Raw genomic sequence first — 288,358 nt, 5'->3', positions numbered from 1 at the left:
TGGGTGACAAACAGCTTTTAGAAATATTAGGGTGGGGGAGGATTTTATTCTGCCATCAAAGTTGACATGCCCAATTAATGTATTTCTTTATGTCATGTTTATTAAAAAAGGTCACTGGTAAAACTGTCACATTTACTCTCCCATGTCACTAACAAAAGTATCCTAACGCTACATTACATGGATACATGTTTTTGACCAGAGAGAGAATATAGCTTACTTAGCTAACTCTTTACTAGTCAAAAGCACAGCAGGAAATGGCACAACATTGTTTAAAAAGTTTGTAATTTCCAATTTAACATTTCAGACTTGATTTGCACACAATATGTTTAATTAACCCCAACAAAAATATCTATTAATTATAATGTATTTTCCTGCTGTGAGAAACTGGTCAAATTGAAACACTGCATGTGTATACTGTATGTAAAATGAATGTAACCACTACAGGTATGAAGTGCTTTTCAATAGTGTTTTAAAAACACCTGGAATGCACATGATAATGCTGAGTGACAGTGTTGTGGTTCTATAGAATGTACAGAGACGCTGCGGTGAGGGACATTTCTATAAAACAACATTTAAGCAAAAAGGTTTGGTGAGGAGTCCTGTGGACCAAAGAGGTTACAGAGTACAGCTCTCTCCTAATGCAGACCCCCCACAGAGTACAGCTCTCTCCTAATGCAGACCCCCCACAGAGTACAGCTCTCTCCTAATGCAGACCCCCCACAAAGTACAGCTCTCTCTAATGTAGACCCCCCACAGAGTACAGCTCTCTCCTAATGCAGACCCCCCACAGAGTACAGCTCTCTCCTAATGTAGACCCCCACAAAGTCCAGCTCTCTCCTAATGCACCCCCCACAGAGTACAGCTCTCTCCTAATGCACACCCCCACAGAGAACAGCTCTCTCCTGATGCAGACCCCCCACAGCGTACAGCTCTCTCCTAATGCAGACCCCCACAGAGTACAGCTCTCTCCTAATGCAGAACCCCACACAGAGTACAGCTCTCTCCTAATGCAGACCCCCCACAGAGTACAGATCTCTCCTAATGCAGACCCCCACAGAGTACAGCTCTCTCATAATGCAGACCCCCCACCGAGTACAGCTCTCTCCGAATGCAGACGCCCCACAGAGTACAGCTCTCTCCTAATGCAGACCCCCCACAGAGTACAGCTCTCTCTTAATGCAGACCCCCACAGAGTACAGCTCACTCCTAATGCAGAGCCCCCCACAGAGTACAGCTCTCTCCGAATGCAGACCCCCCACAGAGTACAGCTCTCTCCTAATGCAGACCCCCCACCGAGTACAGCTCTCTCCTAATGCAGACCCCCCCACAGAGTACAGCTCTCTCCTAATGCAGACCCCACAGAGTACAGCTCTCTCTAATGCAGACCCCCACAGAGTACAGCTCTCTCCTAATGCAGAGCCCCCACAGAGTACAGCTCTCCCTAATGCAGACCCCCACAGAGTACAGCTCTCTCCTAATGCAGACCCCCCACCGAGTACAGCTCTATCCTGATGCAGACCCCCCCACAGAGTACAGCTCTCTCCTAATGCAGACGGCGCACAGAGTACAGCTCTCTCCTAATGCAGACCCCCCACAGAGTACAGCTCTCTCCGAATGCAGACGCCCCACAGAGTACAGCTCTCCCTAATGCAGACGGCGCACAGAGTACAGCTCTCTCCTAATGCAGACCCCCCACAGAGTACAGCTCTCTCTTAATGCAGACCCCCCACAGAGTACAGCTCTCTCCTAATGCAGACACCCCACAGAGTACAGCTCTCTCCTAATGCAGAGCCCCCCACAGAGTACAGCTCTCTCCTAATGCAGACCCCCCACAGAGTACAGCTCTCTCCTAATGCAGACCCCCACAGAGTACAGCTCTCTCCTAATGCAGACCCCCCACAGAGTACAGCTCTCTCCTAATGCAGACCCCCCACAGAGTACAGCTCTCTCCTAATGCAGACCCCGCACTGAGTACAGCTCTCTCCGAATGCAGACCCCCCACAGAGTACAGCTCTCTCCTAATGCAGGCCCCCCACAGAGTACAGCTCTCTCCTAATGCAAACCCCCCACAGAGTACAGCTCTCTCCTAGTGCAGACCACCCACAGAGTACAACTCTCTCTTAATACAGACCCCCCACAGAGTACAGCTCTCTCCTAATGCAGACCCCCCACAGAGTACAGCTCTCTCCTAGTGCAGACCCCCCACAGAGTACAGCTCTCTCTGAATGCAGACCCCCCACAGAGTACAGCTCTCTCCTAATGCAGACCCCCCACAGAGTACAGCTCTCTCCTAATGCAGACCCCCCACAGAGTACAGCTCTCTCCTAATGCAGACCCCCCACCGAGTACAGCTCTCTCCTAATGCAGACCCCCCACAGAGTACAGCTCTCTCCTAATGCAGACCCCCCACCGAGTACAGCTCTCTCCTAATGCAGACCCCCCACAGAGTACAGCTCTCTCTAGTGCAGACCCCCCACAGAGTACAGCTCTCCCTGATGCAGACCCCCCACAGAGTACAGTTCTCCCTAATGCAGACCCCCCACAGAGTACAGTTCTCCCTAATGCAGACCCCCTACAGAGTACAGCTCTCTCCTAATGCAGACCCCCCACAGAGTACAGCTCTCCCTAATGAGACCCCCCACAGAGTACAGCTCTCTCCTAATGCAGACCCCCCACAGAGTACAGCTCAGCAAATGTTGCACTTCTGTCAATCTGACAGAAAAACATCATGCACTTGTTCAAGTCCCCTTAAGTTATGAAAACATATTTGGTTAATATTTTTTCTGTATTCAGTTTCTTAACTGTTGCTATGGAAATGTTGCAAATGGATGCAGAATAATGTAAACACACACACACACACACTATATATACATGCATGTATGTATTTCCCGCTACATCTGTATGTGACATATCACTGTTTTCAGGGAGATCATCTCTTCTTCCCAACTTAAAACCCAAACACTTCAACATATGAGGCCTTTGATGACTACGATAGTGAAGAGATTTGTAATTGGGGTGACTTGAACATTCTGGGGGATTTTCAGGGTTTTAGTTATATGCTCGCTCCGGAGTGATCCAAAATCCCTTGGCAAGAGCCACGGGAGGGATAAATATACCCAGACAGTATGGAGGGAGCTGTTAGACTCTGAGCTGTTAGTCTCTGTTAGACTCTGAGCTGTTAGTCTCTGTTAGACTCTGAGCTGTTAGTCTCTGTTAGACTCTGAGCTGTTAGTCTCTGTTAGACTCTGAGCTGTTAGTATCTGTTAGACTCTGAGCTGTTAGTCTCTGTTAGGCTCTGAGCTGTTAGACTCTGAGCTGTTAGATACTGAGCTGTTAGTCCCTGAGCTGTTAGATATTGAGCTTTTAGACTCTGAGCTGTTAGGCTCGGTTAGACTCTGAGCTGTTAGTCTCTGTTAGACTCTGAGCTGTTAGTCTCTGTTAGACTCTGAGCTGTTAGACTCTGTTAGACTCTGAGCTGTTAGATACTGAGCTGTTAGTCCCTGAGCTGTTAGACTCTGTCAGACTCTGAGCTGTTAGACTCTGTTAGATACTGAGCTGTTAGATACTGAGCTGTTAGATATTGAGCTTTTAGACTCTGAGCTGTTAGGCTCTGTTAGACTCTGAGCTGTTAGATACTTGTTAGACTACTGAGCTGTTAGACTCTGAGCTGTTAGATACTGAGCTGTTAGATACTGAGCTGTTAGACTGTTAGACAATTAGCTGTTAGACTCTGTTAGACTATGACCTGTTAGATACTGAGCTGATAGAATCTGAGCTGTTAGACTCTGAGCTGTTAGATACTGAGCTGATAGACGCTGAGCTGTTAGACTATGAGCTGTTAGACTCTGTTCGACTCTGTTCGACTCTGAGCTGTTAGATACTGAGATGTTAGACTCTGTTAGATACTGAGCTGTTAGACTCTGAGCTGTTAGACTCTGAGCTGTTAGACTCTGAGCTGTTAGACTCTGAGCTGTTAGACACTGAGCTGTTAGATACTGAGCTGTTAGATACTGAGCTGTTAGGCTCTGAGCTGTTAGATACTGAGCTGTTAGACTCTGAGCTGTTAGACTCTGTTAGACTCTGAGCTGTTAGATACTGAGCTGTTAGGCTCTGAGCTGTTAGATACTGAGCTGTTAGACTCTGAGCTGTTAGACTCTGTTAGACTCTGAGCTGTTAGATACTGAGCTGTTAGACTCTGAGCTGTTAGACACTGAGCTGTTAGACTCTGTTAGACTCTGAGCTGTTAGATACTGAGCTGTTAGACTCTGTTAGACTGAGCTGTTAGATACTGAGCTGTTAGACTCTGTTAGATACTGAGCTGTTAGATACTGAGCTGTTAGACTCTGTTAGACTCTGAGCTGTTAGATACTGAGCTGTTAGATACTGAGCTGTTAGATACTGAGCTGTTAGATACTGAGCTGTTAGATACTGAGCTGTTAGGCTCTGAGCTGTTAGATACTGAGCTGTTAGACTCTGTTAGACTCTGAGCTGTTAGATACTGAGCTGTTAGGCTCTGAGCTGTTAGATACTGAGCTGTTAGACTCTGAGCTGTTAGACTCTGTTAGACTCTGAGCTGTTAGTCTCTGTTAGACTCTGTTAGGCTCTGAGCTGTTAGACCCTGTTAGACTCTGAGCTGTTAGACTCTGAGCTGTTAGACTCTGAGCTGTTAGACTCTGTTAAATACTGAGCTGTTAGACCCTGAGCTGTTAGACTCTGTCAGACTCTGAGCTGTTAGACTCTGTTAGATACTGAGCTGTTAGATACTGAGCTGTTAGACTCTGTTAGACTCTGAGCTGTTAGATACTGAGCTATTAGATACTGAGCTGTTTAACTCAGTTAGCCTCTGAGCTGTTAGACTCTGTTCGACTCCTAGCTGTTAGACTCTGTTAGACTCTGAGCTGTTAGATACTGAGCTGTTAGATACTGAGCTATTATAGTCTGTTAGATACTGAGCAGTTAGATACTGAGCTGTTAGACTCTGACCTGTTAGATACTGAGCTGTTAGATACTGAGCTGTTAGATATTGAGCTGTTAGACTCTGTTAGACTCTGTTAGACTCTGTTAGACTCTGTTAGACTCTGAGCTGTTAGATACTGGGCTGTTAGACTCTGTTAGACTCTGAGCTGTTAGATACTGAGCTGTTAGACTCTGAGCTGTTAGATACTGAGCTGTTAGATACTGAGCTGTCAGACACTGAGCTGTTAGACTCTGTTAGACTCTGTGAGATATTGAGCTGTTAGACACTGAGCTGTTTGAATCTGTTAGACTCTGAGCTGTAAGACTCTGTTCGACTCTGTTAGACTCTGAGCTGTTAGGTACTGAGCTGTTAGCTCTGTGTTCGACTCTGAGCTGTTCTGAGTTGTTAGATTCTGAGACTGCTAGATACTGAGTTGTTAGATTCTGAGCTGTTAGACACTGAGCTGTTAGACTCTGTTAGACTCTGAGCTGTTAGATACTGAGCTGTTAGACTCTGTTAGACTGAGCTGTTAGATACTGAGCTGTTAGATACTGAGCTGTTAGACTCTGAGCTTTAGATACTGAGCTGTTAGATACTGAGCTGTTAGATACTAAGCTGTTAGAATTTGAGCTGTTAGATACTGAGTTTTTAGATACTGAGCTGTTAGACACTGAGCTGTTAGACACTGAGCTGTTAGACTCTGTTAGACTCTGAGCTGTTAGATTCTGGGCTGTTAGACTCTGTTAGACTCTGTTAGCTGTTAGACTCTACTGAGCTGTTAGATACTGAGCTGTTAGACTCTGAGCTGTTAGATACTGAGCTGTTAGATACTGAGCTGTTAGACACTGAGCTGTTAGACTCTGTTAGACTCTGTGAGATATTGAGCTGTTAGACACTGAGCTGTTAGAATCTGTTAGACTCTGAGCTGTTAAGACTCTGTTAGTTAGACTCTGAGCTGTTAGACTACTGAGCTGTTAGACTCTGAGCTGTTAGACTCTGTTAGACTCTGATGTTACTGAGCTGCTAGATACTGAGTTGTTAGATTCTGAGATGTTAGACACTGAGCTGTTAGACTCTGTTAGACTCTGAGCTGTTAGATACTGAGCTGTTAGACTCTGTTAGACTGAGCTGTTAGATACTGAGCTGTTAGATACTGAGCTGTTAGACTCTGTTAGATACTGAGCTGTTAGATACTGAGCTGTTAGATACTGAGCTGTTAGACACTGAGCTGTTAGACTGAGCTGTTAGACTGAGCTGTTAGAGCTGTTAGATACTGTTAGACTCTGTTAGACTCTGAGCTGTTAGATACTGGCTGTTAGACTCTGAGCTGTTAGACTCTGTTAGACTCTGAGCTGTTAGATACTGAGCTGTTAGATACTGAGCTGTAAGATCCTGAGCTGTTAGACACTGAGCTGTTAGACACTGAGCTGTTAGACTCTGTTAGACTCTGAGCTGTTAGATACTGGGCTGTTAGACTCTGTTAGACTCTGAGCTGTTAGATACTGAGCTGTTAGACTCTGAGCTGTTAGACTCTGTTAGATACTGAGCTGTTAGAATCTGAGCTGTTAGAATCTGAGCTGTTAGACTCTGAGCTGTTAGACTCTGAGCTGTTAGATTCTGAGCTGTTAGACACTGAGCTGTTAGACTCTGTTAGATACTGAGCTGTTAGATACTGAGCTGTTAGATATTGAGCTGTTAAACTCTGAGCTGTTAGGCTCTGTTAGACTCTGAGCTGTTAGACTCTGTTAGAATCTGAGCTGTTAGACCTGTTAGATACTGAGCTGTTAGATACTGAGCTGTTAGTCTCTGTTAGATACTGAGCTGTTAGACTCTGTTAGATACTGAGCTATTAGACACTGAGCTGTTAGACACTGAGCTGTTAGACACTGAGCTGTTAGACTCTGTTAGACTCTGTTAGATACTGAGCTGTTAGACTGAGCTGTTAGATGTTAGATAGTCTGTTAGATACTGTAAGACTCTGAGCTGTTAGATACTGAGCTGTTAGACTCTGTTAGATACTGAGCTATTAGACACTGAGCTGTTAGACACTGTTAGCTGTTAGATACTGAGCTGTTAGATACTGAGCTGTTAGACTCTGTTAGACTGAGCTGATTAGACACTGAGCTGTTAGACACTGAGCTGTTAGACTCTGAGCTGTTAGACTCTGTTAGATACTGAGCTGTTAGACCCTGAGCTGTTAGATACTGAGCTGTTAGTCTCTGTTAGATACTGAGCTGTTAGACTCTGTTAGATACTGAGCTGTTAGATATTGAGCTTTAGACTCTGAGCTGTTAGACTCTGTTAGACTCTGAGCTGTTAGATACTGTGCTGTTAGATACTGAGTCTGTTAGATACTGTTAGATACTGATCTGTTAGATACTGAGCTGTTATACTTTGTAGACTCTGAGCTGTTAGATACTGAGCTGTTAGACTATTAGACACTGAGCTGTTAGACTCTGTTAGACTCTGAGCTGTTAGATACTGAGCTGTTAGAATCTGAGCTGGCTAGATCTGAGCTGTTAGACTCTGAGCTGTTTGATACTGCTGCTGTTAGGCTCTGAGCTGTTAGATACTGAGCTGTTAGTCTCTGAGCTTTTAGACTCTGTTAGACTCAGTTAGATCTGAGCTGTTAGACCCTGTTAGACTCTGAGCTGTTAGACTCTGAGCTGTTAGACTCTGTTAGATAGTGAGCTGTTAGACCCTGAGCTGTTAGACTCTGTTAGACTCTGAGCTGTTAGACTCTGTTAGATACTGAGCTGTTAGATACTGAGCTGTTAGATATTGAGCTTTTAGACTCTGTTAGATACTGAGCTGTTAGATACTGAGCTGTTAGACTCTGTTAGACTCTGACTGTTAGACTCTGTTAGATACTGAGCTGTTGATACTGAGCTGTTAGATACTATCTGAGCTGTTAGATACTGAGCTGTTAGATACTCTGAGCTGTTAGACTCTGTTCTCTGTTCGACTCTGAGCTGTTATAAACTGAGATGTTAGACTCTGTTAGATACTGAGCTGTTAGAATCTGAGCTGTTAGACTCTGAGCTGTTAGACTCTGAGCTGTTAGACTCTGAGCTGTTAGATTCTGAGCTGTTAGACACTGAGCTGTTAGACTCTGTTAGATACTGAGCTGTTAGATACTGAGCTGTTAGATATTGAGCTGTTAGACTCTGAGCTGTTAGGCTCTTAGACTCTGAGCTGTTAGACTCTGTTAGAATCTGAGCTGTTAGACTGAGCTGTTAGACTGAGCTGTTAGATACTGAGCTGTAAGTCTCTGTTAGATACTGAGCTGTTAGACTCTGTTAGATACTGAGCTATTAGACACTGAGCTGTTAGACACTGAGCTGTTAGAGCTGTTAGACTGAGCTGAGCTGTTAGACTCTGTTAGACTCTGTTAGATACTGAGCTGTTAGACCCTGAGCTGTTAGATACTGAGCTGTTAGATACTGAGCTGTTAGACTCTGTTAGATACTGAGCTGTTAGACACTGAGCTGTTAGACACTGAGCTGTTAGATACTGAGCTGTTAGACTCTGTTAGATACTGAGCTAGATAGACACTGAGCTGTTAGACACTGAGCTGTTAGACTCTGTTAGCTGTTAGACTCTGTTAGATACTGAGCTGTTAGACCCTGAGCTGTTAGATACTGAGCTGTAAGTCTCTGTTAGATACTGAGCTGTTAGACTCTGTTAGATACTGAGCTGTTAGATCTGTTAGCTTTTTAGACTCTGAGCTGTTAGACTCTGTTAGACTCTGAGCTGTTAGATACTGTGCTGTTAGATACTGAGCTGTTAGGCTGTTAGATACTGATCTGTTAGATACTGACCTGTTATACTTTGACTCTGTTAGACTCTGAGCTGTTAGATACTGAGTGTTAGACTATTAGACACTGAGCTGTTAGACTCTGTTAGACTCTGAGCTGTTAGATACTGAGCTGTTAGAATCTGAGCTGTTAGACTCTGAGCTGTTAGACTCTGAGCTGTTTGATACTGCGCTGTTAGGCTCTGAGCTGTTAGATACTGAGCTGTTAGTCTCTGAGCTTTTAGACTCTGTTAGACTCTTAGGCTCTGAGCTGTTAGACCCTGTTAGACTCTGGGCTGTTAGACTCTGAGCTGTTAGACTCTGTTAGATAGTGAGCTGTTAGACCCTGAGCTGTTAGACTCTGTCAGACTCTGTTAGCTGTTAGACTCTGAGCTGTTAGATACTGAGCTGTTAGATACTGAGCTGTTAGATATTGAGCTTTTAGACTCTGTTAGATACTGAGCTATTAGATACTGAGCTGTTAGACTCTGTTAGACTCTGAGCTGTTAGACTCTGTTAGATACTGAGCTGTCTGATACTAAGCTGTTAGAATCTGAGCTGAGCTGTTAGATATTGAGCTGTTAGACTGTTAGATACTGAGCTGTTAGACTCTGAGCTGTTAGACTCTGTTCGACTCTGTTCGACTCTGAGCTGTTAGATAAACTGAGATGTTAGACTCTGTTAGATACTGAGCTGTTAGAATCTGAGCTGTTAGAATCTGAGCTGTTAGACTCTGAGCTGTTAGACTCTGAGCTGTTACATTCTGAGCTGTTAGACACTGAGCTGTTAGACTCTGTTAGATACTGAGCTGTTAGATACTGAGCTGTTAGATATTGAGCTTTTAAACTCTGAGCTGTTAGGCTCTGAGCTTTAGACTCTGAGCTGTTAGACTCTGTTAGAATCTGAGCTGTTAGACCCTGAGCTGTTAGATACTGAGCTGTAAGTCTCTGTTAGATACTGAGCTGTTAGACTCTGTTAGATACTGAGCTGTTAGATTAGACACTGAGCTGTTAGACACTGAGCTGTTAGACACTGAGCTGTTAGACTCTGTTAGACTCTGTTAGATACTGAGCTGTTAGACCCTGAGCTGTTAGATACTGAGCTGTTAGTCTCTGTTAGATACTGAGCTGTTAGACTCTGTTAGATACTGAGCTATTAGACACTGAGCTGTTAGACACTGAGCTGTTAGATACTGAGCTGTTAGACTCTGTTAGATACTGAGCTGTTAGACACTGAGCTGTTAGACACTGAGCTGTTAGACTCTGAGCTGTTAGACTCTGTTAGATACTGAGCTGTTAGACTCTGTTAGACCCTGAGCTGTTAGATACTGAGCTGTTAGATCTGAGCTGTTAGATACTGAGCTGTTAGACTCTGTTAGATACTGAGCTGTTAGACACTGAGCTGTTAGACACTGATACTGAGCTGTTAGATACTGGGCTGTTAGTATCTTTAGATTCTGAGATGTTAGTCTCTGTTAGACTGAGCTGTTAGTTAGCTCTGAGCTGTTAGACTCTGTTAGACTCTGAGCTGTTTGACTCTGAGCTGCTAGACTCTGAGCTGTTAGTATCGTTGTTAGATTCTGAGCTGTTAGTCTCTGTTAGACTCTGTTAGGCTCTGAGACTGTTAGACTCTGAGCTGTTAGACTGCTGAGCTGTTAGATACTGAGCTGTTAGACTCTGAGCTGTTAGACTCTGTTAGATACTGAGCTGTTAGACTCTGTTAGATACTGAGCTGTTAGACCCTGAGCTGTTAGACTCTGTTAGACTCTGTTAGACTCTGAGCTGTTAGACTCTGTTAGACTCTGAGCTGTTAGACTCTGAGCTGCTAGACTCTGAGCTGTTAGTATCTGTTTAGATTCTGAGCTGTTAGTCTCTGTTAGACTCTGTTAGGCTCTGAGATACTGTTTAGACTCTGTTAGACTCTGAGCTGTTAGACTCTGAGCTGTTAGACTCTGAGCTGTTAGACACTGAGCTGTTAGACTCTGAGCTGTTAGACTCTGTTAGGCTCTGAGCTGTTAGACTCTGTTAGACTCTGAGCTGTTAGACTCTGAGCTGTTAGACTCTGAGCTGTTAGACTCTGAGCTGTTAGACTCTGAGCTGTTAGACTCTGTTAGACTCTGAGCTGTTAGACCTGAGCTGTTAGACACTGAGCTTTTAGACTCTGTTAGACTCTGAGCTGTTAGACTCTGAGCTGTTAGACACTGAGCTGTTAGACACTGAGCTTTTAGACTCTGTTAGACTCTGAGCTGTTAGATACTGAGCTGTTAGACTCTGTTAGATACTAAGTTATTACACTCTGAGCTGTTAGACTCTGAGCTGTTAGACTCTGTTAGACTCTGAGCTGTTAGACACTGTTAGATACTGACCTGTTAGATACTGAGCTGTTAGATACTAAGCTGTTAGACTCTGTGAGCTGATGACTCTGTTAGACTCTGTTAGACTCTGAGCTGTTAGATACTGGGCTGTTAGACTTTGTTAGATACTGAGCTGTTAGATTCTGAGCTGTCAGATCATGAGCTGTTAGACACTGAGCTGTTAGACTCTGTTAGATACTGAGCTGTTAGATACTGAGCTGTTAGACTCTGAGCTGTTAGACACTGAGCTGTTAGATACTGAGCTGTTAGACTTTGTTAGATACTGAGCTGTTAGATACTGAGCTGTGATACTGAGCTGTTAGACACTGAGCTGTTAGATACTGAGCTGTAAGATACTGAGCTGTTAGACACTGAGCTGTTAGATACTGAGCTGTTAGACTCTGAGCTGTTAGACTCTGAGCTGTTAGTATCGTTTAGATTCTGACTGTTAGTCTCTGTTAGACTCTGTTAGGCTCTGAGCTGTTAGACTCTGTTAGACTCTGAGCTGTTAGACTCTGAGCTGTTAGACTCTGAGCTGTTAGACACTGAGCTGTTAGACACTGAGCTGTTAGACTCTGTTAGATACTGAGCTGTTAGACTCTGTTAGATACTGAGCTGTTAGACTCTGAGCTGTTAGACTCTGAGCTGTTAGACTCTGAGCTGTTAGACACTGAGCTGTTAGACACTGAGCTGTTAGACTCTGTTAGACTCTGAGCTGTTAGATAATGAGCTGTTAGACACTGAGCTGTTAGACTCTGTTAGATACTGAGCTGTTAGACTCTGTTAGACTCTGTTAGCTGTTAGATACTGGGCTGTTAGACTCTGAACTGTTAGACTCTGAGCTGTTAGATACTGAGCTGATCGACTCTGTTAGATACTGAGCTGTTAGATACTGAACTGTTAGATTCTGAGCTGTTAGATCATGAGCTGTTAGACACAGAGCTGTTAGACTCTGTTAGATACTGAGCTGTTAGATACTGAGCTGTTAGATACTGAGCTGTTAGACACTGAGCTGTTAGATACTGAGCTGTTAGATACTGAGCTGTTAGACTCTGTTAGCTGTTAGATACTGAGCTGTTAGATACTATGTTGTTAGATTCTGAGCTGTTAGACACTGAGCTGTTAGACTCTGTTAGATACTGAGCTGTTAGATACTGAGCTGTTAGATATTGAGCTTTTAAACTCTGAGCTGTTAGGCTCGGTTAGACTCTGAGCTGTTAGACTCTGTTAGAATCTGAGCTGTTAGACCCTGAGCTGTTAGATACTGAGCTGTAAGTCTCTGTTAGATACTGAGCTGTTAGACTCTGTTAGATACTGAGCTATTAGACACTGAGCTGTTAGACACTGAGCTGTTAGACACTGAGCTGTTAGACTCTGTTAGACTCTGAGCTAGATACTGAGCTGTTAGACCCTGAGCTGTTAGATACTGAGCTGTAAGTCTCTGTTAGATACTGAGCTGTTAGACTCTGTTAGATACTGAGCTGTTAGACACTGAGCTGTTAGACACTGAGCTGTTAGATACTGAGCTGTTAGACTCTGTTAGATACTGAGCTAGACACTGAGCTGTTAGACACTGAGCTGTTAGACTCTGAGCTGTTAGACTCTGTTAGATACTGAGCTGTTAGACCCTGAGCTGTTAGATACTGAGCTGTTAGTCTCTGTTAGATACTGAGCTGTTAGACTCTGTTAGATACTGAGCTATTAGACACTGAGCTGTTAGACTGAGCTGTTAGACTACTGGGCTGTTAGTATCTTTAGATTCTTAGATGTTAGTCTCTGTTAGACTCTGTTAGGCTCTGAGCGGTTAGACTCTGTTAGACTCTGAGCTGTTTGACTCTGAGCTGTTAGACTCTGAGCTGTTAGTATCGTTTAGATTCTGAGCTGTTAGATCTGTTAGACTCTGTTAGGCTCTGAGCTGTTAGACTCTGAGCTGTTAGACTCTGAGCTGTTAGACTCTGAGCTGTTAGACTCTGTTAGATACTGAGCTGTTAGACTCTGTTAGATACTGAGCTGTTAGACCCTGAGCTGTTAGACTCTGTTAGACTCTGAGCTGTTAGACTCTGAGCTGTTATACTCTGAGCTGTTAGACTCTGAGCTGTTAGACACTGAGCTGTTAGACACTGAGCTTTTAGACTCTGTTAGACTCTGAGCTGTTAGACTACTGAGCTGTTAGATACTGAGCTGTTAGACTCTGTTAGATACTAAGTTATTAGACTCTGAGCTGTTAGACTCTGTTAGCTGTTAGACTCTGTTAGACTCTGTTAGGCTCTTTAGCGGTTAGACTCTGTTAGACTCTGAGCTGTTTGACTCTCGAGCTGCTAGACTCTGAGCTGTTAGTATCTGTTTCTGATTCTGAGCTGTTAGTCTCTGTTAGACTCTGTTAGGCTCTGAGCTGTTAGACTCTGTTAGACTCTGAGCTGTTAGACTCTGAGCTGTTAGACTCTGAGCTGTTAGACACTGAGCTGTTAGACTCTGAGCTGTTAGACTCTGTTAGGCTCTGAGCTGTTAGACTCTGTTAGACTCTGAGCTGTTAGACTCTGAGACTCTGTTAGACTCTGAGCTGTTAGACTGAGCTGTTAGACTCTGAGCTGTTAGACTCTGTTAGACTCTGAGCTGTTAGACCCTGAGCTTTTAGACTCTGTTAGACTCTGAGCTGTTAGACTCTGAGCTGTTATACTCTGAGCTGTTATACTCTGAGCTGTTAGACACTGAGCTGTTAGACACTGAGCTTTTAGACTCTGTTAGACTCTGAGCTGTTAGATACTGAGCTGTTAGACTCTGTTAGATACTAAGTTATTACACTCTGAGCTGTTAGACTTTGAGCTGTTAGACTCTGTTAGACTCTGAGCTGTTAGACACTGTTAGATACTGACCTGTTAGATACTGAGCTGTTAGATACTAAGCTGTTAGACTCTGAGCTGATAGACTCTGTTAGACTCTGTTAGACTCTGAGCTGTTAGATACTGGGCTGTTAGACTTTGTTAGATACTGAGCTGTTAGATTCTGAGCTGTCAGATCATGAGCTGTTAGACACTGAGCTGTTAGACTCTGTTAGATACTGAGCTGTTAGATACTGAGCTGTTAGACTCTGAGCTGTTAGACACTGAGCTGTTAGATACTGAGCTGTTAGACTTTGTTAGATACTGAGCTGTTAGACACTGAGCTGTTAGACACTGAGCTGTTAGATACTGAGCTGTAAGATACTGAGCTGTTAGATTTTGAGCTGTCAGATCATGAGCTGTTAGACACTGAGCTGTTAGACTCTGTTAGATACTGAGCTGTTAGATACTGAGCTGTTAGACTCTGAGCTGTTATAGACACTGAGCTGTTAGATACTGAGCTGTTAGACTTTGTTAGATACTGAGCTGTTAGATACTGAGCTGTTAGATACTGAGCTGTTAGACTCTGAGCTGTTAGTATCGTTTAGATTCTGAGATACTGTTAGTCTCTGTTAGACTCTGTTAGGCTCTGAGCTGTTAGACTCTGTTAGACTCTGAGCTGTTATTCTGACTCTGAGCTGTTAGACTCTGAGCTGTTAGACACTGAGCTGTTAGACACTGAGCTGTTAGACTCTGTTAGATACTGAGCTGTTAGACTCTGTTAGATACTGAGCTGTTAGACCCTGAGCTGTTAGACTCTGTTAGACTCTGAGCTGTTAGACTCTGAGCTGTTATACTCTGAGCTGTTAGACACTGAGCTGTTAGACACTGAGCTTTTAGACTCTGTTAGACTCTGAGCTGTCAGATAATGAGCTGTTAGACACTGAGCTGTTAGACTCTGTTAGATACTGAGCTGTTAGACTCTGTTAGATACTGGGCTGTTAGACTCTGAACTGTTAGACTCTGAGCTGTTAGATACTGAGCTGATAGACTCTGTTAGATACTGAGCTGTTAGATACTGAGCTGTTAGATTCTGAGCTGTCAGATCATGAGCTGTTAGACACAGAGCTGTTACACTCTGTTAGATACTGAGCTGTTAGACACTGAGCTGTTAGATACTGAGCTGTTAGATACTGAGCTGTAAGATACTGAGCTGTTAGACACTGAGCTGTTAGATACTGAGCTGTTAGATACTGAGCTGTTAGACTCTGAGCTGTTAGATACTGAGCTGTTGGATACTATGTTGTTAGACTCTGAGCTGTTAGACTCTGAGCTGTTAGACTCTGCGCTGTTAGACTCTGAGCTGTTAGTATCGTTTAGATTCTGAGATGTTAGTCTCTGTTAGACTCTGTTAGGCTCTGAGCTGTTAGACTCTGTTAGACTCTGAGATGTTAGACTCTGAGCTGCTAGACTCTGAGCTGTTAGACACTGAGCTGTTAGACTCTGTTAGATACTGAGCTGTTAGACTCTGTTAGATACTGTTAGCTGTTAGACCCTGAGCTGTTAGACTCTGTTAGACTCTGAGCTGTTAGACTCTGTTAGCTGTTAGACTCTGAGCTGTTAGATACTGAGCTGTTAGACACTGAGCTGTTAGACTCTGTTAGACTCTGTTAGCTCTTAGATACTGAGCTGTTAGATACTGAGCTGTTAGACTCTGTTAGATACTAAGTTATTACACTCTGAGCTGTTAGACTCTGAGCTGTTAGACTCTGTTAGACTCTGAGCTGTTAGACACTGTTAGATACTGACCTGTTAGATACTGAGCTGTTAGACACTAAGCTGTTAGACTCTGAGCTGTTAGACTCTGTTAGACTCTGTTAGACTCTGAGCTGTTATACTCTGAGCTGTTAGACACTGAGCTGTTAGACACTGAGCTTTTAGACTCTGTTAGACTCTGAGCTGTCAGATAATGAGCTGTTAGACACTGAGCTGTTAGACTCTGTTAGACACTGAGCTGTTAGACTCTGTTAGACTCTGAGCTGTTAGATACTGGGCTGTTAGACTCTGAACTGTTAGACTCTGAGCTGTTAGATACTGAGCTGATCGACTCTGTTAGATTCTGAGCTGTCAGATCATGAGCTGTTAGACACAGAGTTGTTAGACTCTGTTAGATACTGAGCTGTTAGATACTGAGCTGTTAGATACTGAGCTGTTAGATACTGAGCTGTTAGATACTGAGCTGTTAGACACTGAGCTGTTAGATACTGAGCTGTTAGATACTGAGCTGTTAGACTCTGAGCTGTTAGATACTGAGCTGTTGGATACTATTGTCAGGATTTGGCCAGGGTTGTTCCGGGTTTTGGTCAGTAGATGTCCCCATTGTGCTTTTTGTCCCTATGTTTTTGAGCTTTAGATCCCCATTATTATTTGCACCTGTGTCTCGTTTCCCCTGATTGTATTTAAACCCTTTGTTTCCCTCAGTTCTGTGCTCTGTGTTTGTATGTTAGCACCCTGCCCTAGTGTTCTGTGTGCTCTTGTCGATTCCGGGTGAAGTTCTTGTGGTATTCTGTTTTTTTGTTTTTGTTTATTTTTGGTGAGTTTCTTTTGAGGTCTTTTTGTGTTTTTCCTACCACCTTTTGGATTTGCCATTTTTTGTATTTTAGGATTTTTTGAGCTTTATTAAATACACCGTCTTAGACTACTGCTGTGTCTGCCTCATCTTCTGGGTTCTGCTGACTATTCGTGGCTCAGTTGGTTAAGTGACTGTTTCTCTGTTACTCCGGAGACCCAGGTTCGAAACCGGGTCCTGACAACTATGCTGTTAGACTCTGAGCTGTTAGACTCTGAGCTGTTAGACTCTGCGCTGTTAGACTCTGAGCTGTTAGTATCGTTTAGATTCTGAGATGTTAGTCTCTGTTAGACTCTGTTAGACTCTGAGATGTTAGACACTGAGCTGTTAGACTCTGTTAGATACTGAGCTGTTAGACTCTGTTAGATACTGAGCTGTTAGACTCTGTTAGATACTGAGCTGTTAGACACTGAGACTTTTTAGACTCTGTTAGACTCTGAGCTCTTCGATACTGAGCTGTTAGATACTGAGCTGTTAGACTCTGTTAGATACTAAGTTATTACACTCTGAGCTGTTAGACTCTGAGCTGTTAGACTCTGTTAGACTCTGAGCTATTAGACACTGTTAGATACTGACCTGTTAGATACTGAGCTGTTAGACACTAAGCTGTTAGACTCTGAGCTGTTAGACTCTGTTAGACTCTGTTAGACTCTGAGCTGTTAGATACTGAGCTGTTAGACTCTCTTAGACTCTGAGCTGTTAGATACTGAGCTGTTAGACTCTGAGCTGTTATACTTTGTTAGATACTGAGCTGTTAGATACTAAGCTGTTAGACTCTGAGCTGTTAGATACTGAGCTGTCAGATACTGAGCTGTTAGATACTGAGCTGTTAGACTCTGTTAGACTGAGCTGTTAGATACTGAGCTGTTAGATACTAAGCTGTAAGACTCTGAGCTGTTAGATACCTATCTGTTAGATACTGAGCTGTCATGCTCTGTTAGGCTCTGTGCTGTGAGGCTCTGCGCTGTTAGGCTCTGTGCTGTTAGGCTCTGTGCTGTTAGGCTCTTTGCTGTGAGGCTCTGTGCTGTCTCTGCTCTGTGAGGCTCTGTTAGGCTCTGTGCTGTGAGGCTCTGTGCTGTGTCTCTGTGCTGTGAGGCTCTGTGAGGCTCTGTGATGTGAGGCTCTGTTAGGCGTCTCTCTGCTCTGCTGTGAGGCCCTGTGCGTCTCTCTGCTGTTAGGCTCTGTGCTGTTAGGCTCTGTTAGGCTCTGAGCTGTGAGGCTCTGTGCGTCTCTTAGCTGTTAGTCTCTGTGCTGTTAGGCTCTGTGCTGTGAGGCTCTGTGAGTCTCTGTGCTGTTAGGCTCTGTGCCGTTAGGCTCTGTGCTGTGAGGCTCTGTGCGTCTCTCTGCTGTTAGGCTCTGTGAGTCTCTGAGCTGTGAGGCTCTGTGAGTCTCTGTGCTGTTAGGCTCTGTGCCGTTAGGCTCTGTGCTGTGAGGCTCTGTGCGTCTCTCTGCTGTTAGGCTCTGTGAGTCTCTGTGCTGTTAGGCTCTGTGCTGTGAGGCTCTGTGCGTCTCTGTGCTGTGAGGCTCTGTGCTGTTAGGCTCTGTGAGGCTCTGTGAGGCTCTGTGAGGCTCTGTGCTGTTAGGCTCTGTTAGGCTCTGTGCTGTGAGGCTCTGTGCGTCTCTGTGCTGTTAGGCTCTGTGCTGTTAGGCTCTGCGAGGGTCTGTGCTGTGAGGCTCTGTGCGTCTCTGCGCTGTGTGGCTCTGTGAGGCTCTGTGCTGTTAGGCTCTGATAGGCTCTGTGCTGTGAGGCTCTGTGCGTCTCTGCGCTGTGAGGCTCTGTGAGGCTCTGTGCTGTTAGGCTCTGTTAGGCTCTGTGCTGTGAGGCTCTGTGCGTCTCTGTGCTGTTAGGCTCTGTGCTGTTAGGCTCTGTGAGGCTCTGTTCTATGAGGCTCTGTGCGTCTCTGCGCTGTGAGGCTCTGTGATGCTCTGTAAAGACATCAGTAAACAGACCATCACACATAGACATCAGTAAACAGACCATCACACATAGACATCAGTAAACAGACCAGCACACATAGACATCAGTAAACAGACCATCACACATAGACATCAGTAAACAGACCATCACACATAGACATCAGTAAACAGACCATCACACATAGACATCAGGAAACAGACCATCACACATAGACATCAGTAAACAGACCATCACACATAGGCCCAGTGGCAGTTCTAGCTTGTATGGCTCCCTGGGCGAACTCCCCCCCCCCCCTTCAAGGCTACATTACCCATCCTCCAACACTGTCAACCAAGAGTCAAGACTACATTAACCATCCTCCAACACTGTCAACCAAGTCAAGACCACATTACCCATCCTCCAACACTGTCAACAAAGAGTCAAGACTACATTACCCATGTCAGGATTTGGCCAGGGTTGTTCCGGTTTTTGGTCACTAGATGCCCCCATTGTGCTTTTTGACCTTTTGCTTTCCCTTGATCCCCATTATTATTTGCACCTGTGCCTCGTTTCCCCTGATTGTATTTAAACCCTTAGTTTCCCTCAGTTCTTTGCTCTGTGTTTGTATGTTAGCACCCAGCCCTAGTATTCTGTGTACTCTTGTTGATCCCGATGGACGCTCTTGTGGAATTCTGTTTTTTGTTCTTGTTTATTTATTTTTGAGTATCTTTTGAGGCTTTTTATGCTTTACCTACCACCTTGTGGATTTACCTTTTTGTCTTGGAGGATTACCTTGTGGATTACCTTGTTCTTGTGGAATTCCTTTTGAGGTTGTGGAGTTGCATGTTTTCCTGAAGGACTTCACTTTTTACTTTATTAAATACACCGTCTCAAGTACTGCTGTGTCTGCCTCATCTTCTGGGTTCTGCTGACTATTCGTGGCTCAGTTGGTTAAGTGACTGTTTCTCACTCCGGAGACCTGGGTTCATAACCGGGTCCTGACAGAAACAAAGAGCCAAAAATGAACCCAGAGGCAGCCAGTTCCCAGGACCTTGCTGCCATGCTGTCCCACCACCAGGACAATGTCCAACGCCACGAAGCCGCCCTGGTTCAGCAAGAGGCCTTAATGGCTAGACATTCTCATCTTCTGTCGGAGATGCTGACTTCCATAAAGCAGATATCTGATCGACTTACCCCGGCAACAGTTCCCGTCCCAGTACCTCAGATTCATGTACCCATGGCAGTTAACCCCCTGGCTGAGCCTCGTCTTCCACCTCCCCAACAGTTTTCAGGTGATCCAAGTGCTTGTAAAGGGTTTCTCACCCAATGTTCTCTCTCCTTCGAGCTGCAACCCTCGTCTTTTCCCACCGACCGGTCTAAGATCGCATATATCATCACCCTGCTGTCAGAAAAAGCCCTGGCCTGGGCTACTGCTGTGTGGGATGCCCATAGTTCCTGCTGTGCCAGCTACTCTGCCTTTGCTGAGGAATTCAAACGAGTGTTTCAAGGCCCAAGCAGTGGTCCTGACTCAGCCAAACAGCTCCTGACTCTCCACCAAGGTCGGCGCAGCGTGACGGATTATGCCATCCAGTTCCGCACGGTGGCAGCAGCGATTGGCTGGAACAACGAGGCGCTCACGGTGTGCTTTCTGAAAGGCCTTTCTGACACTATCCAAGATGAACTGGCCACTCGGGAACCACCGGACAATCTCGAGTCCCTGATCAAGTTGGCCTCACGCATTGACCAGCGTCTGAGAGAGAGAACTCAACCGTAGACCTCTAGCCCCTATCAGTCCCAGCTCCGAGTCCCCACCTTTATCCTCGCTGGCTCCACCGGAACCCATGCAGATTGGACGCATATCCCAGGCTGAGAGAGACCGCCGGATGAGGGAGCGACGCTGTCTATATTGCGGCAAACCGGGCCATTTCCGTTCCACGTGTCCCGGGCTCCAGGGAAACGCTCTGTCCCGTACAGACCGGGAGGAACTGTAACGGGAAACATAACCTCCTCCCATCCGTCCAACTCCCGTCTGCTCATTCCAGTCACCCTTTGCTGGGACAACCACAAGCTTCACCTTCAAGCCTTGGTAGACTCTGGAGCCGCAGGTAACTTCATGGATGGTGTCTGGGCGAAGGAGAATGGCGTTCCCTCTGAACCTCTAAGTGACCCCATGAGGGTTACTACATTGGATGGAAGCCCTTTGGGATCTGGACTTGTCACTCATGTCACTACCTCCTTGCAACGTTCAGTTTCACAACACCAGGAATTGATGAACTTTCATTTGATCTCCTGTTCCGAGTTCCCTCTCGTCCTTGGATACCCCTGGCTTCACAGCCATAACCCTCACATCGACTGGTCTGTTTGCACTATCAAGCAGTGGGGTCCTACGTGCCAAGCTACTTGTATTTTCCCGAATTCCCCGAGTTCTACTCCCGAGTCTTTAGAATCCATCGACCTGACCCGAGTTCCCGAGTGTTACCATGACCTCAAACTGGTGTTTAGCAAACAGAGGGCCACCATGCTACCACCCCATAGACCTTATGATTGCCCCATCGACCTGTTTCCGGGCACTTGCCCCCCCAGGGGTCGGATCTTTTCCCTATCTCCACCCGAACGAGCTGCTATGGATACCTACATCAAGGACGCTCTGGAAGCAGGCCTCATGCGTCCATCCACCTCCCCGGCGGGAGCAGGGTTTTTCTTTGTGGCCAAGAAAGACGGTGGATTACGTCCCTGCATCGACTACCGGGGACTCAATGCCATAATCGTCCGTAACCGTTACCCGCTACCCCTTATGGCCACAGCCTTCGAGCTGCTCCAGGAAGCAGTTGTTTTCACTAAGCTTGACCTGCGGAACGCATACCATCTTGTGCGGCTCAGACCTGGTGACGAGTGGAAGACCGCTTTCAACATGCCTACTGGTCACTATGAATACTTGGTGATGCCCTTCGGCCTGACCAACGCCCCAGCGGTGTTCCAAGCGCTCATAAACGATGTGCTTAGGGATATGCTTAACATATTTGTTTTCGTTTACTTGGATGACATCCTCATCTTTTCGAGCTCCCTTCAAGAACACACAAAGCATGTCAGACAAGTACTCAAACGCCTCCTAGACAGCCATCTGTACGTTAAGCCGAAAAAATGTGAATTCCATTCATCCCGAGTACAATTCCTGGGATTTGTAGTGGAACCCGGTCAAGTCCAAATGGACCCCAGGAAGGTAGGGGCTGTAGCGGATTGGCCCACTCCCAAATCCATTAAGGAAGTTCAGCGTTTCCTGGGCTTCACATACTTTTACCGCAAGTTCATCAAGAACTTCAGCTTGGTGGCAGCCCCTCTTTCAGCTTTAACCAAGGGTGGCAATGCAAGGTTTTTGTGGGGAAGAGAAGCTGAGACGGCCTTCCAAGGACTCAAGCAGCGCGTCCTCTCTGCTCCCATCCTGATACTACCGACTACGGATGAACCGTTTGTGGTGGAGGTAGACGCATCAGAGGTTGGTGTTGGAGCTGTCCTGTCTCAGAGGGGTGAAGACAAGAAGCTTCATCCATGCGCTTTCTTCTCACACCGGCTTACCCCGGCTGAGAGGAACTACGTTGTGGGGGATCGTGAACTCCTAGCGGTTAAGATGGCATTGAAGGAATGGAGACACTGGCTCGAGGGGGCTTCTCACCCGTTTCAAGTGCTTACGGACCACAAAAATCTGGAGTATATCCAGCAGGCGAAGCGGTTGAACTCTAGACAAGCTAGATGGTCTCTCTTCTTCAGTCGATTCCAGTTTATCCTCACCTATCGGCCCGGGTCGAAGAATCTCAAACCGGATGCCCTGTCCCGAGTCTACGCTCCTGCCATTCGAGATGACACGGACATGCCTGTCCTTCCTGCTGCTAAGATCGTGGCTCCGATCTCGTGGCAAGTTGAGGATACCGTGAGACGAGCTCAAGCTATCGAACCGGACCCGAAAGGAGGTCCTGCCAATCGGTTGTTTGTCCCCAAGGCAGTGAGGACTCAGGTCCTTCTGTGGGGGCACTCCTCTCGCCTCACCTGTCACCCGGGCGTAGGTCGCACCTTGGAGTTCATCCTGCGTAAGTTCTGGTGGCCTACCATAAGAGAAGACGTTGCCACTTTCGTCAATGCCTGCCCCGTGTGCTGCCAGGGCAAATCTTCTCACCTCCGCCCTCAAGGACTCCTTCACCCTTTACCTGTTCCCCACAGACCCTGGTCCCATATCTCATTGGACTTTATTACTGGCCTTCCTCCATCCCATGGCAATACTACTATCCTAGTCATAATCGACAGGTTTTCAAAGGCGGCCAGTTTCGTCCCTCTGACTAAGTTACCTTCTGCCAAGGAAACGGCTGAGTTGGTAATTAATCATGTGTTTCGAGTCTTTGGCATTCCTCAAGATATGGTTTCTGACAGAGGTCCCCAGTTCGCCTCAAGGTTTTGGAAGGCCTTCTGCCAACTCATGGGAGCTTCTGCCAGTCTATCTTCAGGGTACCATCCGGAGTCCAACGGCCAAACAGAGAGGATGAATCAAGAGCTGGAAACCACCCTCCGATGTATGACTCGTAACAACCCGTCCACATGGTCGTCCTTTATTGTTTGGGCGGAATACGCGCACAACACCTTGCGCTCCTCCTCCACTGGTATGTCCCTGCACGAGTGTCAGTTTGGCTATACCCCTCCATTGTTCCCGGACCAGGAGGCAGAAGTCAGAGTGCCTTCAGCCTTGAAGTTCGTCAGACGCTGTCGGCTTATGTGGAGGAAGACCCGTCTTAATCTTATGCGTTCCTCACAGAGGTACCAACAACAAGCCAACAGACGTCGCCGTCCCGGGCCTACCCTGCGCCCCGGCCAGAGAGTCTGGCTCTCCACAAGAGACTTACCACTACGGGTGGAGTCTCGCAAGCTGTCCCAAAGATACATCGGTCCCTTTAAGGTTGCCAGGAGAGTTAACCCAGTTTCTTATCGACTACACTTACCCAGATCCCTTAAGATTAATCCCACGTTTCACATTTCCTTATTAAAACCTGTTTTTTTCTCCCCTTGTCCCGGCAGACAGACCTCCCCCTCCGCCTCGTGTCATTGGAGGCCAGCCGGCTTATACCGTCCATCGGATACTGGATTCCCGCTGGGTGCAGCGGTCCTGGCAGTATCTGGTGGACTGGGAAGGCTACGGTCCCGAGGAGCGCTCCTGGGTTCCTGCCAAAGACATACTGGACCCTGACCTCATTCGTCAGTTCAGGGCCCTCCACCCCGAGAGAGCTGGTAGGAACGTCAGGAGCCTTTCCTAGGGGGGGGGATTCTGTCAGGATTTGGCCAGGGTTGTTCCGGTTTTTGGTCACTAGATGCCCCCATTGTGCTTTTTGACCTTTTGCTTTCCCTTGATCCCCATTATTATTTGCACTTGTGCCTCGTTTCCCCTGATTGTATTTAAACCCTTAGTTTCCCTCAGTTCTTTGCTCTGTGTTTGTATGTTAGCACCCAGCCACTTTTTACTTTATTAAATACACCGTCTCAAGTACTGCTGTGTCTGCCTCATCTTCTGGGTTCTGCTGACTATTCGTGGCTCAGTTGGTTAAGTGACTGTTTCTCACTCCGGAGACCCGGGTTCGTAACCGGGTCCTGACAACCCATCCCCCAACACTGTCAACCAAGAGTCAAGACTACATTACCCATCCCCCAACACTGTCAACCAAGGAATTCCCCCAACACTGTCAACCAAGTCAAGACTTTCCCCCACACTGTCAACCAAGAGTCAAGACTACATTACCCATCCCCCAACACTGTCAACCAAGAGTCAAGACTACATTACCCATCCCCCAACACTGTCAACCAAGAGTCAAGACTAAATTACCCATCCCCCAACACTGTCAACCGCCCCCCTACCTCGGGCTTCCAGTGGGGAGACATGAGGTCAACCTACCCCCGTCCCCCTACCTTGGGCTTCCAGTGGGGAAACATGAGGTCAACCTACCCCCGCTCCCCTACCTCTGGCTTCCAGTGGGGAGACATGAGGTCAACCTACCCCTGCTCCCCTACCGCAGGCTTCCAGTGGGGAGACATGAGGTCAACCTAGCCCCACTTCCCTACCACGGGCTTCCAGTGGGGAGACATGAGGTCAACCTACCCCCGCCCCCCTCCCCATCTCATACTTCTGAGTGGGAGACCTTCCCATGCAGTAGCCTGCCTAGCTCACAAACTAGAATCAGGGCTCCTACTATGACAAGGTTAATTGACCCACAGTCCCACATGGTCACATGATATCATTGACGTGACGTGCAAATGAGCGATAGAAAACCGATCGGGCAAATGTCACCATTCCAAATGGCCGTCCCCGGCAAGATGCACATGTCGCCTATACCGAAATCCGCCACTGCATGCGGTGGGAGTGAAACGGAGAGAGGCCATCAGTAAACAGCAGCTTTTCAACCTCAATCACATGAGCAGAGGATCAGGGGTAGTCTGAAAAATACATCTGTGATAATTCCTATGTGTCACTGATGTCTGAATTACGTCCCAGACAGGTTCTGACACGTCTGGGATTAAATCTAGTCTAAGACAGCTGTTGCTGTCAGGGGTGACTTCACAGCGGACCTCCTGTCCGTCACCAACAGATGTCCCACACCACCACCCCCCGTCTGGCATTATTCCCTGGTACTGATATGAGAGAGGGATCTGGGGGAGATATGACGAGAGGCAGAGATCATGGGGATGTAGACTGTCTATGATCATGCTGCTAAACTGTTGAGTTGATATTGACAGAGAGAGATAGAGAAACAATTTCACATACTCTCTCCCACCCCATCTCTCCTCTCTCTCTCCGTTTCTCTCTCTCTCTCACCCCTATCTCTCCTCTCTCTCCCACACCATCTCTCTCCGTTTCTCTCTCTCCCATCTCTCCTCTCTCTCTCCATCTCTCTCTCCCACCCCATCTCACCTCTCTCTCTCTCCGTCTCTCTCTCTCTCTCTCACCCCATCTCTCCTCTCTCTCTCCGTTTCTCTCCCACCCCATCTCTCTCTCTCACCCCATCTCTCCTCTCTCCGTCTCTCTCTCTCTCACCCCATCTCTCTCCTCTCTCCGTCTCTCTCTCTCTCACCCCATCTCTCCTCTCTCTCTCTCCGTTTCACTCCCACCCTCTCTCTCTCTCTCCCTCTCTCTCTCTCTTACCCCATCTCTCCTTTCTCCGTCTCTCTCTCTCCCACCCCATCTCTCCTCTCTATCTCCATCTCTCTCTCTCCCACCCCATCTTTCCTCTCTCTCTCTCTGGCTATCGGTCTAAGGCACTGCATCTCAGTGCTAGAGGCGTCACTACAGACCCGGGCTGTATCAAAACTGCCCGTGACCAGGAGTCCCATAGGGTGGCACACAATTGGCCCAGTGTCGTCAGCGTTAGGGGATTTTTTGGCCGGGGTAGGCCGTCATTGTGAAATAAGAAATTGTTCTTAACTGAAAAAGGGTAAATAATACATAATAATAATGACAAAGCAAAAACAGTATGCTTTGAGACTTGAAAATAAGCACAGTGTCACGCCCTGGTCTATATTTATTATGTTATCTTCATTTATTGGGTCAGGCCAGGGTGTGACATGGGTTTGTTTGTAGTGTGTTTCGTCTTGGGGTTGTGTGGGGCGTACAGATTAGTCTATGGCTGCCTGAGGCGGTTCTCAATCAGAGTCAGGTGATTATCGTTGTCTCTGATTGGGAACCATATTTAGGTAGCCTGGGTTTCACTGTGTGTTTGTGGGTGATTGTTCCTGTCTCTGTGTTTGTTGCAATAGTAAGGGCTGTTTCTGTTTTCAACGTTTGTTGTTTTGTATTGTTCGTGTTCTTCATCATTAAAGATGTATCGAACGAACCACGTTGCATTTTGGTCCGATCCTTGTTCCACCTCTTCGTCAGAGGAGGAGTTGGAAGAAACCCGTTACAGAATCACCCACCACAAACGGACCAAGCAACGTGTCAACAGGCAGGAGCCACAGGAGAAGCAACAAAGGCAGCAACAGCGATCACAGGACTTCTGGACTTGTGAGGAGAAATTGTTCGGAGAAGGACCCTGGGATCAGCCTGGAGAATATTGCCGCCCCAAAGAAGAACTGGAGGCGGTGAGAGCTGAGAAGCGCTGGTATGAGGAGGCAGCGCGGCGACGCGGATGAAAGCCCGAGAGTCAGCCCCAAAAATTTCTTGGGGGGGGGGCTCAGGGAGAGTGTGGCAGAGACAGGAGTCAGACCTGAGCCCACTCTCCCTGTTTATCGTGAGGAGCCAAGAAGGAGACCAGAACCGGTGTTGGAGGTGAGCGAAGCAGAGACTGTGAAGGAGTTAATGGGGAAATTGGAGGAGAGAGAAATGAGGGAGTTGCTGTGTTGGTGCTTTTTGCATGGAATTCGCCCGATGGAACGTGTCAGTGAATTGATGGCACCTGGGTCAGCGCTCCATACTCGTCCTGAGGTGCGTGTTAGTCGGCTGGTGAAGTTGGTGCCAGCCTCACGCACCAGGCCTCCTGTGCACATCCCTAGCCTTGCACGTCCTGTGCCAACACTGCTCTCAAGATCTCCAGTACGCCTTCACGGTCTAGCCCATCCTGTGCCACCTCCACACACCAGCCCTTCGGTGGCAGCTCCCCGCACCAGGTTTCCTGTGCGTGTTCTCGGCCCAGTACCACCAGTGCCAGCACCACGCATCAGACCTACTGTGCGCCTCGCCTCTCCAGCGCTGCCGGAGCCTTCCTCCTCTCCTGTGCTGCTGGAGCCTCCTGCCTGTTTAGCGCTGCCAGAGCCTTCCGCCTCTACAGCGTTGCCGGAGTCTCCTGCCCGTTTAGTGCAGCCAGAGCTGCCAGTCTGCATGGAGCAGCCAGAGCTGCCAGTCAGCATGAAGCAGTCAGAGCTGGCAGTCAGAGCTGCCAGTCAGCGTGGAGCAGCCAGAGCCGTCAGTCTGCCAGGATCCGCCAGTCAGCCAGACTCTTCCAGATCCGCCAGTCAGCCAGACTCTTCCAGATCTGCCAGTCAGCCAGACTCTTCCAGATCTGCCAGTCAGCCAGACTCTTCCAGATCTGCTAGTCAACCAGACTCCTCCAGATCTGCTAGTCAACCAGACTCTTCCAGATCTGCCAGTCAACCAGACTCTTCCAGATCTGCTAGTCAACCAGACTCTTCCAGATCTGCTAGTCAACCAGACTCTTCCAGATCCGCCAGTCAACCAGGATCTGCCAGAACTGCCAGCCAGCCAGGATTTGCCGGATTCAACTACCTGGCTGGGCTTCCTCTCAGTGCTGGGCTTCCTCTCAGTGCTGGTCTTCCTCTCAGTGCTGGGCTTCCTCTCAGTGCTGGGCTTCCTCTCAGTGCTGGGCTTCCTCTGTCCCGAGCTGCCCCTCTGTCCCGAGCTGCCCCTCAGTCCAGTGGGGTTCTGGGTGAGGACTACTAGGCCATGGTCGGCGGCGAGGGTGGTCAATCGTAGGACGCGAGGAGGGGGGACTAAGACATTCATAGAGTGGGTTCCACGTCCCGAGCCGGAGCCGCCACCATGGACAGACGCCCACCCGGACCCTCCCTATTGTTTTTGTTGTGCGTCCGGGAGTCCGCACCCTAGGGGGGGGGGGGTTCTGTCACGCCCTGGTCTATATTTATTATGTTATCTTCATTTATTGGGTCAGGCCAGGGTGTGACATGGGTTTGTTTGTAGTGTGTTTCGTCTTGGGGTTGTGTGGGGTGTACAGATTAGTCTATGGCTGCCTGAGGCGGTTCTCAATCAGAGTCAGGTGATTATCGTTGTCTCTGATTGGGAACCATATTTAGGTAGCCTGGGTTTCACTGTGTGTTTGTGGGTGATTGTTCCTGTCTCTGTGTTTGTTGCACCAGTCAGGGCTGTTTCGGTTTTCGACGTTTGTTGTTTTGTATTGTTCGTGTTCTTCATCATTAAAGATGTATCGAACGAACCACGTTGCATATTGGTCCGATCCTTGTTCCACCTCTTCGTCAGAGGAGGAGTTGGAAGAAACCCGTTACACACAGGTGCATCCTGTTTCCATTGGTCAATCTTGAGATGTTTCTACAACTTGATTGGAGTCCACCTGTGGTAAATTCAATTGATTGGACATGAATTGGAAAGGCACACACCTGTCTATATAAGGTCCCACAGTTGACAGTGCACGTCAGAGCAAAAACCAAGCCATAAGGTCAAAGGAATTGTCAGTAGAGCTCAGAGACAGGATTGTGTTGAGGCACAGATCTGGGGAAGGGTACCAAAACATTTCTGCAGCATTGAAGGTCCCCAAGAACCCCCCAGTGGCTTCCATCATTCTTAAATGGAAGAAATTTGGAAGCACCAACTCTTCCTAGAGCTGGCTGCCCAGCCAAACTGAGCAATCAGAGAAAAAGGGCCAGGGAGGTGACCAAGAACCCGATGCTCACTCTAACAGAGCTCCAGAGTTCTTCTGTGGGGATGGGAGAACCTTCCAGAAGGACAACCATCTCTGCAGCACTCCACCAATCGAGCCTTTATGGTAGAGTGGCCAGACGAAGCCACTCCTCAGTAAAAGGCACATGATAGCCCGCTTGGCACCTAAAGGTCTCTCAGATCATGAGAAACAAGATTCTCTGATTTGATGAAATCAAGATTGAACTCTTTGGCCTGAATGCCAAGTGTCACGTCTGGAGGAAACCTGGCACCATCCCTATGGTGAAGCATGGTGGTGGAAGTATCATGCTGTGGGGAAGTTTCTCAGCGGCAGGGACTGGGAGACTCGTCAGGATCGAGGGGAAGATGAACGGAGCAAAGTACAGAGAGATCCTTGATGTAAACCTGCTCCAGAAGGTTCAGGACCTCAGACTGGGGCGAAGGTTCACATTCCAACAGGACAATGACCCTAAGCACACAGCCAAAACAATGCAGGAATGGCTTTGGGACAAGTCTCTGAATGTCCTTGAGTTGCCCAGCGAAAGCCCGGACTTGAACACGATCGAAAATCTCTGAAGAGACCTGAAAATAGCTGTGCAGCGACACTCCCCATCCAACCTGACAGAGCTTGAGAGGATCTGCAGAGAAGAATGAGAGAAACTCCGCAAATAGAGGTGTGCCGAAATTGTAGCGTCATACCCAAGAAGACTCGAGGCTATAATCGCTGCCAAAGGTGCTTCAACAAAGTATTGAGTCAAGGGTCTGAATACTTATGTAAATGTGATATCTAAAAATCTGTTTTTGCTTTGTCCTTATGGGGTATTGTGTGTAGATTAATGAGGGAAAAAGGCTATTTAGTAAATTTTAGAATAAATTTCCGAATGCACTGTATACCACTCCCTCTCTTCTTTTCACAGCTGATACAGTAGAAGAGGAAAACACAGTCTCTCTCTCTGTCTCTCTCTCCAGGTGTTCATACAGTAGAAAAAGTAATCAAACAGAGAGATGGAGAGAGCTCCAGTTGGCACTGAACAAACAGAGAGATGGAGAGAGCTCCAGTCGGTTCTGAACAAACAGAGAGATGGAGAGAGCTCCAGTCGGTTCTGAACAAACAGAGAGATGGAGAGAGCTCCAGTCGGTTCTGAACAAACAGAGAGATGGAGAGAGCTCCAGTCGGCTCTGAACAAACAGAGAGATGGAAAGAGCTCCAGTCGGTTCTGAACAAAACAGAGAGATGGAGAGAGCTCCAGTCGGCTATGAACAAACAGAGAGATGGGGAGAGCTCCAGTCGGCTATGAACAAACAGAGAGATGGAGAGAGCTCCAGTCGGTTCTGAACAAACAGAGAGATGGAGAGAGCTCCAGTCGGCTCTGAACAAACAAAGAGATGGAGAGAGATCCAGTCGGTTCTGAACAAACAGAGAGATGGAGAGAGCTCCAGTCGGTTCTGAACAAACAGAGAGATGGAGAGAGCTCCAGTCAGTTCTGAACAAACAGAGAGATGGAGAGAGCTCCAGTCGGTTCTGAACAAACAGAGAGATGGAGAGAGCTCCAGTCGGTTCTGAACAAACAGAGAGATGGAGAGAGCTCCAGTCGGCTATGAACAAACAGAGAGATGGAGAGAGCTCCAGTCGGCTCTGAACAAACAGAGAGATGGAGAGAGCTCCAGTCGGCTCTGAACAAACAGAGAGATGGAGAGAGCTCCAGTCGGCTATGAACAAACAAAGAGATGGAGAGCGCTCCAGTCGGTTCTGAACAAACAGAGAGATGGAGAGAGCTCCAGTCGGTTCTGAACAAACAGAGAGATGGAGAGAGCTCCAGTCGGCTCTGAACAAACAGAGAGATGGAGAGAGCTCCAGTCGGCTATGAACAAACAGAGAGATGGAGAGAGCTCCAGTCGGTTCTAAACAAACAGAGAGATGGAGAGAGCTGAACAAACAGAGAGATGGAGAGAGCTCCAGTCGGTTCTGAACAAACAGAGAGATGGAGAGAGCTCCAGTCGGTTCTGAACAAACAGAGAGATGGAGAGAGCTCCAGTCGGCTCTGAACAAACAGAGAGATGGAGAGAGCTCCAGTCGGTTCTGAACAAACAGAGAGATGGAGAGAGCTCCAGTCGGTTCTGAACAAACAGAGAGATGGAGAGAGCTCCAGTCGGTTCTGAACAAACAGAGAGATGGAGAGAGCTCCAGTCGGTTCTCCAGAGAGATGGAGAGCTCCAATCAGTTCTGTACAAACAGAGAGATGGAGAGAGCTCCAGTCGGTTCTGAACAAACAGAGAGATGGAGAGAGCTCCAGTCGGTTCTGAACAAACAGAGAGATGGAGAGAGCTCCAGTCGGCTATGAACAAACAGAGAGATGGAGAGAGCTCCAGTCGGTTCTGAACAAACAGAGAGATGGAGAGAGCTCCAGTCGGTTCTGAACAAACAGAGAAATGGAGAGAGCTCCAGTCGGCTCTGAACAAACAGTGATCTGCAGCTGCCGAGGAAGCTGGGCAGAGCGTGGCACTCAAGACACACACCCATTGATATCCTACACAGAGTTCAGCAACGTAAGCAAGCAGGCACACACAGACACACACAGCAAACCCTGCTTTCTTTGCAGGATCGCAAGGCAGTCTGTCTGTGTCATCCTCAGTAAAATAAAGGCTATTTCTCAAAGAGGTGTACCCCTGAGAGAGATTGCTCCCCGCAGGCATTTAGCCAATAGGAAAGCCATGACAGAGAGAGCGGCGAGGAGAAAGAAGGGAGAACAACAAGAGGCTTAGAAAAGCATGTTAGCCCAGGCTGCATTAGTCTGTGTAGGTATCAGTGTTTGAAGATGAAGGGCTTCCAGGGCCACAGATAGATGGCTTCCTAAAGGCCTCTTCATCACCTTTCATTCCCAACGCCAGCAGGAGATCACAGAGAGCAACGGAGAGGGAGCCAAAGGTACATCACCGTGCCGGTCTTCTAATGTACCTCCCAAATGGCACCCTATTCCTTTTATTGTGCCCATAGGGCTCTGGTCAAAAGTAGTGCACTATATAGTGAATAGGGTGCCATTTGAGACACACATAGTGTTATTACTGGAGATCTGAAGAGTAGCATTGTAGACTACCATTTAGCTTGGCTGGCAATACATTTAGCCTGCAAGTACATTTATAGCAGCTTTGGAGTAATAGCCGTTCAAGGTTTATGCAATGCAACCATTTATTGTCGTGCTTCATGGACCTTGTAGTACAGTGGCTATGTAAATACATAGCTGTAACTAACCTGTTTAGGCCGTGTCATAAGATACTAAAGAAAACAGTTATTTTGCTTTAGTTGACCAGTCATTCTAGTGGAATTGTGTAACCACCATCTTAAGTGCCTGCTAGCCACTTAGTGTCTACCTAATCCCCTCCAGCTTCCACAAGGCCAGGTGATGTAAGGATTAAGTATGTCCTGCTAGCCAGTTACTGCCTACCTAATCCCCTCCAGCTTCCACAAGGCCAGGTGATGTAAGGATTAAGGATGTCCTGCTAGCCAGTTACTGCCTACCTAATCCCCTCCAGCTTCCACAAGGCCAGGTGATGTAAGGATTAAGGATGTCCTGCTAGCCAGTTACTGCCTACCTAATCCTCTCCAGCTTCCACAAGGCCAGGTGATGTAAGGATGTCCTGCTAGCCAGTTAATGTCTACCCAATCCTCTCCAGCTTCCACAAGGCCAGGTGATGTAACGATGTCCTGCTAGCCAGTTACTGTCTACCCAATCCTCTCCAGCTTCCACAAGGCAGGTGATGTAACGATGTCCTGCTAGCCAGTTACTGTCTACCCAATCCTCTCCAGCTTCCACAAGGCCAGGTGATCCCTGCTACAAGGGCCAGGTGATGTAACGATGTCCTGCTAGCCAGTTACTGCCTACCCAATCCCCTCCAGCTTCCACAAGGCCAGGTGATGTAAAGATTAAGGATGTCCTGCTAGCCAGTTACTGCCTACCTAATCCTCTCCAGCTTCCACAAGGCCAGGTGATGTAAGGATGTCCTGCTAGCCAGTTACTGCCTACCTAATCCTCTCCAGCTTCCACAAGGCCAGGTGATGTAACGATGTCCTGCTAGCCAGTTACTGTCTACCCAATCCCCTCCAGCTTCCACAAGGCCAGGTGATGTAAGGACTAAGGATGTCCTGCTAGCCAGTTACTGCCTATCTAATCCTCTACCGCTTCCACAAGGCCAGGTGATGTAAGGATGTCCTGCTAGCCAGTTACTGTCTACCTAATCCTCTCCAGCTTCCACAAGGCCAGGTGATGTAAGGATGTCCTGCTGGCTTTGACATTGTTTGTTTTGATAGCTGGGATGTGCTCAGTTTCATGGCTCTAAATGTCACAGTGAATACACACGCGCACATACACACACACTTTACACCGGGATCCACTCTCAGCATCTCTGGTAAGACCCTTCCTCACAGACACATAAACAAGCACACACACACCGTTCAGTCTGATAGTGTTGGCCTCCACTCTGGCTGGCACTGAGTGTGAGTGTGAGTGTGTGTGTGTGTTTATGCATTAATCAGAGGAGCAGGGCTGGCCAACAGGGCATCAGCCAAATGGAAAATTACAGAGTGCGCTGGCTAGAAAACTGCTATGCCCCCCCCCGAGACAATTGGCAGTCCAGCAAATCCCCCCCACTGTGGAAACTACATGAGGGATTGAAGAATGTTAGAGGTGAAGAGAGAGATAGGTGGGGAGAGAGGAAATAGGTGGGGAGAGAGGGGAAGAGAGAGAGAGAGGTGGGGAACTAGGGGGAGAGAGGGTTGAGGAATGGAGAGAGAGTGGAGGAGAAGGAAAAGGATGAAAGACTGTCATTCCCTAATACCAGGGCCAGTGTTCAAATCCCCTCCTAGAGTGTAGTTGTGCTTGTGTGTGAGTGTTTGTGGCAGGAAAGGGGGTAAACACACACACACACACACACACTGCCTCCAGTGATTAAACAGGTGCTTGTAAATTAATTAGCCTGATGAAATGCACCTTTAAAATGAACGACTCCCCCAACGTCTCCCCCCTTCCCCCTCCTGCCAGACTCCTCCTCCAATCACCCCCACCCCCCATGCCCTGGCACAGTGCCACCACTGTGACTGGCCCCAGGGGGATGCTGGGAGCCTGGGTAAATATTGAGCTGGAATCGAGTAAACAAGGTGCTAGCACCAGATGGCCTGCTCCACTAACACTGCCTTCAGCCAAACAAATAGCAGAGACAGAACAAGAGATTGAGAGTGAGAGGGAGAGAGTGAGAAAGAAAGAGAGGAGAGAGAGAGAGAGGGGGGGGGGCCCTGGGGGATGGATTGCTCCTCTCCTCCTCTCCAGTTATTTACCTCCTAATTGAAAAGCCCTCCTCCCCTTGTTCCCTGGTTCCCTAATGGAGGAGGGTGGGGTGTTCTCCCCCAGCCTCCCCCTGTCTCCCCCCCAGCCTTCCCCTGTCTCCCCCCCAGCCTTCCCCTGTCTCCCCCCAGGCTCCTGGCCTGCTGATAGCAGGATAATTGATTCCTGTAAGGCAGGTTAAATGTGACTCACTTAGAGCTTAATGAAAATGATCCATCCTAAAGTCATTTATCATCTCCTCAGTCTCAGGCTGTCGTTGCTAAGCAGCCCCAGGCCCGGCCACTGATTTAGTTTGGGGCTGTGTGGCTTCAAACATGTTTTCACTTTATTAGGTGAAAAGACAAAACGTTTTGGGTGGCCACCATACGTTAAAAAGCTTTGGGTTTGGACATGACTGATAGTAGTAGGTATTGCCAAAAACTCACCCCCACCCACAAAATGGCCACGTTGTGGATTTCCCTGCATGTGTAGCATGGGGATATGTGAAACGTATTCCTCAGCCTGAACTTTCGCCACCAAATAGCAAGCTTTTCACATGGCGCGACTGGTAAGAGGCTTCAGGAGGGAGGTAATGTGTGCAAGCAAAGCTGAGGTCCTGGGTCCTGGGTGAGCAGAAATCAGGAGGAAGTGGTACTCGCTAAGCAAGCTGCGGGACATCCTTTACACATTCCTAGAACAGACTCAGCTTCATACATACTGACAACAACAAACAGTCCGGATGATATATCACTGTCTGGATGATACAAGCCTTCCAGTGACTACTGTGTCTCAGGCATGAAGAAGGAGAAACCAGAAGAATGCAAACCTGGAGCTCTTGGAGACCTTGAATCAGCGAGCAGGTCGACAGTAGTCTCTCTCTCTCTGTTGTTAATTACCATACATAATAACACCTCCACAACAGAAGACAAACAACAACAACAAGTGCTGGGTTTTGACAGTAACATGATGCGTTCTGTGTAGAAGAGCTTCTCTCCAGTTGAAATACCAGGATGACGTTTTACATTTATCTAACCGGATTCAGATTCCTTATTACAGTCATTTTGTATCCTCCTTTTATTAATGTAATTATCCATACAACACAGTCCAACACCAAACACACACACACACACACACACACACACACACACACACACACACACACACACACACACACACACACACACACACACACACACACACACACACACACACACACACACACCTCCTAATAGACCTGTAATCACTGCCACTCACCCCTGCTCTCCGTCCTCTCATCCCCCTCTTCCCACCCCCTGCTCTCTGTCCTCTCATCCCCCTATTCTCCTCCTCTCTCACTCACCCCCTGCTCTCATCCCCCTCTTCCCACCCCCTCTCTGTCCTCTCATCCCCCTCTTCCCACCCCCTGCTCTCTGTCCTCTCATCCCCCTATTCTCCTCCTCTCATCCCCCTCTTCTCCGTCCTCTCATCCCCCTCTTCCCACCCCCTGCTCTCTGTCCTCTCATCCCCCTCTTCTCCTCCTCTCACTCCCCTCTTCTCTCACTCCTCCACCCATCATCATTAGTACATTATTACATCACAGCTCTCTGTCCTCTCACCCCCTTTCTCCTCCTCTCATCCCCCTCTTCTCCCTCCTCTCATCCCCCTCTTCTCCCTCCTCTCACCCCTTTCTCCGGACCCCCTGCTCTCTGTCCTCTCACCCCCCTCTTCTCCTCCTCTCATCCCCCTCTTCTCCGTCCTCTCATCCCCCTGTACATTATTACATCACAGAGACTTATCAACCCCTTGGAGGGGATCTGAGGTTGGCCAGCCAACTCACTCAGAGGAACTGTTAGCCTATCATGGTTCAGGTCTGACATCAATGCAACATCAACTGTGGAGAAACCTTGCAGTTAAAAGTATACATTTACCGGAATGATGTAGTGTACTCACCTCAAACAGGCAGTGAAACATCAGAAAAACAGATTGCCTTTACTTGTGTAGTTGAGGGGTTGTTTAGCTGATGGATGGAATACTCTCTATGTAGACCAATACTGGATGGAGACAGATTATTCTATAGCAGATTTAACTGACTACACTTACAGCCATTCATCAACTCAAATAACTCCTGTTCTCTTCCAACAATTAACAAACATCTGACCAATCCGAATAGAGTAAGGTAGTTGCTAGGTAGATAATCAATTAGTATAACAATTCAACTGATTCATCGTATTTTAGAACCACGCAGCGGAGACTTAATGGATAATGGTATCTTTCATAAAATAATCCTGCACTTGCATTTGGAAAACAGCACCTAAAACATTTCAACTCAACTTCTTCAGGCTGGGGTACAGGATCTGACATCACATGTGATCAGTTGAGACTTCCTGGTATGGTGAATACATAGCCCATTTGTTAAACTACTCGGTGATGTCCCATCTGGGATGGTTTACTGATATAAACACATTTTAAAAAGAATATGAAAAACATGTGTGAGGAGAAAAATTACAAATAAGAAAGCCTTACATTAAAAATAAGTGTAATATCCACAAAGATAACTATTTATTGCTATGTGTAGTTTATACGTATACACAAAAACAAACCTTTCACAACAGACAAACAAAGGTGTGCACTCACTCACACACTGCTCATATCCACTGGTGTGTACATTGTGCTATTTCCTCCTGCGTCTCCCTGACTTCAGGATTGATGTGCAAAACAAGGCCTGGAACACAATCTTCCTGAAGGGAAATAATGGAATTGAATCACCTCTGTTCTGACCTCTGAGCCAAGCCTCATATCCAAGGCCCTCTCCTCTCTCCTCTCTCCTCTCTCATCTCTCCTCCTCTCTCCTCTCTCCTCCTCTCTCCTCTCTCCTCTCTCATCTCTCCTCCTCTCTCCTCTCTCCTCTCTCCTCTCTCATCTCTCCTCCTCTCTCCTCTCTCCTCCTCTTTCCTCTCTCCTCTGTCTTTGTCTTCTAGTATCAGGGTGAGTGGGAGCCGTGCATTCACCGTTTCCCTGACCCCGTTCCTCTCAATCCTAAATCCTGAAGTCTCGCTAGGTCAGGATATCTACATTAATGGCCTGCCTGTCAGTCTGTCAAACCAACGTTTGACTTCATCCAACCCAGTCTGCCATTAGAGGTCACATGACAGAGGGCGATTTGAGGGATTCTCTCCTTGATATTAGGCAGGAAGACTCTCTTCCCGTCCGTCCGTCCGTCCTCTCATCCCCCTCTTCTCCTCCTCTCATCCCCCTCTTCTCCTCCTCTCATCCCCCTCTTCTCCTCCTCTCACCCCCTTCTTCTCCTCCTCCTCTCATCCCCCTCTTCTCCTCCTCTCATCCCCCTCTTCTCCTCCTCTCATCCCCCTCTTCTCCTCCTCTCACCCCCCTCTTCTCCTCCTCTCATCCCCCTCTTCTCCTCCTCTCATCCCCCTCTTCTCCTCTCATCCCCCTCTTCTCCTCCTCTCACCCCCCCTCTTCTCCTCCTCTCACCCCCTCTTCTCCTCCTCTCATCCCCCTCTTCTCGTCCTCTCACCCCCTCTTCTCCTCCTCTCACCCCCTCTTGTCCTCCTCTCATCCCCCTCTTCTCCTCCTCTCATCCCCCTCTTCTCCTCCTCTCATCCCCCTCTTCTCCTCCTCTCATCCCCCTCTTCTCCGTCCGTCCGTCCCGTCCCCCCACCCCTCTCTCTCTCTCTCTTCTTCTCCTCCTCCTCCTCCTCCTCTCCCAACCTCTCTCTCTCCACTTCTCTCCTCCTCGTCCCCTCTCTCCAACTGTCTGGGTCCCCTCAGCAGCATTAGCATATTGGGGCTTGCTCTTTGTTTTTCTCTGACCTGTATAATGCGTGTCACATTAGCAACACAACATATCAAACGTTTGTTAATTTCCCTCGCTTTCCTCCACAGCTGCTGGCGTTATTGTGTCACCAGATTTTAATTAATATGATAAGTAACACTTGCAAGGCAGGCAGAGTTGTTTTTCTTTCCCTTTTTAATTGCCGAGTGTGAATGGAGGTAGCAGAGGAGAGGAGAAGAGAGAGGAGAGAGAGACGGGGGGTTTTCAGTGAGAAGACAAGACAAAATCTGGTGTGTGTGTGTGTGTATGAGAAAGAGAGAGAGATTTGTCATTTCACCTGAGAGAGCTGCTGGGGAAGACATTTCAGCGTTTGTGATATCCTGTCTGATTGTCATGGGACATGAAACGTTGGTAATGTCACTCTTCAGAATCATTTACAGAGTGAACCCAGAAGCCTTTCAGAGGACGGAAGAACCATCACAGGGTTGAGATTAATCTAACACACACACACACGTACACACACACACACTTTGCCCCCTGCCGTGATCTTGGAAAGACAGCTGACACTATGGTGTGTGACATGTTGCCTTACCAGATCCTGCCAATCAAAGCCATATTCATCCTGTTTCCTGATTTGAAGAAAACACACAAGGAAGCATCATTTGCCAATACCCAATTTTAACACAAATGTGTCTTCCTCTACATCTGCACGTGCGACAACTTGCACACACACGAAAACAAATACGCACATACTGCACACTTACATGCGCGCACACACACTCACACACACTCACACACTCACAATACACCAGCAAGGAGACTGAGTGGTGACAAGCAGTGATCCCTATGAAGTAAAACACATGGCTACTTCCATATACTGTGTAGGATAGTACAACAATGAATAAATACGAATTATAGCCCAGTAGGAAACGTTTGACGTATTATTGAGGGCATTACTGAAGCACTACCTATAAGCATTCAGATGAACTGTTTCATTATAAAGCTTCTCCCAACCACACACACACACACACACACACACACACACACACACACACACACACACACACACACACACACACACACACACACACACACACACACACACACACACACACACACACACACACACACACACACACGGTTTACAGCTAGCAGTTTCTAAAAGGAAAGGTGGATTTTCTCGACTCCCTGAGCTGGATTTATTAAAGTATCTTGAAGCATGAGATTCTGGGGGAGACAAACTCCCTGCCCTGGTTAGACTGTATCACCTCTGGAACCCCAGATATCAATTTGTCCATTGAGGACAGGTATATCGAGTTCATCAGTTTAATTAATACAGAGTGAGTTTTCTCATCCCAAACTCAATGTAGTAAAGTACTTTAGTAAAAATACTTTAAAGTACTACTTAAGTAGTTACTTTATATTTTTATTTTGGACAACTTTTACTTCACTACATCCCTAAAGAAAATAATGTACTTTTTACTCCATACATCTTCCCTGATATCCAAAAGTATTCATTACATTTTGAATGCTTAGCGGGACAGGGAAATGGTCCAATTCACAAATCATAATATATAATATAATAATATCCCTGGTGATCCCTACTGCCTCTGATCTGGAACACTCACTCAACACAAGTGCTTCATTTGTAAATTATTTCTGAATGTTGGATTGTGACCATGGCTATCTGTAAATAAATAAAAAACAGGAAAATGGTGCGGTCTGGCTTGCTTAATATAAACAATTTAAAATTATTTATACTTTAAAATTATTTATACTTGTACTTTTGATACTAATGTATATTTTTGCAATTACATTTACTTTTGATACTTAAGTATTTTGAAAACCAAATACTTTTAGACTTTTATTAAAGGAGTATTTTACTGACTGACTTTCACTTGAGTCATTTTCTATCAAGGTATCTTTACTTTTACACAAGTATGAAAATTGGGCACTTTTTCCACCACTGCCCAAACCACAACCCTCTCCTCCAAAGCCCCAGGCGTGGTCCATTCACTAATGACTAGCCACAAGGTGATAGGAGTCACTCGATGGAGAGGTGGACTAGCACTTGTGCCTAACAGCTGCAATTACCAAACCCACACTAACTACTATTGATCCCCTCTCAGGTCAGGTGATAACAGGGCATTTCCCACTTACTACGAGAGCTGTTCACCGTGAGTGCTTATCCATCTGTGGAGGGGACCAGAAGGACTTGCTCAAATACCTGATGGGCGCTACGCAAATATTGGTACAGAGTTAGAGTTAGAGTGAGAGTGTATGAGGTTGCTGTGGATGACTTCTTCTGCCTGGCATGGCGATGGAGTGGGAGTGTTTGTGTGGGTGTGTATAGGTCTACACTCTTAGAAAAGAGTTTGAATGTAGGCCTTGAAATACATCCACAGGTACACCTCCAATTGATACACCTCAAATGATGTCAATTAGCCTATCAGAAGCTTCTAAAACCATGACATCATTTCTGCAATTTTCCAAGCTGTTTAAAGGCCCAGTCAACTTAGTGTTACTGTAGAGTAAAGCTGAGGTTCTACATGAATTAGTGTCAGCTCATTGATGTCCCTCTGAAAGAAATGACAAATGGGCAGTTTTCTGATCTGCTTTATAACACCATCTCACTACATCTTCACCTCAGCAGATCTCCCTGTCCACTAACGTACAGCAGACCCCATCTGGCTTTGAAAGGGGAGCGTCACACCATAGAAATAGACTTCACAGTCCAGGATTGCAAAATTCTGGTAACTTTCCCCAAATTCCCAGGTTTCCCAGAGACCCCGTTTGGAACATTCATGGAATCAGAAGTGAATAATCAGGATATCCGGAATCCTACAACCAGAATTTCTGTAAAACCTGGAAACTTTGGGAACGTTATCAGAATTGTGTAACCCTAGAAAAGACAGTCCAATTCAACGCAATATGCTACTATTAAAGGGTCTGGCCATCTGCTAACATTGTTCATAGCAATAAGACTGGTGGAAGACAAGCAAAACAAAAGAGAGCGATTCTCAATTATTTTCTTCCCCAATTGGCATTTTGCAGAATGAGACTCCAGTGACAAATTCTATCGTGCCTCCACATTGAGTTACATTGTGAAAAATCACATGAATATTCTAGCTATTGTCCTCTCTAGCCATTATATTTCTATGGGCCCCACCCCATCAATGGATCTTTAAGGGCTTTGAGCTAATCACCAGTATGCAGATAACAAAGGCAAGGTTAATGGTTGCTGACAGCATAACCTACATGAAGGATCTTGATAAGACCAGAGCCTTATGGTATCGCCACGGCGATTGCTTTGCCTATTTCCTGGTCAAGAGCCAAGGCAGCGATGAAGGCGACGATCAATGCCCAGGGGCCAATGACCATGCATCTCACATTGTAACATATATATGGCCCATTCAGATAGCCCCTATTCAAAGGCAACAGGATATACGAGGAGTGCAGTGGCTGAGACACACAGACAAAGACAGGCTTTTGTTTTGTCCCTTCACCTTCTCAGGATTTATGACGTCCAACTACAAAGGTGTGCAGCGAACACTATTCCCCATTAGCCTATCAAATGCCTTAGTGGTTGTTGTGAACTGGTTATCAGGCCTTTCTGTGGACACAAGGAATTTATAGCGCCCTGAAATCCACAAAGAAGTGTTGGCTTTCTTTTCTTGTTGTTAAAGTTAAAGGACAGGTAATTTAGAGCGGAGGACTTTGTGTTTAATTTGTTAGATGATTATGTTAATTAAACCTGCATCTCAATGCTGCACTTTCCCCATGTCCAACATCTCAAATTTGGAGGAAGAAGTCATTGGAGAATTTTACTGCTTCAAAACCAAGCACACGATGGTTGGTTTTACTTTGGTTTCTTTCTGCTAGGAGTCATTTAAGATATTACAGGACTCAATTTAACACCAGAAGGGACAGATTCACTAACCATGCCATTCATACAAGTGTTCATTTGATCCAAAGACAAAATATTAAACACAGGCCTACTCATAATAACAATTTCTCATAATAACATCTCATTTCGTTGTCTCATCCTATATATGACTCCCGTACCATGTTTCATTGACTCTGGACAATATAAGCTAAACGTTGCTTGGGTATAAACACTTTCAATCTGGCCCCAAGTCACTGCCAAACATACACAATACATCATATATGAAACTAAATATGAATACCTAAAAAGACAAACACATGATAAAATACTGTGGTATTATACAGTAACATTTCAGATGGTTTTTGGTTGAGTCTCCGTGAGTGGATGTCGATAGAATATCACTTGATTTTTGATTGTAGAACCCCGGCTTCTCCCGGCTCCCGGCTCCCGGCTCCCGCTCAGACAACCCAGTGCTGGAGGACAATCTTACTCTGTCACATTTGTTGGCAAGTTGCCATCAGGGCATGACAGGGAAATCACACTCTTCAAGGATAATGATACAGCCGTACGCCATCGGCTGCTCCAGACAGGCTTTCGCGGGTGTATAGTGAAAGCCCTGCCATCAATGGCAAACAGAAGGGTTTACTTTATACGATTTACATGCATCTTTTACAATATATATGGTGCAGAACTTAGATGTTGAAAATGCTTTTACATCCCAATTAATGGATTAACAAATTCCCTGTCACAATGTCTAATCATAGTGAGGAGAGAAATGGTAAGAAAGCGCTCTGTTGACATGTTGATAATAATGACTACAGTAGGGCCAGTAAACAGTCAATTCCTTTTTCATTTCTGTTCTTTTCCCCAGCCTTTGCTGTGTGTGTGTGCGTGCGTGTGCAAGAGAGACCTGCCACAGCATGGGGTAGATTGTCAAAATTGTACTTGATGAATAGCAAAATTGTTAGTTGTGTATATATGACATTTAGGCAACAAAGTTAATCAAATGTTTTTTTTAAAACATTAAAATGTTCATATTTCTAGGTCCAGAAGTAATAATTTAGAAGTTACAAATAGAAGCGTATTAAATTAAGAGGTTTCCCATAAACAACCCCAACAGCTAAACTTTGCTCCAAACCAGCCCCAATCTGACTTGATTCATATTAAGTGCAAGACAGACAAGCATATGGATTGATGTCAGTGGTAATCGGTGCTACTATTCCCATACGTCATTTACATTCTGCCCATTACCTGCACGGCTCAATTCTCAATGTCAAATAGATTGTGGCGACTAGGAAATGGCACTCATTTTTCCTTCGCTAATGCAAACAATACACGTTTCCTCCAAGTCAATATAATAGGGCTAACCATTACCCTGATTAAATATCTACTGTAATGCACTTACATCCCAATACCTAACTACTTAGTTTCCTCATACAGAGGAGCTTAAGTAAGACTAAATATCCAAATTAATGTTGATGGTTTGGAAATACAATCAATCTTCGTGATGGACATTCTCGCTATTCTCCACCTGTATAAAAGTATAAGGATTATCAGATTTTTGTTAAGAGCATAGAATTACAAAAATTAAAATCTGTAGTTTAAAATGACTTAAAAGTGTACACAAGACTGTGTACAAGATTACACAATGTCTTCCCAAAATGCAAACAATCCAATACTCCCTGTTTGCCAGTCTTCTAGAGTAAGTAAGTCATTGACATTGGGCACCTGCCTGTCCCTCAGTTCATTAATGACCATGGCTGCCATGGCAACAGGCGTTGAGCTCTAACCCTGCCGAGTCGCTGTCCGTCTCCCTGAGTGACAGGAAGTCAGAGCTGCCCAGCGGTTGGACACAACTTTTTGACTTCTACAACTTTCTCTGTTTCTCCCCTTCTCTTTGTAGCTGCCAGGTTTAGCCAGGGCACTCAACAACCAGGCCAAGACAGAAAGCCTAGGGGGGGACATCAGGTCAGAAAACTCCCAAGTGGCTAAGGAACCGCACTCCAGCTTCAAGACAGTACATCATTGTTTTGGTGACTTTTTGACAGACCTAGAGGAAGTAGGGCTTAACAGTAGGGACTGTACATAAAAATCCCAGGCTGCCTGCAGGCCCCAGGACCAGCTGATTGTATGAGGAGGAGTGGAGGAGAGGAGTGGAGAACACGCCTACGTGGCCCCGGAGGAGAGGAGAGGAGTGGAGAACACGCCTGCGTGGCCCCGGAGGAGAGGAGAGGAGTGGAGAACACGCCTGCGTGGCCCCGGAGGAGAGGAGTGGAGAACACGCCTGCGTGGCCCCGGAGGAGAGGAGAGGAGTGGAGAACACGCCTGCGTGGCCCCGGAGGAGAGGAGAGGAGTGGAGAACACGCCTGCGTGGCCCCGGAGGAGAGGAGAGGAGTGGAGAACACGCCTGCGTGGCCCCGGAGGAGAGGAGAGGAGTGGAGAACACGCCTGCGTGGCCCCGGAGGAGAGGAGAGGAGTGGAGAACACGCCTGCGTGGCCCCGGAGGAGAGGAGAGGAGTGGAGAACACGCCTGCGTGGCCCCGGAGGAGAGGAGAGGAGTAGGAGGTAAATCCACATGAAAAATTGCACTAAAAGAAATGCACTATTTATTCCCGCTGGGGTCCACCATTAGAGAGCCAGTGGTTTGGTGAATGCGTCACAGAATGGCTGTTCAAAAATACAACGGTGGACTCCCCGCGTGTCTTGGGGTCCGGGTTAAATGGAAGTGGAGAAAAATGCTGGATCTTTGTGTACAGCTTGTGGCTGCAAAAAGCACCCAAAACCTGCTGTGAACCTTGTTGCCTGTAATCACCAAGCACAATGAATGAATGTCAAACTCGATGGCCACAAACATTGCTAACCAGCACGCAATTCTGGGTGAATTCTGAGAAGAGATTTTTGTTCACACTGTTAGCATGAGAAGCACTTCAATACCAAAGGCACCATATTGCTTGTGTTTTTTAAGTTGCTGCTGATATTGAAGGATTTTCGCCCCCAGTTGTCATATTGGAAAGTCAATGTATTTAATTCTGAAGAAAAACCCAAACCTACTCTGAGCTTAATACTCAGGCCATTGAAGTGAATTTAATGATTAAATGTACAACGTTGTAGGATGTTGTATGGCTGAGACGTTGACCCTGCCATATCTGACAAGGAAACATTGTTTCTCTGTATTTAGAACACGCGCTGAAGCTCTTTAATGGTCCAATCAGTTCAATTATTAGAGACAGAGAGGGAAGGGTCATCTTTAATAGCCATCTTATTCCTTCCAGAGAGAGAAGTAACAGTATTTCTAAAGTTATTGGCAAGGCTAAACGGAAGTAGCCCTAAGAATTTTGAAAACATTGTAAAATGTATTTTTTCTATTTTGCTAATATACCGGTATCTCTTGTATACAGCCTCATTATTGTTATTTTATTGTCTTACTTTTTATTATTTTTTACTTTTGTTTATTTAGTAAATATTTTCTTAACTCTTTGTTGAACTGCATTGTTGGATAAGGGCTTCTAAGTAAGCATTTCACGGTTGAATTCGGTGCATGTGAGAAAATACAATTTGATTTGATTTAAGGCTTGTTTCCGAGTTGGGGTCAATTCCATTTAAATTCCAGTCAATTCAGAAAGTCCAATTCCAATTCTCTTCAATGCTATTCAACGATGAACATTTGGAATTGGAATTTAACTTTCGGAATTGGCTGGAATTGAATTGGAATTGAACCCAACTCTGGCCTGTTTGCTACATTTCAAATAGACATAACATAATATAACATTTATTCAAATAGTTAATTATGGGGTAGCCAGAATGTTACGATTTTCCATCAAATATACTTCTAAAAAACACTGAACTACTGTCTAGGCTACTAACAGTGTATTATCGTCAACATTGGGCCTTCATCTGTGAACAACGGTGAAGCCTATGCATGCCCACCAATGGAAGGATGATGTGTGCTGTTTTCTCATAGAGCTCAGGTGACATCTAGAGGCCACTAGTCACAGGTGCACCTTTTCATTCGACAATCCTGGAATCTTTGGATTTAAAAACTGCTGGATGTGTAGCATTCAGCAGGATGCAAAAGTAAGCTGAAATTCTTTAGGCAACACTGCCATCTACTGACGAGAAGCTGTGTGACATCATCATCAACTGAGTTGACAGTCGGCTTCCCAGTACTGACAGGCGGGCAGTACTCTGTCTCGCCAGCTGATGGCAACCAAGAGCTTATGGTTGCAAGAACTCCATGATATCAGAAACACTTTGGTAAAGGGAAAACAACTGGGCACAGGTTAGTAGACTTTTATGGAAGGGAACACAGAAACTGACAATTCACGTGCAAGTATGTTAGCCTATATCTGTGAAAATATATTTGTGTTTCTAATTAGTTACTAATTGTAGCACTGATGTGTCTGTTTTTATTTATTGTGTTGTTTGACTTAGCAGCAGCAGCAAGAGATTTCCGAACTGCTCAACTTAGTTTAGTCACACACGGACACCCCTAGAGTGAGTTAAGGACACCCCTAGAGTGAGTTAAAGATACCTCGTAGAGTTACACAGCCAAGACAAGGTGTATAATTTGCCATTGACAACACACTGAGGTTTAGGAAACTGTCTTTGATGTTGATGTAAAACACTTCCTGGTTGCCAGTCTTTTATGATATTGCAAACAATAGTATAATATAGAGGACTAAAGTACTGTCTTGTGGAAGCTTCACCTGTTCACATCAATAATATAATATACAGGACTAAAGTACTGTCTTATGGAAGCTTCACCTGTTCACATCAATAATATAATATACAGGACTAAAGTACTGTCTTATGGAAGCTTCACCTGTTCACATCAATAATATAATATACAGGACTAAAGTACTGTCTTATGGAAGCTTCACCTGTTCACATCAATAATATAATATACAGGACTAAAGTACTGTCTTATGGAAGCTTCAACATCAATAATATAATATACAGGACTAAAGTACTGTCTTATGGAAGCTTCACCTGTTCACATCAATAATATAATATACAGGACTAAAGTACTGTCTTATGGAAGCTTCACCTGTTCACATCAATAATATAATATACAGGACTAAAGTACTGTCTTATGGAAGCTTCACCTGTTCACATCAATAATATAATATAAAGGACTAAAGTACTGTCTTATGGAAGCTTCACCTGTTCCCATCAATAATATAATATACAGGACTAAAGTACTGTCTTATGGAAGCTTCACCTGTTCCCATAAATAATATAATATACAGGACTAAAGTACTGTCTTATGGAAGCTTCACCTGTTCCCATCAATAATATAATATACAGGACTAAAGTACTGTGTGATGGAAGCTTCACCTGTTCACATCAATAATATAATATGCAGGACTAAAGTACTGTCTTATGGAAGCTTCACCTGTTCACATCAATAATATAATATAGAGGACTAAAGTACTGTGTGATGGAAGCTTAAAGTACTGTGTGATGGAAGCTTCACCTGTTCACATCAATAATATAATATACAGGACTAAAGTACTGTGTGATGGAAGCTTCACCTGTTCACATCAATAATATAATATACAGGACTAAAGTACTGTGTGATGGAAGCTTCACCTGTTCACATCAATAATATAATATACAGGACTAAAGTACTGTGTGATGGAAGCTTCACCTGTTCACATCAATAATATAATATACAGGACTAAAGTACTGTGTGATGGAAGCTTCACCTGTTCACATCAATAATATAATATACAGGACTAAAGTACTGTGTGATGGAAGCTTCACCTGTTCACATCAATAATATAATATACAGGACTAAAGTACTGTGTGATGGAAGCTTCACCTGTTCACATCAATAATATAATATACAGGACTAAAGTACTGTGTGATGGAAGCTTCACCTGTTCACATCAATAGTATAATATACAGGACTAAAGTACTGTGTGATGGAAGCTTCACCTGTTCACATCAATAATATAATATACAGGACTAAAGTACTGTGTGATGGAAGCTTCACCTGTTCACATCAATAATATAATATAAGCTTCACCTGTTCAGGACTAAAGTACTGTGTGATGGAAGCTTCACCTGTTCACATCAATACAGGACTAAAGTACTGTGTGATGGAAGCTTCACCTCAATAATATAATATACAGGACTAAAGTTCACATCAATAATATAATATACAGGACTAAAGTACTGTGTGATGGAAGCTTCACCTGTTCACATCAATAATATAATATACAGGACTAAAGTACTGTGTGATGGAAGCTTCACCTGTTCACATCAATAATATAATATACAGGACTAAAGTACTGTGTGATGGAAGCTTCACCTGTTCACATCAATAATATAATATACAGGACTAAAGTACTGTGTGATGGAATCAATAATATAATATACAGGACTAAAGTCACCTGTTCACATCAATAATATAATATACAGGACTAAAGTACTGTGTGATGGAAGCTTCACCTGTTCACATCAATAATATAATATACAGGACTAAAGTACTGTGTGATGGAAGCTTCACCTGTTCACATCAATAATATAATATACAGGACTAAAGTACTGTGTGATGGAAGCTTCACCTGTTCACATCAATAATATAATATACAGGACTAAAGTACTGTCTTATGGAAGCTTCACCTGTTCACATCAATAATATAATATACAGGACTAAAGTACTGTTCACATCAATAATATAATATACAGGACTAAAGTACTGTCTTATGGAAGCTTCATCACATCAATATAATATACAGGACTAAAGTACTGTCTTATGGAAGCTTCACCTGTTCACATCAATAGTATAATATACAGGACTAAAGTACTGTCTTATGGAAGCTTCACCTGTTCACATCAATAATATAATATACAGGACTAAAGTACTGTGTGATGGAAGCTTCACCTGTTCACATCAATAATATAATATACAGGACTAAAGTAAAGTACTGTCTTATGGAAGCTTCACCTGTTCACATCAATAATATAATATACAGGACTAAAGTACTAAAGTACTGTGTGATGGAAGCTTCACCTGTTCACATCAATAATATAATATACAGGACTAAAGTACTGTGTGATGGAAGCTTCACCTGTTCACATCAATAATATAATATACAGGACTAAAGTACTGTGTTATGGAAGCTTCACCTGTTCACATCAATAATATAATATACAGGACTAAAGTACTGTGTGATGGAAGCTTCACCTGTTCACATCAATAATATAATATACAGGACTAAAGTACTGTCTTATGGAAGCTTCACCTGTTCACATCAATAATATAATATACAGGACTAAAGTACTGTGTGATGGAAGCTTCACCTGTTCACATCAATAATATAATATACAGGACTAAAGTACTGTCTTATGGAAGCTTCACCTGTTCAAATCAATAATATAATATACAGGACTAAAGTACTGTCTTATGGAAGCTTCACCTGTTCACATCAATAATATAATATACAGGACTAAAGTACTGTCTTATGGAAGCTTCACCTGTTCACATCAATAATATAATATACAGGACTAAAGTACTGTCTTATGGAAGCTTCACCTGTTCACATCAATAATATAATATACAGGACTAAAGTACTGTCAATAATATAATATAAAGGACTAAAGTATGGAAGCTTCACCTGTTCACATCAATAATATAATATACAGGACTAAAGTACTGTCTTATGGAAGCTTCACCTGTTCACATCAATAATATAATATACAGGACTAAAGTACTGTGTGATGGAAGCTTCACCTGTTCACATCAATAATATAATATACAGGACTAAAGTACTGTCTTATGGAAGCTTCACCTGTTCACATCAATAATATAATATACAGGACTAAAGTACTGTCTTATGGAAGCTTCACCTGTTCACATCAATAATATAATATACAGGACTAAAGTACTGTGTGATGGAAGCTACCTGTTCACATCAATAATATAATATACAGGACTAAAGTACTGTGTGATGGAAGCTTCACCTGTTCACATCAATAATATAATATACAGGACTAAAGTACTTTCACATCAATAATATAATATACAGTAAAGTACTGTGTGATGCTTCACCTGTTCACATCAATAATATAATATACAGGACTAAAGTACTGTGTGATGGAAGCTTCACCTGTTCACATCAATAATATAATATACAGGACTAAAGTACTGTGTGATGGAAGCTTCACCTGTTCACATCAATAGTATAATATACAGGACTAAAGTACTGTGTGATGGAAGCTTCACCTGTTCACATCAATAATATAATATAGAGGACTAAAGTACTGTGTGATAGAAGCGTCACCTGTTCACATCAATAATATAATATAGAGGACTAAAGTACTGTGTGATGGAAGCTTCACCTACATCAATAATATAATATACAGGACTAAAGTACTGTGTGATGGAAGCTTCACCTGTTCACATCAATAATATAATATACAGGACTAAAGTACTGTGTGATGGAAGCAATAATATAATATACAGGACTAAAGTACTGTGTGATGGAAGCTTCACCTGTTCACATCAATAATATAATATACAGGACTAAAGTACTGTGTGATGGAAGCTTCACCTGTTCACATCAATAATATAATATACAGGACTAAAGTACTGTGTGATGGAAGCTTCACCTGTTCACATCAATAATATAATATACAGGACTAAAGTACTGTGTGATGGAAGCTTCACCTGTTCACATCAATAATATAATATACAGGACTAAAGTACTGTGTGATGGAAGCTTCACCTGTTCACATCAATAATATAATATACAGGACTAAAGTACTGTGTGATGGAAGCTTCACCTGTTCACATCAATAGTATAATATACAGGACTAAAGTACTGTGTGATGGAAGCTTCACCTGTTCACATCAATAATATAATATACAGGACTAAAGTACTGTGTGATGGAAGCTTCACCTGTTCACATCAATAATATAATATACAGGACTAAAGTACTGTGTGATGGAAGCTTCACCTGTTCATCATCAACTAAAGTATAATTCATACATCAATAATATAATATACAGGACTAAAGTACTGTGTGATGGAAGCTTCACCTGTTCACATCAATAATATAATATACAGGACTAAAGTACTGTCTTATGGAAGCTTCACCTGTTCACATCAATAATATAATATACAGGACTAAAGTACTGTCTTATGGAAGCTTCACCTGTTCACATCAATAGTATAATATACAGGACTAAAGTACTGTCTTATGGAAGCTTCACCTGTTCACATCAATAATATAATATACAGGACTAAAGTACTGTGTGATGGAAGCTTCACCTGTTCACATCAATAATATAATATACAGGACTAAAGTACTGTCTTATGGAAGCTTCACCTGTTCACATCAATAATATAATATAGAGGACTAAAGTACTGTGTGATGGAAGCGTCACCTGTTCACATCAATAATATAATATAGAGGACTAAAGTACTGTGTGATGGAAGCTTCACCTGTTCACATCAATAATATAATATACAGGACTAAAGTACTGTGTGATGGAAGCTTCACCTGTTCACATCAATAATATAATATACAGGACTAAAGTACTGTCTTATGGAAGCTTCACCTGTTCACATCAATAATATAATATACAGGACTAAAGTACTGTGTGATGGAAGCTTCACCTGTTCACATCAATAATATAATATACAGGACTAAAGTACTGTCTTATGGAAGCTTCACCTGTTCACATCAATAATATAATATACAGGACTAAAGTACTGTCTTATGGAAGCTTCACCTGTTCACATCAATAGTATAATATACAGGACTAAAGTACTGTCTTATGGAAGCTTCACCTGTTCACATCAATAATATAATATACAGGACTAAAGTACTGTGTGATGGAAGCTTCACCTGTTCACATCAATAATATAATATACAGGACTAAAGTACTGTCTTATGGAAGCTTCACCTGTTCACATCAATAATATAATATAGAGGACTAAAGTACTGTGTGATGGACTAAAGTACTGTCTTATGGAAGCTTCACCTGTTCACATCAATAATATAATATACAGGACTTCACATCAATAATATAATATACAGGACTAAAGTACTGTGTGATGGAAGCTTCACCTGTTCACATCAATAATATAATATACAGGACTAAAGTACTGTGTGATGGAAGCTTCACCTGTTCACATCAATAATATAATATACAGGACTAAAGTACTGTGTGATGGAAGCTTCACCTGTTCACATCAATAATATAATATACAGGACTAAAGTACTGTCTTATGGAAGCTTCACCTGTTCACATCAATAATATAATATACAGGACTAAAGTACTGTGTGATGGAAGCTTCACCTGTTCACATCAATAATATAATATACAGGACTAAAGTACTGTCTTATGGAAGCTTCACCTGTTCACATCAATAATATAATATACAGGACTAAAGTACTGTCTTATGGAAGCTTCACCTGTTCACATCAATAATATAATATACAGGACTAAAGTACTGTCTTATGGAAGCTTCACCTGTTCACATCAATAATATAATATACAGGACTAAAGTACTGTGTGATGGAAGCTTCACCTGTTCACATCAATAATATAATATACAGGACTAAAGTACTGTCTTATGGAAGCTTCACCTGTTCACATCAATAATATAATATAGAGGACTAAAGTACTGTGTGATGGAAGCTCACCTGTTCACATCAATAATATAATATAGGGACTAAAGTACTGTGTGATGGAAGCTTCACCTGTTCACATCAATAATATAATATACAGGACTAAAGTACTGTGTGATGGAAGCTTCACCTGTTCACATCAATAGTATAATATACAGGACTAAAGTACTGTGTGATGGAAGCTTCACCTGTTCACATCAATAATATAATATACAGGACTAAAGTACTGTGTGATGGAAGCTTCACCTGTTCACATCAATAATATAATATACAGGACTAAAGTACTGTGTGATGGAAGCTTCACCTGTTCACATCAATAATATAATATACAGGACTAAAGTACTGTGTGATGGAAAAGCTTCACCTGTTCACATCAATAATATAATATACAGGACTAAAGTACTGTGTGATGGAAGCTTCACCTGTTCACATCAATAATATAATATACAGGACTAAAGTACTGTGTGATGGAAGCTTCACCTGTTCACATCAATAGTATAATATACAGGACTAAAGTACTGTGTGATGGAAGCTTCACCTGTTCACATCAATAATATAATATACAGGACTAAAGTACTGTGTGATGGACCTGTTCACATCAATAATATAATATACAGGACTAAAGTACTGTGTGATGGAAGCCACCTGTTCACATCAATAATATAATATACAGGACTAAAGTACTGTGTGATGGAAGCTTCACCTGTTCACATCAATAATATAATATACAGGACTAAAGTACTGTGTGATGGAAGCTTCACCTGTTCACATCAATAATATAATATACAGGACTAAAGTACTGTGTGATGGAAGCTTCACCTGTTCACATCAATAATATAATATACAGGACTAAAGTACTGTGTGATGGAAGCTTCACCTGTTCACATCAATAATATAATATACAGGACTAAAGTACTGTGTGATGGAAGCTTCACCTGTTCACATCAATAATATAATATACAGGACTAAAGTACTGTGTGATGGAAGCTTCACCTGTTCACATCAATAATATAATATACAGGACTAAAGTACTGTGTGATGGAAGCTTCACCTGTTCACATCAATAATATAATATACAGGACTAAAGTACTGTCTTATGGAAGCTTCACCTGTTCACATCAATAATATAATATACAGGACTAAAGTACTGTGTGATGGAAGCATGTTCACATCATAATATAATATACAGGACTAAAGTACTGTCTTATGGAAGCTTCACCTGTTCACATCAATAATATAATATACAGGACTAAAGTACTGTGTGATGGAAGCTTCACCTGTTCACATCAATAATATAATATACAGGACTAAAGTACTGTGTGATGGAAGCTTCACCTGTTCACATCAATAATATAATATACAGGACTAAAGTACTGTGGAAGCTGTTCATGGACTAAAGTACTGTGTGATGGAAGCTTCACCTGTTCACATCAATAATATAATATACAGGACTAAAGTACTGTCTTATGGAAGCTTCACCTGTTCACATCAATAATATAATATACAGGACTAAAGTACTGTGTTATGGAAGCTTCACCTGTTCACATCAATAATATAATATACAGGACTAAAGTACTGTCTTATGGAAGCTTCACCTGTTCACATCAATAATATAATATACAGGACTAAAGTACTGTCTTATGGAAGCTTCACCTGTTCACATCAATAATATAATATACAGGACTAAAGTACTGTCTTATATAATATACAGGACTTCTGTCTTATGTTCACATCAATAATATAATATACAGGACTAAAGTACTGTGTGATGGAAGCTTCACCTGTTCACATCAATAATATAATATACAGGACTAAAGTACTGTCTTATGGAAGCTTCACCTGTTCACATCAATAATATAATAAAGTACTGTGTGAGGACTAAAGTACTGTGTGATGGAAGTTCTTCACCTGTTCACATCAATAATATAATATACAGGACTAAAGTACTGTGTGATGGAAGCTTCACCTGTTCACATCAATAATATAATATACAGGACTAAAGTACTGTCTTATGGAAGCTTCACCTGTTCACATCAATAATATAATATACAGGACTAAAGTACTGTGTGATGGAAGCTTCACCTGTTCACATCAATAATATAATATACAGGACTAAAGTACTGTCTTATGGAAGCTTCACCTGTTCACATCAATAATATAATATACAGGACTAAAGTACTGTCTTATGGAAGCTTCACCTGTTCACATCAATAGTATAATATACAGGACTAAAGTACTGTCTTATGGAAGCTTCACCTGTTCAAATATAATATACAGGACTAAAGTACTGTCTTACCTGTTCACATCAATAATATAATATACAGGACTAAAGTACTGTCTTATGGAAGCTTCACCTGTTCACATCAATAATATAATATACAGGACTAAAGTACTGTGTGATGGAAGCTTCACCTGTTCACATCAATAATATAATATACAGGACTAAAGTACTGTGTGATGGATTCACCTGTTCACATCAATAATATAATATACAGGACTAAAGTACTGTCTTATGGAAGCTTCACCTGTTCACATCAATAATATAATATGCAGGACTAAAGTACTGTCTTATGGAAGCTTCACCTGTTCACATCAATAATATAATATACAGGACTAAAGTACTGTCTTATGGAAGCTTCACCTGTTCACATCAATAGTATAATATACAGGACTAAAGTACTGTCTTAAAGCTTCACCTGTTCACATCAATAGTATAATATACAGGACTAAAGTACTGTCTTATGAAGCTTCACCTGTTCACATCAATAGTATAATATACAGGACTAAAGTACTGTGTGATGGAAGCTTCACCTGTTCACATCAATAATATAATATACAGGACTAAAGTACTGTGTGATGGAAGCTTCACCTGTTCACATCAATAATATAATATACAGGACTAAAGTACTGTCTTATGGAAGCTTCACCTGTTCACATCAATAATATAATATACAGGACTAAAGTACTGTGTGATGGAAGCTTCACCTGTTCACATCAATAATATAATATACAGGACTAAAGTACTGTCTTATGGAAGCTTCACCTGTTCACATCAATAATATAATATACAGGACTAAAGTACTGTCTTATGGAAGCTTCACCTGTTCACATCAATAATATAATATACAGGACTAAAGTACTGTCTTATGGAAGCTTCACCTGTTCACATCAATAATATAATATACAGGACTAAAGTACTGTGTGATGGAAGCTTCACCTGTTCACATCAATAGTATAATATACAGGACTAAAGTACTGTGTGATGGAAGCTTCACCTGTTCACATCAATAATATAATATACAGGACTAAAGTACTGTCTTATGGAAACTTCACCTGTTCACATCAATAGTATAATATACAGGACTAAAGTACTGTCTTATGGAAGCTTCACCTGTTCACATCAATAATATAATATACAGGACTAAAGTACTGTGTGATGGAAGCTTCACCTGTTCACATCAATAGTATAATATACAGGACTAAAGTACTGTCTTATGGAAGCTTCACCTGTTCACATCAATAGTATAATATACAGGACTAAAGTACTGTCTTATGGAAGCTTCACCTGTTCACATCAATAGTATAATATACAGGACTAAAGTACTGTGTGATGGAAGCTTCACCTGTTCACATCAATAATATAATATACAGGACTAAAGTACTGTGTGATGGAAGCTTCACCTGTTCACATCAATAGTATAATATACAGGACTAAAGTACTGTGTGATGGAAGCGTCACCTGTTCACATCAATAATATAATATACAGGACTAAAATACTGTCTTATGGAAGCTTCACCTGTTCACATCAATAGTATAATATACAGGACTAAAGTACTGTCTTATGGAAGCTTCACCTGTTCACATCAATAGTATAATATACAGGACTAAAGTACTGTGTGATGGAAGCTTCACCTGTTCACATCAATAATATAATATACAGGACTAAAGTACTGTGTGATGGAAGCTTCACCTGTTCACATCAATAATATAATATACAGGACTAAAGTACTGTGTGATGGAAGCTTCACCTGTTCACATCAATAGTATAATATACAGGACTAAAGTACTGTGTGATGGAAGCTTCACCTGTTCACATCAATAATATAATATACAGGACTAAAGTACTGTGTGATGGACTTCACCTGTTCACATCAATAGTATAATATACAGGACTAAAGTACTGTGTGATGGAAGCTTCACCTGTTCACATCAATAATATAATATACAGGACTAAAGTACTGTGTGATGGAAGCTTCACCTGTTCACATCAATAATATAATATACAGGACTAAAGTACTGTGTGATGGAAGCTTCACCTGTTCACATCAATAATATAATATACAGGACTAAAGTATTGTGTCCTGGAGCTTCACATCAACTTCCTGAAAGGCTGTTTGGTTGTCAAGACAACAATCTTTAAAAGTGTCTGATTTGATCAGAAACAATCTCCAAAAGAACAGATTGTCCCTGTCCTCCTCTGCTATTTGATCCTATACTGTCATCACTATTCATCACCACTACCGTCTATATGTCCTCTAGATCGGTGGTTCTCAACTGGTTTTGCCTCTGGACCCAAACTGGACCATGTTGTCTCATTCGTGAGCCAATGTTGAAACTGCGAAAAACAATCTCCAAAATACCATCCGGAAAGCTATTTTTAATGCTATGTCAATGAAGAATGTAAGTAAGCGCACTGGTTTGAGACCACAGAATCAACCCAATCTGCTAAATAGTGCTGCTAATAGCTCTATATTCAAAATACTAATTTAATATGTATTTTTTTCTGACAATAAATTATTTAAAAAAAACATAGGTTCATTATTATTTCTACATACTTTCTACCTGTCTGAAGCTCGTAGTTTAGGTTCAGACTGGAGTATGTTTTCAATGGAATCCTTCCGCGACCCAAATTTGACCCCCCAGTTGAGAATCACTGCTCTAGATCATAAGACTCAAGTCCACGTAGAAAGCGTAAGCAATTTAGAAACACAAGCTTTCAAATCATTGTGTAGCTTTGTCCATCCTGAAGTGATTATATTCAATGCATCACAAATGATAAATCCAAAAAGGTGCGGAACTTTGAACGCACCTGAACTCAACAGCATCCCTCAACACACTCCACACACACATTCATCCTGAAATCTGGAAAATTAGGTTACAAATCCCCCTAACCCTCGTAGAAGCACCACAAGAAAACTTTCGGATAACAAATATGTCAAACCAGCAACATGATGAAGCAGAGGTTAAAATGAACACTCACATCCTGTCAGTCCTATCTCCTTTCTCCCGGGAAGGCGTGTTTAAATCCACTAGTCCATCCACCATGTCTTCTAGACTCCTCCTGGTCCTGATGCTGTAACAGCATGTCCCTTCCAACCCAGACCATCTTGTCTTTACTCTGGCAGCCACAGACCTGTCAGCAGTGAATGTGTGTGTCCACACGTGTGTACGCAGCAAATGTCCACAATTCCAAGAATTTTAAGCAGGTGCTTCTCAGTCTTCAGTAACATATACCTGCAGCTTCCAGGAACACACACACACACTCTGGTGGGGCCCCTCCCACCATCCACACAAGTGTTCCACTTCTGTTCGGTCGCTCCACAGGTAATCCAGACACACCTGTTGTTATCTATAACCCCCCCCCCCCACACACACACACACACACACACCTCTCTCTCTGAACAGGTCCAAGCTTCTGAGCAGAAGTGAAGTTCTGTTGGAGTAAATCTCTTCTTCTGCTGCAGCTGGTGAAGAAGGAGGAAGATAGACAAGTGCCAGGGGAGAGGAGAGGACAAAGAAAGAGACAGACAGGAGAGTGGAGAGAGAGACAAACAGGAGAGTGGATAAGAGAGAGACAGGAGAGTGGATAAGAGAGAGACAGGAGAGTGGAGAGAGAGAGAAAGACAGGAGAGTGAATAAGAGATACAGACAGAAGAGTGGAGAGAGAGAAAGAGAGGATAGTGAATAAGAGAGACAGACAGGAGGTGAGAGAGAGACAGGGGAGTGGTGTGAGAGACATACAAGAGAGTGGAGAGACACAGCCAGGAGAGTGAATAAGAGATACAGACAGGAGAGTGGAGAGAGAGACAGACAAGAGAGTGGAGAGAGAGAGACAAACAGGAGAGTGGAGAGAGAAACAGACAAGATAGTGGAGACAGACAGACAGGAGAGTGAATAAGAGCAACAGACAGGAGTGGAGAGAGAGCAGAAAAGAGAGATGGTGAGTGAGGGGAGGTAGAATGAAAGAGAGAGCAGATCAGAGATCACAGAGAGGTAGAGCAGAAAGAAAGCAGATCAGAGCACAGAGATAGAGAGAGAGTGAGCCTAGTAGCAGCAGCAGCAGCAACCATCTCTGAGAGTTGTGGCAGCAGAACTGGTGTGTCTCCTCAAGCCTCTGTTGCCTTTTATATCCTGATCCTCATACAGTCTAGTCCTGACGCTCTGGCTTTTACCCTTCCCCGGGAGCACCAGCATGAATATATTATTATCAACACAAAGGCCTGCTTATTGTTTATGAATTACCAGCCTTCCTGGCAACAATGGCTATTTTCATAAGAAAACTCCATTTCATTTCAGCTCCAATTTGATTACCAGTGAAAGAAAAGGAGCCCTTTGGTCGAACCCCCAAAGGATTGTTCTTTTTTATTCATGCCCATTGAATTGGGCTTTATTGCTTTTCTTTACAGAGCTGACGTGGAAAGCTTTTAGAGTAAACCATAAAAATTATTGCTCTGCTATTTTGTACAATAACAGAGTCTAAGAGAAGAGCATCCAGTCTTCGCCCGTCCTTTGTCGTTTTTCATCCTTTTCTCTCTTTTTTTTGTTGAAAATTGCAAAGGCTGGAAATTAATGACAGGGCTGTGGAGAGAAGAAGAGAGAGAGAGGGGGACTAGCTCTGGCTTCTACAATACATGTCAAATCTAAATGATCACTAGTCATTGAACAGAGCCAGTGTAAAGAAGCCAGGAACAAGTCGAGGAGTGTGTGTGTGTGTGTGTGTGTGTATGCACATGGGGGGTGTACCGACCTGATTGATTCAGGCCTCTAAAAATAAAGACACCTTGATGGTTTCAGAGCTGCCCAATTGGCTGAGGCCCATTGTAAGATGGCTGCAGTGACTTGCTGTCACTTTCATTCTGTACAGAACTATTGATGGCAGACAATCTGCTGCTCTCAACCTCGACAATACCCCCTATTGCCTTAGGACTATAGGGCTGTATAGGTGGATGGAGGGAGCTGGCAAGACTACCATTACACTATGGGCATACTGTAAGACTTGAACACTTGACTTGACCCAAAGGCCTAAGCTATCATGAGGATGATATAGCAGATGTGTAGAACATGTAACTACCTCACCTAGCAGTTTCCATAATGCCTGTATAATAACAGTTAATTGACTATCTTTATTTTTCACACGTGTTGGACGTTACATCAGCTCTGTGGTGGGCAGAACTCAGACAGGGCTGAAAGGGACAGATCGCAGCAGGAACAATTACTGATCTTTGCCATATGAGTGTTGAATGCATGTGAGAAATACACTTTCCATTTTTGCCAGCTACCTCACCTGCTTTACCTCCTGCCATTCAGTTGAGTGTAGGACTGTGTCCCAAATCCAATAGTCTATAAAAGATCCCTAATGCCTCATCCTCTCCATCTGCACTGAGATGAAAAACTGGATGACAGGTGAAAGCTACTTCCTGGTAATCTTCCAGGATAGTGCTTTCACCCAGTCTTTGTTTTCACATAAAATATGAAAGGAGGCAAGGAGATGCAGCCACTTTAGACTTTTGGACACCTTAGGTCAGAGATAGGCTCTCTGTGATCTTTGTCATAATCTTCGCCCAAGGCTTAAACAAAAACAGGCTTCAGCCTACTTAAGATCCTCCAGTTGTTTCCTAACTCTAAAGGTACCAGGTACAGTTGGCTGGTCTACACTCAATCCCCTTGTTCTCATACTCATTATGAACCCCTCCTGGCACATCCAAGTGATCACCGCGTTTGATCTGCACTCGAAAAAGATACATTAGATGCTCTTTTCCATTTTTCTGCAGCGCTTTTGTGTTTGTGTAAGAATATTTAACGGTAGACAAAAGGTGACTTATCAATTATTCATTCACCATCAAGGCCCAGGCTGGCATTCTGAAAGGAGCTGACATTTCAGACTTTCCACCAACATCTGCAAAATTATATCCTTTCCATTGTAAGTCAATGAAGTAGAGTCATTGCCCCCATAAAAGGCAGTAAATTGCCTTGTCACTATAATAAGGCCATTTTTATACAACCTTCACTCTCTCCACTGCCTGCTGCTATGAAGGGACTGAATATGCAGCAATATCACTTTTCAGTTCACTGCTTTTGTCTTTCTATGGCTTGCATATGCATGTCCTTTAGAATGATAGAAATAAGGACTGGACAGAGGAACCAGGAAGTAGTCTAGATATGGAAGCCAACATTGGGAGTTTCATTCGGCTACTTCCTGAAGAACTGAAACAGTCTAATTCCCAGACAACTCTATCACTTCTTGCAGAGGTGAAAATATATCTGGAAATCAGCATAATCTGTCAGTTCAAGACGTGGGGTATTTTTCACCTCCCATGCATTGAAAACAGAGCCTGTCTGGATTGAGCACCAACCAGGAGAACAGCACAGTGAGGAACTGTCATGCAGAAACAACCACCATTGAACCCCGGCCACAGTCTCTGCTTTAGTGAAACCGTAGAGACAGACTACTAGTTAAGATCCTCATCAGTTCTTTATGCAGAACAGAACCACAGACAGTCTGGAGATCCAGTGCTATTCTAATCAGGGGCAGACAGGTAACATTTAGCCTCTGCTGTCTGTCTAGTGGGCAGGCCACTACCACTGGCTGCTCCCGAGCTTTGTCCTCATGTAAATGTCTACTAGATGTCATTCTCTCTCCAAATGTCATCCCTCGCTTCTGCACAAACAAAAGGAAGGAAGGAGGAAGCGTTCAGCCCCATCAGTCCGACTACGTATCCCTGCGCTCTGCTCCGACTGGGTGTCCGCCTGGCGATTAAATCTCCCACAACTCCGTTGTCTCTGTGGACCTGTGAGGCTTTATGGTTCAGATCGCTTTGTTTGTTATAATGGTGTTGGGGGTGGAGGCTGCTGTGGTGGTGTGTTGTTGGGGAAACAGTAGAACGAGCCTCTGTGAGCTGAATAGATTCATTGTTACACCCAAGTTGTATCCGTTTTACTGTTTTCACTGCTCTTAAAATGGCATCTTCTCTTTATGATACAGAGAGATGATTGAATAGATTTCACTTACAGGGACAGGCAACTCCAGTCTTGGATGGACGCAGTGTGTGCAGGTTTTTATTCCAGCCCAGCTCTAATGCACCTGACCAAACTAAACCAGCAACCATGATGAGATGATATTTGAATCAAGTGTGCCAGACAGTTTTGTTCCAACACTGCACTATCCCAACTGAGTATCAAACCATCAAAGAGTTAAATGATGCTCCCATTCGTCAGACACATACTGTACTCCTCCACGATGGCTTCAATCACAGCCCAAACCTTTATTCTCTCTCTTCAGCCCAAACCTTTATTCTCTCTCTTCAGCCCAAACCTGGATTACTGTGAAACAATGAGGCTGTGGGCAGGACAGTCACAATGGTGGAATTAACGTGGGGGGACTTACTGCCGGCTTATGCCAAGACAAAAGGTGGGCACAACCGTCAAAGGTTTCCAGCCGTTTGAATACCCCCGCCCTTCCCATCCCTCTCTCCACATAAAGGAAGCTTTGTCACATGGACCCTCCACAATAGAATGGGCTTCGCTCAGGCCAGACACGCCACATTGCCAACAGAACACTAGGACGCAACCTCACCTGATGGTACAGTGCTGAAACCTGTGGAACAACAGGGCCAGTTGTACCTACAGTTGGTAGCTGTGTTGAGAGGTGCAATGACTGAGGGGTTATACTGTTGGCAATGTTCCTTCAAAAGACATTTCAGCACGTTTACTGTGGACATTGAAGCAATACATGCTTTAAGTTACACTTTTAACAGTGGTTAATTAGGCTACTGTGGCTATTTGATCATAATGTAGGCCTACCAGAGTGGCCTACCATCAAAAACCAAGAGAATTGCATCCCATAACATTTTAACATGGAAATAGCTGTTCCATTATTCAACCTACAGTAGAAGGTGGTGTGCTGTTCAATGTAGACCTACATTCCATGAGACTTTTGAAAAAAAACATGCATGCCTTGACAATTTACATGTTTATTCACTTGTCCTTCCAACAAGGTGACTGAAAATGAGTGATGCAAGAAACCACTTTACAAAATAAAATTCATTATTAATCCCATACCACTATTACAGAGAATAATGGTAGCCAATTAAAGACAACAACACTGCCCCTTTACCACAGAAAATAAGCTTTACCTGACTTGCTGTGAAAAGATGGCAAGAAATGTAAACGTTGTGCTCTTGTAGGAAGCAACTACACCCCCATTGTTGACAATAAATTAGCTATAACTGGGCCAATAACTCACTAACTTGCAAATCATTTTAACAAAATGTGCACAGGTGGCTACATGCAGCTCTCGCTTTGATTTAAAAAAAAGTTTTTTAAATGCATCTACTCATGACTGCTCATGATGTAAACACAGTCCAGTTCAAAGTGAATGGCACAGATCCAAATAATGGCAATGGTTATTTTCATATACAGTGCATTCGGATAGTACTCAGACCCCTCAACTTTTTCCACATGGTACGTTAAAGCCTTATCAATTTCAATCTACACACACACACACACACACAACCACATAATGACAAATAACCTTAAATATCAACAGGGCAACAACCCTAAGCACACAGCCAAGACAACGCAGGAGTGGCTCAATGTCCTCGAGTGGCCCAGCAAGAGCCCGGACTTGAACCCAATCGAACATCTCTTGAGAGAGACGTGAAAATAGCTGCACAGCAACACTCCCCATCCAACCTGACAGAGCTTGAGAGGATCTGCAGAGAAGAATGGGAGAAACTCCCCAAATACAGGTGTGCCAAGCTTGTAGTGTCATACTCAAGAAGACTTGAGGTTGTAATCACTGCCAACGGTGCTTCAACAGAGTACTGAGTAAAGGGTCTGAATACTTACGTAAATGTGATCGTTTTTTATTTTCAATATATTAGCAACAACTTCAAAAAAACTGTTTTTGCTTTGTCATTATTTACATTTACATTTAAGTCATTTGGCAGACGCTCTTATGGGATATTGTGTGTGTAAACTGATGAGGGAAAAAAAAACAATTGCCTAGTTTTTATAATAAGGCTGTAACGTAACAAAAAAGGGGTCTGAATACTTTCCAAAGGCACAGCTCCTCTTCTGTCCTAACTTGTTGCCCCAGAAGACTAAATAAAGTAGTGCTCACCAGAATAATGTCTTAGAATGAACGCATTAGTCATCTAGTTAACGTCTGTAAAGTTGTCTGATTCGTTTTAGGTTTGGGAGAAAATTCACAATAACAGAGAGTTTGTTCTCGTACGAAATGTCATCAGTTTGACTGGTTTTTAAAAAATGAAAAGCTGAGAAAACAATGAAACAGTTCTGATAAGACTTCAGTTGATTTTGGTGCATATTTTGTGGTTGAAATACTGTCTGCTGGCATAACAGTGTCAAAGGTAACCTGTTACAGTCATCTTCACATTTTCCCACTAATTCTTTCAGCATCTCTTATTTCTCCACTCCTGTTCCCGAGACAAACCTAACATTTGTTGTATTATTCCACAGCAGTTATTATATTACTGTACATGTCAGAGGGCCTACAGTCAGTGTCCAGAGTTCAGGTACTATTCCATTTAACCTATAACTTAAATGAGGAATATTCTGTTTATTCATGGATACTCGTGAGCGAGATATCAAAAGGTGCATGTAAACAGGATATGAGCTACTGTCCGGAATACTGTGCGCATGGATACGTGGTCACCGTCACCATTCCTGGACTGTTTATAGTATATTTCCACCTGAATCTACCACTGACAGGTATCCAATGAAAACTGTCTGCTTCATTTGAAGTTAAAGTGACAGCACTTTGCAGGACAAAGGCTCCATCCCTTCTAGGTCATTTAGCAGACACTGTTCTGCAGAGGCAACGTACAGCCAGTGCTTTCAACTAAGACGGGTACAACACGCCAGTCATCGCAAGTATTCAGATACACACGAGATTCAGTTCACCGGTTTAATTCAGAGACAAGTTGAGAAGAGTGAGAGAGACGAAGAGGTAATAAATAGAGGATATGGGAGGTTTTTAACTGAACAATAGACTTGAGGGCATAATACACTTCAGTCAATTTCATTTAAATACATTAATTACAGACATAATATAGAATATGAAATAGTTAGATAAGTAGTTTATATTAGTGTTCATCATTGGAATCAATATTGCATTGGAATATTTGACTTATTTTAAACTGAAGAGCCTGAAAGAGATGTAAGCTGCTATCATGGAATAGTTTCCCCAAGGCACATTTCATGATATTAATTTGAGACGCTACGGTTAGTTTCTGTACAAATCATAGGTGACAAAGAAGTAGAAAAGCAAAAGTAGAAATACAGTGTTTTCAGGATTAAAATAGAAAGTCCATTATCCAGTAAAATAACAGAAACAAACCAGAAATAGGTTATCCAGAATACTTCAAATCATCATCAGAAAGCTACAAAAATCACCTGAAAACGTTCCAGTATTGGATTGCTAAGGTTTCCATGGAAACATGCAGAATGAGCGAGAGGTTATGCTGTTCTGTGTGTTGGCCATAGGTTCCTACAAGACTCAGAGGAATGGGCAGGGAGATGCTCCAGAGTGGGGTAAGAGGGTGGGGGTGTTGAGGAGCTTGGCAGCAGGGTAATGGAGGCAGTGACAAAATTATCATCTGTCAAAATTGTCTGGGTTGCATCTCAATAGTCTACCGTGGCTACCTTTCCTCGTCTTTCATCTGCATACAACTGGACAGGTGGAAGGAAATCCCTTTGTAGGCACTAGGGACCTACTGTACATATCAGTGCAGATCAGCAAAGATGAGAAGAGCAAACCAGGTATCTTCACTAGTGTGATTGTTCCAGCCTCTTTCCAATCCCAGATCAACACAGAGGTCGGAGGTCCATGCCGCAGCCAATAGTCTTCCAGAGTGATTCAGGGACGCTATGTTGCATTTTCATTGGCTGTTTTGACTTCGGACCACACCCAGTCTCTTACAACAGTGACAGATCAGTGTTCCACAGTGTCAGTTCACAGTGTTACGTCAGACAGCTTTGTGGTTAATTTTGGTCCAGTCACGATGGAGACCGAACCCAACCATGTTGATGCGATGTCACCTGAGTATTCACAGGTTGGTCTCGTCCCAGGTGGGGTCATTCATGTTCTTCAGGACTCTCCTCAGGATCTTCTCCAGCTCCTTCCTGGCTTTCTGCTCTTCATCCAGGGTCCTCCTCATCTTCTTGTTGTCCTGTTTGGGGGGGAACAAAGATGGCCGCTGGATCTTAGAAAAGGGTCTAAATCGCACATGCCTGGAATGAACAGAGCTCTGGTACTGGGATGTATATGCTTAGAGTTTTGTCATAGAGATCCTCTAACTTATTCATTATGATGCTGATGCTGTATGACTGACATGCTATTTGATGTGACGGCTACAGAGAATGCTAAAACGTGCCAACTCTCCTGAACGCTCACCTGTTTCAGCTCCTGCACTTCATCCTTCAGCCCATACACCGTGTCTACTAGAGTCCTAAGGCAAACACATGTTAGTTAACCAACCCAACCACAGCTAACCATTATCAATAAACCCCATTAGGGAGCATATAAACTTCTGAACGTATGAAGTGAAGAGTTCTCCCAATCTAACACACTGGTAGTTCAGGGAGGAATGTAGTGCTTACTTCTCCTCGATGACAGTCTGTCCGTTGCTCTTGGTCTCCTCCACGATGATCTTCTCCTCCTCAGGGAAGAGCATGTGCAGACCTGACTTCTCTCTGGATCCTGATTGGTAAAACAAGACCGTCAGCAGAGCACATTGGTCGATGGATGGGATGACTTATTGACTGATTGGCTGACTGAGGGAGGGTGACCTTTCCGTAGAGGCTTGACACACTAAGGCTGTAGCTCAATAGTTCAAACAAGCCTCTTCTCCTTGTGTGCTGTCCCCCCTGATCACAGTCCTTTATAGTAGCCCTTTCAGTTATCAGCGGCAATGAAGGAAAAGACGACAAGGAGGCCATTTTAGAGTATTAGGACACAGCCCAAACCAGATTCAGATAAGCGGCCCGTCAAAGGGGTCCTGTGGACGATCAGGACAGGTATGGGTAGAGGAGAACTTGACCTGGCAAATCAAGTCTCCCTCTCATCTACCATTTATCCATACAGGAGATTCCAATTGAGATTCAATATCGCTGTTCTCCAAGGGAGATCTAAGCTATGACAGCAGCATATTAACTCATCATTTTAATGATTGTAACATGACACCAGGTCCTTTGAAGCCGTTAATAGTTGAGAACAGAAGGGAGGCTGAGGAGCATTCCCTTTGTCCATCGAGGTCTTTTGATGGGAGAAGGGGGTGTGTGCGTGTATACTACCGTTAAAAAGTTTGGGGTCACTTAGAAAAGTCCTTGTTTTTAACTTCAAATTGATTAGAAACACAGTGCAGACATTGTTAATGTTGTAAATGACTATTGTAGCCGGAAACGGCTGATTTTTTATGGAATATCTACAGAGGCCCGTTATCAGCAACCGTCAATCGTGTTCCAATGGCAAGTTGTGTTAGCTAGTCCAAGTTTATCATTTTTAAAAAGCTAATTGAGCATTAGAAAAACCTTTTGCAATTATGTTAGCACAGCTAAAAACAGTTCTGATTAAAGAAGCAATAGAAAACACATCTTCTTTAGGCTAGTTGAGTATCTGGAGCATCAGCATGTGGGTTTGATTACAGGCTCAAAGGCCTAGAAACAAATTACTTTCTTCTGAAACTCGTCAGTCTATTCTTGTGAGAAATGAAGGCTATTCCATGGGAGAAATTGCCAAGAAACTGAAGATCTCGTACAACACTGTGTACTACTCCCTTCACAGAACAGCGCAAACTGGCTCTAACCAGTAGTGCATGCATGCATGAATACATACAGTGCCTTGCAAAAGTATTGTTGCCTTACATCCTGGAAGTAAAATTGATTTTTATTTCCCAGTCCCTGCCGATGAAAAACATCCCCACAGCATGATGCTGCCGCCACCATGCTTCACTGTGGGGATGGTGTTCAAGGTGATGAGAAGTGTTGGGTTTGCGCCAGACAGAGTTTTTCTTGATAGCCAAAAAGCTCAATTTTAGTGTCATCTGACCAGAGTACCTTCTTCCATATATTTGGGGAGTCTCCCACATGCCTTTTGGCAAACATATATTTTTCTTTAAGCAATGGCTTTCTTCTGGACACTCTTCCATAAAGCCCAACTCTGTGGAGTGTACGGCTTAAAGTGATCCAATGGACAGATACTCCAATCTCTGCTGTGGTGCTTTGTAGTTCCTTCAGGGTTATTTTTGGTCTCTTTGTTTCCTCTTTGATTAATGCCCTCCTTGCCTGGTCTGTGAGTTTTGGTGGGCAGCCCTCTCTTGACAGGTTTGTTGTGGTGCCATATTCTTTCAATTTTTTAATAATGGATTTAAATGGTGCTCCGTGCGATGTTCTCCACAACTTTGTCCCTGACCTGTTTGGAGAGCTCCTTGGTCTTCATAGTTCCACTTGCTTGGTGGTGCCCCTTGCTTAGTGGTGTTGCAGACTCTGGGACCTTTCAGAACAGGTTTATGTATACTGAGATAATGTGACCCTTAGATTGCACACAGGTGGACTTTAACTAATTATGTGACTTCTGAAGGTAATTGGTTGCACCAGATCTTATTTAGGGGCTTCATAGCAAAAAGGGTGTGAATACATATGCACGCACCACTTTTCCGTAAAAAAAAATAATTGTTTTTTGTTTGTTGTGGTTTTAAACAAGCTATTGTTTCATTTCACATCACTAATTTGGACTATTTTGTGCATGTCCAATACATGAAACATTTGCGTACGGCAACATTTGCGTACTGAATGTGGCCTGGCCAGCAATGGGGTTCCAAAACAACGATGAAAGAAAATCATATTTCAAAATAAAATAGTTTATTAAAAAAGGTGTGGGGGAGCGGGATATATAGGAGGAGCGACTGTAGCTCTTACGAGAAACGGAGGAGGTCCTGTAACTACTGGCGGTCCAAATACTGTCATAATCCGAGTCCTCTGATAGGTCAGACCAGGGCTCGGTCCCTCTGGACAGGCTGCTACGGCAACCTATAGTGTCCACACTGGACCGGTCAACTGGCTCGGCCAGCACGTGGTTATGCATCAAATCAGTACCCTGCCATGCTGGAACGAGGAGGGGGGGTGGATCAAACCATATGGAACAAGGAGGGGGAGTGGATCAAACCATAATAAAGCGGTGTGGGGGGAGAATAATTGTTGAGGTGGGTTGTGGAGAGAGGGATCCATAATAATAGGACAAATAATATACAGGTATATTTAAAATGAGGAGGGATGGTGGGGTTATGGATGTAAATATATATATTTTTTTTAAAGGGAGAGGACACAAAATAGACAAACCAAAAGGAGGAGGAACAGAGCGGAGAATAACAATGCAAAGGGGATGAGGGGAGAGAAAAGAAACAGGAGAGAACATAAGTTAGAGAGGAGACAACACTGAACTATGAGTAGCAATAGACTAAAAGGACAGTTGAATCTAAACAGCTATACTCTAAAGAGCATTTATCCAGAACCTGTGAAGCCTTAAAACTAATCTGGACAAGGTTCATGTTAGTACAGAAATAAAAGACAGGCTTCGGAGGAGAAGTCAAATGACACCAAAGACTAGTTGGTATTGGTTGTATTGAGTCTCTGACAGGTTGTGTGTTTGCAGCATAGTCTTACTTGAGTTGAGTGTCTGTCGTGTTTTGGCACTGGTGCAGTAGGCCTCGATCACTTTCAGGATCTGGGCATCCTCCTCCAGCGCTGCAGTACTCTTCCTGGTAGCAAAGTCCTCATCTGAAGCTTTCCTCTCAGGCTTACGTTTAGGCAGCAGCTTCTTCATACTCTTAGGACTTTTACTCAGATCCTAGAGAGGGAGATAAAAAGAGGAAGAGAGAGGCTCTCTTAGAACCCTAGAGGTTGGCTATTTTATTGATAAAGGCATCATCCCTAGAAACTGTGCTAGCTATTACTGTTTGGAACCTATTCCCTCTTAGACGAAAGGCCCAGGACCATACCTCTTTATAGCAGAGTGCTGCCGAGGGCTTGAGTGGGGGCGCGGGGCGGAGGCAGCTGAGGCTCCAGGGTTTGGGGGTGCTGGGGGGCTCCAGGGGACCCCACATGGGGGGGGTTTGAGGGACCCCGTGGGAGGAGGGGTGGGGTAAGGTGTGGTAGGCATGGCCCGCAGATACACCCCTACTCTCTGAGTGTCTGGAGGGGGTCAGGGGGTGGGACGGGAGCTGGGGGAGAGAGAAAGGGGAGAGAGAACAGAGGGAAGAAGTTTAAGACGGGTACAAAAGAGAGTATATCATATATACAGTAGCATTTCTTGGAATGAAATTATGCTTACTGCGTTCATAACCAAGTGGGAAGGTGGTAACCGATTAATCATTATGTCGATTAATTAGAGCCAATATCAAGTTTCATAAATCAGTAATCGGCCTTTTTGGACGCCGATTATGGCCGATTAAATTGCAATCCACGAGGAGACTGCATGGCAGGCTGATCACCTGTTACACGAGCGCAGCGTCAAAAGGAGGCAAGGAAAGTTGCTAGCTAGCATTAAACTTATCTTATAAAAAACAAACTTCACATAATCACCAGTTAACTACATATGGTTGATTATATTACTAGGTTAACTAGCTTGCCCTGCGTTGCATATAATCAATGCGGTGCCTGTTAATTTATTATCGACTCACAGCCCATTTCAACTTCGCCAAACGGGTGATGATTTAACAAAAGCGCATTCAGGAAAAAAAGCACATTCGTTGCATAAATGTACCCAACCATAAACATCAATTCCTTTCTTAAAATCAATACACAGAAGTATATATATATTTTTAAACCTGCATATTTAGTTCAAATAAATGCATGTTATCAGGCAATATTAACTAGGGAAATTGTGTCACTTCTCTTGCCTCTTGCGTTCAGTGCATCTGGCTCATAGCGAACGGTGTTTCTTCCTAACAAAGACCGTAATTAATTTGCCAGACTTTTACATAATTATGACATAACATTGAAGGTTGTGCAATGTAACAGCAATATTTAGCCTTATGGTGGCCACCCGTTAGATAAAACACGGAAAGGTTCTGTATTTCACTGAAAGAATAAACGTTTTGTTTTCTAAAAGATAGTTTCCAGATTTGACCATTATGTCTAAGGCTCGTATTTCTGTGTGTTTATTATAATTAAGTCTATGATTTGATAGAGCAGTCTGACTGAGCGGTGGTAGGCAGCAGCGGGTTCGTAAGCATTCAAACAGCACTTTACTGCATTTTGCAAGCAGCTCTTAGCAATGCTTGAGGCAAAGCGCAATTTATGACTTCAAGTCTATCAACTCCCGAGATTAGGCTGGCAATACTGAAGTGCCAATAAGAACATACAATAGTCAAAGGTATATGAAATACAAATGGTATAGAGAAATAGTCGACGCGTCATAATTCCTATAACTACAACCCAAAACTTCTTAACTGGGAATATTGAACCACCAGCTTTCACATGTTCTGAGCAAGGAACTTGAACGTTAGCTTTTTTACATGGCACATATTGCACTTTTACTTTCTTCTCCAACACTTTGTTTTTGCATTATTTAAACCAAATTGAACATGCTTCATTACTTGTTTGAGGCTATAGATTTTATTTATGTACCAAGTTCAAATAAAATGGTTAATTGTTCATTCAGTATTGTTGTAATTGTCATTATTATAAATATATATTACAAAAAAAAAAATCGTAATAAAAAAATTCCTCCAATAAATCGGTTTCGGCGTTGAAAAACCATAACCGGTCAACCTCTAGTAATAACCAGTTGTAAATACGAGTTGGATGCATTCAAGTGCTTTGAACTCGGAGAATCGCTGCCTGGCTAACGGGCAAACAATCTGCTTCAACCATAAATTAAAAGAACAGCTAGCAAGCTTGTAAACAAATTAATCGTGTTCAAAAACTATATTAATAGATTACTTTTTATAAATAATGTTTTATTGTTGCATTTAACTGCCAAAAAAGCTATTACAGAGGTAATTTCCTCAGTATGTGACATCAAAGTTCAACATGTGGGAGAGGTCCGTGATGATAGACGAGTTTCCCACTAAGGGGGGCATTCAGATGGATATTGCCCAGTGGTATGGTCATATTTACAAATGTACAAGATGTTATGAACACAGCATTATCTTTCCCATTAATTTGGGATTTAAACCTACAAATATCCTAATCCATGTACCTGGATCTACACAAGAAAAATGTCAGACAAATGTCGATACCTATCCCTTTAACTGACAGTCAGACTGGAGAGGTTGGGGGTGTTACCGTGTGGCAGGGGACAGACTGGGGCTTGGCGGTGGGTGTGGTCATGATCACGGAGGGGGCGTTTCTGATCTGAGTGTGTCTCGACAGATGCTCCACCCACTCCTGCAAATCCTGCTGGTTGTTACACACCACCTGCATCCGCTCACACATACTGCCTGTAACACACACAAAGTCTTGTTTAACTAACCTTGTGGGGACACAATTTATTTCCATTCAAAATTATATTTTGCCGAACCCCGAACCTCAACCCCCTTGAAATAGCCTTTTTCCTTCGGATCCCCACAAGTATAGTTAAACATGTCCACACACACACACACACACACACACACACACACGTGTTTACAGACATTACCCTTAATATGAGCTGTTTAAACTCCACTAGTAAAATAACTGTAAACGTACCTGATATTTCGAAAGCGTTTTTGACCAACTCACAATCTTCTATCCTTGAGATAAGCATTCCTGTCAATGGCAGCTTATCCTTTAAAGCAAATCAACAAACAAGTTACACAAACCTTTAGTGTTTACACATTTAAGGGCACTATAAAATCAGTTAGACTTTTGCCTGATTCTGTTTCTTCCCTTTTTTTTGTTGGGAAAAAACCCCAAAGCATTTGATGTTCTAAGTCTGTTACAATGCTTAAACCACATCAGGAGACCACTTGGTCTGGGGGAGAAAAAATATTATTTTTTAAATTTGATTTTTGGGTGTAATTACCCTTTAACTGCTCACTAGTCAGAGATAGTTGTTTGGTTAGGATGCTTCTGTAGCACTCATGTGATTGCAAAGTCTGCAAAACAAATGGCCACTGGATTGATGCAAATAGTCATGATATCATTCTGCCAGGTAGGCATATGCTAACTTGTAGTTAAATGGTCAAATAGGAAAAAATCCCTCCACAATTGTTTTTGGTTGCTAAAATTCCAAGTTCGTGACAAAACAAGCAATCTAAACCGCTGTGAAATATATTTTCAATAACCAACAATATTGTATTTTCAGCTTTTTGAAACTGGTGTACAAAACCAAAAGAAAACTTTTTTTTACGGGAAGCATATAAATAGCACACATAGAACATATATACCTCTTCTTAGACATGCTTTCAATGAGATCTAGATAGATATCTACATATCTATAACTCACATTTCTATGTGAATTTGGTTGGGTCACGCAAAAAGTCACATATTGTAGCTTTAACATTTAACTGAGAAGGTTTTTGGGAAAGCCTACCATCAACCAGAAGACAGTTGGCAAAACATTAGCGATTATGCTAACGACTACAATAAGTGGTAGACAAACACGCACACAGGCATTCCTGTGCCGTTGCCTCTTTAGAAAGTTGAAGGAAAATATGAATCACTGATGCATTATATTTATGTCATGATAATCTTGGGCGAATGAATAACTTTCAAAACATTTAGTGGATTTCCTACTAAGCTCAATACATTTTTGAATATTGTTTATATTAGTTTTAACGTCTCGATTTCAGGATTCCGTCATGTTCTCCAAAGCAGAATCTAATCTATAGGGCCCTAAATATTAACAAAGGACAGAGCGAGAACAAGAGAGAGATCCCGACCTGGTAGATGAATCCACTCATTCTGGAGCTGGCAGACAGCAGTAGGAGAACATTTGGGAACAGCAGGAGGTAGCGTTCACTCTTCTCCTAAAGAAGACAAACACACACTGTTAAGACGTTCCTGGGTGTAGATTATAGATGCGCGTCTTACCTCGGATCCATGTGTGTGGCAGAGTGTGTGTGACATGTACAGGACAGGGCCCAGGGTTCTGATGTCATCTCCCTCCCAGCGTCTGATCGTCTCAGTTAGAATCTGCAGCTCCAGCTCCTTACGTTTCCTCACCTCCTGACACTGAGCCTGAAGCCATGGAGACACAAACAAATAAAAGGAAGCTGTTTTAAAGTATTGAATCCCAATCAATGTGAGAGAGACAGTGAGAAAGAGAAACACACACACACGCATGGAAGATCCAGGCTGCATAGAAGCCCAAGCCAGGGCACCAAGCCACAGAACAGCAGAGCCAAATCGTGGAGCTCAGAGCCAGGCTAAAGCTTTCCCTCAGCCCAGGATTAGCAAAACTGCACTGCCTGCACACATCAACAAGACAGAGACTATTTAACATGTGAATTTAACCCTGAATAACACTGGATTCCATATTACGCTAGTGCTCAAACGTTTAGGGTCACTTAGAAATGTCCTTGTTTTTTAAAGAAAAGCACATTTTTTGTCCATTAAAATAACAAAATTGATCAGAAATACAGTGTAGACATTGTTATTGTTGTAAATGACTATTGTAGCTGGAAACGGCAGATTTTTTATGGAATATCTACAGAGGCCCGTTATCAGCAACCATCACTCGTGTTCCAACGGCACGTTGTGTTAGCTAATCCAAGTTTATCATTTTAAAAGGCTAATTGATGATTAGAAAACCCTTTTGCAATTATGTTAGGCTGATTAAAGAAGCAATAAAACTGGCCTTGTTTAGACTAGTTGAGTATCTTGAGCATCAACATTTGTGGGTTCGATTACAGGCTCAAAATGGCTTGAAACAAAGAACTTCCTTCTGGAACTCATCAGTCTATTTTTGTTCTGAGACATGAAGGCTATTCCTTGTGAGAAATTGCCAAGAAACTGAAGATCTTGTACAACGCTGTGTTCTACTCCCTTCACAGAACAGCATAAACTGGCTCTAACCAGAATAGAAAGAGGAGTGGGAGGCCCCGGTGCACATCTGAGCAAGAGGACAAGTACATTAGTGTCTAGTTTGAGAAACAAATGCCTCACAAGTCCTCAACTGGCAGCTTCATTAAATAGTACCCACAAAACACCAGTCTCAACTTCAACAGTGAAGAGGTGACTCTGGGATGCTGGCCTTCTAGGCAGAGTTCCTCTGTCCAGTGTCAGTGTTTTGTTTGCCCATCTTAATCTTTTGTTTTTATTAGCTAGTCTGAGATATGGCTTTTTTTTCAACTCCGCCTAGAAGACCAGCAGCCCGGAGTCGCCTCTTCACTGTTGACGTTGAGACTGGTGTTTGGCGGGTACTATTTAATGAAGCTGCCAGAATAGACTGACAAGTTTCAGAAAAAAGTTTTGTTTCTGGCCATTTTGAGCCTGTAATCGAACCCACAAATGCTGATGCTTCAGATACAATCAGCCTAACAGTTTTCAGCTGTGCTAAAATAATTGCAAAAGGGTTTTCTAATGATCAATTAGCCTTTTAAAATGATAAACTTGGATTAGCTAACAACGTGCCGTTGGAACACGAGTGATGGTTGCTGATAACGGGCCTCTGTAGATATTCCATAAAAAAAAAAAAAAAAATCAGCCGTTTCCAGCTACAATAGTCTTACAACATTAACAATGTCTACACTGTATTTCTGATCAATTTTATGTTATTTTAAAATGGACAAAAAAAAGAAGGTGCTTTTCTTTAAAAAAATAAGGACATTTCTAAGTGACCCCAAACTTTTGAACGGTAGTGTACATCGTCAACAAGTGACATGTCAATGTAACCCTTCAACACTGCATAAGTCATTAAACGGAGACAGGGACGGTGTATGTCCGACTTACAGAGAGGCTTTTGAAGGAGGTCAAACACTTCTGGATGTCTGGTCGATCAGGATGATGCTCCTGATGAAGAAGAGGGGGACGTTTGATTCATCAGAAGATCACAGGTCTAACAGTCAATATAGTCTACACCGACACAACAAAAAGCATAGTAGTAAATAATGTTTTAAAAAGCATAATAGTGAAGACCTCAAAAGTATGAAATTACACATATGGAATCCTGAAGTAACTAAAAATAAAGTGTTAAATGTAAATATATTTGATAAACTTCAAAGTAGCCACCCAGTGCCTTGATGACAGCTTTGCACACTTGGTATTCTCTCAACCAGCTTCATGAGGGAGTCACCTGGAATGCATTTCAATTAACAAGTATGCCTTGTTAAAGGTTAATTTGTGGATTTTCTTTCCTTCTTAATGCGTTTGAGCCAATCAGTTGTGTTGTGACAAGGTAGCGGTGGTATACAGAAGAAAGACCAAGTCCATATTATGGTAAGAACAGCTTAAATAAGCAAAGAGAAACAGTCCATCATTACTTGCAGACATGAAGGTCAGTCAATCCAGAACATTTCAAGAACTTTGAAAGTTTCTTCAAGTGCAGTCACAAAAACCATCAAGCGCTATGATGAAACTGGCTCTCATCAGGACAGCCACAGGAAAAGAAGACCCAAAGTTAAATCTGCTGCAGAGGATGTTCATTAGAGTTACCAGCCCAAATAAATGCTTCAGAGTTCAAGTAACAGACACATCTCAACATCAACTGTTACGAGGACACTGCGTTAATCGGGCCATGGTCGGATTGCTGCAAAGAAACCACTACTAAAGGACACCAATAAAAAGGAGACTTGCTTGGGACAAGAAACACGAGCAATGGACATTAGTCTGGTGGAAATTTGTGCTTTGGTCTGACGAGTCCAAATTCAGGTTGCAACCTCCGTGTCTTTGTAAGATGCAGTGAGATGCAGAGTAGGTGAACGGATGATCTCCGCACGTGTGGTTCCCTCCGTGAAGCATGGAGGAGGTGGTGTGATGGTACTTTGCTAACGACACTGTCTGTGATTTATGTACAATTCAAGGCACCCTTAACCAGCATGGCTACCACAGGATTCTGCAGTGATGCGCCATCCCATCTGATCTTTCACTTAGTGGGAATCTCATTTGTGTTTCAACAATGACCCAAAACACACCTCCACGCTGTGTAAGGGCTATTTGACCAAGAAGGCGAGTGATGGAGAGCTGCATCAGATTACCTTGGCCTCCACAATCACCTGACCTCAACACAATTGGTTTGGGATGAGTTGGACCGCTGAGTGAAGGAAAACCAGCCAACAAATGCTCAGCATGTGGGAACTTTTTCAAGTCTGTGGGAAAAGCATTCCAGGTGCAAAGCGATCATTAAGGCAAAGGGTGGCTACTTTGAAGAATCACAAATGTATTTTGATTTGTTTAACACTTTTTTGGTTACTACATGATTCCATATTTGTTATTTAATAGTTTTTCTTCACTTCTATTCTACATTGCAGAAAGTAGTAAAAAATTAAGAAAAACCATGGAATGACTGTTTCCAAAAACGTTTGACTGGAAATGATGAAGACAATTCCATTGACGGAAGCTACAATCTGTCTGTAATATTAAAGCTGTTCTCGAACCTAAGAAAATAAATACTAAATAACCAGACGGTCTCCCTCTCACCTCCATGTGTCTCTCCAGTTCCTTCAGCAGTGTAGGGTATTTGTCCAGCCTCATGAAGGGTTTACTGAGACCAGTGGTGAGGGTCAGGATACCTGGACTACTGGCTCCCTTCCCCTCCATAAACTCCCCCAGCTCCTCACTGTAACACACAGCGACATACTAAACTCTCCCAGCCCCTCACTGAAACACACAGCTCCTCACTGTAACACACAGCGACATACTAAACTCCCCCAGCTCCTCACTGAAACACACAGCTCCTCACTGAAACACCCAGCAACATACTAAACTCCCCCAGCTCCTCACTGAAACACACAGCGACATACTAAACTCTCCCAGTCCCTCACTGAAACACACAGCGACATACTAAACTCCCCCAGCTCCTCACTGAAACACACAGCGACATACTAAACTCCCACAGATCCTCACTGAAACACACAGCAACATACTAAACTCCCCCAGCTCCTCACTGAAACACACAGCAACATACTAAACTCCCCCAGCTCCTCACTGAAACACACAGCGACATACTAAACTCTCCCAGTCCCTCACTGAAACACACAGCGACATACTAAACTCCCCCAGTCCCTCACTGAAACACACAGCTCCTCACCGAAACACAGTGACATACTAAACTCCCCCAGCTCCTCACTGAAACACACAGCTCCTCACTGAAACACACAGCAACATAGTAAACTCCCCCAGCTCCTCACTGAAACACACAGCGACATACTAAACTCCCCCAGCTCCTCACCCTCACTGAAACACACAGCGACATACTAAACTCCCACAGATCCTCACTGAAACACACAGCGACAAACTCCCACAGATCCTCACTGAAACACACAGCTCCTCACTGAAACACACAGCGACATACTAAACTCCGCCAGTCCCTCACTGAAACACACAGCGACATACTAAACTCCCACAGCTCCTCACTGAAACACACAGCTCCTCACTGAAACACACAGCGACATACTAAACTCCGCCAGTCCCTCACTGAAACACACAGCGACATACTAAACTCCGCCAGTCCCTCACTGAAACACACAGCGACATACTAAACTCCCACAGCTCCTCACTGAAACACACAGCTCACTGAAACACACAGCGAAACATACTAAAACACACAGCGACATACTAAACTCCCACAGCTCCTCTCTGAAACACACAAAATACTTAGCGGACTATTTTCAGTTACAATATCTGCAATCATTTTGACAGTCAACCCGGTGTCATAAAATCACACAATGGATTTGGTTACACACACACGCGTGCACACACACATTTACCTGACGTGCACACACACTTACCTGTGTTCTGTGAGGATGTTGACAGCTGAGGGGTGGTTGGAGCAGTAGGCCATGTAGAGAGCCTTCATCTGGGGCAGCAGGTTGAGGAAGAAGCCCCCTACTCTCTGCTGGCTCTCTGGAAGCCTACACACACACACAATGTGCTCACCACCACAGCACTACCAGAGTCTACCAGTAGGTGTCAGTGTGACCTGTATAAACATGTTGATGTACTAATATATATATATATATATGAGGAATAGTGCTCCCTCCCACACAGCGGGTTTTAAGGTGTGGCTTTAGATTCTATTGGCAGACAGGACGTGGTCTATTTCAGAGCTGATTCATATTTTAAGTTTGCATGATGATTACGGACACCCATTTGGTACATCCATGTACTGATGAGATACATTTGGTCAATGCTGGACTGATCATATGGTGTGTGTGTGTGTGTGTGCGCGTGTGTGTTCGGGGACTCACCTGGTACATTCCTCGTAGGACTGAACCAACATCAGCTGGAAGGTAGAGATGTCCTCCAGATTCCCCAGGATGTGACTGACGTCTGCACTGCTCAACCTGGAGACAGAGGGAGACGGTGTGGGGAAAGCTGGAGCGATATGGTTGGGGTACAGTAATGTTCATAGTATGCTCAAATCAGACCCTCACACACACACACACAGCCATGTGAACACAAACACACTCACTTGTCTGTGGGTTGCAGTGAGTGCAGATATGAGGTCAGTAGGCTTTGGAGCTCCTTGGAATACTCGGTCTCGGTCTCTAGAATGTTCTGGAGCACCTGGATGGAGAGAGACAGAACGGGGGGGTTAGGAGAGGATGTTGATGGATGGATAGACAGACAGACAGGCGGACAGAGATACTGAACTCAGACACCCCCACAGAGGAGACCCACCCTCTCTCCTCCTAACCTCCCCCTCGTTGACAGAATGGGGCCAGGGAGACTGCCCATTCTGCTTCCTGAAGCCTGTCCTCTTCACTTCATTTTTTGAAGAACTTTTTTTTTTTTGTCTTTAATTTTCATTTGAGGAGCCCATTAGACAGAGAAACCAGAGGACAGAAATAAACTGCTATCCTTTTCTCATCAAATACTGACCTCTTCAGTACATGTCATTACTGGCTAGGTTCAGAGCAGGCTTTAGGAAGGATGCAGAGATGGATGGATGGAGAAGGTGGAGGGTTTAAGTTGGCTTTAACCCATCTAACATCCCCTAATGGCGGACAGCCAGGTAACTTAACTCCCGATGTTGTGGGGCTCATATTTCAACTCTGAAACTCATTTGGATCTTGTAACACAAGATAACTTAACACTGTGATGAGGTTACCTTCAAGTCTTCATAAAGACTAGTATTAAACTACTCACTTCTTTCCCCAAATCATAATGTATTGATTTGTATCAGATTCCTCCATGTGGATCTTAACGTATTGTTGTTCATTGGGACAATACATATACTCTCCTCAGATCTACTCTCCTCTCCTGACAGTTTTTCCTGTGTCTTGAATAGTTGATATCCCCCTCCCTCTGCTTCTCTTCTCTCAGCACCAAAATAAACAGAGGGCCTCCAGGATGCTATGCAATGTGCTCCCATCACCGTCACGGCGGCAGGACAGTCCCTGTGAACTATCACTGACCCAGACACCAACACACACACACCATAGTGACAGTGTGCTACCACTAGATAGAAACGGAGCAGCCAGTCACAGGGCCTTGAGGCACAGCTGGCCCAGCAGCCAGTCAGACGGAAGAAACAACCTACATTACTGCACACGGCAGGCAAAAGCCTCAATTCTAAAACCCCCGTGGTATTTCAGATCTCAGTGCAGTAGGTCGTGTAGGGTTCTCACCAGGTTATAGTAGGTCTTGCTGACAGCTGGTGTGTCAAAGCCTTTCACAGGGTTTTTGAGGGTGCCAGACTTAGGAGACACTGGGTTGTCTGTGTGGTTGGTGGTGGGGGAGAAGAGAGAGAGAGAGAGAGAGAGTGTAGAGTAGAAGTAGGACAGAGAGTAGGACAGAAAAATGAAGTCATTCATTTGATAATAGCGTTTAAAGCAATGTTATCCGGCAGGGAAAGATGCTGGCTTCATTTAGCTAACAACCAGACCAGGGGCTTTCTATGCACTACAGAGAAATGGGGACATATTCATGTTGCAGTGTTTTAGTAGCTAACCCTTGGGGCAGAGATAGCATACAGAATGGAGAGAGAACAACATGACACACAGCAAAGGAACAAAAACTGTGGCTCGCTCTCTTGCTCTCTGCAGCCAGAGACAGAGGGCATGTTTACGTGTGACTGATTGGATACAGAAAGGGAGTGGGTTACCACCGTGAGCTTATAGAGAAATGCCAATTAGTTCATCATGTGTAGGTAGGTAGTAGGCCAACAGAGGGAAGCACTGGGAGCTGTTTGGTGTGTTTGGGGAAGTCCCACCCACAGACTAGGATAAGGAATGTCCCGTCTTTGTTTAACCATGCAGTTTCCTTCCTCTCCGTTATAATGCACAATAGCTACATTAATAGTGCACAACAGCTGTGCACAAAGACAGTTTATACATCTACTATACATTTCTGTATATGATCTGATAGAACACGCAGATAGAAATATAGTGTGTAGAACAAACTCAGAGCTCTATTCTGCATTACATTTCTATCTGTAATGATTTGCACATTGCAGTCCATTGAATAAGCTGGTGGAGAGCCATGTCTTGGTGAGCTTAGTATTGGCAACACGTATCTTCACTCTGTAATTCCTCTTTTAAAAGATGCACTACGAATAAATTGCACCGCTATTTCCTGGTTTCTCAAATTCTAATAGTTTTCCTAATTTCAGTTTATGCGACAAAAAAAGCACGTATAGTGTAGAGAATCAATATTGTATTTTCGGCTCTTTGAAGCTGGTGAAAAAAACTAAAGACGCAAAAACTAAACTTAAGAACAGGAAGCATGGAAATAGCGCACATAGAACATATCTAGCACTTAGACTTGATTTCAGTGAGAATGACTGATCAATAAATAACATTTCTATGTGAATTTGGTTTGGACACCCAAAAAGTTACATATTGCAGTTTTAAATGATTCTCTTCATGATCATTCTCTTTAGCCAGCAGCATACCACCATATATTGCTGTGAATACGTATGTGTTCTCAGTCAGCTTACCTGGTAAAATAAATAAATCATGTTATTACAGCTCTAGCAGCCGGGGGAAATGCTGACTGCATGAAATGGGTATTTGATAAATAGCCATTAAAAACGGCAGAGGATATTCCCTAGAGACCCACATTAAATACGGTGCGTAAATCACACCAGCTATCAACAGCCTGGTTTAGCTGCGTGATTCAGATGTACAGTCAGCTATATGGGGGGACCACTATCAGATATCATCAACACAGGAGATATTTCTCTGAGAGTTATACAGTTGTAATAGAGCCGCTATAGATGATTATAAAGTTGTTATAGAGATGCATGCGCCTAATGTTTATACTCGCCAATACAAACTATGATCCCTACTTAATATCCAAGCCGCCCAATCACTGACACCCACCGCTGCCTTTGACCTCCTTGACATAGTTGCTAGGGAACCAGCCCTTGTTGCCGTTGAACGAGCCCTCCCACCAGCCGCCGTCTTCCTGGCGCGAGACACTGATCATGTCACCCTTGCTGAAGGACAGCTCGTCTTCATTGGTCTGCTGGAAGGTGAACTTGGCCCTCACCAGTACCCGCTGCCCACTGCTCTCTGACATGTCCTAGTGGGGAGGAAAGAGGGAGCGACGGAGGAAGGGAACAGAGGAGCAGGAGAGAAGGGGAGAAATTAAGAGGGAGAGAAAAAAAGAAGAGATTGATTTAGTAAGGATGGAGCAAAAACAAATGGAGACCGAAAACAACCCCAAGCTGCAGGTGAGAACCACCTCAAATGGTTCATTCTAGTCCTGTTGGTTTCTGTAGTTCTGTTGGGTTCTATGACTCACCAGGCTGCGGTACTGGTTGTGGGGGAGTTTGGAGGAGCGTCCGCGGGGAGACTGAGTGTTCAGAGAGTCAAACGACTTGATCCGTAACGAGGATGAGTGATGCGCACACACAGAGTCACTGCCCACTCCTATGTCTGTGGAGGAGAGAGAGAGGGATGAGGACACACACACAGAGTCACTGCCCACTCCTATGTCTGTGGAGGAGAGAGAGAGGGATGAGGACACACACAGAGTCACGGCCCACTCCTATGTCTGTGGAGGAGAGAGAGAGGGATGAGGACACACACACAGAGTCACGGCCCACTCCTATGTCTGTGGAGGAGAGAGAGAGGGATGAGGACACACACAGAGTCACGGCCCACTCCTATGTCTGTGGAGGAGAGAGAGAGGGATGAGGACACACACAGAGTCACGGCCCACTCCTATGTCTGTGGAGGAGAGAGAGAGGGATGAGGACACACACAGAGTCACTGCCCACTCCTATGTCTGTGGAGGAGAGAGAGAGGGATGAGGACACACAGAGTCACTGCCCACTCGTATGTCTGTGGAGGAGAGAGAGGGATGAGGACACACAGAGTCACTGCCCACTCCTATGTCTGTGGAGGAGAGAGAGAGGGATGAGGACACACACACACACAGAGTCACGGCCCACTCCTATGTCTGTGGAGGAGAGAGAGAGGGATGAGGACACACACACAGAGTCACGGCCCACTCCTATGTCTGTGGAGGAGAGAGAGAGGGATGAGGACACACACAGAGTCACTGCCCACTCGTATGTCTGTGGAGGAGAGAGAGAGGGATGAGGACACACACAGAGTCACTGCCCACTCGTATGTCTGTGGAGGAGAGAGAGAGGGATGAGGACACACAGAGTCACTGCCCACTCCTATGTATGTGGAGGAGAGAGAGAGGGATGAGGACACACACAGAGTCACTGCCCACTCCTATGTCTGTGGAGGAGAGAGAGAGGGATGAGGACACACACACACAGAGTCACGGCCCACTCCTATGTCTGTGGAGGAGAGAGAGAGGGATGAGGACACACACACACACAGAGTCACGGCCCACTCCTATGTCTGTGGAGGAGAGAGAGAGGGATGAGGACACACACAGAGTCACTGCCCACTCCTATGTCTGTGGAGGAGAGAGGGAGGGATGAGGACACACACACACACAGAGTCACTGCCCACTCCTATGTATGTGGAGGAGAGAGAGAGGGATGAGGACACACACAGAGTCACTGCCCACTCCTATGTCTGTGGAGGAGAGAGGGATGAGGACACACACAGAGTTACTGCCCACTATGTCTGTGGAGGAGAGAGAGAGGGATGAGGACACACAGAGTCACGGCCCACTCCTATGTCTGTGGAGGAGAGAGAGAGGGATGAGGACACACACAGAGTCACTGCCCACTCCTATGTCTGTGGAGGAGAGAGAGAGGGATGAGGACACACACACAGAGTCACTGCCCACTCCTATGTCTGTGGAGGAGAGAGAGAGGGATGAGGACACACACAGAGTCACGGCCCACTCCTATGTCTGTGGAGGAGAGAGAGAGGGATGAGGACACACACAGAGTCACGGCCCACTCCTATGTCTGTGGAGGAGAGAGAGAGGGATGAGGACACACACAGAGTCACTGCCCACTCCTATGTCTGTGGAGGAGAGAGAGAGGGATGAGGACACACACAGAGTCACTGCCCACTCGTATGTCTGTGGAGGAGAGAGAGGGATGAGGACACACAGAGTCACTGCCCACTCCTATGTCTGTGGAGGAGAGAGAGAGGGATGAGGACACACACACACACAGAGTCACGGCCCACTCCTATGTCTGTGGAGGAGAGAGAGAGGGATGAGGACACACACACAGAGTCACGGCCCACTCCTATGTCTGTGGAGGAGAGAGAGAGGGATGAGGACACACACAGAGTCACTGCCCACTCCTATGTCTGTGGAGGAGAGAGAGAGGGATGAGGACACACACAGAGTCACTGCCCACTCGTATGTCTGTGGAGGAGAGAGAGAGGGATGAGGACACACACAGAGTCACTGCCCACTCGTATGTCTGTGGAGGAGAGAGAGAGGGATGAGGACACACAGAGTCACTGCCCACTCCTATGTATGTGGAGGAGAGAGAGAGGGATGAGGACACACACAGAGTCACTGCCCACTCCTATGTCTGTGGAGGAGAGAGAGAGGGATGAGGACACACACACACAGAGTCACGGCCCACTCCTATGTCTGTGGAGGAGAGAGAGAGGGATGAGGACACACACACACACAGAGTCACGGCCCACTCCTATGTCTGTGGAGGAGAGAGAGAGGGATGAGGACACACACAGAGTCACTGCCCACTCCTATGTCTGTGGAGGAGAGAGGGAGGGATGAGGACACACACACACACACAGAGTCACTGCCCACTCCTATGTATGTGGAGGAGAGAGAGAGGGATGAGGACACACACAGAGTCACTGCCCACTCCTATGTCTGTGGAGGAGAGAGGGATGAGGACACACACAGAGTCACTGCCCACTATGTCTGTGGAGGAGAGAGAGAGGGATGAGGACACACAGAGTCACTGCCCACTCCTATGTCTGTGGAGGAGAGAGAGAGGGATGAGGACACACACAGAGTCACGGCCCACTCCTATGTCTGTGGAGGAGAGAGAGAGGGATGAGGACACACACAGAGTCACTGCCCACTCCTATGTCTGTGGAGGAGAGAGAGAGGGATGAGGACACACACATTAGCCTCGGAGGGGCCGTCAACAACCAGATGAACCGGTTATCAGGGAAATGGAAGAGAGCCTGTGACGTGACTTCCGCTTTCGGACGTTAACAAGGCGTCACTCCATCTTAACTCCTCCCCCACATTTACTGGATTGGTTGAAGAGAGCAGAAGAGAACCTCCCCCTGACAGAATGTGGGGGATCTAGTTTCAGGAGTTTATTTTACACCTGCTACTTTAGGTTCAACACACATTAATGTGAGTGAAGAACACAACATGCTGCAACGGGCACCCATCATTCTACACGGACACACACACAGGCCTAATAACACACAACGCCCACTCTGATAGAGACTAGAGGTTACATCTGGGACTTCACAGGTATGGATTTGCATAGAAAACAGGAAACCTTCCATGAATCACCCCAGACACACTTCTGTCTCAGTCCACTTACCCTCGGTGGCTTTGGCCAGTGCCACCAGAGAGTTGAGCACCTTGGTGAAGTTCAGTCCCTGGAGAAGGTCATTGACCTCAAATGGCTGAGAAGAGGAGGGAGAGGAGAGATATCCTTTAGCTTTTCAATACTTGTTTAAAATAAAATATCTATATAACTGACTGAAATCAAACAACTGTTTCATAACATTGCAACGGCGTAAAGGTCTTGTCATATTTCCTCTGGTTCTGGTGATGATAACCTGACACCGGAACTTCCAGACATTCCCATAGTACAGTGATGTGTGTAATGTCGGTAAAGAGATTTCTCACAGTAAGAGGCCTAGGTTTGAGGCCTGGAGAATATCACAGAGTTAAAACAACTACTGATTGACACAGGCAGCAGAACTCAGCCATAATCTACCCAAGCATTACCGAGATGTTGTACAGACGCTGGGATTTAGACAGCGCAGTGCATGGTACCACAGACAACCACAGGAAGGAAGCCACAGAGCTAAGGACATCCTGCTCTCCCTCTCTTTGTTCTCAGTCCAGACAGGTCAGAAATGTGAGTGTCATGTTGAGATCCACCCTCTGTCTAACTGGGAATCAACCACTAATACACACAGGACACTTCATGCTGTATTAATTACAAAATAATTGCTACCTGCAATGTTGGGCATTTAATATTTGAACTTGACCTTTAGGACAGGAGTGCCAACACCTAAGTCTGGCAGCAAACATCTGACCCCATTCATTGTATTCCTTCAAGTTTTACGGCTCATTTGGCCTGAGTGTCTCTTTAAACTACATGTTGTCAGAGTTGATTAAATGACTATTAGATAGACACAGCCAACATGAAACGCTATGCGTGCCCTGGCCTGGCAGGATATGGTGTGACCGTATTTATCAGATTACTAGCTAATTCTGTAGTACAAATACAGGATTTCATCAGGCTTCCTAAGGTGACTAAGTGTACCAGGTGACTGGGCCACAGCAGGAGATGTGCTAACTCTGTTGCACAACCAGGCCAACACCCCAGTTTACTTACTGCTATTCTATTGTGTTCAGCACCATTTGGCCTGGCAGTAAGTGTAGTAGCTCTACGAGGTCTACTTCCCTGTCAGAATATTAGGTCATTTTCATAGCTGAGTGGTAATTCAACAGTGTCATTGGTTTCCTCAGCCCTACATGCTGCTTCTGCTCTGAGGGCAGTTTTCACTCAGTCTGGTCCAGCACTCACTGTGGCACACTTATGGCTGAGCACCCACACAGTCCTACCCTCTACCCACCAGCCCCCTTAGTCTGGACACAAACACCCTCACTCCTACCCTTTAACCACCAAGGGCCAGTCTGGGGGATTATCAGCAGTCTGAGCCATCTCTAATCTCTGCCTCATCATGTTCTCTAACCAACACACACACACACACACAAACACACCTAAACCCGTCCTAACCACCCCTTACTCTCTAATCCTACACACACACACACTTCTGTATGACCTATTCTTGATCTGACAGAGAACTACATGGATGTATTAAGCAATATGGTGGATGGACTCAATGTGGTCTCTAGAGTGAAGAGATCTATTAGGAATGAATGTCTATAAGGTAGGGGTTGTTTTGGGACAATAATCTACCATGGCCATCATGACAGCTTATTGCTCCTTCACACTACAGTGTATGTCCATGTCTGATCAATTTGGAATTTAGCCTTGCGACCTAATCGACCTTGTTGGAAAATCCATTGGTTGGGTTGACATTCTCATGAAACCCCCCCAGCACCACCTCTTGCATAAACTGTATTGATTCAGTTAGGCATGACTGACAACAGGACAGGACCAGACAGACAGACAGGACCAGACAAAGACAGACAGACCTGAGTTGGGTGCTAAAGGCCATGCTAGTTACTATTGCTGCAGCCCAGCCTCAACACTGCAGTGAGCAGTCATGAGATATAACTGTCCAGCAGCTCTCACTCCTGGTAGGTATGAGTCACAGGCCAATATCCACACTAGCATAGCACTTGGATGCATGCCAATACACTGCTTCATTCTCAGTGGTATCGTGTGAACACTGGAACAGAGCGGTCACAGTCTTTCCATAAGGCCTGGTTTTGAAGCAGTCAGTAACAGGGTCGAGATGAGACAAGGCATTCACAAGAACTAGGCCATGGTAAGGCAAGTACTTTACTACAAGGTGTACAAATGTATATTTTCAGGAGTAGTGGGCTGTCTACGTTCCCAGACAGATTTAAATCAGGAGGCTGTTCAGATCACACCTTTGTTTACATGTTTACTTGGCACCTGCCAAGTCACACAATATCTCAGAAGTTTGAGGCAAATCTTGTTTCCATGACAAATAGAAAATTGTGTGATGGCATCTCTTGGCATACTGTGCAGCTATCTGTGCTTTAAAACAGAATTCCAACAACTCAATTTGTAAGTCGCTCTGGATAAGAGCGTCTGCTAAATGACTTAAATGTAAATGTAAACTCAGGTTTCACACAGTAGAATGTGAAAGTGTTTTGTAATGTTGAAATAGGGTTCATGGTATTGACTGACTGAACTATGGCTCTTGGCTACTCATGACAGTAGATGTGCCCAGTTAAATTCCCTTGTTCTGCATATTGACCAGGACAGCTCAATATGCAGAATAACTCACCCTGAAAATAGTCTATAGTCCAGGAAAAAACTAGAATCCATGGTTCAGTTCTTTACACGGCCATTACAAACTTCAGCTAATTAGTGAGCATGTTTTTATTAGATTGTTATGGCCAAATCACTTTTAAGTAACATCAAACCAAATATGGAGTTGATTGCCCCCATCTCTTCCATTACTTTTTAGCTAAGTGGCTAATGTCAGTTGAAGTTTGTAATGGCTGTGTAAAGAACTGAAGCACGGATGGCAGTTTCTCTCTGCCCATAGAATATTTTCAGGATGAGGAACCATCAAACATCAAGTTGTAATATGGTAAACTTCTTAGTTAAACGGCCAAATCATGGCGACCAAATCATTCTACCCTAACCCTACACATTGCGTAGGGTAGTATTAGTTTGGAATGTTGTTACACTATGTTAGAAATACAAATTAAAACCCAGACTAGTATCCAAAGGGCGACAGGCTGCAACTGTAGTATTTCTGCTTGTAGGCTAGTACAACTGGGCTGTGCTAACGTCCCATGGGGCAGGCTCACGTGTTGATCAAATTAAATGTTGATACAGTGTTTTCAGTCATGTTTAGAGCGCGTTGTATTGTCGATATTTACAACAAAGTTACAGAGCAGCAAGCAGGTTAAATGACTCACCTCCACTCGGAAGGACCCGCAGCCTTTCAGAAACTCCTTTATATTGCTCTGGAACTCACTATCATTCCTTGGTTCTTGGAAGATCTGTGTGGAAGGGAGTTAAATGTTTAATGAAGTAAATCCCCGAGCCGTACGTAGGTAACCTGTTTCGTTCTCGGTTTTGCAAAAGACGGTACAGATCCACGATGTCAGTGTGAAACTAAAATCTCCAATCGGTGTTTCTAAAAGACCTCTCAATCTTCCATCGAGAAATCGGATTAGTAGGAGAGGAAATGACGTGGTATGCATATTGCACCGTGAAAACCAGAACCCTGCGGCTACACCTTTTGGTGCCTACCTGTGCAAACAGAACCCTCCGCAACTATATCAGTAGTGACAATCACATGCTTCATAACCTTTAATAACCTAACAATTGCTCTCCTTATTAGGCCTATCGTCAATTGGCTATGATTTCGAAGACCTCGACCCTGTTGTTGTTGTAGTTATGTTGTTAACTTTTCCCAATTGTGCATAAATTGCAAGTGCACAAGGGCAGGTACATTCTTGCTCTGTGGGTGTGTGACAGATATTACGTCCCCCCCCCCCCTCCCCTCCCTCGGTTAAATTGTCAAGGCAACAAATAAACACGATTTCTTCTTCTCATGACAAGATAGCTATCAAAACGTTTAATGTTTGTAACTAATTAGTCTTTATACAGTGGTGTAAAGTACTTAAGTAATTTTGGGGGTATCTGCACTTTACTATATATATGCTGGCCAACTTTTAATTTTACCCCTCTATATTCCTAAAGAAAATAATGTACTTTTTACTCCATTCGTTTTCCCTGACAGCCAAAAGTACTAGTTACATTTTGAATGCTTAGCAGGACAGGAAACTGGTCCAATTCACACACTTATCAAGAGAAGATCCGTGGTCATCCCTACTGCCTCTGATCTGGCGGACTCACTAAACACAAATGCTTCATTTGTAAATGATGTATGAGTGTTGGAGTGTGCCCCTGGCTATCTGTAAAAAATAATAAGAAATCGAGCTGTCTTGTTTGCTTAATATAAGGAATTTGAAATCATTTAAACTTTTACTTTTGATACTTATGTATATTTTAGCAATTACATTTACTTTTGATAATTAAGTATATTTAAAACCAAATACTTTTAAACTTTTACTCAAGTTGTATTTTACTGGGTGACTTTCACTTTAAACTGAGTAATTTTCTATTAATATAACTTTACTTTTACTCAAGTATGAAAATTGGGTACCTTTCCCACCACTGTCTTGATGTATTGTCTATCTCCCTGACTGTTGTTTGTAATGTTTGTATACTTTTTCTTTTTATTTCACCTTTATTTAACCAGGTAGGCTAGTTGAGAACAAGTTCTCATTTGCAACTGCGACCTGGCCAAGATAAAGCATAGCAGTGTGAACAGACAACACAGAGTTACACATGGAGTAAACAATTAACAAGTCAATAACACAGTAGAAAAAAAGTCTATATACATTGTGTGCAAAAGGCATGAGGAGGTAGGCGAATAATTAAAATTTAGCAGATTAACACTGGAGTGATAAATGATCAGATGGCCATGTACAGGTAGAGATATTGGTGTGCAAAAGAGCAGAAAAGTAAATAAATATAAACAGTATGGAGATGAGGTAGGTAAAATTGGGTGGGCTATTTACCGATAGACTATGTACAGCTGCAGCGATCGGTTAGCTGCTCAGATAGCAGATGTTTGAAGTTGGTGAGGGAGATAAAAGTCTCCAAATTCAGCGATTTTTGCAATTCGTTCCAGTCACAGGCAGCAGAGAACTGGAACGAAAGGCGGCCAAATGAGGTGTTGGCTTTAGGGATGATCAGTGAGATACACCTGCTGGAGCGTGTGCTACGGGTGGGTGTTGCCATCGTGACCAGTGAACTGAGATAAGGTGGAGCTTTACCTAGCATGGACTTGTAGATGACCTGGAGCCAGTGGGTCTGGCGACGAATATGTAGCGAGAGCCAGCCGACTAGAGCATACAAGTCGCAGTGGTGGATGGTATAAGGTGCTTTAGTGACAAAACGGATGGCACTGTGATAAACTGCATCCAGTTTGCTGAGTAGAGTATTGGAAGCTATTTTGTAGATGACATCGCCGAAGTCGAGGATCGGTAGGATAGTCAGTTTTACTAGGGTAAGTTTGGCGGCGTGAGTGAAGGAGGCTTTGTTGCGGAATAGAAAGCCGACTCTAGATTTGGTTTTAGATTGGGGATGTATGATATGAGTCTGGAAGGAGAGTTTACAGTCGAGCCAGACACCTAGGTACTTATAGATGTCCACATATTCTAGGTCGGAACCATCCAGTGTGGTGATGCTAGTCGGGCGTGCGGGTGCAGGCAGCGAACGGTTGAACAATGGTGGCGGATAGTTTCAGAAATAGAGGGTCCAGATTGTCAAGCCCAGCTGATTTGTACGGGTCCAGGTTTTGCAGCTATTTCAGAACATCTGCCATCTGGATTGGTGTAAAGGAGAACCTGGAGAGGCTTGGGCGAGTAGCTGCGGGGGGGGGCTGTTGGCTGAGGTTGGAGTAGCCAGGAGGAAGGCATGGCCAGCCGTTGAGAAATGCTTGTGGAAGTTTTCGATAATCATGGATCTTTCGGTGGTGTCCGTGTTACCTCGCCTCAGTGCAGTGAGCAGCTGGGAGGAGGTGCTCTTGTTCTCCATGGACTTTACAGTGTCCCAGAACTTTTTGGAGTTAGAGCTACAGGATGCAAATTTCTGCCTGAAGAAGCTGGCCTTTGCTTTCCTGACTGACTGCGTATATTGGTTCCTGACTTCCCTGAACAGTTGCATATCGCGGGGACTATTCGATGCTATTGCAGTCCGCCACAGGATGTTTTTGTGATGGTCGAGGGCAGTCAGGTCTGGAGTGAACCAAGGGCTATATCTGTTCTTAGTTCTGCATTTTTTGAACGGAGCATGCTTATCTAAAATGGTGAGGAAGTTACTTTTAAAGAATAACCAGGCATGAGGTCAATATCCTTCCAGGACACTCGGGCCAGGTCGATTAGAAAGGCCTGCTCGCAGAAGTGTTTTAGGGAGCGTTTGACAGTGATGAGGGGTGGTCGTTTGACTGCGGATCCGTAGCGGATACAGGCAATGAGGCAGTGATTGCTGAGATCCTGGTTGAAGACAGCGAAGGTGTATTTGGAGGGCCAGTTGGTCAGGATGACGTCTATGAGGGTGCCCTTGTTTACAGATTTAGGGTTGTACTTGGTGGGTTCCTTGATGATTTGTGTGAGATTGAGGGCATCTAGCTTAGATTGTAGGACTGCCGGGGTGTTAAGCATATCCCAGTTTAGGTCACCTAACAGAACAAACTCTGAAGCTAGATGGGGGGCGATCAATTCACAAATGGTGTCCAGGGCACAGCTGGAAGCTGAGGGGGGTCAGAAGCAGGCGGCAACAGTGAGAGACTTATTTCTGGAGAGAGTAATTTTTAAAATGAGTAGTTCGAACTGTTTGGGTATGGACCTGGAAAGTATGACATTACTTTGCAGGCTATCTCTGCAGTAGACTGCAACTCCTCCCCCTTTGGCAGTTCTATCTTGATGGAAAATGTAATAGTTGGGTATGGAAATCTCAGGATTTTTGGTGGCCTTCCTGAGCCAGGATTCAGACACGGCAAGGACATCAGGGTTAGCAGAGTGTGCTAAAGCAGTGAGTAAAACAAACTTAGGGAGATGTTGACATGCATGAAACCAAGGCTTTTTCGATCACAGAAGTCAACAAATGAGGGTGCCTGGGGACATGCAGGGCCTGGGTTTACCTCCACATCACCCGCGGAACAGAGGAAGAGTAGTATGAGGGTGCGGCTAAAGGCTATCAAAACTGGTCGCCTAGAGCGTTGGGGACAAAGAATAAAAGGAGCAGATTTCTGGGCTTGGTAGAATATATTCAGGGCATAATGCGCAGACAGGGGTATGGTGGTGTGCGGGTACAGCGGAGGTAAGCCCAGGCACTGGGTAAGAGAGAGGTACTCCATTATATACTCGGGTTTCTATATTGTATATTTTGAAATGCTTTACAACAACAACAAGAATGCATAAAAGTGAAGCCCATAGGGTCTCCCGAGACTAAAGCACTGCATCTCAGTGCCTGAGGCATCACAATAGACCCTGGCTGTATCACACCCGACCGTGATTGGGAGTCCCATAGGGCGGCGCACAATTGGCCCAGCGTCGTTAGGGTTTGGCCGGGGTAGGCCGTCATTGTAAATAAGAATTTGTTCTTAACTGACTTGACTAGTTAAAATAAAAAAACTGTCCCTAATACAATGGTGTTTCCATAACCCTTAAATGAGGGTTTCACTGAATAATTGGGAGTCCCATCAGTAGGCTAATGCGTTTCGCAATGTTACAATGTAAGCCTATATAAGTGGTCTACTCTGATGGCTAAATAATGTTAAAACAACACTGTTCCTTTAAAAGAGAGGGAGGGGGCTTCCTCTGAGTGAAATTGAAATTGCAGTCAATGGCGGACCACTCATGTGAATCTATTTGTTGTGTACCCCATTATAGCAGTCGATCCGAACCAAAAACACCCGTTTATTATAGCAACATTATGTTGGTGGAATAAAAATAAACGCAGTGGCCAAATGTCCATAATTACTCCGATAAACAAACATGTTTTCTTTTTTAAAAAGCGTCTGTTTTCAATCTAGAAAAAAACATGGGACTTTAATGCCATGTGTAGCCAATGTGAATACAATTGCGTTATTACTCACTTAATAGGTTATATTGGGAATAGGTATCTCATTGTCAATGCAAACTAATGCTGAAGTGAGACACACGGACATCTGTCCGGAAATTCCACTCTACTCCATACAATAACCCCCCTGTTAATGATCTAACTAGGATCGGTTTGAGGTCTACAACAACAAAGACACACTAATACCAATGTTTAATTATTCAAGTTCCATATAATAGTTGTCTAAGGCAGAGGTGAGACATCCAGGCAACAAGATATGACCTTACTTTCTCAACAGAACCAGGGCGCAATCGCTCCACCAGCTTGCACAGGACAACCCCATCTTTGAGAGAAGACTGCAGGAATCCTTCAGGGTCAGAAATTGTCTTTTTCGGTGACTCCAAGACCCCCAACGTTATCAGCCACGTTACCGTCTGTTCCGCCGAATTCATGGTTATTATGACAATAACATCCACTCTATCCTATCCTGGGATGTTTTGGGAGAAGAGAACAATGTGATTGGAGAATAATCGCCTATTCCGAATAAAAACATATCCTAATGGATAAAGATAACATGACTGCGTTTTTGGAGGTTGACGGACAGCTGCTTTCTTCTTTTAAAATTGTAGCTTGTCTATTGGCTTCGTTTCCCAGTCTTTTACGCCTGGTAAACTGTCCACTGCCCCCCCTCTCTCTCGTTATTCCCCCAACCTGTGTCGCCTGCTGCCGCGAAATGCTCCAACAGAGAATGACATCACAAAGATGTAAAACTATAACTGCTTTTAGAGACTGTCCCCCTGTTGGCGGTTTAATATTTTACTCGTAATTATTTGCATAAGTTTGCATGAGGTAGCTGGGTCTACATCAACTATTAAAAATTGCTGTAATGATAGCTTCTTATAATACAATCCATGATATTAGATTTCAGAGTGGGTTACTGCGTTTTAACGCTCAGATTATTGTATTTACTTATTCAATCGGTATTAAACTGTGTTTTAACGTGTAGAAATATAAATATTTGCGTAATACACGGTTTATTACAAGGACTACAATATTTAATTTCTAGGACTACCGAATCCCACGTTAGAATGAACTGTAGCGCCCCCTGTCTGCAGAATATAAAATCTCCATTACCTTGAGGGTGATTACATTATTATTATTATTCTATTCAAATAGCTATTATTGCCATTTGTACAACACAATCTACATTTGCTGTGCACTATAAATGTATAGATTTGCATTAACAAAGAAAAACAACTTAACAGGGTACTAAAATACAGCCATCCACCCATTCTGCAGAAATTCATGACATTTCATGATTTAACAGTTATTGAAAAAAGAAATCAGGGAACAGGGGAACTCGACCTCACTAATAACAGCATATGAAACCAGGGGAACTCGACCTCACTAATAACAGCATATGAAACCAGGGGAACTCGACCTCACTAATAACAGCATATGAAACCAGGGGAACTCGACCTCACTAATAACAGCATATGAAACCAGGGGAACTCGACCTCACTAATAACAGCATATGAAACCAGGGGAACTCGACCTCACTAATAACAGCATATGAAACCAGGGGAACTCGACCTCACTAATAACAGCATATGAAACCAGGGGAACTCGACCTCACTAATAACAGCATATGAAACCAGGGGAACTCGACCTCTAATAACAGCATATGAAACCAGGGAACTCGACCTCACTAATAACAGCATATGAAACCAGGGGAACTCGACCTCACTAATAACAGCATATGAAACCAGGGGAACTCGACCTCACTAATAACAGCATATGAAACCAGGGAACTCGACCTCACTAATAACAGCATATGAAACCAGGGGAACTCGACCTCATTAATAACAGCATATGAAACCAGGGGAACTCGACCTCACTAATAACAGCATATGAAACCAGGGGAACTCGACCTCACTAATAACAGCATATGAAACCAGGGGAACTCGACCTCACTAATAACAGCATATGAAACCAGGGGAACTCGACCTCTAATAACAGCATATGAAACCAGGGGAACTCGACCTCACTAATAACAGCATATGAAACCAGGGGAACTCGACCTCACTAATAACAGCATACGAAACCAGGGGAACTCGACCTCACTAATAACAGCATATGAAACCAGGGGAACTCGACCTCACTAATAACAGCATATGAAACCAGGGGAACTCGACCTCACTAATAACAGCATATGAAACCAGGGGAACTCAACCTCTAATAACAGCATATGAAACCAGGGGAACTCGACCTCACTAATAACAGCATATGAAACCAGGGGAACTCGACCTCACTAATAACAGCATATGAAACCAGGGGAAGTAGCACTTCATATTTATTTTTCATAGAATTTAATTCAATGCATATTCCATTTATACCATTATCCAAAATATACAAGGCAGAGGGGGCAGAGTTTGTGACTTCTATAAATATGTCTTTATTGATGTAGATGTTTTATTATCTTTTACATTTTGAACTCAAGTAGAGAGGAGAGGGACCGCCTATTTTGTCACCTAGTTCATTCATGGTAAAAAAAGGTCCGTAGGCACCAGTCGAACTGCGCTGACAGGGGGGCTGGTGATGGGTGGTGGTGATGTCAGAGAGGGAGGAGCTTTTTAAAAGGACCATAAAATAACTGCATTCAAGAAAAGAGAAAACACTGACAAGGTCGTATTATTCAGACGTCTAAAACTTCTGGTAAGAATGGCTCCCCTCTCCCCTCTTCTAATCCAGGCCTTTGGCGCACAGCTCCCCTTGATCCGTGATAGATATAAAGAGTTCAGCAAACTGGCCTCCGTGTTGGCAACCAACGTGTCATAACAATAAGGTTCTCATTTGCATTCTCGGTGGAATGTCATTCTCCTTGCGACTTCCGGTGCCAACATGGCACCCACGGAAACTTGTCAAACCCAGTTTGCTGAATTCTGTAGATCTGTGGTTCCAGTGACGCCTGACCCAGCTTTCTTCACTCCCACTCGCCCCCTCATCAGTCTCACCCCAGCCTGAGCACCTGAGGGATTACAGGGGGCAGGACTCCAGCAGCAGACGGATGTGGAGGGTGAGAGAGAGAACGGCAAAATGAAAAACAAAACTCAAGATGATTCCAAAACAACAGGCACGTTGGAATAGTGTGTGTGTTGATGCTGTCTAAACTGTCACTGTCAACAACAGCGGGAAATAGTTTGGTTTCTCACAGAAAAACACTGTTTCCCCTCTAAAAATACACTCCCCCACCCACCAGAGGGGAGGGGATGGGGGCGAGGGGGAAAGTGGGACACTGCACTGCTCCCACCATTTATGGATGTATGCATACGTGGCTGTGATGAACAAGTGTGTATGTGTGTGTGTCTTTGATCAGGTGTCACATGATCAGTGGTGTGTGTGTTTGTGTGTAGGGGCTGCGGCCGCCTGAAGACATGAAGGTGTGTGCCCGTTCCTCCGTTCAGATGATTTCAAAAGTCTTCTTGAGCTCCATGATGAGCTGCCAGTCAGATTTGCCCATCTCGTCTCTGAACCAGTTCTTCAGGGCATCGATGGACGCTCTGGTGATCTGAAAAACAAACAAAAGACCACATTCAGAACTCCGAAGTCTCCCCATTCTCATTATGGTCCACTACTTCTAGTACAGAACCCAGTGTTGTTAGAGTTTGGGTACCTGCTGTCAGTACAATGTAGCAGTCAGTACTTATAACATCTGATACACTGTATTGACCTGAAAACCCACCACATTGAAAAGAAAAGTGTTGCCTTTCTCCTCTCTGTGACTGTACCTTGCTGACGAGGATGTCGGTGGCCTCAAAGTGTCGGCCGAACATCTTGGGTGCTTCTCCGGGGATCGGTTCGATCTTTATACAGATCTCCTGGCCCTTCTTGGCACTGTCCACCATCTTGTGGTTGATCTCAATGCTGGTCACGATGCCAATGTCCACAAACTGACAGGGAGGAAGTCAGTCAGATAATATTATTACACCGGTTTCTACGTCCTACCAAGATAGAAACAGGTCCCACAAACACACACTGCACTCTACATATACACACACACTCACCCCCTTGCTGGGTACACAGAGTGGGGTTCCCTGTCTGAGGACCCCAGCCTCCACGTTGACTCCCATGACTATGGGGTCTCTAGAGTTGAAGATGAACTGAGGCAGGATCTTCAGCTTAGTGGGGAACACGGCAATGTGTCTGTGGAGAATGACAAACAAAACGACTGTTAGTACACCACAAACCTACTGTCCTGTCTGGAAACCTAGCCCAGGCATACCCCGTACCTACTGTCCTGTCTGGAAACCTAGCCCAGGCATACCCCATACCTACTGTCCTGTCTGGAAACCTAGCCCAGGCATGCCTACTGTCCTGTCTGGAAACCTAGCCCAGGCACACCCCATACCTACTGTCCTGTCTGGAAACCTAGCCCAGGCATACCCCATACCTACTGTCCTGTCTGGAAACCTAGCCCAGGCATACCCCATACATACTGTCCTGTCTGGAAACCTAGCCCAGGCATGCCCCATACCTACTGTCCTGTCTGGAAACCTAGCCCAGGCATACCCCATACCTACTGTCCTGTCTGGAAACCTAGCCCAGGCATACCCCATACCTACTGTCCTGTCTGGAAACCTAGCCCAGGCATACCCCATACCTACTGTCCTGTCTGGAAACCTAGCCCAGGCATACCCCATACCTACTGTCCTGTCTGGAAACCTAGCCCAGGCATACCCCATACCCACTGTCCTGTCTAGAAACCTAGCCCAGGCATACCCCATACCTACTGTCCTGTCTGGAAACCTAGCCCAGGCATACCCCATACCTACTGTCCTCTCTGGAAACCTAGCCCAGGCATACCCCATACCTACTGTCCTGTCTGGAAACCTAGCCCAGGCATACCCCACGCCTACTGTCCTGTCTAGAAACCTAGCCCAGGCATACCCCATACCTACTGTCCTGTCTGGAAACCTAGCCCAGGCATACCCCACGCCTACTGTCCTGTCTAGAAACCTAGCCCAGGCATACCCCATACCTACTGTCCTGTCTGGAAACCTAGCGCAGGCATGCCTACTGTCCTGTCTGGAAACCTAGCCCAGGCATACCACACACCTACTGTCCTGTCTGGAAACCTAGCCCAGGCATACCCCACGCCTACTGTCCTGTCTGGAAACCTAGCCCAGGCATACCCCACGCCTACTGTCCTGTCTGGAAACCTAGCCCAGGCATACCCCACGCCTACTGTCCTGTCTGGAAACCTAGCCCAGGCATAACCTACGCCTACTGTCCTGTCTGGAAACCTAGCCCAGGCATGCCCCACGCCTACTGTCCTGTCTGGAAATCTAGCCCAGGCATACCCCACGCCTACTGTCCTGTCTGAAAACCTAGCCCAGGCATACCCAACGCCTACTGTCCTGTCTGGAAACCTAGCCCAGGCATACCCCACGCCTACTGTCCTGTCTGGAAACCTAGCCCAGGCATACCCCACGCCTACTGTCCTGTCTGGAAACCTAGCCCAGGCATACCCCACGCCTACTGTCCTGTCTGGAAACCTAAACCTAGCCCAGGCATACCCCACGCCTACTGTCCTGTCTGGAAACCTAGCCCAGGCATACCTCACGCCTACTGTCCTGTCTGGAAACCTAGCCCAGGCATACCCCACGCCTACTGTCCTGTCTGGAAACCTAGCCCAGGCATACCTCACGCCTACTGTCCTGTCTGGTAACCTAGCCCAGGCATACCCCACGCCTACTGTCCTGTCTGGAAACCTAGCCCAGGCATACCCCACGCCTACTGTCCTGTCTAGAAACCTAGCCCAGGCATAACACACACCTACTGTCCTGTCTGGAAACCTAGCCCAGGCATACACCACACCTACTGTCCTGTCTAGAAACCTAGCCCAGGCATAACACACACCTACTGTCCTGTCTGGAAACCTAGCCCAGGCATACCCCACACCTACTGTCCTGTCTGGAAACCTAGCCCAGGCATACCCCACGCCTACTGTCCTGTCTGGAAACCTAGCCCAGGCAAACCTAGCCCCCCATACCTACTGTCCTGTCTGGAAACCTAAACCTAGCAGGCATACCCCATACCTACTGTCCTGTCTGGAAACCTAGCCCAGGCATACCCCATACCTACTGTCCTGTCTGGAAACCTAGCCCAGGCATACCCCATACCTACTGTCCTGTCTGGAAACCTAGCCCAGGCATACCCCATACCTACTGTCCTGTCTGGAAACCTAGCCCAGACATACCCCACGCCTACTGTCCTGTCTGAAAACCTAGCCCAGGCATACCCAACGCCTACTGTCCTGTCTGGAAACCTAGCCCAGGCATACCCCACGCCTACTGTCCTGTCTGGAAACCTAGCCCAGGCATACCCCACGCCTACTGTACTGTCTGGAAACCTAGCCCAGGCATACCCCACGCCTACTGTCCTGTCTGGAAACCTAGCCCAGGCATGCCCCACGCCTACTGTCCTGTCTGGAAACCTAGCCCAGGCATACCCCACGCCTACTGTCCTGTCTGAAAACCTAGCCCAGGCATACCCAACGCCTACTGTCCTGTCTGGAAACCTAGCCCAGGCATACCCCACGCCTACTGTCCTGTCTGGAAACCTAGCCCAGGCATACCCCACGCCTACTGTACTGTCTGGAAACCTAGCCAAGGCATACCCCACGCCTACTGTCCTGTCTGGAAACCTAGCCCAGGCATACCCCACGCCTACTGTCCTGTCTGGAAACCTAGCCCAGGCATACCTCACGCCTACTGTCCTGTCTGGAAACCTAGCCCAGGCATACCCCACGCCTACTGTCCTGTCTGGAAACCTAGCCCAGGCATACCTCACGCCTTCTGTCCTGTCTGGTAACCTAGCCCTGGCATACCCCACGCCTACTGTCCTGTCTGGAAACCTAGTCCAGGCATGCCTACTGTCCTGTCTGGAAACCTAGCCCAGGCATACCCCGTACCTACTGTCCTGTCTAGAAACATAGCCCAGACATACCCCACACCTACTGTCCTGTCTGGAAACCTAGCCCAGGCATACCCCACGCCTACTGTCCTATCTAGAAACCTAGCCCAGGCATAACACACACCTACTGTCCTGTCTGGAAACCTAGCCCAGGCATACACCACACCTACCGTCCTGTCTAGAAACCTAGCCCAGGCATAACACACGCCTACTGTCCTGTCTGGAAACCTAGCCCAGGCATACCCCACGCTACTGTCCTGTCTGGAAACCTAGCCCAGGCATACCCCATACCTACTGTCCTGTCTGGAAACCTAGCCCAGGCATACCCCATACCTACTGTCCTGTCTGGAAACCTAGCCCAGGCATGCCCCATACCTACTGTCCTGTCTGGAAACCTAGCCCAGGCATACCCCATGCCTACTGTACTGTCTGGAAACCTAGCCCAGGCATACCCCATACCTACTGTCCTGTCTGGAAACCTAGCCCAGGCATACCCCATACCTACTGTCCTGTCTGGAAACCTAGCCCAGGCATACCCCATACCTACTGTCCTGTCTGGAAACCTAGCCCAGGCATACCCCGTACCTACTGTCCTGTCTGGAAACCTAGCCCAGGCATACCCCACGCCTACTGTCCTGTCTGAAAACCTAGCCCAGGCATACCCAACGCCTACTGTCCTGTCTGGAAACCTAGCCCAGGCATACCCCACGCCTACTGTCCTGTCTGGAAACCTAGCCCAGGCATACCCCACGCCTACTGTACTGTCTGGAAACCTAGCCAAGGCATACCCCACGCCTACTGTCCTGTCTGGAAACCTAGCCCAGGCATACCCCACGCCTACTGTCCTGTCTGGAAACCTAGCCCAGGCATACCTCACGCCTACTGTCCTGTCTGGAAACCTAGCCCAGGCATACCCCACACCTACTGTCCTGTCTGGAAACCTAGCCCAGGCATACCCCACGCCTACTGTCCTGTCTGGAAACCTAGCCCAGGCATACCTCACGCCTACTGTCCTGTCTGGAAACCTAGCCCAGGCATACCCCACACCTACTGTCCTGTCTGGAAACCTAGCCCAGGCATACCCCATACCTACTGTCCTGTCTGGAAACCTAGCCCAGGCATACCCCATACCTACTGTCCTGTCTGGAAACCTAGCCCAGGCATACCCCACGCCTACTGTCCTGTCTGGAAACCTAGCCCAGGCATAACCCATGCCTACTGTCCTGTCTGGAAACCTAGCCCAGGCATACCCCATACTTACTGTCCTGTCTGGAAACCTAGCCCAGGCATACCCCATACCTACTGTCCTGTCTAGAAACCTAGCCCAGGCATAGCCCATACCTACTGTCCTGTCTGGAAACCTAGCCCAGGCATGCCTACTGTCCTGTCTGGAAACCTAGCCCAGGCATACCCCATACCTACTGTCCTGTCTGGAAACCTAGCCCAGGCATACCCCATACCCACTGTCCTGTCTGGAAACCTAGCCCAGGCATACCCCACGCCTACTGTCCTGTCTGGAAACCTAGCCCAGGCATACCCCACGCCTACTGTCCTGTCTGGAAACCTAGCCCAGGCATACCCCACGCCTACTGTCCTGTCTGGAAAACTAGCCCAGGCATGCCCCACGCCTACTGTCCTGTCTGGAAACCTAGCCCAGGCATACCCCACGCCTACTGTCCTGTCTGAAAACCTAGCCCAGGCATACCCCACGCCTACTGTCCTGTCTGGAAACCTAGCCCAGGCATACCCCACGCCTACTGTCCTGTCTGGAAAACTAGCCCAGGCATGCCCCACGCCTACTGTCCTGTCTGGAAACCTAGCCCAGGCATACCCCACGCCTACTGTCCTGTCTGGAAACCTAGCCCAGGCATACCCCACGCCTACTGTCCTGTCTGGAAACCTAGCCAAGGCATACCCCACGCCTACTGTCCTGTCTGGAAACCTAGCCCAGGCATACCCCACGCCTACTGTCCTGTCTGGAAACCTAGCCCAGGCATACCTCACGCCTACTGTCCTGTCTGGAAACCTAGCCCAGGCATACCCCACACCTACTGTCCTGTCTGGAAACCTAGCCCAGGCATACCCCACGCCTACTGTCCTGTCTGGAAACCTAGCCCAGGCATACCTCACGCCTTCTGTCCTGTCTGGAAACCTAGCCCTGGCATACCCCACGCCTACTGTCCTGTCTGGAAACCTAGCCCAGGCATGCCTACTGTCCTGTCTGGAAACCTAGCCCAGGCATACCCCGTACCTACTGTCCTGTCTAGAAACATAGCCCAGACATACCCCACACCTACTGTCCTGTCTGGAAACCTAGCCCAGGCATACCCCACGCCTACTGTCCTATCTAGAAACCTAGCCCAGGCATAACACACACCTACTGTCCTGTCTGGAAACCTAGCCCAGGGATACACCACACCTACCGTCCTGTCTAGAAACCTAGCCCAGGCATAACACACGCCTACTGTCCTGTCTGGAAACCTAGCCCAGGCATACCCCACGCCTACTGTCCTGTCTGGAAACCTAGCCCAGGCATACCCCATACCTACTGTCCTGTCTAGAAACCTAGCCCAGGCATAACACACGCCTACTTTCCTGTCTGGAAACCTAGCCTAGGCATACCCCATGCCTACTGTCCTGTATGGAAACCTAGCCCAGGCATACCCCACGCCTACTGTCCTGTCTGGAAACCTAGCCCAGGCATACCCCACGCCTACTGTCCTGTCTGGAAACCTAGCCCAGGCATGCCTACTGTCCTGTCTGGAAACCTAGCCCAGGCATACCCCGTACCTACTGTCCTGTCTAGAAACCTAGCCCAGACATACCCCACGCCTACTGTCCTGTCTGGAAACCTAGCCCAGGCATACCCCACGCCTACTGTCCTGTCTAGAAAGCTAGCCCAGACATACCCAACGCCTACTGTCCTGTCTGGAAACCTAGCCCAGGCATACCCCACGCCTACTGTCCTGTCTAGAAACCTAGCCCAGGCATAACACACACCTACTGTCCTGTCTGGAAACCTAGCCCAGGCATACACCACACCTACCGTCCTGTCTAGAAACCTAGCCCAGGCATAACACACGCCTACTGTCCTGTCTGGAAACCTAGCCCAGGCATACCCCACGCCTACTGTCCTGTCTGGAAACCTAGCCCAGGCATACCCCACGCCTACTGTCCTGTCTGGAAACCTAGCCCAGGCATACCCCACGCCTACTGTCCTGTCTGGAAACCTAGCAAAGGCATACCCCATACCTACTGTCCTGTCTAGAAACCTAGCCCAGGCATAACACACGCCTACTTTCCTGTCTGGAAACCTAGCCCAGGCATACCCCACGCCTACTGTCCTGTCTAGAAACCTAGCCCAGGCATACCCCATGGCTACTGTCCTGTCTGGAAACCTAGCCCAGGCATACCCCACGCCTACTGTCCTGTCTGGAAACCTAGCCCAGGCATACCCCACGCCTACTGTCCTGTCTAGAAACCTAGCCCAGGCATAACACACACCTACTGTCCTGTCTGGAAACCTAGCCCAGGCATACACAACACCTACCGTCCTGTCTAGAAACCTAGCCCAGGCATAACACACGCCTACTTTCCTGTCTGGAAACCTAGCCCAGGCATACCCCACGCCTACTGTCCTGTCTAGAAACCTAGCCCAGGCATACCCCATGGCTACTGTCCTGTCTAGAAACCTAGCCCAGGCATTCCCCATGCCTACTGTCCCGTCTAGAAACCTAGCCCAGACATACACCACACCTACCGTCCTGTCTGGAAACCTAGCCTAGGCATACCCCACGCCTACTGTCCTGTCTAGAAACCTTGCCCAGACATACCCCACACCTACCGTCCTGTCTGGAAACCTAGCCTAGGCATAACCCACGCCTACTGTCATGTCTGCAAACCTGAACCAGGCATACCCCACACACCTACTGTCCTGTCTGCAAACCTAGCCCAGGCATACCGCACGCCTACTTTCCTATCTGGAAACCTGAACCAGGCATACCCCACACACCTACTGTCCTGTCTGCAAACCTAGCCCAGGCATACCCCATGCCTACTGTCCTGTCTGGAAACCTAGCCCAGGCATACCCCACGGCTACTGTCCTGTCTGGAAACCTAGCCCAGGCAAAACCCACGCCTACTGTCCTGTCTGGAAACCTAGCCCAGGCATACCCCACACCTACTGTCCTGTCTGGAAACCTAGCCCAGGCATACCCCATGGCTACTGTCCTGTCTGGAAACCTAGCCCAGGCAAAACCCACGCCTACTGTCCTGTCTGGAAAACCTGAACCAGGCATACCCCACACCTACTGTCCTGTCTGGAAACCTAGCCCAGGCATACCTCATGCCTACTGTCCAGTCTGGAAACCTGAACCAGGCATACCCCACACCTATTGTCCTGTCTGGAAACCTAGCCCAGGCATACCCCATGCCTACTGTCCAGTCTGGAAACCTGAATCAGGCATACCCCACACCTACTGTCCTGTCTGGAAACCTAGCCCAGGCATACCCCGTACCTACTGTCCTGTCTGGAAACCTAGCCCAGGCATACCCCGTACCTACTGTCCTGTCTGGAAACCTAGCCCAGGCATACCCCACACCTACTGTCCTGCCTGGAAACCTAGCCCAGGCATACCCCACCCCTACTGTCCTGCCGAAAGGTTGCAAGTTCATATCCCCGAGCTGACAAGGTACAAATCTGTCGTTCTGCCCCTGAACAGGCAGTTAACCCACTGTTCCTTGGCAGTCATTGAAAATAAGAATTTGTTCTTAACTGACTTGCTTAGTTAATTAAAGGTACAATTAAAAAAAAATACCGCACACCTACTGTCCTGTCTGGAAACCTAGCCTAGGCAGGACAGGTGTAGCCTTCCAATGGGCTGAGTGTGGATCATTTGTGATAGTGACAGCAAAACAAAGTTTGGTATCATGTAGTGTGTGTTCACATACTTGAACTCATCCTGCTTGGCCTTCTTGTAGTCCTCTCTGTACTTGGTGAAGGCATCAAACAGGTGGTAGATGATCTCAGCGCTGAACACCCTGACCCCCAGACTATCAGCCATCTCCTGAGAGTCCCTCTCCACCTTCACATCAAACGCCAGGATCGTTGCATACCTAGAACAGGACAGCATGGATTTTTATTGTCCAGTTTACACAGATAGGGTTAATTACGCTGAGACAGTAACCAATCAAACAAATGTATGACAGGGTATAGAAAGGAGAGAAGACAGAAGAGGTCACCCACTGTGGGTCATGCTCCAGCATAGTGGAAGCTTTCATCACGTCTTTCTTGTGGACTGGACCGATGTTGATGCCAGCGTACTGTTGGAGGAGACGGAAAAACATGAACATTACAGCACAGTATATCAATACTATATTGTAGTTTGATACGGTGTGTGTGTGTGTGTGTGTGTGTGTGTGTGTGTGTGTGTGTGTGTGTGTGTGTGTGTGTGTGTGTGTGTGTGTGGGATACTCACAGGCACTTTGGACACTCGTAGGAACTCGAGCAAGGCTTCCAGGGATCCGAGAGTGGAGGCCTGTACGTACACACCCTTCTCCTCCAGTTTGATGGAGTTCAGAGTCTGTTTCAGCTCCCGCACCAGCTCATCCTGCATGGGGATCATAACGCAGAGGATCTCAATACACTGTGTGTGTGTGTGTGTGTGTGTGTGTGTGTACTAGTAACTAACTAAGAGATGGAAAAAAAGACAAGGAGAGGAAGCAGGGAGCCATTCATAACTATTGACATGTAGCTGTAGGTGGCAGAGGGATCCAGTCTAACACTATTGAGACACAGCCCTGTTATCATACATAGCAGGGTTTCTTCAACTATGGATCGGGTTCCAAGTGGGTCGCGAATTATGAGAATACATCTATAATCCCACACTATTTATTCTTAATTTGGGTGGTTGGAGGACGATTTGGGTCACAGGGTCAATTTCTCATTTGGGTCTCGAGCTGAACATTTTTAAGAACCTCTGATACACAGTACATTATAAACTGGGTGGTTCGAACTCTGAATGCTGATTGGCCGAAAGCTGTGGTATATCAGACCATATACCACGGGTATGACAAAACATGTATTTTTACTGCTCTAATTACGTTGGTAACCAGTTTATAACAGCAATAAGGCACCTCAAGTGTTTCTGGTATATTGCCAATATACCACGGCTAAGGCTGTAACCAGGCACTCTGCGTTGCATCTTGCTTAAGAACAGCCCTTAGCCGTGGTACATTGGCCATATACCACACCCACTCGGGCCTTATTGCTTAAATGTGCCAGTCTCACCCTGAGCACCGCCACCTCATCCTCCTTGTGGGCTACTAGCAGGGGGAGCCCTGCCAGGGTCTTCTCCAGATCTTTCCCCAGGATCTTCACTCCCTGGGCCGTACACACCTCCTTATGCTTCTCATACTGGTTCTAAAGAGGACAGGGGGTCAGATCATTCATTAATACTACCTACTGGTTCTAAAGAGGACAGGGGGTCAGATCATTCATTAATACTACCTACTGGTTCTAAAGAGGACAGGGGGTCAGATCATTCATTAATACTACCTACTGGTTCTAAAGAGGACAGGGGGTCAAATCATTCATTAATTCTACCTACTGGTTCTAAAGAGGACAGGGGGTCAGATCATTCATTATACCTACTGGTTCTAAAGAGGACAGGGGGTCAGATCATTCATTATACCTACTGGTTCTAAAGAGGACAGGGGGTCAGATCATTCATTATACCTACTGGTTCTAAAGAGGACAGGGGGTCAAATCATTCATTAATACTACACACAGATCATCATTATGGGGCCAATAGTTTTTTTTAAGGTTTTATTGTCACATACACCAGATAGGTGCAGTGAAATGTGTTGTTTTATACAGTCAGCAATAGTAGTATGGCGCCTCTTTCTCAAAGGCACAGACAGATTTTACACGTTGGCGGTTCGGGTATTCCAACCAGCGACTTTTCGGTTACTGGCCCAATGCTCTTACCGCTAGGCTACCTGCTGTTAATTCTAACTTCCACCGTCACATTATCGCTTAGTCTGCCATTGACATCAGTGAATTATTTAGTGAAAATGAGACGTGGAAGTTAGGATTAACCCTTAGCCAAGTCATGGACAGCATGACATTCCTGTGGAAATCAGGTCAGAACTGTCTGCTGCTCCTACAACTGCTCTTTAATATAAACATAAACATTTCCTCCATACCTTGACCCTGAGCTCCTTCATGGGTGGAGGCAGCAGCAGCCCCCTGATCTGGGTGACGATGGGTCCCTCCACCCCCGGGACGATGACAGTCATGCCCTCCCGGAGGACCCCGTTGATCAGGATCACGTCTATAGTGGTGCCCATACCAGGCAGGGCTTTCACCTGACGTTGGACAGGGTGTTAAGTGTTAGATGCCGCAACGGTAATGACACTGACGTAACGGTAGTGCGACTGGTGTAACGGAAACGACCCTAAAATAACAGCAATCTAACCGTGACAACAACAGGGAGGATTATTCTTCCTCGTCCCCATAAACTGTGACAGTAATGTAGTGATTGTCCCTCACCTCCATGACCTGAGCCCTGAGCTCGTCGCAGTGTGCCAGGCGTCGTGCCAGCATGGTCTGGGTGAGCTCCACCAGCAGAGCGATCAGGTTGCCCATGCCGTCTCCAGAGTGGGCCGAGGTGGGCACCAGAGACACAAAGGTCCTCGGGTCCTTGTTCTCATGGAAGAGGGCTGCGTTCAGACCCTGTACGAATACGCAATCAAATCAAAGTTCATTGGTCGCATACGCAGATTTGAAGATGTATAGATGCAGTGAAATGCGTATGTTTCTAGCTCTACCAGTGAAGTCCTGTCTAACACAATAACAACATACGAATGAAATGAAGAAATATCAGAACGAGCAATGTCAGAGACCAGAATATAAATATATATATACACATATAATAGTGTGTATAAACAGTATATCAACAGAAAAGGTGTGTACAGCAGTAGTTATATAGGATGAATCTTGACTAGAATACAGTACATACATATGAAGTGTGTAAAACAGTAGGTAAACATCATTAAAGTGACTAGTGTTCCATGTCTATGTACATAAGGCAGCAGTCTCTTAGGTGCAGGGACACTCAGGGTTCACACAATAGGTGCATCGCAATAGTGAAAAGTGCTGTCAACTACAAAACTCTTTCCCCCTCCGTTGTTCATATAGTAAGTGACCTGCTGGGCGAACTCAACGATGACAGCTTTGGCCCTCTCGTCAAACTCATCCTTGGTGTTCTTCTTCTGCTTCTTCAGTGTGGCCACCACGTCTGTGTCCGGACTCTTTTTCCAGTCGTACAGACGGTCAATCTGGAGTAGACATAGAAATGGAACGAATAGAAGGGACAAAAATACACGTGTCACATGGATGGGCAACTAATTAACTACTTGTGCAAAAAAAAAATACTTCTGCAAGCTATTGTAACCTGGTAGCTTTATTCCCAGTGAATTGTGGGCCATTGATTGCCTTTAATACATGCAAGTCCTCTACTAGACATCCATCCATCTAACTATCTGTCCATCTAACTATCCATCCCAGAGGCAAGCTATGAGAATGTCTGACCAGACAGACTGACCTTGTTAAGTGCTACAATGAAGGGACACTTCTTCTCCTTGAGCAGGTTGATGGACTCCAGGGTCTGAGGCTCCAGGCCGTGCATGATGTCCACCACCAGGATGGCTATGTCACACAGAGAGCTGCCCCGGTTCCTCAGGTTACTGGACACACAGACAGACGGAGCGAGACGCAGTCAGACAAACACATTTAGGGCAGTGGACACACATTTTTCTGAATGAGGGTTTACCTGAAAGACTCGTGGCCTGGGGTGTCGATGATCAGCATTCCTGGGATTTTAATGGCCTCGTTGTTGAACTGAAGAGGAAACAATTAAATGATTAAAGAGCCTTTAGACACCAACTATCTATTCAAATCCAATGCCATACATACACTGAGTGTACAAAATATTAGGAACACCTGCTCTTTCCATGACAGACTGACCAGGTGAATCCAGGTGACAGCTATGATCCCTTATTGATGTCACTTGTTAAATCCAATTCAATCAGTGTAGATGAAGGGGAGGAGACAGGTTAAAGAAGGATTTTTTTGAATGGACAAGACAAAACATTAAAGTGCCTTTGAACAGGGTATGGTAGTAGGTGTCAGGCGCACCGGTTTGAGTGTGTCAAGAACGGCAACGCTGCAGTGTTTTTCACATTCAACAGTTTCCTGTGTGTATCGAGAATGGTCTCGATTTGTATGACATTTTAATATTTGATTATTAACCAATGATATTAGGCCACTCCTGGTCATGATTACAGACACCTGTGTCCTTTGACACTATATAAACGAGTCATCCCGCAGTGTTTGTGATTATACCCTGATGAAGACAGCTTGGCTGTCGAAACGTTGGTATTAAATTTTTGCATCTGAGCTCCAAGATTGTGCGGCTCTCTTTTATTTTTATTTTCTAGTTTCTACTCCGCTAGCCAGCACCTCGTCTTTATAGGTGTGCGTTTCTTTTTCTTCTATATCGAGAATGGTCCACCACCCAATGGCCATACAGCCAACTTGACAACTGTGAAGCATAGGAGTCAACATTGGCCAGCATTCCTGTGGAACGCTTTTGACACTGCTTTTGACACTGTAGAGTCCATGCCACATTGAGACTGTTCTGAAGGCAAAAGGGGGTACAACTCAATATTAGGAAGGTGTTCCTAATGTTTTGTACACTCAGTGTACGGTCACTGTTCAGTGTATGACTGGGTCTGAGCTGCAGGGAGAGGAGCAGCAGTACTCACATTCTTCACCATCTTGGTCTGCTCTACGATGGCCTCCAGCGGTACGTTAGTGGCTCCGATCTGTTGGGTGATCCCTCCAGCCTCTCCGTCCTGTACGTGTGTATGCCTCAGCTTGTCCAGGATCTTGGTCTTGCCTGTGTCTACGTGGCCCAGTACACAGACGACGGGGGAGCGGAGCTTGTCCAGGTTTATGTTCTTTATGTTCTCTGCTCGCCGTTTCTACACAGGAGGAGCACAGAGGGAACAACATTACACTTCCCTACCGTTTAACAATGTTGATAGGATGTGTGTTTGTGAGTAAATGTGTGAGACTACCTCAATACGCTTCTTGGCCTTGTCGTAGATCCGCTCCTCTTTAGTGCGATCGTCATCGGAGTCGCTGTCACTACTGGACTCTGAGCTCTCCTTCCCTCCCTTCCTCTTAGTGGCTGGGACCTGCTGCGTTGTGTGACGCTGACTCTCCTTCTCTTCCTCCTCACTCTCCTCCTCTTCGTCATCCTCTTCCTCCTCGTCCTCTTCCTCGTCGTCGTCCTCTTCCTCCGGCTGTGACGAGGGTTTCTGTTGGTGCTGCTTTGGCGTCTCTGGCTTCACCTCGATGTGGACCGTCTTCAGCTCTGCAGAGGGAGAAGAGACGTCATGTGAGGTGGAAGCCACCAAGCCTTTGGGAGATATTGCCATATTGCTAAAAACCTAAAGTCTGTCCTGTCTTACCTTTGTCCTGATCGATGGTCTCAGCGATAGCCTCCCAGTCATCAACTGCAGACTCAGCTTTCTGCTCTACCTCTGGGGGGAGGGACAGGAAGACATGACACAAAATGTGACTGAGGCAATGAAAGTTGTCTGGCGTTACACCCAGATCTGGACAACAAGCGGAGGACATTAAGGCAGGCTCCGTCTCCAAGATCTATGGTCCATTTTACCTGCTGCTACTTTGGGAGTTTCCACCGCCATCGGTGAGATGATTGGCTCTGCCATCTCCGACGTGGGTGACATGACCTCTGAGATCTCTGACCGGGGAAGAGGAGGAATGAGGGGCGAGGCACAAACAAATAGATATATGACTTTGCAGTTGGACATGTATTTGATGTGGATTGGAAGAGGCTGTTACCTTCAGGGGTCTGTGCTTGTTGGGGCTTCTTTTTCCTCTTGTCTCCGTACACTGGCTTCTTCTTTGGCACCGAGTCGTCTTTGGATGGCACTTCAATACCCTGGGCCTTCAGGAGTTCAAGTGTGGCCTCTGCCCTGGCCCGGGCCTCTTTCTGGGCTTTGGTCAGCAGTTTGCCCTCCTTCTTCAGCCTCTCCTTCCTCTCTTTCTCCTTCTGTTTCTTCTTCTCCTTGCGCTCCTGTTCCAGACGCTCCTGTAGGTGTTACATTGAAGAGGTCAGTTGGTAAGAAGTCAGTGTGTGTGTGTATACAGTGTGTGTGTGTGTGCTTAACCTGCTCCAGTCTCTGAGCCTCCTGCTCTTCCAGGCGACGCAGGTTCTCCTCTTCCTCCTTCTTGGCGCGCTCCTCTTCCTCCTTCATGTGAGCCAGAGCCTCCTGCATGGCTTTCACTGTGGCCTTGCTGGGTCCCTTCTTCTTCTCCTCTTTCTCTTTCTCCTTGTCCCCCTTCTTCTTCTTCTTGTCTTTCTTGCCCTTCTTGTCTATCCCTTCCTCTTCTGAAGTAACAAAAATACCCCAGACAGAAATCAGTCATATTGCATGTAACTACACAGTAACGCCACTTAACTACTTTGAAAACATTACCATTGGGTTCATTCATTGTTTCCACCACCACATCGGCAGCTAATGGGTACAGAATTAAGATGAGTAGACTTCTACTATTGTAACAGCATGCAACTACACATTAACCTGTTGAGTGTAGGGGACAGTATTTTGATGTTTGGATGAAAAACGTACCCAAATGAAACTGCCTATTTCTCAGGCCCAGAAGCTAGAATATGCATATAATTGTCAGATTAGGATAGAAAACACTCTAAAGTTTCCAAAACTGTCAAAATATTGTCTGCGAGTATAACATAACTGATATTGCAGGCGAAAACCTGAGGAAAATCCAACCAGGAAGTGCCTCTTATTTTGAAAGCTCCCTGTTCCATTGCATGCCTTCCCTCCATTTAAAGGGATATCAATCAGATTCCTATCCCTATGGCTTCCACATGGTGTGAACAGTCTTTAGACATAGTTTCAGCCTTTTATTCTGAAGAAATGAGTGAGAACGATCACATCGCGTCAGTGGATGGCTGGATGCCAGCAGAGTTTTGCATGCGCAAAAGCTTGGAGAGGACATTTTCTCTCTCTCTCTCCTATTGAAAAAGCTACGGTCAGGTTGAAATATTATCAATTATTTATTGTAAAAACAACCTGATGTCACGCCCTGGTCTATATTTATTATGTTTATCTTCATTTATTGGGTCAGGCCAGGGTGTGACATGGGTTTATTTGTGGTGTGTTTCGTCTTGGGGTTGTGTGGGGTGTATAGCATAGTCATTGGCTTCCTGAGGCGGTTCTCAATCAGTCAGGTGATTATCGTTGTCTCTGATTGGGAACCATATTTAGGTAGCCATATTCTTTGTGTGTTTCGTGGGTGATTGTCCTTAGTGTCCTTGTTCCTGGCTCTATGTTAGTTTATCTAGTATAGGCTGTTTCGGTTTTCGTTACGTTCTTTTTGTTTTGTAGTATTTGTATTGATTCGTGTTTTACGTTTTCATTAAACATGGATCGCAATCTACACGCTGCATTTTGGTCCGACTCTCCTTCGCCTACAGAAAACCGTTACAGAATCACCCACCACAAATGGACCAAGCAACGTGTCAACAGGCAGGTGCAGCAAAGAGAGGAATGGACATGGGAGGACGAATTGTTCGGAGAAGGACCCTGGGATCAGCCTGGAGAATATCGCCGCCCCAAAGAAGAACTGGAGGCGGCGAGAGCTGAGAGACGCTGGTATGAGGAGGCAGCGCGGCGACGTGGATGGAAGCCCGAGAGTCAGCCCCAGAAATTTCTTGGGGGGGGCACAGGGAGAGTGTGGCAGAGTCAGGAGTCAGACCTGAGCCCACTCTCCCTGTTTATCATGAGGAGCCAAGGAGGAGACCAGAACCGGTGTTGGAGGTGAGCGAAGCAGAGACTGTGAAGGAGTTAATGGGGAAATTGGAGGAGAGAGAAATGAGGGAGTTGCTGTGTTGGTGCTTTTTGCAAGGAATTCGCCCAACGGAATGTGTCAGGGATTTGATGGCACCTGGGTCAGCGCTACATACTCGTCCTGAGGTGCGTGTTAGTCGGCTGGTGAAGTTGGTGCCAGCCTCACGCACCAGGCCTCCTGTACACATCCCTAGCCTTGCACGTCCTGTGCCAACACTGCTCTCAAGATCTCCAGTACGCCTTCACGGTCAAGCCCATCCTGTGCCACCTCCACACACCAGTCCTCCGGTGGCAGCTCCCCGCACCAGGCTTCCTGTGCGTGTCCTCGGCCCAGTACCACCAGTGCCAGCACCACGCATCAGGCCTACAGTGTGCCTCGCCTCTCCTGCGCTGCCGGAGTCTCCCGCCTGTTCAGCACTGTCGGAGCCTTCCTCCTCTACTGCGCTGCTGGAGTCTCCCACCTGTTTAGCGCAGCCCGAGCTGTCAGTCTGCCTGGAGCAGCCAGATCTGTCAGTCTACATGGAGCAGCCAGAGCTGTCAGTCTACATGGAGCAGCCAGAGCTGTCAGTCTACATGGAGCAGCCAGAGCTGTCAGTCTTCATGGAACAGCCGGAGCTGCCAGTCTGCATGGAGCTGTCAGTCTGCATGGAGCAGCCGGAGATGCCAGTCTGCATGGAGCTGTCAGTCTGCAAGGAACTGCCAGTCTACAAGGAGCTGTCAGTCTACAAGGAGCTGTCAGTCTGCAAGGAGCTGTCAGTCTGCAAGGAGCTGTCAGTCTGCAAGGAGCTGTCAGTCTGCAAGGAGCTGTCAGTCTGCATGGAGCTGCCAGTCTGCATGGAGCAGCCAGAGCTGTCAGTCTACATGGAGCAGCCAGAGCCGCCAGTCTGCATGGAGCAGCCAGATCTGCCAGTCAGCCAGACTCTTCCGGATCTGCCAGTCAGCCAGCCAGACTCTTCCGGATCTGCCAGTCAGCCAGACTCTTCCGGATCTGCCAGTCAGCCAGACTCTTCCGGATCTGCCAGTCAGCCAGACTCTTCCGGATCTGCCAGTCAACCAGATTCTTCCGGATCTGCCAGTCAACCAGACTCTTCCAGATCTGCCAGTCAGCCAGGATCTGCCAGAACTGTCAACCAGCCAGGATCTGCCGGATCCAAATACCTGGCTGAGCTTCCTCTCAGTGCTGGGCTTCCTCTCAGTGCCGGGCTTCCTCTCAGTGCCGAGCTGCCCCTCAGTCCCGAGCTGCCCCTCAGTCCCGAGCTGCCCCTCAGTCCCGAGCTGCCCCTCAGTCCCGAGCTGCCCCTCAGTCCCGAGCTGCCCCACAATCCAGTGAGATTCTGGGTGAGGACTGCTAGGCCATGGTCGGCGGCAAAGGTGGACTATCCTAGGACGCGAGGAGGGGGGACAAAGACATTTATAGAGTGGGTTCCACGTCCCGCACCGGAGCCGGAGCCGCCACCACGGACAGACGCCCACCCGGACCCTCCCTATTGTTTTGATGTGCGTCCGGGAGTCCCCACCTTAGGGGGGGGGTTCTGTCACGCCCTGGTCTATATTTATTATGTTTATCTTCATTTATTGGGTCAGGCCAGGGTGTGACATGGGTTTATTTGTGGTGTGTTTCGTCTTGGGGTTGTGTGGGGTGTATAGCATAGTCATTGGCTTCCTGAGGCGGTTCTCAATCAGAGTCAGGTGATTATCGTTGTCTCTGATTGGGAACCATATTTAGGTAGCCATATTCTTTGTGTGTTTCGTGGGTGATTGTCCTTAGTGTCCTTGTTCCTGGCTCTATGTTAGTTTATCTAGTATAGGCTGTTTCGGTTTTCGTTACGTTCTTTTTGTTTTGTAGTATATGTATTGATTCGTGTTTTACGTTTTCATTAAACATGGATCGCAATCTACACGCTGCATTTTGGTCCGACTCTCCTTCACCTACAGAAAACCGTTACACCTGAGGATTGATTATAAAAAACGCTTGACATGTTTCTACGAACTTTACGGATACTATTTGGAATTTTCGTCTGCCTGTCACAACCTGCACGAGCCTGTGGATTTCTGAACAAAACGTGCCAAACAAATGGAGGTTTTTGGATATAAAAATAATCTTTATCGAACAAAAGGAACATTTATTGTGTAGCTGGCAGTCTCTGGGAGTGCAAACATCTGAAGATCATCATTTCATTTTTATTGCTTTTCTGACTTTCGTGACCAATCTACTTTGCTGCTAGCTGTTTGTAATGTTTTGTCTGCTGAGACAGATGTCCTCACATAAACGATTGGTTTGCTTTCGCTGTAAAGCTTTTTTGAAATCTGACAAACCAGGTGGATTAACAACAAGCTAAGCTGTGTTTTGCTATATTGCACTTGTGATTTCATGAAAATTCAATATTTTTAGCAATTTAATTTGAATTTGGCGCTCTGCAATTCAGCAGATGTTGACGAAAATGATCCCGCTAACGGGATGGGTGCACCAAGAAGTTAACAACACGTGTATTAGTATGTATTATGGATCCACATTAGCTGCTCTTCCTGGGGTCCAGCAAAATGAAGGCATGTAACAAGCTAACTTGAAGCAGAAATCTGTTATTTTCCTTCTCTTATCATTAATTGCTTCAAGCACCTCATCGGCAGCTAATGGGTACAGATAAGCATTTACACATTAAAACGAAAGTAGTTCCGACATGGCATATGGGCAACTCATTGTAAAGTGTTGCCGTTTAGGCTGTGGAATGGATACAATATAAACCAATTGTAAATCTCACCCTCTCCTTGAGGATCAGCCCCTTCCTGATCTTCAATCTCTGCTGCTGCCCCTGTCTCTGCTGCTGCTGGGGTTGGGGCTGCTGCTGGGGTTGGGGCTGCTGCTGGGGTTGGGGCTGCTGCTGGGGTTGGGGCTGCTGCTGGGGTTGGGGCTGGCTCACTCTTCTTCACTACCTCTTTCTCTTTCTTAGGCACTGCTGCAACCTCAATACTCCCCTCTTTCTCCTCCTCCTTCTCCTTCTGCTTCTTCAGCTTAGCCCTGTCCTCCTCTTTCTTCTTGCGGTCTCTCTCCTTCTTCTCTGCCTTCTTCTGAGCTGCCGTCTTCATCTTGAAGGTTCCCTCCTCCTCTTCCTCTTCTTCACTGTCTGCCTTGGCTTTGCCCTTCTTCTTCTTGCCTTTCTTTCCGGCCTGCGACGCCACCGAGTCATCATCATCTGAATCATCCTCCCCTCCCCCCTCTCCTTTCCTCACACCTCCATCGTCATCCTCCTCTTCCTCGCCCGAGGCCTCCTTGCGGCCTCCCTTCTTCCCTGCCTTGGGTTTCCTCCGGGTCCGTGAGGCGTCGTCCTCTGAGTCTGAGCCAGCAGCAGCAGCAGCGGGGGCAGCAGACGTCTTCTTGTCCTTCTGCTTGTCTTCGTCTTCCACGTCAGCCGTACCCGAAACGTCTTCGTCATCCCCGTCGTCATCCTCCAGGCTGGCTCGCTTGCCCTTCCGCGTCTTCTTCTTCTCCGCTTTGGTGGGCGGCGGGGGCTCGGCGGCACTCTCCGGCTCGTCTGTGGCGTCTGGTTTCTGTGGATTGCGGAGGTGATGAGTACTCCATAGAAGCATGTGCTTTGCCAGCAGGGTCATTACATAAGCAGATTAGCATTGGGCTATAGCCTGGTATAAGGTCATTACATATGCAGATTAGCATTGGGCTATAGCCTGGTATAAACTCATTACATATGCAGATTAGCATTGGGCTATAGCCTGGTGCAGGGTCATTACAGATTAGCATTGGGCTATAGCCTGGTATAGGATCATTACATATGCAGATTAGCATTGGGCTATAGCCTGGTATAGGATCATTACATATGCAGATTAGCATTGGGCTATAGCCTGGTATAAGGTCATTACATATGCAGATTAGCATTGGGCTATAGCCTGGTATAAGGTCATTACATATGCAGATTAGCATTGGGCTATAGCCTGGTATAAGGTCATTACATATGCAGATTAGCATTGGGCTATAGCCTGGTATAAGGTCATTACATATGCAGATTAGCATTGGGCTATAGCCTGGTATAAGGTCATTACATATGCAGATTAGCATTGGGCTATAGCCTGGTATAAGGTCATTGTATATGAAGATTAGCATTGGGCTATAGCCTGGTATAAGGTCATTGCATATGAAGATTAGCATATGGCTACACTTCACCTTGCTGCCTTTAGCTCCTGTGGTTTCAAGAGACAGTTCCTCCAGCTCCTTCAGGATGTCGTCTTCACTGTTAAAGATTAAATCATTATGATCAATACACAGTAGGCTGCAAAGTCCAAGGCAAGTGTAGAAATATTTCCCTCCAGCAGTTGGTTCTTATTTCCATAATTATTTTAAAATGGAGCGTTCATTACTGTCGAAGAGAGAGAAATAAAGACTTACTCAAAATCATCTTTCTTTTTGTCTTTCTTCTTCTTAGCCTTTCCTTTACCTTGCTCCTTGGAGGCTCCCGCTCCTTCGATTTCTGCTGCTAGGGCGTCAAGGTCGATGCCATCGTCTTTGGCACTGAAACAAAGTCATGCAAATCACATATGATGCACATTACACATGGTAAAAAACAGCATTATCAAGCATAGCTGGGAACCACATGCTTCTTTCTCCATGCAGGCCCTACACCCAAACAAGTGCACTGCGTTCATCCACCTCTGGCCTGCTCGCCTCCCTACCACTGAGGAAGTACAGTTCCCGCTCAGCCCAGTCAAAACTGTTCGCTGCTCTGGCCCCCCAATGGTGGAACAAACTCCCTCACGACGCCAGGACAGCGGAGTCAAACAACACCTTCCGGAGACACCTGAAACCCCACCTCTTTAAGGAATACCTAGGATAGGATAAAGTAATCCTTCTCACCCCCCCTTAAATGATTTAGATGCACTATTGTAAAGTGGCTGTTCCACTGGATGTCATAAGGTGAATTCACCAATTTGTAAGTCGCTCTGGATAAGAGCGTCTGCCAAATGACTTAAATGTAAATGTAAATGTAATGCAGATTTCTGCCATATGCTATGTTACAAAAAATGCAGGCTTACAGGCTGACTACACCTCTCTCGTCGAGTGAGCGAGCATGCAAAATAAATGTAGAAATCTATGTTATTCAATTATTGCGCCAACGAGCGTCTGCGTTGCCAAGGGATAAAATAGAATTAAGTTCTATTTGTGACGCAGATCGCGCTGCAACTCCTGCCTCCCCCATCTCCTCATTGGTAAATAGAAGCAGGTACCCACGTGCCATCTCCTCATTGGTTATACCCACGTGGGTGACTGAAAGACGAACGAGGTCAGTGGCAGTAATGCACCTAATTTATGAAAGTTGCCAATCGCATTATAAAGTCAAGAGAAGAAAAGGCCTAGGAGAAGAGATGACTAGAAACGATTCAGTTGACCGTTTTATGTGTAGATTAATTGGCGGAGTAGAAAACCTTGTGCATTTCAGGTAAAATACCAACTGAATGTTTACATCCCAGGACAAATTAGCTAGCAACAGCAAGCTAGCTAAAAAGGACTAATTAGATAGCATGTGCAAGCTAGCTTGCGAGCTAAATTGCCATAAATGTTTCATGCTTTTCGACCTGTCCCCAAATTAATATAATTGGTTCAGAGTTTGTTTTAATATTTTAACCTTTGTGAGGTGATCGCGTTTGGTGTGGGGGGACAAAATACATGTATGCACGATGACACACGCGCTTAGCCGGTTTGGGTTCCGTGTTAGCAGCAAAATGATACAAACTAGCAATGAATGTGTGGTATTTCAAATATTTGCAGCCTTGATCCAATTAGCACATTTCATGCAAATATGATTTTCATATCCAGTCCAACAAAAAGACAGACCCAGTCAGTCAGTCCGACAAAAGACAGACCCAGTCAGTCATTCCGACCAAGACAGACCCAGTCAGTCATTCCGACCAAGACAGACCCAGTCAGTCATTCCGGCCAAGACAGACCCAGTCAGTCATTCCGACCAAGACAGACCCAGTCAGTCATTCCGACCAAGACAGACCCAGTCAGTCATTCCGACCAAGACAGACCCAGTCAGTCATTCCGACCAAGACAGACCCAGTCAGTCATTCCGACCAAGACAGACCCAGTCAGTCAGTCCGACCAAGACAGACCCAGTCAGTCAGTCCGACAAAAGACAGACCCAGTCAGTCATTCCGACCAAGACAGACCCAGTCAGTCATTCCGACCAAGACAGACCCAGTCAGTCATTCCGACCAAGACAGACCCAGTCAGTCATTCCGACCAAGACAGACCCAGTCAGTCATTCCGACCAAGACAGACCCAGTCAGTCATTCCGACCAAGACAGACCCAGTCAGTCATTCCGACCAAGACAGACCCAGTCAGTCAGACCCAGGACACTAAAAATTCTGTCAACAGAAAATGTTGACAGATTTGAAGGCTTTACTGCGGTCCTAAAATGACTTGCTGGTGGCCACAAATCAACCCTGCCAGTGGGAAGTGTGCATCCAACAAGAACACCACCACCACCTGAATGGCAGCTGCACACTTGACACTGTTACGCATTCAGTCCAAAAAAAATGCAATAACTAATTCTAGACCTTCAGTCTTATGTCAGAGGGGTGAAGATGAAAACCAAACATGAAAGACAAACAACTTCAGTCCCTAACCTGTAATGACCATTATGATCATCTCAACTACTAACCATCCACAATCCAACCACAACAACCTTACCTGAAGCAGCACATGGATCTTTGAGACTAAAAGCCCTACGTTTGCTCAGCCTCAGACTTTATACAGAGGGTGAGGCTAGCCTCCTTGCATGCCTGTTGCATCAGCAGTGGAAAGCACCTCTATGTTAGAATGGACAGGGCCCAACCCTGGGTAAAACACACAGGGTGCACAGTGCAGACACTCTTGCCTCTGGGCAATAAAATCATGAAGAAGCAGCTGATAGAACAGGATAACTCCATCAACATTCTGTCTATCAATGTTATTCCTTTCACTTATTTACCTGTAATAACTACTATGAATATTGCTTATATACAAGTGCCTTAGGGTTAGGGGCTAGTGGTTGTTTCTGGACCAGACCTGTAATAGTTGTTGGTTATGGGGAACAGAGAGGACCATAGTTAATCAAGCTTTAATATCCTTCCGCCATTGCTGTTCAGCGACCATCTTTAGCCCTGGCCTGGTATCATCTTGACCTCACAGCAGAGTTGACTGGAGCAGGCTGCAGATCAGCAGTATACAGTACAGGGGGTGAGAGCTCACCATCATGGCAGGTTAGTCAATATATATCCCTCAATAATCAACTTAAATGCCAGCACGACACTTAGCCTACTGTCGCTCTGTCTATTATCTGTCAAGGCTCATTCCCACAGTCAAAAGCAGACACCTGGTCTTGACTTACAAAGGGTGGATAAGAGTGTCTATTACAAGTAGCGAGTGTAGATTTGTGCACTTGGCAGACAAGCATCCGTTGTAGGGCTATGTCGTAATGAGACGTGAGTCAGTGTCAATTGACATCTCTATTCAGGAATGCATCATAATATATGAACAACAACATTGGTTTAGACTTTTGGTCGTAATGCCTAATACTTGGTAATGGAAATAGTATATATATTCTAGCCATTGAGATCAGTATACTGCTTTATTCTGAAGCACCCCCCAAACCGAGAACAACAACAAATCTCTAACTGGGGTATCAATCGCAAATCACCATGTTTACTCACACGGGGAAACATCCATTGGATGGATACTCAAGCCATAGAGGCGTCAGTTGGGACAATGAATGAGGGCCCTTTCTGACAGCACAATGAAAAGGGATGATGTTGCAGGCATGGGGCATAGCCAGGCTGGAGGTCCTCACTTGTGTTGTCAGTGACTCAAAGATTCAGCAATAGTTCGCTGCCAATGTCCTCCTAGAATTGCATCATGTATAGCTAGTTATCTGCGTTTCCCTATTAGTGGACGAGCAAGCTCGCTAAGTTAGATAGCTCACGAGCTAATGTAAATTAACTTAATTATGTGACTGCATGGAGTCTGGCTAGCTGGTAGTATGATGCCAATGTTGCTGCATAACATATGCTAGCTAATAGCGAGAATAATAGGTTTCATGTCTCTGTTGTTCAGCATCAAGTGTGTTTATACAAGATATAAATTGGTTAATTCATTGTCAATATGAAAGGTAGAAAACAAGTGCGCGAGGATAACGTTAGCTTATGAATAAGCCCGAGACCGGAGGCCGAGCCAAGGCAATCTGCCGCCACATGAAACTCATGGCTTCAGTATCATGCTAATGCTAGTCAGCTCAGCCCTTTCGACAAACGCTAACCGTTATAGTCATAGAAGTCTGTTGCATACATCACAACTTTCTCAAATCGTATGACACACGGGCCACACTATCATGTACCTGTCATCGCCTGACTTTTTCTGTTTCTTCCCCATTCTCCTTGTTTTTATTTTTATCCACAATGTTCAGCCTCGTTGTTCGCCGATACAGCACATATGGTTGGTCCAATGGGGGTTGTTCACACATCCTGCGCAGTTGCAGAGCGTTTTCTATTGCCTGTACTGAAGTGAAGGGCATCTTCACTGCGCAAACTGCGCAGGTATAATGGAGTAACACATTATTAATAGTATTAGTATTGTGACAGGTGCAAAGAAAGGTGTTGTTTTACAGGGTCAGCCAGTAGTACGGCATCCCAGGGGCAAATTACGGTTAAGTACCTTGCTCAAGGGACATCGATAGATTTTTCACCTTGTCGGTTCAGTTATTCAAACTAATAACCTTTCAGTTACTGGTCCAACACTAAACGCTAGGCCAAAGAGTTTTATAATCAACCCAAGATAGACAGAAGCATGTCATTTCCAATGAGAGCAACTTAATCATAGAGGGCACTGTGCAGAACAGGCAACCGGTGGGCAGAGCCATGCACGAGCTGGCGAGATCCTATTGTCACGTTCTAGCATGTATTTGCATATTTCAGTTAGGGAACGCCACTGTGTGCGTGTGAAATAAATCAATTGGCATTTCGCCCTTACACTCCTTTTAAATAAAGCTATTTTTTACAACTTTGGCAAAGGGTAAAGTCTATAAAACTTAGTCCACTCTGTTCGTAATAGATTTTAATTTTGGGAACAGAAAACGGTATTGGGATGAAATGTTTCATCGATGACAAAATTTGCAGAATGTCAGCCAAAATCCACATTTCTCCATCTTTCCCCACTGGGCTTCCTCTCATCACTTGTTTTTCAAAGCAGAGGATCATTGGCTGAAGGATGTGGGGGAAGCTAAGTTGTTAGCAGCACACTGACCCCCATTACAGAGGCAGCATATATTGCACTCGGGAAATGGATGTAACCTATAGGGTATATTTAAGAAATAAGGCCAGAGGGGGCATGGTATATGGCCAATATACCACGGCTAAGGGCTGTTCTTATGCACAACGCAATGCTGAGTGCCTGGACAGTCCTTGGTCGTGGTATATTGGCCATATATCACAAACCCCAGAGGTGCCTTATTGCTAAACTGGTTACCAGTGTAATTAGATGTTTATGCAGAATGCTATGGAAATACTTTGTGTGCATATAAAGCCAGGGTCTACAGATAACTTTGTAGAACGGCTATACAGAGAGCACCCCTTCCCTTGGTCCAGAGAATCTGGTGATTAAACTATCCCAATAACAAAACCCTGGACAACTCAGTATGTCATGCAGTAGTGCTTTATTCACATCATGAAGACAACTCTTCGGCACAGATTATACATCTTTCTTTCAAGTTCTTTATTTTGTGGGATTGTCCTCAGCAATTCTGCTGCGATTACTGATGTCTCGTAGGGACATAATTTCCCACCTATCAGGTTTAAGGACAACTCTCGAGACAACTCCACAGGTAGCCAGTCTGAGGGAACCTCAATGTCACAAGATTCTATAATGCCATTCTTGATGTCCATGTTTAGAGTTGCATTGCAGATAGACGTGTCATTTTTCAACTCAAAAGTCGTACAGATACTGAACTTAGGAGTCCTTCCAAATGTCCACTCCCATGCCAACAGTTCACGGGCCATTCTCTGGATACCAGGCAAGGACAGCTCATCACTTGGGTCCACAAGTGTTACAGGGCTGCTGAAACCAAACTCTGTGTTGTACTGGGATGCCACTGAATCCATGATAGTGTCACAGTCCAACGTCGGGTCCTCATCCAGCAGGTTTTTCACAGGGGATGGCACGCTTTGCGTTGCATTGCTCTTGATACCCTGGCAGGTGGGTTTCAGCACCGCGGACAGCAGTGCCCTGTCAGCCGAACACAGCAGAGTGCAGTGATGGTAAGCTGCTGTCCTTCCCAATTTTGCAGCGGTTCCTGAAATCTTGTGTTGGCCATTCAGCAAGATGTCAAACCTCTCTGTTGCACGTACATCCATGTCTGGCCGGAGTCCTTTCAGAGCACTTGTCACGACTTGGAGATTCCTGTGACGGTCATAGTTTTTCTTGGACGTGAAGAAAGTCAAATTGACATTTCCTAAATCGTGGAATACAGTCCCGCCCCCACTGCGTCGCCTGGCGAGCGGTATCCCTTTCTGTCTCATGACCTGAAGGTTGCACTCTTGCCACGGGTTCTGATGTCTCCCTATCACCACCGCTGGGGCATTACTCCATAAGAAGAGCATACTCCGGTTTTGGAGGTCAACATGATCGTGTATCCAGTCCTCCAATGCTAAGTTTTCAAATATGTCTGTTGACACAGATTTGAGGATAAGTCCTGATTTACCAGTCTCGTCAATGACAGCTGACAATGTGCTCTTGGCTCGAGCCGATCGAAAACAGGCTTGAGATTGTGCGCACAAATTCGAGAATGTTCTTAACATCATCGCGCCTCTATCTGTCGTTTCTTATGTGCATCTGAAAATACTTTATCAATTTTGTGGAATGAAACTTTGCCAAATACATGAATGGAAACGCTTAGAGTGAATACGTATTCAGATCGAATTCGTTTTTACACACATACTTCCGCTGTTCTTCCTCTTATTTTCTTAAAGGCACGGTTTATTTACCCTTGTTGTAACACTGCCACCAGCTGTGCTGGAGCGATATCGACTCCATGTTGCTCAAGTGGTTTTTGATGCTGGTTTTACAGCGCCACCCAGCGGGTTAATTCGTATATTGATTCAAAAAGGATTTACGAGTTCCTGAGTGTCTGGGTTGGATTTTAAATATGATTTTTGGCTTATTTTTCAAAATCAACAAACTAACAGGTTAACACTTCTGCAAAAGCAGCTACAAAAGGCTCACTATATGGAAGTATCATGTACTGCAGAGAGACAACAGCTAGGCTCCCACAAAACAGATTGACAGTGCAATTTATTATAGTAGCCTACTTTTTAATCCAGACGAAGGCAAAATAACTTTATTTGAAGCCTGGGGTGCATTCCTTTAATTTCAAAATGGTAGCATAAATTGCATAGAACACTGCAATGCAATCAATGCAATCAAGTCATTCTGATGCATAATACTTTTGCATTTAGACTTGGAATTTCACTAGGCTAACATGGTCTTCTGCTAACATTATCAGCACGTGTTGTCAGTGTGTGGAGTACCGGGTCACGACGTTGTCAAGGTAATGGACGCACACTGTGAAGAAAGGGCCTTTGCTGATTGGCTTGCAAGCTTGTGACATCTCGAATTCCGATCGAATCCTGACATCTGATTGGTCAGATCGTTTATCCCGTATGAAAAGCGGTTTAGGAGCCATTCAAGGTTTACAACAGCAAACCCCTGTGATTTATTCAGATAACCTCACGTAAACTATTTGATAGCTACAGCTATAACTATTTCATCCATAAAGTAAGTTGAAGATCTCTCTCTCAACCATTATTTGTTTTTGTTTACATCTAATGTTTTACTTAGACAAGCAGCAGCTTTAGCCTAATTATATGTAAGTGTTTAGCGAGTTTTCTTGCCATAATAAAATCCGTATCGCTTTCGACAATTCAAGGCTAGCGTCGTTAGCAAGATTGCAGTGATTGGAAGACACTACTTTGCAAACGAGCAACCTTTTGAAATCCAATACAGCGCTGTTTATAATACATTCATAATCAGTAGCAAGGTCAAGTTTGAATATGCTTGATTACCATGACAACGTAAAATGTTTTGAGCAGTGTGTCATAAATCAGGCACTCTTGTTAGTTTTTTTCTGACACATTTTCATATTTGATTTATTTTCACCTAATCCCCATTGCACTTCCTGTGTCAGGCTGCAGAGGTTAGTGTGGCTGGTGTGCAGGCTGAGGAGGTGCAGCTTCAGCAGGGGATGAGGGGAGGAGGAGGAGGTGGAGGAGCTGTCTTTGGAGAACCAGCAGGAGCCAGGCCATATCAGTACACCAGCTCAGCTGCAGGAAGAGCAGGACCAGCAGGGCCTCACACTGGACACAACAGAGGACCACACACAGCATGCAGAGGTAGACTTACTGTGTGCCTAAGAGGGGATGCGATGTGAATACTGAACACAATGGATGAGTGAATGTCTGATTGAATCAATGCAAGATTTCTTGGGGTCTGGTTTTGTAGAGCATCATCTAAAACCTGCAGAGGAAGATCACGTCAATAGAGGGCGCTATCACCAAAGTGACACCTGTAAGACCACGACTGATACCACTGTATTGCAATCTAATTCAACAGGCATAAAGAAAATAGTATAATCAATAGCCTACATTTACCATCCACCCTGGCTTCTGGGCTATGTCTCAGGATAGCGAGTCAGCAGACACTGAACCAATAGAACTTGAGACCCAGCTGAACCCCACAGTAGAGCAGAATCAGGAGCAGGACCTGCAGGCCTTACTGGACCAGTTGCACCAGGAGAGAGACAGTCTGAACAGACTGGTACAGAAGCTCAGCCTCACAGGTGAGTTACTCTGGGGCTGGACTGAGAGGAGAGGGGGTAGTGGAGAACGAGATGCCAGAATGTGATGTAGCATTGTTGGCTATCCTACAGAGAAAGAGCAGGTCCTGTTCACAGAGCCAGGCGGCAGGGGGAAACGTGGCTCTCGTCTGGACAGCTTCTTGCGGAGCGTGGAGGAGGAGAGGGACTACTACAGACAGGAAGCAGACAGCCTGAGGAGGATGCTGAGGGGCAGGTGCTCCTGTAGCCCCTGTCGGGGGCACCTCCAGAGCCGCAGCCCCACCCGCCAGTCCCCTGTCAAGGTAAAGGAATAGCTGTCTAATATTAACTAGAAATGTAAATAGGGATTTGTTACACCATCTTCAGTGTTATAAATGTATAAATGACGCTATATATATAATTTTTCAGAAATATTGGTAAATTAGCTTTGATTGCTTAAAGAAATTATGAAAAAGATTGGACATTTTTTTTCACTATCTAATCACGGCACGGGGTTGTTCACTGACAGACATGTCTTTTTTTAAAGTATATTACTTGATGGTTTCATTCAGAGAGACAAATAATCATATTTCTTAGCAAAATGCTATATATCCGGCTCACTCTCAGAGAAATAAGTAGCACTGCTAGGTTTTACACAGTCAAATGTAATACATGGTAACATTTTTAACTGTAGAAATTATACATTTTTGACATCAATATAATAAAATAATTCAATAAAATGAATTCAGTAATATAAGACCTGTGAAACATTTACATTTTTTCATTTTAGTCGTATAGCAGATGCTCTCATCCAGAGCGACTTAAAGTAAGTGCATTCATCTTACGGTAGCTAGGTGAGACAACCACATATCACAGTCAAATATTCAGGATACCAACATTTCATTCCAGCGAAACAATACAGCGTTTAGCAAAAAAAGCAACATTTTCATACACACTAAAATCTATTCATTAAACATCTGAGAACAGTAATATTTTACACACACATGAAGGTACCCATAAGCAATCAAATTTCTGACCAATGTCTCCTGGACTGTGAGCACTTTGTCATAATACTAATGTAACAGCTGATGTACTCTTTTGAAATCTGACATCATGTCTTGTTCCCCTGTTTTGGGCAGGGGGGCAGCTATGATTCTGAGCTGATCAGGGTCTTAAGAGAGCGGGACGAGATGCAGAACATGCTGGATAAGTATGAGCGCCACCTGTCAGAGATCCAGGCCAACGTGAAAGTTCTGACTGCCGACAGAGACAAGACCAGCATGCACTACCAGCAGGCCAGTACCATTCTTAAAGGAATAGTTAACTCCAACAAAACACATTTTGTCCGACTTTTTCTTCGCTCAGGACCAAATGAATGGGAAATAATTTTGCTGATAACAATCCCTTTCTTCATCAGGCCCAGCAGGAGATAGCGTCGCTGCGTCGCGAGGTACTGAAATCCAAGTCGTCGCGCGCAGCTAAGAGCAGTGTCACTGTGTCGGCTCAGAGCATCCTGAAACGCGTGGAGGCGGAGAGAGACGAGGCCAAGGTCGACCTCCACCATATGAGCACAGAGAGGGACAGTCTGAGGGAGAGACTCAAGGTCAATATATTAACCAGATTGGACAATAATCTACTTCTGAGTGTTCCAGCATTGCCATTTATTGACTACCAATTTTTCTTTTTAAATTGAACCTTTATTTAACCAGGAAGGGCTCATTGTGATTAAAATCTCTTTTTCAAGAGCGCCCTGGCCAAGATAGGCAGCACTACGTCATAACAAAAAATTACTGACAGACAACATGAAAAACTACAAGTAATCTAGTAAAAACCATTGAATTCACAAGAGTATAAAACAGCAAATTAAAAACATTGACAGGTCAGGGAATCAACCTCAAAATCCTTCATCAGTGATTTAAAAACACCAATCGGGACAAGTTCTTTCAGTTTAAAAGTGTTTTGTAAGGTGTTCCAAGACGATGGCGCAGAGTACATAAAAGCCCTTTTACCAAATTCAGTTGGGACATTTGGAACAGTTAGCAGGATATAGTCCAGTGAACAAAGAGAGTTCCCACCACATTTCTGAACAATAAAAATGCACAAATTAAAAGGTAGTAAACCCAAAATGGCTTTGTAAATAAAAGTATACCAGTGACTGAGCCTACGAGTGACTAGAGAAGACCAGCCAACCCTGGTATAGAAGGTGCAGTGGTGCGTAAGGGTTTTGCAGTTTAAAATAAATCTCAATGTGCCATGGTAAAGGGTGTCAATTGATCTCAAACATGAGCGGAAGCATTCATACATAAAACATCCCCATAGTCTAGTAAAGGCATAAATGTAGCTGATACCAGCCTCCTTCTGGCTTCAAAAGAAAAACAGGCCTTATTCCTAAAATAAAATCCCAATTTCAGCTTCAATTTTTTGTAAGTTGTTGAATATGCAATTTAAAAGAGAGGCCACCATCAATTAAAATTCCAAGATATTTATATGAGGTTACAACCTCCATCTCCTTGCCCTGACAGGTAGTAATAGGTGAAAGGTTCAGAGGTCTATTTCTTGCATTAGAAAACACCATTAGTTTAGTTGTCAGTGTTGAGGATAAGCTTCAATTGACACAAGGTATGTTGAACAGTATAAAAAGCAGTTTGCATGTTCTGGAAAGCTTTTGTAAGAGACGATGCACAACAGTAAATAACAGTATCATCAGCATAAAAATGAAGTTGTGCATTTTGGACATTTGTCTAAATCATTTATATAAATAGTGAATAAGAGAGGACCAAGTACAGAGCCTTGGGGCACACCATTCAAGACAGACAATTTAACAGACATAAGCCCATCAAATTGAGTGCACTGAGTTTTATCAGACAGATAGTTAGCAAACCATGCAACTGCATGCGCCGAAAGACCTACACTCGACAATCTCTGTCACGGCTTTCGTTGTGGGAAGGAGGAGCGGACCAAAATGCAGCGTAGTTGTGATTCATTTTATTTAATACAGAAACTATACACGCCAAAATAACAAACATACAAAAACCGAAACAGCCCTATCTGGTGCAAAACACAGAGACAGGAACAATCACCCACAAACACACAGTGAAACCCAGGCTACCTAAATATGGTTCCCAATCAGAGACAATGACTAACACCTGCCCCTGATTGAGAACCATATCAGGCCAAACACAGAAATAGACAAACAAGACATCCAACATAGAATGCCCACTCAGATCACACCCTGACCAATCAAAACATAGAAACATACAAAGTAAACTATGGCCAGGGCGTGACAATCTCTGCCATAGTATAGCATGATCAACTGTATCAAACGCCTTAGAGAGATCAATAAAAAGTGAGACACAGTGCTGTTTTTTGTCAATGGCTTCAGTGATATCATTTAAAACCTTCATGGCTGCTGTAATTGTGCTATGCTTATTCCTGAAGCCCGATTGGTACATTGATAAAATAGAGTTAGTAAATAAAAACTATTTTAGCTGTTCACTTACAAGGGTTTCAAGTATTTTCACCAGGGGTGACAGCTTTGAGATTGGCCTATAATTATTTAAAATAGTTGGATCTCCCCCTTTTAAAAGTGGTAGGACAAATGCTGATTTCCAGATCTTTGGAATTTCATTACATTCCAGGGTTAGATTGAACAGAGATGTAAGTGGTTCAGCTATGAAATCAGCTGCCAGATATAAAAAGCAGGGATCCAAAAGATCAGGACCTGCAGGCTTTCTCTGATCTAAGGATTTCAGGGCTTTATGTACCACCTGCACTGAGAATGGTAAAAAGCTAAAGGTTTGACCAGCTCTCACTGGTTCATCCACACAGGGTTGTACAGAGACAGAGGACACTGAATCAAACAGCCTACCAGGTGATACAAAGTGCTCATTGAAACAATTCAGCATTTCAGTTTTGTCATATATAGCAACAGTCCTTCAAAACACATGACGGTAATTCATTAACATTACTGTTACCAGACATAGACTTAATAGCCTTCCAAAACTTTCTAGGGTCATTCAGGTTATCGGTGGTAACAGACATAAAATATTCAGACTTGGCCTTCCTGAGAAGAAAAGAACACTTGTTTCGTAACTGCCTAAAAATAAGCCAATCAGCATCAACATGATTTCCTTGCTTTAGCCCAGGCTAGATTACGGTCTATTACCAATGAAAGTGTGGGTGTGTATCCTGCTGAGAGAAAGTGTCTTATGTGTGTGTTGCGTGTTGTCAGATCTCTCAGGAGAAAGCCATCAGTGAGAGGGCTCATCTGGAGCAGAGGGTGGAGGACCTGCAGACAGCCATTCTCACTGTGAGTGAGGAGGAGAAAACCTCCATAGAAACACAATGACTAGAACAGACACACTCTTTAAATGTCCTTAGTTTGGAATGGAATGTTCGTTCTGCTAATTGCATTTCATGGTGATTCTCCTTGCTGTAGCTGGAGCATGAGCGGGGGGACCAGAAGAGCCGTCTTGCCCTGATGAGAGAGTCCATGATGGGGCTGGAGGAGGAGGTCCACACCCTGGGCAGGAAGCTGACCGCTGCTGAGGACGAACACAGCAGGACCAGGAACGAGTGTGTCATGCTGAGGTAAGCAAGGAACCAGCTCTGATGTATGAAGTCATGTGGCTGGGGATTCACTTCCTGCATCAGCCACATACTGGACACGTGTGGGAACTGTTCAAATCAAATCAAATTTATTTAGATTTACATTAGCTGATATCTCAAAGTGCTGTACAGAAACCCAGCCTAAAACCCCAAACAGCAAGCAATGCAGGTGTAGAAGCACAGTGTCTAGGGAAATCTCCCTAGAAAGGCCAAAACCTAAGAAGAAACCTGGAGAGGAACCAGGCTATGAGGGGTGGCAGGTCCTCTTCTGGCTATGCCGGGTGGAGATTATAACAGAACATGGCCAAGATGTTCAAATGTTCAGAAATTACCAGCATGGTCGAATAATAATAATCACAGTAGTTGTCAAGGGTGCAGCAAGTCAGCACCTCAGGAGTAAATGTCAGTTGGCTTTTCATAGCCAATCATTAAGAGTATCTTTACCGCTCCTGCTGTCTCGAGAGAGTTGAAAACAGCAGGTCTGGGACAGGTAGCACGTTCGGTGAACAGGTCAGGGTTCCATAGCCGCAGGCAGAACAGTTGAAATTGGAGCAGCAGCACGTCCAGGTGGACTGGGGACAGCAAGGAGTCATGCCAGGTAGTCCTGAGGCATGGTCCTAGGGCTCAGGTCCTCCGAGAGGAAGAGAGAATTAGAGAGAGCATACTTAAATTCACACAGGACACCGAATAAGACACTCCAGATATAACAAACTGACCCTAGCCCCCCGACACATAAACAACTGCAGCATAAATACTGGAGACTGAGACAGGAGGGGTCAGGAGACACTGTGGCCCCAACCGTTGCTTCTATGGCTTCCATTTAATCCCTTTTAAGTGTGTACGCGCACGTGTGTGTTCAGACTGTCCAACAGTGAGACACAGAACGCTCTGAGTGACAGCCAACGCAGACTGACCTCCCGCATCGGAGAACTACAGAATTCCCTGGAGAGGAACAAACTGCTGGACGAGAAGAACGGTGAGGAGACAAGGTCTGCCTCTGTGTGTGTGTGTGTGTGCGTGTGCGTGTGCGTGTGTGTGTGTGTGTAATAACGCTATTTCAGGTAACCTTACCGAACTGAGCCTTATCTGTTGTGTCAGACTCTCTACTGAGGCAGATGTCTGGTCTAAGAGAGGAGGTGAGCAGTCTACAGTCCACCATCACTGACCTGGACCAGAGGAGAGACTCCCTGCAGGAGCAGATGGAGAACAAGACTGACCTCCTTAACTCAGCCCACAACCAGCTGGACAACAAAGTAATCAACTGAACACTAACTACACACACAGCCAATTGTACCTGCCAGCCACTATGTTTAGGAAGTTGACATGTCCACTTGGATATCACCTCTTGAGATGTGACACATTGGTCTAATATCAGTGATTGAGTGATGGTCTCTTTGGTTTCCATGTGTTTTTCTTCAGGAGAAATCCATCAGGAATCTCAGGTTGTCCATTGAGGATCTGGAGACATCAGCAGAGTGAGTCTGAGTTGTCCAGTACCACAAAGCTTCACACAGCAGCATCAGATGCCAGGTCACCATACTAAGGCTCACTCAGACACGCATACAGATTGCACCACCTGTGTAAGTTAACCTCGAAACTCTGACCCCTGGCTGTGACCTTTCTGTTCCCCAGGAGATTTCGTGAGGAGCTGGCAGGGCGGGAGAGGGAGCTGGAGGCTTTGAGGAGGAGGCTGGGGGATGCGGGGGAGGAGCTGGGGGCTTTGGCCAAGGTGAAGGATTCCACCCTGAGGGAGAATGCTCAACTCCAAGAGGAACTGGACATGAGCCGCCTCAACAACCAGGTCAGATACAGCACTTTCTGACCAAACCAGAGCACAATTATTATTTTTTAACTTTGAAATTATCAACCAAATTATTTAGGGAGGATGGTATGCAGCCTGGTATCTGTCTCTGTTCAGCTATTACATTCCACTCCTTGTACTCTGTGTCATTGCCAAGTGACAGGAGTGGCAAGGATTGGAATGTTAGCTAAGAAGACTGGAACCCAGACTAGATGCCATGGGCTCATGGTCCAGAATAGATTGGTTTGGGCAAACAGTAGTAGAAAACACTAGGATGCCATATTATTCATGATATACCAAACTTCATGGCCATCATCTCTTTAGAATCTCACAAACACTTTGTAAGGTCTAGTTTGATTTGCTGTCCAGGCCCTGGAGCTGAATTCTGAGGACTCTGCCCAGGAGGTGAATGAGCTGCAGAGGAAGGTACAGGACTATGTGGCTGACATCTCCCGCATCGAGAACCTGCTGTCCACCAAGGTACCCTCTGCTGTAACTGAATGGATGATATTTCAATCTGTGATCTGTTAGTTATGTCTTGTCAAACTAATTATAACTCATCCAGAGTAGCTATGGCTGCATTTACACAGGCAGCCCAATTCTGATATTTAGCCCAAACATTGTCAAAAGATCTGATCTGATTGGTCAAAATACCTATTAGTGGAAAAATAATCCAAATTAGGGTTCTGTGTCAACGCAGCCTTTGAGTTCCAGATCAATTCCTTTTTGAAAATGTGTTTTATTCCTTTCCTCCTTGTGCTTTACTATAAGCGCCAATCAATGTTTTCAGACTGGAGTTGGGTAGGGATTGATAGCCAAGACCTTTTCACTTGCACTGATTCATTGTGGAGCTAAACAAATAATCAAAATGTGTGTGTGTGTCCACCAGGAGCGGGAGTGCAGGGAGCACCAGGAGGCTCGGCGGCGTGCGTCGGCCCAGGCCGAGAGCTGGGAGGGGCAGGCGCGGCAGGCGGAGGGGAGCATCAGCGAGCTGAGGCTGGAGCTGATGTCCTCAGACATGGAGAGACGCAGACTCAAGGAGAAGGTGGAGGCTCTGGAGGCCAGTCTGCAGGAGGTCTGTCTAACCTCACTGTCTCTATCATTAGGGATTATCACTGGTTACACACAGGGTCATATTCATTAGACACCAAACAGACTGAAACAGGGTGGGACTACCTGAAGTTGTCCAATAACAAAAACACATTTTACTTTTCTGTTGTAAAAGGTTTTGCGACGTTTTACCATGTTGTGCATAATGAAGATGACCCTGGACTCCTATAGTTGTGTGTATCCTAGGCGTTGTCTGCAGAGCGGAGCTGCAGCAGCCAGGTGTCTCAGCTCAATAGGAGTCTGCTGCACACTGAGGAGCAGTTGAGACAGGCCCAGGGGGAACACACTGCCACTCAGACTGACCTGGAGAAGACCAGGGAGCTCTGTGTCAAACTGGATGCCAGCAAGGAGGCTGTGAGTCATGGAGGGGATGGTGTGTGTGTGTGTGTGTGTGTGTGTGTGTGTGTGTGTGTGTGTGTGTGTGTGTGTGTGTGTGTGTGTGTGTGTGTGTGTGTGTGTGTGTGTGTGTGTGTGTGTGTGTGTGTGTGTGTGTGTGTGTGTGTGTGTGTGTGTGTGTGGAATAATAGTGCAGACATCAAAACTGAAATAACACATATGGAATCATGTAGTAACCAAAACAGTATTAAACAAATCTAAATATATATTTTATATTTGAGATTCTTCAAATAGTCACCCTTTGCCTTGATGACAGCTTTGAACACTCTTGGCATTCTCTCAACCAGCTTCATGAGGTAGTCACCTGGAATTAATTTAAATTAACAGGTGTGCCTTCTTAAAAGTTAATTTGTGGAATTTATTTCCTCCTTAATGCGTTTGAGCAAATCAGTTGTGTTGTGACAAGGTAGGGGTGGTATACAGAAGATAGCCCTATTTGGTAAAATATAAAGTCCATATTATGGCAAGAACAGCTCAAATAAACAAAGAGAAACAACAGTCCATCATTACTTTAAAACAGGAAGGTCAGTCAATATGGAAAATGTCAAGAACTTTGAAAGTTTCTTCAAGTGCAATTGCAAAAACCACCAGGCGCTATGATGAAACTGGCTCTCATGAGGACCGCCACAGGAATGGAAGACCCAGATATACCTCTGATGCAGAGGATAAGTTCATTAGAGTTACAAGCCTCAGAAATTGCAGCCCAAGTAAATGCTTCACAGAGTTCAAGTAACGGGCACATCTCAACATCAACTGTTCAGAGGAGACTGCATGAATCAGTCCTTCGTGGTCGAATTGCTGCAAAGAAACCCCTACTAAAGGACACCAATAATAAGAAGAGACTTGGTTGGGCCCAGAAACACGAGCAATGGACATTAGACCAGTGGAAATCTGTCCTTTGGTCTGATGAGTCCAAATTGGAGATTTTTGGTTCCAACCGCCGTGTCTTTGTGAGACGCAGTGTGGGTGAATGGATGATCTCTGCATGTGTATTTCCCACCATAAAGCATGGAGGAGGTGTGATGGTGTGGGGGTGCTTTGCTGGTGACACTGTCTGTGATTTATTTAGAACTCAAGGCACACTTAACCAGCATGGCTACCACAGCATTCTGCAGTGTTACGCCATCCCATCTGGTTTGAGCTTAGTGGGACTATAATTTGTTTTTCAACAAGACAATAACCCAACACACCTTCAGGCTGTTTAAGGGCTATTTTACCAAGAAGGAGAGCGATGGACTGCTGCATCAGATGACCTGACCTCCACAATCCCCCGACCTCAACCAAATTGAGATGGTTTGGAATGAGTCGGACCACAGAGTGAAGGAAAAGCAGCCAACGAGTGCTCTGCATATGTGGGAACTCCTTCAAGACTGTTGGAAAAGCATTCCAGGTGAAGCTGGTTGAGAGAATGCCAAGAGTGTGCAATGCTGTCATCAAGGCAATGGGTGGCAATTTGAAGAATCTAAAATATATTTGGATTTGTTTAACACTGTTTTGGTTACTACATTATTCCATATGTGTTATTTCATAGCTTTGATGTCTTCACTATTATTCTACAATGTAGAACATAGTAAAAATAAAGAAAAACCCTTGAATGAGTAGGTGTTCTAAAACTTTTGATCGGTAGTGTATGTCAACATGTTTGTGTGTGTGTGTTAACAGTACACTGTGTGTGTGCTTGTAGGTGCACTGTGAGCTGGAGCTGCTCAGGAAGCAGCTGTCCAGTGAGCGTCTGAGCATGAAGAGCCTGGAATCCATGCTGGTGTCCACCAGGGAGAAGGAGCTACACCGACAGCTCAGCTCCCAGGAGAGACACACAGAGATCCAGCTGCTCAGGGACAAACTCACCGCGGCCGACAGCAAGGCGTGAGCAGACACTTGGTCGCCGTTGGAAGGGTTTCTGATTTGTTCGGTTCCCTGTTTTGACAGCTTCCCTCTTTGTTTCCCTCCCATCTTTTTCTCTCTTTTCATCTATCCACCTCCAACTCAATTCTCTCTCCCTCTCTACATTTTGTTTTATCTATCTATCTATCTATCTCTCCCTCTCTCTCTCTCTCTCTCTCTCTCTCAGGAGCTCTCAGCGTAGAGAGGTGGCTACATTGAGTACTCTTTCGGCACAGCTAGAGGCTGACCTGGACATGACCAAAAGACAGCTATCTACTGAGCGGTTTGAGAGGTCCGTCTGTCTGTCTGTCTGTCTGTCTGTCTGTCTGTCTCTCCTTGCTTGTCGTAAAGGCTTGGCTTGTGCTTAACTCTCTCTCTCTCTCTCTCTCTCTTAGGGAGAGGGCAGTGCAGGAGCTGCGTCGTCAGGGTCTGTCGTCATCGTCCTCTGGCCTGCATCCCTCCTCCCCTCACCTGCGTCGCTCCCTCAGCCCCAGCAGGCCCCTGTGGTCCACCGCAGACCACCTGGCCAGAGAGAGATCCCCAGAGAGGTGGGCCCCCTCCCTGAACACCTCACATTGAATACAGCACACATATATTTCTACATCTCACTCTGTGTGTGTGTGTGTGTGTGTGTGTGTGTGTGTGTGTGTGTGTGTGTGTGTGTGTGTGTGTGTGTGTGTGTGTGTGTGTGTGTGTGTGTGTGTGTGTGTGTGTGTGTGTGTGTGTGTGTGGTGACAGGAGCCTGGGGTTCAAGGACCTCTACGACTGAACAGATCTCTCTCTGGAGGAAAGACAACCCAACCTTCTCTCTAGTCCTCACTGTGCTATGATGTCATTCTTCAACTCAAACCTGTGATGTCATGATCAGGACCTCAGGTTCAGAACAACCCTCCTAGACCGGAAATAGTTTAACAAGTGTCATCTCAAATGTATGTTTTATTACATTTTACAAACTGACATCACTGTGTTTGGTTGTGTATTGATCTGTAAAATGAGTTACCATTCAGTATATTTTTGATGAAGATTTGATTCAAATGAAATGCAGCTAAAAGAGGGAAATGATGTTCTTTCATTAATATATTCTATTTTTTGTAAATTGTCTGAGAGAAGGGCTTTAATAAAAAAAAATGTTTTGTTCTTTTCAGTCATAAGTCAGTTGAACCTTGCAGAATGGTACTGTAGGCTACATGTTCAACTGGCCACTCAGTGTGTCTCTTCCCCTGGGATGCTTTGTTCTCTAAATCATAGATGGGAAACTGGTGGTTTTCACAGCCCCCTTTTGTAGGCTTGCGGATTAATTTACAAAATGTGGTATTTTGATTTATTGTTGCCGGGGTCTCAACTTACTGTTGAGAGTTAGAATAGTAGAAGGTGCAATTGTGCATCAGCAGTTTTTCTCTTGTAATGTCAGTCACTGACGGTCACTCAATTAGGCCGTCGGCAAATTTGAGTTATGATTGGTAAGTTAGTCGAGCCATCTAAACTTATAGTAATCATGGTCAAATTACCGACTGGGGGCCCCATTGATATTGTTATTCACTCTCACTCAGATATCATATTAAAAACTGCAATTATTTCTCTCCAACCTATGGCAAAAATTAATAGAATTGCAGGAAATTAGCTATAACACTGCTCATTTATCTCTGCCCCATTGCATAATGAGCAGAATTGCATGAAATTAGGCTCATGGTGAGAGCGTTGGGCCAGTAACCAAAAACTTGCTGGATCGAATCCCTGAGCTGACGAGGTAAAAATCGGTCGGTCTGCCCCTGAACAAGGCAGTTAACCCACTGTTCCCCAGTAGGCCTTCATTGTAAATAAGAATTTGTTCTTAACTGACTTGCCTAGTTAAATGAAGGTTAAATACAAGTTTTTTTTAAATAAAATATACAATTTAAGTCTTCTCTCAGCCCAATGGCAAAATGTTAATAATTGCCTCAAACTTGCTTTAAACTGCAACATTTTCTCTACGCCCCAAGGCAAAATGTGTAGAACTGCAGGAAATGAACTAAAACAAATGTTTTCTCTCTGCTGCCACTAAAATGTTTTGCTCACAAGGGCCCCCAAAGTGCTATGGCCGACTCGGACTGCATGTGTTCGGTATGCAGACCTGCTAGCTGCATGATGAGTTCAGTTTCCCCCGGGCCCCACCCCACACAGAAGGCAGGTACAGTAGGTTATACGTGCTATGACCGATCACCATGTTTACTGATTGACTAGACAGACACATGATAATCCTGCAATAAACTAAACAGATTGGACAGGCACAGTACACCCAACACGAGAAACAGCATTTACAATCATTAGGAAAGATAATATCACAGGGGTTTGTGAAACACAAGCGGCAATCTATTTGAATATACCGTATCTACGGCATGAACAGATACTCTCACATCACACATCAATCAACAACAACAAAAAGAAGCTTGCACTGTTTCTATCCAGCGTTATTTTATGACATTGTGTAATATTATGGTTCATTGGACGTGGAAAGATGTGCTTCGGAGAGATGAAATAAGACCAATAACCAGGAAAGACGTGAGAACAAGGTCACCTTCAGCATTAAAATGGGAAAGCCCTGAAGAGGGAAGCAGAACAGGAAGAGAGGGAGCAGTGAAGACACAGTGGGGGGTACCAGCTAGTTATACCTGTGGAGGGCGTTCTGTAGAAATTAGTATGGGGGAGGGGTGTGTGTGTGTGTAGTTTCATGGTGTGACTAGCAGTGTGTCATAACACTTCTGTTCTGTCTCAGAAGTAGATTGGGTAGGCTGAATGTCTGCTTCCTGCCCAAGGTAATGACTATCCAAAGGTTGCTGCCAGGTTGATGGCAGGGTTCTGCCTGACTACAGGATGCAGGAGAGCAGAATTTCTAGTCCCCCCAAGTTTTCTATATTTCATTTTATTGTTAATTTGGAAATCTGTTACAAAACATTCCTATGCAAGATAGAGATACACAGTGTATGTGATCCTATAGAAACGTAAACAAGGGTTGAAATTATTATGTTTTAGTCAAATATTAGATCTGTTTGTGCTTCTTGTGGTCAATCTGCAGTCTACAAATGATTTGTAATTATGTTCTGGCCCCCTGACCATCGTCCCGAGGCTGAATCTGGTTGATGATGTCTGTTCTAGCGGGTCTTTAAAATGGCAGAAATCATCTACATAGAAAAGAAAGAGTAGAATGGATATTAATGGGATTTTTTTCCACAACAAGACCATGGTACTGGCCTACCGAGCAGTAAGAGGAACTGCCCCTCCCTACCGTCAGGCTATGTTCAACACCCTACACCCCAACCTAAGCACTCCGTTCTGCCAGCCCTACAGGAGGGCAGCTCCCGCTCAGCCCAGTCCATGCTCTTCTCTGTCCTGGCACAGCAATGGTGGAACCAGCTTCCCCCTGACACCAAGGCAGCAGAGTCCCTGGCCATCTTCCGAAAACATCTAAAACTACACCTCTTCAAGGAGTATCTTAAATAATCACACCCCATCGTGAACTAACACTCGCACTTTACTTTTTCCCTCTTACCGGCGCTGACTTTGCTGATAGCTACTTTATTGAGGGAAAATGTACCTACTATGACTGTGTGTGGTTGTCCCACCTAGCTGTCTTAAGATGAATGCACTAACTGTAAGTCGCTCTGGATAAGAGCATCTGCTAAATGATTCAAATGTAAAAATGACAGTGGTATTCCCATTATAATGGATCAGCAGAAGTTGCCATTCATTGTTCCACGTATGTGAAGAACACTGAGAAATGCACTGAACTCTGAGAGACGAATGTGAAAAGCTTTGAAATGGGAAGATACTGTACCTTGCAATACCTTCATTTGGAATTCACCCAATATTCTTCGTAAATATGAGAGAAAGAAGTGGGTCTCAGTTAGGATAGTTAATAATCGAACCGATGTTAGCTCGCCTCTCCCTTGTCACACCATTCCTCTGGAAACCATGACAGCGAGGTTCATGTTTACACAAGCCTTCTTTGTTGGGGAGCAACACACAAGACATTGGACATTTCTATCTCTGGTAGTCCATGTTTTCCGGGCTGAGGTGTGCAGGTTCCTCCTTCACCTGTACAGGCAACATAAGGCCACACTCTTAGAGGTAGTGGTGTCAGAAAGGTCAGCTGTCTGACGCCTAACCGTTGATTGGGTGGGTGGGCTGTCAGGTAGACACATGAGGCTTTCAGGTAGACCCAGGAGGCTGTCAGGTAGACCCAACGCCTACAACGGGTCACTAATTACAACTTATGAGAAAAGTGACTTATTCACTCGAATTATTAACTCTTTATGAACACATACTGAGATATGTAACTGCATTCAGACATTTAAATACTTTTGAATGGGAGAACTTAGGAAATGTCTATAAATTTAGACATTTGCCGAAGAACCTAAAAGGTATAGAGGGGATATGATGCAGGACAACACAACACAAAGCATTACATGGGCTTGCTCCTACCTATCTCTCTGATTTGGTCCTACTGTACATACCTACACGTACGCTACGGTCACAAGACGCAGGCCTCCTAATTGTCCCTAGAATTTCTAAGCAAACAGCTGGAGGCAGGGCTTTCTCCTATAGAGCTCCATTTTTATGGAACGGTCTGCCTACCCATGTCAGAGACGCAAACTCGGTCTCAACCCTTAAGTCTTTACTGAAGACTCATCTCTTCAGTGGGTCATATGATTGAGTGTAGTCTGGCCCAGGATTGGGAAGGTGAACGGAAAGGCTCTGGAGCAACGAACCGCCCTTGCTGTCTCTGCCTGGCCGGTTCCCCTCTTTCCACTGGGATTCTCTGCCTCTAACCCTATTACAGGGGCTGAGTCACTGGCTTACTGGGGCTCTCTCATGCCGTCCCTGGAAGGGGTGCGTCACCTGAGTGGGTTGATTCACTGATGTGGTCAACCTGTCTGGGTTGGCGCCCCCCCTTGGGTTGTGCCATGGCGGATGTCTTTGTGGGCTATACTCAGCTTTGTCTCAGGATGGTAAGTTGGTGGTTGAAGCTTTCCCTCTAGTGGTGTGGGGGCTGTGCTTTGGCAAAGTGGGTGGGGTTATATCCTTCCTGTTTGGCCCTGTCCGGGGGTGTCCTCGGATGGGGCAACAGTGTCTCCTGACCCCTCCTGTCTCAGCCTCCAGTATTTATGCTGCAGTAGTTTATGTGTCGGGGGGCTGGGGTCAGTTTGTTATATCTGGAGTACTTCTCCTGTCCAATTCGGTGTCCTGTGTGAATCTAAGTGTGCATTCTCTAATTCTCTCCTTCTCTCTCTCTTTCTCTCTCTCGGAGGACCTGAGCCCTAGGACCATGCCCCAGGACTACCTGACATGATGACTCCTTGCTGTCCCCAGTCCACCTGGCCATGCTGCTGCTCCAGTTTCAACTGTTCTGCCTTATTATTATTCGACCATGCTGGTCATTTATGAACATTTGAACATCTTGACCATGTTCTGTTTTAATCTCCACCCGGCACAGCCGGAAGAGGACTGGCCACCCCACATATGCTCTCTCTAATTCTCTTTCTTTCTTTCTCTCGGAGGACCTGAGCCCTAGGACCATGCCCCAGGACTACCTGACATGATGACTCCTTGCTGTCCCCAGTCCACCTGGCCGTGCTGTTGCTCCAGTTTCAACTGTTCTGCTTTATTATTATTCGACCATGCTGGTCATTTATGAACATTTGAACATCTTGGCCATGTTCTGTTATAATCTGTACCCGGCACAGCCAGAAGAGGACTGGCCACCCCACATAGCCTGGTTCCTCTCTAGGTTTCTTCCTAGGTTTTGGCCTTTCTAGGGAGTTTTTCCTAACCACCGTGCTTCTACACCTGCATTGCTTGCTGTTTGGGGTTTTAGGCTGGGCTTCTGTACAGCACTTTGAGATATCAGCTGATGTACGAAGGGCTATATAAACAAATTTGATTTGATTTGATTTGAACACATTTGTTCTCTGTACACAGTTCATTTAAGACAGCTTTCCACTCCTGTCACTGATCCTATGAACACTACCCTTGCAGTGCCTCTCTCTCTCTCTCTCCCTCTCTCTCTCTCTCTCTCCACTCTCTCTCTCTCTCCACTCCCTCTCTCCCTTTCTGTCCTATCACCTCTCTCCTATCACCTCTCCTTCTCTCGTTCCCTTCATTTGCAGATGGCGGTGTAGTGAGGTGGCTGAGGACCAGTATGTGTGTGAGTGCGTGGAAGGAAACATCCTCCCCTTGGAGAGAAAGAGAAATCAGAGAAAGAGAGAGAGGAAGAAGAAGCAGCTGCTCTCCAGTAACAGGGTAAGACAATTCCACCCGACTGAACTTGACTCTTACTATAAATGAACTCGAAACCACCCACACGCAGTTGTATCTGTTGATAAAAATAATAATTGATAAGATAATTTGCAACATATGATCTTCCATGGTGTTGTACAGTATTTCAACTGTTTCTTGTTCCATAACCTTTGAACTTCTAACTACAGTGTGTTGAGCACGAGTTCTGCATTCCTAAATGGGATTAACTTATAAGAATCAAATCAGATCTGACGACCTAAACAATAACAACTGTTATGATCTTGAGAGTTTTTTTCCAGGTAAAAAAGGACGTGCTAGGGTTTTGAAAACTCCAGATTCTGTGTGATTATTTTACTGCCAAACCAGAAGCCTACAGATAGGCTTCAACCTGTTTCTTTAAAAACAACACTATGCACTCATCCAGCAAGGATGATTGCCATTACAGTGTTCGTCTTTCCTAAGTTAACCTTCATTGTCATCTTATAAAACTGCCTTTGGTAAACAACACTGCTCTGTATATAAAGCATAATGCTGGTTGTGAACAGGACCAGAGTAATCGCTGATCATTCACTGGACAATCAGATTTCATAACGGCTATTTGGTTAAAAGACCTTTATTAAAGGGAGAGCACAAAATCATTGAGTTCTGGTTCATATGGCTTTAGTCTAGTATCCAGAGATAGATTATCGGGGGTACCTCTCTACCTTAGTCCCTCCATTATCAACAGGTAATATTCCATGTGTTCACTGCACTGCTGTGATGTGTGGAGACTTGCTGAAAGTGTCAAGTCCCCTGGGCTTGTGTTGTTTGGCTCTCTGAGGAGTCCCTTGGCTCTCATTGTGCAGTGCTGTTACGTAGGACTTATCAGTCACACTTCCTTTTTAGAGGCTTTTTCCAGGGAGGGACCATGTTGGTACCTGGTTTCTATTTACTTCCATGGTAAGTAAGCAGCAGTGGGGGCTGCTGAGGGGAGGATGGCTCATAATAATGGCTGGAACGGAGCGAATGGAATGGTATCCAACACATAGAAACCAGGTGTTTGGTGTATTTGATACCATTTCACCCCTTCCACTCCAGCCATTACCACAATCTCGTCCTCCCCAGGTAAGGTGCCACCAGCCTCCTGAGGTACGCAGGTCATAAAATGTTAAGATATTCTATACTTTGAACTTTAAAAATAATTTACATAAATGTATGTATTTCTTTGTTTATTGTTCTTTAGACATTCAGGTGTATTTTCACAGCCATTTCCAGTTAATAATTCACTCATTGCCTACAGCTGAAATCTATTTCTATTCAAATGGCCGGATTCATTTCCACTCCGGAAACATTTAAACAGATAATTTTATTGTATGCGTGGCGCTGTAAAACGTAGATGGTTTCCTCTTATCTATACAGTAGCTCAGCTGTGGGGTTCCATTATAGCCTTGGGGGAACAACTGGCCATGCGGACGTCACTTCAGGCACTCGAGGACCTGAGGTGTCGCAGCTGCAGGTGTGTGTGTGTGTGTGAGGTCTAAAAGGTTACACAAGTTCATCATCTCATTAAACAGTAATATACAGGCGTATCCTCGCCAGATCCACAGATAGACAGAGCCATGGAGAGCCAGCCATCATATACAGTCTCTTGGCTTGATTTAGAATCTCAATAGACACCATGTTGACACTAAAACTTACATCTGAGACATTGACACTTCTAGTTACAATGCAAATTAGAATGTTTTAATCATGGAACGTTTGGTGCCAACAAGGAGGATAGTTAGCTGAACTCTATAGCTCTTAAAGGCTCTTCTACCACAGAGTGCATACATAGTATACAGATGCCGTATCTTAATTTGAGCCAGATAAAACAGAATAAATATAATCCTGCAGCAACAGGAAATGTGAATTGTTATGTGTATTATAATTAATGGACATGTTTTTTAGGGGTTGATACATTTATCATTAGGGCAAATCGAGTCGACAAAATCGACATTTTAAAGTGGAAATTACCATTCCTTCAACAACGGGATGATCAAGTTAAGATACGGCATCTGTACTGTGCTGTTTGTAGCTAGCTGGATCAGGACTGGCCAGCCAGCTTCAGTGATATCCTGTAGCTGCAGGATAGGATTTCACCAGAGACACCCCTGCTGTTCCCTATTGTTGGGCTTGTTCTCTGCAGATATCCATTCTGCTGGGCACCAGGGTTCAAGGTTCAAGGCCTGGTTGCTGTGTGTGGTTCAGTAGTTGGGTTGCTCAGTGAGCTGCACCGACCTTTAGTCTTCTACTCTGCAGGGAGATTATGTTCCAGTTGACAGCTAGATGCAGAGCAGGGTTGCTGTATTAGACTGGGTTGTTGTATTAAACAGGGTTGCTGTATTAGACAGGGTTGTTGTATTAGACTGGGTTGCTGTATTAGACAGGGTTGTTGTATTAGACAGGGTTGCTGTATTAGACAGGGTTGTTGTATTAGACTGGGTTGTTGTATTAAACAGGGTTGCTGTATTAGACAGGGTTGTTGCATTAGACTGGGTTGCTGTATTAGACAGGGTTGCTGTATTAGACAGGGTTGTTGTATTAGACAGGGTTGATGTATTAGACTGGGTTGTTGTATTAGACTGGGTTTCTGTATTAGACAGGGTTGCTGTATTAGACTGGGTTGTTGTATTAGACAGGGTTGCTGTATTAGACTGGGTTGTTGTATTAAACAGGGTTGCTGTATTAGACAGGGTTGCTGTATTAGACAGGGTTGCTGTATTAGACTGGGTTGTTGTATTAGACATGGTTGCTGTATTAGACTGGGTTGTTGTATTAGACAGGGTTGCTGTATTAGACAGGGTTGTTGTATTAGACTGGGTTGCTGTATTAGACTGGGTTGTTGTATTAGACAGGGTTGCTGTATTAGACTGGGTTGCTGTATTAGACAGGGTTGCTGTATTAGACTGGGTTGCTGTATTAGACTGGGTTGCTGTATTAGACTGGGTTGCTGTATTAGACAGGGTTGATGTATTAGACAGGGTTGTTGTATTATACTGGGTTGTTGTATTAAACAGGGTTGATGTATTAGACAGGGTTGATGTATTAGACAGGATAGTTGTATTAGACAGGGTTGATGTATTAGACTGGGTTGCTGTATTAGATAGGGTTGCTGTATTAGACAGGGTTGCTGTATTAGACAGGGTTGTTGTATTATACTGGGTTGTTGTATTAAACAGGGTTGATGTATTAGACAGGGTTGATGTATTAGACAGGATAGTTGTATTAGACAGGGTTGATGTATTAGACTGGGTTGCTGTATTAGATAGGGTTGCTGTATTAGACAGGGTTGCTGTATTAGACAGGGTTGTTGTATTTGACAGGGTTGTTGTATTAGACTGGGTTGTTGTATTAAACAGGGTTGCTGTATTAGACAGGGTTGTTGTATTAGACTGGGTTGCTGTATTAGACAGGGTTGCTGTATTAGACAGGGTTGATGTATTAGACTGGGTTGTTGTATTAGACTGGGTTTCTGTATTAGACAGGGTTGCTGTATTAGACTGGGTTGTTGTATTAGACTGGGTTGTTGTATTAGACTGGGTTGTTGTATTAGACAGGGTTGCTGTATTAGACAGGGTTGCTGTATTAGACAGGGTTGCTGTATTAGACAGGGTTGCTGTATTAGACAGGGTTGCTGTATTAGACAGGGTTGCTGCATGTGGTTTGGTGGCTGGGTTCAGTGCACTAACCCAGTCTTCTCCCTGAGTTCTCCCTGCTTGTATACGCCTTGGAGAAAGATGGATTGGGGGAGTTTGGGGGTGCTTAGAACTCTGGTGAACCTCTGGTTTTTGTTGTCTTCTTTCAGACATTGTGTGAAGGAGCTGTGCGCGTGTATGTATGTATGTATGTATGTATGTATGTATGTATGTATGTATGTATGTATGTATGAATGTATGTATGTATGTGTATGTGTGTGTGTGTGTGTGTGTGTGTGTGTGTGTGTGTGTGTGTGTGTGTGTGTGTGTGTGTGTGTGTGTGTGTGTGTGTGTGTGTGTGTGTGTGTGTGTGTGTGTGTGTGTGTGTGTGTGTGTGTGTGTGTAAGCATTATGAGTCTGGGAAAGGTTGAACTGGTGGGGTCGTGTTTAATTTGTCTCCTTGTTATTTAATGTCACATCACGTCACCAGTGGACTGCCAGGCAACTCCTATTCAGGACCAGGCACAAAGTCAACACAGGAGCTGAAAGCCTCTTGTCTGGTCCGCTTGCTCTAATCAAACGCTCCATGATATCTGCTGAAAGAGAAATACTGTTGAAACTAATTGGATCTGCTGACACAATAATCACTGAACTGGCAAACTTGACTTGAGAAAATGTTACATCAAATGAAAAGCGCTTATTTATTAACTATACATAGCTAGAACAATGACAATAGCAAAGCTAATATCTAACGCCTGACAAAAAGTAGACCATTTATCAGGTTTGTTAGGTTTCATAAACGTTGGCTTAGTTTAGAGGTGTTATCAGCTCGTTCAAGGAAAAGAGTGTGTGAAACTCTTTATTATCAATCAAGTAATTTACTGGTATGTCGGCTGGATTATCGAATGTGCTATTATTAATTATTAAATAAATAAATACATGTTATTAAAATACGACAACTCCAAAATCTGTTGACAAACAATGCATTAATATATATATACGTATATTTAATGGTTTTTAGTATTTTTGACAGTAGTGCAGGAAATGTAGAGGGAGACAGCTTGTAAGAGCATAGACAGAGGGGGCTGAGACAGAGGGGGCTGAGACAGAGGGGGCTGAGACAGACGGGGCTGAGACAGAGGGGGCTGAGACAGAGGGGGCTGAGACAGACGGGGCTGAGACAGAGGGGGCTGAGACAGGGCTCCAGGGGGCTGAGACAGAGGGGCCAGAGGGGGCTGAGACAGACAGGGGGCTGAGACAGAGGGGGCTGAGACAGAGGGGGCTGAGACAGACGGGGCTGAGACAGACAGGGGGCTGAGACAGAGGGGGCTGAGACAGAGGGGGCTGAGACAGACGGGGCTGAGACAGAGGGGGCTGAGACAGACGGGGCTGAGACAGAGGGGGCTGAGACAGAGGGGGCTGAGACAGAGGGGGCTGAGACAGAGGGGGCTGAGACAGAGGGGGCTGAGACAGACGGGGCTGAGACAGAGGGGGCTGAGACAGAGGGGGCTGAGACAGAGGGGGCTGAGACAGGGCTCCAACTTACATCACCAGGGGGTATAGACAGAGGGTGGCTGAGACAGGGCTCCAACCTACATCAACAGGGGGTATAGACAGAGGGTGGCTGAGACAGGGCTCCAACCTACATCAACAGGGAGGCATAGACAGAGGGGGCTGAGACAGGGCTCCAACCTACATCAACAGGGAGGCATAGACAGAGGGGGCTGAGACAGGGCTCCAACCTACATCAACAGGGAGGCATAGACAGAAGGGGCTGAGACAGGGCTCCAACCTACATCAACAGGGAGGTATAGACAGAGGGTGGCTGAGACAGGGCTCCAACCTACATCAACAGGGGGTATAGACAGAGGGTGGCTGAGACAGGGCTCCAACCTACATCAACAGGGGGTATAGACAGAGGGTGGCTGAGACAGGGCTCCAACCTACATCAACAGGGAGGCATAGACAGAGGGGGCTGAGACAGGGCTCCAACCCACATCACCAGGGGGTATAGACAGAGGGGGCTGAGACAGAGGGTGGCTGAGACAGGGCTCCAACCCACATCACCTGGGGGTATAGACAGAGGGTGGCTGAGACAGGGCTCCAACCCACATCACCTGGGGGTATAGACAGAGGGGGCTGAGACAGAGGGTGGCTAAGACAGGGCTCCAACCCACATCACCTGGGGGTATAGACAGAGGGGGCTGAGACAGGGCTCCAACCCACATCACCAGGGGGTATAGACAGAGGGGGCTGAGACAGAGGGTGGCTGAGACAGGGCTCCAACCCACATCACCTGGGGGTATAGACAGAGGGTGGCTGAGACAGGGCTCCAACCCACATCACCAGGGGGTATAGACAGAGGTATATTTGGCAGTGTGTGCACAGTACCAATACTCAGGCTGTAAGTCTGAGGCCTGTCCTGAAAGCACACTTTGTCCAGGGAGGGAATGGTGTGATAGAGGTGAGCTGTAACCTGCAGTCTACTGGCTCCTGAATGGCTCACAGGAAGAGCCATTGTTCAAACACAACCCTCTGGCGTTGCTAAATACGATGTTGTTGAATGGTTTTTGTCTTGCCCTGTCTCTCTTCCTAGGTAGGAGCAGCTAACTCCAGTCTCCTGTCATGGATACTAACGCTGGGGAAGTGGAGGACTCAGGAGAAGAGCTTACAGGTAGAACACCTGTCTACTTTCTTTTTGAATTATTGACATGCCTAAACCAATGTAAACAGAGATACGTAGCTGGCAAATCATTCACTCCTAATGCACCATTCATATACAGTGTATTATGCAATGCTAACAGGAATGAACTTCACAGCAAAAGTCTCATGTCTGACTCTGCAAACAAAACCAAATGTAGGACAGTAACTTCGTGGTGGTTTCAGGGAGGAAGAAGTCTCGGTTCAAGCTGCTGAAGAGTCGTCTGTTTGGGCGTCTGAAGAGGAAGGAGACTGAAGGACGGATGAAGCAGAGCCAGTCCGCCAGTGATGTCGCTGCTGATGTCATAGCTCCGGGAGACGACGACTCAGAGGATGACTGTTTGTAAGCATCTGACCTCTTTCACTCACTGGAAATAGTAGCATATCAGTTGATCAAGTTATCAAGTTTAAGTAGCATGTCCACTGGGAAATACTGTATGTATGTAGTAAACATATTTTTGGCCTGTGTCACTTACAGGGGCGGTCCAAATACACTGGGGTCCAGAGCTCTGTCACATGACAGCATCTTCCTGGCTGACCAATCACAGAGCTCCTCTGAGCCGACGAGGGTTCTGTCTCAGGAGAACATACACGGCAGGATACAAGAACTGCAGGTGAATCCGTAGGTGGGAGGGTCCTTATAGTCTAATCTACTGTTGTGATTGGTCCAGGAGTGTGCTCATCACACATGCACTGTTTCTGATTGGGCAGCTGAAACTGCGGAAGCAGAACATGTGTCTGGGCCCTCCCCCCTTGCTGATCCCTGGAAAGAGAATGGAAGATTCTGGAGCCACCTCTGAGGATGATGGTTTGCCCCAGAGCCCTCCAGAGATCTTGTTCCATGACCGAACAGCACAGGGGCCTTCCTACAAGGTGAATGGAGCTGATCACATATATTGCACACACAGAGATACGATTGATCTAACTTGTATTTATCCTGGATAGTCTCATTGAGATAACATCTATTTTTAGAGAACAAACCTTGCTGTCGTCAGTAGAGTCTGTTGGTACACTTGCAAGCAAAAAACAATGTAATCATCACCATTATCATCATCATTCCTCATTACTCTTCCACCACCTTGTGGGACTGATACCTCTCCCTCCATTCCATCCCCAGTTCCCATACACTCACAGGCACCATAGCTCTCTGAGTTTAGCAGGGACAGGAAGTGAGGAGGAGGAACAGGTGATGCAACTTCCTGTCTGCGTTACACCACATCCCACATTCACATACTGATCATCCTACCAACATTCACCGAAAACATGTTTGTTGGGTCCATTTCAGTTGTTAATGTGCTTTTCCACTTTCTCCTCAGTGCCTCTCCCAGCCCTCCTCCCGTCCTCTCTCCCCGAATCCTGCTTCCCCCTGTGATCCAGAGCCCTCCCCTGCAGTGGACTTCACCAGCCCAGCCCAGTACACTCCTAGCCTGGACAGCTCTGCCGCCCGTCACCGTATGTCTGTTAAACCCAGGAACCAGAGGGCCAGCGCCAAGGGAAGGAAAGGTCCCCTGGTAAGATCTCACTGTGTAGTGTAACATCAAAACACCACATAGTGGGTACTGGGCAGCATTTCAATCTCTAATACCTTCATTACAGTGTAAATATAAGACCATGGTTTAACGGGCTGTTTTTCTTGTCTGTGTCATTACTAGAGAGCAAGCAGACTTGGCTCAGAGAGCCTGAGTGACCTGGACCCAGACCAGCCCCTGTCTGAGAGGGAGGAAGAGCAGGATGGAACAGGGGACGAGGACAGAGAGGAAGAGGAGGAGAGGGAGAGACCGTTCTCTTCATCTCCAAAAGACTCTGAGGAGAAGCCCTGGCAGTCAGTACCCCCTGGTGGCCATAAAGAGGTATTACAGAGACAAGAGTCCTCCGAGACAGAGGGACGCGTCACCACCAACCCTCTCTACCTCCAGGCTATGACCTCTCCTCTACCAGAACCCATGACCAAGACCTCCATCCTGGAGACCCCGAGCCTGTCCACTCCCCCTTCAGCAGCAGTGGAGGAGCCACAGAAGCCCCCGGAACCTATCCGGGTCAAACGCCCAAGAACTCTCATCCAGGATAATTCAGACCAGGGAAGTCGGCCTGGGTCTGCATCTGAAAAGACCCTCTCCAGGCCTCTCAGTCCTGTCTATGGATCAGACTCCACCACAAATCAACTTCCCTCAAAAGAGAAGCCAGAGGAGAATATGACCCCAGCCACCTCTAACAAGGGAGACAGGTTGAGCAGAAACACACAGGGTGTGAGCCTAGCGGACACCAGCAGCTCTACACACCACTCTGCTCTACCTACCCCTGCCCCTCGCATTATAAGACAAACACAGAGACCTGCTTCTGAGAGAGAGTCTGTCAAAGAGACTACAGCAGTCTCACTGTCGGGCGTTAATGAAGAAACCTCCAAATTGGACCTGGTGCAGAGGAGGAGAGAGCCACCTACTGGCCATGAAGACACACTGCCTAGAGCAAACAGTTTCTCCACCTCCTCCTTGAGACAGCGTTCCAAGAGTGCCACTGGCAGAGCCCACACAGGGACGAGAAACAAGGAGATGAATGCAAAAGGAAAAGGAGGGGAGGGTTTGGTGGCCAAGAACCCTCATCAGGAGTCTGTCAGAAGGCAAGAGGTAAAACCAGAGCAGGACACATTTAAAGGCCTGAAGGAAAACCAACCACAACCCTCACCTCAGGAGAGAAAAGTACAAACAGAGGTAGAAGTCGTGGAGGAGACAGGACTGAAGGGAGGAGAGAAAAGGGATGGGCAGAGTGAGGGAAATGAGGAGCAGGAGAAGGAGCAGGAGCAGGAGAGGAGGAGTGCTTTTGGAGTGAAGCTGCGCACCACTTCTCAGTCTCTGAAGTATCGCTTGGAAAGGGACCAAGAATTCAGGGTTAAGTGTCATATTGTCTCAACAACTGCAGAACCAGTCAAAGGCGGAATTGGCACAAGTTCAAAGGTCAAGGGTGACTTGGCAAATAAGGCTTCGAGGAAGGGCCCGTCACAAGTGTCTGACTGCCCCCCCTCATACACCCCTGACAGAAACAGACTCAACGAGAACCAAGGTATGTGTGTCCTCGAGAACGTCGTCGATAGTTCAGGGGAGAAATTGAGCCTCGCGTTCAACGCTCTGAGTTGTTGCGGAAATTGACCTACTACGCTGTTTACTTTCTGAATCTACGTCATATCGCTGAGTCTATATTGAATAACTATTAACTTGGACTATGCACTAACTAACTTCGCGCTAACACGTTGTTCTAGCTCACGCGGTTGCAGCTATGTCAGTCTACTGAGGGCCCTGTTTCAATAGCATGTACTCACCTCTAGGCACTGTCTTGGTTCTATCCTTGGATGATGATGATACTGACCTGGTAGTAGATGCCTTTTCAGACCCAGGTAACATATATCCACTGAACCACTGAACACTTCTCTAATAATCATACAATAGTAGTTACAGTATAATGAGCACTTCTGAATCAGTGGGAAATTTCCCCTCCAATCAAAACTGGATCCAGATCTGTATAATAATATGTGTCCTCTGTAATTATTGGGACAGTGAAGCATTTTTTCTTCCTCTGGCTCTATACTCCAAAAGTTTGGATTTTAAATGATACAATGACTATGAGGTTAAAGTGCCGACTGTCAGCTTTAATTTCAGGGTATTTTCATCCATTACAGGTGAACCGTTGAGAAATTACAGCACTTTTTGTATATAGTCCTCCCATTTTAGGTGAGCAAAAGTATTGGGACAAATTCACTTATATGTTTATTAAAGTAGTAAAATGGATATTATTTGGTCCCATATTCCTAGCATTCAATGACTACATACATCTCGTGACTCTACAAATTTGCTGGATGCTTACATTTGCTGTTTGTTTTGGTTGTTTCAGATAATTTTGTGCCCAATAGAATTGAATGGTAAATAATGCATTGTGTCATTCTTGAGTCACTTTTATTGTAAAAAAGAATATAATATGTTTCTAAGCACTTCTACATTGAAGTGGATGCTACCATGATTACTGATAATCCTGAAAGTGAGAAAGTTACAGATGCACAAATATCCTACCCCCAAGACATGCTAACCTCACACCATTACATTTTTTTTTTTTTGGGGGGGGGGGGAGGATATTTGTGCATCTGTAACTTTCTCACTCATCATTATTGATGATTCATTCAGCATTATCCATAGTCATGGTAGCATGGTAGTGTTTAGAAACATATTCTATTCTTATTTTCAATAAAAGTGACTCCAAAATGACTCAACACATTTTTTAACATTAATTTCTATTGGGAACAAACTAATCTGAAACACAATCGAAAAAAGACAGAAAATGTACAAATGTGTAGTCACAAGCTTGAGGTAGTCATTGCGTGCTATGAATATGGGACCAAATACTTAACTTTTTACTACTTTAATACATATAAGTGAATTTGTCCCAAATCCTTTGCTTACCTAAAATGGAGGGAATTGCTGTAATTTCTAAACGGTTCACCCGATATGATGAAAATACCCTCATATTAAAGTCTGTACTTTAACCTCATAGTCATTGTTTTATTCAAAGTCCAAGCTTTTGGAGTATAGAGCCAAAAGAAGAAAACATGCTTCACTGTCCAAATTATTACAGGGGGCACTGTTTGTAATAAGATCTCTGTTTCACCTTGTAGTGGAAATTTCCTGTATTACCAAATCATGAGAGAAAACCACACACAAATCAGAGTTATCACAAAGTCCATATTTAATTATATGAGCTCCATCACAACCCTGTGACTCTCAGATCAATTCAGTATATATAAATGAATTCTCTGAAGGTGCTTACACATTGCAACTGAGATCCTTTATAGCAAAGACACACATAGCCAGACAGCATTGGCTATAAATTATCGTTCAGCTTTGTCTCCTAAACTATGTTCTTATCTCGCTCTTGGTACCACTCAGGACCAAAAACAAAACCTCATCCACTAGCATATATCAAATACACCCCCTCCTGGACAAGATCACAGAGAGACAGTGACTGGCACACAGACATTGTGGAGCCACCTATCTGGTTCCCCATTTATCACACCATCCCTTCACATGGTTTAGGAATAGTTTACAGACACATTCACAGATAAACTGCAAACAGTATTATCCAAAAGAAGACATTCTAATTACAAATATCTCACATAAGCATGCAATAAAATGAATAAAACATCTTATTTAAAAATGTTACCTCAAGAATTCTGATTCTGCCACAACAACCTCAATCATAATATCGCCAATATCGACCAAACCAAATGAACCACAGAATAAATTAGGATGATCTGATTAAGTAATGGATTCACAACTCCAGTCCTCAAACATCACAGTATCTTTTAAATAAAGCTTGATTTGATTTAGATAATGTCACCCATTGTTCCTCAGACAAAGGCCATTCCTTCAGACCTGCTCTGGGGCTCCCAAGAGGGGCTGAGACCCCTGGGTCTAATGGGTCAGCTGGATCGGAGCCTGTCTACATGTCCATGGCCCCGGAAAAGACCAGGAGTTTCCAACAGCATCTCAGTCCAGAGACAGAGGCTGGGACAGGGGGGACAACAACGCCCCAGTACACCACATCACCACGGCCAGCTCCAACCCCAGCCCCACAGCCAAGATTACAACCAACAGCTCAGCCATCAACACAACCTCCATCACAATCACAGCCAAGCACAAAAACAGCCTCGCAAAAACAAACATCACCCCCAGTGATACAATCACCATCTCAACCAATACCAATCGCTAGACCAATCCTATGGGGAATGCATCTGACAGCTAAACTCAAAACATTGCCTTCAGATCAGCCTAACACACAAACAGCATCACAACCGACACCACAAGGAACAGCTCAACAGCTGACACAACCGTCCTCCCAACCTCACATGCCAACCAGACCAACTCTACGAGGAGTGTCTGAGAGATCCTCCACGTCTCTGAAGAGAGCTGGGAAGATGCCTGTGGAGAAATGGACAGAAAGAGCGCTCCCGACTGGGACTATGGTAAATATTTGACTGTGCCCCCCCCCCCCCCCCCACTAGGGTTTGGCGTTTTTCATTTTTCCTGGTCAGTTCACGTGGTGAGGAAAAACAACTGACTCAACCAGAGTAAGTCTTCATTTTGTAACTAAGATGTAATGTGGCCAGTTTAGTTAGTAATATGTCATCTCTGTATTTTATCTTAGGAGGAATCTAGCAATGGTCAAATTGAGATTCACATCTCAAAGCCTGAGATACCTTCTTCATCGTCATCATCGTCATACCGGGGTCAGCCAACCTGGATGGAACTTGCCAAGAGGAAATCTCTGGCCTGGAGTGACATGGCTATGGACTAAGAGAAATGCACGTGGGTGTGTGTGTGTGTGTGTGTGTGTGTGTGTGTGTGTGTGTGTGTGTGTGTGTGTGTGTGTGTGTGTGTGTGTGTGTGTGTGTGTGTGTGTGTGTGTGTGTGTGTGTGTGAGGGAGGTAAAGGGGTTCCTAAAGAGTAAGGAGAAAACTGAAATAAAATAAGATTTGTTGCTGAATGTGTTATTTGAACCTACCGGATTCAGAGTTTAAAACCCATTTCCCATTACTGTGCCTTACTCTTCTAACCATTAAATATTAAAAAAACGACTTATATTTCACTTATATATCACTTCATATTTCACTTCATATCATATTTTACTGCATATAACATCACTAAACCAAGAGGTCTGGACTTTTATGGCACAAGAGGGCATACCTTTGTCCTGTAACTTGTTGGTTGCTGGTTCAAACTCCACTTCAATTTTTTCACTGCTTTTGACATATCACTCCATGCTAGATCCCTTCGAACAACTGTCTCAAAGTGTTGTCTGGAATAAATATACTGTCAATTGTATTCTGACTATTTTGAATTGTGTTCGTTTCAATCAATCATCAATGAGCTATTATCAACCAGAATGGGTCTGCCTCATCAATAGGGCCATCGTGGAAATGGTCAATAACTGCAAATTCGTTGGCGTACACATCTCAGAGAATCTGAAATGGTCTAACCACACGAACACCATAATGAAAAAGGCACGACAGAGATTCTTCAACTTCAGAATGCTGAAGAAATCTGGCATGTCCCCAAGGGCCCTCACAGTGTTCTACAGGAGCACCATCGAGAGTATACTGTCGGGCTGCATCACAGCCTGGTACGGCAAAACTCTGCAAAAAAAGAAACGTCCTCTCCCTGTCAACTGCATTTACTTTTAGGAAACTTAACGTGTAAATATTTGTATGAACATAACAAGATTCAACAACTGAAACAAACTGAACAAGTTCCACAGACACGTGACTAACAAAAATGGAATAATGTGTCCCTGAAAAAGGGGGGGGGGGTTCAAATCTAAATTAACAGTCAATATCTGGTGTGGCCACCAGCTGCATGAAGTAATGCAGTGTATCTCCTCCTCGCGGACTGCACCAGATTTACCAGTTCTTGCTGTGAGATGTTACCCCACTCTTCCACCAAGGCACCTGAAGGTTCTTGGACATTTCTGGGGGAATGGCCCTAGCCCTCACCCTCTGATCCAACAGGTCCCAGACTCGCTCAATGGGATTGAGATCCGGGCTCTTCACTGGCCATGGCAGAACACTGACATTCCTGTCTTGCAGGAAATCACTCACAGAATGAGCAGTATGGCTGGTGGCATTGTCATGCTGGAGGGTCATGTCAGGATGAGCCTGCAGGAAGGGTACCACATGAGGGAGGAGGATGTCTTCCCTGTAACGCACAGCGCTGAGATTGCCTGCAATGACAACAAGCTCAATCCGATGATGCCGTGACAGACCCTCCACCTTCAAATCGATCCCGCTCCAGAGTACAGGCCTCGTTGTAACGCTCATTCCTTCGACGATAAACGCGAATCCGACCATCAACCCTGGTGAAACAAAACCGCGACTCACTGGCAAAAAGAGCACTTTTTGCCAGTCCTGTCTGGTCCAGCGATGGTGGAAATGTGCCCATAGGCGACATTGTTGCCGTTGATGTCTAGTGAGGATCTGCCTTACAACAGATATTCAAGCCCTCAGTCCAGCCTCTCTCAGCCTATCGAAGACAGTCTGAGCACTGATGTAGAGATTGTGCATTCCTGGTGTAACTCAGGCAGTTGTTGTTGCCATCCTGTACCTGTCCCGCAGGTGGGATGTTCGGATGTACGATCTTGTGCAGGTGTTGTTACATGTGGTCTGCCACAGCGAGGATGATCAGCTCTCTGATCTTTCTTTTGGTGTTTTTCAGAGTCAGTAGAAAGGCCTCTTTAGTGTCCTACGTTTTCATAACTGTGACCTTAACTGCCTACCATCTGTAAAGTGTTAGTGTCTTACGAACCGTTCCACCAGTGCATGTTCATTAATTGTTTATGGTTGAACAAGCATGGGAAACAGTGTTTAAACCCTTTACAATGAAGATCTGTGAAGTTCTTTGGATTTTTATGAATTATCTTTGAAAGACAGGGTCCTGAAAAAGGGACATTTCTTTTTTTGCTGAGTTGACAAGAACAGGTGTCGCAGGAATGCCAAGAAGATCATCAGGGACCCCATAGCCATGCCCTGTTCTCCCTGCTTCAATTACTCAGAAGTGGGCAGTACAGGAGCACCAAGGCAAAAACTGAAAGACTGGCCAATAGTCTGAGGGTAGAAACTATCAGACTGCTGAATAGCCACCACTAGTCAGCTACCTGCACCCCGCTCCCCCCTCCCCCGTGCTACTCCACCTATGGACATTTGTCCCGCCCCCCGGTACTCCGCCCATCGACATTTCCTGCATGTTGGAGCTCGAAGCCTAGGATTTTACACTCACACCTGCAACCCTGCACGTGACTAATAAACACTCTGAATCGCCTATGCTATACTGCTTTTACACAGATATTCATTATACTGCCCATTTAATTTAAAAACACATGCAAAAATCCATATCCATACTTTTATTTTGGCTATGTCAGAGGGGAGTGGTGATATGCTATGATAGATTGTAATGCAACAAAGCTTGTTTAATTTCTTTCTGACTACAATTCCCAAGATGCAATGTCGAAGCGCCTCTTGTTCACTTACCGGAAGTTTCTACGTGTTCAGTTGTCCCGGAAGAGCTATTTTTTACTGAGGAAAAGGAACTTTCTTCTCAAAATAGGAGGTTAAGTAGGTACGTTTATCCAACATTCTTATCGCATTTTGCAACTAAACCATACATTCAGTTGTAGTCTTGGCTAACGTGCTACTAAGGCCAGCCAATTCCATGTCCATCAAAGGGTGTATGCAACAGACCTAACGTCAGCTAGCTACTTTGTTTAGTCTAACGTTTGTCTTTTGACACTCGCTGGCACAACTGACTTTAGTTTAAACAATATTGTTGGCAGGGAAAACCACAGTTTGCCAGCTGACGTTAGCTTTCAATAGCCATCTAGCTAGCTACTACGAGTCTGTTAGCCTGTCGTGACTGCTGGAGAGTCTGTTACAGACATATCAGATAGCTAGTAAGATGTCTAAACTAAACTACTGCAGACAGCCTGACGTTGTGACTGTTGCAATGACTTACTGTAATTGCATGGTAAAAGTCAATGTTGTACAGGTTCTTGGATGTTGACATGAGCTGACAGTACTGTGTCACCAGGTGAGCCCTATGCAGGGAGAAAGGGAAGACCGCACCTCCACTGTAAATCAAATTCTGTGTATCTATGGCTCTGATTTGGTCATTGTGATGCTTCCTGTGTTTCCCAGCACTATGTTACCGACCACCTTGCCGCAGAACGGAAGCCTGAGTGCCCGCGATGCGGCACGCCACACAGCGGGCGCCAAGCGCTACAAATATCTGAGGAGGCTGCTGCACTTCAAAGCCATGGACTTTGAGTTTGCCGTGTGGCAGATGCTCTACCTGTTCACCTCCCCACAGAGAGTCTATCGTAACTTCCACTACAGGAAGCAGACCAAGGACCAGTGGGCCAGAGACGACCCTGCCTTCCTGGTGTTACTCAGCATCTGGCTCTGTGGTCAGTATCTTGGGTGTTTCTGAACAAGTGTGCTTTATAAAAACAAGGAGTGGGAACTGTGTAGCAATCGTTTGACCACTAGAATAGCTTTTTGCAATTTAGAGAAAGTATATGCACAACCCCAACAAAAAGCAAAGCACCTTTTAAGGCATCATATTAAAGCCTTGATTAGAAATGAAGCAGCAACGGAAACCATTAACAAACTCAAAATAGGATGCAATAAGGCGTTCTTGTATAGGATGTAACCACCAATCAGACAGGAATGAATGTATCATTTGGAGTATTAATGCCTGGTTATGGGACCCTCTTTCCATTGACTTGGTCTCATCTCACATGTGATTAAAACAGATCAGAGACATAAAGTGTTTGTGATGAGACTGTGTAGTCTCAAGGAAATGTTTTGATGATCAGTGACTCCACGTGCTCGACACTGATGAATGACTGAAAGAAATTGATAGTAATATGATTGTGGAAGCTGTTTTGTTAGACTTGTACAGTAAAATAAATAACTGAGACACTTAACACAGAGCTCCAGACAGTTTTACAACGGGTAACTAGCAATAGGCTGGTGCTAAATATCTCAAACGAAGAGCATAATTTTTGGACAAATCACTCGCTCAATGCTAAACCTCGTTTAGATCTATTATTGAATAATGTGGCTATTTGGGGAGACTAACCTGCTGGTTGTAACCCTAGATAGCAAGCTGTCATGGTCAAAACATATAGACTCGATGGTTGCTTAAAAGGAAAGAGGTCTGTCCGTGACAGGGCGTTGCTCAGCCTTTTGACATCTCAGTTGTCCAGACAGGTCCTACAGGCCCTAGTTTTGCCGCACCTGGACGACTGCCCAATAGTGTGGTCATGTGCGGCAAAGAAGGACATGGGTAAATTGCAGTTGGTCCAGAACAAAGCAGCCCGTATCTCACTTAGATGTACATGGAGGGAAGTGTCAGGATAATGCACGTCAGTCTCTCCTTTCTCAACGTTGAGGAGAGATTGACTGCATCACTATTGGTCTTTGTGAGAGGTATTGATGTGATGAAGGTACCAAACTGTCTGCTCAAGCAGTTGGCACACAGTTCGGACACTAACCGGTACAACACAAGACATGCAACCAGAGGTCTCTTCACAGTCCCCAGGTCCAGATCATAGGCTGGGAAACACAAAGTATTAAATAGAGCCATGACGACATGGAACTCTCTGCCACCACAGGTAACTCAAGCTAGCAATAAAACCAGTAAAAAACAAACAGAAAATAGCACAACTTACTGCACAAAAGGGACTGTGAAGAGAAACAGCAATGTAATATATCTTGTATAGTAATTTGCACTGTACTACTATGTATTAGACCTAGATAGTGTGGATGTACTGAAATGTAGACTGTGTGATGATTTAAATGTATGTATTTCAGTCCTTTACTAATAATGTTCTGCATTGTCATGTTTCATGTGGACCCCAGGAAGAGTAGCTTCTGGAGATCCTAATAAATAACAAATATATTACAAATTACAATATCATCTTTCTGCTTTTGTCCTGTGGCTGTGGTTGACACCTGTCTCTCGTCCTCTGTGTGTAGTGTCCACAGTGGGCTTTGGGCTGGTGCTGGACATGGGCTTTGTGGAGACTCTGAAGCTGCTGCTGTGGGTGGTGTTCATAGACTGCATCGGCGTGGGCCTGCTCATCTCCACACTCATGTGGTGAGTAGAGATTTACAGAAAGAGCTAGATGGACATAAGGTGTATGGAATGGCTGGAAGCCTATGAGGCCAGATGGAGCCAGAAGCATCATTGTGAGTATGTCTATCTGGTCCCTTCAGATACAGAGTAGAGGTTGTCTTCGGGCTGTGCAAATGTTGGTCCTTCCCCAGGCTCTTCTAAAGGCCCTTTCCTGTCCGTGCTGTATCCTCAGGTTCATCACCAATAAGTACCTGCTGAAGCCGCCCAGTAAGGACTATGATGTAGAGTGGGGCTACGCCTTCGATGTGCATCTCAATGCCTTCTACCCCCTGCTTGTCATCCTGCACTTCCTACAGCTCTTCTTTATAAACCGTGAGTGCAGACTTGTTATTACACATTTCTAACATGTTACGGTGTTATTTGTTGTAACGGTGTCTGATCTCTGCTGTTTGTTTCAGATATCGTAGTGATAAACTCAGACTGGTTCCTGGGGTACTTTGTAGGGAACAGTCTGTGGCTGACAGCCATCAGCTACTATCTATACATTACATTCCTGGGATACAACGGTGAGGTCCCCTTTTAACAAAGATTTTTTTATAGCTAAACCAAGATAGACCACAGCCTGTTCCAATGGGAACAAATGAGTCATAGTGGGCAGAACAAGCAAGGAGGTGGGCATAGCCAAGCACGAGCCAGCGAGATCATCTTGGCCCATTCTAGCATGCATCTGCATATTTCCGTTAGAGAGAACCTACTCTGTTAAGTGCCCATGTGCTGTAACTCAATTCCCCTTTGCACTCCTAAACAATGTGTTTTTTTACAACTTTTGCAAAGGGTAAAGTCCATAAGACTTAGTCCACTCTGTTCATAACATATTCTAGTTTTGGGAACAGAAAACTGTATTGAGATCAAATGTTTCAAAACTTGCAGTATGTCGGTCATCCTTCCTCTGCTGGCCACTGGGCATAATTTTACATTTAATTTAACAGACGCTATTATCCAGAGCAATTACAGGGGCAATCAGGACATAGACAGATTTTCCCCACCCAATCGGCTCAGGGATTCAAACCAGGACCCTTTTGGTTACTGGCCCAATGCTCTTAACCACTAGGCTACCTGCCGCTTCCTCTCACTGCCATATTTGGTAGTGAGTGGAAACATCACTTTTATATATTTGTTCTGTGGTTTTATTCACTGGAGGTGAAACCATCAGACCCTCTACCAACTGTATATTTACTTCATTTCCTCTCTCTGTCCCTCCTCAGCCTTGCCCCAACTGCAGAACACAGTGGTTCTTCTCTACCCCTTCGCCCTGCTAGTTCTCCTCTACATCCTGTCTCTCTCCCTGGGATGGAACTTCACCAAGGGCCTCTGCTGGTTCTACAAGTACCGTGTCCAGTAGACACTAGTCAGGACCAGAGCTCAGTCAGGTGGCTCTGAGGACTCATGGACAATGCTTTCATTCTGGAATGTGATTGGATGGGGTGATGCAGTTTTGTATACTTTGTAAATAATACTTTGGCTGTAAGATACACAAATCGTGGATTGTTTAAGATTATCTCGGTTTGTTTTCTTTTTTTTTAATATGACATACTGAAAATCTTGTTTATTGAAGAGAAATAGAAGTAAAGAAGTGGTGAATTTGTATTTCAATTGGACTAAGGGGCGTTTCTCTGAGTGTACATTCCTGAGCACCTTCAATAAAGAGGTTTTACTTCATCCCCTTTTCATTAACAGGAAAGTAATGCAAACATCACTCATGGACATTTGCTGTTGACCTCAAGACTATTGTAGAATATTTATTTCCTGATAAAGTAAAATGATTGGTGATTCAGAACATATAATGGCAAGTCAAAACAACACGAGACATATCCACCACCTCAAACTGTCTCCCTCTTATCAAGATCTATCTGTACAAAACTCATTATGAAGAGTGGATTTTGGAGCCCCCCCTATAATTTTGTAAAAATAAACAATTGAAAGTAATATGGGACAGCGGTATCAGTGTAGTTCCCTTATTACTTCAGGGAGTCCAACATCCGCTTGAAGCTCTCCAGGTCCACTGTCCTCATGATGACAACTTGGTGCTCCTTCTCCAGGACCATCATGCCCTGGGTGTCGGTCCCCTGAAGCTCCACGGTAACCGACACCCACACGATGGCCGTCGCCATGGTGTACGAGTTGCACGTCACGAAACTCGGGCCAGCCGTCATCTCACGTTGGTAGCGATGGCCACGGTGTCCATGGTGTGTTTGAAGATGTTCTTCACGAAGCGGGCCTTGTCTGAGTCCTGGGCCAGCCAGTTGTCACAGAACGACTGCAGGGTACAGATTAGAGACAGATGGGACAAGTGTGTTTGGAGAAAAGACTAATCAATTTGCTCAAACAAAATGTAAAATCTTTGTAAAAAGTCTGCAAGTGATATTTCGATAGACAATTCATTACTAAGTAAGCCAGTGAATGCATCTCAATTGAAAGTGGCCACCTCTCCTTGTCTCATTTCCTCCCATCTGCTCTGATGTGAGAGCTGGACCAGTACTTACAACAAGCCTGGTAGTGTGTGAGCCTTTATTTAGCCTGTATAGGTAGATGACCAGAATCTGTGTTCTTACCCATGGTAGCTTGTTCTCACAGCAGAACTCCCAGGTACGATGTAGGTTGGACAGAAGAAGCGGTTCAGGACGATGTAAGCAGTCTCCGGGTCGGCAGCAAAGTTGAACTCTGCACACACTGGTGTTCCCCCTCGCTGCAAACACATAACAATTTCCAAGAAACAAATACGTTATTATTAGGTCATTATTATTTACATCATTTCATAACATCCTACCAGGTCAATTGACTGTATGGCAAAGTATGTTGATAAGTCACTAGGCCTATGCAAATGACATTATAGACAAAACCCTTACAGTCAAGTGTTGCCTCCCATGATGAAGAGACCTTTGAGTTTCTGAGGGAGGGTCGGGGTCAATCTTCACTGCAAGGGCCAGGTTGGTCAACGGGGCCATAGCTACCAGGCACACATAGACAGAGAAAAACACTGAGTCAATCCAGACATCTGCTATGAAGGGGGAAAAAATGCCATTAATGTCTTGGCAACAAAGCACTAGACCTTGTTATAAACTGGTCCTGAACATCTCAAACTAAGAACATTGTATTTGGTACAAATCATTCATTAAGTGCTAGACCTCAGCTGAATCTGGTAATGAATGGTGTGGCCGTTGAACAAGTTGAGGAGACTAAACTACTTGGCGTTACCTTAGATTGTAAACTGTCATGGTCAAAACATATAGATTCAATGGTTGTAATCAGAGGGCTGATATAAATACTATGCATGCCAGTCTCTCTCGGGCTAAAAGAGTTGAGGAGAGACTGTTTCTTAAAAAGAAGTGATGCAGTCAATGTGTTGAAAATCCCAAATTGTTTGTATAGTCAACTTACACACACTTATCCCACCATGTATCTGTTCATAGTCCCCAAATCCAGAAAAAAAAGGTACAGTATTATATTGAGCCCTAATTGCATGGAACTTCCTTCCTTCTCATATTACTCAAATAAACAGCAAACCTGGTTTAAAGAAAGCGATAAAGCAACACCTCAACGCACAACGCCTCTCCCTATTTGATGTAGGTGTGTGTGCCTTTTTAAAAATGTAGTTCTGTCCTTGTCTAATAATGTTCTGTATTATGTTTCATGTTTTGTGTGGACCCCAGGAAGAGTAGCTGCTGCTTTCTCAACAGTTAATGGGGATCCTAATAAAATACCTTTTTGTTTGGATTCCAAGCCCCAATGCAAAAGACATTTCTCATAGATCTAGGGGTGCTGGGGTTTGGTTTTATTAGCCTAGGAACCTAACCCTTTTGTTACCGACCTCTCCAGGGTTCTCATTGACCAGCCTGATGACAGCCCCTTCTGTCTGCAGCAGCTCCAGGCCCGGGGCATCTGGGTCAGGGGCGTCCCCCAGCCCATCCTGCCCGTGGAAAGAGCCTGCCGACAGGGGGTGGCCAATCAGAGGCTCCGCAGTGCCACCAAACACTGGGATCTAACGCAACACAGCAGATATAATACATACTGACATTAGTCTATAACAGAGTATAAGCTTACCACCAAAATTGTATGATTGTTACAAATGAAATCGTTGTTTAATGAAGTGAGCATCTTTCCACCAGGCCTACCTCAAGTCTCTGGCAGACCTTGAGGACTCGGTGTGTTCCTGTAGGAGTTTTCCAGGGAGGCGTTGCCGCTTACGCAGGTGACCCCCAGGACCTCCACATTGGGAGAGCCATCATGATGGCCTGAGCGTCATCCACCCCCGTGTCCACGTCAAGCACCAGTTTCTTCTCGAACCTCCTTGAACGCGTAGAGGTCCATTCAACGACAGGCAGAACAGCAGTAACATTAAATGGGACATTACACTCCAAAATCTAAGTTTGTCAACAATTTCTTTACCCGCAAGATTGTGCTTTATGATTGTTTGATATTATATTTGTAATGGTTCAGTGCTACGCGAAATCCATTGACAAATATCCTGCACACGTGGGTGGATAACCAGAGTTTTCCGGCCTGTCACAGGTCAAACGGTTGGTAAACTGTAGCCTGTTATTACCAAGCTGATTACCGCTGGAGACCACGTAGCGAACCGGAGTGTAAGCTCGAGACTGTCGGGTGGTTGTTCGAGGACAGGTAAAAAACAAATACCACCACCACTACACCGCTGTATGTGAGGGTGTAACATCCCCAACGTTGTGGCAGCGTAATGGCAATGCTCCAGATCCAGGCCACCTTTTTCTTGCCTGTTCTCTTAGCTTTGTGTCAGTGTCTATCACCATTCGAATCCCTTTTGTCACCTCGTTTCTTTCACACTGTTCAAACAATGCAAAACTTAATACATTTCTAATTAAAGTTTTTTTATACTGTCCCATTACGATTTTTATTTTGTCCTGGAAAACATTACATTGAAATATTCTTATGACGGACCATGGCTGTAAAACAGTGCCCCCTGTCCGCAGATATGTAGGCTAAACGACTATGGACACAAGCAAAAAAAGAGTCATCTACAAATGGAAGTTAGCTACCTCATTTTTGGACGCACTCCTTTATAATGTGATAAGACATTTCTGCCACCGTGTATACAAGTCAGATGTATGGTCACATAATTCCACTTAGGATTGTAATGGTGCCTTGGATTTAATCGTCTGACTTTCTTAATTGTTCTTGCGTCGCGGCGGTAAAACTGGACAAAAGTCTCATTTTCGAATGTGGTGAGCACATTATTAAAGTCTGTATAATTTGAGTATGTCGAACCAACATTAATAAGAGAAGCCATTCCTCTGCGCGAAACAAAGACGTCCGAACCGCAGCCACTACAATAGAGTTCTTCTTATTCCCCTTTTTGTTTGTTCTTCAGTGTGCAAACCAGGTGTTGAGTGCATTACTGCCACCCTCTGGACTGGAGTGTGATTGAGCGTAATAGACCACATGAATGTGGACTGCTTATGTCTGCCAAGGCTGTATTCTTAGCAGACTAGTTCTCCAAAACATTTTCCTAACGCAGTCAACCGTATTAAAATACCAATCTTTGGACATATCCTGAACAGTGGAGGAAAATATGTATATATTCCAGAGATGTTTTAGTCAAAATAAAGTGTGTCCAATATTAATGATTAAATAAAAATAATACAGGGTTACAAATGGGGCTAAAGGCAGAGTAGATTTGCATTCACTGTGCGTCACTACGGGCCTGACAGTTGTCCAAGAAATTCGACCCGGCACTCCTTTGCAAAATGAGAAGTGAAAAGTAAACCTAATTACCTCCACCTCTGGAAACGAGACGCTGATCTTCATAGTGTGCCATATGCCAATGGGGCTGCCAATGTCTTCAAGCAGCACTGTATTTTAGGAATCAAAATGTGTTGAACCTTGTTTCTTTCTAGTTGTGACTATGAGTACATCACCACAGACATTATAACTGCCTTCATATCTCTACAGCTTTGCTACTGTATAACAAGTGGCATCTTACAGAGAACAAAAAAAAATCCTACTAGCCAGACAAGGTCTTTTGTTTTACTGTGGCTGTGACCTGGCTGGATGACATTTCACTCTAGCTGGAGTCACCCAGAGAAGATTCTGGAATACAATGAATTGCAATGAGAAGAACGGAACCTTCCAACACCCAACATCTTGATGTAAACTTTCAAGTCTTCCATTACAAAGACAAAACAAAGACGTTGAACATTATTTTATTAGCGTCAGATATTGATGAAAGCTTCATCTAAAGCAACAGTCAGGCCTATACAAATATCCTCTTTGTGCAGGATACAAGATATGCGCTCATTACAATAGAAAGAAATACAAATCCAATCCCAACACTTATTGAATTATACCCTATAGTATAGTACATAAATGCAAAATAAAGTCTGCAGATAGCAAAATATGTTTCCAATAATACTAAAAATATTTATGAGCATGAAAGACACTACAGTAAACAGACTAAATGTACACAAACTGCATCTCACAGTTGAGTCTATGGGTAAATCCTGTTGTGTGCAGTACAGAAGTGCCTGTTGAAAAGCAAACATATGTGAAGCTTTGCTACATACACACACACACGACTCATTTGTAGGGTCAAGTCTCCTCTGGCTCAATTGTGTATCAAATTGCGATCTCATTAAATGTTGCAAAACAGAAAGTCGACATTGCCGCTTGGTGGTGAAAATAGACGTGACAAATATGTTGTTGTTGAGCAGCACAGTTTCCAGATTAACGTACAATGTAACTCCCATACCGATAACATTCTACTGACTATTTTACCCTGGTCAACAACGCCTGCCAACAAGACAATCCTAAAATAACAGTGCAACAAATGCAGAAAATGATCTTAAAGAAAAGTGCTTCTTGGGTGTTTAAATGGTTTACTACTGGCCTTTACTTGGTTCAACATGAGAAAGGAAAATAATCTACTCGATTTCCTTTACAAGTCAATGTTATAATGTATTGTTTCATTTATTACCCTCAAACCAAACTTTTTCCAGAAATGAACTTGGTAAAAGAGGATCTTTCTAGAACATTCATAGCTTTTTAATATCCCTCTTTAAGTCTTAAAGGAATAGTTCAGGATTTTGGCAATGAGGCCCCCTTTGTGCTAAGCTAGTTAGCATTGGCTCAGGAAACTACCTCTAACTTCACCCGACTCCCGGGTGAACTCGTGCCAAAATCCCAAACTATCCCTTTAAGACAGTGCTAAGTCTTCACAGTGAGCTGCCAGATAATGCCACACAGCAAAATCCATTCACAATCACAACCCTTCATTTGGCAAAGAAGTTAAACACAGGCTTTACAGATATGAAAAGGGAAACAGGACATAGGTGAGGTATGCATCAGACACTGAAAGCTCTGGTTGGTCTTGGGTTGCCATTGCAGTCTGTGGGACGTCTCTCTACTTAAACTATGGGTCGGGTTCCAAAGTGGGCCCTGGGCATGCAAGAGGTGGGTCGTGAGTTATGAGAATACATCTCTAATCACACACTATTTCGTCTTCATTTGGGTCACTGGTGAACCATTTGGGTCACAGGAGGATGGTCAATTTCTTATTTAGTTCTGGAGCTGAAACCATTGAAAGATCCCCTGCTCTACAGGATTAGAGTACTGCTAAATCCACGTGGGGAAGGAATCCTTCATCAAGTCTGTCAGACTAGCTTGACTACCACAATGTGTAGTCCATACGTAAAACACTCCCTAAATAAGAACTCTGAAATGCATAGGCTCTGGCCAATGACGCCAACCAAATGTACAAATCCCAGTCAAGTGTCAACCTTCCCAAACGTTCCGTCGGGGGGCCTGTAATGTTTGGGGAAGGCCTTGAGCTGCAGACAGTTAAAAGCATACTTGCGACATCCCACGTTCTTCATGGTATTCTCCCGTCTGCAGCCCTCACTGGGAAAAGGGAGGAGGGAGGGAGGGAAGGGAAGAGAGGGAAGGGGAGGGAAGAGTTGGAAGGGAAGGGGAGGGAAGGGAAGGGGAGGGAAGAGAAGGGAAGAGAGGGAGGGAAGGGAAGAGAGGGAGGGAAGGGAAGAGAAGGGAAGAGAGGGAGGGAAGGGAAGAGAAGGGAAGAGAGGGAAGGGAAGGGAAGAAGAGAAGGGAAGAGAGGGGGAAGGGAAGGGAAGAGAAGGGAAGAGAGGGAGGGAAGGGAAGAGAAGGGAAGAGAGGGAGGGAAGGGAAGAGAAGGGAAGAGAGGGAGGGAAGGGAAGAGAAGGGAAGAGAGGGAGGGAAGGGAAGAGAAGAGAGGAAGGGAAGAGAGGGAGGGAAGGGAAAAGAGGGAGGGAAGGGAGGGGAGCAAGCACAGATAGAGAGGATGACAGCAAAGTGAAGAAAACAAAAACAAAAAAGGGCTTGTGTTAAAAGACAATGAGAAACCCAAAAACCAACCAACACATTCACGCCACTGTCAAAGAAACAAGGGGGCAACAGCTAAAGGAACGGACGGATTGTCCCGGGAAATATTGGGATGTTGGAGGGAGCGGTACAGAACACTAATACTGTGTACAGAAGACCTGCTTTCTAGGTAGAGTTACGAGCACCACAGATAACGTGAAACAAGAGCAATAGCAAAAGACACAGACTTAAATGTTCTACATTCTAATTTCAATGCAACAGTTCCATTCCAGGGAAAACAAACAGAACTATTCAAATACTCTATAGTGAAGTATACACCTTCTCCTCTGATACATTTGGCATGATGTTTATTGCATGACGTTTATTATATAACAACATTAAAGCTGATTCTTTGGGCTGCTGACTAATTGACTGCTATTTCACTTTCCAGAGAGAAGCATTAGAGAGAAAGGGAGAAAAGTCTACTGTTTCAGAGCGAAAGGGAGAAAAGTCTACTATTTCAGAGCATATTCATAAATGGTTATCCAAGCAACCCTGATATTGGGTTGGAACTTGGCAAAGTACCAGACAAGGGTTGATACAATGATATCTGGAACAGCAACGAGAATTTCTCCCTCTCATTATAGTGACACCTGCATGACAATAATGTAATCACATCAAACTTTCCATAAGAATACATATATTTAGCAAATCTTGAGTATTTAGACAGACAAGCATGAAAATATAATGCAACGCAATATAAATATATTCTCTATCATCAAAAGCACTAAGGAATTCAAGAGAAACAAAAAAATAAAACTTGAGAATTGAGTCAGGAACTTGGTTTTAGTTGGAATATTCCTGGATTTAGCATCACTATGGTTACAACATGTTTAACGCAGTGGGTTTCTTCATGGGAATTAAATACACCAGCAGAACAAACTGCCACCAGCACATTCTGCAATTCTCTACAACTTTAGAATGGGCTCCTAATTGCATGTATCCCCAGAATGGAGCAATCCAACTCTTTTCTTAGGACCAACTGGGTGACCAGCTTCTGTAGTATCATTACCAACCAGCAGGAGGAGCTATTTCACATTTGGTTGAAGCAAACGCCATCCTAATGTTGTACATACTGGGGATGTGTCCTAAATGGCGCCCTATTCCCTATATACTACACTACTTTGACCAGGACCTATAGGGCTCTGGTCAAAATTAGTGCACTACATAGGGAAAAGTGTGCTATTTGGGACAGAACTTGGGTGATGCTCTCATGGAGCACATTTTCCCCTCGCTGTCCCCTCAGCTCTCCTCCCCTGGCTGACAGTCAGATGGTGTTTTCATGGGACAAGAGGTAGTTCTACACCAGCATACTTATCAATAGATGATCTGATTTTATACATTTCTATTATTTACAATATGGATTTACAAGATTGAAAAAGTAAATACTGTAGAATACTGAGAAAGAAATACTGCATGTACTTACGTATTTGTTGATCATGTAAAACAGTAACATTGCACAAAAATCGGTAAAAATAAAAAACCTCTGAATATTCAAAACCAAACCATTGAACTAACCTAAATACACTATTAACCCCAGCCTAGCTCTCATACCAGTCACACAGGTGAGAGGCCTATAAGAAGCTTGCATAAAGCTCAACCAACAAGGACAAAATAATCCCTCCAGTTTTCCATTGTGGGGGTCGAGGAGTTGGAAATGAGGGGTGGAGGGGATGTAAGACAAGCGTGACAATCTCACAGAGGAGGCTATTTTGGGACGGATGGTCCATTTCTTTAGTAGGTCACTTTAGATTGGATTGAGTGTGGCCGTCTTGGGACGTAACACTGAAGACAGGTATTATACTGATTCAAATGGAGAGAGGCTATGGGGCTAGAAAACGATATTACCACTAGTCTACATATTAATGAGTGCATATACCATTAGATAGCTAATCATGTTTTATGGGACTAGATAGCAACTACTGTATATGATAATGGTGTGTGGACTCTCTCAGCAGACACCAGGAAGTCCAGAGTGCAAGGCTTGGAAGTAACCCAAAGAGTCTGATATCAAATCTCCCTTTCTAGGGCACTTCTCTGTGGAAGCGGGATGGATTTGGGCTACTGGGAGATCTGGAAGTAATACTTTGACCTGGAATAAAGATCCAAGACCTGTATCTACCATCTGAGACCTGGCTAAAACATTTGGCACAACAAGCATGGGTTGGGTCTCAAATCATCCCCTATATTTAGTGCACTACTGGTCAGAGGTAGTGCATCATTTGGTGGTAGGGAGCCATTTGAGGTTTGCCCATGTACATTCTCTCCACTCTCTCTGTCATTTCCATAGAACTGCAACCCTTATAGGTTCTCAAACAAAGAACCAATTCATATATACAAACTCTATAGTAAATAGGAAACTTGGTTCAGACATTAAATGAAATTTGATAAACTAAAAATTAACACTTCGGAAAAACTACACTGCATAATCAAACAAGTCAACAAAGGTCCCCTGAAATACCATACATTCCCAGAATTAGCCAATTCAAATTGCTCCGACCAAGATGAAACTGTGTCAATTGGCAAGACAAGCAAATAACCTTCATTAAGATGACAACGTTGAGAAAAAAAGTGCATTGGTTTAAAGTGAAAGCGGACACAAGTCTCTCCTGCTGTAAGAGTAGGAAGGCCTGAGGAACAACAACAAAATGGCCACCAGATCAAAACATCCGCTTGATATTGCATGGCCAAGCCATCCCTTGGCTTATGCTTTATGCAAACCTTATGGAAGACGTAAACGTCAAGCAAGCCAGAACATTTGCATGACTGAAAATAAGCTCTGTGCAAAACCAAAGGATCCATTACATCATATTATCATGGTTATAATCATGTCATGAGTTGGGAAGCGGCATTATAAATACTCAAGGACAACTGGGACAAAACATCCATTAAATTCAGCTAAAACTTCTTACCGGCTATATTTCACTAAGTTTCTCTCCATACTCTCAGTTTGTATTTGATTGTTGCAAAACAATGGGTGTTAAACTGAGAAATATGTCAGAACACTGACAGTAACAGTCTCATACAGTTCTGCACATAGACCTTTAGACCAGCCTCCTGCTCTGACTGGATTGGTTAGGACAGAGAGCAGGGCGGGAGGAGTGCTGGCTGCCCATTGGGTGGAACAGCTGGCAGTTTAGCCGAGTGACGCACATAAAGTCCAGTCAGGTACACACGGTCTGCCCTTGACCAATCAGAGGGTTCTCCCGGCCGAGCTCCCGACAGACTGACATAGAGCGACTGACTGACTCCCTGTCTTCCTCCTTGACTGACAAACTAACCTTTTGCCTTTCTTCCTGACCGACTGACTGACTGACTGACTGACTGACTGATGGACACACTGGGGGGAACGGGCAGAGAGAAGAGGTGAGTAGAGGTCGAGAGTAGGTGGGGCTGGGTGGCAGAGGGGCTGTGCCTTCAGCTGCAGCGGAGCTTGGCCAGGAAGTAGGCGACGCTGAGGAACAGCCAGACGACCAGCAGGTTGGGGCTGAGGGCCAGCAGGGGCAGGGAGTACAGCAGGCTGGGGTCCAGCCTGAAATCCCGCACAGGCAACAGGCCACTCAGGTTCTTCTGGGTGACCCCCTCCCTGGTCCCAATGCTGCGGAGAGGTGGGGGGGGAGAAGCCGGGGCCAAAAAGTATAGGTGGCATGGATGGATGGATAGATGGACACGTGCATTGGGACAGGGATGAAGTGGCCAATAAGAGTGGAGGAGATGGTAATACACAATATGAATGATATGTGGTGGCCATGATCAGCCGTGGATAACAAAGAGTGATACCAGTGATGGTGCAGGTGGGGTGTGATAACATTAAGGTTAGGGCCACAGCCAGTGGAATGGAACGTGAAAAGACCCATTCAGCCAGAAACAAATCCCAAACAATAAACACCCCAAATTAAAAATGGATAAAGGAAGTCATTCCAACCAAAAACACGAGAAATGATAGACAAATACATTGTCATAAAAGAGGAAGAGAAAGAGAGAAAGGAAAAAATTAAGAGAAATGTTCTGCATCTTTATGAAAGAAAAGATCAAGAGGTAAGAAGAGAAGACAGTGATGATTCTCCATGTTCATACCACTGACAACAGATATGGGGGGGGGGGGGGGTTGTGCTCCAATCCATTTCATTTCAGTCAAGTCATTGAATTTGGATTCACTTCCTGAAAAGCAGGTGGGGGGAGGGAGGGGGGAGCCTCAAGCCATGCACTTAAAATTCCCCATACCAAATAGGAACAGGAAGTGGGCAGGTGAAGAGAGGAGTGAGAGACCATGCAGGGAGCTGCAGGACAGCATGGCATTACTACCCAACAGATCTTTCACATAACCTACTGTACTCTACAGGGCTTCTGTTCTGGGAGTCGTCACATCTTTACACAAGGTTTCTGCTCCTTCTACCCTCCTCCACTTCATCTAGCCCTTCTCATCTTCTCAGCAAGCAGTGTCAGAGAACAGGGGGATGGGGTTGGAGGAGAGCTGGATAGGGGGGTGATGTGGGGGTATGGAAAGCGAGCTCTGTCATCATGGGGGAGCATTCTCCACAAACTGGCTGGACAGACTGTCAAGCAGATGCAGCATGAGGAACCAATGCTAATTACAGAGAATTAAAATAGAACTTAAATTTTATTATTTTTAAAATGGGGGAGAAGGGACCCTGTAGTTGGCACTGTCCCAGCATATGTAGCGAGCAATATGTGTGCGTTTCATTTTAGTTCAGGCAGTGGGCTGGACACCTACCTGCGCATGCAGTCGAGGGCCTGGGAGAAGACCTGTGGGGCCATGCCATGTTCGTGCTGTAGGATCAGACACTGCTCCAGGGTGACGGACATGGCCGTGCGGTCCTTAGCACTCTTACAGCTGGTGAAACGCACACCGTTCAGACGAAATAATAGACAGATCTGGGGAGGAGAGATACCAGGAAATAATAGACAGCAGGCTGGACTGCCCTCAACATCCATACAGAAGGAAATGGACTGGACCCTTTATAACATCCATACAGGCATCCATACAGAAGGAAATGGACTGTAACATCCATACAGAAGACCTGGACCCTCATTAGTAACATCCATACAGAAGGAAATGGACTGGACCCTCATTAGTAACATCCATACAGAAGGAAATGGACTGGACCCTCATTAGTAACATCCATACAGAAGGAAATGGACTGGACCCTCATTAGTAACATCCATACAGAAGGAAATGGACTGGACCCTCATTAGTAACATCCATACAGAAGGAAATGGACTGGACCCTCATTAGTAACATCCATACAGAAGGAAATGGACTGGACCCTCAGTAGTAACATCCATACAGAAGGAAATGGACTGGACCCTCATTAGTAACATCCATACAGAAGGAAATGGACTGGACTCAAAAGGATCATCTCCAATAATTCATTAATGGACCTGCAGCGAAAAATGGGCTTACCTCTGCTGCCTGCCACAGGATGTCTACGTTCTTGTTCTTCCTGGCGTGGACGTTCTGTCCCAGGAACCTCAGCAGCTCTGGTAGACACGTCTGGGAACGGGACCTGGGCAGGCCTGAGACCAGGAGAGAGAGAGGGGGGGGATGTTATAGGCTACATCTTAACAATATTCTCCATATAGGGCCAAATACTTCAGGTAGGACCAGATAGGGCCAAATACTTCATGGTGACTTACAGTCCTCAGGTAGGACCTCCTTGAACTGTTGATAGTAGGAGTTGAGTCTGGCCAGACTCTCTAGGTTAATGATCTCCTGCAGAGACGTGTCTCCAAACCTGTCACAAACAGGAGACATGTCAACAATACAGGGACATCACCACTCTTCATCCCTCCATCATTCCTCCCCCCTGCTCACTTCTCTGCCAGCGTCTGCTGTTCGTTGATTCCCACGTTGAAGAGCACCGGCTGGACGCGCAGCAGCATGCCGTTCTGGATCTCCCGCGGCAACGCGTCAAACATGGTCTCCGGCAACGGGATGCGGACGTTGAAGCCGTCCCGGTTGCCAGTGATGACCGGCAGCATGTCGGGGGAGGAGCTCGAGGTTGCCTGGGTCACCTTGAAGGTAACGTTCCGTAGGTCCATGATACCAACAGACATGTCCTCCAACATTGACAGCTCCTCGCCTGGGAGGTGGGAGGCATGTGAGAGAGTGAACAATCATTAAACAGAGAAAGAAAGAGAGATAAAGAACGAGAGTGGAGAGTGTGTACTTTACCGTAGGTGCTGAGCAGAGACTCAAACTGGGCCAGCAGGCCGATGGTGTAGAGCTGCCTGAGGAAGCCATCGTCACGGAGACAGTTCCTCAGCTTGATGATGAAGCCACAGATGAGAGCAGTGAGCTGGAGACAGATATTAACATTAACACTGAGTATACAAAACATTAGGAACACCTGCTCTTTCCATGACACTGACCAAACTATGATCCCTTATTGATGTCACCTGTTAAATCCCCCTTCATATCAGTGTAGATAAAGGGGAGGAGACCGTTTAAAGAAGGATTTTTAAGCATTGAGACAATTAACACATGGATTGTATGTGTGTGCATTGAGAGGGTGAAAGGACAAGACAAAACATTGAATTGCCTTTGAACAGAGTATGGTAGTAGGTGTCAGGTGCACCGGTTTGAGTGTGTCAAGAACTGCAACGCTGCTGGGTTTTTCACACTCACATAACAGTTTCCCGTGTGTATCAAGAAGGGTCCACCAACCAAAGGACATCCAGCCAACAAGACAACTGTGGGAAGTATTAGAGTCAACATGGGCCAGCATCCCTGTGGAACGCTTTCGACACCTTGTAGCCAATGCTGCCCTGACAAATTGAGGCTGTTCTGAGGGCAAAAAGAGGGGCGGTGCTACTCAATATTAGGAATTGTTCCTAATTTTGTTATACCATAATTGCTGGACTATTAAGCGCACCTGAATATAAACCGCACCCACTGAATTATTTAAAAAAATATGTGTTTTGTACATAAATAAGCCGCACATGTCTATAAGCCGCAGGTGCCTACCGGTACATTGAAACAAATGAACTTGGTCACTATCTTCCTCCTCCTGTGCACTGAAACCACTGAAGTCATCTCCTTCGGTGTCGGAGTTGAATAGCCTCAGAATTGCTTCATCCGATGTTGGATCGCTTTCACTGTCGCTCTCGTCACTTTCATCCGGAGGCAAATACCCCGCTGAGCTCATGCTGCCCCTTCAACACGCAGCAGTCCAGCCTTTCGAAACCCGTTGATGATAGTGGATTTTTTGACACTGCTCCACGCTGTCAGGACCACTTGGCAGACTTGACCATAAGTTGCTCTTCGCATGCGGCCCGTTTTAGTGAAGGATTTCTCCCAACTTGTCATCCAAGCCTCCCACTGAACAAGGAGCGCCACCTTAAATGCACAATTCTGTGCATGCAGATCTGCTTTTCTTCCCTCTTCCCTCTGAAAGCTTTTGTTGTCTTTTTGCACTGAGTCAGTTCCTCACGCTGCTGTTTCCAACGTCTTATCATCGACTCATTAAGGCCAAGCTCCCGTGCAGCAGCTCTATTTCCTTTTCCAACAGCCAGATCGATCGCCTTCAACTTGAAAGCTGCATCATATGCATTTCTCCGTGTCTTTGCCATGATGAGGGTGACAAAATTACTGCCGTAATCAGAATGATGGGAAGTTTGAGCGCGCTCGATTTACGTCACATTATGTGACGGTGCTCAGTTTTTTGGCGGAATGAATCTTGTGAAAGCGGGAAAAATCCATAAATTAGCCGCGTCATTGTATAAACCGCGAGGTTCAAAGCGTGGGAATAAAGTAGCGGCTTAATAGTCCGGAAATTACAGTACACAGTGTATATTAACATTTTTTATTTACACATATTACTCTACCTCACTGCTTGTGTGTCTGTAAGTATGCACACATGTGTGTTTGCTAATGGGTGTCTGTGCACACAAGTATTTGCATCTGCGTGTGTGCGCACGTCAGTATGTGTGCATGTGTCCTGTGCTGACCGTCTGGCAGAAGACCACGTCTCGTCTGTACTGCAGGGAGAGGTCCATGGCGATGGTAGGAGCACTGTCCTGCATCAACAGGAACACCATGGAGCTCTTAGCCTTGTCACTCATCATAGCCACACACTCTGTCAGCGTGGTGAGGAGAGGGTACAGGGCCTCGCTCCACTCCCCTGGGCCAGACACACAGTAACAAAAACAGTAACACACACACACACAATGTACTCTTCTGCATTGAAAGCATCGTGAGACCCTTAAACTGCTGCTGCAACTCCTTCATATAATGTGAGTCAATAACATGTGACAACACATTGACCTTTAACCTCTTGAACCTCTGGGGTTCAGTATTTCATTTTTGAATGAAAAACGTTCCCGTTTTAAACAAGATATTTTGTCACGAAAAGATGCTCGACTATGCATATAATTGACAGCTTTGGAAAGAAAACACTGACGTTTCCAAAACTGCAAAGATATTATCTGTGAGTGCCACAGAACTGATGCTACAGGCGAAACCAAGATGAAATTTCAAACAGGAAATGCCCCAGATTTTGAATGTGCTGTGTTCCAATGTCTCCTTATATGGCTGTGAATGCGCAAGGAATGAGCCTACACTTTCTGTCGTTTCCCCAAGGTGTCTGCAGCATTGTGACGTATTTGTAGGCATATCATTGGAAGATTGTCCATAAGATCAAATCAAATTTTATTTGTCACATACACATGGTTAGCAGATGTTAATGCGAGTGTAGCGAAATGTTTGTGCTTCTAGTTCCGACAATGCAGTAATAACCAACAAGTAATCTAACTAACAATTCCTAAACTGCTGTCTTATACACAGTGTAAGGGGATAAAGAATATGTACATAAGGATATATGAATGAGACTACATTTACCAGGTGTCCGCCTGGTGTCCTCCGTCGAAATTATTGCATAAACTCCAGCTGCATGCACGTTTCCATTTGGTTCAGAAGAGAAAGGCAACTGCCACGAATGATTTACCATCGAATAGATATGTGAAAAACACCTTGAGGATTGATTCTAAACAATGTTTGCCATGTTTCTGTCGATATTATGGAGTTAATTTGGAAAAAAGTTTGGCGTTGTAATGACTGAATTTGTTTTTTTCAAAACAGAGCGATTTCTCCTACACAAATAATCTTTTTGGAAAAACTGAACATTTGCTATCTAACTGAGAGTCTCCTCATTGAAAACATCCAAAGTTCTTCAAAGGTAAATTATTTTATTTGAATGCTTTTCTTGTTTTTGTGAAAATGTTTGTGAAAATGCTAGGCTTAATGCTATGCTAGCTATCAATACTCTTACACAAATGCTTGTGTAGCTATGGTTGAAAAGCATATTTTGAAAATCTGAGATGACAGTGTTGTTAACAAAAGGCTAAGCATGTGAGCCAATATATTTATTTCATTTCATTTGCGATTTTCAAAAAAAGTTAACGTTGCGTTATGGTAATGAGCTTGAGGCTATAATTACGCTCCCGGATACGGGATTGCTCGTCGCTAGAGGTTAAGTCCTTCATTTCTGATAAGGTACTAGAAACAGAGGTGTCATACAGACGGTGATCTATAGAGCTAGACGAAGCAGTGGCACTGAGCTGGGCTGCAGCTAGAAGCAGTCAGAGAGACAGGGGGACAGAAGCTGGGGAGAGGACAGAGCTCTTACCTGGGAAAGCCTCCTCGCCACTGGGGCTGCCATCTGGAAGGGGTGGAGGTGCCACATGCATGGTTAGGGAGCACCACCAGCAACATGGCAGACAGCACACAGTACAGTAAGCACATAATAAGCTAGTTGGCTACAGTACGTAGGCTGAGCTGGCACATAGGAGGCCACAGCAACAGGACTTTGGCTGGCCTCCAGAATACAACAAGCACTGACAGACCTACCTAACACAGAGAAAAATGAACCATTCACACATAGGAAATATACATCTTTGGAATGTTTAATACTGCACAAAAGGTAGGTAGACCAATTCTAATAGGTTGAGATATGATGAATATGATAGCAGTATGTTGATAGGACAAATGTGCATGACAAAGCAAAAAAGCAAGTGAAGTAAGAAAGGAAAGAAACCTACATGGGTTTTTGTCAGGGCTGGGTGGGCATGCATGAGTCAGATTCAGGGTGAGAGCAGGCAGGAGGGAGGATGATGATGGGGAGGAAGGTAGTGATGATGAAGGCTCCTCCTGGGTCATGCAATCGGGGTTGATCCAGAATGCCCTGGTACTCCGGTTACCTTTCTTACTGCTGCCGCCCTGCTGGTGGCCTGGCGTAGTGTCCCCCTGGCTGCTGTCTCCGGGCAGACGGTCCTTCTGAAGGAGTTTGTCCACCCGCTGGATGATACACTCCAGACTCTTGTCTACATTTACCCACACCTTCTCCTGGGGGGAGGGAATGAAGAAGAGGAATAGAAAAGAGAAGAACAGGGGAAGAGTGTAGGGGAAGAGAGAGAAGGGTGGAAGTGAGGAGAAGGGAGGAGAGACAAGAATAAACAAAAGCCAATAAAATGTAGAGTTCCAGTCTAGACATCTGATGGACCAACAAACCAAACAAAAACACAAATCCCTCAGTAAACACAGTAAACGCTTTCTTCCTTACATACTGGAACTGGATTTAAGTGCTCCTAAACCACGAAGGCTAAACTGGAGCTGTGAACCCCTGAGCCCTGGTGACCCCTTGCCTTACCCACTCCTCCTCGTGCCAGTCGACGTGCAGCGAGGACCGGCTGTTGCATCCGCTCCACTTGGCCAGCAGCGTGTCCTGGTCGTTGCGCAGGACTACTTGATCGGTGGCGTCGGCGGAGGGTGACGCCTTGGAGGCGATGTACTCGGGACGTGCCGCGTTCAGCGCCTGGATGGCCGAGGCCAGCAGTTTGCAGTCGCACTCCGTCACCAGCTGGCGAGTCTAAAGGGTAAAGGTCATACGAACCACACAGCGGGAATTGAGCCAAGCAAGAGAGGCCGTTCTGTATTCTCGTCCGTCCACATGATGACAAATTACACTGGTCAAATAATATATCAATCTCTTTGGGTTTATGACTGAAGAGTAAATACACACCCCAAAGGTCAGTAAAACAGCATAAACATACCTGCTACCAGGCCAGGGGCTCTCCTTCCCCAACAGACCTGCTACCAGGCCAGGGGCTCTCCTTCCCCAACAGACCTGCTACCAGGCCAGGGCTCTCCCCCAACAGACCTGGTACCAGGCCAACAACAGACCTGCTACCAGGCCAGGGGCTCTCCTTCCCCAACAGACCTGCTACCAGGCCAGGGGCTCTCCTTCCCCAACAGACCTGCTACCAGGCCAGGGGCTCTCCTTCCCCAGCAGACCTGGTACCAGGCCAGGGGCTCTCCTTCCCCAACAGACCTGCTACCAGGCCAGGGGCTCTCCTTCCCCAACAGACCTGCTACCAGGCCAGGGGCTCCCTGCTACCAGGCCAGGGGCTCTCCTTCCCCAACAGACCTGCTACCAGGCCAGGGGCTCTCCTTCCCCAACAGACCTGGTACCAGGCCAGGGGCTCTCCTTCCCCAACAGACCTGGTACCAGGCCAGGGGCTCTCCTTCCCCAACAGACCTGGTACCAGGCCAGGGGCTCTCCTTCCCCAACAGACCTGCTACCAGGCCAGGGGCTCTCCTTCCCCAACAGACCTGCTACCAGGCCAGGGGCTCTCCTTCCCCAACAGACCTGCTACCAGGCCAGGGGCTCTCCTTCCCCAACAGACCTGCTACCAGGCCAGGGGCTCTCCTTCCCCAACAGACCTGGTACCAGGCCAGGGGCTCTCCTTCCCCAACAGACCTGGTACCAGGCCAGGGCTCTCCTTCCCCAACAGACCTGGTACCAGGCCAGGGCTCTCCTTACCCAACAGACCTGGTACCAGGCCAGGGGCTCTCCTTCCCCAACAGACCTGGTACCAGGCCAGGGGCTCTCCTTCCCCAACAGAACAGACCTGGTACCAGGCCAGGGGCTCTCCTTCCCCAACAGAACAGACCTGGTACCAGGCCAGGGGCTCTCCTTCCCCAACAGACCTGGTACCAGGCCAGGGGCTCTCCTTCCCCAGCAGACCTGGTACCAGGCCAGGGGCTCTCCTTCCCCAACAGACCTGGTACCAGGCCAGGGGCTCTCCTTCCCCAACAGACCTGGTACCAGGCCAGGGGCTCTCCCTCCCCAACAGACCTGGTACCAGGCCAGGGGCTCTCCCTCCCCAACAGACCTGGTACCAGGCCAGGGGCTCTCCCTCACAAACAGACCTGGTACCAGGCCAGGGGCAAACCTTCACAAAGAGACCTGGTACCAGGCCAGGGGCTCTCCTTCACCAACAGACCTGGTACCAGGCCAGGGGCTCTCCTTTACCAACAGACCTGGTATCAGGCCAGGGGCTCTCCTTCACCAACAGACCTGGTACCAGGCCATGGGCTCTCCTTCACCAACAGACCTGGTACCAGGCCAGGGGCTCTCCCGCACACACAGACCTGGTACCAGGCTAGGGGCTCTCCCTCACCTTATCAGCCAGGATGGCGAGGGTCCTCTCCAGACCATTGGCAGAGCGGTCTTTGGCGGCGCGGGACAGCCTCTCAGCATAGTAGCTGACCTGGGTCTTCAGGGTGTTGATGTGGGAGATGATCTCCTTGGCCCGGACAATGTCCTGGGGGATGTACACTATAGACTGACAGCTGGACAGGGCACTGCTGCAGGGACAGACAGGGTGAGGTGTTAAGAGAACACAGCATTTACCCTGAATCACAGACATGTAGACAGAGTAGTCACAGACACACAGAGACAATAGTCAGTAGTCACAGACAGACAAGAGACAGTAGTCACAGACACAGTAGTCAGACAGACATAGACGCACAGACAGTAGACGTAGACGCAGAGGCAGTAGTCACAGACACGCAGAGGCAGTAGTCACAGACACGTAGACGCAGACACGTAGACGCAGACAGAGACAGTAGTCAGACACGTAGACAGTAGACGCAGACAGAGACAGTAGTCAGACACGTAGACAGTAGACGCAGACAGAGACAGTAGTCAGACGCAGACAGAGACAGTAGTCAGACACGTAGACGCAGACAGATACAGTAGTCAGACACGTAGACGCAGACAGTAGACGCAGACAGAGACAGTAGTCAGACACGTAGACGCAGACAGAGACAGTAGTCAGACACGTAGACAGAGACAGTAGTCAGACACGTAGACAGAGACAGTAGTCAGACACGTAGACGCCGACAGAGACAGTAGTCAGACACGTAGACGCAGACAGTAGACGCAGACAGAGACAGTAGTCAGACACGTAGACGCAGACAGTAGACGCAGACAGAGACAGTAGTCAGACACGTAGACGCCGACAGAGACAGTAGTCAGACACGTAGACGCCGACAGAGACAGTAGTCAGACACGTAGACGCCGACAGAGACAGTAGTCAGACACGTAGACGCAGACAGAGACAGTAGTCAGACACGTAGACGCAGACAGAGACAGTAGTCAGACACGTAGACGCAGACAGAGACAGTAGTCAGACACGTAGACGCAGACAGAGACAGTAGTCAGACACGTAGACGCAGACAGAGACAGTAGTCAGACACGTAGACGCAGACAGAGACAGTAGTCAGACACGTAGACGCAGACAGAGACAGTAGTCAGACACGTAGACGCAGACAGAGACAGTAGTCAGACACGTAGACGCAGACAGAGACAGTAGTCAGACACGTAGACGCAGACAGTAGACGCAGACAGAGACAGTAGTCAGACACGTAGACGCAGACAGAGACAGTAGTCAGACACGTAGACGCAGACAGTAGACGCAGACAGAGACAGTAGTCAGACACGTACGCAGACAGAGACCGACAGAGACAGTAGTCAGACACGTAGACGCAGACAGAGACAGTAGTCAGACACGTAGACGCCGACAGAGACAGTAGTCAGACACGTAGACGCCGACAGAGACAGTAGTCAGACACGTTTCCGCCGACCGTAGACGCAGACAGAGACAGTAGTCAGACACGTAGACGCAGACAGAGACAGTAGTCAGACACGTAGACGCAGACAGAGACAGTAGTCAGACACGTAGACGCAGACAGAGACAGTAGTCAGACACGTAGACGCAGACAGAGACAGTAGTCAGACACGTAGACGCAGACAGAGACAGTAGTCAGACACGTAGACGCAGACAGAGACAGTAGTCAGACACGCAGACGCAGAGACAGTAGTCAGACACGTAGACAGACAGAGACAGTAGTCAGACACGTAGACGCAGACAGAGACAGTAGTCAGACACGTAGACGCAGACAGTAGACGCAGACAGAGACAGTAGTCAGACACGTAGACGCAGACAGAGACAGTAGTCAGACACGTAGACGCAGACAGTAGACGCAGACAGAGACAGTAGTCAGACACGTAGACGCCGACAGAGACAGTAGTCAGACACGTAGACGCCGACAGAGACAGTAGTCAGACACGTAGACAGAGACAGTAGTCAGACACGTAGACGCAGACAGAGACAGTAGTCAGACACGTAGACGCAGACAGAGACAGTAGTCAGACACGTAGACGCAGACAGAGACAGTAGTCAGACACGTAGACGCAGACAGAGACAGTAGTCAGACACGTAGACGCAGACAGAGACAGTAGTCAGACACGTAGACACAGACAGAGACAGTCTTCACAGACACGTAGACGCAGACAGAGACAGTCTTCACAGACACGTAGACACAGACAGAAGAAGCAGACAGCAGACGCAGATGTGTAGACAAAGATGGTAAGAGCACACACAGGAACGTGAGACTGAATGTGCACTGCATTCTGGGAACTGAAGGAGATTGTACTTCTGCAACATTCTCTCACACTGCTTGACAGATTATACACCTGGCTGCATACAATACATAATCGGAATAATTCAACTCTGCAGGTCTGGGACCGAGGTGAGCATCCACATCTGCATGCACAAGCCTGTTCCTCACCTGGAACACAGACAACACTATCTAGACATAGAACCACATATGTTCAGAGTGAGGCAGACTGTTTAAGATGTAGAATGTACAATGCTATTGTTATGGATCTGTCGGTCTCTGTAGTTCTATGCCTCAAACCCCATAGCAAGCGCTCTACTGTAGACCACCCTCTGTCCATATTCAGTAGCTTACGATGGTACTCACAGGCAGCCATTGTGGATTCACACTTACAGTGGTGAAACACAGGTAGGTGACAGTGACTCAGCCTTACAGCTAAAACAACAAACTCAGTGACGGCGAACAAACAATTATTTCCATGCAGAAAGAACCAAACAAACAGCGGGGAGAATAAAATGACTAAAGAACAGAATCAGAGTACATAGGAACTCACCATTCTTCCTCATAAACGCTGATTAGAAAATAAAGATGCAATTGGAAAAAATTAAAAAGCCAGAAAACTGGAAATCATCTTTGAAATATATAATATAATTAAGGGAAAATGCCAAGGCTAAAAGCAGCATAGCATGTCGTGTGTAATGAGAAAACAGCAGAAAGTCGGCCGTCAAAATACGGATCATGCAGTAGCACAAGAACAAGGGATAAACAGACATGCAGTAGCACAAGAACAAGGGATAAACAGACATGCAGTAGCACAAGAACAAGGGATAAACAGACATGCAGTAGCACAAGAACAAGGGATAAACAGACGTACATGGATTTGATAAATGAAGCATTGCATTTGACAGTATGTTGTGGGGTATCCTTCATTAACCACATACATGATATCATTCTCAGGATGTGATTCTCAACTGTATAATGACGTTAATGTTTAGACAAAAGCAGTGGTTTGTGTTTAATGCAGGTATTCATTCTGCCTAATGGTTATAACCTGTTAAAACTACATGTTTCGATGTAGTTCAACGTTCCAATACCATTTTAAAAGGGGATGGGGAGAGATACAAGGGTGTTTCTCTACCAAAAACAGACTTAGGATTCACTTGATTAGAAATGTCCCCGTTAAAAACAAGAGACTTAAAAAGCCAAGCCCACACACAGCCAGATAATCAGTCAGTCAGTAGGGTTGTTAGCTGAAAAATGTGATAAGACTAGTGAGCATTGGCAGCAAGAAGGATACATCTAATACAACCAAGGTTCTACCACAGTTCCACCTGGGTTCCACCTCTGAGGTTCTGTACTCACTGTTTCTTGGCCTCCTCGAACTTGGTGATTTGCTTGCGCAGGCCGCTGTTCTTGAAGCCCTGGTAGTGGGCGGCGGGAGCCCCGATAGTCACCACGTCATACGTGTGGTCTGGGGGAACATAACTATTAAGGCCAAAGTGGAGAGCTGCATGAACATCCAGGGGTGGGGGGGAACAGGGAATGGGGCTCAGCTCACCAAAGCCAGACTCGTCCTGCACCCTCATCCTCTGGACATGAAGGTTGGTGGGTATGAACTCCAGCTTCCTCTCTGCCTTCAGGTTACTGGCCTTGAATGACGGACCTGGAGGAAAGACCAGACAAAAGAGAGGGGTGGAATAGACAGAGTAGGATTCTCATGTTAAACCACAACAAACCACCTTCGACAGTTATCTGAGGCTGAAATAAGTTAGTGTGTTACGTGTAGTCGTGTGTGTGTGTGTGTGTGTGTGTGTGTGGTGACAGGAGCCTGGGGTTCAAGGACCTCTGTGTGTGTGTACAGTACTAACCCTTGTAGTTGGTGAGGTGTGGGGGTGAATCAGAATTAGTTGGGTAACATAGATAAGATGTTTTATTTTCATAATATGCTTGTGAGATACTTGTCATTAGAATGTATCTCTTTGGACTATAGTGTTGTCAGTTTGCAGTTATCCTTTCTCTGCTAGGGCTCAGTTACATTGGCCCCAGAGAGGGGAGAGGTCAGGCTTGTCTTCATATGAGAACGTATCTTTTAAACCATGTGAAGGGATGATTGAGGGGGAACCAATTATCTCTTGGCTCCACAATGTCTGTGTGCTAGTCACTCCCTACTTTTCTCATTGGGGAGAGGAGGATGGCAGTGTCTGGAACCATTGTATGTCCCCTCTGAGGTTGCCCTTATCTTTCCCTAGTGTATGACCTGTCTTCAGTGAGTTTGTCCAGGTTTGGGTGTATTTGAGATGGGGATATCTAGAATTGACAATTGATATATGCCACTGGATGAGGTTATGTTTTGGTACTATGTTGTACCAAGAACGATATAAGAACTTCATTTAGGAGACCAAACTGAACGATAATTTATAGCTAATGCTGTCTGGCTATGGGATACTCCTCTCTCAAGTAACAATCTTTCTTTGTGAAGTTCCTATTATCTGTGGTTTGCCATGTCAACTAGGGGGGTGGATCTTTGCTATAAAAGATCTCAGTTACCATTATGTTGACCACCAACTTTTTATTAGAGATACTGAAATGTTGAAAGTCAAAATCCTATTGCAAAAGCGTAATTATTATTAAAGGCGAAGATTAAGCATAACTCTGACTGGTGTGTGATTTGATATCTCATAATTTGGTAATATAGGAAATTTCCACGACAGAGGTCAGAGAGTCTCCTGGTAGTCGTGCATGTGTACAGTACTAACCCTTGTAGTTGGTGAGGTCAGAGAGTCTCCTGGTAGTCGTGTGTGTGTACAGTACTAACCCTTGTAGTTGGTGAGGTCAGAGAGTCTCCTGGTAGTCCTGTGTGTGTACAGTACTAACCCTTGTAGTTGGTGAGGTCAAAGAGAGTCTCCTGATAGTCGTGCGTGTGTACAGTACTAACCCTTGTAGTTGGTGAGGTCAGAGAGAGTCTCCTGGTAGTCGTGCGTGTGTACAGTACTAACCCTTGTAGTTGGTGAGGTCAGAGAGTCTCCTGGTAGTCGTGCGTGTGTACAGTACTAACCCTTGTAGTTGGTGAGGTCAGAGAGTCTCCTGGTAGTCGTGCGTGTGTACAGTACTAACCCTTGTAGTTGGTGAGGTCAGAGAGTCTCCTGGTAGTCGTGCGTGTGTACAGTACTAACTCTTGTAGTTGGTGAGGTCAGAGAGTCTCCTGGTAGTCGTGCGTGTGTACAGTACTAACCCTTGTAGTTGGTGAGGTCAGAAAGTCTCCTGGTAGTCGTGCGTGTGTACAGTACTAACCCTTGTAGTTGGTGAGGTAGAAGAGAGTCTCCTGGTAGTCGTGCGTGTGTACAGTACTAACCCTTGTAGTTGGTGAGGTCAGAGAGTCTCCTGGTAGTCTAACCCTTGTGTTGGTGTCAGTGTAGTGTGCGTGTGTACAGTACTAACCCTTGTAGTTGGTGAGGTCAGAGAGTCTCCTGGTAGTCGTGCGTGTGTACAGTACTAACCCTTGTAGTTGGTGAGGTCAGAGAGAGTCTCCTGGTAGTCGTGCGTGTGTACAGTACTAACCCTTGTAGTTGGTGAGGTCAAAGAGAGTCTCCTGGTAGTCGTGTGTCTGTGTGTGTGTACAGTACTAACCCTTGTAGTTGGTGAGGTCAGAGAGTCTCCTGGTAGTCGTGCGTGTGTACAGTACTAACCCTTGTAGTTGGTGAGGTCAAAGAGAGTCTCCTGGTAGTCGTGCGTGTGTACAGTACTAACCCTTGTAGTTGGTGAGGTCAGAGAGTCTCCTGGTAGTCGTGCGTGTGTACAGTACTAACCCTTGTAGTTGGTGAGGTCAGAGAGTCTCCTGGTAGTCGTGCGTGTGTACAGTACTAACCCTTGTAGTTGGTGAGGTCAGAAAGTCTCCTGGTAGTCGTGCGTGTGTACAGTACTAACCCTTGTAGTTGGTGAGGTCAAAGAGAGTCTCCTGGTAGTCGTGCGTGTGTACAGTACTAACCCTTGTAGTTGGTGAGGTCAGAGAGTCTCCTGGTAGTCGTTGGTGAGGTCAAGAGAGTCTCCTGGTAGTCGTGCGTGTGTACAGTACTAACCCTTGTAGTTGGTGAGGTCAGAAAGTCTCCTGGTAGTCGTGCGTGTGTACAGTACTAACCCTTGTAGTTGGTGAGGTCAGAAGAGTCTCCTGGTAGTCGTGCGTGTGTACAGTACTAACCCTTGTAGTTGGTGAGGTCAGAGAGTCTCCTGGTAGTCGTGCGTGTGTACAGTACTAACCCTTGTAGTTGGTGAGGTCAGAGAGAGTCTCCTGGTAGTCGTGCGTGTGTACAGTACTAACCCTTGTAGTTGGTGAGGTCAGAGAGTCTCCTGATAGTCGTGCGTGTGTACAGTACTAACCCTTGTAGTTGGTGAGGTCAGAGAGTCTCCTGGTAGTCGTGCGTGTGTACAGTACTAACCCTTGTAGTTGGTGAGGTCAGAGAGTCTCCTGGTAGTCGTGCGTGTGTACAGTACTAACCCTTGTAGTTGGTGAGGTCAAAGAGAGTCTCCTGGTAGTCGTGCGTGTGTACAGTACTAACCCTTGTAGTTGGTGAGGTCAAAGAGAGTCTCCTGGTAGTCGTGCGTGTGTACAGTACTAACCCTTGTAGTTGGTGAGGTCAGAGAGTCTCCTGGTAGTCCTGTGTGTGTACAGTACTAACCCTTGTAGTTGGTGAGGTCAAAGAGAGTCTCCTGGTAGTCGTGTGTGTGTGTACAGTACTAACCCTTGTAGTTGGTGAGGTCAGAGAGTCTCCTGGTAGTCGTGCGTGTGTACAGTACTAACCCTTGTAGTTGGTGAGGTCAAAGAGTCTCCTGGTAGTCGTGCGTGTGTGTACAGTACTAACCCTTGTAGTTGGTGAGGTCAGAGAGTCTCCTGGTAGTCCTGTGTGTGTACAGTACTAACCCTTGTAGTTGGTGAGGTCAGAGAGTCTCCTGGTAGTCCTGTGTGTGTACAGTACTAACCCTTGTAGTTGGTGAGGTCAAAGAGAGTCTCCTGGTAGTCGTGTGTGTACTAACCCTGTGTTGGTGAGTCAGAGTGTCTCCTGGTAGTGTGCGTGTGTACAGTACTAACCCTTGTAGTTGGTGAGGTCAGAGAGTCTCCTGGTAGTCGTGCGTGTGTACAGTACTAACCCTTGTAGTTGGTGAGGTCAGAGAGTCTCCTGGTAGTCGTGCGTGTGTACAGTACTAACCCTTGTAGTTGGTGAGGTCAGAGAGTCTCCTGGTAGTCGTGCGTGTGTACAGTACTAACCCTTGTAGTTGGTGAGGTCAGAGAGTCTCCTGGTAGTCGTGCGTGTGTACAGTACTAACCCTTGTAGTTGGTGAGGTCAGAGAGAGTCTCCTGGTAGTCGTGCGTGTGTACAGTACTAACCCTTGTAGTTGGTGAGGTCAGAGAGTCTCCTGATAGTCGTGCGTGTGTACAGTACTAACCCTTGTAGTTGGTGAGGTCAGAGAGAGTCTCCTGGTAGTCGTGCGTGTGTACAGTACTAACCCTTGTAGTTGGTGAGGTCAAAGAGAGTCTCCTGGTAGTCGTGTGTGTGTGTGTGTGTACAGTACTAACCCTTGTAGTTGGTGAGGTCAAAGAGAGTCTCCTGGTAGTCGTGCGTGTGTACAGTACTAACCCTTGTAGTTGGTGAGGTCAGGGAGTCTCCTGGTAGTCGTGCGTGTGTACAGTACTAACCCTTGTAGTTGGTGATGTCAGTAAAGAGTCTCCTGGTAGTCGTGCGTGTGTACAGTACTAACCCTTGTAGTTGGTGAGGTCAAAGAGAGTCTCCTGGTAGTCGTGCGTGTGTACAGTACTAACCCTTGTAGTTGGTGAGGTCAGAGAGTCTCCTGGTAGTCGTGCGTGTGTACAGTACTAACCCTTGTAGTTGGTGAGGTCAAAGAGAGTCTCCTGGTAGTCGTGCGTGTGTACAGTACTAACCCTTGTAGTTGGTGAGGTCAGAGAGTCTCCTGGTAGTCGTGCGTGTGTACAGTACTAACCCTTGTAGTTGGTGAGGTCAAGAGAGTCTCCTGGTAGTCGTGTACTAACCCTGTGTACAGTACTAACCCTTGTAGTTGGTGAGGTCAGAGAGTCTCCTGGTAGTCGTGCGTGTGTACAGTACTAACCCTTGTAGTTGGTGAGGTCAGAGAGTCTCCTGATAGTCGTGCGTGTGTACAGTACTAACCCTTGTAGTTGGTGAGGTCAGAGAGAGTCTCCTGGTAGTCGTGCGTGTGTACAGTACTAACCCTTGTAGTTGGTGAGGTCAGAGAGTCTCCTGGTAGTCGTGCGTGTGTACAGTACTAACCCTTGTAGTTGGTGAGGTCAGAGAGTCTCCTGGTAGTCCTGTGTGTGTACAGTACTAACCCTTGTAGTTGGTGAGGTCAAAGAGAGTCTCCTGGTAGTCGTGCGTGTGTACAGTACTAACCCTTGTAGTTGGTGAGGTCAAAGAGAGTCTCCTGGTAGTCGTGCGTGTGTACAGTACTAACCCTTGTAGTTGGTGAGGTCAGAGAGTCTCCTGGTAGTCGTGCGTGTGTACAGTACTAACCCTTGTAGTTGGTGAGGTCAAAGAGAGTCTCCTGGTAGTCGTGCGTGTGTACAGTACTAACCCTTGTAGTTGGTGAGGTCAGAAAGTCTCCTGGTAGTCGTGTGTGTGTACAGTACTAACTCTTGTAGTTGGTGAGGTCAGAGAGTCTCCTGGTAGTCGTGCGTGTGTACAGTACTAACCCTTGTAGTTGGTGAGGTCAGAGAGTCTCCTGGTAGTCGTGCGTGTGTACAGTACTAACCCTTGTAGTTGGTGAGGTCAGAGAGTCTCCTGGTAGTCGTGCGTGTGTACAGTACTAACCCTTGTAGTTGGTGAGGTCAGAGAGTCTCCTGGTAGTCGTGCGTGTGTACAGTACTAACCCTTGTAGTTGGTGAGGTCAGAGAGAGTCTCCTGGTAGTCGTGCGTGTGTACAGTACTAACCCTTGTAGTTGGTGAGGTCAGAGAGTCTCCTGATAGTCGTGCGTGTGTACAGTACTAACCCTTGTAGTTGGTGAGGTCAGAGAGTCTCCTGGTAGTCCTGTGTGTGTACAGTACTAACCCTTGTAGTTGGTGAGGTCAAAGAGAGTCTCCTGGTAGTCGTGTGTGTGTGTACAGTACTAACCCTTGTAGTTGGTGAGGTCAGAGAGAGTCTCCTGGTAGTCGTGCGTGTGAACAGTACTAACTCTTGTAGTTGGTGAGGTCAAAGAGTCTCCTGGTAGTCGTGTGTGTGTACAGTACTAACCCTTGTAGTTGGTGAGGTCAGAGAGTCTCCTGGTAGTCCTGTGTGTGTACAGTACTAACCCTTGTAGTTGGTGAGGTCAGAGAGTCTCCTGGTAGTCCTGTGTGTGTACAGTACTAACCCTTGTAGTTGGTGAGGTCAAAGAGAGTCTCCTGGTAGTCGTGTGTGTGTGTGTGTGTGTGTGTGTGTGTACAGTACTAACCCTTGTAGTTGGTGAGGTCAGTCTCCTGGTAGTCGTGTGTGTGTACAGTACTAACCCTTGTAGTTGGTGAGGTCAGAGAGTCTCCTGGTAGTCGTGCGTGTGTACAGTACTAACCCTTGTAGTTGGTGAGGTCAGAGAGTCTCCTGGTAGTCGTGTGTGTGTGTACAGTACTAACCCTTGTAGTTGGTGAGGTCAGAGAGTCTCCTGGTAGTCGTGCGTGTGTACAGTACTAACCCTTGTAGTTGGTGAGGTCAGAGAGTCTCCTGGTAGTCGTGCGTGTGTACAGTACTAACCCTTGTAGTTGGTGAGGTCAGAGAGAGTCTCCTGGTAGTCGTGCGTGTGTACAGTACTAACCCTTGTAGTTGGTGAGGTCAGAGAGTCTCCTGGTAGTCGTGCGTGTGTACAGTACTAACCCTTGTAGTTGGTGAGGTCAGAAGAGTCTCCTGGTAGTCGTGCGTGTGTACAGTACTAACCCTTGTAGTTGGTGAGGTCAAAGAGAGTCTCCTGGTAGTCGTGTAGTGGTGTGTGTGTACAGTACTAACCCTTGTAGTTGGTGAGGTCAGAGAGTCTCCTGGTAGTCGTGCGTGTGTACAGTACTAACCCTTGTAGTTGGTGAGGTCAAAGAGAGTCTCCTGGTAGTCGTGCGTGTGTACAGTACTAACCCTTGTAGTTGGTGAGGTCAGAGAGAGTCTCCTGGTAGTCGTGCGTGTGTACAGTACTAACCCTTGTAGTTGGTGAGGTCAAGAGAGAGTCTCCTGGTAGTCGTGCGTGTGTACAGTACTAACCCTTGTAGTTGGTGAGGTCAAAGAGAGTCTCCTGGTAGTCGTGCGTGTGTACAGTACTAACCCTTGTAGTTGGTGAGGTCAGAGAGTCTCCTGGTAGTCGTGCGTGTGTACAGTACTAACCCTTGTAGTTGGTGAGGTCAAAGAGAGTCTCCTGGTAGTCGTGCGTGTGTACAGTACTAACCCTTGTAGTTGGTGAGGTCAGAAAGTCTCCTGGTAGTCGTGCGTGTGTACAGTACTAACCCTTGTAGTTGGTGAGGTAGAAGAGAGTCTCCTGGTAGTCGTGCGTGTGTACAGTACTAACCCTTGTAGTTGGTGAGGTCAGAGAGTCTCCTGGTAGTCGTGCGTGTGTACAGTACTAACCCTTGTAGTTGGTGAGGTCAGAGAGTCTCCTGGTAGTCGTGCGTGTGTACAGTACTAACCCTTGTAGTTGGTGAGGTCAGAGAGAGTCTCCTGGTAGTCGTGCGTGTGTACAGTACTAACCCTTGTAGTTGGTGAGGTCAAGAGAGTCTCCTGGTAGTCGTGCGTGTGTACAGTACTAACCCTTGTAGTTGGTGAGGTCAGAGAGTCTCCTGGTAGTCGTGTGTGTGTACAGTACTAACCCTTGTAGTTGGTGAGGTCAGAGAGTCTCCTGGTAGTCGTGCGTGTGTACAGTACTAACCCTTGTAGTTGGTGAGGTCAAAGAGAGTCTCCTGGTAGTCGTGCGTGTGTACAGTACTAACCCTTGTAGTTGGTGAGGTCAGAGAGTCTCCTGGTAGTCGTGCGTGTGTACAGTACTAACCCTTGTAGTTGGTGAGGTCAGAGAGAGTCTCCTGGTAGTCGTGCGTGTGTACAGTACTAACCCTTGTAGTTGGTGAGGTCAGAGAGTCTCCTGGTAGTCGTGCGTGTGTCTCCTGTAGTACTAACCCTTGTAGTTGGTGAGGTCAGAGAGAGTCTCCTGGTAGTCGTGCGTGTGTACAGTACTAACCCTTGTAGTTGGTGAGGTCAGAGAGTCTCCTGATAGTCGTGCGTGTGTACAGTACTAACCCTTGTAGTTGGTGAGGTCAGAGAGAGTCTCCTGGTAGTCGTGCATGTGTACAGTACTAACCCTTGTAGTTGGTGAGGTCAGAGAGTCTCCTGGTAGTCGTGCGTGTGTACAGTACTAACCCTTGTAGTTGGTGAGGTCAGAGAGTCTCCTGGTAGTCCTGTGTGTGTACAGTACTAACCCTTGTAGTTGGTGAGGTCAAAGAGTCTCCTGGTAGTCGTGTGTGTGTACAGTACTAACCCTTGTAGTTGGTGAGGTCAGAGAGTCTCCTGGTAGTCCTGTGTGTGTACAGTACTAACCCTTGTAGTTGGTGAGGTCAGAGAGTCTCCTGGTAGTCCTGTGTGTGTACAGTACTAACCCTTGTAGTTGGTGAGGTCAAAGAGAGTCTCCTGGTAGTCGTGTGTGTGTGTGTGTGTGTGTGTGTACAGTACTAACCCTTGTAGTTGGTGAGGTCAGAGAGTCTCCTGGTAGTCGTGCGTGTGTACAGTACTAACCCTTGTAGTTGGTGAGGTCAGAGAGTCTCCTGGTAGTCGTGCGTGTGTACAGTACTAACCCTTGTAGTTGGTGAGGTCAGAGAGTCTCCTGGTAGTCGTGCGTGTGTACAGTACTAACCCTTGTAGTTGGTGAGGTCAGAGAGAGTCTCCTGGTAGTCGTGCGTGTGTACAGTACTAACCCTTGTAGTTGGTGAGGTCAGAGAGAGTCTCCTGGTAGTCGTGCGTGTGTACAGTACTAACCCTTGTAGTTGGTGAGGTCAAAGAGAGTCTCCCCTGGTAGTCGTGGTAGTCGTGCGTGTACAGTACTAACCCTTGTAGTTGGTGAGGTCAGAGAGTCTCCTGGTAGTCGTGCGTGTGTACAGTACTAACCCTTGTAGTTGGTGAGGTCAAAGAGAGTCTCCTGGTAGTCGTGCGTGTGTACAGTACTAACCCTTGTAGTTGGTGAGGTCAGAGAGTCTCCTGGTAGTCGTGCGTGTGTACAGTACTAACCCTTGTAGTTGGTGAGGTCAAAGAGAGTCTCCTGGTAGTCGTGCGTGTGTACAGTACTAACCCTTGTAGTTGGTGAGGTCAAAGAGAGTCTCCTGGTAGTCGTGCGTGTGTACAGTACTAACCCTTGTAGTTGGTGAGGTCAGAGAGTCTCCTGGTAGTCGTGCGTGTGTACAGTACTAACCCTTGTAGTTGGTGAGGTCAGAGAGTCTCCTGGTAGTCGTGCGTGTGTACAGTACTAACCCTTGTAGTTGGTGAGGTCAGAGAGTCTCCTGAGAGTCTCCTGGTTGGTGAGTCGTCTCCTGGTAGTCGTGTGTACAGTACTAACCCTTGTAGTTGGTGAGGTCAGAGAGTCTCCTGGTAGTCGTGCGTGTGTACAGTACTAACCCTTGTAGTTGGTGAGGTCAGAGAGTCTCCTGGTAGTCGTGCGTGTGTACAGTACTAACCCTTGTAGTTGGTGAGGTAGAAGAGAGTCTCCTGGTAGTCGTGCGTGTGTACAGTACTAACCCTTGTAGTTGGTGAGGTCAGAGAGTCTCCTGGTAGTCGTGCGTGTGTACAGTACTAACCCTTGTAGTTGGTGAGGTCAGAGAGTCTCCTGGTAGTCGTGCGTGTGTACAGTACTAACCCTTGTAGTTGGTGAGGTCAGAGAGAGTCTCCTGGTAGTCGTACTAACGTGTGTGACAGTACTAACCCTTGTAGTTGGTGAGGTCAAAGAGAGTCTCCTGGTAGTCGTGCGTGTGTACAGTACTAACCCTTGTAGTTGGTGAGGTCAGAGAGTCTCCTGGTAGTCGTGCGTGTGTACAGTACTAACCCTTGTAGTTGGTGAGGTCAGAGAGTCTCCTGGTAGTCGTGCGTGTGTACAGTACTAACCCTTGTAGTTGGTGAGGTCAGAGAGTCTCCTGGTAGTCGTGCGTGTGTACAGTACTAACCCTTGTAGTTGGAGTGTCAAAGAGAGTCAAAGGGAGTCCTGGTAGTCGTTCGTGTGTAAGTACTAACCCTTGAGAGTCTCCTGGTAGTCGTGCGTGTGTACAGTACTAACCCTTGTAGTTGGTGAGGTCAGAGAGTCTCCTGGTAGTCGTGTGTGTGTACAGTACTAACCCTTGTAGTTGGTGAGGTCAGAGAGTCTCCTGGTAGTCGTGTGTGTGTACAGTACTAACCCTTGTAGTTGGTGAGGTCAAAGAGAGTCTCCTGGTAGTCGTGTGTGTACAGTGTTGTAGTTGGTGAGGTCAAAGAGAGTCTCCTGGTAGTCGTGTGTGTACAGTACTAACCCTTGTAGTTGGTGAGGTCAGAGAGTCTCCTGGTAGTCGTGCGTGTGTACAGTACTAACCCTTGTAGTTGGTGAGGTCAGAGAGTCTCCTGGTAGTCGTGCGTGTGTACAGTACTAACCCTTGTAGTTGGTGAGGTCAGAGAGTCTCCTGGTAGTCGTGCGTGTGTACAGTACTAACCCTTGTAGTTGGTGAGGTCAGAGAGAGTCTCCTGGTAGTCGTGCGTGTGTACAGTACTAACCCTTGTAGTTGGTGAGGTCAGAGAGTCTCCTGGTAGTCGTGCGTGTGTACAGTACTAACCCTTGTAGTTGGTGAGGTCAGAGAGAGTCTCCTGGTAGTCGTGCGTGTGTACAGTACTAACCCTTGTAGTTGGTGAGGTCAGAGAGTCTCCTGGTAGTCGTGCGTGTGTACAGTACTAACCCTTGTAGTTGGTGAGGTCAGAGAGTCTCCTGGTAGTCGTGTGTGTGTGTGTGTGTACAGTACTAACCCTTGTAGTTGGTGAGGTCAGAGAGTCTCCTGGTAGTCGTGCGTGTGTACAGTACTAACCCTTGTAGTTGGTGAGGTCAAAGAGAGTCTCCTGGTAGTCGTGCGTGTGTACAGTACTAACCCTTGTAGTTGGTGAGGTCAGAGAGTCTCCTGGTAGTCGTGCGTGTGTACAGTACTAACCCTTGTAGTTGGTGAGGTCAAAGAGTCGTTGTGTCTCCTGGTAGTCGTGAGAGTCTCCTGGTGTGTACAGTACTAACCCTTGTAGTTGGTGAGGTCAAAGAGAGTCTCCTGGTAGTCGTGCGTGTGTACAGTACTAACCCTTGTAGTTGGTGAGGTCAGAGAGTCTCCTGGTAGTCGTGCGTGTGTACAGTACTAACCCTTGTAGTTGGTGAGGTCAGAGAGTCTCCTGGTAGTCGTGCGTGTGTACAGTACTAACCCTTGTAGTTGGTGAGGTCAGAGAGTCTCCTGGTAGTCGTGCGTGTGTACAGTACTAACCCTTGTAGTTGGTGAGGTCAAAGAGAGTCTCCTGGTAGTCGTGCGTGTGTACAGTACTAACCCTTGTAGTTGGTGAGGTCAGAGAGTCTCCTGGTAGTCGTGCGTGTGTACAGTACTAACCCTTGTAGTTGGTGAGGTCAAGAGAGTCTCCTGGTAGTCGTGCGTGTGTACAGTACTAACCCTTGTAGTTGGTGAGGTCAGAGAGTCTCCTGGTAGTCGTGCGTGTGTACAGTACTAACCCTTGTAGTTGGTGAGGTCAGAGAGTCTCCTGGTAGTCGTGCGTGTGTACAGTACTAACCCTTGTAGTTGGTGAGGTCAAAGAGAGTCTCCTGGTAGTCGTGCGTGTGTACAGTACTAACCCTTGTAGTTGGTGAGGTCAGAGAGTCTCCTGGTAGTCGTGCGTGTGTACAGTACTAACCCTTGTAGTTGGTGAGGTCAAAGAGAGTCTCCTGGTAGTCGTAGTTGGTGAGGTCGTGTGTACAGTACTAACCCTTGTAGTTGGTGAGGTCAGAGAGTCTCCTGGTAGTCGTGCGTGTGTACAGTACTAACCCTTGTAGTTGGTGAGGTCAAAGAGAGTCTCCTGGTAGTCGTGCGTGTGTACAGTACTAACTCTTGTAGTTGGTGAGGTCAGAGAGTCTCCTGGTAGTGTGTGTGCGTGTGTACAGTACTAACCCTTGTAGTTGGTGAGGTCAGAAAGTCTCCTGGTAGTCGTGCGTGTGTACAGTACTAACCCTTGTAGTTGGTGAGGTAGAAGAGAGTCTCCTGGTAGTCGTGCGTGTGTACAGTACTAACCCTTGTAGTTGGTGAGGTCAGAGAGAGTCTCCTGGTAGTCTCCTGGTAGTCGTGCGTGTGTACAGTACTAACCCTTGTAGTTGGTGAGGTCAGAGAGTCTCCTGGTAGTCTCCTGGTAGTCGTGCGTGTGTACAGTACTAACCCTTGTAGTTGGTGAGGTCAGAGAGTCTCCTGGTAGTCGTGCGTGTGTACAGTACTAACCCTTGTAGTTGGTGAGGTCAGAGAGAGTCTCCTGGTAGTCGTGCGTGTGTACAGTACTAACCCTTGTAGTTGGTGAGGTCAAAGAGAGTCTCCTGGTAGTCGTGCGTGTGTACAGTACTAACCCTTGTAGTTGGTGAGGTCAGAGAGTCTCCTGGTAGTCGTGCGTGTGTACAGTACTAACCCTTGTAGTTGGTGAGGTCAAAGAGAGTCTCCTGGTAGTCGTGTGTGTACGTGTAGTACAGTACTAACTCTTGTAGTTGGTGAGGTCAGAGAGTCTCCTGGTAGTCGTGCGTGTGTACAGTACTAACCCTTGTAGTTGGTGAGGTCAAAGAGAGTCTCCTGGTAGTCGTGCGTGTGTACAGTACTAACCCTTGTAGTTCGTGAGGACAGAGAGAGTCTACTGGTAGTCGTGCTTGTGTACAGTACTAACTAACCTTGTAGTTGGTGAGGTCAGAGAGTCTCCTGGTAGTCGTGCGTGTGTACAGTACTAACCCTTGTAGTTGGTGAGGTCAGAGAGTCTCCTGGTAGTCGTGCGTGTGTACAGTACTAACCCTTGTAGTTGGTGAGGTCAAGAGAGTCTCCTGGTAGTCGTGCGTGTGTACAGTACTAACCCTTGTAGTTGGTGAGGTCAGAGAGTCTCCTGGTAGTCGTGCGTGTGTACAGTACTAACCCTTGTAGTTGGTGAGGTCAGAGAGTCTCCTGGTAGTCGTGCGTGTGTACAGTACTAACCCTTGTAGTTGGTGAGGTCAGAGAGTCTCCTGGTAGTCGTGCGTGTGTACAGTACTAACCCTTGTAGTTGGTGAGGTCAGAGAGTCTCCTGGTAGTCGTGCGTGTGTACAGTACTAACCCTTGTAGTTGGTGAGGTCAAAGAGAGTCTCCTGGTAGTCGTGCGTGTGTACAGTACTAACCCTTGTAGTTGGTGAGGTCAGAAAGTCTCCTGGTAGTCGTGCGTGTGTACAGTACTAACCCTTGTAGTTGGTGAGGTCAAAGAGAGTCTCCTGGTAGTCGTGCGTGTGTACAGTACTAACTCTTGTAGTTGGTGAGGTCAGAGAGTCTCCTGGTAGTCGTGCGTGTGTACAGTACTAACCCTTGTAGTTGGTGAGGTCAAAGAGAGTCTCCTGGTAGTCGTGCGTGTGTACAGTACTAACCCTTGTAGTTGGTGAGGTCAAAGAGAGTCTCCTGGTAGTCGTGCGTGTGTACAGTACTAACCCTTGTAGTTGGTGAGGTCAGAGAGTCTCCTGGTAGTCCTGTGTGTGTACAGTACTAACCCTTGTAGTTGGTGAGGTCAAAGAGAGTCTCCTGGTAGTCGTGTGTGTGTGTGTGTGTGTGTGTGTGTACAGTACTAACCCTTGTAGTTGGTGAGGTCAGAGAGTCTCCTGGTAGTCGTGCGTGTGTACAGTACTAACCCTTGTAGTTGGTGAGGTCAGAGAGTCTCCTGGTAGTCGTGAGGTCGTGTGTACAGTACTAACCCTTGTAGTTGGTGAGGTCAGAGAGTCTCCTGGTAGTCGTAGTTGGTGAGCGTGTGTACAGTACTAACCCTTGTAGTTGGTGAGGTCAAAGAGAGTCTCCTGGTAGTCGTGCGTGTGTACAGTACTAACCCTTGTAGTTGGTGAGGTCAGAGAGAGTCTCCTGGTAGTCGTGCGTGTGTACAGTACTAACCCTTGTAGTTGGTGAGGTCAGAGAGTCTCCTGGTAGTCGTGCGTGTGTACAGTACTAACCCTTGTAGTTGGTGAGGTCAGAGAGAGTCTCCTGGTAGTCGTGCGTGTGTACAGTACTAACCCTTGTAGTTGGTGAGGTCAAAGAGAGTCTCCTGGTAGTCGTGTGTGTGTGTGTGTGTGTACAGTACTAACCCTTGTAGTTGGTGAGGTCAGAGAGTCTCCTGGTAGTCGTGCGTGTGTACAGTACTAACCCTTGTAGTTGGTGAGGTCAGAGAGTCTCCTGGTAGTCGTGCGTGTGTACAGTACTAACCCTTGTAGTTGGTGAGGTCAGAGAGTCTCCTGGTAGTCGTGCGTGTGTACAGTACTAACCCTTGTAGTTGGTGAGGTCAGAAAGTCTCCTGGTAGTCGTGCGTGTGTACAGTACTAACCCTTGTAGTTGGTGAGGTCAAAGAGAGTCTCCTGGTAGTCGTGTGTGTGTGCGTGTGTACAGTACTAACCCTTGTAGTTGGTGAGGTCAAAGAGAGTCTCCTGGTAGTCGTGCGTGTGTACAGTACTAACCCTTGTAGTTGGTGAGGTCAAAGAGTCTCCTGGTAGTCGTGCGTGTGTACAGTACTAACCCTTGTAGTTGGTGAGGTCAAAGAGAGTCTCCTGGTAGTCGTTCGTGTGTACAGTACTAACCCTAGTAGTTGGTGAGGTCAAAGAGAGTCTCCTGGTAGTCGTTCGTGTGTACAGTACTAACCCTTGTAGTTGGTGAGGTCAAAGAGAGTCTCCTGGTAGTCGTTCGTGTGTACAGTACTAACCCTTGTAGTTGGTGAGGTCAGAGAGTCTCCTGGTAGTCGTGTGTGTGTACAGTACTAACCCTTGTAGTTGGTGAGGTCAAAGAGAGTCTCCTGATAGTCGTTCGTGTGTACAGTACTAACCCTTGTAGTTGGTGAGGTCAGAGAGTCTCCTGGTAGTCGTTCGTGTGTACAGTACTAACCCTTGTAGTTGGTGAGGTCAAAGAGAGTCTCCTGATAGTCGTTCGTGTGTACAGTACTAACCCTTGTAGTTGGTGAGGTCAAAGAGAGTCTCCTGGTAGTCGTTCGTGTGTACAGTACTAACCCTTGTAGTTGGTGAGGTCAAAGAGAGTCTCCTGGTAGTCGTGTGTGTGTGTGTGTGTACAGTACTAACCCTTGTAGTTGGTGAGGTCAGAGAGTCTCCTGGTAGTCGTGCGTGTGTACAGTACTAACCCTTGTAGTTGGTGAGGTCAAAGAGAGTCTCCTGGTAGTCGTTCGTGTGTACAGTACTAACCCTTGTAGTTGGTGAGGTCAGAGAGTCTCCTGGTAGTCGTGTGTGTGTGCGTGTGTACAGTACTAACCCTTGTAGTTGGTGAGGTCAGAGAGTCTCCTGGTAGACGTGCGTGTGTACAGTACTAACCCTTGTAGTTGGTGAGGTCAAAGAGAGTCTCCTGGTAGTCGTGCGTGTGTACAGTACTAACCCTTGTAATTGGTGAGGTCAGAGAGAGTCTCCTGGTAGTCGTGCGTGTGTACAGTACTAACCCTTGTAGTTGGTGAGGTCAAAGAGTCTCCTGGTAGTCGTGCGTGTGTACAGTACTAACCCTTGTAGTTGGTGAGGTCAGAGAGTCTCCTGGTAGTCGTGCGTGTGTACAGTACTAACCCTTGTAGTTGGTGAGGTCAGAGAGTCTCCTGGTAGACGTGCGTGTGTACAGTACTAACCCTTGTAGTTGGTGAGGTCAAAGAGAGTCTCCTGGTAGTCGTGTGTGTGTACAGTACTAACCCTTGTAGTTGGTGAGGTCAGAGAGTCTCCTGGTAGTCGTGCGTGTGTACAGTACTAACCCTTGTAGTTGGTGAGGTCAGAGAGTCTCCTGGTAGACGTGCGTGTGTACAGTACTAACCCTTGTAGTTGGTGAGGTCAGAGAGAGTCTCCTGGTAGTCGTGTGTGTGTACAGTACTAACCCTTGTAGTTGGTGAGGTCAGAGAGTCTCCTGGTAGTCGTGTGTGTGTGTGTGTGTACAGTACTAACCCTTGTAGTTGGTGAGGTCAGAGAGAGTCTCCTGGTACGTGAGGATGATGGTCTGGTACTGAGTGACTATCTGTCGTCGTAGGTTCTCCCAGCATGGTGACAACTCCCCCAGCTCCTCCAGCTCACAAACCCTGAACACACACACTTAAATTATATTTTATTAATGCACACTCAATTAACAAATCCCTGGACACGGTCACAAATGTGCATGTCGGTGTGTGTATATATATATATATATATATATATATGTGTGTGTGTGTGTGTGTGTGTGAATATATGTGTAGTAGTGTACCTGACAGCGTCCTCCTCCAGCAGTAGTTTGACATACTGTCTGGGGATGTTGAGAGACAACACACTTTCAGCCATCTGTTCTAGCACCCGCAGGTGGTGACCATCCGTGGTGGGGAAACGGTACATTCTGGACATGGTGCCTCCAAACACTGAGACACACACACACGAAAAATGCTCAACATCATCTAACACAATCTCTGAATCATTTATTTTGCTCCACAGTCGAGTAATAAATGATAAAGGCGCTGTATATTTGAAGGTCACATTTTGTCTCGGGGGGATTTAAAGTATAAGAGGAGCATGTGAAATACTATTTCCTTCCCAGAGGACAATAAGCCATTCCACTGTATACAGAGGTCTGTCCAGACACACACATCTGAGAGTGGTGAGTAAGAAAAGCAACAATCTCTCACTGAGCGTACGTACGGGTAATGACATTACTCAGTGAAACCAGCTAACATCCAGCCATGAGGGACGGATCGGATGGATGTCCAATCAAATCATTTAGAGCCGCAGAAATCATTTTTAGAACAGAATCACATTAGGTGAAATGTTACGGAAGATGATACCGAACTGCATTCGTCTCAGGTGACACTTGTGAATTATTGGCGCCTGTTTACAAAGCGTCTCAGTGGGGAGACAGGCTCTTCTACAGGGCTTTGGTAGAGGTGGTGCCAGTGGGCTGAGATAATGGGACAGACCCAGCTGTCCCTCCTACCTGATGTCAGCAGAGTGTCTTTGCATAAAGATGCATATTTGGCTCTGACACCCATGGATTCGGTCAGGCTCTCATCCACTGGAAGCACGGTCTGTGGCACACAGGGATAGAAGAGTCACACATGCAGGATGCACACACACACACACACACACAAAACCCTGGCCCCGGTCTCACAGGTGTCTGACATTTGGTGTCAGCGGTAGGGATCTGGCGAGAGTCTCGGAAGCTCACCCTGCCGTTGATGGTGTCTGGTAACCTGGCAACAGGCAGAGTCCTCTGATCCCTCTTCTCCTCTATCTGCCAGGCAATGATGGTGATGTTCCCCACATGCTTGTTCTCTGCAGATCTGTTCATCAATAACACACACCAATAGGGCTGTCAACGGCATCCCCCAGGAACACACAGTCTACAGTCAGCAACGATCAAACAGCAGAAAACTATGACAGACCCAAAACAATCTAGCTGAAAAATGTATAGGCTTCATATTTACATTACTATGGAGCCATACATTTAAGCATCCTTGTCTGTTATAAGACAATCATTTGGGTGCTAACATTTGTCCTATTTCACAAATGTACAAGAATATATTATACATGTGTGAATATCCCCCCTCACAGAGTGGGGTCACGGCCAGGGTCAGCCATTGATAACTAAAGAATGAAACAGGATTAGAGAGCGTTGGCAGTAAGCAGGACACACCTGATAACAGCAACCCTGGTACAATTAGGGTTAAGTGCCTTGCTCAAGGGCAGACAGATTTTGTTTTACCTTGCAGGCTTAGGTTACTGGCACAGCGCTCCAACCGCTAGGCTACCTGCCACCTTACTAAAGGCATGGCCTATTTTAGTTTATTTAACCAGGCAAGTCAGTTAAGAAGAAATTCTTATTTTACAATGACGGCCTACCCCGGCGGCGCCACCCTATGGGACTCCCAATCACGGCTTTTTGTGGTAGAGCCTGGATTCGAACCAGAGTGTCTGTAGTTACACCCCGAGCACTGAGATGCAGTGCCTTAGACCACGGTGCCACTCGGGAGCAATATGAATAAAATTATAATCATAATGACATACGAATCCTGTCTGAATCAAATACACCTGTCAGTTTCTCATACCTCAGGGTCAGGTGGAACCTGTGTCCCCCCCCTACCTCAGGGTCAGGTGTAACCTGTGTCTCCCCCTACCTGTGTCCCCCCCCTCAGGGTCAGGTGTAACCTGTGTCTCCCCCCCCTACCTCAGGGTCAGGTGGAACCTGTGTCTCCCCCCCTACCTCAGGGTCAGGTGTAACCTGTGCCTCCCCCTCCCCCCTACCTCAGGGACAGGTGTAACCTGTGTCTCCCCCCCCAGGTGTAACCCTGTGTCTCCCCCCTACCTCAGGGACAGGTGTAACCTGTGTCTCCCCCCAGGGTCAGGTGTAACCTGTGTCTCCCCCCCCCTACCTCAGGGTCAGGTGTAACCTGGGTCAGGTGTCTCATACCCTGTGTCTCAGGGTCAGGTGTAACCTGTGTCCCCCCCCTCACCTCCCCTACCTCAGGGTCAGGTGTAACCTGTGTCTCCCCCCCCCTACCAGGGTCAGGTGTCCTGTGTCCCCCCCCCTACCTCAGGGTCAGGTCAACCTGGTGTCTCCCCCAACCTGTGCCCTGTGTCCCCCCTCCCCAGGGTACCTCAGGGTCAGGTGTAACCTGTGTCTCCCCAGGTGTAACCCCCCCCCTACCTCAGGGTCAGGTGTAACCTGTGTCTCCCCCTCCCCAGGTGTACCTCAGGGTCAGGTGTAACCTGTGTCTCCCCCCCCCTACCTCAGGGTCAGGTGTAACCTGTGTCTCCCCCAGGGTCAGGTGTAACCTGTGTCAGGGTCAGGTGTAACCTGTGTGTCTCATACCTCAGGGTCAGGTGTAACTCAGGGTCAGGTGTAACCTGTGTCCCCCCCCCCTACCTCAGGGTCAGGTGTAACCTGTGTCCCCCCCCCTACCTCAGGGTCAGGTGTAACCTGTGTCTCCCCTCCCCCCTACCTCAGGGTCAGGTGTAACCTGTGTCCCCCCCTACCTCAGGGTCAGGTGTAACCTGTGTGTCTCATACCTCAGGGTCAGGTGTAACCTGTGTCTCCCCCCCTACCTCAGGGTCAGGTGTAACCTGTGTCTACCTCCAGGTGTAACCTGTGTCTCCCCCCTACCTCAGGGTCAGGTGTAACCTGTGTCTCCCCCCCTACCTCAGGGTCAGGTGTAACCTGTGTCTCCCCCCCCTACCTCAGGGGTCAGGTGTGTAACCTGTGTCTCCCCCCTACCTCAGGGTCAGGTGTAACCTGTGTCTCCCCCCCTACCTCAGGGTCAGGTGTAACCTGGGGTCTCCTGTGTCCCCCTACCTCAGGGTCAGGTGTAACCTGTGTCTCCCCCCCCTACCTCAGGGTCAGGTGTAACCTGTGTCTCCTACCTCAGGGTCAGGTGTAACCTGTGTCTCCCCCTACCTCAGGGTCAGGTGTAACCTGTGTCTCCCTACCTCAGGGTCAGGTGTAACCTGTGTCTCCCCCTCCCCAGGTACCTCAGGGTCAGGTGTAACCTGTGTCTCCCTCAGGGTCAGGTGTAACCTGTGTGTACCTCAGGGTCAGGTGTAACCTGTGTCTCCCCCCCCCCCCTACCTACCTCAGGGTCAGGTGTAACCTGTGTCTCCTACCTCAGGGTCAGGTGTAACCTGTGTCTCCTACCTCAGGGTCAGGTGTAACCTGTGTCTCCTACCTCAGGGTCAGGTGTAACCTGTGTCTCCCCCCTACCTCAGGGTCAGGTGTAACCTGTGTCTCCTACCTCAGGGTCAGGTGTAACCTGTGTCTCCCCTCCTACCTCAGGGTCAGGTGTAACCTGTGTCTCCCCTCCTACCTCAGGGTCAGGTGTAACCTGTGTCTCCCCTCCTACCTCAGGGTCAGGTGTAACCTGTGTCTCCTACCTCAGGGTCAGGTGTAACCTGTGTCTCCCCTACCTCAGGGTCAGGTGTAACCTGTGTCTCCCCTCCTACCTCAGGGTCAGGTGTAACCTGTGTCTCCCCTCCTACCTCAGGGTCAGGTGTAACCTGTGTCTCCTACCTCAGGGTCAGGTGTAACCTGTGTCTCATACCTCAGGGTCAGGTGTAACCTGTGTCTCCTACCTCAGGGTCAGGTGTAACCTGTGTCTCCTACCTCAGGGTCAGGTGTAACCTGTGTCTCCTACCTCAGGGTCAGGTGTAACCTGTGTCTCCTACCTCAGGGTCAGGTGTAACCTGTGTCTCATACCTCAGGGTCAGGTGTAACCTGTGGTTCTTCTCCTGCAGCAACTCCTTCACAGGAAACAGAGCTGAGCCTAATAAATACATCTAGGTCAGGAGAAAGAGAGAAAGCGAGAGAATAAAAAGAGAGATAGTGAGGGAGAGAGAACGAGGGAGGGAGTGAGCGAGAGAGATAGGATACAGACATCTAAGAAAACAACACTCCCAAGGTGGCTGGTGAGGGAAGGGAGGTGATGAAAGGAATGGGACTGACCTAGTAGTTTATTATCTGATGGGAGCAGGACATATTACTCTGTGTTTTAATGTCATCTTATCTAATATTCTACTCACCGTGCCCTGAGAGCGGTCCTTGACGTCGTACACAGACAGCTTGACCTGCGTCTGCTGGTTGATCAGAGAGTCCTGGAAGAAGGCTATGCTGCTCAGGAATATAGGGTTATTGGTGCCCTGTAGGGGGAAGCAATCCATCCATGAAGCTCTCATTGTTGCTTCATCTGAACTGTACATATACAGAAAGATATTAGTTAACTTCTTCGATATAGGGGGCGCTCTTTTAATTTTTGGATAAAAAAACGTTCCCGTTTTAAACAAGATATTTTGTCACGAAAAGATGTGCGACTATGCATATAATTGACAGCTTTGGAAAGAAAACACTCTGACGATTCCAAAACTGCAAAGATATTGTCTGTGAGTGCCCCAGAACTAATGCTACAGGCGAAACCAATATGAAATTTTGAATGCGCTGTGTTCCAATGTCTCCTTATATGGCTGTGAACACACCAGGAATGAGCCTACACTTTCTGTCGTTTCCCCAAGGTGTCTGCAGCATTGTGACGTATTTGTAGGCATATCATTGGAAGATTGACCATAAGAGACTACATTTACCAGGTGTCCGCTTGGGGTCCTCCGTCGAAATTATTGAGCAATCTCCAGCTGCGTCCACTTTTCCATTAGGTTCAGAGGAGAAAGGCAACTGCTACGAATTATTTATCATCGAATAGATATGTGAAAAACACCTTGAGGATTGATTCTAAACAATGTTTGCCATGTTTCTGACGATATTATTGAGTTAATTTGGAAAAAAAAGTTTGGCGTTGTAATGACTGAATTTTTGTTGTTTTTTTCTTAGCCAAACGTGATGAACAAAACGGAGCGATTTCTCCTACACAAATAATCTTTTTTGAAAAACTGAACATTTGCTATCTAACTGAGAGTCTCCTCATTGAAAACATCCGAAGTTCTTCAAAGGTAAATTATTTTATTTGAATGCTTTTCTTGTTTTTGTGAAAATGTTGCCTGCTGAATGCTAGGCTTAATGCTATGCTAGCTATCAATACTCTTACACAAATGCTTGTGTAGCTATGGTTGAAAAGCATATTTTGAAAATCTGAGATGACAGTGTTGTTAACAAAAGGCTAAGCTTGTGAGCCAATATATTTATTTCATTTGCGATTTTCATGAATAGTTAACGTTGCGTTATGCTAATGAGCTTGAGGCTATGATTACGCTCCCGGATACGGGATTGCTCGACGCTAGAGGTTAACAACATTCTAAAATCATGTTTTATTGTCACATACACCAGATAGGTGCAGTAGATTGTGTTGTTTTACAGGACGCAGTGGGACGACGGCAGTAGGGGGCAGAGGGACGACGGCCCCAGGGGGCACAGGGACGACGGCAGTAGGGGGCACAGGGACGGCGGCAGTAGGGGGCACAGGGACGGCGGCAGTAGGGGGCACAGGGACGGCGGCAGTAGGGGGCACAGGGACGGCGGCAGTAGGGGGCACAGGGACGATGGCAGTAGGGGGCACAGGGACGACGGCAGTAGGGGGCACAGGGACGACGGCAGTAGGATGATGGTCTGTCTCACCTCGATGATCTCAGTCTGGGTGTGTTTGGTCCAGAAGGCCTGGGGAGGGGTGGTACAGCTGACTGCCACAAAGCTGTTGGGTTTCCGCTCCAGAGCTGGAGTCACCAACTCATTACAGGCTGGGGAGGGAGGGACACAGCACGTTGGAACACATGGAACAAGAAAGGAAAGAAATTCCTTTAGAAGTTAATTTACTGTACTCACCCACACTGAACTCTAGAACAGGCTCATCTGGATCCTGGCTGTTCCCTACAAAACAGCAAAGTAGCATTAACTCATACAAGTCATTTTCCACTAATTCAGTTGGCAGAAATGAAAGGACAAGAGTGATAAACATGTCAGTGTACCTTGATATACAGACTGGATCAACAGGATGTGTACAATGCAGGAAGTCATTCCATTACCAATTGTTCATCACATGGTCTCTCATATTGTTTGTTTCCTTGATATAGTCTGTGTCCAACACACAACCCTTTCCCATTCTCACCTGCGAGTGCCAGGCCGATCATCTCAGAGGAGAGGTCAAAGGTGTTGGCCCGGTACACTGACCAGGGTCTCTGGTGGCGGGGGCTACGCTCTCTAGCCTCCGACATCCTGATCCTGCTGGCCTTCTCCCAGGGGGAGGAGAGGCACACACCCTTGGTGAGAACAAACACCCTTGTACTGAGCCACCCACGACCCCGCCTGGGCCTTCCTCTACGAGCTGAGAGAAGGAGGGAGAGATAGGGAGAAAGAGGGACAATGATAAACATAAGGGACCTCACCAATTATATATCCATTCACATCTCCACTCTGACCAGTGTTTCTCTCTCTCCTTTCCCTCTCTGTACCTCCCCTTCATCTTCTCCGCTCACATTTCACTTTTGGTGCAGGAGCACTGCAGGCTGTGGAGGTGGCTGGACTCCCAGAGGAGAGGCTAGTCCACATAGAAAGAGAGAGGGATGGACGGAAATATATATAGAGAGACAGGGATGGAGGGACATCGACAGAGAGAGCAGCACGTGTCTGAACATGCAGTTAGACATCATTACTCTGCTTCAGCAGCATCCATCTCTGCTGCACAATCTGCTCTCAACCGCATCTGACAAATTAGATTATTTGTGTGTGTGTGTGTGTGTGTGTGTGTGTGTGTGCGCACACGAGTCCGTCTGTCCCTCAGTGTGGGTCTATATGTGTACTCAAGTTTGTCGAGCAAGGCTTTTGTCCATGGAGTCCTAAATTCATAGATTTCAGAGTTTTGATACAGTGGATGCATGGTCTTTGTTTGGGCACAAAGTGTACAACATGAAGTAAACACAGACTGTCCTTTAGCCTGCCAGCAGACAGGAACCAGCTCTGAATACAACTATGTTATTCGTCCTGTTTACACAATGGTCTCCCATTATTTCAAAACTGTTGCTTACAATTTCAAGGGGCACTTTATCACATTAATTCAGAGAGAAGCCGCGATAGAGTAGGTGTCAAATCGCCATATTTCAACCCTCGAGTCATCAGTTAATTGATAGAAAAGAGGAACTGAGAGTTATAAAACGTATCATCTTAAATATTGGCAGCATACAGTGCCTTCAGAAAGTATTCAGACCCCTCTACTTTTCCCACATTGTTATGCAACATCCTTATTCTAAAATGTGTACAATATTTTAGTCCCCTCATCAATCTACACACAATACCCCATAATGAAAAAGTGAAAAGGTTTTGATTTTTCTCAAATATATATATATATATATTTGGAAAAGGCACACACCTGTCTATATAAGGTCCCACAGTTGACCGTGCATGTCAGAGCAAAAACCAAGCCAAGAGGTTTAAGGAATTGTCCATAGAGCTCAGAGACAGGATTGTGTCGAGGCACAGATCTGGGGAAGGGTACCAAAACATTTCTGTAACATTGAAGGTCCCAAAGAACCCAGTGGCCTCCATCATTGTTAAATGGAAGAAGTTTGGAACCGCCAAGACTCTTCCTAGAGCAGGCCGCCGGGCCAAACTGAGAAATCGGGGGAGAAGGGCCTTGTTCAGGGAGGTGACAAAGAACCCTATTTGTCACTCTTACAGAGCTCCACAGTTACTCTGTGGAGATGGGAGAACCTTCCAGAAGGACAACCATCTCTGCAGCACTCCTCCTAATCAGGCCTTTATGGTAGAGTGGCCAGACGGAAGACAATCCTCAGTAAAAAAGGCACATGACAGCCTGCTTGGAGTTTGCCAAAAGGCACCTAAAGGAATCTCAGACCATGAGAAACAAGATTCTCTGTTCTGATGAAATTGATTGAGCTCTTAGGCCTGAAAGCTAAGCATCACATCTGGAGGAAACCTGGCACCATCCCTACAGTGAAGCATGGTGGTGCTGCATCATGCTGTGGGGATGTTCTTCAGCGGCAGGGACTGGGAGACTAGTCAGGATAGAGGGAAAGATGAACGGAGCAAAGTACTGAGATATCCTTGATGAAAACCTGCTCCAGAGAGTTCAGGACCTCAGACTGGGGCGAAGGTTCAACTTCCAACAGGACCATGACCCTAAGCACAGTTAAGACAACGCAGGATTGGCTTTGAGTCCTTGAGTGGCCCAGCCAGAGCCCGGACTTGAACATCTCTGGAAAGACCTGAGAATAGCTGTGCAGCGAATGCACTGTATAAGCTGGCATCAACTGAAGGGTCTGAATGGGCATAAATGGAGCAACAGGTGCCCTTCACAGAAAATAACAATGAGTGGTGACAGATGTTTTTCCTTAATGTTGAACTGACACTATCATATCAGTGGTGCCTATTCCAAATATAGAGCGCATTTCTGCTCTCACTCCTCATCACAAAACCATCCAATGTCCCTCCCACTCCTCATCCTCTCCCCAAACCTCCCCCTCAGGGGACAAAGTTCATCCAGGGAAGGCCCTCAGCCATTGGCCAGTTAGCCCAGGAACCAGGCCTCTCCTCAAACAGGAACAATTAGCCCATTTACAATGAGGCTGGAGGCTGTGGGTAATAGACCAGCACTGGTCTACTTAACAGCTTCAATAGAGATCCACACTCTATTTCTGTCACTGCTAACAGCTGGAGTATAGTAGCTAGCAACAGCCCACAGCACCAGGGCTAGAACACCTCAGAGAGACTGGGTCAGGCAAGGAGGAAAAGGTCAGAGCTGCTTGCTTTCACATACGTCTATTGACAATACCCAGCTTAGTCAAGATGATCAACACTGCTTGGATGTACCGTATAAACAAAACCACTTATCAAGGTTCCGTTGAACGCTTTGTTCCTCTGTGATACCACAGGTCCACTTCTGTGTTAAATGACAAGTGTTGGGCTGATATGTAGGGCATCCTTTATGCAGAGAGCCTTTCAAGCGTTCATGTGGACTATCCCAGAGATTCAGCTGTGGTGAGATAATACAAACAGCAGGATGTTTTTCTAGGGATTCTGATGGAATCACTCCATCTACTCCCGACTGTCTCCATGGTAACAACAGTGCACTCTTCAAAGTATCACTCTGGGCCTTGCTCAATGAAACACACTAACCAGGTTTCCTAAAGAAAAAGGTTTGCTTATTTAGTTGGACTGTAAGGACATAGACATGGCAGAAGGGTTAGTCATCAGCTTGACTGGAAGGCACATTACTGTGTGTTATGATGATGAGTAGGAGCAGAAGGATGAGGACATCCTGCTAGCTTAATGATGTCTGCTCTGATCAAGTAGGTAAACTTCCCCTGCAGGTCAGTGTTTCTCCTAGGTTGCATCAAGGACATCCTGCTAGCGTAATGATGTCTGCTCTGATCAAGTAGGTAAACTTCCCCTGCAGGTCAGTGTTTCTCCTAGGTTGCATCAAGGTCATCCTGCTAGCTTAATGATGTCTGCTCTGATCAAGTAGGTAAACTTCCCCTGCAGGTCAGTGTTTCTCCTAGGTTGCATCAAGGACATCCTGCTAGCTTAATGATGTCTGCTCTGATCAAGTGTTTCTCTTAGGTCAAATCCTCCCCTGATCAAGTGCAGGTCAGTGTTTCTCCTAGGTTGCATCAAGGTCATCCTGCTAGCTTAATGATGTCTGCTCTGATCAAGTAGGTAAACTTCCCCTGCAGGTCAGTGTTTGTCCTAGGTTGCATCAAGGTCATCCTGCTAGCGTAATGATGTCTGCTCTGATCAAGTAGGTCAACTTCCCCTGCAGGTCAGTGTTTCTCCTAGGTTGCATCAAGGTCATCCTGCTAGCTTAATGATGTCTGCTCTGATCAAGTAGGTAAACTTCCCCTGCAGGTCAGTGTTTCTCCTAGGTTGCATCAAGGACATCCTGCTAGCGTAATGATGTCTGCTCTGATCAAGTAGGTAAACTTCCCCTGCAGGTCAGTGTTTCTCCTAGGTTACATCAAGGTCATCCTGCTAGCGTAATGATGTCTGCTCTGATCAAGTAGGTAAACTTCCCCTGCAGGCCAGTGTTTGTCCTAGGTTACATCAAAAGAAAGGAAGGGAACTAAATACCCAGACTGCATAGACCAAAATATTTGAGGCTGTGTTTAGGCAGGGGTGTGCAACAGAGCTAGGGAAGGGGGGGGGGGGTCCCGCCTATGCATTCATAGGGGAAACCCTGTCATAGAACCACACATCAGAATGCTGTCAGTTGGGAATCATTCCACAGAGGCTGGGCTGGGGGCCTTCCTGGCAGGAGTACAAGGTGCCGGAGGCCTGTCTTGTCTAATCAGGCAGAAATGCTGGAGGAGAGCCCATCGATAGCTAGCGGATGCTGCTGGTGGTGAAAAGCTCAGCAGATACAGGTCTGGTTAGCACACTCATCACAGATCCTCTTCTGCCCTGCCAGAGCACATGTGGCTCTGGTCAAATAAAGTGCACTATATTAGGCAATAGGGTGCACTTCAGGGAATGAATACAAATGTCTTGTATGTGCTCTCTGTACAATGGATCAACATAGATTTAATTCATGGTCAGGTTCTTTGGCTACTATCTACAACTGTTCTGTAATTGCCTGGGAATATGGGCCACATTTGTAAGAGCCAAATGGTAGCAGACGGTGGTAGGCCTGATCACCTACAATGGTGCCAGGATCGTGGACTACAGGAAAGGGAGGGCCAAGCACACCCCCATCCACATCAACAGGGCTGTAAATATTAGCGGGTTGAGAATCAAGTTCCTCTGTGTCCACATCACTAAGGAAGTAACATGGTCCCTTCTTGACTGTGTTGTGTTGTCGTCCTCACACACCCTCTTCCCCCTCAGGAGGCTGAAAAGATTTGACATGGGCCCTCAGATCCTCAAAAGGTTCTACGCTACTGCCTGAAATCAGATTTCTCCCGGTTTACTCCCTCTTCTTCCCAGCAGACTACACTCCTGCTAATTCCACCGTTAATGAGCCTAATTCAGCCGTGTGACTCAATGACTCCAACAGGATTACCAGCCAAGCGACAAGATCATTCTTTAATTTGTCTTGAATCTAAAAACCTCAGCTTGCCTTGGATGTGAAAGCCCCTCAAGGCTCTGAGTTTCTTCCCACTCTGTGCTGGTTTCAGGAACCTCCCTCCAGAACTCCCCTGGGTAGGATTGACACTATCACACGGAGGGGTCTTGTCCAACCACAGGATGTGTTTGTATCAAGGGTTTCTCTGCTCTCAGTCTCAGACATTCTCCAAGCCTGAGAAGGGCAGTGTGGAGGAGAGCTCAGTCCTGTTGCCCTTAAAAGGCAAAAAACTGTTTCTGTGTTGACTGACTGCCAAGGTTCTGACTGTCCAGGCCAGGCATCACACACACGACGACGAGCTAAAAGCATACCGTCTCAGAGTTTCCTCAGATCTGGACTTCCCATCTCTGCCTTATCAAACACACCTATACAGAAGGCAGGATAACGGCTCTCCCTCCATGTCACTAGTTTCCATCTTACTGTCGTCCTCCTGCACTCCCAGCCCACATTAGTTATTTCTATAGCCCCGGCCTTGTCTAAACAGACTTCAACTCTGCACCACACCAGTATCTGTGTCATAATGACTATGGAGAAGGTAAACACTGCTGGAGAGCAAACAGAGTACATTCATAAAATAAAATCTCTTTTGACACTAACAGTGCTTATTTTATCTGTCTAAATGAGGTGCTGTGAGTAAGCCCTGTATCAGGGTCAAATAGCACTGGATTCATCATAGTCTCTATCGAGTCTCAAAAATCTTAGACTTCCCTGCCATTTTCATTTCCTGAATAAATATCCAATCTTACATATTCTTCACCTTCATTTACATGATGTAGAGTAGTTAGAGCTGCCCTCCAGACTAGACTAGCTACCTCGTTCCTACAGTAGTTGGTGTTGCCCTCCAGACTAGAGGTCGACCGATTAAATCGGAATGGCCGATTAAATTAGGGCCGATTTCAAGTTTTCATAACAAATCGGTAATCGGCATTTTTGGACGCCGATTATGACCGATTACATTGCACTCCATGAGGAGACTGCATGGCAGGCTGACTACCGGTTACGCGAGTGCAGCAAGGAGCCAAGGTAGGTTGCTATCTAGCATTAAACTCATCTTATAAAAAACAATCTTAACATAAATCACTAGTTAACCTAGTAATATCATCAACCATGTGTAGTTAACTAGCTTGTCCTGCATTGCATATAATTGACGCGGTGCCTGTTAATTTATCATCGAATCACAGCCTACTTCAAAACGGGTGATGATTTAACAAGTGCATTCGCGAAAAAAGCCTAACCATAAACATCAATGCCTTTCTTAAAATCAATACACAAGTATATTTTTAAACCTTCATATTTAATTAATATTGCCTGCTAACATGAATTTCTTTTAATTAGGATAATTGTGTCACTTCTCTTGTGTTCTGTGCAAGCAGAGGGTATATGCAGCAGTTTGGGCTGCCTGGCTCGTCGCGAATTGTGTGAAGACCATTTCTTCCTAACAAAACTCGGATTTGCCAGACTTTTACATAATTGACATTATGTTGACATTGAAGGATGTGCAATGTAACAGCAATATTTTGACTTAAGGATGCCACCCGTTAGATAAAATACGGAACGGTTCCATATTTCACTCAAAGAATCAACGTTCTGTTTTCGAAATGATAGTTTCCGGATTTGACCATATTAATGACCTAAGGCTCGTATTTGTGTTCATTATAATTAAGCCTATGATTTGATATTTGATAGAGCAGTCTGACTGAGCGGTGGTAGGCACCAGCAGGCTCGTAAGCATTCATTCAAACAGCACTTTCCTGCATTTGCCAGCAGCTCGTCGCTGCGCTTCAAGCATTGTGCTGTTTATGAGTTCAAGTCTATCAACTCCTGAGATTAGGCTGGCAATACTATAGTGACTATAAGAACATCCAATAGTCAAAGGTATATGAAGTACAAATGGTATAGAGAGAAATAGTCCTATAATTCCTACAACTTCTTACCTGGGAATATTGAAGACTCATGTTAAAAGGAACCACCAGCTTTCATATGTTCCCATGTTCTGAGCAAGGAACTGAAACTTTAACTTTATTACATGGAACATATTGCACTTTTACGTTCTACTCCAACACTTTGTTTTTGCATTATTTAAACCAAATTGTACATGTTTCATTATTTGAGACAAAATTTATTTTATTTATGTATTATATTAAGTTAAAATAAAGTGTTCATTCAGTATTGTTGTAATTGTCATTATTACAAATATATATATAAAAATAGGCCGATTAAACCGGCATCGGCGTTGAAAAATCATAGTCGGTCGACCTCTACTCCAGACTAGACTGGCTGCCTAGTTCCTACAGCAGTGAGAGCAGCGCTCCAGACAAGCTGCCTAGTTCCTACAGCAGTGAGAGCAGCCCTCCAGACAAGCTGCCTAGTTCCTTCAGCAGTGAGAGCAGCCCTCCAGACAAGCTGCCTAGTTCCTACAGCAGTGAGAGCAGCCCTCCAAACAAGCTGCCTAGTTCCTACAGCAGTGAGAGCAGCCCTCCAGACAAGCTGCCTAGTTCCTACAGCAGTGAGAGCAGCCCTCCAGACAAGCTGCCTAGTTCCTACAGCAGTGAGAGCAGCCCTCCAGACAAGCTGCCTAGTTCCTACAGCAGTGAGAGCAGCCCTCCAGACAAGCTGCCTAGTTCCTACAGCAGTGAGAGCAGCCCTCCAGACAAGCTGCCTAGTTCCTACAGCAGTGAGAGCAGCCCTCCAGACAAGCTGCCTAGTTCCTACAGCAGTGAGAGCAGCCCTCCAGACAAGCTGCCTAATTCCTACAGCAGTGAGAGCAGCCCTCCAGACAAGCTGCCTAGTTCCTACAGCAGTGAGAGCAGCCCTCCAGACAAGCTGCCTAGTTCCTACAGCAGTGAGAGCAGCCCTCCAGACAAGCTGCCTAGTTTCTACAGTAGGCTCCGTCTGCCTTACTTACAAATCAAGGCCTTGTTCATGTCAGGGAGAGGGAGGGACTGACGTGAGGAGACTGTTCAACAGCTCAGGGTGTACATGCCCCTCCCCCCTTCCATCTCTCTCGCTCTAATCACCAGCCTTCTCTCAGGGTCATGTTAGGATGCCACATCCCAACAGCATCCTCATATACACCATAACAAAGTGCCTGAGATGTGTGCAGGTGTACTTACTGTTAGTGGGGAAGTCAGAGAGTTGCAGGTAGCCTTGTGGTTAAGAGTGTTGGGCCAGTAACTGAAAGATTGCAAATTCAAGTCCCTGAATCAGGCAAAGTGGAAAAATGTACTGTTCTGCCCTCGAACAAGGCAGTTAAACAACAACTGCTCCCCGGGCAACTCGATTAAGTCAGCAGCCCCCCCGCACCTCTCCGAGTCAGAGGTTGGATTAAATGCAGAATTAACATTTGGGTTGAATGCATTCAGTTGTGCAACTGACTAGGTATCCCCTTTCCTTTCCCAGAGGGAGGGGAACCCAGCTGATCCAGTCAGAGAGGAGCAACAGACTGGATCTGACCAGAGGAAGAGACAACATGTCAGAAAAACTAAAAAGGATATTTCAGTATTTGCTCCACTTCCCCTAGCTGTATATAGCAGAGTATACAACAGAGTAGCTATGATCTGTATCTGTGCATTGGGTTTGACAGTGACCGAGGCTACAGGACTGCCAAGTCACAGTCAGAGGTAGTGAGGCGTGCAACAACACATGATGGCAACCAGAAGAGGAGACATTCACAATTTAACCTTCACATCTGATATTCTATCTCTGCCATGGCCTAGCCCCAAACACCACTCACTTTTTGAAGGTGTGTGTGTGTGCCTGCCAGTGTGCACGTATGTGTGTGTGTGTGTGCTAGTTTGAAGATCTACTGAGGCATTGCAGTGTGTGCTTCCATCTATTTCAGAAGCAGTCCTGCATATACTCAATCCAGATGGTCCCTGCATCATCAGTCAGAGACACTGATCAATGGACTGGCGCCGCCAGACCACCCTCTCCACACACACGTTTTTTTGTCACGGTGTGTGTTAGGGCTGTCCCCCCAAAACTAAAAAAAATCTTGGTCGACCGAAAGTCATCTGTTCTTTCAACCAATTGAATAACATCTTCATATCTCAAAATCATTGTCATGTGGTTAATCAAAATTCTATGCAAATCTAAATGAAAAGCCTAAAAAGTTACTTCTATTGCCAACTATGTAAAAACAGCCTACATTAAGCCAACAAATAAAAACATTGCAGCCTGCAGGTAGAAAACATCCTGATAAAAAAAGATCCTATAAATCACATTGGCTACAACGTCTGCAACGAACATGAAACAAACATTGTATCAACTAGTAACTTGGGTCTAGCCTGAAGCTTGCACTGCTAGAAACATTGTATGTAGTATTATGGGCCAGAGTTTCCCCAACCAGTGAGCTCAGGACAGACACAGCTGTAGGCTACCTGTGCAAGGGGTAAGACGCAGGACTTGGGCAAAAGCTCACCGAAGCGGAGTACCGGCACCTCAAATGGACTACTGCTTGAGCTCCTGTTCCTCTTATAGAATATTATCTCTAAAGTATTGTGGAGCTCCTGTTCCTCTTATAGAATATTATCTCTAAAGTATTGTGGAGCTCCTGTTCCTCTTATAGAATATTATCTCAACAGTATTGTGGAGCTCCTGCATCTAAATATGAACAGTACCAGAACCCAAAATGAGTTACTGAACATATTTCAGTCCAAGTCATGCACTGATAAGAAGTAGTCAGGTCTATTTCATGACGTTCCCACTGGATCAGAGCATGACATTTTTCCCTTTCACGCTGAGCGGTTACCAAAAGGGAGAGAGATGGAAAGTATTATTCAATTACATTGAGGAACGATTGTAATTCTCAATGAATGTAAAAACAGACTTTGTTTGCTTTCTGTTTGAGGTGAAGTAAACATTACTTTGAGAAGCTCCACAGCTCATTAGTGGTGGTGCGTTAAGCCAATCAGAAATACAAATCAGATCCCCAAATGGGCACATTTATATGCCTACATTTGGGTGCAGGCCAGGTAGCCTATAGGCCTACTTCTATGCGTATGTGTCCTTACTCAACATTGACAGGAGCACTCCAAACAACAGACAATGACTAAATTGACAAAACTCTTAAGCTTAGCATAAGTTGTCCACTCCGACAATGATAACGGGAAGACTGGCATAATATTGAATGCATTAACATAAAGTAACATCGTAGATTAGAAATTATAGAAATTAACAGTAAATGTCTTACTGGTGATATATGTAATGGGGAATTGATATACACTAACAAAACACAAACATTTCACACAATGAAGTTATGAAACAATGAATGTGCATAATTTGGCAGGAGAGAGCACATTCTGGAGAGAGAAGTGCATTGTGCATCTGGGCACATGGTCAAATCCACCGTCTGCATTGGCCATGCAGCACTTACGGTGATACGGCCTCAGCAGAAGTCAGGGCATTCATACTTCTTGCGCGTCGGGGAGCAGTGCAGAGCTATTGTCAAGGAAGTGAGTTTGTTTTCTACAGGATGTACCGCCTCCACCTACCGTCACCCAATCATGTCAATGCGGATCTATACAGAGCACGCCGCGCATTGTTAAAACATTTGGGAGGTGTATGGCGATGCGGTACGGAGCTCGATTAGGCCTGCTCGACTCAAACAATCTTGTTCGACCAACAGCCTAACGACCAAACAATCAACAAATTGGGGTTAGCCCTAGTGTGTGTGTGTGTGTGTGTGTGTGTGTCAGTTAAAACATGTAGGGAGATGGAAGATGCTAATTTTCACAGTCCATGTGACTCATTCTATACGTGTAACTAATAGTGCTTCAAGCCTAAAACACAGGAGTAACATTTCAAAACAACTGCTTGTCATCTTCCATCATATACTGTGCACTCTGCTAGACAGACGCCATCACTTTGGTACGGACAACGCCCTGAAAGCAGCTACTGTACTTTGACAAATCAATCTAGTGCATGTGATGATATAGGCCTACAATATGCAGTAGCATCATTAGTATACCGGTGAGAGTCAGCACTGTCTGCAACCATATGGAGCCACAACCAGCTAGCAGGCTGATTGGTTAACTATCCTGATGACATAGCCAGTGAGGAGAGCGACACATGTCCTCTGGTCTGATGAAACAAAAATAGAACTGTTTGGCCATAATGACCATCGTTATGTTCATAGGAAAAAAGGGGAGGCTTGCAAGCCAAACACCACCATCCCAACCGTGAAGCACGGGGGTGGCAGCATCATGTTGTGGGGGTGCTGGGTCTTCCAAAATGGGTCTTCCAAATGGACAATGACCCCAAGCACACTTCCAAAGTTGTGGAAAAATAACTTAAGGACATCAAAGTAAAGGTATTGGAGTGGCTATCACAAAGCCCTGACCTCAATCCTATAGAACATTTGTGGGCAGAACTGAGAACGCATGTGCGAGCAAGGAGGCCTACAAACCTGACTCAGTTACACAAGCTCGGTCAGGAGGGATGGGCCAAAATTCACCTTATTGCGGGAAGCTTTTGGAAGGCTACCCAAAACATTTGACCCAAGTTAACCATTTGAAAAGGTAATGCTACCAAATACTAAACTTCTGACCCACTGCGAATGTGCCGAAAAAAATAAAAGCTGAATTAAATCATTCTACCATTTCACATTTTTTAAATAAATTGGTGATCCCAACTGACCTAAGACAGGGAATTTTTATTAGGATTAAATGTCAGGAATTGTGAAAAACTGAGTTTAAATGTATTTGGCTAAGGTGTATGTAAACTTCGACTTCAACTGTATGTGAGAATGCTGTTCATTGACTAAAGCTCAGCATTCAACACCATAGTGCCCACAAAGCTCATCACTAAGCTACGGACCCTGTGACTAAGCACCTCCCTCTGCAACTGGATCCTGGACTTCCTGACGGGCTGCCCCAGGTGGTAAGGGTAGGCAACAACACATCTGGCACGCTGATCCTCAACACTGGGGCCCCTCAGGGGTGCGTGCTTAGCCCCCTTCCTCTACTTCCTGTTCTCTCACGACTGCGTGGCCAAGCATGACTCCTACACCACCATTAGGTTTGCTGACGACAACAGTGGTAGGCCTGATCATCGATGAGACAGCCTATAGGGAGGTCAGAGACCTGGCAATGTGATGCCAGAACAACAACCTCTCCCTCAATGTGAGCTAGACAAAGGAGCTGATTGTGGACTACAGGAAAAGGAGGACCAAACAGGCTGCATTATCAACGGGGCTGTAGTGGAGCGGGTCGAGAGTTTCAAGTTCCTTGGTGTCCACATCACCAAGGAACTATTATGGTCCAAACACACCAAGACAGTTGTGAAGAGGCCACGACAAAACCTTTTCCCCCTCAGGAGACTGAAAATATTTGGCATGGGTCTCGATATCCTCAAAAAGTTCTACAGCTGCACCATCGAGAGCATCCTGACCAGTTGCATAACCGCCTGGCATGGAAACTGCTCGGCATCTGATCATTCGTACGGCGCTACTAAGGGTAGTGCATACAGCCCAGTAAAAAAAACATTTCATCCATTTTAGAATAAGGCTGTAACATAACAAAATGTCAAGAAAAAGTATGTTGTATACTTTGGAATTACCTGGACTTCTGTATAAATTAGTCAAAATTTGATCTGTTCTTCATCTAAATCACAACAATAGACAAACAGTCTGCTTAATCTAATAACACAATTATACATTTTTATGTCTTTATTGAACACATCGTGTTAACATTCACAGTGCAGGGTGGGAAAAGTATGTGAACCCTTGGATTTAATAACTGGCTGATCCTATTTTAGCAGCAATAACCTCAACCAGTTGCGGATCAGACCTGCACAAAGGTAGGGAGGAATTTTACAAAACTGTTTCAGTTCAGCAATATTCTTGAGGATGTCTGGTGTGAACCACTCAAGGTCATGCCACAGCATCTCAATTAGGTTGAGGTCAGGACTCTGACTAGGCCACTCCAGAAGGCGTATTTTCTTCTGTTCAAGCCGCTCTGTTGTTGATTTACTTCATTGTTCTACTGCATCTCCCAACTTCTGTTGAGCTTCAACTGGCAGACAGCCTTACATTCTCCTGCAAAATGGGAATCCATTTTTCCGTCAATGATAGCAAGCTGTCCAGGCCCTGAGGCAGAAAAGCAGCCCAAACCATAATGCTCCCTCCACCATGCTTTACAGTTGGGGTGAGGTTGATGTTGGTGTGCTGTGCCTTTCTTTCTACACATGGTGATGCATGTTCCTTCCAAACAACTCAACTTTAGTTAAATCTATCCACAGAATAGCTGTGGAACATCCAGGTGCTCTTTTGCGAACTTCAGACATGCAGCAATGTTTTTTTGGACAGCAGCGGCTTCTGCCATGGTGTCCTCCCATGAACACCATTCTTGTTTATTGTTTTACCTATTGTAGACTCATCAGAGATGTTAGCATTTTCCAGAGATTTCTGTAAGTTTTTAGCTGACACTCTAGGATTCTTCTTAACCTCATTGAGCATTCTGTGCTGTGCTCTTGCAGTCATCTTTGCAGTACGGCCACTCCTAGGGAGAGTAGCAACAGTGCTGAACTTTCTCCATTTATAGACAATTTGTCTTATCGTGGACTAATGAACATCAAGGCTTTTAGAGATAATTTTGTAACCCTTTCCAGCTTTATGCAAGTCAACAATACTTAATCTTAGGTTGTCTGAGATCTCTTTTGTTCGAGGCATGGTTCACATCAGGCAATGCTTCATGTTAGTAGCATGAGTTTTTTTTAATATTGCAGGGTAGCTCTAACTAGAGGTCGACCGATTATGATTTTTCAATGCCGATACCAATTATTGGAGGACCCAAAAAAAGCCGATACATTAACATTATTATTATTATTTTTAAATCGTCCGATTTAATTGGTATTTGTAATAATGACAATTACAACAACACTGAATGAACACTTATTTTAACTTAATATCATTAAATCAATTTAGGCTCAAATAAAATGAAACATGTTCAATTTGGTTTAAATAATGCTAAAACAAAGTGTTGGAGAAGAAAGTAAAAGTGCAATGTGTGCCACATAAAAAAGCTAACATTTAAGTTCATTGCTCAGAACATGAGAACATATGAAAGCTGGTGGTTCCTTTTAACATGAGTCTTCAATATTCCCAGGTAAGAAGTTTTAGGTTGTAGTTATTATAGGACAATTTCTCTCGATACGATTTGTATTTCATATATCTTTGACTATTGGATGTTCTTATAGGGACTTTAGTATTGCCAGTGTAACAGTATAGCTTCCGTCCCTCTCCTCACCCCTACCTGAGCTCGAACCAGGAACCTCGAAGCAGCGTTACCCATCGCTCCACAAAAGCCGCGGCCCTTGCAGAGCAAGGAGAACAACCACTCCAAGTCTCAGAGCGGGTGACGTTTGAAACACTATTAGCGAGCACCCTGCTAACTCGAAAGTGCTGTTTGACTGAATGCTTACGAGCCTGCTGTTGCCTACCATCACTCAGTCAGACTGCTCTATCAAATCATAAACATAATATCACACAGAAATACAATCTGGAAACTATCATCTCAAAAACAAGACGTTTATTCTTTCAGTGAAATACTGAACCATTCCGTATTTTATCTAACGGATTTATTTTATTTTTTATTTATTTCACCTTTATTTAACCAGGTAGGCTAGTTGAGAACAAGTTCTCATTTGCAACTGCGACCTGGCCAAGATAAAGCATAGCAGTGTGAACAGACAACACAGAGTTACACATGGAGTAAACAATTAACAAGTCAATAACACAGTAGAAAAAAAGGGGAGTCTATATACATTGTGTGCAAAAGGCATGAGGAGGTAGGCGAATAATTACAATTTTGCAGATTAACACTGGAGTGATAAATGATCAGATGGTCATGTACAGGTAGAGAAATTGGTGTGCAAAAGAGCAGAAAAGTAAATAAATTAAAACAGTATGGGGATGAGGCAGGTGAAAATGGGTGGGCTATTTACCAATAGACTATGTACAGCTGCAGCGATCGGTTAGCTGCTCAGATAGCAGATGTTTGAAGTTGGTGAGGGAGATAAGTCTCCAACTTCAGGGATTTTTGCAATTCGATCCAGTCACAGGCAGCAGAGTACTGGAACGAAAGGCGGCCAAATGAGGTGTTGGCTTTAGGGATGATCAGTGAGATACACCTGCTGGAGCGCGTGCTACGGATGGGTGTTGCCATCGTGACCAGTGAACTGAGATAAGGCGGAGCTTTACCTAGCATGGACTTGTAGATGACCTGGAGCCAGTGGGTCTGGCGACGAATATGTAGCGAGGGCCAGCCGACTAGAGCATACAAGTCGCAGTGGTGGGTGGTATAAGGTGCTTTTGTGACAAAACGGATGGCACTGTGATAAACTGCATCCAGTTTGCTGAGTAAAGTGTTGGAAGCAATTTTGTAGATGACATCGCCAAAGTCGAGGATCGGTAGGATAGTCAGTTTTACTCGGGTAAGTTAGGCGGCGTGAGTGAAGGAGGCTTTGTTGCGGAATAGAAAGCCGACTCTTGATTCGATTTTCGATTGGAGATGTTTGATATGAGTCTGGAAGGAGAGTTTACAGTCGAGCCAGACACCTAGGTACTTATAGATGTCCACATATTCAAGGTCGGAACCATCCAGGATGGTGATGCTAGTCGGGCATGCGGGTGCAGGCAGCGATCGGTTGAAAAGCATGCATTTGCTTTTACTAGCGTTTAAGAGCAGTTGGAGGCCACAGAAGGAGTGTTGTATGGCATTGAAGCTCGTTTGGAGGTTAGATAGCACAGTGTACAAGGACGGGCCGGAAGTATATAGAATGGTGTCGTCTGCGTAGAGGCGGATCAGGGAATCGCCCGCAGCAAGAGCAACATCATTGATATATACAGAGAAAAGAGTCGGCCCGAGAATTGAACCCGGTGGCACCCCCATAGAGACTGCCAGAGGACCGGACAGCATGCCCTCCGATTTGACATACTGAGCTCTGTCTGCAAAGTAATTGGTGAACCAGGCAAGGCAGTCATCCGAAAAAAACCGAGGCTACTGAGTCTGCCGATAAGAATATGGTGATTGACAGAGTCGAAAGCCTTGGCACGGTTGATGAAGACGGCTGCACAGTACGGTCTTTTATCGATGGCGGTTATGATATCGTTTAGTACCTTGAGTGTGGCTGAGGTGCACCCGTGACCGGCTCGGAAACCAGATTGCACAGCGGAGAAGGTACGGTGGGATTCGAGATTGTCAGTGACCTGTTTGTTGACTTGGCTTTCGAAGACCTTAGATAGGCAGGGCAGGATGGATATAGGTCTGTAACAGTTTGGGTCCAGGGTGTCTCCCCCTTTGAAGAGGGGGATGACTGCGGCAGCTTTCCAATCCCTGGGGATCTCAGACGATATGAAAGAGGAGGTTGAACAGGCTGGTAATAGGGGTTGCGACAATGGCGGCGGATAGTTTCAGAAATAGAGGGTCCAGATTGTCAAGCCCAGCTGATTTGTACGGGTCCAGGTTTTGCAGCTCTTTCAGAACATCTGCTATCTGGATTTGGGTAAAGGAGAACCTGGAGAGGCTTGGGCGAGGAGCTGCGGGGGGGGCGGAGCTGTTGGCCGAGGTTGGAGTAGCAAGGCAGAAGGCATGGCCAGCCATTGAGAAATGATGCTTGTTGAAGTTTTCGATAATCATGGATTTATCGGTGGTGCCCGTGTTACCTAGCCTCAGTGCGTGGACAGCTGGGAGGAGGTGCTCTTGTTCTCCATGGACTTCACAGTGTCCCAGAACTTTTTGGAGTTGGAGCTACAGGATGCAAACTTCTGCCTGAAGAAGCTGGCCTTAGCTTTCCTGACTGACTGTGTGTATTGGTTCCGGACTTCCCTGAACAGTTGCATATCGCGGGGACTATTCGATGCTATTGCAGTCCGCCACAGGATGTTTTTGTGCTGGTCGAGGGCAGTCAGGTCTGGAGTGAACCAAGGTCTATATCTGTTCTTAGTTCTGCATTTTTTGAACGGAGCATGCTTATCTAAAATGGTGAGGAAGTTACTTTTAAAGAATGACCAGGCATCCTCAACTGACGGGATGAGGTCAATGTCCTTCCAGGATACCCGGGCCAGGTCGATTAGAAAGGCCTGCTCACAGAATGTATTTTAGGGAGCGTTTGACAGTGATGAGGGGTGGTCGTTTGACTGCGGCTACGTAGCGGATACAGGCAATGAGGCAGTGATCGCTGAGATCCTGGCATCCATAAGTCCAAATATTCCTGTTAACATTGAAGGTTGTGCAATGTTATGACATAATTACACAAAATTCTTGCAAATTAGGCGGCCCAAACTGTTGCATATTCATTGCACACAGTCCGTGTACGCAACAGAAGTGACAATGTCACCTGGTTAATATTGCCTGCTAACCTGGGTTTCTTTTAGCAAAATAGGCAGGTTTAAAAATACATACTTCTGTGTATTGATTTTAAGAAAGGAATTGATGTTTATGGTTAGGTACAGTCGTGCAACGATTGTGCTTTTTTCGCAAATGCGCCGGTTAAATCATCCCCCGTTTGGCGAAGTTGGCTGTCTTTGTACGGAAGAAATAGTCTTCAGAGTTGGCAACGAGCCAGGTTAGCAGGCAATATTAACTAAATATGCAGGTTTAAAAATATATACTTGTGTATTGATTTTAAGAAAGGCATTGATGTTTATGGTTAGGTACACATCCTTTTTTGCGAAAATGCACCGCATCGATATGCAACGCAGGACACGCTAGATAAACTAGTAATATTTTTATTTTATTTTACTAGGCAAGTCAGTTAAGGACAAATTCTTATTTTCAATGGCGGCCTAGGAACAGTGGGTTAATTGCCTGTTCAGGGGCAGATTTGTACCTTGTCAGCTCGGGGGTCTGAACTTGCAACCTTCTGGTTTCGAGTCCAATGCTCTAACCACCAGGCTACCCTGCCACCCCAATCAACCATGTGTAGTTAACTAGTGATTATGATTTATTGATTGTTTTTTTATAAGATAAGTTTAATGCTAGCTAGCAACTTACCTAGGCTTCTTACTGTATTCACGCAACAGGCAGTCTCCTTGTGGAGTGCAATGTAATCAGGTGGTTAGAGCATGGGACTAGTTAACTGTAAGGTTGCAAGATTGAATCCCTGAGCTGACAAGTAAAAAATCTGTCATTCTGCCCCTGAACAAGGCAGTTAACCCACCGTTCCTAGGCAGTCATTGAAAATAAGAATGTGTTCTTAACTGACTTGCCTAGTTAAATAAAGGTTAAATAAAGGTGTTAAATAAAATATATATTTTCTTAAATCGGCGTCCAAAAATACCGATCTCCGATTGTTATGAAAATCGGAATGGCCGATTTCAAGTTAAATCGATCGACCTTTAGCTCTAACCAACATCTCCAATCTCATCTCATTGATTGGATTCCAGGTTAGCCGACTCCGGACTCCAATTATCTTTTGGAGAAGTCATTAGCCCAGGGGTTCACATACTTTCCCCCAACCTACACAGTGAATGTTTAAATTATGTATCAATATAGACAAGAAAAATTTATGTTTTTATGTGTTAATTTAAGCACACGGTGTCTATTGTGACAGAGGAAGATCAGATGACATTTTTTGACCAATTTATGCAGAAATCCAGGTAATTGCACAGGGTTCACATACTTTTTCTTGCAACTGTATATGCAGAAAGTGTACAGCATAGTGGGTAAATTTCTGCAAAAACTTAGAGCATTGAAGTGCGAGGCTCAACTTCCACTGTTTTGGATCCCCTGGCTACCACACTGTTCACAGCGTGAAGCAAACCTGTGCACATTCGAAGATAAAGTGTGTGACTGTGTGATAGCGAAGTGTTACATCTCACTCATCTCAATATCTCCGGTTCTGCTTCTGGCAACATCATTTCGCTGAGTACTTTAAGGAAGAAACACATCCCCAATTTAACTGACAGTCTAAAAATGTCTTCAGATCACTGATCATTAGTCACATTATTGAATGTTGGCATTGACCAGTGTTCTTCAAGCCTGGTCGTGGGGACCCCGTGAGTGTAGGCATTTGTTACTGTTCAGCGCTAACCCATCCGAATAAACCCAATGTTGGCGTAGCCGAGAAGCTAGGCCCATAATCTCACCAGTGGGAGTTAGACAAACACTGAACACTGCAACGAAGACGAGATAAGCAGCAAGGAGCCACTTTCCTATTTAATCAATAGATAAACCCACACTAGGATAAATGCATGTTTCTACCATTAGATTCCTCCTTCATAGGCAGTCTGAAGAGGACTCACTCATTACAGCCGACGAGGGCGGCTGTTTAGAACAGCATGCACAGGACTCTGGGTATTATTTATTCCCTGTCAACGGCCCATCTGAGCGCATCACCCCAGCCAAAACCACCATAGGGGGTTAGAGTAGTGCCTAATTCTACAGACAGAGCATAAGGAGGGATGCTCCCCAAAAATTCCTACCTTAATCCAGTGGATGCTACAGGCAGCCTGTAGATAGTAGCATTAGCATAGCAGCTAGTAAATGTAAAAGCAGCATGGTGGCGAGTGACACAGCACAGTGCAGGCATGTAGAAGGGCTAATCCATATGCTACAGCTGTACAGACAGACTAGTACATCTCTGCTCCAAACAGCTGAGCTTGGTTCCTCGTCTATAGGGTAAGGTGACAGTCTGCGTGGCAAGTGAAGGGCCCGGCTGTGGATGTGGTCTCCTCACAGCAGAGCAGCATGTAAACAAACCCACACGCAGCAGCGTCGTCGTCACTGCTAACACTCTCCCCCATCTCTCTCCCTCCCTTCCTTGCTTGCTATCGTACTGTCTGCCTGCCTCCTTCGCCCTCCCTCTCCCCATCTGTCCCTCTCCATTTCTCTCCCTCCTTATTTTTGCAGCAGCTAAGAGAAGCAGACTGATAAGGTCCTGTCTTCTCTCTGGCTGACACTGTTCTCCAGCAGAAATACACAGACAGGGAGAGGGACAGGAAGGGACAGATGGGACTGTGGATGCTTCGTGACAAACCCGGGGTGACAGGAACCAGACGGGCTTTGTCCAGACGAGGAAGGGAATGAAGCCGAGAGGTGTCACTGTTCCCATCCTAAACCCTGCTCCAGAACCTCCTCAATAACCAATAAATAATCAACTGTGGTGGCTGGAGAACATTTTCCTGCACTGTGTCACGTTGGCAGTCACGCTCTCCCTCTCTCCAGGGGTCCCATCCTTAGTATCGTTTAGTGTAAGGCCAGACCGACTGACCAACGACAGGTATCACTTTTCTGCACATGTGGATTTATTGTCTCCAGTTAGCCTGCCATCATCAATAATTCAGTCTGTTGCATAAGAGGGAAACAGAGGTTTATGTCCCAAACGGCACCCTATTCCCATAAAGTGTACTACTTTTGACCAGAGCATTATGGGCACTGGTCAAAAGTAGTGCACATCTTAGGGTACAGGGTGTCATTTGAGACACAGCCAGAGACAGTGGACACGGGGTAGCACCCGCCACTACTTGACTACAGACCCGTCAGCGCAGATCCCCAAAACAACAACTTTGGTTCAGGTCTAATGGATTTCAGTGTAAAACAGCAAAGACAGGCAAGGCAAAGCAGCGAGGCAGAGTAGCTATTGATGTCTGAGGCAGCGGCTACCCACCAAGTAGAAGAATTTACAATGTCGCTCATAAGTAAATGAATGATACAGAAAGGAGAGTTTTACTATCAGACTTTTATGACAAAGGCTCCGGAGAAAAGAAAATACATGATTATTATAGTAGAGTAATTAGTAAGATAGCAACCATAGAAACGGTGTGTCAATGTGTGTGTGTGTCTATGTTGCAGAAGAGTGTATGATGATATGAAAGGAGTTGAGTATAGTGTGTTGCAGGGGCATTGTAGGATGACGTAACATGCATGAGCCTGATTGAGTGTGTGTTTATGTGGGCAGCTATTATTGGCTTATAAGAGCAACAGAGTAGGCAGAGCATTCAACTGGCTGTGTGTGTGTCAGGTTCACTGTGTTTAATACTGATATGAATCTTATTAAGAGGGTCTTCTCTGGGCTTGTTTACAGAGTGAGTGTTTGTTGAGAGAGTGAGAGAGAAGGATGAATCAACAGGCTCCTGGTTGCCCTCTGAGCCAAGTGGGAGAAAAATCCCATCGCTGAGTCACAGCACTCCCCCCTACATACAGTAAATATACACAGTGGCCTCAGAGTCTGTATGCGAGCGCGAGAGGTAGCTAGCTACTATATTGAATCGCAAAACTACAGTGCCCAACTTAATACAATGTAGTACTGTAGTTGTTTACAAATCACTGTAGAATCTTGTGAGCAACAGCCTACTGGGAATAGTCTAAGAAACGGTTCCTGGTCATTCCAGATGCCTGGTCGTAACTCGTAAGCTTCCTCTCAATCAATAAGCATGTCCCCTCCCCTTGACCTTGATAGCTCCTACCAGGAAACCACTGACAGTCTGCCTTTACGACCTCACTCCACTCTAGTGATTTGTAGTAGTCGTCAATTCAGATAACCACTCAAGCCATGGACTTTCCCAACCCTCTAATGACTGTCCATCTCATGACTGGTGTCTTTTTTTTAATGGTTTAGAGCTCTTTGAGAATTGTTATGGAATAAATAGCGCTACAAAAGTTGAATGATTTATTAGTAAATCATGCTAGTGTGATTATGTACGCAAACTAGCACACAGCAAAGGCAGCTAAGAGCCGTCACCTCTGGCCACGCACTGAAGTATGTCTCTCAAACTGATGTCATTTTTCACTTGGTCATGTTCTTGTTCATCAGTTGTTCTTATCATATCGCCACTAACACATTATCTCCACTTTGGTCCATGTGAGACAGAGCTAATCCAGCAGTACAAAGCCTGTGTCCAAAATGACACCCTATACCCTAATGAACCGAAATGCACCCTATTCCCTATATAGTGTACTATGGGCTCTGGTCAAGAGTTGTGCAAAATATACTAGGGTATATGGTGCCAATTTGAACGTGGACAAACAGTTGAGTGATGTGATGGGACAGAGACACTGGGTTCTCAGCACAGGAGGCTACTGAGGGGAGGACAGCTCATAATAATGGCTGGAATGGAGTACATGGACTGGTATCAAACATATGGCAACCATGCGTGATGAATTTGTTACCATTCCATTGATCATGTTCCAGCCATTACTATGAGCCCATTCTCCCCAATTAAGGTGCCACCAGCCTTTTGGTATTCTCAGGGATTTCAACAAGCTGTGTGATAGGAGCCTGTGTAGTTAGGCCTGTTGCCGAGTCCCATTGAGACCAAGGTCTCTTTTACAAGGGAGCCATGCATATACACAATTTACACTCTCAGATCCAGGTCAGAGATAACACTGCTGAGGATGAATAGTGATAAATCACAATGATGAGGTTTCACCGGTTCATAACGAACTCTTCTAGACGCTCACTGTCACAGCGGGATGATTTACAATACAATAACAGTGACTGTGTTGATACTGATAACACACACATGTATAAAATAAATTCAATAGTAATTTTGCAAGAAAACAGAGTAAGAAGAAAACAGAGTTTCAGTTAAAGCTGTGGTAGAAGACTGCACATGAGGTGGTGATGATGATGATAGTGTTCAACAATGCACCCATCTGGTCTGTATAGCTGACACATGGCACCGTTTGTTTTCATTTTAGCCATGTGGAACTAACCGAGGCTCGTAGGAAAGGGCTGTCAACCGCACCACCACTCTGCCAACAGGCTTATATAACCCACCACTTCCACTTTCAGTAACTAGAAGCCCCTTAACTCCACCATTCAAGATCAGCCAACACAAAACGCAGTCGTCATAGATTTGAACGGACAATGCTGCCCTGGCAATGCCAAGAACCCGTCATGATGATAATGAATGTTAGCTGAGAGAATTTCATGGTAATAGATTATTCATTAAAATACTAGAATATGGTTTATCATGTATCAAGCGTGTTCAAGTGGACGAACAAAGAGGCAGGTAGTCAGTGGGCTACGGATATAATTTCACAGTTTGACTGCAGATACAGTCATAAAAAACAGGAAATAATACATAGGATGCCTAGGAACAAATACATAGGATGCCTAGGGAAGAATACAATGTCCATCGACATTAAAAGACCCGTATGTCTTGGTCATTGGAGGCAGAGTGCGCATCTGCTCGCTCCTCTCTTCCCATATGAGAACATTGCGTGAAAATAAGACGACTAGCCTAAGTTGCAGGTGGTGTTCATACCTAAACGTATCATAGGCAATAACTAGCTGTAGACCGCAATATATAAAACGCGTACGGGTGATAACTGACTATACAGAGAAGAATACAACTTTGAAGTTGAAGCTTTTTTTGCAAGGCGGTGTAAACAATTAATAAGCAAATTAGCTATTATGCTAACCTTCTCATGGCGACTTTTCCTGCCTCTCCAACTAACCAGATAACTGCATTTCAAGATGAAGACACAAACCTTTCTACGACGTTTGATGACAATTAATTTGGTGGGAAAGAGACAGCCGTTGGTGTTGACGCTCGCTTGTTTCATTTGTTTCCAGCCTGTCAGCACTCCGCAGTGTGATCTCGCCTCTCCGCTTCATTGTATCATGTGACGTTGCAACTTCATCAAAGGAACCTCCCCTTACTTGAGTCTGAGGCACATTCAGAAGGACATAACTTTATTGAAGACAAGTCTATTTTCAGTAAATCATGATAGGCTACGTCTTTGTACAGTGTCCTGAGAAAAAAAATCGAATTCGATTTTGGAATGACCAATAAAAGGCATGATGAAGAACTATATTTAGATTCAAAACATAAGTCAATGACATTGGGAAAATCAGGCTACAGAATATAATCAAGATATGAGTCTATGCTATGATTGAACTGATACAAATACACTTACATGGGTAAAACCGTCTGTTAAATTACATACATTATTATTATAATTATCATTATTATTATAAAAGTTATCTGTCTCAAATAAAAATGGCTTCACTCTCTTGTGGTTGAGGGATGCTGTACAGTAGCTCAGTCAGGCCTGTGATGAATCCTGGCTAAATCCTGTAGGAAGGCTAAATCCTTGTTTTAAGTCTATCTTTGCAGCATCTTGGCTCCAGTAAGGCATGGTCCAGCATTATGTTCCTGCCCTGCATAGACAGTCATTATTACAGCAATTTCAAATGTTATCATATGTCATTATCTGAGCATATCACTGGTTATTACCGTTACAAACTGGGTGGTTTGAGCCCTGAACGCTGATTGGCTGAAAGCCTCGGTATAGCACGGGTATGACAAAACATGTATTTTCACTTCTCTAATTACATTGCTAACCAGTTTATGATAGCAATAAGGAACCTCGGGGTTTGTGATATATGGCCAATATACCAGTGTACTCCACGTTGCGTCACAGTTAGATTAAGCTGTACTACCATCATGTGGCCACAATTTGCAGTCGCAGCTTTCACATTTTCTCTATTCTCTTCAAAGAAAATGTATCGAGAGCAGTGTTTCCCAACCCTGGTCCTCCAGTATCCCCAACAGAACACATTTTCATTGTAGCCCTGGACCAGCACACCTCATTCAACTCAATGAGGGCTTGATGATTAGTTCACAAGTTGAAGCAGGTCAACTAATCATCAAGCACTCAATTAGTTGAATGAGGTGTGTTTATCCAGGTCTATAATAAAAATGTGTACTGTTGAGGGTACAAGACTGGTTAAACACTATTTTAGAACCTAAAAGGGCTCTTCGGCTGTCCCCATAGAAGCACCCTTTGAAGAACCATTTTTGGTTCAAGGTAGAACCCTTTTGGTTCCAGGTAGAACCATTTTGGGTTCCATGTAGTACACTTTCCAAAAGGGTTCGACCTGGAACCAAAAACGTCTCTACGAGGAACACCCGAAGAACCCTTTTGGAAGCCTTGTGATTTATCATTGAAACATCAATAATGTATTACGGTGTAATCAATTTCCTTTAAACCTGACAAACAATATGATTTGAACAGTACAAACATTTTCTTCAGTAAAATGAACTCAAGGAATTTGTGTTTTTGTATTCAGCCAAGCTCCTGTGCTTTCTGAGCTCGCCTACATCACTAGAAAGCTAATAAACTTAGGTGGGGAGCACCTCCTAAAGTAACCTTTTGGGTTTTCGCTGTCCGGTTTATGTCACAGTGGTCTTTGGGTTGTGTTGCGCTTGTGTTTTGGCTTCACCCATTTTTGTACCTGTTTCTGTTTACTGTGGACATTAAAGCGTTAAAACTTCTGCTCTCTGCGCCAGACTCCACACCCATCATTCTCCTGACGTTACACCTACTCATTCAAGGGTTTTTCTTTATCTTTACTATTTTCTACATAGTAGAATAATAGCGAAGACATCAAAACTATGAAATAACACATATGGAATCATGTGGTAAACAAAAAAGTGATAAACAAATCAAAATAGATTTTAGATTCTTCAAAGTAGCCAACCTTTGCCTTGATGACAGCTTAGCACACTCTTGGCAGGCACTCAGTCAAGGAAGAGCCCCCTGCAATCCTCAGCCCCATTGTCTTTTTCCTCTACATGCTGCCCCTCATCGTCCTCAACGACAGCTACTTCCTGCACACTCGGACATTCTTAGAGAACGTGGGCACGGTGTTGTGCTATGCCTTGGTGTGCACCCTGTGGAATAGCATTGGCGTTGGCCTGTCTCTCTATGTCATCTGTCGGAGTGAGGCACTCTGGTTGAAGGACACCGATCTGCAGGAGAACCTGCTGTTTGCCACCATCATCTCTGTGGTGGACCCGGTAGCTATGTTCGCGGCGTCTAAAGATATTAGGGTCGGGCCTCCTGAGTGGCGCAGTGGTCTAAGCTTGTAGCTTCAGTAGCCTCAGGCATACAGTTACCAAGAGTGTATTTCCATGGATGGTCGTCATGCTTTACATACCTGGTACGCTTTAGTGACAACAAGCTAGTTTCCCTGTTGACTAGTTTCCTTGTAGGCTAGTTTCGCTGTAGGCTAGTTTCGCTGTAGGTTAATTTCTCTGTAGGCTGGTTTCCCTGTTCCTCAGAGTGAATGGCTGTGGGTGTCTCGCTGTCTTTGTTGCTCTGCAGTTTCAGCATGACAAGGAGTTTCACTATAAACTGGAGAGGCCCTGGCCGTGTCTCAATGCTCCTAAAATGCTTCCTTTCTCCACGCCCCCTTGCCTCCTTTCCTTTGCTTTGTGATCACTAAAAACTGAAACAATTGGATATATTTCCACCATATTGCCTTCACATGTCATGTTCGTTCAGATCAATAGTAAGGAAGAAAGGAGAGGTGGAAAAGAGAGGAGGTAAGGAGAGGTGGAAAAGAGAGGAGGTAAGGAGAGGGGGTAAAGAGAGGAGGTAAGGAGAGGGGGTAAAGAGAGGAGGTAAGGAGAGGTGGAAAAGAGAGCAGGTAAGGAGAGGGGGTAAAGAGAGGAGGTAAGGAGAGGGGGTAAAGAGAGGAGGTAAGGAGAGGGGGTAAAGAGAGGAGGTAAGGAGAGGGGGTAAAGAGAGGAGGTAAGGAGAGGGGGTAAAGAGAGGAGGTAAGGAGAGGGGGTAAAGAGAGGAGGTAAGGAGAGGGGGTAAAGAGAGGAGGTAAGGAGAGGGGGTAAGGAGGAGGGGGGGGGTAAAGAGAGGAGGTAAGGAGAGGGGGTAAAGAGAGGAGGTAGGGAGAGGAGGTAAAGAGAGGAGGTAAGGAGAGGGGGAAAAGAGAGGAGGTAAGGAGAGGGGGTAAAGAGAGGAGGCTTTTGAGAGGAGGTAAAGAGAGGAGGTAAGGAGAGGAGGTAAAGAGAGGGGGTAAAGAGAGGAGGTAAGGAGAGGAGGTAAAGAGAGGAGGTAAGGAGAGGAGGTAAAGAGAGGTGGAAAAGAGAGGAGGTAAGGAGAGGAGGTAAAGAGAGGGGGTAAAGAGAGGAGGTAAAGAGAGGAGGTAAGGAGAGGGGCAAAGAGAGGAAGTAAGGAGAGGAGGTAAAGAGAGGAGGTAAGGAGAGGAGGTAAGGAGAGGGGGTAAAGAGAGGAGGTAAGGAGAGGGGGTAAAGAGAGGAGGTAAGGAGAGGAGGTAAAGAGAGGAGGTAAGGAGAGGAGGTAAAGAGAGGAGGTAAGGAGAGGAGGTAAAGAGAGGAGGTAAGGAGAGGGGGTAAAGAAGCCATTCAACACTGATTAAGACATAGCCCCGAGTTTAAGCCTGGGAAAGATAAAATTGTTAATTGGAATTGTTCAGCAGCTTTGTCCTTCTACCACAGTGACACACCTATTACTTTTACTACGGGTTGACCTGAACACTGGAGGAACAGTGAACCAAAAGGAGCGAAGGCTGACACTGTACCTTCCTGAGACAGATGCTTCGGACCCTTCTGATGCCTTTAGTCAGTGAAAGTGTCTGTTTGTTTGCAGTAGGTGGTATTTGACTCCTGACTATAAAGAGTCATAATTCTCAACCAATAGAATTTTGCACCCGATAGAATAAAAGTCAATAATTGATGATGACACTCTCTTCCTTCTTCTCTCTCAAAACAAAACAGTGTACAAAACATTATGAACACCTAGCTCTTTCCATGACATACCAGGTGACTGACCAGGTGAATGCTATGATCCCTTGTTGATGTCACTTGTCAATGTGTGTGTGTGTGTGTGTGTGTGTGTGTGTGTGTGTGTGTGTGTGTGTGTGTGTGTGTGTGTGTGTGTGTGTGTGTGTGTGTGTGTGTGTGTGTGTGTGTGTGTGTGTGTGTGCTCATATACTCTACACACAGCTCCACTCCTTCTGTGTTTTTGCTCTCTTCCAGGTGTGCGAGTCTTGACTCAAATCGTTACCCCTTTCCGTACCGTTCCCTTCAGCATGGCCTGTGAGGGGCCATCTGCTTTGCCCTAGTCTTTGCCTTGCCAGACAACATCCAGCAAAAAATTAGATTTGTTACTGCATCCATCGCCACCATCATATTAACTGTCTTCGTCCAGGTATGGAATTTGATCATGGCAGCCTGTGCATATATAATGCTAGTCCATTCAGAACACTGCGGTGCACAAAAACAAGTTGATGCAAATATGATATGAAAAGGATTTCAGTTGTGTGACTTCTGACCTTTCACACAGGGTATCGGCATTTGGCCCTTGATTGAATTAATGCACATTCTAATGACCAATCGCAACATAAACACCATTAATGTCAAGGTTCACATCAGGGAAGGTAGAGCGCTAACTAGCTGGATAACCAATTTATCATCAATCAATTTGTTTAGATAGTTAATCAGGCGTTGCTATCTTCTACCCTTCCATGCTATTCAGACTGGGACCTCTGAGGTCTACTATATTATGTCTTCTTACCTATTGTTCACCTAATACCTTTCTTGCACTACTGGTTACAGCCTGTAAGTAAGGTCTACACCTGTTGTATTTGGCGCACATGACAAATAAACTTTGATTTAATTTGAGTATCTTATATCTCTCTGAGGTCTAGTATCTTATGTCTCTCTGAGGTCTAGTATCTTATGTCTCTGAGATCTAGTATCTTATGTCTCTCTGAGTTCTAGTTCTAGCATCTTATGTCTCTCTGAGGTCTAGTTCTAGTATCTTATGTCTCTCTGAGGTCTAGTATCTTATGTCTCTGAGATCTAGTATCTTATGTCTCTCTGAGGACTAGTATCTTATGTCTCTCTGAGTTCTAGTTCTAGCATCTTATGTCTCTCTGAGGTCTAGTTCTAGTATCTTATGTCTCTCTGAGGTCTAGTTCTAGTATCTTATTTCTCTCTGAGTTCTAGTTCTAGCATCTTATGTCTCTCTGAGGACTAGTATCTTATGTCTCTCTGAGTTCTAGTTCTAGCATCTTATGTCTCTCTGAGGTCTAGTTCTAGTATCTTATGTCTCTCTGAGTTCTAGTTCTAGTATCTTATGTCTCTCTGAGTTCTAGTTCTAGCATCTTATGTCTCTCTGAGGTCTAGTTCTAGTATCTCATATCTCTCAGAGTTGTCGTGTCTTTGGCATCATTAAACTGAAGACTGTTAGTTTATCAAATCAATTCTCTGTAATTATTATTATGTGATTAACTAATCAGGTAAATGTAATTAACTTGGAAGTCAAGGAAAATATTCAGATTACAAAGTTATAATTTTCCTAATACAACTTTTCAGATATTTTAATAGCTGATCAATTCTAATTAATGAATTATTCTTTACCTCACGTTAGTCTCATTCCAAGCGTAAATTATTTGTTATCTGCACGAACCCAGTCTTCACTATGAATCATCCATACATCAATTGTCTCAATAATTTATTTATTTAACTAAATAATCACAGAAATGCACACACAAACAAACAAAGTAGATATGGTTACAAGGAAATGATAGGGGATGTGCCCTAGTGGGCTAAACCGGAATGGCGGCTTGGTAGACAAAGGGACTGAGAAGGGCGCGAAAGACAAGACACCACAAAGTTGATAATTCTAACAATTGAAATGCTAATCCTTTGCACATGAACGCTCACTCATTCGGGAATAATTGCAATCAATATATATATATATATATATATTTACACCCAGTGTGTTGTCGTGATCTCTGTTGGAAAGTTTGTTTCTGTTGGAGAGTTTGTCAGCACTCTCTCTCTCTTCCGTGGTTAGAATGGATAGTTCAGAGTACCATTCAGAAATGTTGTTATAGAATAGATGTTTTGGCGGTTGTCGGCCTTCACATTCAATGATAGAATTCCTAGCTGCAGACTAGTAATTAGAATCAAAGATTTGCTCTTATTCTGTCGGTATTGATTGTCTCAGAGTTTCAACAACCATTACAACCTTAGCTTATACTCGGGTTTATGGTCTCTCCTCAAGCCTTAGCCCTCTCGTGGCAATCTAGGTAAGCTGGTCTGGTCTCAAACCTTAGCCCTCTCCTGGTAATCAAGGTAAGCTGGTCTGGTCTCAAACCTTAGCCCTCTCCTGGTAATCAAGGTAAGCTGGTCTGGTCTCAAACCTTAGCCCTCTCCTGGTAATCAAGGTAAGCTGGTCTGGTCTCAAACCTTAGCCCTCTCCTGGTAATCAAGGTAAGCTGGTCTGGTCTCAAACCTTAGCCCTCTCGTGGTAATCAAGGTAAGCTGGTCTGGTCTCAAACCTTAGCCCTCTCGCGGTAATCGAGGTAAGCTGGTCTTGTAGGAAACCCTTCCGGTGGCGGTTGTATTCGTAACAGTAGAAAGGGTCTGTGCTCACGGGTCTGTGCTCACGGGCCAATGATTTCGTTAACCTCTCTAGGGTAGGGGGCAGCATTCAGAATTTTGGATGAAAAGCATGCCCAAATTAAACTGCCTGCTACTTGGGCCCAGAATATATGATATGCATATAGCTGGTAGATTTTGATAGAAAACACTCCAAAGTTTCCAAAACTGTTCAAATAGTGTATGTGGGTATAACAGAACTGATTTGAGAAAAATCCATTCAGGAAGTATTTTTTTGTTTGTTGATTTTGTAGTTTTCTATTCAATGTCATTACAGTATCCATTGACTTCGGACTCAATTTGCAGTTCCTATACATTCCACTAGATGTCAACAGTCTTTAGAAATTGTTTCAGGCTTGTATTCTTATAAATGAGGGAGTAGACCAGTCTGAATGAGTGGATCCTGACTCTATTTCATGCTTTTTCATGCGCAATCCCGAGAGAGTGCATTTCTTGTTTACCTTTTATATTGACAACATTATTGTCCGGTTGAAATATTATAGATCATTTAGGCTAAAAACAACCTGAGGATTGAATATAAACATTGTTTGACATGTTTCTATGAACTTTATGAATACAATTTGGATTTTTTGGTGCCTGTTTTGATTGCGTTTGAGCCTGCGCGAACAAAACAGAGGTTTTTATAAAGATATAAAGATACTTTATTGAACAAAAGGAACATTTATTGAGTAAATGAATGTCTGCTGAGTGCAACCATATGAAGATCATCAAAGGTAAGGGATTAATTTTATCTCTATTTCTGAGTTTAGTAACGCTTCTGCGTGACTGGTTAGTGTTTGTAATAATTTGTCAACTGGGCTATGTTCTCAAATAATCGTAAGGTATGCTTTCGCCGTAAAGCATTTTTTAAATCTGACACCGTGGTTGGATTCACAAGAAGTTAATCTTTAAACCTATGTAAAATATGTTTTGTTTTCTGAATTTTCATAATTAATATTTCTGTATTTGAATTTGGCACTCTGCAATCTCACTGGATGTTGGCCAGATGGGACACTAGCATCCCACATACCCTAGAGAAGTTAAACTCCAAATGAAATTGGAGTTTTTCCTTCATTAAACAGTTTACAACCACATTATATAATTTCACAAATAGTTTAAAACCTCTTGAAACTCCCCATCCCGGATCCGGGATCGTGAATAAAGCCTCAGGCTCATTAGCATAACGCAACGTTAACGATTTCTGAAAATCGCAAATAAAATGAAAATAATGCGCCTGCTCTAAAGCTTAGCCTTTTCTTAACAACACTGTCATCTCAGATTTTCAAAATATGCTTTTGAACCATAGCTATTCACTAATTTGTGTAAGAGTATGCTAAGCTAGCTTAGCATTTTGAGTAGCATTTAGCACGCAACATTTTCACAAAAACCAGATAACCAAATAAATAAAATCATTTACCTTTGAAGAGCTTCGGATGTTTTCAATGAGGAGACTCTCAGTTACATAGCAAATGTTCAGTTTTTCCTGAAAGCATCTTTGTGTAGGAGAAATCGCTCCGTTTTGTACATCACATTTGGCTACCGAAACGATCCAAAAATTCAGTCACCAACAACGTCAAACTTTTTCCGAATTAACTCCATAATATCGACCGAAACATGGCAAACGTTGTTTGGAATCAATCCTCAAGGTGTTTTTTCACATATCTCTTCATTGATATATCGTTCGTGGAAGCCTGCTTTCTTCTCTGAATTCCATGGAAAAATACTTGCAGCTGAGGTTTGCGCACCAATTTCGGCGCAGGACACCGGGCGGACACCTGGTAAATGTGGTCTCTTATGGTCAATCTTCCAATGATATGCCTACAAATACGTCACAATGCTGCAGACACCTTGGGGAAACGACAGAAAGGGCAGACTCATTCCTCTCGCATTCACAGCCAAATAAGGAGACAATGGAAAACGGAGCCACAAAAATCCTGCTCATTTCCTGGATGCCGTTTCATCTTGGTTTTGCCTGTAGCTCACGTTCTAGGGCACGCACAGAGAATATCTTTGCAGTTCTGGAAACGTCAGAGTGTTTTCTTTCCAAAGCTACCAATTATATGCATAGTCGAGCATCTTTTTGTGACAAAATATTGCGCTTAAAACGGGCACGTCTTTTTATGCAAAAATGATATAGCGCCACCAGAGTTTCAAGAGGTTAATCTTTACTCATTCATTTTATACAACAATTAGATGCAAGCCTCACAACTGAGACTCTTGTATAAACAGAGTTGTGGTAATGTGGCAGTATTGTCTCTCATGAGTTTCACAAAATTGTACAAAATGGACCAGTTCGTAGCTGGATTCCTCCCCGACCGTGTACACCTTCTCCCAAAACATGGACATTGTTCAGTTCTCAAGTTCTGTGATGTGGAAGAGGTTCCTTTGTTCTCCTGTGAACCTCACTCCCTCTCTACTCTGGCCATGAGGAGAGAAATCCCCTAGGAATGTATGACCTGCCTAACAGAGCCTGGGTGTAGGGGGAAGAGAGAGAGCTGGTGAGAGAGAAAGAGAGAGAGAGAGAGGGGGATGGTGCAGAGAGAGGGGGAGGGTGCTCGCTGTACCCAAAGAGGGCCACGTCATGACAGAGTTCTAGTTGAAATATCTTATGTCTCTCTGAGTTCTAGTTCTAGTATCTTATGTCTCTCTGAGTTCTAGTATCTTATATCTCTCTGAGCTCTAGTTATAGTATGTTATGTTTCTCTGAGTTCTAGTTCTAGTATCTTATGTCTCTCTGAGTTCTAGTTCTAGTATATTATGTCTCTCAGAGGTCTAGTATCTTATATCTCTCTGAGTTCTAGTTATAGTATCTTATATCTCTCTGAGTTCTAGTTCTAGTATCTTATGTCTCTCTGAGGTCTAGTATCTTATGTCTCTCTGAGGTCAAGTATCTTATATCTCTCTGAGCTCTAGTTCTAGTATCTTATGTCTCTCTGAGTTCTAGTTCTAGTATCTTATATCTCTCTGAGTTCTAGTTATAGTATCTTATGTCTCTCTGAGGTCTAGTATCTTATATCTCCCTGAGCTCTAGTTCTAGTATGTTATGTTTCTCTGAGTTCTAGTTCTAATATCTTATATCTCTCTGAGTTCTAGTTCCAGTATCTTATGTCTCTCTGAGGTCTAGTATCTTATGTCTCTCTGAGGTCAAGTATCTTATATCTCTCTGAGCTCTAGTTCTAGTATCTTATGTCTCTCTGAGTTCTAGTTCTAGTATGTTATGTTTCTCTGAGTTCTAGTTCTAGTATCTTATATCTCTCTGAGTTCTAGTTCTAGTATCTTATGTCTCTCTGAGGTCTAGTATCTTATGTATCTCTGAGGTCTAGTATCTTATATCTCTCTGAGCTCAAGTTCTAGTATGTTATGTTTCTCTGAGGTCTAGTATCTTATATCTCTCTGAGCTCTATAGTTCTAGTATGTTATGTTTCTCTGAGTTCTAGTTCTAGTATATTATGTCTCTATGAGTTCTAGTTCTAGTATATTATATCTCTCTGAGTTCTAGTTATAGTATCTTATGTCTCTCTGAGGTCTAGTATCTTATATCTCCCTGAGCTCTAGTTCTAGTATGTTATGTTTCTCTGAGTTCTAGGTCTAATATCTTATATCTCTGAGTTCTAGTTCTAGTATCTTATGTCTCTCTGAGGTCTAGTATCTTATGTCTCTCTGAGGTCAAGTATCTTATATCTCTCTGAGCTCTAGTTCTAGTATCTTATGTCTCTCTGAGTTCTAGTTCTAGTATCTTATATCTCTCTGAGTTCTAGTTATAGTATCTTATGTTTCTCTGAGGTCTAGTATCTTATATCTCCCTGAGCTCTAGTTCTAGTATCTTATATCTCTCTGAGCTCTAGTTCTAGTATCTTATGTCTCTCTGAGTTCTAGTTCTAGTATGTTATGTTTCTCTGAGTTCTAGTTCTAGTATCTTATATCTCTCTGAGTTCTAGTTCTAGTATCTTATGTATCTCTGAGGTCTAGTATCTTATATCTCTCTGAGCTCAAGTTCTAGTATGTTATGTTTCTCTGAGGTCTAGTATCTTATATCTCTCTGAGCTCTATAGTTCTAGTATGTTATGTTTCTCTGAGTTCTAGTTCTAGAATCTTATGTCTCTCTGAGTTCTAGTTCTAGTATCTTATGTCTCTCTGAGGTCAAATATCTTATATCTCTCTGAGCTCTAGTTCTAGCATCTTATGTCTCTCTGAGTTCTAGTTCTAGTATCTTATGTCTCTCTGAGGTCTAGTATCTTATGTATCTCTGAGGTCCAGTATCTTATATCTCTCTGAGCTCAAGTTCTAGTATGTTATGTTTCTCTGAGTTCTAGTTCTAGTATCTTATATCTCTCTGAGTTCTAGTTCTAGTATCTTATGTCTCTCTGAGGTCTAGTATCTTATGTATCTCTGAGGTCCAGTATCTTATATCTCTCTGAGCTCAAGTTCTAGTATGTTATGTTTCTCTGAGTTCTAGTTCTAGTATCTTATATCTCCCTGAGCTCTAGTTCTAGTATCTTATGTCTCTCTGAGGTCTAGTATCTTATATCTCTATGAGTTCTAGTTATAGTATCTTATATCTCTCTGAGTTCAAGTTCTAGTATCTTATGTTTCTCTGAGCTCTAGTATCTTATGTCTCTCTGAGTTCTAGTTTTAGTATCTTAACATTCTTAGTTCTAGTTCTAGTATCTTATGTCTCTCTGAGTTCTAGTATATTATGTCTCTCTGAGTTCTGGTATATTATGTCTCTCTGAGTTCTAGTATCTTATGTCTCTATGAGTTCTAGTATCTTATCTCTCTCTGAGTTCTAGTATATTATGTCTCTCTGAGTTCTAGTTCTAGTATATTATGTCTCTCGGAGTTCTAGTTCTAGAATCTTATATCTCTCTGCGTTCTAGTTCTAGTATCTTATGTCTCTCTGAGGTCTAGTATCTTATGTCTCTCTAAGGTCAAGTATCTTATATCTCTCTGAGCTCTAGTTCTAGTATGTTATGTTTCTCTGAGTTCTAGCTCTAGTATCTTATGTCTCTCTCAGTTCTAGTTCTAGTATCTTATGTCTCTCTGAGGTCTAGTATCTTATATCTCTCTGAGGTCTAGTATCTTATATCTCTATGAGTTCTCGTTATAGTATCTTATATCTCTCTGAGTTCTAGTTCTAGTATCTTATATCTCTATGAGTTCTAGTTATAGTATCTTATATCTCTTTGAGTTCTAGTTATAGTATCTTATGTCTCTCTGAGGTCTAGTATCTTATATCTCTCTGAGCTCTATAGTTCTAGTATGTTATGTTTCTCTGAGTTCTAGTTCTAGTATCTTATGTCTCTCTGAGTTCTAGTTCTAGTATCTTATGTCTCTCTGAGGTCAAATATCTTATATCTCTCTGAGCTCTAGTTCTAGCATCTTATGTTTCTCTGAGTTCTAGTATGTTATGTTTCTCTGAGTTCTAGTTCTAGTATCTTATATCTCTCTGAGTTCTAGTTCTAGTATCTTATGTCTCTCTGAGGTCTAGTATCTTATGTATCTCTGAGGTCCAGTATCTTATATCTCTCTGAGCTCTAGTTCTAGCATCTTATGTTTCTCTGAGTTCTAGTATCTTATGTCTCTCTCAGTTCTAGTTCTAGTATCTTACGTCTCTCTCAGTTCTAGTTCTAGTATCTTATGTCTCTCTGAGGTCTAGTATCTTATATCTCTCTCAGTTCTAGTTCTAGTATCTTATGTCTCTCTGAGGTCTAGTATCTTATATCTCTCTGAGGTCTAGTATCTTATATCTCTATGAGTTCTCGTTATAGTATCTTATATCTCTCTGAGTTCTAGTTATAGTATCTTATGTCTCTCTGAGGTCTAGTATCTTATATCTCTCTGAGGTCTAGTATCTTATATCTCTATGAGTTCTCGTTATAGTATCTTATATCTCTCTGAGTTCTAGTTCTAGTATCTTATGTCTCTCTGAGGTCTAGTATCTTATGTCTCTCTGAGGTCTAGTATCTTATATCTCTATGAGTTCTCGTTATAGTATCTTATATCTCTCTGAGTTCTAGTTCTAGTATCTTATGTCTCTCTGAGGTCTAGTATCTTATATCTCTCTGAGCTCAAGTTCTAGTATGTTATGTTTCTCTGAGCTCTAGTTCTAGTAACTTATGTCTCTCTCAGGTCTAGTATCTTATATCTCTATGAGTTCTAGTTACAGTATCTTATATTTACATTTACATTTAAGTCATTTAGCAGACGCTCTTATCCAGAGCGACTTACAAATTGGTGAATTCACCTTCTGACATCCAGTGGAACAGCCACTTTACAGTAGTGCATCTAAATCTCTCTGAGTTCTAGTTCTAGTATCTTACGTCTCTCTGAGGTCTTGTATCTTATATCTTTCTGAGCTCTAGTTCTAGTATGTTTTGTTTCTCTGAGTTCTAGTTCTAGTATATTATGCCTCTCTGAGTTCTAGTTCTAGTATCTATTGTCTCTCTGAGTTCTAGTTCTAGTATCTTATGTCTCTCTGAGGTCTTGTATCTTATATCTCTCTGAGCTCTAGTTCTAGTATGTTATGTTTCTCTGAGTTCTAGTTCTAATATCTTATATCTCTCTGAGTTCTAGTTCTAGTATCTTACGTCTCTCTGAGCTCTAATTCTAGTATGTTATGTTTTTCTGAGTTCTAGTTCTAATATAGTTGTAGTATCTTATATCTCTCTGAGTTCTAGTTCTAGTATCTTATGTCTCTCTGAGGTCTAGTATCTTATATCTCCCTGAGCTCTAGTTCTAGTATGTTATGTTTCTCTGAGTTCTAGTTCTAATATCGTATATCTCTCTGAGTTCTAGTTCTAGTATCTTATGTCTCTCTGAGGTCTAGTATCTTATGTCTCTCTGAGGTCAAGTATCTTATATCTTGCTGAGCTCTAGTTCTAGTATCTTATGTCTCTCTGAGTTCTAGTTCTAGTATCTTATATCTCTCTGAATTCTAGTTCTAGTATATTATGTCTCTCTGCGTTCTATATCTAGTATATTATGTCTCTCTGAGTTCTAGTATCTTATGTCTCTCTGAGGTCTTGTATCTTATATCTTTCTGAGCTCTATTTCTAGTATGTTATGTTTCTCTGAGTTCTATTTCTAGAATTTTATATCTCTCTGAGTTCTAGTTCTAGTATATTATGTCTCTGAGTTCTAGTATATTATGTCTCTCTGAGTTCTAGTATATTATGTCTCTCTGAGTTCTAGTATATTATGTCTCTCTGAGTTCTAGTATATTATGTCTCTCTGAGTTCTAGTATATTATGTCTCTCTGAGTTCTAGTATATTATGTCTCTCTGAGTTCTAGTATCTTATGTCTCTCTGAGTTCTAGTATATTATGTCTCTCTGAGTTGTAGTATATTATGTCTCTCTGAGTTCTAGTATATTATGTCTCTCTGAGTTCTAGTATATTATGTCTCTCTGAGTTCTAGTATCTTATGTCTCTATGAGTTCTAGTACATTATGTCTCTCTGAGTTCTAGTATCTTATGTCTCTCTGAGTTCTAGTATATTATGTCTCTCTGAGTTCTAGTATCTTATGTCTCTATGAGTTCTAGTATATTATGTCTCTCTGAGTTCTAGTATATTATGTCTCTCTGAGTTCTAGTATATTATGTCTCTGAGTTCTAGTATATTATGTCTCTGAGTTCTAGTATATTATGTCTCTCTGAGTTCTAGTATGTTATGTCTCTCTGAGTTCTAGTATATTATGTCTCTCTGAGTTCTAGTATATTATGTCTCTCTGAGTTCTAGTATATTATGTCTCTCTGAGTTCTAGTATATTATGTCTCTCTGAGTTCTAGTATATTATGTCTCTCTGAGTTCTAGTATATTATGTCTCTCTGAGTTCTAGTATATTATGTCTCTCTGAGTTCTAGTATATTATGTCTCTCTGAGTTCTAGTATATTATGTCTCTCTGAGTTCTAGTATATTATATATCTCTGAGTTCTAGTATAGTATGTCTCTCTGAGTTCTAGTATATTATATCTCTCTGAGTTCTAGTATATTATGTCTCTCTGAGTTTTAGTATGTTATGTCTCTCTGAGTTCTAGTTCTAGAATCTTATATCTCTCTGAGTTCTAGTATATTATGTCTCTCTGAGTTCTAGTATCTTATGTCTCTCTGAGTTCTAGTATATTATGTCTCTCTGAGTTCTAGTATCTTATGTCTCTATGAGTTCTAGTATATTATGTCTCTCTGAGTTCTAGTATATTATGTCTCTCTGAGTTCTAGTATATTATGTCTCTGAGTTCTAGTATATTATGTCTTTCTCAGTTCTAGTATATTATGTCTCTCTGAGTTCTAGTATGTTATGTCTCTCTGAGTTCTAGTATATTATGTCTCTCTGAGTTCTAGTATATTATGTCTCTCTGAGTTCTAGTATATTATGTCTCTCTGAGTTCTAGTATATTATGTCTCTCTGAGGTCTAGTATCTTATATCTCTCTGAGTTCTAGTTATAGTATCTTATGTCTCTCTGAGGTCTAGTATCTTATATCTCCCTGAGCTCTAGTTCTAGTATGTTATGTTTCTCTGAGTTCTAGGTCTAATATCTTATATCTCTGAGTTCTAGTTCTAGTATCTTATGTCTCTCTGAGGTCTAGTATCTTATGTCTCTCTGAGGTCAAGTATCTTATATCTCTCTGAGCTCTAGTTCTAGTATCTTATGTCTCTCTGAGTTCTAGTTCTAGTATCTTATATCTCTCTGAGTTCTAGTTATAGTATCTTATGTTTCTCTGAGGTCTAGTATCTTATATCTCCCTGAGCTCTAGTTCTAGTATGTTATGTTTCTCTGAGTTCTAGTTCTAATATCTTATATCTCTCTGAGTTCTAGTTCTAGTATCTTATGTCTCTCTGAGGTCTAGTATCTTATGTCTCTCTGAGGTCAAGTATCTTATATCTCTCTGAGCTCTAGTTCTAGTATCTTATGTCTCTCTGAGTTCTAGTTCTAGTATGTTATGTTTCTCTGAGTTCTAGTTCTAGTATCTTATATCTCTCTGAGTTCTAGTTCTAGTATCTTATGTCTCTCTGAGGTCTAGTATCTTATGTATCTCTGAGGTCTAGTATCTTATATCTCTCTGAGCTCAAGTTCTAGTATGTTATGTTTCTCTGAGGTCTAGTATCTTATATCTCTCTGAGCTCTATAGTTCTAGTATGTTATGTTTCTCTGAGTTCTAGTTCTAGTATCTTATGTCTCTCTGAGTTCTAGTTCCAGTATCTTATGTCTCTCTGAGGTCAAATATCTTATATCTCTCTGAGCTCTAGTTCTAGCATCTTATGTCTCTCTGAGGTCTAGTATCTTATATCTCTCTGAGGTCTAGTATCTTATATCTCTATGAGTTCTCGTTATAGTATCTTATATCTCTCTGAGTTCTAGTTCTAGTATCTTATATCTCTATGAGTTCTAGTTATAGTATCTTATATCTCTCTGAGTTCTAGTTATAGTATCTTATGTCTCTCTGAGGTCTAGTATCTTATATCTCTCTGAGCTCTATATTTCTAGTATGTTATGTTTCTCTGAGTTCTAGTTCTAGTATCTTATGTCTCTCTGAGTTCTAGTTCTAGTATCTTATGTCTCTCTGAGGTCAAATATCTTATATCTCTCTGAGCTCTAGTTCTAGTATCTTATGTCTCTCTGAGGTCTAGTATCTTATGTATCTCTGAGGTCCAGTATCTTATATCTCTCTGAGCTCTAGTTTTAGCATCTTATGTTTCTCTGAGTTCTAGTATCTTATGTCTCTCTCAGTTCTAGTTCTAGTATCTTACGTCTCTCTCAGTTCTAGTTCTAGTATCTTATGTCTCTCTGAGGTCTAGTATCTTATATCTCTCTCAGTTCTAGTTCTAGTATCTTATGTCTCTCTGAGGTCTAGTATCTTATATCTCTCTGAGGTCTAGTATCTTATATCTCTATGAGTTCTCGTTATAGTATCTTATATCTCTCTGAGTTCTAGTTATAGTATCTTATGTCTCTCTGAGGTCTAGTATCTCATATCTCTCTGAGGTCTAGTATCTTATATCTCTATGAGTTCTCGTTATAGTATCTTATATCTCTCTGAGTTCTAGTTCTAGTATCTTATGTCTCTCTGAGTCTAGTATCTTATGTCTCTCTGAGGTCTAGTATCTTATATCTCTCTGAGCTCAAGTTCTAGTATGTTATGTTTCTCTGAGCTCTAGTTCTAGTAACTTATGTCTCTCTCAGGTCTAGTATCTTATATCTCTATGAGTTTTAGTTATAGTATCTTATATTTACATTTACATTTAAGTCATTTAGCAGACGCTCTTATCCAGAGCGACTTACAAATTGGTGAATTCACCTTCTGACATCCAGTGGAACAGCCACTTTACAATAGTGCATCTAAATCTCTCTGAGTTCTAGTTCTAGTATCTTACGTCTCTCTGAGGTCTTGTATCTTATATCTTTCTGAGCTCTAGTTCTAGTATGTTTTGTTTCTCTGAGTTCTAGTTCTAGTATATTATGCCTCTCTGAGTTCTAGTTCTAGTATCTATTGTCTCTCTGAGTTCTAGTTCTAGTATCTTATGTCTCTCTGAGGTCTTGTATCTTATATCTCTCTGAGCTCTAGTTCTAGTATGTTATGTTTCTCTGAGTTCTAGTTCTAATATCTTATATCTCTCTGAGTTCTAGTTCTAGTATCTTACGTCTCTCTGAGCTCTAATTCTAGTATGTTATGTTTTTCTGAGTTCTAGTTCTAATATAGTTGTAGTATCTTATGTCTCTCTGAGTTCTAGTTCTAGTATCTTATATCTCTCTGAATTCTAGTTCTAGTATATTATGTCTCTCTGCGTTCTATATCTAGTATATTATGTCTCTCTGAGTTCTAGTATATTATGTCTCTCTGAGTTCTAGTATATTATGTCTCTCTGAGTTCTAGTATCTTATGTCTCTCTGAGTTCTAGTATATTATGTCTCTCTGAGTTCTAGTATATTATGTCTCTCTGAGTTCTAGTATATTATGTCTCTATGAGTTCTAGTATCTTATCTCTCTCTGAGTTCTAGTATATTATGTCTCTCTGAGTTCTAGTATCTTATGTCTCTCTGAGTTCTAGTATCTTATATCTCTCTGAATTCTAGTTCTAGTATATTATGTCTCTCTGAGTTCTAGTATATTATGTCTCTTTGAGTTCTAATATATTATGTCTCTCTGAGTTCTAGTATATTATGTCTCTCTGAGTTCTAGTATATTATGTCTCTTTGAGTTCTAATATATTATGTCTCTCTGAGTTCTAGTATATTATGTCTCTCTGAGTTCTAGTATATGTCTCTCTGAGTTCTAGTATCTTATGTCTCTTTGAGTTCTAGTATATTATGTCTCTCTGAGTTCTAGTATCTTATGTCTCTCTGAGTTCTAGTATCTTATATCTCTCTGAGCTCTATATTTCTAGTATGTTATGTTTCTCTGAGTTCTAGTTCTAGTATCTTATGTCTCTCTGAGTTCTAGTTCTAGTATCTTATGTCTCTCTGAGGTCAAATATCTTATATCTCTCTGAGCTCTAGTTCTAGTATCTTATGTCTCTCTGAGGTCTAGTATCTTATGTATCTCTGAGGTCCAGTATCTTATATCTCTCTGAGCTCTAGTTCTAGCATCTTATGTTTCTCTGAGTTCTAGTATCTTATGTCTCTCTCAGTTCTAGTTCTAGTATCTTACGTCTCTCTCAGTTCTAGTTCTAGTATCTTATGTCTCTCTGAGGTCTAGTATCTTATATCTCTCTCAGTTCTAGTTCTAGTATCTTATGTCTCTCTGAGGTCTAGTATCTTATATCTCTCTGAGGTCTAGTATCTTATATCTCTATGAGTTCTCGTTATAGTATCTTATATCTCTCTGAGTTCTAGTTCTAGTATCTTATGTCTCTCTGAGTCTAGTATCTTATGTCTCTCTGAGGTCTAGTATCTTATATCTCTATGAGTTCTCGTTATAGTATCTTATATCTCTCTGAGTTCTAGTTATAGTATCTTATGTCTCTCTGAGGTCTAGTATCTTATATCTCTCTGAGCTCAAGTTCTAGTATGTTATGTTTCTCTGAGCTCTAGTTCTAGTAACTTATGTCTCTCTCAGGTCTAGTATCTTATATCTCTATGAGTTTTAGTTATAGTATCTTATATTTACATTTACATTTAAGTCATTTAGCAGACGCTCTTATCCAGAGCGACTTACAAATTGGTGAATTCACCTTCTGACATCCAGTGGAACAGCCACTTTACAATAGTGCATCTAAATCTCTCTGAGTTCTAGTTCTAGTATCTTACGTCTCTCTGAGGTCTTGTATCTTATATCTTTCTGAGCTCTAGTTCTAGTATGTTTTGTTTCTCTGAGTTCTAGTTCTAGTATATTATGCCTCTCTGAGTTCTAGTTCTAGTATCTATTGTCTCTCTGAGTTCTAGTTCTAGTATCTTATGTCTCTCTGAGGTCTTGTATCTTATATCTCTCTGAGCTCTAGTTCTAGTATGTTATGTTTCTCTGAGTTCTAGTTCTAATATCTTATATCTCTCTGAGTTCTAGTTCTAGTATCTTACGTCTCTCTGAGCTCTAATTCTAGTATGTTATGTTTTTCTGAGTTCTAGTTCTAATATAGTTGTAGTATCTTATATCTCTCTGAGTTCTAGTTCTAGTATCTTATGTCTCTCTGAGGTCTAGTATCTTATATCTCCCTGAGCTCTAGTTCTAGTATGTTATGTTTCTCTGAGTTCTAGTTCTAATATCGTATATCTCTCTGAGTTCTAGTTCTAGTATCTTATGTCTCTCTGAGGTCTAGTATCTTATGTCTCTCTGAGGTCAAGTATCTTATATCTTGCTGAGCTCTAGTTCTAGTATCTTACGTCTCTCTGAGCTCTAATTCTAGTATGTTATGTTTTTCTGAGTTCTAGTTCTAATATAGTTGTAGTATCTTATGTCTCTCTGAGTTCTAGTTCTAGTATCTTGTATCTCTCTGAATTCTAGTTCTAGTATATTATGTCTCTCTGCGTTCTATATCTAGTATATTATGTCTCTCTGAGTTCTAGTATATTATGTCTCTCTGAGTTCTAGTATATTATGTCTCTCTGAGTTCTAGTATCTTATGTCTCTCTGAGTTCTAGTATATTATGTCTCTCTGAGTTCTAGTATATTATGTCTCTCTGAGTTCTAGTATATTATGTCTCTATGAGTTCTAGTATCTTATCTCTCTCTGAGTTCTAGTATATTATGTCTCTCTGAGTTCTAGTATCTTATGTCTCTCTGAGTTCTAGTATCTTATATCTCTCTGAATTCTAGTTCTAGTATATTATGTCTCTCTGAGTTCTAGTATATTATGTCTCTTTGAGTTCTAATATATTATGTCTCTCTGAGTTCTAGTATATTATGTCTCTCTGAGTTCTAGTATATTATGTCTCTTTGAGTTCTAATATATTATGTCTCTCTGAGTTCTAGTATATTATGTCTCTCTGAGTTCTAGTATATTATGTCTCTCTGAGTTCTAGTATCTTATGTCTCTATGAGTTCTAGTATATTATGTCTCTCTGAGTTCTAGTATCTTATGTCTCTCTGAGTTCTAGTATCTTATATCTCTCTGAGCTCTATATTTCTAGTATGTTATGTTTCTCTCAGTTCTAGTTCTAGTATCTTATGTCTCTCTGAGTTCTAGTTCTAGTATCTTATGTCTCTCTGAGGTCAAATATCTTATATCTCTCTGAGCTCTAGTTCTAGTATCTTATGTCTCTCTGAGGTCTAGTATCTTATGTATCTCTGAGGTCCAGTATCTTATATCTCTCTGAGCTCTAGTTCTAGCATCTTATGTTTCTCTGAGTTCTAGTATCTTATGTCTCTCTCAGTTCTAGTTCTAGTATCTTACGTCTCTCTCAGTTCTAGTTCTAGTATCTTATGTCTCTCTGAGGTCTAGTATCTTATATCTCTCTCAGTTCTAGTTCTAGTATCTTATGTCTCTCTGAGGTCTAGTATCTTATATCTCTCTGAGGTCTAGTATCTTATATCTCTATGAGTTCTCGTTATAGTATCTTATATCTCTCTGAGTTCTAGTTCTAGTATCTTATGTCTCTCTGAGTCTAGTATCTTATGTCTCTCTGAGGTCTAGTATCTTATATCTCTATGAGTTCTCGTTATAGTATCTTATATCTCTCTGAGTTCTAGTTATAGTATCTTATGTCTCTCTGAGGTCTAGTATCTTATATCTCTCTGAGCTCAAGTTCTAGTATGTTATGTTTCTCTGAGCTCTAGTTCTAGTAACTTATGTCTCTCTCAGGTCTAGTATCTTATATCTCTATGAGTTTTAGTTATAGTATCTTATATTTACATTTACATTTAAGTCATTTAGCAGACGCTCTTATCCAGAGCGACTTACAAATTGGTGAATTCACCTTCTGACATCCAGTGGAACAGCCACTTTACAATAGTGCATCTAAATCTCTCTGAGTTCTAGTTCTAGTATCTTACGTCTCTCTGAGGTCTTGTATCTTATATCTTTCTGAGCTCTAGTTCTAGTATGTTTTGTTTCTCTGAGTTCTAGTTCTAGTATATTATGCCTCTCTGAGTTCTAGTTCTAGTATCTATTGTCTCTCTGAGTTCTAGTTCTAGTATCTTATGTCTCTCTGAGGTCTTGTATCTTATATCTCTCTGAGCTCTAGTTCTAGTATGTTATGTTTCTCTGAGTTCTAGTTCTAATATCTTATATCTCTCTGAGTTCTAGTTCTAGTATCTTACGTCTCTCTGAGCTCTAATTCTAGTATGTTATGTTTTTCTGAGTTCTAGTTCTAATATAGTTGTAGTATCTTATGTCTCTCTGAGTTCTAGTTCTAGTATCTTATATCTCTCTGAATTCTAGTTCTAGTATATTATGTCTCTCTGCGTTCTATATCTAGTATATTATGTCTCTCTGAGTTCTAGTATATTATGTCTCTCTGAGTTCTAGTATATTATGTCTCTCTGAGTTCTAGTATCTTATGTCTCTCTGAGTTCTAGTATATTATGTCTCTCTGAGTTCTAGTATATTATGTCTCTCTGAGTTCTAGTATATTATGTCTCTATGAGTTCTAGTATCTTATCTCTCTCTGAGTTCTAGTATATTATGTCTCTCTGAGTTCTAGTATCTTATGTCTCTCTGAGTTCTAGTATCTTATATCTCTCTGAATTCTAGTTCTAGTATATTATGTCTCTCTGAGTTCTAGTATATTATGTCTCTTTGAGTTCTAATATATTATGTCTCTCTGAGTTCTAGTATATTATGTCTCTCTGAGTTCTAGTATATTATGTCTCTTTGAGTTCTAATATATTATATCTCTCTGTCTCTCTGAGTTCTAGTATCTTATGTCTCTCTGAGTTCTAGTATATTATGTCTCTCTGAGTTCTAGTATCTTATGTCTCTATGAGTTCTAGTATATTATGTCTCTCTGAGTTCTAGTATCTTATGTCTCTCTGAGTTCTAGTATATTATGTCTCTCTGAGTTCTAGTATATTATGTCTCTCTGAGTTCTAGTATCTTATGTCTCTATGAGTTCTAGTATATTATGTCTCTCTGAGTTCTAGTATATTATGTCTCTCTGAGTTCTAGTATATTATGTCTCTCTGAGTTCTAGTATCTTATGTCTCTATGAGTTCTAGTATATTATGTCTCTCTGAGTTCTAGTATCTTATGTCTCTCTGAGTTCTAGTATCTTATATCTCTCTGAGCTCTATATTTCTAGTATGTTATGTTTCTCTGAGTTCTAGTTCTAGTATCTTATGTCTCTCTGAGTTCTAGTTCTAGTATCTTATGTCTCTCTGAGGTCAAATATCTTATATCTCTCTGAGCTCTAGTTCTAGTATCTTATGTCTCTCTGAGGTCTAGTATCTTATGTATCTCTGAGGTCCAGTATCTTATATCTCTCTGAGCTCTAGTTCTAGCATCTTATGTTTCTCTGAGTTCTAGTATCTTATGTCTCTCTCAGTTCTAGTTCTAGTATCTTACGTCTCTCTCAGTTCTAGTTCTAGTATCTTATGTCTCTCTGAGGTCTAGTATCTTATATCTCTCTCAGTTCTAGTTCTAGTATCTTATGTCTCTCTGAGGTCTAGTATCTTATATCTCTCTGAGGTCTAGTATCTTATATCTCTATGAGTTCTCGTTATAGTATCTTATATCTCTCTGAGTTCTAGTTCTAGTATCTTATGTCTCTCTGAGTCTAGTATCTTATGTCTCTCTGAGGTCTAGTATCTTATATCTCTATGAGTTCTCGTTATAGTATCTTATATCTCTCTGAGTTCTAGTTATAGTATCTTATGTCTCTCTGAGGTCTAGTATCTTATATCTCTCTGAGCTCAAGTTCTAGTATGTTATGTTTCTCTGAGCTCTAGTTCTAGTAACTTATGTCTCTCTCAGGTCTAGTATCTTATATCTCTATGAGTTTTAGTTATAGTATCTTATATTTACATTTACATTTAAGTCATTTAGCAGACGCTCTTATCCAGAGCGACTTACAAATTGGTGAATTCACCTTCTGACATCCAGTGGAACAGCCACTTTACAATAGTGCATCTAAATCTCTCTGAGTTCTAGTTCTAGTATCTTACGTCTCTCTGAGGTCTTGTATCTTATATCTTTCTGAGCTCTAGTTCTAGTATGTTTTGTTTCTCTGAGTTCTAGTTCTAGTATATTATGCCTCTCTGAGTTCTAGTTCTAGTATCTATTGTCTCTCTGAGTTCTAGTTCTAGTATCTTATGTCTCTCTGAGGTCTTGTATCTTATATCTCTCTGAGCTCTAGTTCTAGTATGTTATGTTTCTCTGAGTTCTAGTTCTAATATCTTATATCTCTCTGAGTTCTAGTTCTAGTATCTTACGTCTCTCTGAGCTCTAATTCTAGTATGTTATGTTTTTCTGAGTTCTAGTTCTAATATAGTTGTAGTATCTTATATCTCTCTGAGTTCTAGTTCTAGTATCTTATGTCTCTCTGAGGTCTAGTATCTTATATCTCCCTGAGCTCTAGTTCTAGTATGTTATGTTTCTCTGAGTTCTAGTTCTAATATCGTATATCTCTCTGAGTTCTAGTTCTAGTATCTTATGTCTCTCTGAGGTCTAGTATCTTATGTCTCTCTGAGTCAAGTATCTTATATCTTGCTGAGCTCTAGTTCTAGTATCTTACGTCTCTCTGAGCTCTAATTCTAGTATGTTATGTTTTTCTGAGTTCTAGTTCTAATATAGTTGTAGTATCTTATGTCTCTCTGAGTTCTAGTTCTAGTATCTTGTATCTCTCTGAATTCTAGTTCTAGTATATTATGTCTCTCTGCGTTCTATATCTAGTATATTATGTCTCTCTGAGTTCTAGTATATTATGTCTCTCTGAGTTCTAGTATATTATGTCTCTCTGAGTTCTAGTATCTTATGTCTCTCTGAGTTCTAGTATATTATGTCTCTCTGAGTTCTAGTATATTATGTCTCTCTGAGTTCTAGTATATTATGTCTCTATGAGTTCTAGTATCTTATCTCTCTCTGAGTTCTAGTATATTATGTCTCTCTGAGTTCTAGTATCTTATGTCTCTCTGAGTTCTAGTATCTTATATCTCTCTGAATTCTAGTTCTAGTATATTATGTCTCTCTGAGTTCTAGTATATTATGTCTCTTTGAGTTCTAATATATTATGTCTCTCTGAGTTCTAGTATATTATGTCTCTCTGAGTTCTAGTATATTATGTCTCTTTGAGTTCTAATATATTATGTCTCTCTGAGTTCTAGTATATTATGTCTCTCTGAGTTCTAGTATATTATGTCTCTCTGAGTTCTAGTATCTTATGTCTCTATGAGTTCTAGTATATTATGTCTCTCTGAGTTCTAGTATCTTATGTCTCTCTGAGTTCTAGTATCTTATATCTCTCTGAGCTCTATATTTCTAGTATGTTATGTTTCTCTCAGTTCTAGTTCTAGTATCTTATGTCTCTCTGAGTTCTAGTTCTAGTATCTTATGTCTCTCTGAGGTCAAATATCTTATATCTCTCTGAGCTCTAGTTCTAGTATCTTATGTCTCTCTGAGGTCTAGTATCTTATGTATCTCTGAGGTCCAGTATCTTATATCTCTCTGAGCTCTAGTTCTAGCATCTTATGTTTCTCTGAGTTCTAGTATCTTATGTCTCTCTCAGTTCTAGTTCTAGTATCTTACGTCTCTCTCAGTTCTAGTTCTAGTATCTTATGTCTCTCTGAGGTCTAGTATCTTATATCTCTCTCAGTTCTAGTTCTAGTATCTTATGTCTCTCTGAGGTCTAGTATCTTATATCTCTCTGAGGTCTAGTATCTTATATCTCTATGAGTTCTCGTTATAGTATCTTATATCTCTCTGAGTTCTAGTTCTAGTATCTTATGTCTCTCTGAGTCTAGTATCTTATGTCTCTCTGAGGTCTAGTATCTTATATCTCTATGAGTTCTCGTTATAGTATCTTATATCTCTCTGAGTTCTAGTTATAGTATCTTATGTCTCTCTGAGGTCTAGTATCTTATATCTCTCTGAGCTCAAGTTCTAGTATGTTATGTTTCTCTGAGCTCTAGTTCTAGTAACTTATGTCTCTCTCAGGTCTAGTATCTTATATCTCTATGAGTTTTAGTTATAGTATCTTATATTTACATTTACATTTAAGTCATTTAGCAGACGCTCTTATCCAGAGCGACTTACAAATTGGTGAATTCACCTTCTGACATCCAGTGGAACAGCCACTTTACAATAGTGCATCTAAATCTCTCTGAGTTCTAGTTCTAGTATCTTACGTCTCTCTGAGGTCTTGTATCTTATATCTTTCTGAGCTCTAGTTCTAGTATGTTTTGTTTCTCTGAGTTCTAGTTCTAGTATATTATGCCTCTCTGAGTTCTAGTTCTAGTATCTATTGTCTCTCTGAGTTCTAGTTCTAGTATCTTATGTCTCTCTGAGGTCTTGTATCTTATATCTCTCTGAGCTCTAGTTCTAGTATGTTATGTTTCTCTGAGTTCTAGTTCTAATATCTTATATCTCTCTGAGTTCTAGTTCTAGTATCTTACGTCTCTCTGAGCTCTAATTCTAGTATGTTATGTTTTTCTGAGTTCTAGTTCTAATATAGTTGTAGTATCTTATGTCTCTCTGAGTTCTAGTTCTAGTATCTTATATCTCTCTGAATTCTAGTTCTAGTATATTATGTCTCTCTGCGTTCTATATCTAGTATATTATGTCTCTCTGAGTTCTAGTATATTATGTCTCTCTGAGTTCTAGTATATTATGTCTCTCTGAGTTCTAGTATCTTATGTCTCTCTGAGTTCTAGTATATTATGTCTCTCTGAGTTCTAGTATATTATGTCTCTCTGAGTTCTAGTATATTATGTCTCTATGAGTTCTAGTATCTTATCTCTCTCTGAGTTCTAGTATATTATGTCTCTCTGAGTTCTAGTATCTTATGTCTCTCTGAGTTCTAGTATCTTATATCTCTCTGAATTCTAGTTCTAGTATATTATGTCTCTCTGAGTTCTAGTATATTATGTCTCTTTGAGTTCTAATATATTATGTCTCTCTGAGTTCTAGTATATTATGTCTCTCTGAGTTCTAGTATATTATGTCTCTTTGAGTTCTAATATATTATGTCTCTCTGAGTTCTAGTATCTTATGTCTCTCTGAGTTCTAGTATATTATGTCTCTCTGAGTTCTAGTATCTTATGTCTCTATGAGTTCTAGTATATTATGTCTCTCTGAGTTCTAGTATCTTATGTCTCTCTGAGTTCTAGTATATTATGTCTCTCTGAGTTCTAGTATCTTATGTCTCTATGAGTTCTAGTATATTATGTCTCTCTGAGTTCTAGTATATTATGTCTCTCTGAGTTCTAGTATATTATGTCTCTGAGTTCTAGTATATTATGTCTTTCTCAGTTCTAGTATATTATGTCTCTCTGAGTTCTAGTATGTTATGTCTCTCTGAGTTCTAGTATATTATGTCTCTCTGAGTTCTAGTATATTATGTCTCTCTGAGTTCTAGTATATTATGTCTCTCTGAGTTCTAGTATATTATGTCTCTGAGTTCTAGTATATTATGTCTCTCTGAGTTCTAGTATATTATGTCTCTCTGAGTTCTAGTATATTATGTCTCTCTGAGTTCTAGTATATTATGTCTCTCTGAGTTCTAGTATATTATGTCTCTCTGAGTTTTAGTATGTTATGTCTCTCTGAGTTCTAGTTCTAGAATCTTATATCTCTCTGAGTTCTAGTATATTATGTCTCTCTAAGTTCTAGTATATTATGTCTTTCTGAGTTCTAGTTTATTATGTCTCTCTAAGTTCTAGAATTTTATGTCTCTCTAAGTTCTAGTATATTATGTCTCTCAGATTTCTAGTACATTATGTCTCTCTGCATTCTAGTTATAGTATATTATGTCTCTCTGAGTTCTAGTACATTATGTCTCTCTGCATTCTAGTTATAGTATATTATGTCTCTCTGAGTTCTAGTATATTATGTCTCTCTGAGTTCTAGTACATTATGTCTCTCTGCATTCTAGTTATAGTATATTATGTCTCTCTGAGTTCTAGTACATTATGTCTCTCTGCATTCTAGTTATAGTATATTATGTCTCTCTGAGTTATAGTATATTATGTCTCTCTGAGTTCTAGTACATTATGTCTCTCTGCATTCTAGTTATAGTATATTATGTCTCTCTGAGTTCTAGTATATTATGTCTCTCTGCATTCTAGTTATAGTATATTATGTCTCTCTGAGTTCTAGTATATTATGTGGATCATAACATAAAACAAGGTTTAGGAACTCCTGTTTTTAATAATTTGTCTCCCTCCTTAATGGCTGTTTCCTGAGGGGGATTCTGATCAAAGGACAAAAGAGCATTTTAGCTCTGTATAAGAGGCTGGAGCTGCAGATTGCCATTGAGCTGCTGGATACACAAGCAATCACAGCCCCCTCACTTGTTTGCTTGCAGAATGTGCAGATGCCATGTTTCCATACTATAGGCCTCTTGTCTGTTTATTGATATACCAAATTTATTTATTATCAGTGTTTTGTTTACCTCAAGCCTTTCCATTAGGTGAGCAATGCAACAAATATTGCACATTCATTTATTTATTACTTTTTGTGACTTTGAAAAGTGTTGCGTTAATGATCATTTTGCGTTGGTCGTTGTGGGAAATGTGGTAAAATCCATAACATCTGATCAATAAACATATAATAATAATAATAAAAAACGTAATCATAATTATGAAATAGATAATACAGATCCTAATCTAACATTTTCAGTTAGTGAGAGTGACTGGACACTTCTATAACATGCCATTTGCATCCAAAATACAGATTTGCAAAAGAGAAGTGCACTTTTTCCTTTAAGATGAACAATTATAGAAGAATGAGGATGTTTATTGATAAATACATATTTCTCTCTCTGTCAGATGTGTCCAAGTCCTCTCTACTCTTCAGAGAACAGTCCCCCTCCCCTGGGGTGGACGATATCGATGAGCAGGGTGGGCCTGGAGGTCGGCGTCTGGGGTAGGGTCGTCAGTTCACCAGAGCCAGGAAAGCTCCAGACCCTGCCTCACTTCATAGGCTCTCTGAGAAGGATTACCCTGGTCTCAGGGACCAGGAGCCTGGTTCAGAGGTTGTGGATACTCCTCCTCTGCTTCCACCTCCCAGGCTGGGTCCCAGAGCTTCAGGACACCACAAGGGCAGCGACACAGAACCCCCTCCTAAGGCAGGCTTCCAGGGGCTCTCGCAGTCCACCCACCCCGCAAGAACAAAGAACCGGAGGAGGAAGACTGGGGATGTGGGCCAGGAGAAGGAAGAGCAGGCCAGCTGACTAGGCAGGGTGTTACAGTGTAGACATATCATGTTATCGTGCAGGATGAACATGCTCTCTGAACAGATCAGGGACCGTAGTGTGTCAGGGACCGTAGTGTGTCATATTCTCATTTATAAAACCACATTAAAACATCTCTAAATATATTTGTTTTTTTGTGTAACAGGTATGATAATATAAACAAATATTGGGTATTTAAGACATACAGGGCCTTCAGGAAGTATTCACACCTCTTGACTTTTTCCACATTTTGTTGTGTTACAGCCTGCATTTAAAATGGATTACATTTATATGTTGTGTTACTGTAATAACCAATATTGTCAAAGTGGAATTAGGTTTTTAGAAATGTTATTTGTCTTGAGTCAATAAGCATTCAACCCATTTTGTTATGTCAAGCCTAATTAAGTTCTTGAGTAAATATTTGCTTAACAAGTCACATAATAAGTTGCATGGACTCACTCTGTGTGCAATAATAGTGTTTAACATGAATGACTACCTCACCTCTGTACCCCACACATACAATTAGCTGTAAGGTCTCTCAGTCGAGCAGTGAATTTCAAACACAGATTCAACCACAAAGACCAATGAGGTTTTCCAAAGCCACACAAAGAAGCGCACCTTTTGGTAGATGGGTAAAAAATAAATAAAAAGCAGTCATTGAATATCAGATCAAATCAAATGTTATTTTTCACTTGCACTGAATACAACAGGTGTAGAACTGACCATGAAATGCTTACTTACAAGCCCCTGGTGAAGTTATTAATTACACTTTGGATGGTATATCATTACACCCAGTCACTACAAAGATCCAGGAGTCCTTCCTAACTCAGTTGCCGGAGAGGAAGAAAACCGCTCAGAGGCCAATGGTGACTTTAAAACAGTTAGAGTTTAATGGCTGTGATAGGAGGAAACTGAGGATGGATCAACAACATTGTAGTTACTCCACAATACTAATCTAAATGACAAAGTGAAAAGAGTGAACACTTATGTTAATTATATATTTCTGTAATACATTTTCAATAATTTCTAAAAACATGTTACTTATGGGTTATTGTGTGTGAGAATTGTCAGGACCCGGTTACGAACCTGGGTGTCCGGAGTGAGAAACAGTCACTTAACCAACTGAGCCACGAATAGTCAGCAGAACCCAGAAGATGAGGCAGACACAGCAGTACTTAAGACGGTGTATTTAATAAAGTAAAAAGTCCTTCAAATACAAAAATGGCAAATCCAAAAGGTGGAAGGTAAAGCACAAAAAAGCCTCAAGAGATACTCACAAAAAATGAACAAAAACAAAAAACAGAATTCCACAAGAGCGTCACCCGGAATCGACAAGAGCACACAGAACACTAGGGCTGGGTGCTAACATACAAACACAGAGCACAGAACTGAGGGAAACAAAGGGTTTAAATATAATCAGGGGAAACGAGGCACAGGTGCAAATAATAATGGGGATCAAGGGAAAAAAACATAAGGTCAAAAAGCACAATGGGGGCATCTAGTGAAAAAACCCGGAACAACCCTGGCCAAATCCTGACAAGAATAAAATATATTTAATCAATATTGAATTCAGGCTGTAACACAACAAAATGTGGAATTAATCAAGGGGTGTGAATACTTCCTATTGTGTTTTTCCTGTTTCGAAAAATAAACGCTTTATTAGACATCTGTTCATTTTGTTGAATTTTGGGGACAAAAGCAGTTGCTGCTCTGATTCCATCAGAGGTCTGAGTGCCAGACGGTACACTACAACACACACACTTCTATTTTATGTGTGTAAAAACATTGTAACAGTATCGCTGGAAGAGTCACAAGCATGACGACAGTGATTTTTTTTATACCATCTCACGCATGCACGCACACGCACACGCACACACACACACACACACACACACACACACACACACACACACACACACACACACACACACACACACACACACACACACACACACACACACACACACACACACACACACACACACACACACACACACACACACACACACACACACACACACACACAGGTCTCTCCACAACATCTGATTGGTGACTGGGAGTTGCTGGGAATAGATGAAGCATAAATAACCAGCTCCTGTTTAGAAGCCTCCATGTCAAACACGATACTTCTGATTGGATGGTCATCGGACGGTTATATTTGCTCTGCCCCTGGATACACCCCTATGACAAAGTATTTGATGATTTACTAAAGGAAATCAAGGCGGATAGGTCTGCTACAGTACGTAGGATAGGATCTGGCTCCTTCCCTGTCCTGCTATTGGTGGGGACGAAGCCGATAGACGAATCAACATACTGGAGGACAGACAAACATCCGAACAGAGAAACAGTGACGCATAAAGGCAGACGGCCAGACGGACAGACGGACATATGGACAGACGGACAGACGGACATATGGACAGACGGACATATGGACAGAGAAACAGTGACGCATAAAGGCAGACGGACAGACGGACAGAGAAACAGTGATGCATACAGGCAGACGGACAGACGGACAGACGGACATATGGACAGACAAACATTACATTTACATTTACATTTAAGTCATTTAGCAGACTCTCTTATCCAGAGCGACTTACAAATTGGACATCCGAACAGAGAAACAGTGACGCATAAAGGCAGACGGACATATGGACAGACGGACATATGGACAGACAGACATATGGACAGACGGACAGACGGACAGACGGACAGAGAAACAGTGATGCATAAAGGCAGACGGACAGACGGACATATGGACAGACGGACAGACGGACAGACGGACAGACGGACAGAGAAACAGTGATGCATAAAGGCAGACGGACAGACGGACATATGGACAGACGGACATATGGACAGACGGACATATGGACAGACAGACAGACGGACAGAGAAACAGTGATGCATAAAGGCAGACGGACAGACGGACAGACGGACAGACCGAACCACCCGACACACCGACAGACTGACAAATCTTCACAATTCACTGTCATGTCTCCTGCTGAGAGGCTGAGTGTGCTCCTCTTCCTAGCTGGGTTCTTCGGGGGCTTGGGGGTTTGGGGGCCCTGTCCCTGGTGCTCTCCTTTGGGACAGACTACTGGCTGCTGGCCTTGGAGACCTGTGGCCCTGGGGGCCCTCAGACCTGGGGAGGGGGAGATGGAGCATCAGGACTCTGTGACATTCTTCCACCAGGGATTCTTCTGGAGGTGCTCCTTCAGTGGGAGGAGAGAGGAGAACATGGTGTGGCACTTCTGGATCAGTATGAGAGTTTTCCCCCACCTATTTATGAAATAGAAATACTGTAGCAGACAATACATTCATTGATGAATGACAAGAATGACGGGAACTGTAGTATAATAAACAAAGAAATACAACGTATATTTTTTTCCAAAGCCAATCAACCACACCAAAAGGTCTGTGTGCCTGCCTACCTCTTCCCATTTTATGCTTCTGAGCAAAGCACGGATTACCAGGCACTTGACACTGCAGTCGACAGGGCCTTCTGGAGCATCTTCCTTCTAGTGGGCGTGGTCACTGTTATGATTGGTGGGTTTGTCATCATCTGTGCCTCTCCGTTGGCCAGCCACAGGCTCTACAAAGTAGGGTTGGCACTCTTGCTCACTGGAGTTGAGTTATCGGTTGTGTTCCTCTGCTCAGACATTGCTGACGCATGCCAAATCTTACAATGCCTGGATAGGTGCTTTTACATGTCAGCTAACAATATCATATTTTATAGAAATCTGATGCCAGACGGCATAGTCGATGATGTAGTGTGCAACCATGGGTTGATGCATGCATCGTCTGATCAGAGCAGGGGAACAAGATCATTATGAGTTACTAGTCATGGTTGGGTCCACTGAACTTTAGATGAAGCTCAAAGTTCAATGTGGAACAGTGACGATTTTAGCATCTTTTTGATGCATGCCAGCAAACCCAGAACACAACTTAACACTAAACAATACATTAATTACACTATAACGGTGACAAACGGTGTCCACACAGGGTGCCTACATAAAGCTGTCCCTAAAGCAGTCCCAAGACCTTACCACTGCTACACCTGGCTATCAGCGGAGCCTTAGCTGATATGGCTGACTTGCTTAAACAAATGTGGCTTCTACTGACAATTGAGATGTACAATCTATAGCATAAGGGTATATGAGGCAATCCGTTATTTTGATTAAGACATTAATGAGCGAGCTAGGACGGATGTAGTCAAATGCACAACAACTGAATTCAGAACAGGGGCCTATTTTACAGTATTCTCCATGTACACCAAGTCAAAAATGATAGAATAAATCTAAGGGGCATAAATTCAGACAATGAAAGCTCTTATAATACTCAATGATTACGTTTCTCTAAAACAGGCTTATCCTTTTTGTTTATCCTTTTAAGCTTGGAAAAGAGACCCTTAAACCCAGACTTGGGACCACACACCCACTCTACTGGATAGCAGGCTAGTGATTGCTTTGCAATGCTTGCACTTAGCCACTGATTCCTTCCAAACCACTCATTGTTGAATTTGCAATTTCCAACTTGTTGTGTAATGTCCAACGGTCGATGAGCACCTGTACATTTTATCTATCATTTCTCTTCATTATTTATTCTCATATGACAAGGATTTAAAAACATTTGCCAGTAGATTTTTGACTTGGTTCATGATGATGACTGCTAGCTAAGATTTTGAAAGTATGATGTTGACATGATCAGTCCAATCAAAGCTATGGTAGATATGACATGATTTGACGTCATTTTATCTGTGGCCAATGACCTTGATCCTTCTTGGATGGGCAATTCTAATGTAACTCTATGGCAGCACACAAGGGGCGTGAATTTTTTACCTCTACCCTTAGATTTGCGGTGACGTAGTGTCCCCATGAGTGACAGAACACTGAGCCAATCACAACGCAAGTAGAGAACATTACCAACCCCTACGCTCTGTAGTTTCTGCTGGCTGCCCCCCCACCACAAAAAGCACTGAGCTAGGCTGAAACACCTGCATTTTGGAGCTGCCTTACTCAATAAATAATATGCGGCTTTATTAACATTATTATATATATTTTTTACATTGTTTGCAAACTGATATGTGACATATATTAATGCCAAAATAACATGCAAACAGGCAACCCCACCTGCCCTGAATGACGAGTTGCCACTAACCAGGAGACGCATTTATGTTCTATTAACTTTTATTGAGTTTAAATGTTTCCCTCTTCCTCCCTCTCTCACTCTTCCTCCCTCTCTCCCTCTCCTCTCTCCCTCTCCTCTCTCGTTCTCCTCTCTCACTCTCCTCTCTCACTCTCCTCTCTCCCTCTCCTCTCTCACTCTCCTCTCTCCCTCTCCTCTCTCGTTCTCCTCTCCCCCTCTCCCTCTCCTGTCTCCCACTCCCTCTCCTCTCTCCCCTCCCCTCTCCCTCTCTCCTCTCCTCTCTCCCTCTCCTCTCTCCCTCTCCTCTCTCTCTCCTCTCCCTCTCTCCCTCTCTCTCTCCCTCTCCTCTCTCCCTCTCCTCTCTCCCTCTCCTCTCTCCCTCTCCCTCTCCTCTCCCCTCTCCTCTCTCCCCTCTCCCTCTCTCCCTCTCCTCTCTCACTCTCCTCTCTCCCTCTCCCTCCCCTCTCTCCCTCTCCTCTCTCACTCTCCTTTCTCCCTCTCCCTCTCCTCTCTCCCTCTCCTCTCTCCCTCTCCTCTCCTCTCTCCCTCTCCTCTCTCTCTCTCCTCTCTCCCTCTCCTCTCCTCTCTCCCTCTCCTCTCCCCTCTCCCTCTCCTCTCTCCCTCCCTCTCCCCTCTCCCTCTCCCTCTCCCTCTCCTCTCTCGTTCTCCTCTCCCCCTCTCCCTCTCCTCTCTCCCTCTCCTCTCTCACTCTCCTCTCTCCCTCTCCCTCTCCTCTCTCCCTCTCCTCTCTCCCTCCCCTCTCCTCTCTCACTCTCCTCTCTCCCCTCTCCCTCTCCTCTCTCCCTCTCCTCTCTCCCTCTCCTCTCTCACTCTCCTCTCTCCCTCTCCCTCTCCTCTCTCCCTCTCCTCTCTCCCTCTCCTCTCTCCCTCTCCCCTCCCTCTCCCTCTCCCTCTCTCCCTCCTCTCTCCTCTCCTCTCCCTCTCCTCTCCCTCTCCTCTCTCACTCCTCTCCTCTCCCTCTCCCTCTCTCTCTCTCCCTCTCTCCCTCTCCCTCTCACTCTCCCTCTCCCTCTCCCTCTCCCCTCTCCTCTCCCTCTCTCCTCTCTCTCTCTCCTCTCCTCTCCTCTCTCCCCTCTCCCTCTCCTCTCCTCTCTCCCTCTCATCTCCCTCTCCCTCTCCCCCTCCCTCTCCCCCTCTCCCTCTCCCTCTCCCTCTCCTCCTCGTTCTCCTCCCCCCCTCTCCCTCCCCTCTCCCTCTCCTCTCTCTCCTCCTCTCCCCTCTCCCCTCCTCTCTCCCTCTCCTCTCTCCCTCCCCTCTCCTCTCTCACTCTCCTCTCTCCCTCTCCCTCTCCTCTCTCCCTCTCCTCTCTCCCTCTCCTCTCTCACTCTCCTCTCTCCCTCTCCCTCTCCTCTCTCCCTCTCCTCTCCCTCTCCTCTCCCTCTCTCCCTCCCTCTCTCCCTCTCCTCTCCCTCCTCCCTCTCCTCTCTCCCTCTCCTCTCCCCCTCTCCCTCTCCTCTCTCCCTCTCCTCTCCCCCTCTCCCTCTCCCTCTCCCTCTCCTCTCTCGTTCTCCTCTCCCCCTCTCCCTCTCCTCTCTCCCTCCCCTCTCCCTCCTCCCCTCCCCCTCCCCTCTCCCTCTCCCTCTCCCTCTACTCTCCCCCTCTCCCTCTCCCTCTCCCTCTCCCTCTCCCTCTCCCTCTCCTCTCTCCCTCTCCTTCTCCCTCTCTCTACCTCTCCCTCTCCCCCCCCTCCCCTCTCCCTCGCCCTCCCCTCTCCCTCTCCTCTCCCCCCTCTCCCTCTCCCTCTCCTCTCTCTTTCTCCTCTCCCCCTCTCCCTCTCCTCTCTCCCTCTCCCTCTCCCTCTCCCTCTCCCTCCCCCCTCTCCCTCTCCTCTCTCCCTCTACTCTCCCCCTCTCCCTCTCCCTCTCCCTCTCCCTCTCCCTCTCCCTCTCCTCTCTCCCCCTCTCCTTCTCCCTCTCCCCTCTCCCTCTCCCTCTCCTCTCCCTCTCCCTCTCCTCTCTCCCTCTCCCTCTCTCCCTCTCCCTCCCCCCTCTCCCTCTCACCCCTCCCCTCTCCTCTCCCCCTCTACCTCTCCCCCTCTCCCTCTCCCTCTCCCTCTCCTCTCCAGGTCTATGTCTCCTGGTTGTAATAATGATGTATGTAGTCTGGACCCAGGTACTGGACACTCTGGAGGACTACGCAGCCCAGCAACACCACTCCTCTCAGTGTCCAACAGTCTACCACCTCAACGTCCAATACGGCCTCTCCTCTCTCCCTCTCCTCTCTCCCTCTCCTCTCTCCCACTCCTCTCCCCCTCTCCCTCTCCTCTCTCCCTCTCCCTCTCCTCTCTCCCTCTCCCTCTCCTCTCTCCCTCTCCTCTCTCCCTCTCCTCTCTCCCTCTCCTCTCTCACTCCCCTCTCCTCTCTCCCTCTCCTCTCTCCAGGTCTATGTCTCCTGGTTGCAATAATGATGTATGTAGTCTGGACCCAGGTACTGGACACTCTGGAGGACTACGCTGCCCAGCAACAACACTCCTCTCAGTGTCCAACAGTCTACCACCTCAACGTCCAATACGGCCTCTCCTCTCTCCCTCTCCGCTCTCCCACTCCTCTCTCCCACTCTTCTCCCCCTCTCCCTCTCCTCTCTCCCTCTCCCTCTCCTCTCTCCCTCTCCTCTCTCCCTCTCCTCTCTCCCTCTCCCTCTCCTCTCCTCTCTCCCTCTCCCTCTCCTCTCTCCCTCTCCCCTCTCCCTCTCCTCTCCCTCTCCCCCTCTCCCTCTCCCTCTCCCTCTCCCTCTCCCCCTCTCCTCTCTCCCTCTCCTCTCTCCCTCTCCTCTTTCCCTCTCCTCTCCTCTCTCCCTCTCATCTCCCCCTCTCCCTCTCCTCTCTCCCTCTCCTCTCCCCCTCTCCCTCTCCCTCTTGTCTCTCGTTCTCCTCTCCCCCTCTCCCTCTCCTCTCTCCCTCTCCCTCTCCCCCTCTCCCCTCTCCTCCCCTCTCCCTCTCCCTCTCCTCTCCCCCTCTCCCTCTCCTCTCTCCCTCTACTCTCCCCCTCTCCCTCTCCCTCTCCTCTCTCCCTCTCCTCTCCCCCTCTCCTTCTCACTCTCTCCCTCTCCTCCCCCCTCTCCCTCTCCCTCTCCTCTCTCCCTCTCCTCTCTCCCTCCCTCTCTCCCTCTCCTCTCCCCCTCTCCCTCTCCCCCTCTCCCTCTCCTCTCCCCCTCTCCCTCTCCCCCTCTCCCTCTCCCTCTCCCTCTCCCTCTCCTCTCCAGGTCTATGTCTCCTGGTTGTAATAATGATGTATGTAGTCTGGACCCAGGTACTGGACACTCTGGAGGACTACGCTGCCCAGCAACAACACTCCTCTTAGTGTCCAACAGTCTACCACCTCAACGTCCAATACGGCCTCTCCTCTCTCCCTCTCCTCTCTCCCACTCCTCTCCCCCTTTCCCTCTCCTCTCTCCCTCTCCCTCTCCTCTCTCCCTCTCCTCTCTCCCTCTCCTCTCCCTCTCCCCTCCCTCTCTCCCTCTCCTCTCTCCCTCTCCTCTCTCACTCTCCTCTCCTCTCTCCCTCTCCTCTCTCCAGGTCTATGTCTCCTGGTGGCAATAATGATGTATGTAGTCTGCACCCAGGTACTGGACACTCTGGAGGACTACGCTGCCCAGCAACAACACTCCTCTCAGTGTCCAACAGTCTACCACCTCAACGTCCAATACGGCCTCTCCTCTCTCCCACTCCTCTCTCCCACTCTTCCCCCCTCTCCCTCTCCTCTCTCCCTCTCCTCTCTCCCTCTACTCTCTCCCTCTCCCTCTCCTATCTCCCTCTCCCTCTCCTCTCTCCCTCTCCCCCCCTCTCCCTCTCCCCCTCTCCCTCTCCCCCTCTCCCTCTCCCTCCCTCCCCTCTCCCTCTCCCTCTCCCTCTCCCTCTCCCTCTCCCCCTCTCCTCTCCTCTCTCCCTCTACTCTCTCCCTCTCCTCTCTCCCTCTCCTCTCCTCTCTCCCTCTCATCTCCCCCTCTCCCTCTCCTCTCTCCCTCTCCTCTCCTCTCCCCCTCTCCCTCTCCCTCTCCTCTCTCGTTCTCCTCTCCCCCTCTCCCTCTCCTCTCTCCCTCTCCTCTAACCCCTCTCCTCTCTCCCCTATCCTCTCTCCCTCTCCTCTCCCCTCTCCCTCTCCTCTCTCCCTCTCCTCTCTCCCTCTCATCTCCCCCTCTCCCTCTCCTGTCTCCCTTTCCCCTCTCCCTCTCCTCTCCCTCTCCCTCTCCTCTCTCCCTCTCCCTCTCTCCCTCTCCTCTCCTCTCCCCTCTCCTCTCTCCCTCTCCCCTCTCCCTCTCTCCCTCTCCCTCTCCCCCTCTCCCTCTCCCTCTCCCTCTCCCTCTCCCTCTCCCTCTCCCTCTCCCTCTCCCTCTCCCTCTCCCTCTCCCTCTCCCTCTCCCTCTCCCCATCTCCCTCTCCCTCTCCTCTCTCCCTCTCCTCTCTCCCTCTCCTCTCTCCAGGTCTATATCTCCTGGTTGTAATAATGATGTATGTAGTCTGGACCCAGGTACTGGACACTCTGGAGGACTACGCTGCCCAGCAACAACACTCCTCTCAGTGTCCAACAGTCTACCACCTCAGCGTCCAATACGGCCTCTCCTCTCTCCCTCTCCTCTCTCCCTCTCCCTCTCCTCTCTCCCTCTCCTCTCTCCCTCTCCTCTCTCCCTCTCCTCTCTCCCGATCCTCTCTCCCTATCCTCTCCCCCTCTCCCTCTCCTCTCTCCCTCTCCTCTCTCCCTCTCCTCTCTCCCTCTCCTCTCCCCCTCTCCCTCTCCCCCTCTCCCTCTCCTCTCCCCCTCTCCCTCTCCCCCTCTCCCTCTCCCTCTCCCTCTCCTCTCCAGGTCTATGTCTCCTGGTTGTAATAATGATGTATGTAGTCTGGACCCAGGTACTGGACACTCTGGAGGACTACGCTGCCCAGCAACAACACTCCTCTTAGTGTCCAACAGTCTACCACCTCAACGTCCAATACGGCCTCTCCTCTCTCCCTCTCCTCTCTCCCCACTCCTCTCCCCCTTTCCCTCTCCTCTCTCCCTCCCCCTCTCCTCTCTCCCTCTCCTCTCTCCCTCCCTCTCTCCCTCTCCCTCTCCTCTCCCTCTCCTCTCTCCCTCTCCCTCTCCCTCTCCTCTCTCTCCTCTCCTCCTCTCTCTCCCTCTCCTCTCTCCAGGTCTATGTCTCCTGGTGGCAATAATGATGTATGTAGTCTGCACCCAGGTACTGGACACTCTGGAGGACTACGCTGCCCAGCAACAACACTCCTCTCAGTGTCCAACAGTCTACCACCTCAACGTCCAATACGGCCTCTCCTCTCTCCCACTCCTCTCTCCCACTCTTCTCCCCCTCTCCCTCTCCTCTCTCCCTCTCCTCTCTCCCTCTACTCTCTCCCTCTCCCTCTCCTATCTCCCTCTCCCTCTCCTCTCTCCCTCTCCCCTCTCCCTCTCCTCTCCCTCTCCCCCTCTCCCTCTCCCTCTCCCTCTCCCTCTCCCTCTCCCTCCCCTCTCCCTCTCCCTCTCCCTCTCCCTCTCCCCCTCTCCCCTCTCCCTCTCCTCTCTCCCTCCCCTCTCCCTCCCTCTCTCTCTCCCTCTCTCCCTCTCCTCTCCCTCTCCCTCCTCATCTCCCCCTCTCCCTCTCCCTCTCCTCCCTCTCCTCTCCCTCTCCCCCTCTCCCTCTCCTCTCCTCTCTCGTTCTCCCTCCCCTCTCCCTCTCCTCTCCCCTCTCCTCTAACCCTCTCCTCTCTCCCTATCCTCTCCCCCTCTCCTCTCCTCTCCCTCCCCTCCTCTCTCCCTCTCCTCTCCCCCTCTCCCTCCCTCCCCTCTCCCTTCCCCCCTCTCCCCTCTCCCTCTCCCCTCTCTCCCTCTCCCTCTCCTCTCTCCCTCTCCCTCTCTCCTCTCCTCTCCCTCTCCCTCTCCCTCTCCCTCTCCCTCTCCCTCTCCCTCTCCCTCTCCCTCTCCCTCTCCCTCTCCCCATCTCCCTCTCCCTCTCCTCTCTCCCTCTCCTCTCTCCCTCTCCTCTCTCCAGGTCTATATCTCCTGGTTGTAATAATGATGTATGTAGTCTGGACCCAGGTACTGGACACTCTGGAGGACTACGCTGCCCAGCAACAACACTCCTCTCAGTGTCCAACAGTCTACCACCTCAGCGTCCAATACGGCCTCTCCTCTCTCCCTCTCCTCTCTCCCTCTCCCTCTCCTCTCTCCCTCTCCTCTCTCCCTCTCCTCTCTCCCTATCCTCTCTCCCTATCCTCTCCCCTCTCCCTCTCCTCTCTCCCTCTCCTCTCTCCCTCTCCTCTCTCCCTCTCCCTCTCCTCTCTCCCTCTCCTCTCTCACTCTCCTCTCCTCTCTCCCTTTCCTCTCTCCAGGTCTATGTCTCCTGGTTGCAATAATGATGTATGTAGTCTGGACCCAGGTACTGGACACTCTGGAGGACTACGCTGCCCAGCAACAACACTCCTCTCAGTGTCCAACAGTCTACCACCTCGACGTCCAATACAGCCTCTCCTATCTCCTTCTCCTCTCTCCCACTCCTCTCTCCCACTCTTCTCCCCCTCTCCCTCTCCCTCTCCTCTCTCCCTCTCCCTCTCCCTCTCCCTCTCCCTCTCCCTCTCCCTCTCCCCTCTCCCTCCCCTCTCCCCCTCTCCTCCCTCCCTCTCCCCCTCTCCCTCCCTCTCCCTCTCCCTCTCCCTCTCCCCCCCTCTCCCTCTCCCTCTCCCTCTCCCTCTCCCTCTCCCTCTCCCTCTCCCTCTCCCCCCCCCCCTCTCCCTCTCCCTCCTCCCTCTCCTCTCCCCTCTCCCTCCCTCTCCTCTCTCTCCCTCTCCCTCTCCCTCCCTCTCTCCCTCTCCTCTCCCCCCCCTCTCCCTCCCCCTCTCCCTCTCCTCTCCCCCTCCCCCCTCCCTCTCCCTCTCCTCTCTCCCTCTCCTCTCCCTCTCCTCTCTCCCTCTCCCTCTCCTCTCTTCCTCTCCTCTCTCCCTCTCCCCCTCCCTCCCTCCCCCTCTCCCTCTCCCTCTCCCTCTCCCCATCTCCCTCTCCCTCTCCTCTCTCACTCTCCTCTCTCCCTCTCCTCTCTCCCTCTCCTCTCTCCAGGTCTATATCTCCTGGTTGTAATAATGATGTATGTAGTCTGGACCCAGGTACTGGACACTATGGAGGACTACGCTGCCCAGCAACAACACTCCTCTCAGTGTCCAACAGTCTACCACCTCAGCGTCCAATATGGCCTCTCCTCTCTCCCTCTCCTCTCCCTCTCCCTCTCCTCTCTCCCTCTCCTCTCTCCCTCTCTTCTCTCCCTCTCCTCTCTCCTTATCCTCTCTCCCTATCCTCTCTCCCTCTCCTCTGTCCCTCTCCTCTCTCCCTCTCCTCTCCCCCTCTCCCTCTCCTCTCTCCCTCTCCTCTCCCCCTCTCCCTCTCCCTCTCCCTCTCCCTCTCCTCTCCCCCTCTCCTCTCTCCCTCTCTCCCTCTCCCTCTCCTCTCCCCCTCTCCCTCTCCTCTCTCCCTCCTCCCTCCCTCCCTCTCCTCTCTCCCTCTCCTCTCTCCCTCTCCTCTCTCCCATCTCCTCTCTCTCCTCTCCCTCTCCCTCTCCCTCTCCCTCTCCCTCTCCCTCTCCCTCTCCCTCTCCCTCTCCCTCTCCCTCTCCCTCTCTCCAGGTCTATGTCTCCTGGTTGTAATAATGATGTATGTAGTCTGGACCCAGGTACTGGACACTCTGGGGGACTACGCTGCCCTGCAACAACACTCCTCTCTCCCTCTCCTCTCTCCCTCTCCTCTCTCCCTCTCCTCTCTCCATCTCCTCTCTCCCTCTCCTCTCTCCTCTCTCCCTCTCCCTCTCCCTCTCCCTCTCCCTCTCTATGTCTCCTGGTTGTAATAATGATGTATGTAGTCTGGACCCAGGTACTGGACACTCTGGAGGACTACGCTGCCCAGCAACAACACTCCTCTCAGTGTCCAACAGTCTACCACCCCAGCGTCCAATACGGCCTCTCCTCTCTCCCTCTCCTCTCTCCCTCTCCTCTCCCTCTCCTCTCTGCCTCTCCTCTCTCCCTCCCCCTCTCCCTCTCCTCTCTCCCTCTCCTCTCTCCCACTCCTCTCTCCCTCTCCTCTCTCCTCTCCCCTCTCTCCCTCTCCTCTCTCCCTCTCCTCTCTCCCTCCCCCTCCCCCCTCTCCCTCTCCCTCTCCTCTCTCCCCTCGCCCTCCTCCTCTCTCCCCTCTCCTCCCTCCCTCTCCCCTCTCCTCTCTCCCTCTCCCCTCTCCCTCTCCCTCTCCCTCTCCTCCTCCCTCTCCCTCTCCCTCTCCTCTCCCTCTCCTCTCTCCCTCTCTTCTCTCCCCCCCTCCCCCTCTCCCTCTCCTCTCTCCCTGTCCTCTCTCCTTCCCCCTCTCCCTCTCCTCTCTCCCTCTCCTCTCTCCCTCTCCCTTCTCCCTCTCCTCTCTCCTCTCCCTCTCCCTCTCCCTCTCCTCTCCTCTCCTCTCTCTCCTCCCTCTCTCCCTCTCCCTCTCCCTCTCCCTCTCCCTCTCCCTCTCCCCTCCCTCTCCCTCTCCCTCTCCCTCTCCCTCTCCTCTCCCCTCTCCCTCTCCCTCTCCCTCTCCTCTCCCTCTCCTCTCCTCCCTCTCCCTCTCCCTCTCCTCTCTCCCTCTCCTCTCTCCCTCTCCCCTCTCCCTCTCCTCTCTCCCTCTCCCTCTCTCCCTCTCCTCTCTCCCTCTCCCTCTCCAGGTCTATGTCTCCTGGTTGTAATAATGATGTATGTAGTCTGGACCCAGGTACTGGACACTCTGGAGGACTACGCTGCCCAGCAACAACACTCCTCTCAGTGTCCAACAGTCTAACACCTCAGCGTCCAATACGGCCTCTCCTTCATGTTTGCTCCCGTCTCCGTCTTCTTCTCCCTGCTGGCAGCACTGCTCTTCATCCTGATTGGACGAACAGTGCGGAGGTGCCATCATAAGTGCCAATGTAGTGACAGAGGGGGTAAACAGCCAGAGAGGAAGTTGGGAATGAACAGTGACTCCAGTGCCATAAAGGCCCAGACCTCCATGTTCAGTCTATAACAAGAGCCAGTAGTGACTGACACCATGGTCAAGTCTTTGGCTCAGAGTAATACAGATGGACCATATTAAATACATTTGGAATAATCAACTGTGATGAGCTTTGAATAAAAAGGCTACAGTCTCATTGGGAGTTTAATTCCACTGATTTTTTGCAACCAGTTCAGGACTCTATCAGACAGTCCAGTCATGGAGGGTAATGAATTAGATTGTCATTATCTATTGGGATAATCATGACGGACGGGACAGTGGGTTCCTAATCAACTGCAACACATCTGAATGGAAATATAGCTGGGTTCCACTACCACCACTAGAGAGCAGTGCTGCTTTAACAGTAGTAAAGCAGGTAAAATACAACACCATTTACAGTCCTAACCCAAATACTTCAAGCCATCTCAGAGAGCTTCTATAGTTTCGATGGGAACAGACGTATCCCAGCCAACGTGAAGTTGCATCATTCATATTTCATTACAGCAGAGGGATTCAAAAGTTGAAAGAGGAAATGGTGAGATTATTTATTCAATTGCCTTTTTTTTGGACCAAACAAAAGATAATATATGTTCTGTTTTTTCCTTCTTCTGTACAGTACGGTTAACTCCATATTAAAGTAACTGATACAGAAAGCCCACCATCACACCTTAATAATTGGAAAAGGCAAACATTATGAGTTCTCTCTCAGTGGCGAGGGTCTGAGTCAGTAAGACAGCGATGAGATGAGGCTGACTGGGGGAGGAAAGGAGGGGAGGAGAAAAGGTGAAGTGTCTCATCAGTGTGTTTTTCTTTTCTTTTAATGTCTTTCCTCCTCTTCCTAGTCTGAGCTGTGAACAAGGTGAGCGTAATTACACTAGGAGCTTGTCACATTCACTTCTGTGGCCTCACACCGCCTGAAACATCTCTGGCACTAGCACCCCCTCCCTACCTACACCCCCCATCACCACCCGCCTGCGTTAAACCCACACCGGCGCCACGAGCCGCTCGTTTTAAAAGGGAGAGATTTTAATGATAGCCTGATTCAGTCATCTCTTGCTTTCAATCTTGTATTTTTTAGAAAAATAGATTCTGTTGGCAGATTCATTTCCAGTATGTGCCTCCCCTCCCCCAATCCAACATCCTCCAGATTCAGTGTTATGTGTCACTGTCACCCCAGCGTTGCTCACACACTGTTGTTGATCCCCTCGTCACCTGGGTCTCTGTCCCTGAGAAATGAGACTGTCCACAACAATTACTACAAGAGCAATACAGTCTCTCTCTTGTTCTCTCATTCTCTCATCTTGCTCTCTCTCTCTCCCTCCCATTCAAAATGAAAAATGGTGGATCAAATGTAAGTCACATGACAGATTACAAAATGGAGACCATTGTTTTTAAGTTAAATGTATTTTCTGCAAATACTCCTTAGCTCTTTGGTTGGCACTGTACAATCAGCAAATCAGTACTTGCATGACTTGCTTTTGTGTGTGAGTGTAAATCACCTTCACATATTACTGGGTACAATCATGGCATAGTTCCCCTCCTTCTTATCCTCCACATCCTCCCTAAACACACCCTGTCCTCCCAGTTGGTTTGGTCCACTCAGCCCAGAGCCTCGGGGCCCACCCAGGGGCCACAATTATTCATTCCTTTGCTCAGCCAACTAGAAGAAATGACCCTCTCTCCAGATCCAGGACCTTCGAACCTGAATCAGAACCCCAGGCTGAAGCCCCCTGCCTTGGTTACAATTATGACCCCCCGTGCCTCCACTCTCCAGACCCAGTGTTTTCCATAAATATGAGGCTGGGCGGCTGGACCCTGTTGTACTGTACTCACACAGCCCATGCTGTGTCTGGTGTGGGTCTGTGGAGCTGTAGCCTGCAGGCTGTGTTTGTTCACTGTCCCTTGGGTGGCTAGCGAAAAACAGAAGTTTTAAGGACCCGAAGAGACACATATATTGGACTGATGGATGATAAATGTGAAGAATATAGGAGAGTCAGACTCTTCAGAAGTCTTTCATGGATTTCAGCCATATGTCCATAAGTGTATATGAATAGATCTGATGTTAATAACTTGTTGGACTCTACACGACAGCATGTCCTGTCCTTTTTCTTCCATGGCACATTGTATGTTCTATTACCCTTCTCTATTCATTCTGCTCACATCCTCTTATTTAGCTCTATTTCCCTGTTTCTAACATGAGATCTTTCTCTCTTCCCTTCTCCCCTTTTTTCCCCTCACCTCTCGCTCTCTCTCTCCCCTCCATCTCATCTGGCCAGGTCTTTCAGTGTTCATAATGAGGTCTGTGATTGCTCTGTGGCCCTCTCCCCCGATCTGCCCTGCTCTCTCCTCTCTTCCTCTCTCCTCCTTTCTTCCTGTGTCCTCTGCGTCTTTCCTGGGGGTTAATGAAGATCCTGTGGATTAAAAAGCAGCTGTTAGAAATGACACTGGCCCTGGCAGAGATGTGGGGCTGCAGGCTGGATTGTGCCAAGAAGGCGGGAAGAGAGGAGCAGGGTAAAGAGAAGGGCATGGGAACCTTTTTGTCCTGCTCTGACCTGCCATTTGAGTATCTACAGTAAATCCTATTACCCATCTACCTCTCTCTCCCACACCATCTCTCTCTCTCCCTCTCTCTCTCCCTCTCCATTCAATTCACAGAGCTTTATTGGCATCTCTCTCTCACCATCTCTCTCTCTCTCTCTCTCTCTCTCTCTCTCTCTCTCTCTTGTCTATTTTCTCTTCCACCTCTCCTTTTGCTCTACATCTGTCTCACCTCCCTTTCTAACCTTCTCATCCTATTGCTTTTATTTCTTTTTTCTTTCTCCCCCTCCTCTCGATCTCATCTCTGTTCACGGGTCTCTTATCATCACCTTCTTTGACAGCCCCTTTCACCTCACCAGGAGAAGAATGACTTGTGAGCACAAATACCTGACTGTGGAGCACTTATCATTAGGAGGGGAGGATGAGCCCGCGGAGAGATGAAGACTTCTCTTCATCTGTCCCTCTCTCATCCTCCTTCCATTTCTTCCTCCCTCGCTTCATCCCGCTCTTCCACCGGGCACTATTGCATTAGGTGAGTGTGTACATCAGGTCAGCGTGTACATCAGGTCAGCGTGTACATTAGGTGAGTGTGTACATCAGGGCAGCGTGTACATCAGGTCAGCGTGTACATTAGGTCAGCGTGTACATCAGGTCAGTGCGTACATTAGGTCAGCGTGTATATTAGGTCAGCGTGTTCATCAGGTCATTGTGTTCATTAGGTCAGCGTGTACATTAGGTCAGTGTGTACATTAGGTCAGTGTGTACATTAGGTCAGCGTGTACATCAGGTCAGTGTGTACATTAGGTCAGCGTGTATATTAGGTCAGTGTGTACATCAGGTCAGTGTGTACATTTGGTCAGCGTGTACATTAGGGGTCAGTCAGTGTGTATTAGGTCAGCGTGTACATTAGGTCAGCGTGTACATTAGGTCAGTGTGTACATTAGGTCAGCGTGTACATTAGGTCAGCGTGTACATTAGGTCAGCGTGTACATTAGGTCAGTGTGTACATTAGGTCAGTGTGTACATTAGGTCAGTGTGTACATCAGGTCAGTGTGTTCATTAGGTCAGCTTGTACATTAGGTCAGCGTGTACATTAGGTCAGCGTGTACATTAGGTCAGCGTGTACATTAGGTCAGCGTGTACATTAGGTCAGTGTGTACATTAGGTCAGTGTGTACATTAGGTCAGCGTGTACATCAGGTCAGTGTGTACATTAGGTCAGCGTGTACATTAGGTCAGCGTGTACATTAGGTCAGCGTGTACATTAGGTCAGTGTGTACATTAGGTCAGCGTGTACATCAGGTCAGTGTGTACATTAGGTCAGCGTGTACATTAGGGAAGGTAAACGGGTTATATTTAGCTCATTTTCAACCCCGCCACCTCCTTCACCTCACCTCCTCCTTGGAGACCAAAAGGGGCATAAGCCTGTTCTTTTTCTCTCTCTCTCATTCTTCTTTCCTCCCTCTCCTTCTCCTCTTCCAAAGAAAATTATCAACAGAGTGTACTAGAAGAGAGAGAGAGAGAGAGAGAGAGAGAGAGAGAGAGAGAGAGAGGGAGAGAGAGAAATATGAAATCCAAGTTTCTTTCATCCATGAACGCTTTCATCTCTTTTTTCAAACTGAGGGGATTATCAGTGGTGGTGCTATTGATACAGGTGGTGCTACTGGTGCTACTGATACAGGCTGATACAACCTCTACTAGGGGAAGAGAGGAGCGAGGGGGGAGGTGGTGCTACTGATACAACCTCTACTAGGAGAAGAGAGGAGCGAGGGGGAGGAGGGGGTGCTACTGATACAACCTCTACTAGGGGAAGAGAGGAGCGAGGGGGGAGGAGGTGCTACTGATACAACCTCTACTAGGAGAAGAGAGGAGCGAGGGGGGAGGAGGTGGTGGTAAGATAGGTGGTTGTCAATACAGAAATGGAACACACTATTGGTTGGGGTCCATGTTGGAGCTGAGAGGCTGATCATTGCTTCTCACACAGAGAGAATTGTGGTACAATACAAACAGAATGGCACAGGGTACAAGATCACTGGAGTAGGTCGGCACTCAGCAGGTCTTCTCTTTTTTCACATGGAAAAGTATTGAACTAAAACCAAAAAGACAAGACAAAATAAAAACATTAATGCCAAAGAATATTATTAATCCCAAAAATGGAACCAAAATCAAAATAATAAATGATATTTCTCTCCTGTGACTCCTGCTACTTGGCTTGACTTCTAATCTCGACTGTTCCAAGTGTTTTTTCATTAAATGTGTGTCAGACTAATTTCGAGGCAAATGAATACAGATGTCAGGATGCCATCAAATCCCATCGTGGGCCCTATAATGAGATAACAGGCTTTAGTCAAAGCATTAACGCTATTGAAAAAATTAGATTAGTTCAATGGGATGTGGATACGGGTCTGAAACCGCGGAACGAGGGCTTGGCGGGCAGAGAGGCACGGGGAGGAGGAGAGAGAGGAGGAGATGAAGAGAGACAGGCACGGGGAGGAGGAGAGAGAGGATGAGGTGGAGAGAGACAGACACGGGGAGGAGGAGAGAGAGGATGAGGTGGAGAGAGACAGGCACAGGGAGGAGGAGAGAGAGGATAAGGTGGAGAGAGAGGATGAGGAGGAGAGAGAGGGTGAGGAGGAGAGAGGATGAGGAGGAGAGAGAGAGGCACGGGGAGGAGGAGAGAGAGGATGAGGTGGAGAGAGACAGGCACGGGGAGGAGGAGAGAGAGAGAGGGGCACGGAAGGAGGAGAGAGAGGAGGAGGTGAAGAGAGACAGGCATGGGGAGGAGGAGAGAGAGGATGAGGTGGAGAGAGAGGCACGGGGAGGGGGAGAGAGAGGGTGAGGTGGAGAGAGACAGGCACGGGGAGGAGGCGAGAGAGGATGAGGTGGAGAGAGACAAGCACGGGGAGGTGGAGAGAGAGGATGACGTGGAGAGAGAGGATGAGGAGGAGAGAGAGGATGAGGAGGAGAGAGGATGAGGAGGAGAGAGAGAGAGGCACGGGGAGGAGGAGAGAGAGGATGAGGTGGAGAGAGACAGGCACGGGGAGGAAGAGAGAGAGGAGCACGGGGAGGTGGAGAGAGAGGAGGAGGTGAAGAGAGACAGGAACGGGGAGGAGGAGAGAGAGGATGAGGAGGAGAGAGAGAGAGGAACGGGGAGGAGGAGAGAGAGGAGGAGGTGGAGAGAGAGACAGGCACGGGGAGGAGGAGAGAGAGGATGAGGTGGAGAGAGAGGGCAGGATGAGGAGGAGAGAGAGGAGGAGGAGGAGGAGAGAGATGAGGCAGTAGAGAGAGGAGGAGAGGAGGAGGAGAGGAGGAGGAGGTGGAGAGAGACAGGCACGGGGAGGTGGAGAGAGAGGGGGAGGGTGGGGGAGGGAGAGGCAGAGGGATGAGGAGAGGGATGAGGTGGAGAGAGAGAGAGGCACGGGGAGGGAGGGGGAGAGAGAGAGGAGGAGGTGGAGAGAGAGAGGCACGGGGAGGAGGAGAGAGAGGAGGAGGTGGAGAGAGACAGGCATGGGGAGGAGGAGAGAGATGAGGAGGTGGAGAGAGAGAGGCACGGGGAGGAGGAGAGAGAGGAGGAGGTGGAGAGAGATGGAGAGGAGAGAGACAGGCACGGGGAGGGGGAGGGGAGAGAGAGAGGAGGTGGAGAGAGAGAGGCACGGGGAGGAGGAGAGAGATGAGGAGGTGGAGAGAGACAGGCATGGGGAGGAGGAGAGAGATGAGGAGGTGGAGAGAGAGGGCATGGGGAGGAGGAGAGAGGGAGAGGTGGGAGGAGACAGGCACGGGGAGGAGACAGGAGGATGAGGTGGGAGAGGGCAGGGAGAGAGAGGAGGAGGTGGAGAGAGAGAGGCACGGGGAGGGGGAGAGAGAGGAGGCAGGGGGAGGAGAGGCAGGGGAGGGAGGAGGAGAGAGGGATGAGGTGGAGAGAGAGAGGCACGGGGAGGAGGAGAGAGAGGAGGAGGTGGAGAGAGAGAGGCATGGGGGGAGGAGGAGGAGAGGTGTAGAGAGGATGAGGGGAGAGAGGAGAGGCACGGGGAGGAGGAGAGAGAGGAGGGGGTGGAGGTGTGGAGAGAGAGGTACGGGGAGGAGGAGAGAGAGGATGAGGTGGAGAGAGAGAGGCACGGGGAGGAGGAGAGAGAGGAGGAGGGGGTGGAGAGAGAGAGGCACGGGGAGGAGGAGAGAGAGGATGAGAAGGAGGAGGAGGCACAGGGAGGGTGGAGAGAGGGAGGAGGTGGAGAGAGAGAGGCACGGGGAGGAGGAGAGAGGGAGGAGGTGGAGAGAGACAGGCATGGGGAAGAGGAGAGAGAGGAGGAGGTGGAGAGAGAGAGGCACGGGGAGGAGGAGAGAGAGGAGGAGGTGGAGAGAGAGGCACGGGGAGGAGGAGAGGGAGGATGAGGTGGAGAGAGAGAGGCACGGGGAGGGGGAGAGAGAGGAGGAGGTGGAGAGAGAGAGGCACGGGGAGGAGGAGAGAGTGGAGGAGGTGGAGAGAGACAGGCATGGGGAGGAGGAGAGAGAGGAGGAGGTGGAGAGAGAGAGGCACAGGGAGGAGGAGAGAGAGGAGGAGGTGGAGAGAGAGGGGGAGGTGGGGAGAGAGAGGCACGGGGAGGAGGAGAGAGAGGATGAGGTGGAGAGAGAGAGGCACGGGGGGGGAGAGAGAGGAGGAGGTGGAGAGAGAGAGGCACAGGGAGGAGGAGAGAGAGGATGAGGTGGAGAGAGAGAGGCACGGAGAGGAGGGTGGAGAGGAGGATGAGGTGGAGAGAGAGGCACGAGGGAGGGGAGGAGAGAGAGGAGGGAGGTGGAGAGAGAGAGGCACGGGGAGGAGGAGAGAGAGGAGGAGGTGGAGAGAGACAGGCATGGGGAGGAGGAGAGAGAGGATGAGGTGGAGAGAGAGGATGAGGTGGAGAGAGACAGGCACAGGGAGGAGGAGAGAGAGGAGGAGGTGGAGAGATAGGATGAGGAGGAGAGAGAGAGGGGCACGGGGAGGAGGAGAGAGAGGAGGAGGAGGTGGAGAGAGACAGGTACGGTGAGGTGGAGAGAGAGGATGAGGAGGAGAGAGAGAGGCACTGGGAGGAGGAGAGAGAGGATGAGGTGGAGAGAGAGGCACAGGGAGGAGGAAAGAGAGGATGAGGAGGAGAGAGAGGATGAGAGAGAGGATGAGGTGGAGAGAGAGGATGAGGAGGAGAGAGAGGGTGAGGAGGAGAGAGAGGATGAGGAGGAGAGAGAGAGAGGCACGGGGTGGAGGAGAGAGAGGATTAGGTGGAGAGAGAGAGAGGCACGGGGAGGAGGAGAGAGAGGAGGAGGTGGAGAGAGAGGATGAGGAGGAGAGAGAGTTGGGCACGGGGAGGAGGAGAGAGAGGATGAGGAGGAGAGAGAGAGAGGCACGGGGAGGAGGAGAGAGAGGATGAGGTGGAGAGAGAGAGGCACAGGGAGGAGGAGAGAGAGGATGAGGAGGAGAGAGAGGATGAGGAGGAGAGAGAGGATGAGGTGGAGAGAGAGGATGAGGAGGAGAGAGAGGATGAGGAGGGGAGAGAGGATGAGGTGGAGAGAGAGGATGAGGAGGAGAGAAAGGATGAGGAGGAGAGAGAGGATGAGGAGGAGAGAGAGAGAGTCACGGGGAGGAGGAGAGAGAAGATGAGGTGGAGAGAGAGAGACAGGCACGGGGAGGAGGAGAGGGAGGAGGAGGTGGAGAGAGAAGAGGAGGTGGAGAGAGACAGGCACGGGGAGGAGGAGAGAGAGGATGAGGTGGAGAGAGACAGGCACGGGGAGGAGGAGAGAGAGGAGGAGTTGGAGAGAGAGAGGCACGGGGAGGGGGAGAGAGAGGAGGAGGTGTAGAGAGAGAGGCACGGGGAGGCGGAGAGAGAGGAGGAGGTGGAGAGAGACAGGCATGGGGAGGAGGAGGAGAGAGGAGGGGAGAGAGAGAGGACGGGGAGGGAGGAGAGAGGAGGAGGAGGAGGGTGGAGAGAGACAGGCACAGAGAGGAGGAGAGAGAGGGAGGAGGTGGAGAGAGAGGATGAGGAGGAGAGAGAGTTGGGCAGACGGGGAGGAGGAGAGAGAGGAGAGGAGAGGAGAGAGAGAGAGGCACGGGGAGGAGGAGAGAGAGGATGAGGTGGAGAGAGAGAGGGCACAGGGAGGAGGAGAGAGAGGATGAGGAGGAGAGAGAGGGATGAGGTGGAGAGAGAGGATGAGGTGGAGAGAGAGGATGAGGAGGAGAGAGAGAGGAGGAGGAGTAAGAGAGAGGAGGAGAGAGAGGAGGAGGGGAGAAGGAGAGAGAGGATTAGGTGGAGAGAGAGAGAGGCACGGGGAGGATGAGAGAGAGGAGGAGCGAGAGGATGAGGAGGAGAGAGAGGATGAGGAGGAGAGAGAGGATGAGGTGGAGAGAGAGGATGAGGAGGAGAGAGAGGGTGAGGAGGAGAGAGAGGATGAGGAGGAGAGAGAGAGAGGCACGGGGAGGAGGAGAGAGAAGATGAGGTGGAGAGAGAGAGACAGGCACGGGGAGGAGGAGAGAGAGGAGGAGGTGGAGAGAGACAGGCACGGGGAGGAGGAGAGAGAGGAGGAGGTGGAGAGAGACAGGCACGGGGAGGAGGAGAGAGAGGATTAGGTGGAGAGAGAGAGAGGCATGGGGAGGATGAGAGAGAGGATGAGGAGGAGAGAGAGGATGAGGAGGAGAGAGAGGATGAGGAGGAGAGAGAGGATGAGGTGGAGAGAGAGGATGAGGAGGAGAGAGAGGATGAGGTGGAGAGAAATGATGTGGAGGAGAGAGAGGATTAGGAGGAGAGAGACAGGCACAGGGAGGAGGAGAGAGAGAATGAGGTGGAGAGAGACAGGCACGGGGAGGAGGAGAGAGAGGAGGAGGTGGAGAGAGACAGGCACGGGGAGGAGGAGAGAGAGGATTAGGTGGAGAGAGAGAGAGGCATGGGGAGGATGAGAGAGAGGATGAGGAGGAGAGAGAGGATGAGGAGGAGAGAGAGGATGAGGAGGAGAGAGAGGATGAGGTGGAGAGAGAGAATGAGGAGGAGAGAGAGGATGAGGTGGAGAGAAAGGATGTGGAGGAGAGAGAGGATTAGGAGGAGAGAGACAGGCACAGGGAGGAGGAGAGAGAGGATGATTTGGAGAGAGAGGACGAGGAGGAGAGTGAGGGTGAGGAGGAGACAGAGAGAGTCACGGGGAGGAGGAGAGAGAAGATGAGGTGGAGAGAGAGAGACAGGCACGGGAGGAGGAGAGAGAGGAGGTGGAGAGAGAGAAGAGGAGGTGGAGAGAGACAGGCACGGGGAGGAGGAGAGAGATGATGAGGTGGAGAGAGAGGAGGCACGGGGAGGAGGAGAGAGGATGAGGAGGAGAGAGAGACAGGCACGGGGAGGAGGAGAGAGAGGATGAGGTGGAGAGAGAGAGGAGGCACGGGGAGGAGGAGAGAGAGGAGGAGGTGGAGAGAGACAGGCACGGGGAGGTGGAGAGAGAGGAGGAGGTGGAGAGAGAGAGGCACGGGGAGGAGGAGAGAGAGGAGAGGTGGAGAGAGAGAGGCACGGGGAGGCGGAGAGAGAGGAGGAGGTGGAGAGAGACAGGTATGGGGAGGAGGAGAGAGAGGAGGAGGTGGAGAGAGAGAGGCACGGGGAGGAGGAGAGAGAGGAGGAGGTGGAGAGAGAGGATGAGGTGGAGAGAGAGGATGAGGAGGAGAGAGAGGAGGAGGAGGGGAGAGAGGATGAGGTGGAGAGAGAGGGCATGAGGAGGAGGAGAGAGAGGATGAGGAGGAGAGAGAGGATGAGGAGGAGAGGAGGAGAGAGAGGACGGGGAGGAGGAGAGAGAAGATGAGGGGAGAGAGAGAGAGGCACGGGGAGGAGGAGAGGGAGGAGGGGAGGAGGAGGCAGGGAGAGAGAGGAGGGAGAGAGAGACAGGAGGAGGTGGAGAGAGAGGAGGACGGGGAGGAGGAGAGAGGGGAGGAGTAGAGAGAGGATGAGGTGGAGAGAGACAGGCACGGGGAGGAGGAGAGAGAGGAGGAGGTGGAGAGAGAGAGGCACGGGGAGGAGGGAGAGAGAGGAGGAGGAGGAGAGAGGAGAGAGGAGGACGGGGAGGAGGAGAGAGAGGAGAGAGGGTGGAGAGAGACAGGCATGGGGAGGAGGAGAGAGAGGAGGAGGGGAGAGAGAGAGGGATGGGGAGGAGAGAGAGAGGGGAGGAGGATGAGGTGGAGAGAGACAGGCACAGGGGGAGGAGGAGAGATGAGGTGGAGATGGGGGGAGGAGAGAGGATGAGGAGGAGAGGCAGAGAGGATGAGGTGGAGAGGGGACGGAGGAGAGAGAGGATGAGGAGGAGAGAGAGAGAGAGGTGGAGAGGGGATGGGGAGGAGAGAGAGGATGAGGTGGAGAGAGAGAGCATGTGGAGGGAGGAGGAGAGAGAGAGAGAGGCAGGAGGAGGAGAGAGAGGATGAGGTGGAGAGAGAGGATGAGGTGGAGGAGGATGAGGAGGGAGAGAGAGGATGAGGAGGAGAGAGAGGGGGAGGAGGAGAGAGAGGATGAGGAGGAGAGAGAGAGAGGCACGGGGAGAAGGAGAGAGAGGATTAGGTGGAGAGAGAGAGAGGCACGGGGAGGAGGAGAGAGAGAGAGGGAGGAGGAGAGGATGAGGAGGAGAGAGGGATGAGGAGGAGAGAGAGGATGGGAGGAGGAGAGAGAGGATGAGGAGGAGAGGAGGGAGAGGAGGGGAGGAGAGAGAGGATGAGGAGGAGAGAGGATGGGAGGGAGGGGAGAGAGAGGAGAGGGGAGAGAGAGAGGCACGATGAGGTGGAGAGGAGAGAGACAGGCACGGGGAGGAGGAGAGAGAGGAGGAGGTGGAGAGAGACAGGCACGGGGAGGAGGAGAGAGAGGAGGAGGTGGAGAGAGACAGGCACGGGGAGGAGGAGAGAGAGGATTAGGTGGAGAGAGAGAGGGCATGGGGAGGAGGAGAGAGAGGATGAGGTGGAGAGAGAGAGGATGAGGAGGAGGAGAGGATGAGGAGGAGAGAGAGGGATGAGGTGGAGGAGAGAGAGGATGAGGGAGGAGAGGAGGATGAGGTGGAGAGAGAATGATGGGAGGAGGAGAGAGAGGATTAGGAGGAGAGAGAGAGGCACAGGGGAGGAGGAGAGAGAGGATGAGGTGGAGAGAGAGACAGGCACGGGGAGGAGGAGAGAGAGGAGGAGGAGGTGGAGAGAGACAGGCACGGGGAGGAGGAGAGAGAGGGATTAGGTGGAGAGAGAGAGAGGCACGGGGGAGGAGAGAGGAGGATGGAGGAGGGAGGGAGAGGAGGAGGAGGAGAGAGGATGAGGAGGAGAGAGAGGATGAGGTGGAGAGAGAGAGGATGAGGAGGAGAGAGAGGATGAGGTGGAGAGAAAGGATGGGGAGGAGAGAGAGGATTAGGAGGAGAGAGACAGGCACAGGGAGGAGGAGGAGAGGAGGAGGATGATTTGGAGAGAGAGGATGAGGAGGAGAGAGAGGGATGAGGAGGAGGAGGAGAGAGAGAGGACGGAGGAGGAGGAGGAGAGGAGGAGAGAGGTGGAGAGAGAGAGACAGGCATGGGGAGGAGGAGAGAGAGGAGGAGAGGAGGGAGAGAGGAGGAGAGGAGGTGGAGAGAGACAGGCACGGGGAGGAGGAGAGAGAGGATGAGGTGGAGAGAGACAGGCACGGGGAGGAGGAGAGAGAGGATGAGGAGGAGAGAGAGACAGGCACGGGGAGGAGAGAGAGAGGATGAGGTGGAGAGAGAGAGCACAGGGAGGAGGAGAGGATGAGGAGGAGGTGTAGAGAGAGAGGCACGGGGAGGTGGAGAGAGAGGATGAGGAGGAGGAGAGGAGAGGAGGCACGGGAAGAGGAGGAGAGAGAGGAGGAGGTGGAGAGAGAGGCACGGGGAGGCGGAGAGAGAGGAGGGAGGTGGAGAGAGAGGAGGAGGGGGAGGAGGAGAGGATGAGGAGGAGGAGAGGAGGAGGAGGGAGAGAGGCACGGGGAGGGAGGAGAGGAGGAGGAGAGGATGAGGAGAGAGAGGATGAGGTGGAGAGAGACAGGCACAGGGAGGAGGGAGGAGAGAGGATGGGTGGAGGAGGATGGAGGAGAGAGGATGAGGAGGAGAGAGAGTTGGGCACGGGGAGGAGGAGAGAGAGGATGAGGGAGGAGAGAGAGAGAGGCACGGGGAGGAGGAGAGAGAGGGATGAGGTGGAGAGAGAGAGAGGCACAGGGAGGAGGAGAGAGAGGATGAGGAGGAGAGAGAGGATGAGGTGGAGAGAGAGGATGAGGTGGAGAGAGAGGATGAGGTGGAGAGAGAGGATGAGGAGGAGAGAGAGAGGAGGCACGGGGAGAAGGAGAGAGAGAGATTAGGAGGAGAGAGAGAGAGGACGAGGGAGGAGGGAGAGAGAGGATGAGGAGGGAGCACAGAGAGGAGGAGGAGGAGAGGAGGAGGATGAGGAGGAGAGAGGATGAGGAGGATGAGGTGGAGAGAAAGGATGAGGAGGAGAGAGGGAGGAGGAGGAGGAGAGAGAGGATGTGGAGGAGAGGAGGGGAGGAGAGGATTAGGAGGAGAGAGAGAGAGGCACGGGGAGCAGGAGAGAGAGGAGGAGGTGGAGAGAGAAGAGGGGAGGTGGAGAGAGACAGGCACGGGGAGTAGGAGAGAGAGAATGAGGTGGAGAGAGACAGGCACGGGGAGGAGGAGAGAGAGGATGAGGTGGAGAGAGACAGACACGGGGAGGTGGAGAGAGAGCATGAGGAGGAGAGTGAGAGAGGCACAGGGAGGAGGAGAGAGAGGATGAGGTGGAGAGAGAGAGGCACGGGGAGGAGGAGAGAGAGGATTAGGTGGAGAGAGAGAGAGGCACGGGGAGGATGAGAGAGAGGATGAGGAGGAGAGAGAGGATGAGGAGGAGAGAGAGGATGAGGAGGAGAGAGAGGATGAGGTGGAGAGAAAGGATGTGGAGGAGAGAGAGGATTAGGAGGAGAGACAGGCACTGGGAGGAGGAGAGAGAGGATGAGGTGGAGAGAGGCACGATTAGGAGGAGAGAGAGGATGAGGAGGAGAGAGAGGCACTGAGAGGAGGAGAGAGAGGATGAGGTGGAGAGACAGGCACAGGGAGGAGGAGAGAGAGGATGAGGAAGAGAGAGAGGATGAGGAGGATGAGGTGGAGAGAGTGGATGAGGAGGAGAGAGAGGATGAGGAGGAGAAAGAGGACGAGGTGTAGAGAGGATGTGGAGGAGAGAGAGGATGTGGAGGAGAGAGAGGATGAGGTGGAGAGTGAGAGAGGCACGGGGAGGAGGAGAGGGAGAGGGGAGGAGGTGGGAGAGAGAGGGATGAGGAGGAGAGAGAGGATGAGGTGGAGAGAGAGGGGCATGGGGGAGGAGGAGAAAGAGGATGAGGAGGAGAGAGAGAGAGGCACGGGGAGGAGGAGAGAGGATGAGGAGGAGAGAGAGGATGGGGAGGAGAGAGAGGATGAGGAGGAGAGAGACAGGCACAGGGAGGAGGAGAGAGAGGATGAGGTGGAGAGAGGCACAGGGAGGAGGAGAGAGAGGATGAGGAGGAGAGAGAGGCACTGAGAGGAGGAGAGAGAGGATGAGGTGGAGAGAGAGAGGCACGAGGAGGAGAGAGAGGATGAGGAGAAGAGAGAGGATGAGGAGGATGTGGTGGAGAGAGAGGATGAGGAGGAGAGAGATGATGAGGAGGAGAAAGAGGAAGAGGTGGAGAGAGGATGTGGAGGAGAGAGAGGATGAGGAGGAGAGAGGATGAGGTGGAGAGAGAGGATGAGGAAGAGAGAGAGAGAGGATGAGGTGGAATGAGAGGATGAGGAGGAAAGAGAGGATGAGGTGGAGAGAGAGGATGAGTAGGATGAGGTGGAAAGAGAGGATGAGGAGGAGAGAGGGGATGAGGTGGAGAGAGAGGATGAGGAGGAGAGAGGGGATGAGGAGGAGAGAGAGGATGAGGAGGAGAGAGAGGATGAGGTGGAAAGAGAGGGTGAGGAGGAGAAAGAGGATGAGGAGGAGAGAGAGGATGAGGAGGAGAGAGAGGATGAGGAGGAGAGAGAGGATGAGGAGGAGAGAAAGGATGTGGAGGAGAGAGAGGATGAGGAGGAGAGAGACAGGCACAGGGAGGAGGAGAGAGAGGATGAGGTGGAGAGAGGCACGGGGAGGAGGAGAGAGAGGATGAGGAGGAGAGAGAGGCACTGAGAGGAGGAGAGAGAGGATGAGGTGGAGAGAGAGGATGAGG

The 288,358-nt window shown here is 45.6% G+C and overlaps 7 protein-coding genes and 1 pseudogene across 13 annotated transcripts; 3 read left to right on the top strand and 5 right to left on the bottom strand.

Moving 5' to 3' along the window:
- Positions 1-64,659: 64,659 nt before the first annotated feature.
- On the bottom strand, positions 64,660-94,690 carry LOC135542726 (rho guanine nucleotide exchange factor 7-like). Of its 2 annotated transcripts, XM_064969868.1 has the most exons (21): positions 94,070-94,690; positions 89,063-89,146; positions 85,779-85,863; positions 82,598-82,731; positions 82,174-82,375; positions 80,479-80,567; positions 79,320-79,414; positions 79,096-79,191; positions 78,637-78,759; positions 77,327-77,465; positions 75,641-75,700; positions 73,781-73,927; positions 73,630-73,716; positions 72,455-72,533; positions 72,053-72,207; positions 69,763-69,984; positions 69,428-69,611; positions 68,684-68,869; positions 66,368-66,467; positions 66,162-66,216; positions 64,660-65,937 (listed from the first exon to the last, which is right to left on the bottom strand). In XM_064969868.1, the coding sequence occupies exons 1-21, from the start codon at positions 94,232-94,234 to the stop codon at positions 65,815-65,817; spliced, it is 2,610 nt and encodes an 869-aa protein (XP_064825940.1). In that variant the 5' UTR covers positions 94,235-94,690; the 3' UTR covers positions 64,660-65,814. The 2 variants fall into 2 exon arrangements, with proteins under 2 accessions (XP_064825940.1, XP_064825941.1); XM_064969869.1 differs by lacking the exon at positions 68,684-68,869 and having other exon boundaries at positions 94,070-94,616.
- A 1,428-nt stretch (positions 94,691-96,118) lies between these two features.
- On the bottom strand, positions 96,119-122,246 carry LOC135542725 (eukaryotic translation initiation factor 5B-like). Its single transcript, XM_064969867.1, has 22 exons — positions 122,106-122,246; positions 118,120-118,242; positions 117,898-117,964; positions 116,483-117,269; positions 112,023-112,243; positions 111,694-111,943; positions 111,506-111,592; positions 111,297-111,368; positions 110,901-111,199; positions 110,586-110,804; positions 109,592-109,659; positions 109,364-109,505; positions 108,966-109,097; positions 108,310-108,492; positions 107,964-108,125; positions 107,047-107,178; positions 106,235-106,366; positions 106,003-106,079; positions 105,708-105,872; positions 97,847-97,985; positions 97,571-97,732; positions 96,119-97,350 (listed from the first exon to the last, which is right to left on the bottom strand). The coding sequence occupies exons 1-22, from the start codon at positions 122,138-122,140 to the stop codon at positions 97,243-97,245; spliced, it is 3,762 nt and encodes a 1,253-aa protein (XP_064825939.1). The 5' UTR covers positions 122,141-122,246; the 3' UTR covers positions 96,119-97,242.
- A 1,154-nt stretch (positions 122,247-123,400) lies between these two features.
- LOC135542724 (lipoyl amidotransferase LIPT1, mitochondrial-like) lies at positions 123,401-124,700 on the bottom strand. Its single transcript, XM_064969866.1, has one exon. The coding sequence runs from the start codon at positions 124,561-124,563 to the stop codon at positions 123,424-123,426; it is 1,140 nt and encodes a 379-aa protein (XP_064825938.1). The 5' UTR covers positions 124,564-124,700; the 3' UTR covers positions 123,401-123,423.
- Positions 124,701-124,707: 7 nt separating this feature from the next.
- Positions 124,708-137,511, top strand: LOC135542723 (testis-specific gene 10 protein-like). Its single transcript, XM_064969864.1, has 18 exons — positions 124,708-126,150; positions 126,371-126,596; positions 126,687-126,895; positions 127,712-127,867; positions 127,990-128,175; positions 130,804-130,881; positions 131,011-131,162; positions 132,041-132,156; positions 132,279-132,433; positions 132,600-132,655; positions 132,813-132,981; positions 133,351-133,461; positions 133,871-134,056; positions 134,278-134,445; positions 136,172-136,353; positions 136,559-136,663; positions 136,767-136,919; positions 137,110-137,511. The coding sequence occupies exons 2-18, from the start codon at positions 126,431-126,433 to the stop codon at positions 137,138-137,140; spliced, it is 2,379 nt and encodes a 792-aa protein (XP_064825936.1). The 5' UTR covers positions 124,708-126,150; positions 126,371-126,430; the 3' UTR covers positions 137,141-137,511.
- Positions 137,512-142,388: 4,877 nt separating this feature from the next.
- Positions 142,389-155,860, top strand: LOC135542721 (CRACD-like protein). 5 transcript variants are annotated; one of them, XM_064969861.1, is made up of 11 exons: positions 142,389-142,647; positions 148,894-148,971; positions 149,184-149,340; positions 149,476-149,611; positions 149,709-149,870; positions 150,115-150,183; positions 150,314-150,508; positions 150,650-152,054; positions 152,341-152,385; positions 154,391-155,001; positions 155,184-155,860. In XM_064969861.1, exons 2-11 carry the CDS (start codon positions 148,923-148,925, stop codon positions 155,331-155,333), a joined length of 2,979 nt encoding a protein of 992 aa, XP_064825933.1. In that variant the 5' UTR covers positions 142,389-142,647; positions 148,894-148,922; the 3' UTR covers positions 155,334-155,860. The 5 variants fall into 5 exon arrangements, with proteins under 5 accessions (XP_064825933.1, XP_064825931.1, XP_064825935.1 ...); XM_064969859.1 differs by having other exon boundaries at positions 152,317-152,385; XM_064969860.1 differs by lacking the exon at positions 142,389-142,647 and adding an exon at positions 144,025-144,139 and having other exon boundaries at positions 152,317-152,385.
- A 2,203-nt stretch (positions 155,861-158,063) lies between these two features.
- On the top strand, positions 158,064-162,385 carry LOC135542719 (protein unc-50 homolog). 2 transcript variants are annotated; one of them, XM_064969857.1, is made up of 6 exons: positions 158,064-158,146; positions 158,722-158,990; positions 160,567-160,687; positions 160,899-161,038; positions 161,125-161,232; positions 161,932-162,385. In XM_064969857.1, exons 2-6 carry the CDS (start codon positions 158,726-158,728, stop codon positions 162,066-162,068), a joined length of 771 nt encoding a protein of 256 aa, XP_064825929.1. In that variant the 5' UTR covers positions 158,064-158,146; positions 158,722-158,725; the 3' UTR covers positions 162,069-162,385. The 2 variants fall into 2 exon arrangements, with proteins under 2 accessions (XP_064825929.1, XP_064825930.1); XM_064969858.1 differs by having other exon boundaries at positions 158,087-158,142.
- An 83-nt stretch (positions 162,386-162,468) lies between these two features.
- LOC135542720 (inosine-uridine preferring nucleoside hydrolase-like) lies at positions 162,469-166,042 on the bottom strand (annotated as a pseudogene).
- A 2,779-nt stretch (positions 166,043-168,821) lies between these two features.
- On the bottom strand, positions 168,822-231,147 carry LOC135542718 (inositol polyphosphate-4-phosphatase type I A-like). The gene is made up of 24 exons (XM_064969856.1): positions 231,026-231,147; positions 207,627-207,842; positions 207,344-207,388; positions 207,140-207,258; positions 205,600-205,716; positions 205,277-205,356; positions 202,256-202,370; positions 202,025-202,115; positions 201,308-201,455; positions 201,016-201,146; positions 185,416-185,520; positions 185,220-185,328; positions 184,411-184,428; positions 181,574-181,760; positions 179,761-179,979; positions 179,153-179,456; positions 178,741-178,773; positions 177,065-177,237; positions 175,290-175,413; positions 174,930-175,197; positions 174,752-174,849; positions 174,519-174,631; positions 173,829-173,989; positions 168,822-172,691 (listed from the first exon to the last, which is right to left on the bottom strand). The coding sequence occupies exons 2-24, from the start codon at positions 207,730-207,732 to the stop codon at positions 172,511-172,513; spliced, it is 3,045 nt and encodes a 1,014-aa protein (XP_064825928.1). The 5' UTR covers positions 207,733-207,842; positions 231,026-231,147; the 3' UTR covers positions 168,822-172,510.
- Between the last annotated feature and the right edge of the window lie 57,211 nt (positions 231,148-288,358).

This window comes from Oncorhynchus masou, chromosome 6 (genome assembly GCF_036934945.1).
Source record: "Oncorhynchus masou masou isolate Uvic2021 chromosome 6, UVic_Omas_1.1, whole genome shotgun sequence".
Lineage (NCBI taxonomy): Eukaryota > Metazoa > Chordata > Actinopteri > Salmoniformes > Salmonidae > Oncorhynchus > Oncorhynchus masou.
Note: the sequence above shows the minus strand (reverse complement) of the source record. Positions and strands in the feature narration are given on the sequence as shown.

Bases quoted from the DNA above. Each gene is read 5' to 3' on its own strand.
- LOC135542726 (XM_064969868.1), bottom strand. From the start codon at position 94,234: ATGAATTCGGCGGAACAGACGGTAACGTGGCTGATAACGTTGGGGGTC. The intron at 80,568-82,173 runs GTGGGTGTCAGT...CCAACCACACAG, and splicing joins CAAGGAGGTCAAAGGCAGCG to ACAACCCAGTGTCTCCTAAG. The intron at 77,466-78,636 runs GTAAGTGTGTGT...TGTGTGTTACAG, and splicing joins AACATCCTCACAGAACACAG to TGAGGAGCTGGGGGAGTTTA.
- LOC135542725 (XM_064969867.1), bottom strand. From the start codon at position 122,140: ATGGGGAAGAAACAGAAAAAGTCAGGCGATGACAG. The intron at 111,593-111,693 runs GTAACAGCCTCT...TTCCCCGGTCAG, and splicing joins ACAAGCACAGACCCCTGAAG to AGATCTCAGAGGTCATGTCA. The intron at 108,126-108,309 runs GTGAGGGACAAT...GTCCAACGTCAG, and splicing joins TCAGGGCTCAGGTCATGGAG to GTGAAAGCCCTGCCTGGTAT.
- LOC135542724 (XM_064969866.1), bottom strand. From the start codon at position 124,563: ATGATGTTAAGAACATTCTCGAATTTGTGCGCACAATCTCAAGCCTGT.
- LOC135542723 (XM_064969864.1), top strand. From the start codon at position 126,431: ATGTCTCAGGATAGCGAGTCAGCAGACACTGAACCAATAGAACTTGAG. The intron at 127,868-127,989 runs GCCAGTACCATT...TTTCTTCATCAG, and splicing joins CCAGCATGCACTACCAGCAG to GCCCAGCAGGAGATAGCGTC. The intron at 132,434-132,599 runs GTAATCAACTGA...GTTTTTCTTCAG, and splicing joins ACAACCAGCTGGACAACAAA to GAGAAATCCATCAGGAATCT.
- LOC135542721 (XM_064969859.1), top strand. From the start codon at position 148,923: ATGGATACTAACGCTGGGGAAGTGGAGGACTCAGGAGAAGAGCTTACA. The intron at 150,184-150,313 runs GTGATGCAACTT...CTTTCTCCTCAG, and splicing joins GAAGTGAGGAGGAGGAACAG to TGCCTCTCCCAGCCCTCCTC. The intron at 150,509-150,649 runs GTAAGATCTCAC...TGTCATTACTAG, and splicing joins AGGGAAGGAAAGGTCCCCTG to AGAGCAAGCAGACTTGGCTC.
- LOC135542719 (XM_064969857.1), top strand. From the start codon at position 158,726: ATGTTACCGACCACCTTGCCGCAGAACGGAAGCCTGAGTGCCCGCGAT. The intron at 158,991-160,566 runs GTCAGTATCTTG...CTCTGTGTGTAG, and splicing joins ACTCAGCATCTGGCTCTGTG to TGTCCACAGTGGGCTTTGGG. The intron at 160,688-160,898 runs GTGAGTAGAGAT...CTGTATCCTCAG, and splicing joins CTCATCTCCACACTCATGTG to GTTCATCACCAATAAGTACC.
- LOC135542718 (XM_064969856.1), bottom strand. From the start codon at position 207,732: ATGTCGGAGGCTAGAGAGCGTAGCCCCCGCCACCAGAGACCCTGGTCA. The intron at 201,456-202,024 runs GTAGGAGGGACA...TGTGTGTCTCAG, and splicing joins AGACACTCTGCTGACATCAG to TGTTTGGAGGCACCATGTCC. The intron at 173,990-174,518 runs GTAAGCCCATTT...TCTCCTCCCCAG, and splicing joins TCCTGTGGCAGGCAGCAGAG to ATCTGTCTATTATTTCGTCT.